The sequence below is a fragment of the Equus caballus genome, chromosome 16, assembly GCF_041296265.1.
Source record: "Equus caballus isolate H_3958 breed thoroughbred chromosome 16, TB-T2T, whole genome shotgun sequence".
In the NCBI taxonomy this organism is placed as follows: domain Eukaryota; kingdom Metazoa; phylum Chordata; class Mammalia; order Perissodactyla; family Equidae; genus Equus; species Equus caballus.
In genome coordinates, this window is record NC_091699.1 from 41557964 (window position 1) to 41802512 (window position 244549).

The 244549-nt window shown below is 46.9% G+C and overlaps 3 protein-coding genes and 2 long non-coding RNA genes across 10 annotated transcripts; 3 read left to right on the forward strand and 2 right to left on the reverse strand.

The window, feature by feature from the left end:
* Nucleotides 1-11351: 11351 nt before the first annotated feature.
* DNASE1L3 (deoxyribonuclease 1L3) lies at nt 11352-36583 on the forward strand. The gene is made up of 8 exons (XM_001491051.6): nt 11352-12268; nt 20460-20548; nt 24929-25018; nt 25906-26018; nt 28592-28704; nt 31788-31945; nt 34531-34627; nt 34930-36583. The coding sequence occupies exons 1-8, from the start codon at nt 12128-12130 to the stop codon at nt 35044-35046; spliced, it is 918 nt and encodes a 305-aa protein (XP_001491101.3). The 5' UTR covers nt 11352-12127; the 3' UTR covers nt 35047-36583.
* Nucleotides 36584-43971: 7388 nt separating this feature from the next.
* On the reverse strand, nt 43972-47826 carry LOC106781801 (protein SPMIP1). The gene is made up of 2 exons (XM_014731548.3): nt 47224-47826; nt 43972-44665 (listed from the first exon to the last, which is right to left on the reverse strand). The coding sequence occupies exons 1-2, from the start codon at nt 47741-47743 to the stop codon at nt 44547-44549; spliced, it is 639 nt and encodes a 212-aa protein (XP_014587034.1). The 5' UTR covers nt 47744-47826; the 3' UTR covers nt 43972-44546.
* Nucleotides 47827-54908: 7082 nt separating this feature from the next.
* Nucleotides 54909-188152, reverse strand: FLNB (filamin B). 6 transcript variants are annotated; one of them, XR_011426838.1, is made up of 47 exons: nt 187672-188152; nt 137085-137333; nt 134782-134879; nt 132466-132613; nt 123167-123285; nt 122000-122077; nt 120572-120734; nt 119790-119987; nt 117027-117164; nt 115074-115200; nt 113960-114096; nt 112403-112596; nt 110950-111063; nt 110189-110332; nt 109809-109932; nt 109316-109476; nt 108234-108324; nt 107767-107936; nt 102783-102900; nt 100319-100581; nt 98426-99023; nt 97614-97787; nt 96634-96796; nt 95855-96015; nt 92066-92233; nt 90087-90210; nt 88815-88971; nt 87342-87531; nt 85286-85533; nt 82503-82574; nt 81680-81782; nt 80851-80991; nt 78495-78623; nt 77576-77749; nt 76493-76651; nt 75981-76184; nt 74573-74725; nt 74345-74467; nt 72513-72578; nt 71477-71743; nt 70718-70855; nt 69562-69677; nt 65929-66061; nt 63084-63260; nt 58631-58849; nt 57560-57763; nt 54909-56582 (listed from the first exon to the last, which is right to left on the reverse strand). XR_011426838.1 is itself a non-coding variant. In XM_023620202.2 (46 exons), exons 1-46 carry the CDS (start codon nt 187961-187963, stop codon nt 56395-56397), a joined length of 7776 nt encoding a protein of 2591 aa, XP_023475970.2. In that variant the 5' UTR covers nt 187964-188152; the 3' UTR covers nt 54909-56394. The 6 variants fall into 6 exon arrangements, 4 of the variants coding, with proteins under 4 accessions (XP_023475970.2, XP_023475969.2, XP_023475971.2 ...); XR_011426839.1 differs by lacking the exon at nt 82503-82574 and having other exon boundaries at nt 72539-72578; XM_023620202.2 differs by lacking the exon at nt 72513-72578 and having other exon boundaries at nt 82536-82574.
* LOC138918027 (uncharacterized) lies at nt 114301-121182 on the forward strand. The gene is made up of 3 exons (XR_011426841.1): nt 114301-114407; nt 114995-115263; nt 118891-121182. It is a non-coding gene; the product is annotated as an uncharacterized lncRNA (long non-coding RNA).
* A 24-nt stretch (nt 188153-188176) lies between the features above and the next one.
* LOC111768319 (uncharacterized) lies at nt 188177-196229 on the forward strand. Its single transcript, XR_002800555.2, has 2 exons — nt 188177-188382; nt 190938-196229. It is a non-coding gene; the product is annotated as an uncharacterized lncRNA (long non-coding RNA).
* Nucleotides 196230-244549: the final 48320 nt, after the last annotated feature.

Genomic DNA, 244549 nt, shown 5'->3' on the forward strand with positions numbered 1-244549 from the left:
TGTAAATTAACTAAATCCATCGGTTAAAAGTCAGAAATTGTCAAATTGGATGTTAAAAAATCTAGGAGGCACTGTTTCGAGAGACACTCCTAAGTCACAGGAGTTTGGAAAGGCTGAAAGTAAAAGTGTGGGAAATGATACACCTGACAAACACTACCCAAAAGAAAGATAGCGGGTATATTAATATTAGATAACATAGACTAACAAAAAACATTATTAAGGACGGAGAGGATCACAAGATAATGATAAAAAATTCAATTCACCAGCAAAATATGTCCGTTCTAAGCTATAGAAAATGTGAGTCTTGTAATTATTTAAAAAATTGATGAAATTTTTAGTCAAAGGAAAACGTTAAGCCCCGATGGTCCTAGAAGCAAGTCTAAACTTTCAAGGAATAGATCATTCTACTTTCTCATAAGCTATTTTGGAAAATAGAAAAAGAGAGAATACATCCCACCTCACTCTATAACGCCAGTCTAAAAACGATACAAAAGAAGATCAGATTACTCATAAATCACTCAAAAACATAGAAGTAAAAATCCTAAATAAAATATTAGTAAATCGAGTCCAGCAACATATAAAAAGGATGATAGAGCATACGCAAGTTAGGTTTATCCCAGGAATGCCAGGATAGTTTAACGTTAGGAAACATAGTCCAGCAGTTAAGTACATCATCATATGAAAGAAGAACTGGAAGATCATCTCAATAGTTGCAAAATTTTAAAATAAAATCCACAGTCCCTCACGGTCGTAACTCATAAGATGAGAACTTCCTTAATCAGTTAAAAGGCATCTACCAAAAACCTACAGCAAATATCATCCTTAACAACGAAAAGTTAGAAATGCTTCCTTCAAAATCAGAAACAGTTCCCATCAAAATCTCAACAGGGCTTTTCAGGGAAGATGACGAGCTGATTCTAAGATTCACACGAAAGAGCAAAGGTCCAAGAAACGCCAAAATACTCCCAATGAAGGAAAAAAAGGAGCTATCCAGTCTCAATTATAAAAGTATAGTTATTAGGACAGTAAGTATTCATGTAGGGATCGGTAGAAACACTAATGAACGAATAGAAATCATAGAAACAAACTTGTGTACACGGGGAAACTTGGTTTATGACAAAGGTGACATACCAGATCACTGGGGAAAAGGGCAACAAGACAGTAAAAAGTGCTAGGACAACTGATTATTCATATAGAAAACTGAAATTTAACGATTCTTTCACCCTTCCCCCCAAATTAATTTAGATAGATTGAAGACTTTAATAGAACAGGCAAAACTTTAAACTTTTAGAAGACAATAGAGGAGAACATCTACGGGATCTTGCCAACGCTTGGCACAACCACGCCTTTCCTAATCCAGTGGTTGTGAAAAGGTATCTTGTGTGATCTTGATCCTCATGCTCAAGATTAATGAGCTTGAGCAATCTGTCACATCTTTATTTGCCATTCATGTTTCCTTGTCTGTGAAACGCCTGCTATGTCATTGCCCCATTTTTCTAATTATTTGTGTCTTAATGGTTTGTAGTTATATGTGTGACAAATATCTTCTCCAAGTTTGGGGCTTATCTTTTCACTTTCTTTAGTGTTTTTAGATAAACAAACAATTTTAATTTAGTCAAATTATCCTTTATGCTTAGTGCTTGCTTTTTTTTTTTTTTTTAAAGATTTTATTTTTCCTTTTTCTCCCCAAAGCCCCCAGGTACATGTTGTGTATTTTTCTTAGTTGTGGGTCCTTCTAGTCATGGCATGTGGGATGCCGCCTCAGCATGGCCTGATGAGCAGTGCCATGTCTGCACCTAGCATCCGAACCAGCGAAACCCTGGGCCACTGAAGCAGAGCGCACAAAGTTAACCACTCGGCCACGGGGCTGGCCGCATGCTTAGTGCTTTTTATGTCTTGTGTAAGACATCTTTTCCTACCTCACCTGAACCACATGGATTGACGTTATGGGAGCTATAGCACCCCAAGGAAACTGAGGAAGCAGGTACCAAACTGGAATTAATGGCTGCTGAGCTGGCAGAAAACACAGATGGCTATAGTATAGTATAGATGAGGAAACACAAGGTTCGAGTGTTTGAGTCACTTAAACACATCTCAGGGGAAGATGGTGGGTTGTGGCTTCAGAAAGTCCAGCTCTGCCACTTATGAGCTATCTGCCTTTGTAAACCGAGATTCTTCGTGTATAAATACAGGATGATGAAGAATTGATGATGGTCCCTACCTCATAGGGCTGCAGAGAAGATCAAGCTGAACAATGTGTTTCAAGGTTAGCATTGCACCTGGCACAGAGGAAGTGTGCGTAATGTTGGCTATTAGCAGCATCACCATTCATACGCCAAACATACTGGGCTCCCCAGTTTTGGGAGGGACTGACAACTGTCTTTGAATAGTCAAAGGTGAGTCATGGAAAAGAGATTATGAGGACCCAGAATGTAAGCTGGGAATCTATGGGTGATTGTTACCAGCGGGTATGTGTGTGTGCACATGTGTGAATGTAGGGCAGAGTTCTTGCTAAGAAAACACACATTTCTCCAAGGCTGTTTGCTGGATGCCTCACAGACTTCATTTCAGCATCCATATCACCCATGCCACTGTACTAAGACTTCTCCCTCCTAGCTGTCCCTGATATCTCTCCTGGGGCCTTTAAGTACCCCACCATATAGCCGCATAAACACGAACATCTTAACAAAACTTTCAGAGAGGTGCAGCACATTATGCTATCTAAATCATGATACTGGGCCGGCCCGGTGGCATAGCAGTTAAGTTCACATGTTCTGCTTCAGTGGCTCGGGGTTCACCAGTTTGGATCCTGGGTGCGGACATGGCACCACTTGTCAGCCATGCTGTGGCAGGCATCCCACATATAAAGTAGAGGAAGATGGGCACAGATGTTAGCTCAGGGCCAGTCTTCCTCAGCAAAAAGAGGAGGATTGGTTGCAGATGTTAGCTCAGGGTTAATCTTCCTCAAAAAAAAAAAATCATGATACTCTCTGATCTAATTTATCAACAGGTTAATGCATTCCCATTTGTTCCCACCTTGTCTCTTCTCTGAGCTCTGAGCTCTCTGAGGTCACGCAGGGAGCCAGGTCACACATCTGTATGGATGGATCATAGTCTGGTCACCCTTCAGGACCCCTGCTGGTCTTGGTGCCCGGGATGGGGTTCTCGGGACTGGGAGTACTGGGTATGCAATGGGGCCAGGAGCATGAGGAACCAAGTTTGGTCACCTTTTCCCAGTAGCAACCAAGTGGCCAGGAACAGGCCAAAGAGTTAGAAATGGCATGGATGTTGGAACAGAGCAGAGAGGGGTGGGGCAGGTGAAGCTAGGAGGAGAAGGCAGTTGTGGGGAATAGACTGTCGTCTGCTCCTTTGTGTTAGTTCTCAAATGGATTGTTCTCATTTAAAGCCGTAGGGTGGGCAGATGGTAATTAGTAGCTAGTGTACACGTTGTCACTGCCTACGCTGTGCTGGGCATTGTGCTTTTCATGCGTTATCGCATTTGTTTTCACCTTCACAACAGCCGTGGAGGGTGGGTGTTATTACTTCCACCATTTAACAGAAGAGGAAACTGAGCTTAGAGGTTAGGTAGCTTGCCCAAGATCGTGCAATTGGTGGGGTAGAGACTTGTCTCCTGAATCCATGATCTTAACCACTCTATCACCTAGTGCTCAGTGAGCACCCTCTAGGACTTCGTGCAAGACTTACATTTTGCAGGCTGCCATGGAGACGCCACTGAAATTGTAAATGATAGAATGGGCATTGGGGAAAGCTCAGGAAATTTCTCCTGAGGGTCTTTTCCTTAAGAAATGCACCTCACTTTAGTGGCAGCTCCGCACTCTCGCGGCTACATGTGAATACAGCCTGGTTAGATATGATTGGGTCTCCATGGAAACATAACATGTCCCAATTTGCCTCTGGACTTTCCCTGTCTTTACACTGAAAGCCCCCCTCAGTCTTGGGTGAACCGGGATGGTGGGTCACCCTCCCCAGTTCTGCAGAGAAGTCATAGCAGTCCAGATAAAATGGTGGCCAATGGGACTCAAGAAGTTTTGAGTCTAAGATTTAGAATGGTAATTCAAAATTGGATGTAGAATGAAACCACAGAGGCAGAGAAAACTTACTGAAATGAAAGATAAGTCCAATTGCTATCTAATTTTGAGTCCTCAGGGGCAGGAGCTGTCTTACTCATCCTTGTATCCCCCTCCACACTTAGTAGGCTGATTTCTTAAGGTCGTGTGTTGTGAATGACACTGGCCTACATCCAAATCTGGTTCTGGGATGACTGTGGAGCAGGCTCTGCCTGTGGAGGGGAAACTCCATCTTGGAGTGGGACTGCTGCCTCTAGCATCAATCATTCCTGAGTCACTGTTTGGTTAAGGAGTGACACCATCCGCTCGTGGCTGCCCTCCTCACCCTGTCTTTGGGACTGATGTAATTTTGAATGGATTCGTAAATAATTGCCTAGTGCATGATGACCCAGGAAGGGCTTCTGCCCCTAGAGAACACCATACGATCTATTGAGGTCCCCTACTCACAGCCTGGGGTGTCTCCCAAGCTGTCACACTCCTATGTGTGGAGTAAGCAGGGGGTTTCAGAATATGGGGAGAAACCATCCCCATTTCTCACGAGTTTGGGGGGGCAGTGATGTGGATTGTTCTCAGTACTGGCGGGGCCTTGTCACTGCTCTGAGCCAGAGAAGACATGGGATGGGAGACTGACCAGGTGCTCACACTCTGGTGTCCAACAGTCCTGGCTGTGCCTCATACTAGCTGTGAGACCTGGGGCAAGTGACTCACCCTCTCTGGTTTCCTCCTCTGTAAAATGAGGCTAATAGTAGTACTCAGGTGATAGTGAAGCTTAAAGGACCTAGCATGTGTAAAGAAGATGTGTAACACTAGGCCTAATACTGCTCAGTACTGTAGCCACTATCATTGTTATATTATTGTTGTGATCCAACATAAGCAGCCCACACGACATCGTTCCAAAAGGCGAAGAGCACCCAGATCAACAGATGTGGAGAGGAGCGTCATACAGCAAGCACTCAATAAATGTTAGCTGCTGGGATTAAAAGCTTTTGAATCATAACCTGCTTCCTGTGTTTCAGAGTCCCCCAGTTTACCTGTGAGTACCAGGAGAAAGAAGCTCATTTAACAAATTCCGGAGGCCGGCCCCGTGGCTGAGTGGTTAAGTTCACGCGCTCTGCTGCAGACGGCCCAGGGTTTCGCCCGTTCGCATCCTGGGCGCGGACATGGCACCACTCATCAGGCCATGCTGAGGCAGCGTCCCACATGCCACAACTAGAAGGACCCACAACTGAAAATACACAACTATGTACCAGGGGGCTTTGGGGAGAAAAAGGAAAAATAAAATCTTAAAAAAAAGGAAGAAATTCCATGAGACACATCTCATAGGTAGTGTTTCTGCCCAGAGAGTATCACCTGCATCCCATCATGGGGAAACCTCAGACAAACCCAAAATGGAGGAGGTTCAACACAATAACTGGCCTGTACGCTTCAAAAATGCTGAGGATACGAAAGGTCAAGAAAAGTTGAGGAACAGCTCAAGGAGAGGTGACCAAGGACACAGGACCGCTGAGTGCAGTGCGTAGTCTTGGATTGGATCCTGGACCAGAAAGAAAAAAATGCCGCAAAGGATGTTGTTAGAACAATTGGTAAAATTTGAATAAGGTCTGCAGATTAGGAGTAATACCATGTGATTGCTAAACCTTCTGGCTTTGATAATTGTCCTGTGGTTATGTACAAAAATGTAATTGTCCTTGAGAAACACACTGAAGTATTTAGGAATCAAGGGTTATAATGTCTCCAGCTTACTCTGGCACGGTTCAGGAAAAAAAATCCGTATATATAGAAAATGAATGAAAAGCAAATGTGGCTAAATGTTCGTGGGTGAAGGGTATGTAAGAGTGTTGGGCTTATATTTGCAACTTTTATGCACGTTTGAAATTATTTCAAAATAAAAAGTAAAACAAATGAAGCTACGAAACTACCAAACCCTTAAAAGAAGAAGACGCTGCGCAGTTAAGCAAGCAGCCGGCTTCCTGCTCATGGCCCAGCGGTCAGCCTCTGTGAGAAGCCCTCCGCCTCTGGGTGCTGTTTCCTCACTGTCCCCTCTCGTGGTCAGCCTGCAAAGCCCAACTTTATACCAACAGGCTGCTTTAGAATCCGCGGTAGAAGCGGGACAAGTCCTTGGGCATGCTCGCGCAGGTGGTAACAGGAGAAAAGCAACGGATCCAGCGCAGCGCAGCGGCCAGTGGGAAGGGCGGGGGCGGGAGTTTCCAATGCATCATTTGACCTGCCTGCAACCTTTTAACCTAGATGTCTCAGGAAGGGGTCAGGGTGAAAAGCACTACGTGCCTGAAGGGACAGTTCTAGCGCTGAGATTAGGGGCAAAGAAGGCTAATTTGGCTATTCCAGAGGAGTGCTCTCTATCTGCCAGAAGAGGGTGCTGTTTTCTCCCGTGTCATCCTTAAACCAACAGCCTTTCCCCTCCAGGGCAGCCCACTGAGTAGTTTCCCAGATCTGCAGATCCCAGGGGCAGGATTGGGGGAGGTGAACCAGGCAGGATTGTGAAAGAGCAGCGTTGGATCCTGTCTTTATTTAAGATTTTGATACTTTGTTCATCATGGATGATTCTGCATTAATTTTGATTAATCTAAATATTGCATTAAATATTATTTACTGTGATTACTGAGTTGTTTGGCACTCCCTTAAATTTTGCACCTGTGGCCAGTGCTTCATTCACCCCACCCTAGTTCCAATCTGGCAGATCTAACCCTTTCATTGCAACACCACCAGGTCAGAGTTTGCAACTTGTCAGAGGAGGTCTGGCAAAGGCAACAAGTCCTGAAAACCCAGATTCCTCACCTTTAATGTCGCTTCAGTCAGCAGCAGGGACCTCACTTCTTTATCTCTAAGGCTCAATTTTCTCATCTGTAAAATGGTGATAGCTTCTTTGTGCAATACGTTCTTTGCACAGTTTATTTCGAAGACAGAGTATCACCCCGATTGAGTACCTCTAAGGGTCAGACACTGGGCTAAGTCTGCCCTTTAGTTATAAATTGTCACAGATCTACTGTGTAAGAGCTATTATTATCCCCATTTTTAAAGGTGAGGAAATGGGCACAGGGAGGTTTAGTAACATGTCTGAGGTTAAACAGCCAGTGTGTGGAAATGCATATGCTTTAACCTCCACACCAGCAGTTTCAACAAGGGGTGATCCCCACTCTTGGGGACATTTGGCAACGTCTGGACACATTTTTGGTTGTCACAACTAGGAGGGTACTACGGCAGCTAGTGAGTAGAGGCCAGGGATGCTGCTAAACATCCTACAATGCACAGGGCAGCCCCCACAACACAGAATTATCTGGCCCAAAGTGTCAGTGCCAAGGCTGAAAAGCCTGCTCGTGCTCTGCTCAGGGAGTTCTCTGAGAACTTAGCGCTCAGTGCTCCGTGAAGGCAGATGTTGTGTGGTGGTGGTTAGTATTTCTTTTGCCTCAGTGGCCTGGGCTTCCCTTGGTTATCCAGGGACGTGTGTTCCCCTGGCTCAGCCCCCTCACAGGGTGGTTGAGAAGCTGGGCTCTGGAGTCAGTCAGAGCATCCTGTCATGAACTCAACAGTGATTTATTGAGCACCTGCTCCGTGCCGGTCCTGTCCCGAGCAGGGCAGATATGCACAGGGACCCCTGCCCCACAGAGCTGTCTAGCGGGGAGGCAGACATGAGACAACACAAGCTCATAGATCGTAATACATTGTGTCACACACCACAAAACAAAGGACCTAGACGCCATGAAAGAGAATAAGAGGGAAGACCCTAATGGGCTGAGGGAGGCCGGCAAATCTTCTCTGAGAGAGCGGCATTTAAGCTGAGACCTGGAGATGGGAGGAAGGGAAAGCACTGCAACAGTGCAAAGGCCCTGAGGTAGGAACTGAAAGCCAGACAGTGTGAGGGGAGGCCAGTTGGGGAGGAGGAGGAGAGTAGAGTCATGTGATCTTGAAGAGGTGGGTAGGTAGAAGCCACAATAAGGAGTTTGGTCTTTAGGTCGAACAAAGAGTCTTTGAAGGGTTCTAATCAGAGCAGTGGCACACTGTAGCCTGCGCTTCAGAAAGCGGCCCACTTGAGGTCCCGACACCGCCTTGTGTGGAAGATGCTGTGCGAGGTCAAAACAAGAGCCTCTTCATCAGCTGGAAGCCATCACACACAGGTGAGGTCTGCCACAATTATGCAACCTTGGATAATGCACCTTCCCAGACCCAAACCCCAAGCTGGTTGTGAAACGTGATGACTGAAGCAATTTGCATACATTTCAAGATTATTGCTAGGTTCACTCCTTATTAGAAGAGTGGCATCAGTCACTGGCAACACCTGTTTGGGTCTTGCGGCCGGTCCTCTGCCAGTAGCGGGGACTTTCCCACAGCCCCCTTTCTTCTTTTTTCTGCTTTGAGGTGACTCAGCCTGTGGCACTTTCATTCTCCCTGGAATCCCCATCTCGCCTTCCTCAAACTCCGAGGTGTCCTCTGTCCCATTGTATTGGCCCCCACCGACTCTTGTCCCACCAGGGCCCAGGGTGAATGGCCATGGCTGCCGATGATGCTTGGGGCCGTGTGTCTGAATTCCTGCTCCTCATTTCTGCCCATTCACATGACACGTATGGGACTCTTTGGTGGGACTTACTGACAAGGACCAGAGCTTACAGCTAAAGGACTCTGTCTCAGTTCAGTGGGGATGGTATTTCCCAAAGTGGATGTTGCTCAAGATGTTACAAGAAACCATATGAAGGAAAAGTTTCCATGGATGATAAATTCGGGACACCTTGTTTCAACACAGTTAAACAGCTTTCTTTGTTACAGGACTTTTCAGGACATTTAATATTCTAATGTGCATTATAAATCTCCAAGGAGTGATATATATTTATCCTTTTCTTCAGGAGAATGTTACAGGCTAGTGTGGGGAAGGACATGCCCCAGGACACACCATCTGCAGTCACTAAGTGGCAGAAGGAAGGCCACTTCAGAGTGTCCTGTGGGGGTCAGGCCAGTGTCTGCCTCCCCTTCCAGGCTCCAGGTTTCTGGAAGGGACTGTCTCCAACTCCTAATTCCCGACAGCACTAGAGCCCCACAGACGGATGAGCTGAGGGGTCCTGCTTTCCCTGGGCCTCCCAGGATGGCCTTGTCCCTGGGACTTTCCACTCATCAGGGGCTGGGGGGAAGCTGCCCTTGGCTCGGTTGCACACAGACATGCTGGCGTGGGCTTGTTTAACTCGCTTAAAAGAACAAAAAGCTTTTAGCACTTTTATCTTTCTTTTTAACTACTAAACAAGTACATGTTTTTGTAAAAAAAAAAAATCGAACAATATCAGCAGATACAGTAAAAAGTGGACGTTCCTCTTTCATCTCCAGCCCTCCCCCACCCGCAGTGTCCCTAAGGTTTTGAGGCGCCTGGTTTGGTGGGGGAGAAGGCTGGTCTGGAGTCCGAGAGACTGGCTTCCATCCCAGCTCTGCCTCATGCTGGCTGTGTATCCTCGGGCACAGGCCTCAGTTTGCTCATCTGTGGAATGGAGGGACCGTCATAAGTGCTTGCGGGGGTATTAGTGAGAAGAAACACAGAAAGCACGCAGCAAAACGTCTGCACCTGCTTGGATTCAGTTCAATTTCACTCTTAGGATTTTCCTTCCAGAATCCAGGTACTTTTTTTTTTAAGTCCAATTCCATGCAATGAATATGCTCATTACAAAGTGAGGTCAATTTCTTCAGTCTGTTCATGTGGTTTTTGGAAATCCTGAAGGGCAGTTTCTATATGCAGAAACCATTATTCAGAGGTTTCTTTATTTTTCAAATTAATATTCAAATTATCAAAGTTAAAAATTCAAAAACAGACTCTCTCATGCTACAGGTTAGTTTATTTTTGATGCTGAGAACTAAAACCTTTCCCAGGACCCTGACGGGATTGCTACTGCTTAGAAAATGTCATGCTTTAAAGTTCAGTTTATAAAAGTTCTTATTCTGGGGCTGGCCCAGTGGTGCAGCAGTTAAGTGCACACGTTCCGCTTCTCAGCAGCCTGGGGTTCGCCAGTTCGGATCCCGGGTGCAGGCATGGTACCGCTTGGCAGGCCATGCTGTGGTAGGCGTCCTACATATAAAGCAGAGGAAGATGGGCACGGATGTTAGCTCAGGGCCAGGCTTCCTCAGCAAAAAAGAGGAGGACTGGCAGTAGTTAGCTCAGGGGTAAAAAAAAAAAAGTTCTTCCTCAAAAAAAAAGTTCTTATTCTTTTCAGAAGTCCAACTAGGATTGCCAGATAAAATACGGGATGCCTACGTAAAGTTGAATTATCTAAAATTCACATTTACCTAGTGCTCTGTATTTTTATTTGCTAAATCTGGCAACCCTGCATCCCGCAAACTTAGATAATTACTTTTAAGGGGTTATGGACCCATTTACAAATATCTTAAACTTCTTTTATAAAATTAATATACCCCATTTCCTTTTAAAGTTATTTAATTGTCTGAACTAACAAAAAGTCACCCTTTCTAACACTAAAGATTCTAAGTCTAATAAATTCAACCTATAAAACACTGTTAACCCAAAATTCTTATAAATGTTCTAGAACCATACAAGAACTTAGTAAAGTTTTAACTTAAAGTCACGAATCTAAATCGATCCCCCTACATTGCACATTTTATGTTGGGGTTACAAGACTGTCAATTTAACAGGCCAAAAATCTCTCATATGTTTCAAGTTCATAAAATACCACATGTATACAAGTAAATTCCTTCTTTATAGACAGAAAAAAATGGTCTTTAAAAAAGAATTTAAATCTTCCTCTGGTTGGAAGATGCCCATTCACCAAGAAAGACAATCACACCCTCTTAACCAAACCCGCTTTTCATCGGCTGTTCAACCAGGCCTGAGGTCTTGGCTGTGGACAATGGGGAGATTCGTCTCACCAGAAACTCAGGAAATCATTATTTCCTTCCATGTACTATTTGGGGTTATCTCCTTAGAATGCCTGGGCATGCCTGGCTAGAGATTTTGGCCAGGATGCTGACTGGATGTATGTTGGTGATATATGTATGCTTTTCCCTGTAGCTACGACCGCAAGCCCATCATTTCGAGAAGGGGTGGTCCAAAGAGCCCAGCGCTGGCTGCAAGTTATTCTCATTACCTGCCCTCTTCACAGAAGAACTTTCCTTGCCAAAGCCTGTGAATCTTACCCGGATTTATAACTTGATTGAAGTTTTGCATTTCTTTTGCTTTTCAAATCTTCATATCCTCTTGCTTAAATCTCTAACAGTCATTTTACTTGGGGTGAAATCCTACAATTCTTGCAAAGCCTTCATTTCTTGGGTCCACATGACTCTCACAAACATTAAAATATCAGGTTAAACCCTGCATCCCTCCAGGAGCTTTAACTGGCTCTTTGCACTTAAGGTCCAAGGACATTTTACTGACCCATTCTAGCAGACCAGCAATTGCTCCCCCGGGTGACACACTGCTAGTATTTGGTGTGTTAAATTGTGTACAGTAAAACTGCCTAAAATATTGTGTAATTCAAACTAGACTTGACTTTAATTACGCCCCTCAGGGGAGGGAGAGAGTCGGAGCCAGGGTGTGTCCAGGGACAGCAGCCTGCCAAATCCCAGTGATGTCAGAAAACACGGCAGAATTTCCCACTGCCCCCTCTCCCATGGTCCCCCTGAAGAAGGCTCCATCACCCCAGGTGCCCTCTGGGGTGGACCACTTCCGAATTCGTCAATTTTCAGGAAAAGGCACATGGCATATGACCCCAGGAGAGATGACCAGTTGCCACAGCTGGCTCCTGGCTGGGATATGAGTGACTTTGAGGAGGATGGTGCCTAAATTAGGCAGGCCAATTTCCTCACCAGAGTGACAAAAACAGGGGATCCTAAAAGACTAGCCCATTTTCTTCCTTTCCTTGGGGGAATAAAACCCACAATCTTCAGTTCCTGAGAGAAGTGAAAGTAGCAACAGGAATCCAGTAATTCCTGTTATCTGCGGGCTATATAAGTCAGCCGAGCCTGAGGAGGTGGCTGGGGCCCACCCTCCACGCACTGCTGTTCTCTCACGGCCCTGGAGCCAGAGGAGAGGCAGGATGTGTGAGCCTCGGGCCTGCCTGCTGCTGCTCCTCCTCTCCGCCCACAGCGCCCTGGGCCTGAGGATCTGCTCCTTCAACGTGAGGTCCTTTGGGGAATCCAAGAAGGAAAATCGGAACACCATGGACGTCATTGTGAAGGTGAGCCCCTCTTCCTGTCAGAAGGATTGGTGGACACCCTCGAGCCCTCCCTCCTGCTTTCAGGCTTTAAGTGACTCAGGAGGAATGTAACTGAAGGCAGATTAACTAGGTGATGCAGGGTGAAGGTAGCAGCTGGCTTGGAATTTTGTAACAACAGCAATAATTATAACAATTGCTTTACCTCTCCAGCCTCGAGTCCTCTTACGTTGGGGATAGCAACAGTACCTCCCTGTGTGTCTGTTGTGAGGGAGATGTGAGTCAGTAAATGTAAAGCTCCTAAAACAGCCCCCGGCTCACAGCAAGCTCCAGGGTCAGCGGGTACTGTAATGCTTCTCCTCACTTACTGAATGCCCGGGGCAGGCACTGTAGATACACGCTTCATGTCATCACCTTAGGAAGGAGGATTATTCTCCCCTTTGCAGGGATGATGAATGACAAACAGCGAAGTAACATCAGTAACATGGCAGTGGAGCTGGGATGCCAGCCCAGCATGGTCTTTTACCATCAATACAGCACAGAGTTTTACTTGCTCCTTCCTTCCTTCTTTCCTCCTTCTCTCCCTCTCTCTCTTCCTTTTCTTTTTTTCTTTTTCTTTCTTTCTCTTCCTTCCTTCTTCCTTTCTTTCTTTTCTTTCTTTCTTTTTCTTCCTTTCTTTCTCTCCTTTCTCTCTCTCTCTCCTTTCTTTCTCTCTTTTCTTTCTCTCTCCTTCTTTCTTTCTTTCTCTCTTTCTTTCGCTCTTTCTTTCTCTCTTTCTTTCTCCCTTTCTCTCTTTCTTTCTCTCCTCTCTTTCTTTCTCTTTCTGTCCTCTCTCTTCCTCTCTCTCTCTCTCCTTCCTCTCTCTCCTCCTCTTCCTCTCTTCCTTCTTCCCTCCCTGCCATCCCATCAACCTCCTCCAACTTTCAATTCGAATTTTTCTCTCCACTTAGATAAGACTTTCCTTGGGTGATATGACCAATGTCTGGGGACTCTGCTCACATTTCTCTGGAGTCAGTTGACTCTCTTTACCCTAAAGGTTAATTTATTTTTGATGAAGGGAGTTGAAACCTTTCCCAGGATTCTGATAGGTGCTATTACCTTAGAAACCCTGGGAGGCACCATGGTGTGGTGGGAATACCAGGAGCTGTGGCTTCAGATCCCACCTGGCAGCCATGTGAACAGGGTGGGAAATCCTTCTCCTCCCTGAGCCTCCTGGGCCTTTGAGGAAAAGGGGCCTTATACAACCTGTAGTGCCAGTTGGCTGAGAGAACTCAACATGTGTAAGGCCCCCAACAGAGGGTTTGACTAGGCAAGTGATCATGAACAAGAGCTGCCACTGTTGCTATTACCAGGCAAAGTGGATTAGAGGGAGGACTGGCGTGCCCTATTCTTACTTGGATGGTCCTTTCAGACCCGGTCGGCCCTGCCCTTTGGATGGTACCCAAGGCCTTCCGGATGTTGTTGTTTGTCCAGGACACCCATGCCAAGCCTTTGGGAACCATGACTCCTGGCTCAACAGGGCACTCTGACATACGTGGAAACTATTTTCCCACTTCCTCACACACAGGGCCCGTGGAGCCTGGGTGCCTACTGAGTTCCTATCTCCTTCTTCACTTATTCCACCTGGGAAATGTCACCACAGTCTTAAGAGGCTGTCTTTATGTTCCTGGTGATTCCAACACGGGGGGCCTACACTTAGTACCTCCTTTGACCTGCTGTGCCTTAGAGGGCCAGCTAATGGTGGGCCCCTCATATCAAACACCAAGCGTGTCTGAAGTCTTTGTCAAGATCTCTTTACCGTCCCCATAGCTGCAAAACCATCCCGTAAACAGAGGCCGTCCCAAAACAGTGCCAGAGCCACCCAAAGCACTTACAGTGAAACCCAATCCCATGCATTCAGGATAATATTTGTAGAGCCCATTGTCTGAGCACCAACTATAGGCCAGGAATTTTGTATTCTTATTTAATACCGTGATGTAGGTGGCATTGCCCTCACTTTATAACTGAGAAGACTGAGACTCAGAATAGTGAAGTGACTTATCAAGGTTTCCATAGCTAGTAAGGGGAAGAGCCAGGATCAAATCCAACCACGCAACCCGACCATATAAGTGGAGATACCTTTTCTCTTTTCCATAACGGATTTATCACTTCAGAGGTGTGCTCAGCAGCAGCATCATGCAGTTATCATTATGACCTTCGCTGGGGAGGTCGGAGAGTGAAGCAGGCCTGCCCTCTCTGTCTCAGGTTTGCTGGCCAGGACCTTGGGCAGTTCTCCAGATGCCAAACTCTGCCTGGGCAAGGCTCTTTCTGTCTGTGTCTTCTTCAGTTTGTGTCCTTGAAGAGCAGAGCTTGTTCATCAACAGATGCTCATTGAAGGCAGGCCATGCACCAAACGCTCCAAGGCCCTGGAGAAGTGATGGTGGATGGGGGAGGCCTTGTCTCCCCAGCACACGATCACTGTAATTTTAGGAGTGCTTCCTGTATGCCTGGTCCTTGATATGCTGTATCCAAGTTCAGCCACATAACCCCTCTGATTAATATGCCCGTTTTGCAAATGTGGCAACTGGGGTTCAGAGAGGTAAGTTGCCCAAGGTCAGAGAACAAGTAAGTGCAAGAGCGAGGGCTGGGACAGAGGCCTGGCTGACCCTGTCTGGCCTCTTCCCCACCATGCTGTGCAACTCCTTCTTTAGAGGCGTGAAAGAGGGTTTCATGAGCCAACCTGTGCCCCAGATTTTTTCAAAGAGTTCTCTAGACTGTCCCCTACCCTCTCCCGGGCCCACTCATGACCACCCCTGCTGGGAGCCCTCACCATTGGCTCTGCACAGCCCCTACTCTCCTCCGCCTCTGTGAACAGATCAGGAAAATCTCACCGAGTTTCAGGGCTGGGGGCGCCTTCCGAGGACCCTTGTGCTTGGAGCGTCCTCCTGAGGAGACGGAGCCGGGGGCGATTTCCTGGGCCTCTGGCCTGAAAGTGGGGCAGGGAAATCGTGTATCAATAATAGATTTGAAAACTAAATATTAATGACTGTGGGGGAAATGCTCATAATGTAATGTTAGGTTAAAAAAACAAGACCCAAGCTCTGTGATAAATATCCCCGCTGTTTGCTGAGCATCTGTCCTGGGCCAGGGACTGGGCTGAGCATTTTCTACCCATCATGTCATTTAATCCCCACAGTGACCCCATGAGTGGGGTATTGTCCCAGTTCACATATAAGGAATCTGGTGATTCAGGGAGTTTAAGTGACTTGTTCAAGGTCACGTAGCTGGGGAGCAAGAGAGTCAAAACATGAATCCAAGGCCATTTGATTTGACATCCATACTTTGAACCAATGGGCTAGTCATTTTGACGCCAATCTTATAACTATATATGAGTATAGAAATCATATGGAAAAGTATCTGAGTGGTGGGGTTACAGGTCATCAGGTAATTTTTGTAGTCTTCTGTGTCTTTTCTGCATTTTCCAAATTTTTTACAATAAGCAACATTATTTTTATAATTAGAAAATTATAACAAAATTATTTTTAAAAGGATTGAATAGGAAATGTATTCCCATTTTTCTTATATTGTCGTAAAGAAGATTTAAAAGCGGGAAGATACATGTACTTTAGGAACTTGTCTCAACTGGTTCCACTATGGCCCTCTCTCCCTCCCCACCCCTGACCCCCTTTCTTTCACTCATGCCAGATGCTGTGCCAGGAGTTGGGCATAAAGTTGTGAATAAACAAGGCCTATTGTGCTAGGCACACAGCAGGCCCTTGATAATTTTTTTTTTTTTTTGAGGAAGATTAGCCCTGAGCTAACTACTGCCACTCCTCCTCTTTTTGCTGGGGAAGCCTGGCCCTGAGCTAACATCCGTGCCCATCTTCCTCTACTTTATATGTGGTACGCCTACCACAGCATGGCGTGCCAAGCAGTGCCATGTCCTCACCCAGGATCCAAACCAGCAAACTCCGGGCCGCTGAGAAGCGGAATGTGCGAACTTAACCACTGCGCCACCAGGCCAGCCCCTCCCTTGATAAATTTTTGTTGGAACCAAAGGATGGATAGATGGGTAAGGGACGGACAGATGGATGAAGGCCAACAGCTCAAGTTGTAGGTTTCATTCCCAGGAGAATTCTGATATTGGGATCTCGAGCCATTGCTCACTGCAGTGTAGATTCCAGCCTATGGGAAATATTCCCAGAGGCGCAGAGGAGACTGGTCAAGGGAAGTGGAAATCAGTAACTGCTGGAGATCGTGGGGCTCAGGAGTGTTTGTTATGCAGGCAAAGGGGTTGGAAACAAGACATCTGGAGGCTCAACCCTTCTACTTAGGAAAGGGAGCCGGGTGCATGTCTGCCCAGCACTGATGGATCACATGCAAAAAGGGACCTTGGTCTTTAGGGAGGAGTGGTCACAGGCACCTGGTGATTTCCTTGGTTGTTGAGTGTAGTGGTCGAGAGGGGCTCTGTAGTAGATACCCCATTATCTGTATTCACACAATGTTCAAATTACTTAACCTCACTGAGCCTCAGAATCCCCTCCTATACAGTGGGGATGATAAGAGGACTGGCATCACAGAGTTATTATGCAAATTTGAGGAGTGAGCACTTGTAAAGCCTTCACTATGTGCCAGGCACCACATTAGGCACTTTACGTAAGACAATTCATTTAATTTATGTTAAATAAGTTAGAATTACACCTGTCATGTCTTAATAAATACTGACCATATCTCTTCTCCTACAATTCCTTCCTCATCAAGCAGTTTTCTTTTTTAACTAACGCTTGAATTTTTTAAAATTATAAAGGTATAATTTTTAAAATTATAAGCTTATAATTTATAAATTAATTTGATGAAATTAAAAATAGTCACTATGGACTATTTTGAAAATATAGAAACCTAAAGAGAAGAAAAATAATCACCCATTATCCTATGACTCAAAGATAACCACTGTTGGCCTTTGGGTAACTGTTATGGGCATTTTTCTATGCAAATATAAATACATAAATATGCGTCTATTTTGCACCATGGAGACCATCCTATATCATCAGTTTGTTTTCTGCTTTTATGTTACAAGTATTTCACATGTTGTTAATATTCTTTTAAAATATGACTTCTAATGCTGTATAATGCCTTCTGCTATATTTGCAACATATTTCATTTAAAGCTTTCCTATTTAGGGATGCTTAGGTTGTTTCCAATTTTTTTGTTGCAATGCATCTTCCTCTTTGGTCTGCACAAGTGATAATAATAATAATAATAATTTATTGGATGCCTCCTATATGGCTGGCACTGCTCTAAAAGTACCCATTTAATCCTCCAGCAACCCTGTATGGGAATGACTATTGTCATCCCCATTTATACATGAGGAAACTGAGGTGCAGAGTAGCAGATATTTCTTTACAATGGAAGACATTCCTCAAAGAGGGAAAACTAGATCAAAGGATAAATAATTTTTTAAGGCTTTTGATACATATTCTAAAATGCCTTCTGGAAAAGTCTGACAGTGACGAGTGACCAAATCAGCAGGCTGGCTTGATGAGCAGCACCTAGCCCTCGCTGGTGAACCCTGCAAGGCTAATGCCAAGGGTTTCAAGCCTGTTGATGGAAGGACCCAAACTCGGACATAGTCTTCCTCCTCAGTCACTACACAGGTGTGCCTCCAGCCGCCTGGCTCCAACTTTGTTACCGAACCAGGTTCGTTTTTGCCCGCTGCTCAGGAAGCCAAACACTGAGCCGGTAAGATTGCAGCAGAGAGAGGGTTTACTCACAAGGCAGCCATGTGAGGAAGCAAGAGCATGGTTCTCAAATCCGCTTCCCCAAAAACAGGGACTCAGGGATATTTATGGGATGGGGGACAAGGTGGTCTGAAACGTGGAGAGAGGTGATTGGAGATGAGGAGAGGTGAGGTAATTGATGATCTGTGCAAGAGTAGTCGGACTCCACGCCTCCTCATAGGACCCATGTTCACAAAACGGCGGCGTTAGCATGATCTCAGGGTGGAGTTTTTAGCCTCTTGATGGCAAAAGGTCGCCTGCACAGGCCCAGTTGATGAGTTGGTGGTCTCAAATGGCCTGGAGTGGACAAGGAGTTCTAATTCCTGAAAAACAGCTGACGCACCCATTACCATGGTGACCCAGGCTCCAGGAAGAGGTTATCTATAGGAGCCTACTGGGAGTCAGATAGCATATTGCCTAAACAGCACAGTCAACAATGGGTGGGTTCAACAGCTAAAAGCTATAATCAGTAGTTTGAAGGAAAAGAAGGAAAAGAAACTTTAGTTCTTAGCTACTTAATCATCAATGGCTAACTCTCTGCTGGTTTCAACTTCTTCAAGGCTGCACAAGCTGTGCTCCTTGCGCTCTGCCTGGCTCCGCCCTTCTTAGAGAGGGAATCGGAACACATACATGCTCTGGAAGTGGGGCCAGTGGCTTAGTCCTCCCGCTCCATGTCTTTGGAGGCCACGTGAGGAGACAAAATTAGCCTTGGTGATGCTGTATACTTGACCCACAAATTCCACAGCTTTTAGCCCACCAGGACCCCACACACAGAAAGGTCCCTGTGGTCTCCAAGGGGCATTGGCTTGGTCTGCCCCCTGGTCTCCAGGTTGTTGCTCACCCTTGTTAAAAAACAAAATTCAGCTGAGCAAATTTGAAAATCTAATTGGCTTTATTAGATGATTCATGACTCGGGCAGCATCTCATCTGGCAAACAGAGAGAGACTCTGAGGGGTTGTACAAAATAGAGGGTTTTTCTAGAAAGAAGGGTGGGGCAAGGGAGTGATTAGTAAAAGAAAATAAAGGATTATCTGAGGCCAGGACATCTTTTTTAGGGGGAAGGGAAGGCAAGGGTTCTATCCTGTAGATTGCTTTCTTCTTCCTCTGGTGGGTAGAGAGGGTTTACGTGACAGATTACCTTATGGATGCTGACCAGAAAATTCCAGACTGGTTGATAAGGATTGACATTTCTGGGAGAGGTTGAATGTGCAGTTAGATTATCTGTTAAATCTAAGTTTGGTATTACAGGCTTTAGCACCAGTGACACCATTTGGGACTTGTGGTTTTCTCTTTGACACCCTGAAGGAACCTCTCCTGCCTTCTTTACCCACTGAGCTCCTTCTCTCTTTTCAGGACCAGTTCAAATCCCACCTCCTTCTTGGAGCCTTCCTTGCTCCTCTGGGCAGAAGTAATTATTCCTCAACACTCCCACAGCTCTTGCTTTTGTTTAGCACAAATCTCGTCTGTGTCAATGTAGCTCGTTGTTGCCATTTGTCTCTCTCACTGATGGTGACTCTTTAAGGGCAGGGGCTGTATTTTAACAATTTAGTACGATGGGCTTTGTAGTCACACAGACCTGAGTTCAAATTCTGGCTCTACCACCTATACTGGCTGCGTAACTTTAAACTCATCGCTCAATCACTCTGAGCTTTGTTTCCTCCTGTTTAATGGGCAAAAAGTCGGTCATCTCAGAGGATTGGTGAGGCTCAGGGTAGGCTCACAATAAATGTCAGCTCTTATAATTATACCTCTTTTATTCTGCAGCATCCTGCCTGGTACTTTTTACTTACTAAGATCTTAATAAGTATTTATTGTTATTGTTGTAATTATTCAAGCAAATCAAGAGGTAGGACGTGTGGTCGGTCGTGACCATGGGCTCTGGACTTGGACTGCCTGGGTTCACATTCTGCCTCAGCCCCTTTCCAGCTGGGGGCCTTTGGGTAGTTTACACGGCTTTCCCTGAGCCTCTGGCTCCTTGTCTTTAAAATGGACATCGTAACAGTGCTTACTTCAGGGAGTCTTTTATTTATTTCAGAGAAGAAGCTAATTCATTTAACAAAGCACCCAATTTGATAGTAAAACATAGTAAGTACCCAATATAAGGTTTCATTATTGGGGCCAGCCCGGTGGTGCAACGGTTAAGTGCGCACATTCCGCTTTGGTGCCTGGGGTTCGCTGGTTCGGATCCCAGGTGTGGACATGGCACCGCTCAGCAAGCCATGCTGTGGCAGGTGTCCCACATATAAAGTAGAGGAAGATGGGCATGGATGTTAGCCAGTGTTCCTCAGCAAAAGGAGGATTGGCAGCATATGTTAGCTCAGGGCTAATCTTCCTCAAAAACAAAAATAAATAAATAAATAAAAGGTGATACAGTTTCTGCCTGGCTTTAAAAAAAGGAAAAAAAAAGGTTTCATTATTCATAGTAAATTGCCTCAAACACTTGGGAATTCTCTCTGCAGGTCATCAAACGCTGTGACATCATACTCCTGATGGAAATCAAGGACAGTAACAACATGATCTGTCCCACGCTGATGGAGAAGCTGAACGGGTAAAGACAGGGCCCCGGGTCCCTCTGCGGGCTCAAAGTCAAGGGCAAGCGTGCCTGAAAGTCCCCAGGGGAATTGAAACTAGTGTGAGAGCCAGCACTCGCCCTGACCACCAGGTCGCCTGGCCAACACTGCTCAGGCTTCCAGCTCTATTAACCAGGATCCTGAGAACCTTCAACCGGCTACTTTTAATATGATAAAGCAAAAGAGAGAAACAGGTGAGGAGTGAGGACAGGGAGAGAAATGAAAGATACAGACAGGAGGCTGAGCCGAGAAGCACTGTTACAAGGAAAACATTGAGCGCAAATGCGGAATTATGATGTGCCCACAGGCTGGAATGGTATGTAGTCATTAAAAATCACGTTTACCACAGAACAGGTTAGAGATAAATATTCCAGCATGGAAAGGTGGCTGCAACATGTTGAAAAAAGCAAATTCAGTATTGTAGGTAGAAGAGCCTGTTTTATACCTGAATAAGGATGTGTATAAATTTGCACGCACATAGAAGAAAGCCTGGAAGGGTGTGCTGCGAACTGTTAACACTAGTACTTGGGGAGGGGGTAGTTGGAGGAGCATTGTGGAGGGGGCGAGTGAAAGAATGGGGGACATTTGCTTTTTATTTCATATACTTCTGTATGATTTGAATATTTTACAAAAAGTCTGAATTGATTTTATAAGCTTAAAATTCTTTAAAATAATGTCCTCAAATAGTTTTAAATGACATTGGGTTATAGTTATGATTTGTATTCTTTCTCAAGGAATAATCAGCAGACCCTCCCATCTGAAAATCACTCCAGAGTGAGTCAAGGTTGCTGTCCATTGCATGAGAATATCTGTGAGAGGGGAATCTTTATCTTTTTTTTTTTTTTTTAAGATTGGCACCTGAGCTAACAACTGTTGCCAATCTCCTTTTTTTTCCCCTTCTCCCCAAAGCCCCCCAGTACATAGTTGTATGTTCTAGTTGTGAGTGCCTCTGGCTGTGCTATGTGGGTTGCCACCTCAGCATGGCCTGATGAGCAGTGCCACGTCTGCGCCCAGGATCTGAACCGGCAAAACCCTGGGCCACTGAAGTGGAGTGCAAAAACTTCACCGCTTGGGCGTGGGGCTGGCCCCAGGAATCTTTATCTTTTCTTTTTTTCTTTTTTTGAGGAAGATTAGCCCTGAGCTAACATCTGCCAATCTTCCTCTTTTTGCTGAGGAAGACTGGCCCTGAGCTAACATCCGTGCCCATCTTCCCCTACTTTATCTGTGGGACACCTACCACAGCATGACTTATCAAGCGGTGCCATGCCCGCACCCGGGATCCGAACCCCGGGCTGCCAAAGCGGAATGTGGGAACTTAACCACTGCGCCACCGGGCTGGCCCCAGGAATCTTTAGCTTAAAAAGCTTCCCAGGTGATTCTGATGCACCCTAATTTTCAAAAACTTCTAATACAATGTTTCTTTCGTAGATGCATGATAAGATTAAACATTAGAGTATACGATATGTACCAAGTAGTTCAATTATGTAAAAAAACACAAACCAAAACAAAAAACATAAACGATTCACAAGCAGTGAACTAAAGTGTTGACGGTGGCCACTTCAGAGTACGAATTTACAAGGAATCTAAATATGATTTCTTCTACGTACTTTCCGAATTTTCTACAATGAGAATGTTACACACACCCCTTCCTTAGAAAATATTCTAAGCATACTTAAAAGCACAGAGAAAATGATAACAAACAGCTGTGTATTCACCATCCAGATTGAAGAAACAATGACATCTGGCTATTATGATGCTGTCAAAAACAAAATTCAACCAAATAAATTTGAAAATCTAATTAGCTTTATTAGATGATTCATGACTCAGGCAGCATCTCATCTGGCAAACAAAGAGGGATGCCCAGGGATTGTACAACATGGAAGGTTTTTATAGGAAGAAGGGTGGGACAAGGGAGCTATTAGCAAAAGAAAAGAAAGGATTATTTGGGGCCAGGACATCTTCTTTTGGGGTAGGAAGGGACCAGTGATGGTTTTATTGTGTACATTGCTTCCTCCTCCTCTGAGGAATAGACAGGGCCTACAGGACAGATTATCTGGTGCTGACTAGGAGATTCCAGCCTGGCTGGTTAAGATTTACGTTTCTGGGAGAGGCTGAAACTGCAATTAGGTTAGGTATTAAATCTAAGTTTGGTATTGTGAGTTTTAGCACGAGTAACATCATTTTGGGCTTGTGGTTTTTCTCTTTAACAATATATATATCTTTTTCTTCCTCTTCCCAAAGCCCCCCAGTACACAGTTGTATATTCTCATTGTAGGTCCTTCTAGTTATGGCACGTGGGAAGCCAGCTCAGCAAGGCCCGATGAGCAGTGCTAGCTTAGCGCCCGGGATCTGAACCCGTGAAACCCTGGGCTGCCAAAGTGGAGCACACAAACTCAACCACTCAGCCATGGGTCTGGCCCCAACAATATTTTAATAATCAGGATATCCACTCTGTTTTTCAGAAATGAATAGTCATTTCAGCCTCACTAGACTCAGGAGGAATAGCCTTGGACCCTCTCCTTCACATGGGGCCCCTTGGGCTGGCCCCACACCCTTTGAGCCTCAGTTTCTCATCTGAAAATACAGAGTTAGAGCTGAACTCCCTTTTAACCTCGGCAGGCCTTCTGTTTCTGGATCTGATCGTTGACAATGACAGAGGGAATGTAGCACAGGGATCAGCTATGCTCAGCTCAGACCACTTGGGTTTGGATTTGGGCTCTGCCGTGACCTTGGGCAAGTTACTGAAACTCTGTACTTCATTTTCCCCATCTATAAAATGGAACTAATAACAGCTCCACCCATCTTCCTGGGTGAGTGATAATTAAATCATGTGTGTAAATCATACATGCCTGGCTTGTAGCAGCGGTCACTAAGTGCTGGCGATGTCCGTTACTAGTAGAAGGAAGGGAAATATAATGGCAGTTGATGATCCCAGGGCCACATGTAACAACTACCATAGACACCCTAACTACATGCCAGGCCTCCCGATGATCAGTTTATACGCACTATTTCATTTACTCCCCACAACAACCCTATAGGATAAATACTATTACTGCTTCCCTTATCACTGAGAGAACTGGGGCACAGAGAGGAAGACCTGCCCAAGGCCACTCAGCCAGTAAATGGCTGAGCCTACCTTTGAACCTGGGGCGTGTATGACTCCAAAGCCAGTGCTCTCTTCTGAACGCCCTCAGCCTTCCTTGGAGAGGCCCCGGTCAGTTTTCAGAAGTATGGGGACTGAGGGGACGGGGGCTCCTGGCACCTCCCTGCAGTGGGTCTGGATTGAGTCTTCCCACCCAGTCTTAGTGCTCCCCAATCTCCCTAGACTGTGCCGTGGACTCTGGGCAAAGCCAGGCCTATTTGTCTGCCTGTCCCCCATAAACCAGGAGGGGCCTTAGACAACTCATAGCTGAGTCATTGCAAGCAGTTTGCCAATTCAGGACTTGGCAGCCTAGATTCAGAACAGGGCCAGCCTTTCCAGACTGGAAGCCCAGCAGAACCCATTGTCCACACTCCTGGGGCTACAATGGCTGGATCTGCCTTACAACATGCATTCCCAAAAATTTCTGTAGGGTCTAAGTTGGTCTCTAAAGACCCCCTCTGCTTTTTGCCAACTGAACCTGAGAATATGCCACAGCTTAGACGTGCCCTGGATCTTTCCGTGGGCAGACGGGGTAAAGCCGTGTCAGGCTCTGCCCAAGGTGGAGTTATCAGCAGGTTTGGCAAGCACACTGAGAGTCGAGTTTCCCTGGTACAGATGAGGGGAGGGGTCAGTGGGACTTCACGGCTGTACCCCCAGCCCCTAGGACATAAACATAGCTAATTTGGAATTATAGTTCCAGGGCTCATGAGAAAATGCCTGGGGTTTTCAGAGCGGGAAACAATGTCCAACAAAAATGTTACTGGGAATCCTGCATAGGATAAATGCTCAGGAGTGACGTATGGACGGGGTGACCTGATGAGGTTTACCCCACCCAGAAGTATGAGGTACAGCCTCAGCCATGAGCCAGAGTGGAATTCGGGGCTGACTCTCAATGGTCTCCCACATGGGCAGGCCAAAGCCTATGGATTTGGGGGTGAGTAGGATCTGGGATCAAATCCCAGCTTTGCACTTGCAAACTATACAGAGCGGGTAACAATAGTACCCATCTTATAAGTACAAGAAATAATGGCTGTAAAGATCCTGGCAGATGTCACATTCCCAGTCAATGGTGGCCCTTATTAAAAAGTTGTGATAAATGGTAGCCCTTCTACATGATGTCCTCGGAGACATAGAAGCAGATTGGAGAGAGGGGAACCTATGTAGTGAGGGGATGTTTATTCTTTAAGATATAATGTGAAATCTTTATGTTTTCTAGAAATTCAAGAAGAGGCATAACATACAACTATGTGATTAGCTCTCGGCTCGGAAGAAACACATATAAAGAACAATATGCCTTTCTCTACAAGTAAGTATAATCTATGCTTCCTGGAACATGGTTCACTTATAAATAGTGACTGCGAATTGAATCAAAATGCGTATCTTTTCTTCAAAATCAAATTTTGATCTCTAATTAGTTCTCAATATTGATCAAAATAATTGATGTCAAAATTGGGCCTGATGCAAAGTGTTAACTCTTTTTTTTTTTTAAATGCTGATCTTCAGACAGGCATGAGTTGTTTTTTTTCTTTTTTTAAGATTTTTTTATTTTTTCCTTTTTCTCCCCAAAGCCCCCTGGTACATAGTTGTATATTCTTCGTTGTGGGTCCTTCTAGTTGTGGTATGTGGCACGCTGCCTCAGCATGGTTTGATGAGTTGTGCTATGTCCACGTCCCAGATTTGAACCAACAAAACACAGGGCCGCCTGCAGCAGAGTGCGTGAACTTAACCACTTGGCCACGGGGCCAGCCCCGTGTTAACTCTTTAAATTAGAAAACACGAGCAGCTTCCTAACGTCTAATTTATTGGTTGACTCAGTGGCCGTCTGATCAGAAGGGTCAGGAGTTCTTTATTCTTCATAGTCAAGTCCTGACCCAGGGATGGAAACCTGAGTTGCCCAGCACGGCTGGCTCTGGAACTTCATATTCTCACCTTCTTCCTACCAGTAATTTGTTTTAAGTCTGAACATTAACTTGCGGGCTCCCCATATAAGTAGTACTGCTCAGATCTTTAGCTCCCAAAGAGCCCAGGCCATTGAGAAGTTTGACAGAGCCTTGTTCTCAGGTGAAAGATCCTTTCAAGTGTTTGAGCCTGCTCGGGAAGCTAATGAAGCCAACGGAACCTACGTCTCTGCTTCTTGACAGACGTAAGAACACAAGTGACTCAGCTGGGTGGGCTTCCTGTTTTCTCTTCTAGGGAAAAGTTAGTGTCTGTGAAGAAAAGATACCTCTACCATGACTATCAGGCTGGAGACGCAGATGTATTTTCCAGGGAGCCCTTTGTGATCTGGTTCCAGTCACCCTACACCGGTGAGACCCACAGACCCCTCTCACCCATGATCTCCCCAGTGACCCCATGAATGGGCAGCAGCCCTGAGTGTGAGCTGCAATCCCAGGGTTTATGCAGCATCTTTAGGGAGGCATTAGGCTTGAGATGGCCTTTGAGAACTTCTAATACTTGAATGTAGAGAATTCATTATAGTTTGATGACATCAGGCTGGCTTCTCAGAATGCCATGACTCAAGACCTCCTCAGCCTGGAACCCACCTTCTGGAATCAATGATAGCCCTGGAGCATTTAGGCAGATGGAAATTATTTACCACAATTCCTCAGTCTCAATCAGGTACAACTATTCCTTCACTTAAAAAAATCCTAGTGATGGCCAGGAGAGATGAACACCCCACCTAAAGTTTCACTCTCCCTCCAATAACCACATAACAATCTCCTCCACAGACTGGAGGTAGAGAGGAAGTCCAAACAATTGCACCCTGGACACTAACAGCAATAGTACTTGTATTAGCCACTGACAGGTGTTGATTCCTGATTAGTGCCAGGCTCCTGTAATCCTTGCAACACCTTGCAAGGTAGGAACTAGGACTATCTCCACTCTACGTTTGACGAAACTGAGCTTCAAAAAGGTGGAATCACTTGTCCAAGGTCACCCAGTAGTAGTAGATGAGTCAAGGTTGTAACCCAAACCACCATCTCAGGAGCCCACACTCTTAGTCTCTGTGACACTCAAAGGAAAGCCAAGAATTAATTTGGTTTGCAGGTTGGAGCTTTATAGAATCAATTATTTTCTCAGTACCTCCTATGTGCCAGGTTCTGTTCTGGGCACTGGAGAGGACAGACGAGGTCCTCGCCCTTGTGAAGTTGGGCCGTAGTAGGCTTAGACAGATAATGATTAAATGAATATATGCAGAGCTGTAAGAATGTACGCCTGTATCTATACTACACAAATATAAACATCCTGAACTATGAAGTTAACTATTTCTGCCCAAGGTTAATTAGCTCAGAGGCAGAGAACTTCAGGAAAACAAACATGGAGAAATGTAGGGAAATTCCCGGTGGAAAAAGAGGAGGAGGTGGGAGCTACTGACGGCAAGAAATGCCCCTCAGAGAGCACGGGCAATAATAGTTTTTGTCATGCACACGATTCCCATTTGGCTGACCAGGGCAGTCTTCAGAAAGCCCCTCCCCGAAACGATTATTCTTCTCCAAGGGAGTCTTCGGCCTTTGTGAACTGCTAAACAAACCTGTTTGTCTTGAGCTTCCACCCTTCCACTCCCCCAGCCCCACCCACGGCACTGCAGCCTGCCCTCTTTGGAGTTTCCTCTCCTGTACAAGGAAACCTCTTTATGTCCCCTCTATTTGGAACTAAAGATGAAGGAGTTAGCCATTCATCTACCTTTTGTTTCCTTCCTTCCTTCCTTCCTTCCTTCATTCATTCATTACTTAATTGTGCATTCAGTCAACAAAGATTTTTGAGCACCTCCAATGTGCCAGGCACTGTGCTAGGGGCTGGAGCCAAGAGGGTGAACAAGACAGATAAGCCTGCCCTCCCAGAGCTTAGGTTCCAGCGGACCAAAGAAGCAAGGCAAGTAATTTCAGAGCATGAAGGAAGCAATCAGGGTGCATGACTAGTAGGATGAGGGGCCCACCTTAGATGGGGCAACCAGGGATGGCCCCCTGGAGGTGACACTGGGCTGTGACCTGAAGAAACCAGTCTCAGAGGACTGAGGGAAGGCCATTCTGGGGGAGGACACAGTGAGAACACAGCTCAGAGGCAAGAAAGAGGTTAGGGTGTTTGGGGGGACCACAAAGAGGATGGAGAGTGGAGTGGAGTGGAGTGTGAGGAGGAGAGTGAGATGAGGCTGCTGGATCGTCGTGGGGTCCCAGAGACACGCCGCCCACTCTGGGTCCTGGCTTCCCACTGTGTGACTTGAGCAGTGTCACGCAACAGCCCCCAGCTCCTGAGTAGGAGTGGGACCCAGGCACAGAATGAGGGAAAGCCAGAGGAGCAGGTGTTCCGAACAGGACAGCTGCCATCAGCAGTTTCTCGAGGCCAGTCCGAGGCTCACCCACCTTCTCTCGCTCCGTCCTCTCAGCCCCTCCTGTGGGCGAAAGTTTTTAGACACTCCACAAAAGACTATTTTATTTTTTTTAATAACTTTTTGGGGCTTTTTTCCCCCTGATTACAAAAGGAATATAAACTGGCAAGCCTCAATTTTTTTAATTAGAAAGAACTTTTTTTCTTTAGTACAAAAGCCAAACAGGCTTATTATTCTTTAAAAATAGGAAATACAGTTTTTCACAAAATGAGAAAATATAAACACCCACAAGGCCAGCAGGGAACACTGTCTGCCAGCTTTCTCTTGGCCAGGGAGGGCAAGTGGGAGAAAAGATTCTCTCACGTACGGAGAAGAGCAGCCTAAGGACCCTAAGATCAGTCAAATCTCAGCCACCGGCGGGACCCTCTGGAAGTGGGGGGACCCAGACGACACAGTCCATGTCTTCTGAGGGGCAACCTGTTTCCCTTGAGCAGGGTTCCTGTGTCCTTGATTGGGGAAGTATGTGACCTCCGCCTCTTTCCTGTTCCTCAGCTGTCAAGGACTTTGTGATTGTCCCCCTGCACACCACCCCTGATACATCCGTTAAAGAGATTGATGAGCTGGCTGATGTCTACGTGGACGTGAAACGCCGTTGGAAGGCAGAGGTGACAACCCTCTGTATCTGTCAAATTCCCATGGAGCAGGGGCAGAATCTGGTCCTTGAGGGGACCCTGGCTGCAGGGCATGTGCAGACTACCACCGCTTCAGAGCCTCACTTTAGGCCTTTCTTCAGCCCTAAATATCCTTCCTGTTAAATCTCCCTGGGTGCCATCCATGGGGCTCTCGGGAATTCATTGATAATGGCTGCTAAAATTCACTGAGTGAATGGCTGGTGCCAGGCACTATGCTGAGGCTGGACATGGAGATGTTTATTTAATCCTCCCAATAACTCTATGAGGTAACTACTTTTATCATTTTCACTTTGCAATTGAGAACAGTGACACACAGAGAGGTAAGGAGTCTTTCACTTGCAAGTGACAGAAGCTCAAACTGGCTCATGAAAGGGAGAAGCAATTTATTGGTTTGTATAACTAAAATATCCAGGAGTGGTTCAGGCATAGCTGGATCCAGAGCTCAGACAAGGTAATCAGGGTTTGTATTGTCTCTTTCTATCTCTTTGTCCTACATTCCTCTGGGTGGGCTCCATTCTCAGGTCAGTGCCACCCTTGAGATGGCAAGATGGCCACCAACAGCTTTCAGGCCAACTGACAAATTTTCTGTCCCACAATGCAACAAACATCCGAGATTGAGTCTCACTGGTTCTGATTGTGTCACATGTCCATCCCTGAACCAATCACTGTGATCAGGGGATTGAGATGCTCTGATTGGTTAAATTCATGTCAGGTCCACCCCAACCTTATGGACTCAGGTAGAGGAGGGAGGTGGTTTCCCAAAGAAACTAGGGGGGCTATTCTCACAGAAGGGAAATACATCCACTGTTTGGCCTCACTTTCCTCATCTGGAAAACAGGGATGCCACCTCCTGTGACTGTGAGGGTCTGGGAAAGCTCTTAGCAAATATGGAAGTGCTCCAGAGGGCTCTTCCGCATTCCTTTTTCCTCCTTTTGGCACATGACTCCGATGGTCCCCCTTCTTCTTCCTCAGTTCCGCTGCTCAAAATGCAAAATGAATCCAGTGAAGTGTGGACACAGAGGTGGGGCATGGAGAACACAAGGAGTGGATTTCATTGCTTATTTGTAAAAAGCAGAGAAAGAGAAAGACTCATTCATTCATTCCTAAAATTGTGAATTCATTCATTCAACAAGAATTTATTGAGCATCAATAACTGTCGGGCACTGGGGAGGCATCAGTGGCACCGGAGTGAACCAGAGGGGAACTCGTGCTAAGGGGCCTTCAGTGAGGCAGATGGAGATTCAGTTCTTGGCTTCGCCACTTGAACCTCCCAGCTGAATGGCCTAGAGCAGGTCACTTTCTCCTTCTATCCTTTTTCCACAGCAGTTAAAAGGTCCCTTCTACCTCCTAGAGTTTAGAGTGAGATTTACATTAAACCGTATAAAACACTTAATGCTGGGCCTGTCACATAGTGAATGCTCAGTCGATCGTGCCTCTATTCATACAAGCTGGTGGTCCCTAGGGTTAAGGATGACATCCTGTTGGCAACTTCTCCCAGCAGTCTCAGGGAAAACCGTGATCTGTGAGGTCAAAATAAAATGTTTTCACAGAAAACTCTAAAGTCAGCAACAACCCCAAACAATAGGACAAGCAAGGAAATCTGACACTTCCTCTGGATTGGGGGGTATTAAAATTGCGCATCACGAGTCCTGCAGGGAAGAACACTTCTGAGATAGAAAGTCTCTGTTGGTGGCCTGGGGGTGGGGTCGGACATCTCCCTCTATCGCCCCCTCCCCTAAGGCTCCTCCCACTTCCTCAATAGACAGAGTTTCCACCGGAGTAAGTTCCCAACTTCAAAACAATAGGAGAGAAAGGGTGCCGAAGCTGTGAAATGCACCACCCAAGTTCACTTTTGCTGCTCGGAAACAAAAGGGGTTGATTCATTCACATGTCTATACCCTGCATTGGCTTGAGTCAGAGACAAAACACATAAGGGAATAAATGAGCTGGATGCCTTTATCCCACCTAACTCGGCACCTGCATTATGGAGACGTGGTGACTAAGAACAGGAGGGGGCAGCTACTGCCAACTTCCTACTGCCCATTAAGAACACCCTCCCTTGGAGACATTTGCCTGTCAAGTACTTATCAAAACTGACTCAGTTTTAAACTGTGGTCTCTTCTTTTAAACAGCAAAAAGAAATTTTAAAAGACCCTGTGTTAGCTTGTGAGGGCTGCCATAACGAAGTATCAAAGACTGGGTGGTTCGCAGGAAGCAGGCTTTCACCAGACATCACATTTGCCAGCACCTTGATCTTGGACTTCCCAGCCTCCAGAACTGTGAGAAATAAATTGTTCAAGCAATTCAGCCAATGGTATTTTGTTATAGCAGCCCGAATACTACTGGTACATAATGTAGTAGCTCCTAAATAAAGCCTATTGATTTGATGTGAAAAAAAAGAAAAAAAGACTGGGTGGTTCAAACAATGGAAATTCATATCCTCCCAGTTCTGAAGGCTGGAGGTCCAAGATCAAGGTGTGAGCAGGCCTGGTTTCTTCTGAGGCCTCCCCTCAGCCTTCCCTCAGTGTCCTAATCTCTTCTAGGAGGACAACAGCCATATTGGATTAGGGCCCACCCACATAACCTCATTGTACCTGAATTACCTCTTTAAAGGCCCTATCTCCAAATACAGTACATTCTAGGGGCTGGCCCCGTGGCCGAGTGGTTAAGTTCGCCCGCTCCGCAGCAGGCGGCCCAGTGTTTCGTTAGTTCGAATCCTGGGCGCGGACATGGCACTGCTCATCAGACCACGCTGAGGCAGCGTCCCACATGCCACAACTAGAAGAACCCACAACGAAGAATACACAACTATGTACTGGGGGGCTTTGGGGAGAAAAAGGAAAAAAAAAAAAAAATCTTTAAAAAAAAAAAAAATACAGTACATTCTAAGGTACTGGGCGTTAGGACCCCCACATATGAATTCTCAGGGACACAATTCAGCCCATAACAGAACCCATTGTTTACTGGAGGTGGGAGATGGAGTCCTTGCTAGCAGTTCTCAGCAAAAGCGTTGGCAACAACTCCCGCCAGGTGACAGTTCCAATCTTGTCTTTCAGAATTTCATTTTCATGGGTGACTTCAACGCCGGCTGCAGCTACGTCCCCAAGAAGGCCTGGAAGAACATCCGCCTGAGAACCGACCTTGGGTTTGTTTGGCTGATCGGGGATGAAGAGGACACCACGGTGAAGAGCAGCACCAAGTGTGCATATGACAGGTAGGAGGCATCTGCCAGACCCCTGCTAGCACATACAGTGCTTGGTATGCATGAGAAAAGGCACCCGCTCTGGGTGGATGAAGCCCTGGGCTTGCAGAGCTGAGTCAATTAGACTTTAGGCCCCTCTACTGGGTACTTTGTGCAGTATGCAAACGGCATGACCATATGTGGTATCCCCGGGTGCTGTATCTTAGCAGTGGCAAGTGCAGGTTTTGGTGTCAGACAGGCCTGGCTTGAAATCCTGGCTCTACCACTTAATATATCTGTCACCAAGAAGCTTAAGCTCTCTGTGTCTTCGTTCCCTCACGTGTAAAATGGAGATTGTAGTAGTGCCTCACTCATGGATCTAAGATGAGGACTAAATGAAGTAATGTATGTAAATCTAACAATGCTTGGCATGTGGTAGGTGCTCAGTACATTCATTGGCTGTTAATTATTCCATCACAAAGACATAACACAGTTTCTTCACTCAGTCCCCTATCATTGAGCATTAGATTACTACCACGGGTTTGCTGTTAAAAGCGCTGCTGAAATGAACATCCTATATATGCCTTTTGTGCATATCTTTATGATTTCCTCAGGGTAAAACTCTAAAAATGACACCAGTTAGTGCAAGGGTATTTGCACTTCTAAAGCTTTTGCTACACATTCCTAAATGCAAATACATACATTTAAATAATAGCGTTCTCTTGGATTTGTACAGTCTCTCTGGGGATTTTGAATCAGTTTTCACCTTTGCTCCTTAAATCGGGAGGGAGGTGGGGGGACACCTGAAGCGTGTGAATGCTTGTGATCTTCCCAGCCATAGCAGAGACCACAGGAAGGGAAACCCTTAGGGGCCCTGTCCCACGGGTGCCTGTCATTCCCAGAGCTCAGCCTGCTGCCGAGGAAGCAAGAGACAGCCATCTGCACGAGGACAGCTGTTCTCACTTCTCCAGTTTTGAGGTCTGGCTTTCATTTCCATCCCATGACCTCCTTTGTTCCTCTCAGAACTTTCAGGGCTGGTGTTTCCTTTGCAGGAGTCATCTCTCCAGCTCTCAAAAGTAGAAACAGCCCTAGCATTGGGGAAGGCAGAGTCCAGGTGGGAAGTGACAGGAGACTGAGCTCCCAGGTGCTGCCTGCCGCCTCCCTCCCATTTTGAGGGGCTGTCAGCAAAGCCGGTCGGAGATGCCCACTTGCCCATTCACACATGCCAGTTGTGTGACCTTGGGCAGTTCAAGTCTCTTCTGCGTCCCCATCCGTCTCCCCTGGCGAACAAGAGGAAGGTGATAGAAAATAATAAAGCAGAAGAAGAGTGAAGCACAGAGAAAGATGTTCACAATAAATTGGGTGGGGTGGGGGAACAGGTTAAATACGTATTTACTAAAAGAACCTCAGTTTTATACACACGCGTGCCAAAGGATGGCGGGATTATGTGTGATTTTTTAAAGATTACTTTCTTATTTGGCTGCTCTGAATTTCCTGTGTTTTTCATAACGTAAACCTTTTGTGGTTTTTAAAAAGGCATATAAATGTTTAATAAGGGGAGTAAGATGAAATGGTGTCAATTCCAGTCTTTGTTCTGTGTTCAAATATTGATTAAACACCTCCCATGCACTGAGCACCAGTGGACATGCAAACATTCCAAGAGCTGGCTCATGCACTGGGGCAGCCTTGGGGGGGCTTAGCAAGATCAGCTGACCCCCCTGCACACATGGCTAGAAGAAGTCAGAAATGGGAGAGCCTTGACTATGTTGTTCTTGACTCTCTGGGTCCAATTAGCCAGTCGGAATCAGGCAGACCTCAGTGGATAGCCATGAACTGGCAGTTTGACTCACCTTGACATTCTTCAGTCAGCTGGCTGGGGCCGTGCAGATCCCAGCAGCATCACCCCATGCGGAGTAAATTAAAGTCCATGTAAACTCATTTAACTACCACACTCCCATTTTCTGTCACTGCTGCAAAGCAACTGTACTGTAGTTCTTCCCTATATTTCTCTTTAAATCCATTCATTTCTGATGGAAATAAATTAATTTTTGAAGGAACTTCATAATACTAAGCTAAGAAAACAGCATCATTTGCCATAAATCAAAAATAACTGTAAAAATAAGACCAGGGAAAATTGAACAATGTTAAATTCTGCCTTAATTCTCTTGCCTGCAGAATGCTTGGCAGTTGCAATCTGCTCTCTCTTGGTCAAAATGGGAGCTTAGGGAGGTATTAAAGTCAAGCCAGTACCTCTCTCCACAATCAAATCAGGAAAAGTGAAAAATAATTGCAAAGGAAACAATATTCTCAGCATGCAAGTCGTTGCTACGTGGTGTGGTGTCCATGTATCATTAATAAAATGTCCTCCACTACCGGGACTACTTGCCCACACAGGGAAACACTGTCCTGGTGCCCACAGGGCCATGGCAGGGGCTGATCCTATTTCCCAGTCTTAGGCACTGTCCTAAGGGTCATAAGGTAAAACCAGTCTGTACTTGGAGCACCACATGAAAGGACCAGGCTGCTCAGTCCATTCCACATGTGAAACAGGAACTTTGGTTTGATCTCATAAATCAACGGGGTCAATTAACTTGACTATCTTCCCTCCCCTTCTCCAGGATTGTGCTTAGAGGACGAGAGATTGTCAGCTCTGTTGTTCCCAAATCAAACAGCGTCTTCAACTTCCAGAAATCTTATGCTTTGACTGAAGAGGAGGTATGGCTGCCATCTTGTCTTTCTGTGCCACCGTCCTGGGAAAATGGGTTGGTGTCACCCTTTGAGGCCATCACTGGAGACACAGCATTAGGCCATTGGACCTTGAGTCTCAAAGCGTGTGATTCTGTGACTTGAGGACATTCCTAAACTTCTGATTGAGCTGGTCCAGGGATGATGCTCATCAGCGTGTGTTCCGTTGGGTGAGGGGGCATTTCATTTTCCCTCCCTGAACCTGAATGTGCTCATCACTAAAATGAGAGTGTCTCCTAATTCCCAAATTTATCTCCCTTTTCTCTTTCCAGGCCCTGGGTGTCAGCGACCACTTTCCAGTCGAATTTAAACTACAGTCTTCAAGGGCCTTCACTAACAGCAAAAAATCTCTCTCTCCAAGGAAGAAAAAAAAGGCCAGTCACTCCTAGATACAAGGGTGCCATTTTGTTAGCCATTTCTTGCCTCTAAATAAAACATCTCTAGCAGGTGTGAACTGCTCCCTGCAATCAGGAAGCAAAACTAGTCTAAATGCTTTCATTTTTCAAACTGAATTTAATCTGACTTAAGTCAATTTAGGAGGAGAGTCATGTATCATTCCTGTTGGGCTCATACCTCCTCTGAATTGCCCAAAAGGAAACTGGGGCTTTTGCAGTCTGAAAGAATGGTCTTCATGTCCTCAGCTAGAGCTCCATCAGCTGTCACTGCCGCTGCTCCCCTGCCGTGAGAGAGGCCCCGGAGGAGGAAGAAGGTCAGTTTTGAGTCTTCACGAGGGGATCCAGTTCCGCAGGAAATGACCAGAAGCAACAGGGCCCCAACTGTACCTCATGGTCTGGGCAAGTAACTGTTCTAGGAATCTGCCCCCTCCTGTCTGAGGTCGGGCCACCACCACGTCTCATAAGGATGAAGGATAAAGCCCTCTCCCACTTGGTCTCCCTGCTTCCAAATTGCCCTCCAACTCAGCCAGCCTAGGAACCACCAGTGTCATCTTTTTTTTTTTTTTTAAAGAGTGGCACCTGGGCCAACAACTGTTGCCAATCTTTTTTTTTTTTTTTCTGCTTTATTTCCCCAAACCACCCCAGCAACACCCGCCCCTCCCCCACATAGTTGTATATATTAGTTGCAGGTCCTTGTAGTTGTGGGATGTGGGACGCCTCCTCAACGTGGCCTGATGAGCGGTGCCATGTCCGCTCCCAGGATCCGAACCCTGGGCCACCGCAGCGGAGCGCACGAACTTAACCCCTCCGCCACGGAGCCGGCCCCCAGTATTATCTTTTGAAATTCCATTTTGACCACAGCCTGCCCGCATTCCCATCCCTGCTTACAAATCCTCCAGGGGCTCCCATCACCATATGAAGAGAGCCCAGAGTGTTTGGACACCCACGAAGGTCTCTGTTATCTGGCATATCATGTGAGCCTCACCTTTGTCCCACCTTGCATTTTATGCTCAGCGGGACCATCCCTTCCCTCCGTGCCCCAAGCTCTCCTCCTTCTGGGCTTTGGCTCCGCCCACGGGCCCTGCCCCACCCCAGAGCCTGTGCTAAGTGGTCCTGGCCCCAACATATGCCATACCCCTATTACAACCTTCACCTCATTGTATTTGTCACCAAGGCCACTATTAGGGCTCCTTGGGGGACGCGGTGGGATAAAGGCAGGGACTTGAGGATTCTGTTATCTTTCTGAACCAAAGACTTACAGAGGAGTCCTGCAGTGAGGCACCATTTTACCTGTATCCATGGTGACTGTTTTTGTTTGTTTTGCTTTGTTTCTTTGTTCAAGTAGTACATGAGCATGGCTAAACATGCAAGCAGTACCAAGGAGTGACAAGGAATGCCCACCACCACCCCATCCCCTAGTTTCCTGTCTCAGAAGCAACCCCACTCACCAGTATGTGCGTTCTTCCAGAGAGCCTGCGTGTAACTGAGCACCATGTGTGACCATGGAAAATATAGAGTATAGCATTCCATATGCGCTGTCTCCCTCCTCGCTTATTTTCCTTAATATATCAGGGACTGTGTGACTTTTGCTATAAGAAAAAGAGACTGCATGCCTGATTTTTGAAATTTGGTTACATCTAACTGAGGGAAGAAAATCAAAAGGGCCCTGCTTAAATAGGGGAACCCATTTCCCCGAACATCCAACTAACCTCAGAGATCTTGTTGGACGTGGCGGGGGAGGTGGAAGGCTGTGAAGCTTCTGTCACCCCCTCTTCTGAGCAGCACTCACTATCCCAGGACAACTTCAGTTTCCAAGGTCCGACGTGGTCAAGCAGGCGATTCACGCATGAACTTAGCCCGGAGAGGAGGTCATCCTCCTTTTCCCCCAAAGGCCAGCGGCCTGGCTGGGCAAAGAGCCCTGTGCTGGGCGGGGGAGGCAGGGGAAGGTGGAGCAGACACTAAGTGAGCCTGTCCATGGCTCTGACCTGGTCCTGCCACCTGCAGCTTTGTTGGCAGAAGACATCCACCGGGCACTGGAGCAGCTTCCTGGAGCCACGGCCACCTGCCAGCTCTCATTCTGGGCAAACTCTGCTGGGTGAGAGGGCACAGAGTGGGCTTCTTCTCACTGGCTACAGCCTAACGCAGCCACAGACATCCTCCCATCCCTCGGGGTCACCTGCGTTGGGTGGGGTAGGAAACTCCCATTGCTTTTGGGGCAAGGAGGGTGTATACCCTGGTCGTACATGCCCTTTCAGCTTTGGCTTTGTCCAGAGGGTCTGAAACATGTGTGCACTAGAATCCCGGGGAGCCCATTACCATACCAGTTCCAAGGCCCCAGTCCCCCAGAGTCCGGCTCAGAAGGTCTGGGGCAGGGCTCAGGAACCTGCATTTTTAACAAGCTCCTGGGTGATCTGAGAACCAGATTTGTTTTTCATTAATTACTTACTGAGAACCAAATTGTGCACTGACTCTCCTAGCCCTCCTCAGTGAGAAGAGGTGCAGCGTGGTATAGGGGCCAGGCTCACCTTGGAGCCACACTCTGCTCCACCTACTAACAGGGGCACATTGAGCAGGCCACTTACCTTGTTTCTTTATATATAAAATGGGGATAATAAGAGAATCAACCTCATAGGTGAAGTTTAAATAAGATAATGCGTGAAAAATGCTGACTATGTGCCTGACACCCAGTAAGCCCTCCATAAATGGAGGCTGTACTTTTATTAATAGGACTTGCTCCAGCAAAGTGGAGTCCGCTTTAAGTCTTTGGGTACATACGGCTCTTATTTCATTATTTAGAATGAATTTTTGCCACACAAGGAAACTGGCCAAGTTTCCATTTCTTTATTGTTCACCACAGTAAGTTTTTCAACAAGTGAGCCTTAAGAATTGCAGATGGCCCTACTTCCAGTCCTTGTTATTTCCTCTTCCTCGTCAACACCCCTTTCCTGCCTCAGACACAGAAACTCTCCCCCAGTGCCCTTCATCCTGCCCCCATGCAGGTGGGGAGCGGTGGGGGGAGCTTTTTCAGTTCAGCAGCCCTGGATCCCCCTTCTCTTGGGTTGGAGAAGGCAAGAATAAAGGGTGGCTGCCAAACCAGAAAAGGAAAGAGTGACAAACTGGAGGCCACATCCTTCTTCTCTTCCAGAAGGGTGAAAGGCACCTGGCCCAGGTGGGTGTGTGGGTGAGAGAGGTCCACTCCTGCATCACCTGCTGCATCTTCCCATCAGGGCTTCCACCCCAATGGTCCTGAAGGAAGAGGCCGCAATGAGGAGCCAGCATTCCCATGTCACTTACCCACAGGTCACACCTTGGAGGAAAAGTGGGTAACCATGGTCCCACAGCGCCCTGGCACCAGTAGTTTCAAGCTTCAGGATTCAGGGAAGCTACTGAAATTAAGTAAAACTAAGGGAATTTCCAGGAAACAAGGATGTGTGCGTGCGCATGCACACACGCACATACCTCCCCCCCAACTCTTCTGAGGAAATGGTGTTGGGAAACAGTACGTGCCCTGAAGAACACTAGCTGAATGAGCACTTAGTTCCCCAAATCTCCAAATAAATGAGACAAAGATGCAGACCAACACCAGGCCTCATGGGGCCAAGGACAAGGGGGGCTGCCCCTGTCCACTCACCGACTCGTTCAATGACATAAGCAGCCTCCTCACTGGTCCCACCACTTCCACCCTTGGCCCCTACAATCTGTTCTCCTCCCAACAACCAGGGTGTACTTCCTAAAAGGCAAATCTCATCTTATCCCCTCCTGTGTAAAGCCCTCAATGGCTCCCTATTTCTTTCTAGATAAAGACCCAAGTCTTACCATGGCTGATGAAGCCCTGTATTTCTTGGTTTTCACTCCCATTTTCAACCATCTGTTAACTCTAGCCACACCATTTAGTTCCATTCTTCATGCTCCCCCCAGCCTCTGGGCTTTTTCATGTGCTGTTCCCCTGCTCCTGTAGTGCTCTTCTGCCCCATTCACTTAGCAAACTTCTCTTCATTCCTTAAAACTCAGCTTCAAGCTCACTCAATCAGGGAGGCCTTCTCTGACCAGTCCCTCCAATCTATTTTGGGATCCTCAGTTACATCTTCCCACGGTGCCCTGTATGTCCCCTTCCTAACCCCGATCATATGTGTAATTACTTGTCCAATGTCTCTTCCCTGTCCCCAACCTACAACCTCTATGAGGGCAGAGCTGTGTCATCTTAGTCGCTGCTCAATAAATTTTTGAGAAATTAATTAAACTCAGGCGGCACTCACTGTGCCATCTTGGAGTAAAAGGCAATAGCCTTTAGGGAGTTATCCTCTTTTTTTTAAATAAAGAAAATATTTGAGCCAAAGGTAGTGGACAATGGGTTGTAGAATCGTAATTTTTCTTAGAAACCCATCCAGATGCATATACCTAATTTACAAAGTTAGGGAGTGATTTTTGCTGGTACAAATTGGGGATTAAAAAATTAACAGTGCGGGCCAGCCCCGTGGCCGAGTGGTTAAGTTCGCACGCTCAGCTTCGGCGTCCCGGGGTTTCACCAGTTCAGATCCTGGGTGCAGACCTAGCACCGCTCATCAAGCCACGCTGAGGTGGCATCCCACATAGCAGAACTAGAAGGACCTACAGCTAGAATACACAACTATGTACTAGGGGGCTTTGGGGAGTGAAGAAGAAAAAAACAGATTGGCAACAGATGTTACCTCAGGACCAATCTACCAAAAAAAACCCACCAAACAATTAACAGTGCCCTGTAGTGTATTAAAGTTCCTCAGAGAACATGTGAAGGCTATAAAATGGGATGGCTCCAGGGACACAAGAACTAAAACCTTAAAATCCAGCTAAGGGTAAACCTCACAGTGGTTCTCTGAACTTGCCCTCACCACTCCTGCCTCAGATCTTTGCACATGCTGTTCCCTCTGCCTAAAGCACCCCTCCCCTCTTTGCCTTTCTCTCCTGAAAGCACACTGTCTCTCTCTCCACATGGCTGAGGCTTTCATGGCCTTCAAAACTCCGTGCAACCCTCCCCTTCTCCAAGACGGATGCTCCAGTCACACACACACACACACACACACACACACACACACACCCCTTTCCCCAAGGTCTGCCCACCTGGTAAGTATCCCCAGCTGGCCCAGGTTCAGCTGATTGTTACAAGCCCATGTTCCTACCTGCCATGAGTTCCCTGATGGCAGGAGAAAAGAGATTAGTCATTTGTGAAAACTCCTTCTGCTGACACTCTTCTCTGGAACTCTTGCTTTCCCCATCAAATACCCTGGATGTTTCATTTAATTTTTCTGACATTTATTTTGAAATTCCTGCTTGTTTGAGATATTTTAACAATTTCACAGAGATTAGAGCTGAAAATATCTTTAAAGATAATACTGATGATGAATAATAGCTGCCGTTTGCCAAGGCTTACTCTGTGCCAGGCTGTGTTCTAGGAAGGCATGGGGTACCCTAGCTCACGGCACTAAAAGGGGGGGCCTGTTGTCATCTCCATTTTGTAGATGAGGAAACTGAGACCCAGAGAAGTTCAACAACCTGCCCATGGTCACACAGCTGGTGAGTAGTGGAGCCCAGGGCGACTCCTCCATGAGGCATAGTAAGCACACCCACGAAACTTTTAGGGGCTGTGGAAATGTCTTAATTTCTTTCAGAATAAGAAGGAAAGAGATAAAATTTTAGGTTGAAAAAATTTTTAATATATGATAGTAATACGTTTGTCTTCATATCAATGTAGCTGTAAAATATAATTTTTAATATGCTTTTTTATGGAAGAAAGGACCAGTGAAGGCAAAAGTGTCTCAGGCCCACAAAAGTCATAATGTGGCCCTGGTGAAGTCACGAGGCCGATCAAGTCAGTCTGCCTCCAAAGTCCATGTTTTCAGTAGTCTAGTCTTAACCTCACACTATAGGTGAAGAAATTGAGGTCCAAGGCCACACAGCAAAAGGATGGCAGAGCCCAGGGGAGAATGCAGGTTTCCAGTGGTCCAGCTGCTGTCGCCTGTGGTCCAATAGCATCACCTGGCGGTCTTTTAGGAAACTAGCCTTTATTCAAAGGATGAACCTAGAGGGAGGGCACCCGTCCAAACAGCCCCAGGGAGCAGCTACCAGCCGGTCTGCTCTTGGGCACCATCCTCAGCAGCAGAGGAGTCAGGCCAAGGAGCCAACTCCACGCGCTCTCTTCAGGCTGTCATCGGAATTCACACATTCCCCCTACACACACACACACACACACACACACACACACACACCCTCTTTCCCAGGGTAATAGAGTTATCCTTCAGAGTTAATATTTGTAAAGTGCTTAGACTAGCCCTTTCCTATAGGAATATCATGTCAGCCAATCTGTATCTGTAATTTCAAATTTTATAGTAGCCACATTAAAAAAAAAGCAAAAAGAAACATGTAAAATTAATTTTAATAATATATTTATTTAACCTAGGTGTCAACAAACTACAGCCTGTGGGTCAACTCTAGCCCAACACCTGTTTTCTTAAATAAAGTTTCACTGGAACATAGCCACGCCCATTTGTTTGTGTACTATCCACGCCTGCTTCTACACTGCAAACAGCAGAGTTGAATAGTTGCATAACTGAGACTGCATGGCCCACAAAGCTGAAAATCTATACTATCTAATTCTTTACAGAGAAAGTTTGCTAATCCTTGATTTAACCCAATATATCCAAATTTGGTAATTTAATACAAAAATCATTAATGACGTATTTTGCATTTTTTTATCATACCAAAATCTCTGAAATTTGATGTGTCTCTTATACTTAGCACATCCCTCTCAATTTCAAATGCTCAATGGATACATGTGGCTCAAGACTACTGAATTGGACCGTGCAGGCTTAGAATAAGGAAATATCATCTATTTCATATATCACATAGTAAATATCATATAAGTGCTTATTAAGTACATAAATAAGTTCCCCAGAAGAATTAAGCCCGAACATCCTGGGACATCCACTGCTTGTGATGAATTGACCTCCTTCCTGTGCCTCTAGAATGGTGCTAGCTATCGAGTACCATCCTTGGGAGAACTGAGAAAATAGTCACTCAAACAATTTCCAGCAGGGCTTAATTTATTCACAAAATCCCAACTAAGAAAGGCTGCCCCAGTGGCAGGCTGTCCTCTTCTAAGCAGTTTGCAGACTCGCTGCTGATAGAGATCACCATCATCATCGCTAATAGAACTCACAGATATAGAGCCAGGCCCTTGCGAGGCATTTCTGAGCATTGTTTCACTTAATGACGGAAGTAACAGTGAGCTCCCTCAGGAAGCCTGCCTCGAGCCCCCGTGCTGGCTTCAGTGCCTCCTCTGTGCTCCAGAGGTGCCCATATTCCCCCGTCACAGCCCTTCTCACTCTGTGCTGCGTGAGCTCCGAGAACAAGGAGCTGCCCCACTGATGCCCCAGGAGCCCAGCCTAGGCCTGGCCCGTGGGAGCCGCTAGTTCAGCGTTTGTCGCGTTCAGTCAAATGAGCCCAGAGGAACCCAGGGAGTTATTTGGTATTTGATTAAATTTGGCAGGTATTTGTGAAGCATCTCTGGTGTGCAAGGCTGTGGTACAAATGCTAGCAGAATCATGTGCACGCGTTGGCCCTTGCTCACGCTCTCTGCCTGTGGCTCTTTCCCACTCAAGAACTTCCCCAAACTTGATACAGGAAACTCAGGCAGTTTTAGGTGGCCTAGCTCTTCTGTGGAGCTTCAGGCTAAGAGGTGGACCAGGAGAGGCCTAGAAAATTCTTCTGGAGGTAGTCCTCACAAGAGTTATTAGTTTGCCCAGGTCTTTCTCTGGCCAGCCTGAGGGGCCGCTCTTTGACCGGGTGCAGTGGAGGGGTATCAGAGTGCCCTAATTAAGCTAGATATGCCCGCAAGCATTTTGGTTTTGCAAGGAGCTGTGTGCAGGATGACTCTTTGGGCTCCCTAAGCGCCCAAGGCCTTGTAAGCAATGAAATGCTGCGTGCACCAACACGGGACAGACTTCCAGGTACAGTCATTTGACATGCCTGGGAATCCAGGAGGGAACTCATCCCAAGGAAAGGAGGAGTAACTAAGGTTTAGCTATCAGAAGGGAGGTATTATGGGTTGAATTTTGCCCCCCTCAAAAAAGATATGTTGAAGTCCTAACTCCCATATCTCAGAATGTGACCTTCTTTGGAAATAGGGTCATAACAGAGGTAATGAGTTAAGATGCGGTCATACTGGAGTAGGACGGGCCCCTAATCCAACACGACTGGTGTCCTTATGGTCATGTGAAGACAGAGACACACAGGGAGAGTGCCATGTGACGATGAAGGCAGAGACTGGAGTCTGGCAGCTGCCAGCCAGGGCTGCCCAGGACTGCCGGCAAACCACCAGAAGCCAGAAGAGGCAGGGAAGGGTGGCCCTGCAGGTTTCAGAGGGAGCAGGGTTTCCAGACTTCCAGTCTCCAGGACTGTGAGGCAGACTTCTGCCGTTTTAAGCCACCAGCTTGTGGCACTTTGTTATGACCATCCTAGCAAACTAATGCAGGAGGGGACTTCTAAGTTCAGGGTGGTGGCTGAGCCCACATCCACCCCAGAGCAGCCATAGGACACTTCAGGCAGTGTGGCAGAGATGGCCTAGATGTCCCAAACCTTTTCTCCTCTCCTTCCTGGGCACCTGGTTACACAACACTCCCATCCTTCTCACAGCTAGAAGTCATGTGATTTGTTCTCACCAATAGAATGCAACAGGAAGTAATGATTGTCAGCTCCAGGCCAAGGTGGTTAAGAGTGGGCATGTTCTGTCCGGGCTCCTCTTTCTCTCTTCCCTTGTCCCCCAGTTGCATGTGGAGGGTTCAGGGAAGGACTCTGAGGCTCTAGGAGTTGGCAGAGCCACCAGATGAAGCCTGGATCCCCAGGTCAGCAGGCGGCAGGTGGTCCACTGAATGACAGATCGCACTGTGCTGTATGAAACATGTCTTTATTGGATTAACAGCTGGGATCTAGGGCTGTTTCTTAGGGCAGTGAGGCAACCCTGACCCATGCCGGTTCGTGAGGGTAAGAGAAGCAGTAAGTAAACGTGGAAACTACTTCTTCCCTACACTGTGGGATACTCTGGGACCAAGCAATTCTGCTAGGGCTCCCTTCAAGAGAGGGTAGGAAGGAAGGACAGGGAGAAGTCCCCTTCCCCTTAGCACCTTCAGAACTTAGCGAGCCCCTCCCCACCCAGGTCTGCGCTGGAGCACTTCGAGACTCCGCTGTGTCCCCCAGAAGAGCGGCAGGCGCTGGCGATGGTGGGGGGCGAGGAGCTCTGCCAGGAGCTGAGGTCCTTAAGGGCAGACAAGAGGCAGCAGGTGGGCCACCCCAAATCCTAGAGGTGGGCCCGCGTTAGGGCAGCACTCATCCATCCACGCTCAGCAGAGGAGGCAGGGCTCGATAGCACAGAGGAAGGGGGTGGGGCTGGCAGCATCTCTACTCTGCAGGGTCCAGACAGACTATGGGAACGGGAAGGAGCTGCTTCTGAACCCTCAGTGAGTTCACATTAGCTGGTCTGTTCGCCGTGGAATATGGAAGACGGTATTTTTGATGTAAAAGGTCTTGGTGATGGGCTGGGACCTGGCATAAGTTGGAGCCCTGGTGTCCTCCATGGCGCCCCCTGGAACACAGCAAAGGCCAGGTTGAGCTGGGGCCACCACGCCTCCTGCAGCCCCAGTGCAACCCAAAGGGCCGAGGTCAGCAGGCAGATGCTGCTACAACTGCTCCGGGGGTTAGAATGGTGAAATAGTCTTCTGCAGTCAGGAACAGCTGCTGCCCCTGGTGCCCCTTGACCCCTAGCTTAGCACTCCCATTCCTTCCTAGGATCCAATAACTAAAGGGCCCACCTGGCTTAGCATGGGCACCTTGGGACCCTGCTTTGGCTCCATGCTCAGGATCTGCCCTGATGGGTGGCATTCAGGTCATTCTCATTGTTAACTGTTTGACCCCATCCCTACCCCAAGCTCACTTACCCCTCATCACACTTCTCCTGCTTGTCTAGCAATAGCCCAGCCATCCCAGTGCTCCACGGTGAGCACCTCCAGGGTCCTGCCCAAGGCTGACCAGCTCCCCAAATGCTAGGGGAGCCAAATCCTAGGCTGCAAATCCTGCCTATTGAATTAATAATCACAATAATAATACTTGTTAGCATTTGTTGAGCACTGGACTAGTGCTGTCTGTGTGTAAAAGGGCATTTGGGGCTGACCTAGCTGGGGCCCGGACAACATCTTCGATCCCTCTTCCCCATAGCTGTTGGCACCCACTGGGATGACACAGCTCCCGTGTCTAAGTGTTGGGGAGTGGGGACAAGTGGTCAGCAGAGGTCTGTCATCTGTTCCCTATCTGGTCCCTGAATTTGGTTGAGTTAGGGGCATGAGGCCAGAAGCTTACAGAATGTTCCAGAGATTCTGGGAGCAACTATTGGCTTAAGCAGAACCACTATGGAGGAAAACAGTCTTTCTGTCTCTACCCCAAACCTGGCACTGCCCTAGTACCCAGTGGGCATCCAGAATCAGCTCCTCTGGCTCCAATGATTGGGTAGCTGGATAAAATACAGGATGCCCAGTTACATATGAATTCAGATAAACAATGAATAATTTTTTAGTATAAGTACATCCCATGCAATATTTGGGATATACTTATACTAAAAAATTATTGGTTTATCTAAAATTCAAATACAATTGGGCATCCTGCATTTTAATTTGCTCAATCTGCCCACCCTGCACCTGGCAATGGCTTCACGGACAGTGGGCACGGACCTGCGGGCCAGAGCAGGTGAGGGACAGAGGAGACCCACACGGTGCCTGAACTGAGACTCGCTCTGTGGGCCCGGGGAGTCAGGCCCTTCTCAGAAGAATCCAATGGAGTAGATATGACTCAGGACTCCGCTCAAGTGTCCCCTTCCCAGCAGACCTTCCCTGACCACCCTCTCGGCCATGCCAGCCCCTCAGTCTCCATCTCTTTCTCCTGGTTTGTCTCTTTTTGCAGCCTCAACAGTGTGGTCCGCGGACCAGCAGCATCAGCATCATCGGGGAGCTTCTTGGGAATACAGCATCTTGCCGCATTCCCGACCTCACCGGTTGGATCGGAACCTACAGTTTAACAAGATTCCCCAGGTGGTTCCCGTGCACAGCAAAGATTGAAAAGGGCTGCTCTAGCACGGACCACTGCCTGACATGCCATCATAGATCTGTTTGTTGTCGGCCCTCTGCGAGGGACCATGTCTGTCTTGTTCTCTGCTGTCCCCAGGGACGAAAAGTGCCTGACATATATCAGGTGCTCAATAAACATTTGTTGAATGAATGAATGAACAAACCAGAATCAAACCCAGGCCACCTAATTTCAAACTGGGTCATTCTTCCGTGCTCGGTCATTCACTAACTCACTTGGGGGCAGAGCTGGGAGTCAGTGACTGAGGAGCTGCCACTACAGGTTGTCCTGAATGAAAGAATCTCATGTTGAATGAATGAATGAATGTCTGTCCTACCTACCTCATGGGGCCTATGTGAGGATAATTCCTGTTCCAGGTGCTTTCCCACCTGATTTCCCCAAAACTCTGTGACGTAGGAAGGCAGGTACTAGTTTATTCCCATTTTTCAGATGTGGAAACTGAGCCCCAGAGATTGAGCTCACACAAGTTGGAAGTGGTGGAGCTAGGATTCGAACTCACATTTCCTGATTCCAAATCAGGGCCTCATTCCCTAGTCCATATTCACTCATTGGTTCATTCCTTCCACAGTCACTGAGTACCAGCTTCAAGCTGGGAGCAGGGAGGGCATTCATAAAGTTAACTGAGAAGTCCTGGAACCCAAAAGGCTCAGCGGGCCAGAGGGATACTCAAGGAATGATGACACAGTGAGCCCACTGGTTTTGCAGACTCAAAAAGCTGCAGAAGCACAAGGGTGGGCTCAAATCTGCCTGGAGGACTCTTGGAAGACTTCCCAGAGTAGGTGACATGTGAAAGTTAGCGAGCAGAGGAGTTAGGGGCAGAAGGAGCATTCCAGATGCAGAGACAAGAATGTGCAAAGGCCTGGCAGTGTGAAGGTGCCTGGCCTGCCTGGAGAACCGGTGCGCCAGTGGGATGTGCAGGTGAGCGAGTGGTGATGATGGACGAGGCTGGGGAGGGAGGCTGGGCCTGCCTGCCAAAACCTGGAACGGCAAGATGGTGGTTGCCCTTACCCACATGCCAGCCGTACTCCCAGGATGACAGGATTGGGTATGGATACTTCTCCTCCGGCTTCTGCCGATGCCGCTCCTGGAGGTACAAAGCCCGGCCTTGGCCGTCGTGGGAGATGCCTTGAAAGAGCAGCTGCAGGGTGCTCGGGGGGACCTGCCTCATTTTTAAGCCCTCTAGCTTGGTCTGGCCTGCTGGCCCCCAAGTTACTCCTCGGGCTTCTGAGATGTCTCCCTTGGGCGGGGGGTCCTGGACACCCACTCCTCTGGACAGCTGATCCCAGACCCCCTTAGTCTCTGGCCATCCAGCCTGTACCTCCTTGCTGTCCTGGGAGCTGGTGACAGGCATTGGTCCCACTCCCAAGGCTGACCTGAGGGGGGCCTGCTGGAGCCGCTTCCTGGGTATGGGCCCCTCCTTCGGGTACTTGTGGCCATAGTTGATCTTCCAGGCGACTCGGGCGGCAGCCTCCTTCTGGATGTGCTCCTGCCAGCAGGCTTGGTTCTGGGAGAGGAACAGATCCTTCATGGCAGTCAGGGGGAGGGGGCAGGAGGGGGAGAGGGAGGAAACATTCTGCGCACAGCTCTGTGGCCTATGTTTGGGCTGCTAGTGCCTTGTCTCCAGGGAGACGTGCAGCCAATGAGGGCTGGGATGCCAAGGAGAGGAGGGGCTGGCCTGCTCAGGGGATTGGGGCCATCCACAGGCAGTAGGACAGACCCGGCTGGAAAAGGGAGCAAAGGCCGGCCACAACCCATCCAGGGTGCCTGGCAGGGGGCCATGTTCTGGCTCAGAGGGACTCAGGGCCCTGGCCTTTCTCCCTCACACCCAGAGGTGGTGGCAGATGGGGTGTCATAGCTTCTATTCCATTTAGCAAACCCCAGTGGACACCTACTGTGCACCAGGCACCCAAGGGGGCCAAAGAGAGGCCCCGTCTCCACCCTCAAGAAGCTCTGGACACATGGCTGGGGGGTTGCCACGGCGACTCAACATCAACTCCTCGCACACAGCTCTGCCACTTGATACTGCGTGGCCTCATCTGTACGGCGGGCTGGTAGTGGGAACTACCCCTAGTATTGCGAGAATGACACCAGACCATGTGTAACAACCTGGGACAGTGCCTGGCAGGGAGGGGCCCCTCCGTAAATGCCAGCTGTGTTTAACCAGCACCTGCTAGGAGCCAGCTGCGCTCTGCGTGCCATAAACCACCCGTCCTGATTGCTGGGGCTCTCAACTTCCTTTTCAGGTGCAGAGGTGGAGACTTGGAGAAAGGCTGTGCCCACCCCAGGGCGCACCGCTGGTATGTGGTGGTACCTACTCTGTGCCAGGCCTGGGCTGGGGGCATTACTGAGTGATCTCACTTAATCCTCACAGCGACTTACTAACAGGCTATCATGTCACATTTCCAGATGAGGAAACTGAGGCTCAGCCATTTTAAGTGGTCGCACTGGGATTGACTCCAAAACCCACATCTGTGTGTTACTGCCACAAAACTCACCCATGGAATGTGACAAGCACTGTGAGAGAGACACCGACAGTGGGGTGCAGAGGAGGACCCAGCAACTACCCTGGCAGCACCATAAAGTCAGCCTCTGGGATCTTCACACCCTCTGCCTCCCTGACCAGGGCCCTCTAGGGGTGAGTACCAGTGAGAAGGAGGTTACCCATAATGCCCTGGGGCCACTCGCCTTTCCACTTTCTGCTGGATGTGCTCTTGTTTATTCATTCAACAAACATTCCTTTGCTCTTGAATCTGTGCTTGGCACTGAGCAGGGTATTAAAGGTAGACGAGGAGGAGCCCACATGCTTCCTGACCTCAGGGGTTCACAGTCCAGAAGGGGATACAGACTCGTGAAGACTTGCAGACCGGGACCCCTAGTCTGAAAAGCAAGGGGGACTGTACAGACTGGGCTGTATAGACTGCCCTCTGTGCCTCAGTCTTCCCAGCTGTAAAATGAGGGCTATGAGGAAGTCTGGTAAATGTGGGAAGAGTAAGAGCCCGCTGGTGTGGTGGTGATGTGGATTAAGGCTGCCCCAGCTAGAAAAGCCCAAGGTGACCTGGCCTACATGCCAAACTATACGACCCAGTGGACTTTTTTTATGGTATGAATTAAGACTGCCCCAGGGAGAGAAGCCCAGGGCATCCTCACCTACATGCCGATCTATATGGCCAGATTCGTATCTAAAGTTATATGACCGCACAATAACCAGACCCCATCTGCACTGAAATCATTTAATGACTTTTTACATCATCTTTTCTTTTCTCCAGTAAAAATAAGTCACGTACCCATGCCTTATAAAATTAGCCCTAACCCTCAACTCGGGGCAGCAGCAGGAGCTCTGACCGCCCGTGGGTCCTGTCCCCACGCACCAGCTCTGCCTACCCATGGGTCCTGTCCCCATGCCAGCGGGGGCAGCAGCAGCTGCTCTGCCTGCCCATGGGCCCTGTCCCCATGCTATTCCACACTATTCTCTAAATAAAAGAGCACTACTGCCAGATCTTGAGAGTCTAAGAAATCTTTCTTTCGACTCCTCGGCTCACCGACCCCACATCAGTGGGACAGCCCGGGCTGCTGTGTCTCCTTTGGAGCACTCACAGGGGTCCGATTAATCGTGCGATCACCTTGTTAATCCAGGCTCCCTGATCAGTCTGTAAGCGCCGATCATTCTTTCCGTACTGAGGGCTTTCCATGTGCGCAGCTGCAAGGGAACAGAGCGGACAAAACGTCCTGCCCTCGTGCAGCTTTGCTTCTGGGTCCTGAGTGGCTCAACACCGCGCCTGTGTCTCCAGGGTCCCTCTGGGGGTACCGCCTGGCGTAGAGCAAGCGCTCGGAAAAGGGCTCAGGGAAACGACGAAGAAGCGCACTTCACAGTGGCTCTGTCGCCGCGGGCGTGTGGGGGAGGGATGGAGGGATGGAGGGACTCTGGGGCCAATCGGTCGGGGGCCGGGTCTGCTAGACTGTAGACGGCCTCCCCGACCCAGACCACCCCCGCTATCCCCGCGCCAGGCTGGTAATTCCAGGCGCCCTGAGCGCCCGAGGGCGGCGGTGGGCGTCCCCTTCCTCGGGGCCTCGGAGACTTCGCGTCTCCGACCACAGGGGCTGCCCTCGGTGCCGCAGGTCGCGTGTCCAAGGCGACCCCTGGCGGTCACCGCGGCGACCACAGCCTGCGCGTCCGGCCTCCCCGCACGTGGCGGACAGCCAGGCCTGGCGCGCGGGCGGACCCGGGGCTCCGCTGCGGGGTGGAAGGCTCTCCCGGGAGGGGAGGGCAGTGGGAGGGTGTGGATAGGTGCCCCCAAAGTGCTGCCTCCCACTGGGCCCGGGGACAGCTTACGGCCCACAAGGAGCGCCGCCTTCCAAATCTGGCCCCGTGTCGGCCAGCACCCACCCCGGCCAGACCCCTGCATGCAGCACGCAGCACGCAGCTTCATGGTCCCCTTCCTAAATTCCCGAGTTTTAACACGGCTTTGATTATTACTACCTGTGTGACGTTGGACAAGTCCCTTAACCTCTCTGAGCCCTGGCAAACTCCCCTGTAAAAACTGGGGATAATCCTGAGTCAGCGCCTAGCATTAAAGTATGATGACTTTCTTACTCTAAATAACTCACTTAAAGCCCATCCAGCTATCCCCGGGAAGGTGTGGGGCCCCCCAGGCCTGTCTCTGGCCCAGGCTGTGCTAAGGGAGAAGGGGTGCACTGAAGCTGGAAGTGAGGGGAGGCTGAGATGCGAGCTGGGCCTTCCCAGGGCACCTGCCACCCCTGGCTCGCCTCCCACCTTGCTGGCCACTCCCCACCCCCCCACCCCCCAGCCACCAAAGGCCCAGCTGGCTGGGAGTTCTGTCATTGGCCCACCCTACCACTCCCACTGTTGGCCCCCAATCCTAAACCCCAGCCGGGGGCTCTGACCACAAGCGCCTCTCCTAGGACTCAGGCCTGATTTGTGTCCTTCAGATAGCCCCTCCTAGATTTAAACTTTGCGCGGGGAAGGGTCATCCGAGGCAGCTTCCACGGGTAAGAGTCATATTGTAAACCCTCACCAGGTGCTGGACGCTGTGATCTGCTCTTCACTGCATCCTCAGTTAACCCTCAGAGCCCTCTATGGGGTAGGTCCTACTACCCCGTTACATTGGAGGGAAAACAGAGGCACTGTTTTCTCTGAGAGTAAGTGATCTGCCCGAGGTCATGGCAGGGCCAGGATTTGAACCTTCTGGCCTGTACTTATAGCCACCATGCCAAACATCTTCCCTACAAACCACTTCGTCCCTCACTGAGGTCCCCCTTCCACTCCACCTTGGGGATCTGAGTCTCCCCAACACTCAGGCAGCCCCTCTCCCAGCAGCTCTGGGTGGGGGAGGGTTTGCCTAGGTCAGTTGAGGGATGGATGTGTTGTGGGTTCTTTCTCGAGGTTAATCTTGGAATGGACCTTTCCCGTTATTTTCCCATTTTATGGGTGAGGGCACTGAGGCACAGAGAAGGGAATTGCCTGGGGTGTCTGGGCTGGTAAGCAGCAGAGCTGGGATGGGAATCCAGACGTGAACCTGCGGCCTCTGACCCGCTGCTTTCTGAGTGTTTCTCACACACTAGGTTATTTTGCTGCTACTAGCGCTGACTGCCAGTAGCTGGGCCTAAAGCTGGCATTTCCGGGGCTCGGTGCCTCCACCAAGGCTTCTTTCTCCTCTGAGATTACCCCGCCAGAGTTCAGCTTTGCCCTAAGAATGCCCACGCCCACAGAGAGAGGCGTCCTGGTGCCTCGGGAAGGCAGTGGACACGGCAGAGGGAGTAACGTGGGCAATGAGGGCTCGCAGATTCTTTCATCTTTTGAGCTCTGTCCTGGGGAGATAAGCACGTTCAAAATACAAAACACCCTTGGATGCGAGCCCCAGGTGAGGCTCGTAAATTCCCCATCTCCTGCCTGCCTGATTGGGGAACTCCTGAGGGAGAGACAAGGGGGTGTGGTGCCACCCTAAATTCCTAGCACATGAGCTGGTCCCCTGTGGGCTCAGGGGCCCAGACAAAAGCCTTATCACGAAGCAAAAAGGATCCCTTTGTTTCAGAAGATTCCTCCCACCATGTGTTTGGGCAGCATCCCTAGGACAAAGCCAGAGGGAAAAAATCGAATTCAGTCTTCCCTCAAGCGATGTGACATTTTCACTCCCTCTTGGAGTTATGATCTGCTATTGTGAGGAGGAAAAAAAGAATTAGCTAAACAAGATGTGTTTCTAGGAGAGCATTTCCATTAGTGCAACACTCTGATTACAGAGCCCCCTCTCCTCCAAGCTGATGGGAACTTGGAAAGATTCCCTTCCTTTCCTAGACCCTGCTTCCATCAGGCCCAGCCCTGGGGCCAAAGGGCACCTAAATGATCGATCTTCTTCCCCATCTTAAAAATACAAGCTTGAGGGGTCGACGAGGCTGGAGCATTCATTTTGCCATTAACGTTTATTCTTCTAATTTTTAAGCCTTTGTAATTTTCAAGGGAAATTAAATCCCTATGTGCCCGACTCATTTTACATCAAATTCATTTTACTCCAGAGCCATATGAAAACGTGGCTTTCAAGTCCCCTTTGAAGTCTTAAGGCTACACATGTGGTCCAGGGCCCACGTGTTTATAAGCGCACTGGAAACAAAGAGGCATGTTAATAAAATGTTTCCTTCTCAGCTGCTCTGCTGGTGAGTGCTTCCCTGGGTTCCAGGGGGAAATTTCATGAGGAAGAGCCCGGCAGCTGGGCTTGGAGCGGGGCAGGGCCTCCTGTGGGCTGAGGATCCCTGCAGGACAGCTGGCAGTGCTGTCTGCCTTACCTCCATCGGCCGCTAAAGAGTGATGGTCCGGGGCTGGCCCGGTGGTGCAGTGGTTAAGTTCTCACACTCAGCTCCAGTGGCTCGAGGTTTGGATCCCAGGTGTGGACCTAGCACCGCTTATCAAGCCAGGCTGTGGCGGTGTCGCACATACAAAATAGAGGAAGACTGACACAGATATTAGCTCAGGGCCAATCTTCCTCAAGCAAAAAGGAAGACTGGCAACACATGTTAGCTCAGGGCCAGTCTTTCTCACACATCAAAAAAATTTTTTTTAAAAAGAGTGATGGTCCGGTCAGCTCCTGGTAGGAAAAGGGCAAAGTCAATCAGTGCAAGTCAGAAAGAGCCTGGCACCTGGCCTGTGCAGTGTCAAGCTTCAAAGTTTTCAAGATGTTTGCACAAACAACAGCCAGTTCCCATAGCAGCAAGTCCAGGTGGAGGTAAGAGTCGCCCTGTGGTTCTAGCCACTGATCAGTAGAGAGGTGCACAGATTTCACCCTGAGAAGTCTTCGATGGAACTGGCAGGGGCCCGCCAGGTGCAGCCCCAGGTGCTAACAAGCAGCCCGTGTAGGGGGCACATCACCTCCGGCAGGGCATGGATCACAGACAGCAGTGGCTTCACCTGATCCTCACACCACCCCAGGGAGGCTTGCTCTGAGTGGTGCAGCAACCTCCCTGAGGCCACACTGCCAGTGAATGGCTGAGCCAGTGTGTAAGCTCTGGAGGCCCTGATGCCAACGTCCAGCTGTTAACCTGCAAATGCTGCCGCCCCAGAACCTAGCCAGGCTTCCATGAGGTATAGAAACCAGTGGTTGTGCCCCTGTGCAAACCCAGCCTACTGTGGCCTGTCCAGTCCCTCTGCAGAGCCCGCACTCCCCTAAGCCCACGGACCTCCTGGGAGTCCAGGAACAACAGTCCCTCACAGTGCAGGCTCACTGACAAGGGTGTTCCCTCCAGGAGGGGCAGGAGAAAGCCTCCTTTCCTCCAACTGCCCTTGCACCTCTCAGAGTAAACAATCACCAGCGTGATCAACAGCTGGGTGTCAGGAAGAACCACAAAAGGACCCAGTCTTCCTTCCCTGTCTTTCCCTCCCACCTTCACACCCAATGCAGGGCTGGCGGCCCAGCAGGGACTTCCCATCACCATGGCAACTGCCAGGACCTTATCTGGGGGCTCCTGGGTCCCCTTCCTTCTGTGCTCCTGCTCCCACAGCAACAAAACCAGGGAGGGAGAGCTCCCACTCTGGGGACAAAAAGGCGGGGACCCAGGGTCTGCCCCAGGTGGGCTTTGAGACTGCAAACATGTCCATGCAGCACTTGAGTTAGTGTCATTGTTGTCAAATGGTGTCAGAGGACTGCTGTGAGGGTGAGAGGAGGTGAGGGCAGCCTAAGCCTGCGGTGAACAGCTCTCCCTAGCAGAAAGGGGCACACAGAGGAGGAGGGAAGTAACCCAAATAGGAGCCCTGCTGTCTAAGGGTAGTGAGGTGACAGGTGACAAAGCTTCTTGCTTGAATAAATTCCCTAAAACAAGGGTTTCCCTTGTCATCAGGAAAAAGGCTTTCTCTCTCTCGCTCTCTTATTTTTGAACCACAGCCTTCCCCTAGGTGGGTTTCACGTCCAGGACTCTTAAGCAGGGCAAGCCCCTCAAACCTCTCCAAGAGGCGCTGTTGGTGTCGGAGCCCACACACCCCCTTCCCAGCACCCCCCCCCACTCTCGGGCCTGGCAGGTCTGGATAAACTCCCACCAAGGCTCAGAGAGGAGCGAGACTTCCCCCTGCAAAAAGGGCAAGATCACTGTTGAAACAAGGTGCTTCCCTGCGTCCTTTTGGCCAGAGGTTGGGAGAGCCAGTCAGAGTCAAACCATTTATTCAGAAACAACACCATCCAAGAACACCAGGGGAGTTTCATGGAGCAAACATTGTATTTAATAAGTTATAAGATACAATTTACAGTCGGCATTTGATTCCAGTTTCGCTTCCACATGCCCCTTTACAAGGCCTGTGGTCCTTTCACATTAGGCTTCGGGCCGCTCCAGTTTCTAATAGGTGGGTTTTTGCCAACACTCGCCCCCAGCCGCTACACCATGGTGAAGGTCATCCACCTCACCCCCTGTCCCATCCACGGAGACACTCTCAGTGACAGTGGCCACTTCCTCAGGACTAAGCAGCAAATGTGAAAGGTCTGCCTGCCCAGACCACACCACACATCTGGGTCCTGCAGTCAGGCAGCGTCCCTGAACGCTTTAACTTTACTCCAAAGCAGGTCTGCAGGATGGCGCGCAAAACACCTTACACCCCATTTTTGCACCTGCAGATTGCTTTTCAAATAGCCTCAGATGACGTGTGGTCAGGGCCAAAAACACAGCCACCGTCAGCTATGTATCTTTCACTATTTCTGCCACGTGGTAGAGGACCACCAATGAGCTGCTGTCCTTCCCTCCCCCTCCGAAATTCCTTGACTCTGAGGCCAAAGGTCGGCAGGAGTTTCATTCTTTTCCATCTGTAATTTTCCAGCAGTGGCCCCTGGGGCTGGCCGGGGGTGGGTGTGCAGTGTCGGCCTCGGCTCACGTGCAGCTCCTCCTGTGGTCACGAGGAACGTGCTGGTGAGACTCATCAGGCTGACAGACGCCTGGAGTGCGTTAAAAACAAGGGCTAGTGTTGGTTAAGACAGGGATCTTTGGCAAGTAGGGGGCTGCCTGCCCCCGCAGCATTTCCTCAGACCCAGCGACTGAAACGGACTTCAAAACAAAAGCAAAAATACGGCTGCCAAGATGGCCACCCCACGACTGTGCAGGGAAATCATCAGGAGAACGAGGGGGGAGCCTTTCTGGCCAGTCGGCCACCACGTACACTTGGCCCTTTGAGAGCTCTAAGGGGGCCACAGAGCGGGGCGGGGGTGGTAATTAGTGTCACAACAATGCTGCCCACCGTTTCTTATGTGACGTGGGCACTGGAAGGGAGGAAGCTGGTTTTCAGCCGTCTTCTTTTCTAAATGACCACCTCCACTAGGTCTCCTCTTTGTCCCTGCCCCTCCCCCGACTCTTGTTTCACAAATTGGCTAGCTATTTTTATTTTTAAAAAGTGTCATTCTTGCCTGTGTTCTTGGTCTGTGTACAGGGGGTGATCTGTGCCACCAAGAGGTCCTCTTTGAACCCAGTGTACGTGGAATCTTCTCAGCCCATCAAACGAGTCTGCATTTCTTAAGAGTCCCCAACACGCCCCTAAACATCAAGTCTAGGACTTCCTTTCGAAGGCACTTTAGAACGGCAATGCTTTTGGGATAGGGTTTCAGACCCACAAACGGGCTGGAGAACTTTGTAGAAAACGAGTTACAAACAAGCAACAAAAGCAACCACCACAACTCCTCCCAGGATTTGAGGAGAACTGTTTTAAGGCACTGTCACGTGGAAGGGGCTGCCGGGGATGTGTTCCTCTCCCCACTTCACGGCCAGAACGTAATCCCCTCTCTCCTTGACGACGTACGTGACGTTGTACTGCTGGTTGCCCACATGCTTCATGGAGACCTCTTCACAGGGGGTGGTGGGCCCGTGGACCCCGATCAGCAGCATGTTGGAACCTGGGAGGCAGAGGACCGTGGTTACTCCGCGAGGATGCTGCCTGGCAGGCAGAGGAAGGGAAGGGATACGGGAGCCAAAGGAAAGACAGCAGTGCCTGCCTGTTGCGCTTCCACAATGATGCTGGGGACCTTTGAGAGGTGGGAGAGCGCGGCGATTCTGCGCAGGACTCACAGAGCCTGACGGTGTGGGTTCAAATCCCTGCCCTGCCACTTCCTGGCTGGGTGACCTTGGACATGGGACATCACTTCTCCCTGCCTTAGCTTCCCCATCTGTATACGGACGATGACACTAGCACCCACCTCACGGGCATGTTGTGAGGTTTGGAGGAGTTATTTTGCGTGAAGCCTTTAGCACAGAGTAAGGGCTTTGTAAGTGTTGCCCATTCTGATCTCACTGATTCTCACAAGAACCTTAAGGAAGGTACTATTATTGTTCCATTTTAGAGGAGAGGAAACTAACGTTAAAGAGATTTAGTAACCTTCCTAAGGTCACATGGCTAATAATCTTGATGAATGAAGGCGGGCACGCAAACAGGAAGGAAGGAAGGAAGGAAGGAAGGAAGAAAAGAAGAAAAGAAGAAAAGAGATGGAGCCCAGTTTCCATCCCAGAAGTGCCAGATGCCAGAACCTTGGCAATAACCACTGACACCCAAATAAACACCCAAATTCAAACTGCAGTTAGAACAGTAAGTGGCAGAGAAGAGGCCAGGTTACTGACAAAGTTTGCTCATCTATAACGGATACACCGTCACTTTTCCTATCTACCTTGAGGTCATTTGAAAGAATCAAGAGGCAAAAGAGAGGAAAAGCATTTAAAAACATTAAGTGCAGGAGAAAAGGGTAACGAAAAGGTTACTTGCAAGTAGTTGGGTTACGTGGGTGGGTGGGCACTGCTGGACCTGAGCAGGGAAGATGGAAGTGTACCGAGGCGCAGGCCGGCCCCCGCCCCGACCCCCGGGCAGGGCCAGGCCGCCTACCGGCTTTGCTGCAGTCCACCAGGAAGGAGCTCTTCTGGCCCACGAAGGCCTTCGAGAGCCCTGCCCCCTTGGAGGTCACCTTGCTGGCGTCCGAGGATGCCTTGGGGATGGCACTATAGCAGGTCTCTGTCGAGGACCTGGTCACCGACTCCACCAGGATGGATGAGGTCTCATTGGCCGAGCCGGGGCTGACCAGACGCTGGCCTGGGACACAGAAGGGAGGGAGGCAGGCGTGAACGGCCCTATCTGAATTTCCTAACTTTTCTGCAATGAACCTATATTGCTTATATAACAGAAGAGGAAGCAGAAAGAGCCATGTGTAAGGAATTCACCAGAATATTGATGGTGATTACCTTGGGTGGTGGGCTGTGAAGTGTTTTGTTCTGTTTGGTATACTTCCAGTGTTCTGGAGAGGCACATTTTTGTAAATTTGATAAAATCTTTTCATTATTTTAAAAGTGAAAGCTAGAAATCAGGAAATTTTTCAGGCCCTGATCTAAACAAATATGTAAGATTTCAAATATGTAAACATTTCCTCTTTTCTGTTAGAGACAGATAGCCACCTAACACGTTTTCTCAGCTTCCACACTCCCGCTCCACTCACTTATTTTGCAAGTTTTGATATATTTTTTTTTTTTGGAGGTAGATTAGCCCTGAGCTAACATCTGCTGCCAATTCTCCTCCTTTTTGCCAAGGAAGACCAGCCCTGAGCTAACATCCGTGGCCATCTTCCTCTACTTTATATGTGGGACGCCTACCACAGCATGGCTTGCCAAGCGGTGCCATGTCCGCACCCGGGATCTGAACCGGCAAACCCCGGGCCGCCAAAGCAGAACGTGTGAACTTAACTGCTGCACCACGGGGCCGGCCCCATATTTTGCAAGTTTTGAACATGCGCTCCCCTCTGACAGGTCCTACCCTTTCTTTACATTCAAGATTTAAAGCAGATTCACATCTGCTAAAATGCTAAAATCATCCACAGTTTCTACGATGGAATAGCTCTGCTGACAATCTGACAAGACCAGCTCCACAGGGGCTCAGAATAACTTCAAAGGTGTTTGGGTTTGTTACCTGTCACCTTGGCCTTGAAAGGACTGCCCACGATGTGGTTAGGCCCACCATATTTGACGCCAATCAGGTAGTTTCCAGGGGCCATGGGGGTGTACATGACTTTGTACCCTTCTGGGGTTTCCTGGCAATCCATTTTAACCTTGGAGGGGCCTTCAATGGTGACAGATAATGTCCCTGGCCCTGCTCGGGTGGTGTTGATGAAAAATTCAGACTGGATACCTGTGAGAAAGGAAGAGGGGACAAATATCATGTTGATGGTTTGGAGAGATGAGGGGGTGTGGTTTGGGGAGCTTTCCTGGGGGCACGGAAGCAGTGGGTGGGGGGCACACCCAGGATCCCTCACAGAGGGGTCGCCTTGGTGGTGTGGGAACCCACTAATAGCAGCCTGAGCTCCTGGCACAGGAAACCTCAGACCCTGGAGGGTGGTAACACCCTTTCCAAGGCTGAGGCAGGAGTGTGGCTGACATTTCGCCCACAAGCACCAACCACCCGGACACTCTGTTCCCTCCTCTGGGCACGAGCCGTGGCCGAGGGCGAGAAGTCCGAGCTGTCTTGTGAGCTTGAAGTGCTGCTTCAGCCGTCTGGGGCCAGCTCTGCCTCCAGGGGGCTGGGGGAAGCGTGGGCCCCTCTGACCTTTCCTTTCTCCTCCGGGTGGACCTGGAGAAGCTGAGGAGGCCCAGCATCACCTCCTTCCTCCTCAGGCTCCTCACCCCAGACAGGAATGGAGACTGGGGCAGCTGCTTGGATCTGCCAGCAACCCCCACTCTGCCAACAAGAACAGGACCAAACAGCAGCTCCTGCTAACAGAGCACCACTCAGACTCCTGTGCTAAGCATCGCTTACATGCTGTGATTCCTGTCTGACAAATGAAACTGAGGCTCGGGAGGGTCGGGAACTCGCTGGTCAGTGCTACAAACAAGAAAGCGGCAGAGCTGGGATCTGAACAAGTCTGCATGGTCCTAGAGCCCAGGCCTATCTCTTGGCCACTGGATGGACAGTGGGGCTGCCTCAGACGTCCCAACTACAGCCCCGAGACACCCTACCTCTTGCCTGGCCCATGAGAGCCTCCTGTACAGATATCCTGCCTTGTGATGAAAGGAAAGCTAGTAATATGATGACCATGGTGGCCCTCCTGTCAGAGCCCCCACTCCCGCAGGCCCCTGTCCATTCCAGAGGAGGATGAAGTGGTCACCGAGGGCTGCTTGGGTGGCCAGACACCAGTGCATCCCCGCTACAGTGCCCTCTATGGGGCGTCCCTGGCATAGCATCCCTATGCGTTCCTGTGCTTTTTCCAGAGCCCTGGACTCTGCCCCAGCTGGGAACTCTCTTGGTTTAATTATAGCTCCTAGGCCAGAGAAAGAATTATTGTTCTGGTTACCAATAAAACAAAGGAGCTGCTATCGTGCAACCCCCAAACACAACTCAGCTGTTTCTGGAAGCTCCTGAGGCTCCTGCCCCAGGGCCCCCCACTATCTCAATCTTGTATCTAAACAGTGTAGCCAAGAAGCCCCTCATGCAGCAGCTGCCAGGGTGAGGCTGTGCGGGGAAGGGAGGGGGTGGCCAACAGCACAGGGGCAGCATTTCCAGGAAGTAGCCACGAGGCGACGATAAGGAAAGGTATTTTTAAAGGGAAGGTGAAGAGACCTGGCTGCCGTGGAAAGAAGCCCTACCCTTTTAACCAGCTGCTCCATTCCTGAGGAAAACCCGTTCATCCTCACTGTGAGGGCCTGGAAAGGCAGGGAAGGGGAGGTGGGAAAAGGAAAATGAGGAATCATAGGACAAGAGCCACCCGGAACAACCTATGGGTGGGCTCCCTTATTATCCCCATTTTCTAGGAAGAAAGTGGAGGCTCAGTGAGGTCAAATAACTTGCCCCAAGTCACACAGCTGGTGAATGGTAGAACTGGGATGTAAACAAAAGTCTGTCCAACTTGGAGCTAACACACTTGTCCGAGAGAAGATGAGAAAGAAAATGCATGCGCCAGATCCCTCTCACCACTGCCTCCAGCTAGAACCAATGTGATACCCACACATCTGTGGGCATGGCGGTCTCCCCCACACCCCACGTATGTACAGCTCAGTTCCTGTGAGTTCAACGCATGTTTAGTGGGGCCCTACTCCATCTTAAAGGGGCGCGAGGGATAAAGGGAGGGAAGGACGCCTCCTGGAGCATTTCATCAGGCACATTGCTCTTCCAATCCAGAGGGTCTGGCACTCCCTGGTCTCGCTCCCTACTTCTCAACTCTTCTGCAGCAGAGCCCCACCCCAAATTCTCCACATTCCCCTGCTCCAAAACCTGCAGAATGGGCCATTTACAGCTCAAGCCAAGAGACACAGTGAGCCCACCCATAAAAACACGGGGAAGTTTGCTTTGTCCCGAAGGTCAGGATGCCAGGCCCTCTGGCAGCCGAGCACAGACACCTTTTCATTCCAGGCACACTGCAGCTGTGTAATCTTGGGATGGCTATTTGGGAAAAGGCTTGGGAGCGGGAGGGCTAGAAAAACAAGACGCCTTCCCATTGACAAGAGCAATATTTACACAGGGTTTCAAACAGGCGTGCTCTGTACCTCTCCCTCCTGGCTGGGAGTCTCCTTGCAAGACCAGCTCCTTCTCTCAGCAGCACTCGGCACTTGCAAAGCACAGCCTGAAACCTGAGCTCTCGAGAAGGCATGTGAACTGCCAAGAGGAAGCATGAGAGGCCCAGGCACGGCAGGTGTGACCCAGCAGGAGGGGGAGGCGGCTGTTGGTAGCTGCGGGAGACCTCAGTGGCTGCTGTGGGGCCCGGACCAAGGCCTGCTGTGGCTCCAAGTGCCAGGAGGACCCCACCTGGGCTTCGATGGTGGGTGGCTTGCCAGGGACCAAATGCCTGTACTACTGCCTGGGAACCATGCCAGGGCAGCTGAGAGGACAGGGTCCTGGTTTAGGACACCCTCTAAAGCAAGCAGGCCGGGGGTGCAGTCACTGCCTCTGGGTGAGCCAGCCACTAAGGGAGGGAGCACAACTTGGATTAAGGGCATAGGCTTTGAAGCTGTGGACCTGGACTGATGCCTGGTTCTGCTCCCTCCCAGCTAAGTAAACCTGGGGAGCGACTCAACCTTTCTGAGCTCACTTTCCTCATCCGTAAAATGGACATCGCCTAGGCTGAAACGATACCGTGCCTTTTCCTGGCCTGGAATTCAGCGTGTAGCCAGACTGGATGGGCCTGGGGAGTCCACAGCACTCACGCCATCCCTGTGGGTGGTTTTGCGGAGGCCACTGCTTTGGCCAGAATCCCGGGGTGCAGGCCAGCCTGTCACTCAGGGGACACTTGCTCCCAGGGCTGATGTCAGGCAACCTCAGCCACTCACCCCCTGGCCCCCGAGGAGGCAGGTCTGCACTGTCACACTCCCTCCAGCAGGGGCACCAAGAGTGGAATGTGCACACAGAAGGGACTCTAGAAATTGGGACCAGGCTGCTCTTCTCAGGCAGTCCAAAGTAACACCAAATACAAACTGTGTCCCAGTGAGTCCACACCTGCGGACGGGACAAGCTGCCCACCCTGGCACTCTCTGTAACAGTGATGCCAGACCCCACCCGAGACCCACCTCTAGGCTCGCGGTGTGAATATGAATGCAGCCATCAAAAAGGGGGTAGATCTGTATGTTCTGACATGGGAAGTTCTTTAAGTGAAAAAAGCAAGTTGTACAACAGTATGCGCACTGAGATTATTTCCGTAAAATAAAAGCAAAACTATGTTTCTACCTTTCTAATGAACCAACTAGCTAAGCAACCAAGGGACCAAGAACGAAGACCGACAGAGAAAGGCAGTCTGAAGGCCGTCCCCTGAACTGTTAGCAGTGTTTCCTCCGGGACCTCGATAGAGGGAGGAAGGAGAAGCGAGGAGATGGAGCGGGCGTCACTTTGTACATCCTTGCTGCCCGTATTTCCCACAATCAAATACCTCCCATCTGGGGCAAAGATTAAAAATAATGTAATGCGGCCAAAAAGCTTCAGAATTCTTTGTTCCAGTCCTTTCTCCTCCATTAGGATCAGAGAATAAAAGAAGGAGACAGGCCGTGACAGGTCTCACTGCCGAGTCAACGTGTTTCTGGGAGCCCGGGGCCCACTAAAGCTGCTGACGGGTAGGGGACCTCCCCCAGGAGGCCCATTACATGCATCCTGAATTCCGTGCAGGCAAAGAAACCCTCAGAACAAATGATGCTGTGCCATATTTCCTAAGACAGAGAGAGAGCGTCCCAGCCTTAAAGTCAAGGGACTTGTCAAAGGAAGACAGCTGCAGCACAACAGCCATGACCTGTGATGACACGGCCACCAAGCCCTCACTCTGGATTTATCGCGGGTTAAACCACCTCTCCCAAAACGACTCTGGAGAGCGAGAGACCCCAAAGTGTGTGTTACTGCAGATCCCCCGGAGCCGGCTCAGTCAGGATGCGAGGCGGAGGTCGTGGGTTACCTGTGGTGCCCCCCTCAAGTCCTGCGCCATAGGCGGACACCAGGGCGGGGTTCCCCGCTTGTCCTGGCTCCCCGACGCGCACTTTGAAAGGGCTTCCAACCACGTGGCTCCCGTTGAACTTGACGTCGATCATGTGGACGCCATTCTCGTGGGGGATGAAGCGAACGGCATATTTATCTAGGAGAACGAGCAAAGACACAGGGTAAGACCGGGCACATGGACGCCACTGAGTTAGGCGGGGACAAGGATGGGAGGCCGACCTGAGATGGCCAACTTTAAATCATTAATATGCAACAGTTTGACTGGAAGCCTGGCACCCAGTATGTTGGATTTCAAAACTAAATGGTCCTATTTGTGTGTCCCTAGTCAGCCCTTTGGGAAATGCATCCAAATCTCAAATTCGATGTTGAATCCTCTGTGGCCTCCGCCTCGGAAGAACACCTCCTTTAGAAAAGCTCACTTCTCATAAGGTTTCTCCACTTGGCCACTTGAAGGGGAAAGAAATGGTTCCAACTGGGGTTAATGCTCCTTCATGAAGCTCCCAGCCAGCAACTGCCCTACAGGGCACCAGCCAGATTGTTCACAGTGTATGTGGGTCACAGCACATGGCAAGACAACGTTAACCGACATGGACACCTACAACAGTCACCATCGCACACCTGACCACCCTTCCTCCTTAGAGCGCTGGCCCCTGGGATGCAGACGGCCTGTCCTCCTCCTCCCTCTCCAGTCAGTCTCTTAGCCACTCCCTGGCTCCTTGTACCCTTCACCCACCTCAGAATTTTTGTTCTGCAAAGCCCCACCCAAACCCTCTTCTCTTTCTCCTCTAGAACTCTCCAGAGGTGAATATCTCCATGGAGTTGCCCACCCCATATCCTTCAACATCACTTCCCCCAAAAGTCCCTGGCTGGGTACCCACCCCTCCTGTCTTAAAGTCAATGTGCTTTAGGGGAAGTTGACCCCACCCCCACATCCAGGTATAGTCCTTGATTGGTTCAAGCTAATTAGGGAAAATCCCTCTTTCCCCAAGCCTAAGTCAATTAGCACATGGCATTTAGCCACAGGAAGTGACTCAGGAATGGGCATGTGTGTTCAGTGAGATAGGAGGGGAGGTTTGCTGGAGATGTCTGGGAAAGGAACATCTTAGATGTTTGAGAAAGAATCTTCAGAAGTTGTCTCTTTTGATTGATGTGGTGTGAAGATGGGAAGTCTGGTGCTGCTGCAGCCATCTTGCCACCAAGAGGAAGGCCAGTCTCAGAATGAGGCCCACAAAGCAGGAGAAAGCAAGATATCTGGGGTCTTGGAGGACACAGCTGAATGGCAGAATTTAGATTGTTGCTGAAGCCCACCTTAGATCTGGAACTTTCCAGTTATGTGAATTAGCAGACTCTCTTATCATGAGTTGGCTTGAGTTGGGTGTTCTGTAATTTCCAACCAAAAGCATCCTGTGACATGCTGGTGGTCTCAGACACCATTGGGCTTCAAATACCATCTGCAACTGAGGACGCCAAACCTCACTAGTTTGCTAAATCCCAATGCTGTAGACCTCTATTAAACATCCCCATTTGGATATCTGGGGGACACTTCAAAACTCCTCCCAAAAGAAAACATTACATTGTATAAGACCTTGACCAGCCCTTGCCCACTCATGGCCAGTTGTCCCTAGTTTTGCTAACTGTGTCATCATCTTTCTACCCAAACACCAAGCTACATGTAACCTTTATGAATTCACTTCCATCCGCTATGGCCAACTGGTCACCAAGTGGTAGAGTTCTCTGGCCTCAGGTCCCTCTTCCCCATTTCCAATCCTGCTGGTTAACATTATTTTCTCAAATGGACCACTCTGGGAGCATCAGCTCACCACTCTACCTTTCAGATGTTCCAATACATTCTCTATGATGTGGTCAGACTTAAACCAAGATCTGATCAGGGTACCCATCCCAACATTTGTTCCTTCTGAGGCTCACCACTGCCCTCTCCTTTTCTGCCCAGGGGAGAAAGACATCTAAATGCTGACCCACGTCTTGATTTCCACCCTGGACACAGAGCAGGGCACACAGCAACTGCCTAATAAGGGTGGTGATCACAGGGCTCTTCCTTACGCATCAGAGCCCACGTTCAATGTCACCTCCTCTGAGAAGCCCTCCTGACCTTGCTAAGGCAGGAATCACTTTTCTCTCCTGCCCTGACCATCTTCATCATTTGGTTCTTAGTCGCCTGTGGTACTGGTGATCACCTGGGCTCCTCACCAGTGTCCTGCAGGTTTTGGAGCAGGTCCTCACTCAGCTCTGAGCTCCTCTTTGACGGCAGGAATGATGTCCTCCTCAGCCTTACCTTCCTGCCAAATCTCTGAGACTAAATCAATCTCTGTTCACTGGCAAAATGCGTCACTGAAGTTGGCTGACATCAGAGAATTCCATACATCAAGGCAGCAGGCAGGAAAACCTTATGCTTTAAGAGTACCGGAGACCCAGATTCTCCTTAAGTTTAAACTTACAGATGAACATCAATTGACCTTTCCCGAGTAAAGTGAGATCAAAGTGTACTTATCCATGTCATAAGGTCAACAACACAGTAAAAATCTGTATGGTTTTGTTACAATATGAAAGAAAATCACAATGAATGTAATGTAAGAGGAATCTGAAAAACAAGAGACAATAAAGTATGTGTGGGGGGGTGGGGGTGTTCAATCCCAAAGTGTCTTCCTGTGCCTGGCAAACGTTTACACCCTGATTTATAAACAATGTCTGGCAACCACACAGAGGGAATCTGAAGGCTCGCTGGCCTTCGTGTGCAGAAACGTTCCTGGGGAGGCGCTGGGACCCTCGCCCGGCCTCCTGCTCACCTGGCTCCAGCTCAGACACGTGGCACTCCTCCACGGCTCCCGAGGGGCTGTGCACCTTTGCATCAATCTTGCCTTTTGCCCCATTCAACCTTATAGCAAAGGAGGCTGGCTGGTTAACTTTTAATCCCGATTCCTGAGGATTTAATACATTAGACAGGTTATAGCCCTTGGCATCCCCGCTCAGTGGCACAGACTGACCCGACCCGGGACTCTGGAAGACAGTTCTCATGCAAATAGGCCCAGCATGTTTATCCATATAGAATCTGACAACAGAAGAGCATGGCGGTCATTCTACATTTCTTAAATACAAGCAAGCAGAGACACATGTCTGCAGGGTCTTATACCCACACCATCTGGATTCAGGATGGAAGAGATGGTTACTGGGTTTGGAGACCTGAGTCATCCCAGTCAACAGGACTCTAGTTCTAACTGTATCCTAAACAGTCATCCTAGGGACAGCTGTACAGGCCAGAAAACCCAGCATCTTCCAGACTTAAAAAAAAAAAAAAAAAAGGGCCCCAACTTTTAGGAGAAGCCCAGCAGTTGACAAAACCATGTACCCACTAGCACGAACAAAGTTTTCTATTGCTGCTATTTTTTTATCTCAAGGATAGGCATGGAGAGAACTTTTAATAAACTTGTAAAGGGCTACACAGCAAGGGAGGCAGGAGTGCACATGGCCAAGAATCAGCAGGACCTGAGGTTACTACCATTTCCGAGCTATATAATCGAGTTAATCTCTTGGAGTTTCAGTCTCTTCATCTGTAAAACGGGCATAATAAACGAATCTACCTCCGAGAGCTGCCGGGAGGAGGCAATGAAGCTATGCATTCTCTGCACTCAGCACAGGGCCTCGTCCATACACAGAGAGGCTCGAGAACGTCAGCTGATTGTTAAATATTACTATGCATTTAGACGCTGTCTGGACCCCCAAAAAGCAACAAAGATATATATGGCTTTCGTTCTTCACTGGATCAGCCTCGTTCCCCCTGCTTTGTCTTGGTAACTATAGCCTCTTCCGGGAGGAGGGGATTAGAAATTTAGATGCTCAAGAGATTTTAAGATTGGCCAATCCTGAGCAGCAAAATTTTACAAGTCAGCAGTTTTGATGTAAATTTGGTTGGACAGTCACTCTTCAGATGAGAACTCGAAAGCAGCAGGGCTCGCATTTAACGTGCAATCGAAGCATCTGGGGGTCTTGTAAAAATGCAGATTCTGATCCAGCAGGTCTGGGATGGGGCTGGGGGTTCTAGGATTCTAATAAGTTCCGAGGCGCCGCTGAGGCTGCTGCTCTAGGGCCCCCATCTCAGGAGCGAGGCACTCAAGCTGTGCCGCCTGATCCAGTAGTCACTAGCCACATGCGGCTATGAATATTTAAATTGAAATCAATTAAAATGAAACAAAATCAACAATTCAGTTCTGTAGTTATGCCAGTCACATTGCAAGTGCTCCACAGCCGCATGGGGCCAGTGGCTCCCATACCGCACACTGGAGATGTGGGACATTTCCACCACTGCAGAACGTTCCATTAGACTGCGCTGCCCTAGAGGGTACAGACCCAGGAGAGAGGACTGAACACAAAATTAAGGCGTCTTTGATCACCAGCTCACCCCCATCCCACTGCCCCCTCCTCCACAAAATGCCAGCCGACTCCAATTTTCTAAAAAGTCTCAAAAGCAAGACAAAACAATACAGGCCTCTCTTTCCTAACCAGCACCAGATGCGGCCGTGCCGGCCTCCAGGAAATCTCCGATAAATAATTTACGTATCACTCGGCATCAAGTGACCCGGGAAGAACGGGAGACGAAGCTGACACACACATCTCTCCTGCTGGAGCAGCTGGTTACAAAAGCTGGATGGATCCACAGCTTGCTGCATACTTATGCAAATAAATATTTACAACCCAACTGTGAGGAGAGGACTTGACAGAAAAGTTCTCTGGAGGCAGCTTCTCCAAAGCAGGTCCTTTGCGACAGAAACGCTTACATTACCTGAAGCCACTTGCCACTAAATCCTCAAGAGGGAGATAAAAGCCTCGGAAGATCCGAAAGAAATCTTCGAGATGCACAAGGGCAGCTCTTTGCCCTCAACAAATGCTGGCTTATCTCCCTCTGTAGGTTTTAGTTAAGTCGGCCACAAAAGAACTTCTGTTAAGAAGCCTTTAAATGAAACACAAGAAAAACATCTACACCACAGTGAGCAGTCAGAACCCGTGGTACTCTCCTGGTGAGGCCTCTTCAATCTGTGGACCATGATTCTGGTGTGGGTTCTGTCTGGGCTCCCTGGTGTTTTGGGCAATGAGCAGTCCCAATTCCCCCCGGTAAGGTTAGAATCTTAAATGTAAACCCAGTGTATGGAACTAGATCCAATGATATCACCAATCTGAGAGACGAGACTGGATTATTTTTGTTGTTTTTTTTTTTAATGCTTTTTGGTGAGGAAGATAGGCCATGAGCTAACATCTGTTGCCAATTTTCCTCCTTTTTTCCCCCTCCCCGTACATAGTTGTCTATCCTAGTTGTAGGTCTTTCTAGTTCTCCTATGTGGGATGCCACCACAGCATGGCCTGATGAGCAGTGCGTAGGTCTGCACCCAGGATCCGAACCAGCGAACCCTGGGCCACTGGAGCAGAGTGTGCAAACTAAACCACTTGGCCGTGGGGCTGGCCCCCAAGACTGGGTTTTAATCAACCCAATATTCTCAAGAAATGGGGGCAGTTTGAAGGCTATTTAGAAATTCCTTTAGCCAGAAATCATATTTTGGGATTCTGGAGTTATGCCAAAACTGAATTGCTACTCCTCATTCAGACACCCGATTATTTTTCAGTGTCCTGAGTGAAGACCCAGAAGCATCCCCAGTGGTTCTTATTTTGGCTGAAGGCTCCCATGCAACCTTGAATTAAGTGACCTGTTTAAGACAGGGTGAAAAGTTGCATTTGCTGGCATCCCAATAGGTTAGACTATGTTCCCACTTGCATAATGCCAGGCTGGGGATTAAGGAGGCTGCCGTTAGGGGCACAGGTTCTGGAGCCAGAGACCTCACTCTGCCTCATATCAGCCAGTTTCCAGAAGCCATAACTTCTCTGTACCTCTGTACCTTCTCTGTACCTCAGTTTTTCCATCTTTAAAATGCAGTCAAGAGAAAGCTACTCACCGAGCTACTGCAAGAATTTAATGAGGTAACACTGATAAAGTTCTTAACATAGTGCCTTGCACACTTATTATAAATAAACCATCATAATAAAATAAATTGCAATTGATCTTCTTGAGGAAAAGGAAGCCAACAATAGCAGGCTGAACACCATCAGACTGGGAGTTTGTGTTTGTTTTGTTTTGAAAGCCTTCTTCACCCTTTAACCGATTATTAACAGGCCTCTTTTGTTTCTCTTGAATAAATATTTAAGAAACAAACTTGTCCCCAAACGTTGAGGTGTTTTGTTGACTGTGGCTGTTTTGCTCGCCCCAACTGTCTCCTGTCCTAAATGTGTGGGGAGGCGACTCTGCCCCGGGAAAGCTCCCCTCTAATTGGCAACATCTGTGGTCAAGATGTGGCGGGGATTGAAGCGGCCTCAGGAGTCCAGGGTCTCACTGGTCGGCCTGTGGCCAAGGAGATGGATGCTTCCTTGCGTCTCACCTGAAGGCTCATAACAGTGAGGCGGCGGGCATCGTCGGAGGGCGCGATGACGGGTACCAGGTAGGGACTTTCAGGGATGTGCTCATCGTTGAACTTGATAGACACCTCGTAGTTACCTGTAGGGACAGGAAAGACCCATCATTTCAGAGATTCCGGAAAGGTGGTTCCAGAGAGGCCTCTTGATTCTTTCCCTAAGGCTAAGATGCCTCCCGAGAGACCCTGCCCTCCTCTCTGGCCATGGCTGATTGGTCCAGAGTGGGCCACCTGGCTCAGGCTGGGCCAATATGACTTCCTTAGTCAGGCAAGGGCAGGGATCCTTAACCTGGGCCCACAGGGTCCCCCAACGTCCTGTATAGCACTCAGGAGACCCATGAAACTTGGAAAAATTTACATCTTTATTTTCACTAACCTCTAACTGAAATTTAGCATTTCCTTTCTTTAGAAATGTTGACAAGAAACGACAGCACATTAAGGCTTGTGACTTTGTCACCAACAAAAATCAGATATTTTTATATCACTTTACAGTTTTACATATGCCTGGACATATCATTTACACTCATCGCTACTTTGAAATGAAGGTAGTTAATACGCTGTCACCAAATCTTATGATTTAATGAATTAATGAAGATGTGTATATGTTGCTATGTTTCTTATTTGTTCCTTTAAAAAGATTTTGATGACAATATTTTAATACGATTGACTTCTTTTATAATCTGATATATTTTATTTTATGTGTTTAAAAATATAATACCGAGAACAGTCCCCATAGGCTTCACCAGATGCCAAAAGGATCCGCGGCACACAAAGGGTTAAGAACCCCTGCTCAGAGCTCAGAGCCCAGAGGCCAGTCTCCTAGGGCAGTCACACCAGCCAGTGGCCGAGGGTGGGCAGAGCGAGGCTGATCGGTGGAAAGAATGAAGCAGATGAATGAAAGCATGAAGCAGAGAGGCCAACAGAGAAGGACAAGGAGAATGAGAATTCCTAGCCCCTTTGAGGCCCGGCTGGATCTCCTGCAATTGAATTTCTAGGAGGCACTCCCATGTGCCCATGTGGATAAATTCCTCTCTTCCTTGAGCTGGCTTGTGGGTTTCTGTTCCTTACAACCCAACCACCCACAAACAAGGAAGATGTCCTCAGCTGGCCCTTGAGTACATACCAGGCTCCTGGGCAATGTAAGACACACCGCATGATCCATTTTTATGGTCATCGAATGTAATCTCGGCCTTACTGGGGCCCTCAACAGCGATGGAGAGGCCCCCGGCGCCTGCTTCCCGGGTCCAGATACTGAACTCAGCTGAGATAAAGAATCACCTGGTTAGTGAGCTATAGGACCCTGTTCTTGCTGACACCTTAGTGCTGGGTTACATTTGTTGCCACCCTTGTCTCCTCCTCTAACCTTGAGCAGAACCCAACCAAGGACATCACTGATATTTCCTAGGCACCATCCAGGACTACACTAAGTTCATGGGAAATCAGGCATCTTTTGAATACATCCAAACCAACCCAGAAAAAAACGAGAATGTTCAGTTTTGTCTCCACAGATCTTCCCACCAGCAACCACTACTGGCAGGGACTTTCACAATCAGTTTCGTAGAATTCTAGCATGTTCCACAGAATGATAGCCCTGCAAGATGCTCTGGAAACAGTTTTATTATTCTGTTCCTCTCTTAGACTCACACGCACACCAATAAATTACAGGCTCTGAGAAGTCCCTCAGTAAGAAACTTGTTTAGCTTTGGGTAAGCAAGCAATTTCCAAACATATTTAGCCACAGAAACCTTGTTTTAAAGAACACTCCTCAATACCGCCAATCAGAATCAAACATACAAAGCCTTCCTTTGAGAACAGGGCAGTGCAGGGTGCTCACACCACCAGGCTCTTGCTCTTCAAGTGCAAAGCCTGCCCAGATGCTCACCTGGGACTCCTGCTTCTCCTCTCTCCAGGCCGGGGCCTCCTGCCCGGACCTTGTGGGCACCCCCCTCGCCGAGCGGCCCCACAGTGAACTGGAAGGGGCTGCCGGTTACGTGCTGGCCACGGTACTTGACGCTGACTGTGTGAACCCCCATCTCCTGGGGCACGAACCGGACACAGTGAGAGTTCTTCCCCACGGGCACAATCTCGGCCTCGGTCACGCGGCCAGAGGGGCTGGTGACGTGGGCTGACATGTCACTGCTGTCGATTTCTGAAAAGGGGACAGGTGGTTGGGAGAAAGAGAGGAGGGTTAGGGTGAGGGCTGGAGGCAGAGCAGGACATGCAGGGCAAGCAGCAGAGGGCAAGGTGGTGCAGCCTGGGGTGGGGGTGCTCAGGCTTCCTCCCATTCAGGCTGCGTGCCTGCCCTCCTGTCTCCCTCAAACCCCTGGGGGGCTGTGGCCAGCATGGAGAGAGCAGGTCCCTGCCAGCCACCCAGTGCAGAGAACATTCTAGGGGCACTGACACTTCTCGCCCCACCAAGCACTTTTATAGCCTTCCTGGCTAGAACTGAGTTAATTCTAGACAGCAGTTTCAAACCAGAGCCTGAGCTGATAGAGTACGTAAATAAAAACTATGAGGGCTCAGATGTTTCCAAGCCAAAGGTGACATGCGGCCATCCGTCATGCATATAGGGGCTCTTTTCCACAGGCAGGGAAGGGTGGAAAGTGTGAGAGCCGTGATTCCTTACTGTCAGGAAGCCTTGGCACTTCTTTTGGGCAATGAGACAAAAAGCATTTAGAGAAAAAGGTGAACACATGTTGGTCCCAATAGCAAAGGGGAAACCATGCGTGAGCAAAGCTGTCAGCAAACCAAAGACCAGAGGCCACGCTTCCAGAAAAGCGATGCCTCGTGTCACTGACACCAGGAAGCAGACCACATCTGCTCCACCAGAGGTGCTTGTGCCATGCCAACGACCGTGCCTGCACTAACATAGTGGAGACAGGTGCACCGCATGCTGGGTGACCGAGTAAGGCCATCACCTAGAGCCACATGAAACTGCACCCACCAGCCCTACAGGATCTGGGCTGAGCTCATGACTGTGAGCCCTGAGGACAGAGAAAAGAAGCGGGTTGAGGAGAGGGTCACCCCACATGGCCTGGGTCCTGAGGACGTCTGGAAGCTGGTGAGCCATCCTCCATTCTAACCATGAGAGAAGATCATTTAGGTTCTGAGGGGACAAGTGACTCTCACCCACAGTCATCTGGTACCAAGAAACTGAAAGAGTAAAAAGGAGTCAAGAGCCAGAGGAGACTTAAGAGAAAGGGTAACCGTCCACATGGCACAAAGGTAAGAGACAGAGGAGCAAAGGGAACAGAACAGAAAATTCCCAAAATGAGAAATGGGAAACAAATGAAAACGCAGTCCATGTCACTAGTGACCAGAGACATGGACCTGAAAACTGGATATTTTCCCATCAGATTGGTCAAAGTGAGAACAAAAGACAGTGCCCAGTGCTGGTGAGGACGTGGAGAAATGGGCACCAGTTCAATTTCTGGAGGGCAGTCTGCCAAGGTGTAGCAGCACCTGAGAAGTACTGGCCCCGCAATCCCACTCCTGGGCATCCGTCAGTGTGATGACAGCCTGAGCACACGGTGGCGAATGTCACAAAGCACCGATTATAGGAGTCAAGGGATGGAAAAGAGTACAGGACACGAGAAAATGCAATGAAGGATGGTGCATCTCGACATGAAATGGAATCTTGTGTAGTCATTAAAAAGATGAGGTGGAAGTATATTTTTTGATGTTGAAAGATGCCCACAACACAATGAGTGAAAAGTGCATCAGTGTGATCTGAAAGTGGGCCCATGTGTCCATAAGGACAGGATGGAAGCATCCAGGGTCCAGCTCTGTGCCTCCAATGTGAACCACAATCTTCCTGGATGGTGGGATATGAGGACCCTTGCTTCTCTCATTTTTCAGCACATAAACTTTTTACGATTACCATCAATACAGCTCTTTTCAAGTGATTCTGCCCAGACACTATAATAACGAGGCTTTTACCACATTCACACGTGACCAGCGTCGTGTCTACACAGGAAGAACTCATCACGTATTGCCGAGAAGGCTGAGTCAATAGATATGCGACATATTAGGAAAGACGGGAGATGCAGTGAAGGAAGAACAGCTTCTCTCCAGATCACAACCTGAGCTTTATCTGAAGACTATCTAGATTTTCCGTCTCCACAGAATTTACAACTCCATAGCACACGCCAGCATCTGGGCAGAGGAGCCTCCAAACCCTCGCTCACACGGCGACTCATCTTTGGGAGGATTCTTTATAAAAAGAACCTGGGCCTCATTTCAGACAGGCTGAGGCCATTATTGGCTCATTTGGCCCCGTGGGGAACAATTCATGGCCAGGGGCTGGATGCGGCCCACCCAGCTATCCTCGCAGCACAGCGTGCATTCAAATTTTAGAAATGAAAGAGAGGAATGGAAATTAGAAGGATGCTACTGGGCAGACACCTCTTAAATACTTCCAGATATTGGCATCAGCAGGGCCAGTTCTCTCACTGACATTATTCTATTTGACAGATAGTAAATTAAAATCTGAAAGCTTATCTATTTTTTCCACAATAAAGCTATAATCATTTGGAAGAGGAAAAAGGTAGCAGGTAAACAGATTTATCTTTCCTGGATGGCCCTCTGTGAAAATATGTATTAAAAATACTAATTATTTAATTGAAATTTTAAAAATTAAAGTAAAATATATAGTCACCCATAATGGACTTGGACAGTACATTCTGGGCCATGCCTGGACTTGGTTTCCAATCGCGCCCACTGCCCTGATCCATGAGCCTCTCGTGCCCACCTGGGATTTTCAGGTTCAGGTCGCAGATGCTCCCGACAGTGGCCACAGACGGGGCCCGACTGGTCCGGGTGATGCTCTCCTTGACTCTCCCCTCCCCACTGATCTTCACGGTAAACGGGCTCCCTGCAACAACCAAGAAGGCCCTCGCGAGCAGCCCAGAGCCCGTGGGCACAGCATTTACAGAAAACCCAAGCACCCGTTGCAGAGGGCAGAGGGGACCACACATACCTGGCACATGCTCATCAGCGAATTTGGTAGAGACAATGTAAACCCCAGGCACAGTGGGGAAGTAGGAAACCTTGCAGGTGCCATCTTCCAGATCCTCCGTCTGGATGTCCACCTTGCTGGGGCCTTCCACCGCCAAGGATATGCCGCCGTAACCTGCAACACAGTAGCCGGGGGCTGTTGTGACAGCAACTCATCGGGAAGGGGGAGCTCAACGCACGCAGAAAGGACATCTGACACTGGAAATTCAAACTGCTCTTGCCAGACAGCAGAAAGAAAGTAACTGTTTCCCTAATGGAGAGCCCTGGGCAAAGGAATAGGTTAAGGGCTCTGAGGTCCCGGCCTGGTGGCGCAGTGGTTAAGTACACATGTTCCGCTTCAGCAGCCCGGGGTTCACCAGTTCGGATCCCGGGTGCGGACATGGCACCGCTTGGCAAGCCATGCTGTAGTAGGCATCCCATGTATAAAGTAGAGGAAGATAGGCATGGATGCTAGCTCAGGGCCAGTCTTCCTCAGCAAAAAAAAAAAAGGGGGGGGGGGGCTCTGAGAAATCCTGTTGTGACATAATCTGCTGAATGTGGCTTTGACTACAGAAGCCTTTCCTCAAGGCTATCTACTAACATCCCACAGAGCACCTATCCTGCAGAGCCTACTGGGGAAGACACTGCCCACACGCCTCTAAAAATAGCGTGCATTGCCTGGGGGGCTTGTCACCAGCCACAGGCCTAAGAATTTGAATTTTTAAACCGCTCCCAGCTGCCCCAGATGTCTAGCCAGGGAACAGCAGATGTGAAGGTTTTACAACATGAGGAAACAATAAGGAGCATCAGCCGATCAGGACCAGAAATTCCCCAGCCCTCTCCCCTAGGACTGTGACTTTATCTAGAAGTCATTATTATGGCCATCACTCAAGGAGGTGGGAGAAGACGACACTGGGATGTGGTGTGGTTTGGAGAGGTCCAGCCTAATTTGAACCACCTCAAAGAGGAAACATGAAGAGATTCCTCATTTCCATGAAAGCACTGCTCAGCTGAACATGACCTTAGCCAGTTGGCCCAACATACTTTGCTTGGGATGAGTCCAAGAGACCCTGGGAAGCTGAGAACAATGGTGGGAGTAAAGATAATGAAAGAGAGAGCTGTGAGGTTCAGCGGCTCTGGGTTCAAATGGCAGAAGCAGATGGGGCTGTTAACCCTGTGAGCCTCAGTTTCTTCATCTAGAAAACAAAAATAATATCTACTTCACCAATGGGCTCAGGGCTTAAATGATAATGCAGGTATAAGGACCTACAGCTTGAAGGATGCTCAGAAAGAAAAGGGAGTTGGCAGGATGAAAAGAGGAAGCAGCTTGAGCAAAAAGCAGCCAGTTCCCCACAAGCTCTAGGCCTTTCCCCTGGGACCGCCCCACAGACCTGCATCCCTTGTGTCCACGATGAAGTCAGACATCTCAAAAGTCCGGCCTTCTGACAGGCCACGCCCATAGACTTTGGCTCTGCGAGCATCACCAATCTCAGACTGGACCACCATGATGGACACGGGGCTGTTGGCCACGTGGTTGCCGTTCTTCTTGATGCTGACCAGGTGTTCGCCTACCTCCCGGGGGATGAAGGAGATGCCTGGATGGGAGCACAGATTGCGATCTGTAAGGTAGGCGTAATGGGATGAAGGAAAGGAAGCGGGAGGGAGACACACTCGCAAGAATGGATATGTGACTTCCTCCCTGACTTTCTAGCAACCCAGAGCATCCAAGAGTGTGGTCAACATCACAACAGAGAAACGCACTTGGACTGTTATCATGCATGTGACCCAGCAGGTTTATCATATCACAGTCCAGAGTGCTATCATTTCCCAGTAAAGGACTGAAGGAGTCCCCATCTCCCACCCGAGATGTCCCAGCTCCAGCAGGAAGGCAGCCTGGGCTCACCGATGTGATTGTTGGGCAGCCTCTTCAGGAGACAGGGCTCGTCGCGGCCGGATGGGGCCTTAATGCTGGCTGTCAGGGTGCTGAGGTCAGTCTCGCTGATGTCGAGCAGGAAGTCGGCTGCAGAGCCCAACTTCACCTGAGAGCACCGCCGGCTGTCGTCTAGAAAACACCACCCCCCAACAAGGCTCCCATTACATGTGGTCACCCAGCTCTCCAGAGCCCTTACTCCCCATGCCATTTACAGATGAATAGGTGAGAATTAATTACCCAAATTTAAGTGAAAAGAGCGTGCCCCAGACAATGAGCAGACCTAACCAAAAATGACTGATTTCCACTTAGGCCTGGTTAAGGGGAAGACTAGGAGCTGGCAGGAACTGGACACTTGAGTCCTCACAGACCACTTTTTAAAGGAATCTTTGTCGGTGGAAGGCACCTGCCATCTGCCTGCCATCCCCTTGGGCATTTTTCAAATAAACACTCATCATGTTCCACACAGGACTGCTGGCTGCTTCACAGATGGTCTGAACACCGTGGGGGCAAGAACCTTGTCTTGCACATCTGCTTTATAACCCTCTGAGAGCATGATTCAAACACAGTGAGCACAACAGAGGTTAGGAGCATGGGCTTTGAACCGGATAACCTCAGTCTGAATCCCAGAATACCCACAAGTGGGAACTTGGTTAAGCCACTATCTCTCCAAGCCTCAGTTGTCCTATCTGTAAAATGGAGAGAAAAATCTATCTAGTCTTGATGCTGAAGGGCATCTCCGGGCTCATTTATTCATGCAATAAGTACTACTTGAATGCCTTTATCTGAGGGCTTGCTATTTATATGCTGGAGTCAGACTGGCACAAAATAAGTGTCCTCCAAACGGCGTCCTTGCTCTTCCCTGGATTACCAGCTAAGGGAGGAATCTAGCCTGTCCAAGGTTGGCCTTGCACCCTGGTTCCTCCCCAAGGAGTCTCTGTGAAACCTGAACTCAAACAGACACCTAGCCTGCTGGCCCTGGCCTGAGAGGGAGAAGGGCTGTTGGGGCAGCCATACCTCCCACTAGGATGCCCCCAGTAAGCCAGGCAACCGTACCCGTGATCTTGGCTGTGAAGGGGCTCCCAGGGATGTGCTTGTCATTGTACTTGACCAGAATGCTGTAGTCGCCTGGCAGAGTGGGCAGGTAGGTCACCGTACATGTCCCATCTTTGTTGTCAATGCAGCTGATTTCGGCCTTTGAGGGCCCCTCAATAGCCAAGTCCAGGCCACCTGTGAATGGGAGCAGGGAGGAAGGGCCATCAGGGAGAGTGTTTCCTTGTTTCAACAGGAATAACAGCCCATCTAGGGGAGCCCTGATGCTGGGAACATCAGACTGACACGTGCCACATGAGCTGCAGGCAAGCGGCATGGGTGAGAACAAAGCAATTTACATGGGAAAAGTCCTCACTGGCAAGACACTGCACCATCTGAATTCCTCATGACAGGTAACTCTGAAGTTCCCCCTACTCTTCTGGATGCGTGGGACAAGAAAGGGATCGAGCCCTGAACACCGATGACACATACAGGAGAGTCACACAGACTGTCACTGCTGGTCTGTGCTGGATGCCATCGCAGAAATGCCATTAGAACCACAAATTTAGAAATCTCCGTGAAGACAATGGTATGAGCACAGAGCTTTATCTAGAATAGGCCATTAAATAACTCGTGTGGTCCTCTAGATATATGTATATGTGCAAAAGCACAAAAAAAGGTCATTTACCAAAACACACTTAAATTTCAGGCAAGTCACATAAAACTTTCATAGCATGAATCTGATTTCAATCAGAACACAAAGGACTTCAACAATTTGTTTTGGGGAGAAGAGCAGCTCTACATAAGAGATTTAAATGGGAGAAAAAATAAGACAAATACTACCATTCGATAGGCTTATTTTTAAAAGCTGCCCTGGAATCATGTCCACTGAACTCTCCCAGAGGAAGGCCGGAAGCACATAACCACATAAACCACACCGTACCTTCTCCTGCATCCTCTGTGACGATGGTGAAGGTGGCAGTTTTGTTGGCCACTCCATACACCAGGCCTGGACCGTATGCAGAAACGCTCCCACTGTTGGGGTAGTTCACGTAGAACTGCAGCGGGCTCTCTGGGTTTGCAAAGAACACAAACAAAATTGGGACTCATTGAGGGGAGAACGCATGCCTCGGAGAATCGGTGTCTTAACATTCACCTAACAGCAGGCAGGTCGGCGTCCCCTGTGGAGAGGCGGAGGGCAAAAGAAGACTCTGGAGGAGCTCACGATCCTAGGACACCCAAAGGGGTCGACTCACTATTGCTCCCTCAATCAGGGCACAAGAAAAACAACCCTGAGGCTGCTCCAGACTTGAGGGAGACTAAAGCAGGGAATCCAGTTCAATCTGGCAAATAAGGAGGAAACAGCTGACTTTGTGGAACAGTGACCCACTCATAGAGGGGACACAGCTGGAAAGGTCTTTTGGGAAGTGCCATGTGCTCGTGCCTCTCAAAAGGCTCTGAGAGCTCCCCTAGGAACCTATCCCCCAGTGGTCCTCCCAACCCAAATCCACCTCCCAGCCCCATGCAAGTACTTCCATTTCCATGTGGTCAGAAGCAAATTAGGAAAAGACCCCAGAGTCCAACAATAGGGGGCTGGTTAAGTAAACATTGGTCGATTGTGGGCCGTTAAAAACAATGAGGGAGACCTGCGTGCGCTAACGGGCAAGACTGTCCATAACCTGTTCCATTAAAAAGAGAAAAAGGCGAGTTGCGCTATAATATTAATACCGTTATCCCATTCCTTTAAAAACAAAACAGAACAAACCTGTATGCATACTTGTAGGTACAGAGAAAAACATCTAAAAACCAGCAGAGGAAACAGAAGGGAAATGGGAGAAAGAGCTTTTCCTCTACATCTGCATCTTTAGAATATTTAAATAGAAGCAGATAATACATTTTTGCTTTAACTCAGTATTATGCACACATATACACATAAACTAAAGCAAACATCAAACCGGAAGAAATATTTGCAACTCCCAAACTCTCCAATATTTAAATTGCTCTTAGAAACCGATATGACAAAGGCCAACAACCAAATAGAAAAACTGAGTCAAGGATACAAAGGTTCAGTTCACAGAAAAAGAAATATAAACAGTACTTAAACATATAGAAAGTTGCTCAGTCTCATTCACGAGAGAAATACAAATAAAGCAACACTGAGATAACTGTTTTTTCAACTATCGGTTTGGGAAAGACCCAAAACTTTGGTAGCTTATTCCACTGGCAAATTTTCGGAAAAGCGGTGCTCTCCTACGTTGCTGGTGGGTGTGTGAATTGGAGGAGCCTTGAGGAAGGGCAAGTTGGTAAGACCTGTCAAAATGGCAGGTGCCTGTATCTGTGCCCAGCAAGTGCTCCCCAGGAACCAAATCTCACAGACACACCTTCGCAAGTGTGAGGTGATGGACATACACAGCTATTCATGCAGCATGACTAGTGATGGCAAAGAAGGGGGGAAGAACCCAAACATCCTCCAATGTGGAAATGGGCACAGACCTAACGGTTCATCCAAATAGTGGGACACCATGAACATGTTCTATTATTTGGACGCACAAAGCTCTCCTGGATACATCAGAGGAAAAGGGCAAGGACAGAATAATGTCTACAGTATGCTACTATTTATGTTAAAAAGGGGGAGGGATTAAAATCTGTATTCCTATTTGTAGAGTTTTAAAAATATTCTGAAATCCACCATAAAAAATGAACAACAGTCAGGTTCAGGGAGAGGGCAGATGGGGATTCTGGGTGGGAAGGAAACCTTCCTCCACATCATCTCCACTCAAAATATTGAATCGAAAAATAAAGAACTATTTAAATAATAAAAAAAAGAACAAGAATAACACTGTGCTGGTTGATGGACAAGAAACTTGAGCTGGCTTTCCTTGTCAAGGGCAGTGTGACAATAAGTCAGTTTGCCCTCTTCTCACATCCTCTCCCGCTCCAAACTCCCAGGCCATGTCAGCCAAGCTGGAAAGTCCCTTGATGTGCTTCACATTTTTCTCCAGGCTTACCCTTTGGCCACACTCGGCATAGTGACAAAGACAAACAATCACAGACCTAAGGGCCTGCACTGTGACCCAGGATGCTTACTTGCATCGTCCCTTCTGGAAATTAGCCTGATTCACTGGGATCATGTGCTGTTTGGTTTCACAGGAACACGAATACTGCATTCCTAAACCTGCCACTGACAGCCATTTCCTGCACAGCAGATGACTGAAGGTCTGCAAACCCCCCAGATGCTCAGGCTCCTGGATCATGGAGTCCTGCAGGCTGTGCCAGCTAAGGCACTAAGCCCGACTCACCAGGGATGTGGCTGCCCATGTATTTGATGTGCATCTCATGGAGTCCGACCTCAGTGGGGGCATATCTCACAGTGACCGTGCCATCCTTGTTGTCCACGATCTCAGGTGTGGCCGTCTTCCCAGAAGGCATGTGGACCTCTCCTGTTGGAGCACAGGGAGACAGGCCAATGAGCCACCAGCGACCTCCCCAGAGAAGCTGAGCACAAAGGCATAGGGTAGCCTTCAAAATAAAGGCTTTGAGATCCAAGAACGCTCGCTGCTGCGTAAAATATCCAAGTCCCACAACAAGAAACACAGACCTATTTGCTTCTATTTTGTTCCCTTCTGCTTCCCCCAAATGCGGCAGGCAACTCACGAGTAAAGAATTTTCTACAACTGACAAATTAGAAGGTCAAACAGCACATGAGAAGACCACAAGACCAGTGGGATTAGTGGAGCATCAAGTCGAAGAGAAGCAGGTACTAAAAGGAGGCTGGGAGAAAAAGCAGCTCTTGTGCAGTAGACTTCAGTGTCAATGTCATATCTGGGAAAGTGGCAGGAAGAAAAGGGGGAACAGGAAGCCCATAGTTGAGAGGTATCTAAACATGGCAGTTCTTAACCTGGCGAGAATCCCAAGCCCTCTCCAGGATATAATGCAAGTCATAAATGAACCACCTCTTCAGAGAAACTCATATATACACAGAACATCCTGCAATGTCTAGGGCCAAGAACCAGAGATTCCGGGTTCAGGACCCCAGGTCGGGGGACAGGCGGAATCACCTGCTGGGCACCCTTTTGGAGAGCTAGTGCGAGCGAGTGAGAACAAGGCGGCTTTCACAACAGTGCTTACCGGTGATTTCTCCTTTCCGGACTGCAAATGGAATGACCAAGTCGAAGGGTTTAAACCCCAGGCCGTTCATGTCACTCACTGGGACATAGGCCTCTTCGGTTACCTAAAAACAGGGAGCAGTGGTCACTGGGGTAAAGTGGACAACAGCACAGGCTAGTGAAGCTACAGGGGCAGAGCAACTGGGAATTTTGCAAGTCACTGCAGCTGGGATTTGGGGGCATGGCTGCCCATGCGGTTCAGGCTCTGTCTAACTGGCGCCAGGCCCAGAGCAGACCGGAGGGATCAGAGAAGTCATGCTAACCAATTGCTAAAAGTCACTAGGCAGTTTGCTTGTAAAATTCCCAGCAGCGCCCACAGAAAAGTGGAAAAGTGAGAGACAGTAATGTCTGTGAGTCCCAAGAGGCTCCACCTGGAAGGTTTAGTTGCTTGTGGCCTGGAAAAGAAGGTGCGTTTTAAGTGGCAGAAAGTAGCAGCGGGTGGCTTTCCCCCTGAACAGAAACCGAATGTGCAAGTGGCGGCTTTGAGAGTCAGCAGGAGGGCTGAAGGCAGCGGTCCATCTTTCTCTTTAAACGTGGAGACAAACTGCGCAGAGCGTGATCACAGACATGACGGCTGGCGATTCGTGGAGCGTGTACGATGGCACGGGTGGGTCTCATTACAGAGAAAGCGGGGATCACTGTGATGGACTGATCGGTGGGGCACAAACCAATGACCAGGACACCCAGAGGGCTTAAGCCATCCCCAGAAGCAGGCTGCAGCTTTTCTGAAATGAAGGCTGAGTAAATACAGAAATGCAAAAAGGGAAACAAAAACAAAAGTGTACCCAGGGCCTGAATCCAGGGGGACATGCATTTACCGGTGCCTCCTCCACGGCTGTGACTTCCCCATCCGTGGCCTGGTCAGTGGCAAATGTAGATTAGTTGGGAATCACATTGGAGGGGCATCACTACTAGTATATTCTATAATCTGAGGGCTGCTTCCTCCCCCTCGGCTCCATCTTGTACAGCAGGAAGCCACTCGCTTTAATGGGAACCTACATTCTTCCTACCCTTGTGGAGAGCAAGCCGGCATCCTCTCTTCGAGTGTCAAATCCACATACCTTTTGAACCCACAATCCCATTTCTAGGAAGTGGGCCTACAGAAATACTAGCAGGAAAGTCCATAGGTAAGTGATGTGTGCAAGAGGTTTTGCTAGAGCTGTGTGTGGTCATGAAAACCTAAAGCAACCTAAATGTTCATCTGTGAGGGAGTCGGTTCAGTAAATTACGTGTGTACCATGGAACACTGCGCACCATTCCGAATAAGCGGTCAAGTCTGATGAATTAATATGGAAGGGTATCTACAGCACGCTGAGGGAAGAAAGCAAGTTGCAAAGCAATGTGTATGGTGTGATCTCATGCACAAAACTGATGTGTTTGTTGTGCAAGCCAGGAAAATCCAACGCTAGTCACCTCTGCAGCATGAAATTGGGAAAGTGGTCCCTTGTTACTTGACAAATGTCTACAGTAGCTAATGTTTCAAAAGTCTTTATAAATTCATTTTTAAAAAATCATAGGCTTCACACCCCTGATCCAACCGACCTGATATGGGAGGGGACCCCTCTCAGCATAATCTTCTACCATAATCAACAAGAACAAGAGTCAGAAGGCTCCCCTATGGAGGAAGGCCTATGCGCCCATGTTTACTCCTTTTTGGCATCTGCAGAAAGGGGGCTTCACTTAACAAAGGTAGCTTTGTGAGCTTCAACATTTGGAACAGCCCGATCGCCCCTTCTCGGGCCCTCTCAGACTGGGGCTATGCAGCGACACATTGGCTGGGAGGAAGATCTTTCGATGGCTGTGCTATGGCCTTTGATCCAGGACTTCCCAACAGTGATGAGCAGATAAGCTGCTAGACCCGTGACTTCATGTGCATGTCTATGTGACGTATTCAACTGAACCAGCCTGCTGGGTCTCCTTCAGACATTTGCTGTGAAGGCAGTATTGTGTGTTCATGTCCTTTTGGCCCCAAGCCTATAGTGGGAGGCAGGGACACTACCTACAAGAAGCTAATGACCACAAAGTCAGTCCATCTAGGGAAGGCTGGAGAAAGCTTGGAACAGGAAACTGAAGACCCAACCAGGTACAGTGGGTGATCCTCCCTTTCAGCCGTCAGCAGTGGTCAGGGGGCAGCCTGTCTACACAAAGTACCCTTGCTTTGTGTGCATTCCGGGGTCAGGGGACATTTATTCCTAATGAGTTTGGCAGTCCCCATTTCAGGTCTCTAACTCGTTTGATAAAAGGTCCTCAATATTTTCACATTGATTTTCTCACTCAAAGCATGGTCTCTTATCCCAGCTCACTGCACCAGCTATGACCTCTGCCCAGGGGCAGCTCTTCCATCCCTCCCAATTCTAACCAACCAGACAAAACCTGCTATTGGCTAGAAATAGATTCTTAAAATTACAACTGGGACTTTTCTCTGTAAATAAGGACATAAACTTTCTAGCTGCATTTCTTTCTGCCCTGAAGGAGAAAAACACTCCCAAATGAACAGTGTCAAAAGTGTTTACCTCCTTGAGACATAAAAGAGCCTCCAGACTTCTGGCACAATGTTTACAGGTAAACAAACGTCTACGGAAAGGAAAAACAGCTACAGCAGATTATAGACTGTTTGGAAGACAGACTTAGGCTTCTGTTTGGAATGGAGTCTTAGCACCCTTCTTCAGCGTTGGTGTATAAAGCGAAGTCATTAGAAGGGGCTTTGAAGGTGGTGCATTGGGCCAGGTCACTGAGGCCTCAACTTTGTGCTCAAGCGTGACTACTGCCCATAGCATCAAAGGACACTGGGTGAGGTGGACGGCATGGCACTCGGTGGCTGTCCAGGATGGGCAGGGCACCCTGGGCTCAGTGGACTTGAGTCTGAGCCCCACTCCCATACTCATTTGTAAGATGCTTGTTCTGAGGGTTCAATGAGGGAACACTCCTAAAGCCTAACTCCTTTTCTGGCTGAAGAACCTTAATAATCAGAGGAAGGTCTGAAAGCCACTCAGATTGAAAATCAAAGAGCTCAGGCATTCTCTGGCCCAGAGCTGTGTATAATAGTTTCCTTTTATCCCAGGTGTTCCTAGCTTCAAAAGACAAGCTATTTCCCCCTTATATGATAAGTTTGAATCTTTCCAAAACACAACTGAGGGTACTTTGAGTCCTGGGACATCAGAGTCAGGTCTCCAGACAAAGCAGCATCAGGGACCTCTCTCCTCCAGCCAGGGAGAAGCGGGAGGGGGACGGAGGAAGAACCAGCAGAGTCAAAAAATGTAATGTTTGACTTGTAAACATTTCTTGTCAAAGTGTATTCTTCCCGAACTGGGCCTAGGATAGGACATTGCCTAATACCCTTAGCATGATGGATACTTAGGTGGCCAATATGATTCTGTAAAAACTCTTCGAGCCAACGGGTCTCTAGGTTTCTAGAGCTTACTCTGGGACCCTACAAGGTCATGACTGCTTAAGGAAACTTTTTAAAGAACAGAAAGTGGAAGGGGATGTCCTAGCCAGGTTTTAACAAACGGCAGCTGTTATTGTTTCTGCTAACAACAGCATGCCCTAGAGAAGGAATTTTCCTTACCATGACCGTGAAGGGGCTGTTGGGAATATCAACGCCACCAAAGCGCACGTAGATTACATAGGTGCCTGGCTTGGCGGCCGTGTAGAAAATGTCATAGGTACCATCTTCGTTCTCAATGACATCAGCCTCAGCCTCAGTGCCATCTGGGGTCAGAACTGTGCAGGTCACTTTCCCCTTCCCGGCAGTCTTGGCATCAACCACAAAGCCCACCTCCTCACCGGTTTTCACAGTGGAGGCGATTCCAGGACCTGGAGAAAAGTTTAGGAGGAGAGAATGGAAGCTTCACCCATGGACAGTTGCCTTGGATCCCCAAGAACAAACCACCCACATCTGTGTTGTCTGTATCTGTAAATGTTAGACCTCCAACTGCTGCCACACAGTGGGATCCCCAGAGATCACCTGGGAAAGGCGCAGCTCAAGACATTCCATCCATTACTTATTAAATAAGGAGGATCGCAAGCTCTGAGTGACAACCAAATGTTAGTTAGGCCTGACTTGCCAGCATTCAAGGGGATGCGGATGAAGGTCAACTTGCAGCAGGAAACATGTAGTGGGAGCGCCAGGTGCACATAAAGGTGACAAAACATAGTCCTTGCTCTCAAGATGCTCATAATCTAACAGGGCAGGTGAATGCAGGCCAGGCACCAAGAATGACAGCTCAGCCTGCCATGGAAACACTGAGGGGGGACTAAGACAGAAAAAATAATCAATCGTTTTCCAGAGAAGGGTCCTGCAGCACATCTATGTGAAAACTCTAAGGATTTATACCCCAGAATTGCCACACTGACAGAGGGCTTCCCGAGAAAAGGGGAGATGGCTGAATTCTGAAGGATGGGTACTCTTGGCTTGGGGAGACTTACAACCTCAGTCCCCAAACAATGGGCAGTCTCTCTCTCTCTCTCTCTGACTTGTGGCAGCCCTTTACACAGGATCCACACAACATCAGGGAATGCAGAAAAGTATGAACTAAAAGCACATTGGCAAAAATAAGCCAAGTGTGTAGAAGCAACAGAGAGTGATAAGAACATGTTGTTCATACAGTGAGTAATAGAAGGGAAGACTGGAGCCAGTCTGTGAAAAGGCCTCGAATGACAGACCGAGAGGCGTGGCCTACAGGAGCCCCTCTGGGTGAGCAGAATATTCTGCCTGAGCTAGGGGAGGGAACAGGGCCTGGAAAGCAAGGAGGAAGTCCCCACCCAATATTAACATGCCCTCAAGTTAGCAAAGACAATCTAGTTCCCTGGCACAGCATGGACAAAGGAGGTGGCAGATTGGCCAGAGTTTCAAATCTTCTCAATTTTTGCAGTAGGTGAGCCAAAAAGGGTGGAGGTGAGCAATTTACAAGCTTGCTCTGAAAGCCAAAAGATTTTCTCCATTCAGAACAAGATCAGATATGAGGGAAACAGAACACCTCCAGGTGTACCTCTGTTTAGTTTTATTTAGAGAGAAGCAAATCCGTTTTATTTCAGAGATGGGGACACACGCTTGAAGCAGTGTCAGAGTTGCAAGAGCTGTTCTTAGAATGGCCTGCAATACTCAGCCTTAGAAATGGAAGGACTTATGATGCTCAAGCATTCCTGGAGAATTCCTGAGAGACTTAGACATAAGTCCCAAGTGTTGAGGAAAAACCAAGATCCTTTAATGTTTTTCTATAACGCTGGCCTGAAATGCTCTTGAATAACTAAACCACCTACTCATGAAAGGCATAAATTTGCTGCTTTTCATGGGAGCCACTGTCACAGTTGAGATCTTAACAAACGCGCCCACTTCAAAAGCAAAATAACAATAGCTTCACGTGCCAGCATTGTGCTAAGCATTTTTCAGGCCTGACCTCATCTAACCTTTGCAATAACCCTGTGAAACAGTCTCTGATCTTTGGAAAAGCTTCTTAAATTTAAATGTTCTCAAAAAAGATCTTCAATCTAAGTCTGACTGAAGCTCAGAGTGGTTGGGCATCTTGCCCTGATCACACAGCTATTCAGCGGCAGAGAAGGGCTAGATAGACCCTGGGTTTTTGCCTCCAAAGCCCATACTCCTGATCTTGACCTGCACTCACCTGTGGCCAGGCACTTGCTGGCATCACCCGTCTGTGTGGCCCGGATGCGGTAGGGAGATAACGGGATCTCATCACCCCCATAAGTGACCCCGATCATATAGCGTCCCGTCTTGTCAGGGATGTAGGTGACAGCATACGTGCCATCTTTATTGTCATGGACAATGGCTCTTTTGGGTTTTCCCTCTTGGTCCTGTGGATCACAGAGAACTGCTATTTAGGATGTTGTGAGCAAGATGTAGAAACCACTCGTGGAAAACCTTGACACACTTTGCTCATTAATTAGTGACTCTAGTGGTAAAAGACAGAGTTACTGGCTTAATAGGACTTTTCTTTTTGGTAGGGAGAGGGAAGGTCACAGATCCCTTTAACACCATGATGGACATGGTCAATTTTTAGTAATTTTTCTGTCAAGTGAACAAATAGCGTTTTAGCTCCAAATCCACTGAAATGTAGGGAGGCAGGGGGCAGAGGCTTCTGCTTGAACACCACCACATTCTCTCTTTCTTCTTTCTTTAGTAACAGGACCCTAATTCCTAGCGAGATGCACTGCTGCCTGAACACAAGACTCCACCTCCTAGTATCCTTTGCCACTAGGTATGGCCACATGACTTGTGACAAACTTCCAGCAAGTGAAAAGGGAGTGGAAGTCTTATGAGGGACTTCTGACAAGGCTGCTTAAGAGGGTTGATTGAGGGCCAGCCCCATGGCCTAGTGGTTAAGTTTGGTGCGCTCAACTTTGGCAGCCTGGGTTTGGTTCCCAGGTATGGACCTACACCACTCATTGGTGGCCATGCTGTGGCAGTGGCTCATGTCCAAAACATAGAGGAAGATTGACACAGATGTTAGCTCAGAGTGAACCTTCCTCAGCAAAAAAAAAAAAAAAAAAAAGAGCTGATTGAGTTGGAAGGCCCTGTTTTTCCCTTCTGCCTTTTTTCCTCCTTCTGGCCTGCAATGTAGATTAGATGGCCTGAGCACCAGCAGCCTTGTAGTCCATGAAGAGACTGCTAAGGACAGAAGCCACGCACTAGGACAGAGGATCAGAGAGATGGAGTCAGCTTCCTTGATGAGCCTCACAGCACCCAGGTGCTTTTTCTCTGGGCTTCTTTAACAAGAGAAAAGAATTCCACATGTGTAAGCCACTCTTATTGTGGGGTTTACTGTGATATGCAGCAGAACTTAGTCCTAACTAACCCAACAAGTAATTTAAAACATTTTAAAATAAAAACATAGAAATAGATGTAATAGACAGCAAAATACACGAGATTTACCAAAACGTGGTACTTGGAGCTATACCCTCAGACCTCTCAGGCGAGCATGTTTGTTCTCCTGTACAATTACTGACTCTTTGGTGGGAAAACCTAACAAACATTTGCATCAGGTCAGAAATGGTTATTAAAATCCTTGTTCTTATCCCTGGTGAGGAAGTTAGCTCCTATTAATGAAGTTTGACTCTAGAAATAAACTGGAAGTTACCGTTATCTGAACAGCAAGCAGGCCTTCCCCGGCATCTCTGGCATCGATTGCAAACTCCACAGGCAGACTGGCGGGTACGCCATAGGAACTGAGGCCAGGGCCACTGGCGGTCACTTTGCTGGCATCATATGTGGGAAGGACCTTGACCTTAAAGGGACTTGACAAACACACACACATCCCCGGTCAGTATGGATACATGTCAACCCAACTACACCTGAGCTCTCTTCCAGAGAGACTGGGATTGGAAGGAGGGGTTTCTACAGCAGATAAGACAGTGAGTTTAGGAAAAGTGCTCGAAATCCAGTAGAAATTGACAACCATGTAACCATCGTATGACAGACTGGCTTTCCCTGGGTGCGTTCTATGGGATCCAAACTAATTCCCAAATTAGTTTGGGAAACATGGGGTAAACACATTTAATCCACTTTTATTATGCTAAGATAATGTCACCAAAATGGAAAGAGAATTTTGGAACTTCAGTTTTAATATTTTATCTCATCCTCTTATTTTCTATTTTTAGTATGCTTTAGAGGTGAATTACCTATTAGTAAAGAAATACACAAATGTAATTTATAAATTAGTTTCTACATAGCTAGAGCTATATGTATATCTTTATGTAAAATGTGTATATTAGGCAGATGGGTGAAACATTTTCATCTTAAGGGGTACCATACAAAACTTTTAGAGGCTGTTCTGAGAGGTGAAGAGCTTATGCAACATTTTCTGTATTAATATGAATGAGGAACAAGGTTTCTATATAACACCTTCAGGGAATGCTACTGTCAACCAAATCCTCAAATAAAGAAGTGAAATATTTGCCCTAATCAGAAAACTACTTGCAGGGTCACCAGAAAGAACACTTTAATGAACTAACGCATTCCTTGTTTCTTCAAAGATTCCAAATTCCTTAACTTCAGCTCATCTTTAAATTAAAGATGGCTGAATGGAACAAAGGTGGGGGGCACATCAAGAGACCAGGAGCCACAAATAACAAGGCTACTGGGTTGCAACACTTGTGCAGAGCACACAGGTTCTTGGTGATACTTGCTGATCAGATGGATAGATGGGTGGGGGGATGGAGGGATGGGGATGGGTGGGGGGATGGAGGGATGGGGATGGGTGGGGAGATGGGTAGGTGGGTAGAGGTATGGGTGGGTGGAATAGATAGATAAATGAATGGATGAGTTGACCACAAGAGCAGTGCTGGACAATCCTACAGAGGGGTGGGCTTCAGGCTGGTTAGGATCCCTTTTACAAGTGTCAGGAGCTTACCTACGAGGGATCTCTTCATCGGCATATTTAACTGAGACCATGTAAGGTCCCTCCTGGGATGGGGTGTAGGTCACTGTATGTGTGCCATCCCCGTTGTCCACTATGTTCACTGGCTCCACCAGGCCTGAGAACAGAGATGAGAGATCTGAGGAGCTGCCTGACATCCCCTTCACCGCACCCTAGGCTGAGTCCGAAACAGGATCACATTCATCCCTGAGACCTACTGGCTTCCACTGATGAGTAACATAAAAGCAAGCAGGCCATAATCAGAGGCCTGAGAAATCACAGGAGACGGGATCCCCAATTCATGGTTGCAGAAATGACCCTGAGAGACACCTTCAGCTTTTTGTTGGCTAAAGTACACTCAGTCAGCCCTAGAGTATAATTAAGGAGACTGCCCGTGCTTGTTGCTGAAGGGTGTACAGCGAAGATGCACGTTGCAGACATGCTATATCCTTTCAAGCTGGTGAGGCATGCTTGGGATGTGGCAATTTTATTCCATAGCTGAGAAAGGGCCAAAGAGTCCAGAACTCTGAACAGCAAAAATTAACCAATGCGCTCACCAGTCAAGAGTTGTGGCCACCTTTAAGCAAAGAATACTACGGAGCCAGCAGGCTGGGTGCAGGTGCAGGGCAGGTGAGGGTGCCAATCTCATGGGGTGAGGGGACCCTCAGTGTGATGCCTTAAGGGGATGGTTAGAGATTATGTTAAGGCACACTCGAGGCATGCACTGGGTTGGTAGATGCTAGATCCCAGTTCTGAATGTGAGCATCAAGGATCAGTCCACTACAGAGTAGGTTAATCAAAGCGTAGCATACTCATTCTCATTAAGCAAGGCAGATGAGGCGGGTACAAGGCAATTTCAGGGGTGAGGTCAGCAAGAGGCATTCAGGTTACATAAACTAGAGCAGCAGCCAATAGCAAAATGCAAACCTGTCTCCATAAAGTCACCCTTCAGGTCACCTTTAAAGAACTCTGAAATGGCTTTCAGGGGGCTGCACCATGACTGGGAATCCATCTCATTAGCTAAAATTAAAAGGCTGTTACTTGAGAGTACTCCTTAATAACAGAGGTGGATACCTAAGTAAAGTCCCCCCTCAACACACACACACACGTCTTGAAGCTCAGTAACTTTGTAGATTCAGCTTTGAGCCCCACGACCTCACTTCCCCCAAACCACTTCTGCCCTGGGCTTCAAAGGGCATAACCTCCTGCTGAACCTCATTAAGGAGAAAGTTCCTCTTCAAAGAAGGAAACCCTCATTTACCACTCTGTGAAGCCAAGAACACAATGTTGGGGGGACATCCAGATAATTTAAGAAATTAGGCAGAGAATGATACCTTTTAAATGCTATAAGAGGAAATGTGATCACCTACCGAAAATGGTAAATTTCAGTACACTTTAGGGCTTTGTCCCAAAATGCCTTGCTAGCCTCACCAAACCCCAACAGGGCAGGCCAAATTGTCAATAAAGTTCCCCAAGAGACCCTCTTTTTCCAGGGAGTTGGGACAATGACAAAGCCATATGCCACATAGTCCAAGTATCTGTCATTTCAAGAAGTTTGGGGGTTGTTCCATGTGAGCACCAAGGCATCTTAAGAGAGTTATCACTTCTGAACCCACCACCCACCCCAATCCAGACCAACCGGTCACCCCACAAATGCTGAAACGTAACAAAGCAGTTGCAACCATACTATACATGATAGCCCAACTGCTACTTGCTTCATCACACTACTTAGACATTTAGAGCCATATTACTAAATGGGGGGAAAGACAGACTAATAGAGAAATAACAGCCCTGATACTTTTTAAGCAGGAACTTTCACTGTTTTTCTAGAATACGGAGCAATAAAGCAATTTAAGAAACTTAATTTTAAGTTCACAACCAAACTCAAAAGCAAAGTGTCTGCTCACAGTCCCGGCTGACCCACCCCCACCGGGGCAGGTGAGCGTCAGCAGGAAGGCAGGAGGCATACTCACCTCGTGGGCCCATGACCCTCACTTCCAGTGGGGCCAGGCCAGCCTTGCTGCTGTCCACCGTGAAGGACTGCAAGATGCGGGCTCGGACGCCTGAGCCCAGCCCAGGGCCGGCAATCTTGACCTTGCTGGGGTCCACGACATCCTTCACAGGAACCCTGAAGGGGCTGCCTGGAAAAGAGGTCACAGATCCTGAGCACAGCTCACCTCTCGACTGGAGGCCCACCCTGTGTGCACCCAGAATGGCACTCTTGCTCCACCCAGGCCCTCAATTATATGGACCTCGGTCAGCTCCTCCTGCCTTGCTGTGTGTGCACTCATGTGCATTCACTATGTGCAGACATCATGCCAGGTGCTGGGCCCAGAGTGGTTAATGGCCCTCCAGGAACCCACCATGCAGAAGGGCGAGGCAGGCAAGTCACTATAACATTGTCTCTGACATACACTGGGGGCATGTACAAGGTGTTCGTGGGGCACCTAGAAGGCAATGAATCTTGTCGTCAAGAGACCAGAGAAAGCTCTCCAGTAACATCAAAGCTGAGACATGAGAGAGAGCAGCTATCACCTAGGGAAGCAGATGGAGAGAGATTTAAGCAGAGGGATCAGCATATGCAAAGGCCTGGAGGTGAGGGAGAAGACAGGCTGTTGAAGGAACTGAAGGAGGACGCTGAGTGGTGGAAGGAGTGGAGAGGACTGCAGAGGTGGGCAGGACTTGCAGCCCACATCCAACATCGTCTCCCACAAACAGCTCCTGAGGGACCCCTAGAATCCGCTCCCTGCAACGCAGCTGGCACCTTCCCACCACAAATGGCTTTCTTGGTTCCCTGGCCCCTGGATGAAGCCTTGCCTTCTCCCTGACTGTAAGCTGTGGTCCTCCTGCATGGCTGGTGACACTGGGGGCCTCCGACTCTTTCTGGGTATTGATTTTAAAGACTGATGAAACATAGAAAATCCAGGGAGACCAGAATTTCCAAGAGAAGGACTAAACAGAGAAACAAGGGCCAGGGATCCTCATGAGATTCCCCCTCCAAGGGAGATGAATCAGACCTCCCCAGAGGTGAGCCAGAAACAGGAGCCCCAGCATCCCAGGCACCATGCCTCAGGCTGCCAAGTCCATCACCAAGGGGTGACATGCACCTCTTGTGTGTGCAGGAGTCTTTGTGCTCCCCAAGAAGGCTGGCAAAGTTAATGACGTCGAACTGCCACGCCAACTCAGGTCTCTCTGCTTTGCATCCCAGAAAATTTATACTTTGTAGAATCAGTGGTAGTAAATAACAAAGACCCACAAAGAACGCAGGCCCTGGCTTTTTAACAACAGCTGGGTTTCACTGGCACCAAATTTTTCAGCTAAATGAAATAAATGGCTAACCCTGGCAAAGACAAACACCGCCTTCCATGTTTGGGTTTAGAGAAAGAAAAGGGAGCTTTATTTTACAGAGAGACAGTTGAGGATTTCAATGTCAACAGGTGATGCAAATGGACTACCTCTGAGGCCAATCTCCAAGTCAGAGCCTCTACTGGAAGTTGTCTGAACTTAGCATGAGAGCAGCCAAGAACCAATAAGATAAATTTAGGTCCAAGATGGCAGATACCAAGCATTACCTGCCAATCTCCTGTTCTGTGCCCCAGGCAGATATCATCCATCAATCCCGGCAGCCCTTATTCCTGATGCACTTATCCCAGTCAATCCAGTGGTCTAAGCAGCCACCACCAATGGACCACAGCTGGCCCACCAGAGGAAACCAGTATGCCATTGCGGGTAAGACAGGATACCTTGTTAAAAATAACCCCACTATGGGTTTGATCCAGGCCAGGAAACACTGGGCTAATATTGGACCAACCAGAATTCCCATGAAAGCAAATTAGAAGCTAGCAAGTTGCCGAATGCTTCATAGCAGCACCTCACAAGTTACCTTAACTGTGAACCTGACACTGAGACGACCAATCAACAGTTTACTAAATGACTGCCTAGGAAAGGTCTGGGGTCTGGGAGAAGCTGGCACTTGGCTCTGGGAGGCAAGAGAGAGTCTGAAACTTAAAGGGGTATCACCTACATCTCCTTCTGTTGTTATGTTCAAAGATGGCCATTTGCTTCAAGCTCATTTGTCAAACATAGGGGCCCAAACTCTCAGCCCCTTCTGCAAGAAGAATTCTGAAGCTGATGGCCTCTGCCAGACTTTCCCAATAAAGTAAAAACTACTGGTGCCTCCATAACCAGGACATGCTCATGTCCATTGCCGCGTGCCTGGTTGGAGTCACCACGTCAGGTCTCCTGACAACAGCCTTCCACCCATTCTCTGTGCTCTACTCTCCCATCCCACAAACTGCAGAGTTGCAAAACTCCAAATGATACCCACAGCTCTGTATTCTGTCCCCGAGCCCTGTTCTCTCTTTTTGCAGCAGTTACCGTGAGATTTAGTCGCATAAACGCTATAGAGGAAGTTCCTGAGGGCAGGAGCTTCGACTAACTTGTCTGTGGCTGAATTCCCCTTGACTAGTGATTATAGGAATTTAAAAATCTATATTGAATGAGCTGCAAGGACAAGTTTAAGGAGAAACTTAATCACTTTAAGTTTCTTAAAGAAACTTTAAGCCTTCATAAAATTAAGGCTTAAATCGACATCTGAGTAGAATTAGAGTTGAATAGCAATGCTTTCTAATCAACGTGAGAGAAAGAAAGAGTATGAGTGTGTGTGCCCTTTTGCACATTAATAAGGGGAAAAAGCACACAGAATCAGGAAAGCATTTGGCCAGTGGACACTCCAACTTCCTGGGAGTGAGTCCAGAAACCCGGAAAGTAGGCCCCTCAGCCTGCCCCTTCCCCTCTCAGTCTCACCGTGGCTTATGGCCTTCAGGGCAAGAACACTGCCCACCCGAGGCTCCTCCTGCTCTGGGGTATTTGGGTGGGGCTCTGCCCTCTTTCTCACCACACCTGAGACAAGGCATAAGCTGACTCAGGAGCAGCCCTAGAGTTCTTGGACCTGTGTCCACACCATACCACACACCCATCTACTGTTCTAGATGTGTGTTGGGTGGCAACAGTTTCATTAAATAACAAGAACCAGAACCTAGGGAGATTTTCCCCCTTGGAGCATGAAAGTTGGAGGGCCCTTCGCTACTTAAGTCACATATTTCTTTATTGTTTGAATTGTTTAGAGCAGTAGTTCTCAACTAGGGGTGATTTTTATCCCTAGTGGACACTCGGCAATATCTGAAGACATTTTTGGTTGTCACAAAATGGGGGAAGGGGAGCCAATAAATATCCTACAATGCACATGACAGCCCCCCAAAACAATGAATTATCCCACCCCAAATGTCAATAGCACTGAGGACGACAAACCCTGTTTCACAGTAAATGTATATACTACATCATTAAATAGAAAAGAAATTAATAAGTAAGAACTTGAGTTTGTGCATCTTTATCAGCTACCAGGACTCTCGATGGAAAAGAGAAAACAAGACACATATACAAGGTGAATAAGAACCAATCACAAAATAAAGTGGAGAGTTTCAACTTTGTAAAGAATCAGCTTTCCCTTAAACTAGGAACAAGGTCCTCCAACACGTGAACAACATTTCCAGTCAAAACTCCAAGCCAAGACTTTTTGCCATGGTACTGTTCCTACTGGCAGTTGAGATATTCTTGGAGATGCAGCCCTAAGGAAAATTCTCCCTTTGCACCTACTGCAAATAGCAGACTGTTATTCCTACTCAAAGAGAGATAAGCAAAATTAAACCTGCTTTCATGCCAAACTAATTATTCCTTGGGTTCCTTTCCAAGGGATAGCTTACCAGGGATGTGGGCTCCTCCATAAGTGATATTAACATCATAATCCCCTGGAGCAAAGGGAATGTACTCAGCACTGCAGCTGCCATCTTTGTTGTCTCTGCAGTTTATCTTCGACTCTGATGGTCCCTCCACAGTTATGCCAAGCCCACCAATTCCTGCCCCTCTGGAAATTGTGGAAAAGAAAGTGAAATCACACTAGTGGTTCATGCTAGTCCGCTTATTGCCAAAATTATTTAAAATCTCTCTATAAAACTCTCTCGTTTGACCAACCCAACCCAACTACTGTGACATTTCTCGCACCGGGAATTTCTCAACAGTATAATAGAAATAACAGCTTTGACCCTTCCTTTCCAATGCTTATTCTTCATTTGTTTTTCTTATCTAATTGCATTGGCTAGGACTGCAAGTACAATTCAGGTATAAGACTTGTGAGCAATTTTAATAGGAATACTTCTAATATTTCACTTAAACATGAGTTTGGCTATAGATTTCCACGTCATTAAGTTAAGGAGCTTCTATCTCGCCTTGGTTTGCTCAGCAGTTTTATGACTACTATCAAGCACTTTCTGGTACTTTTTTAAAGTATACTTTCTTTCTCTGTAACATAAGTTTCTACAGAAGAAAATGTCCCACATATGATGAAAAAAAAAAATGCCTCTCAAAAGTTGGAAGGCCATGACACTTATGTAGGATACACCCATAAAACTTCTTTAAAGCAGTTAAACTATCTAGGGCTACTCCTTTTAGAGAGTCAACACACAGATCTCAGGGCCTTGCTTACCTGGTAACCACAGTGAAGACATTGGGTTTGTTGGTAAAGGCCTCTTTCAATCCAGGTCCTTGGGCTTGAACTCGAGATGGCTGGCAGCCTTCAGTTACAGCCACTTTGAAGGGACTATTTGGGATGGGCACATCATCGTATGCCACCTCCACTACATGGAGGCCTATTCAAAACAACAAGCAGAAACATTATTTGCACAGGAGCCACCTATTTGTGAGCAATGACACTCTGCTCCAGGGTTTTATCTAGCATTCACGTCTACCTGCTATACCATGTTATTTGAAAAGAGCAGGTTAAAGAAACATTAACGTTGGTATGATCTGATTGTTTTCAAAATACAAGCTTTCTATTTATGCTTTCTGCTCACTTGTCAGTCATATAACTCCCATCCACCCACCCACACAAGACCTCTCCCCCAAGCAAATATTACTAAGCCTATATTTAAGTCAGTCATCTTAAACACAGCATCCCAACTTGGGAAAATTCCATCCAGTCATTACCCAAAAGACAAAGGGAAACCTATGAAATAGAACAGATATGCATCTACAAAGAGATCGAAAATACTGATACCAGAATATTTATAGGGATAATATATCCAGATAATGAGGATATATGGTAATTTTATTTTTCTTCTTTATGCTTTTATGATTTATCACAATTTTTTATAATTTCTAATATTCAGGAAAGAAATCATGTAAAAAAAAAATTGTACAAATGGGAAACATGCCATGATATCACCCCACAACCTGCTCAGATGAGGCTGAGGCTAAACCTGACCCAACTGTCACACAACAGGGCCAGCAGACCAGGCACTGAGTGGGCAGGCTGGGGACAGAGGTTTCCACATTTCCCTGTCACTTTGCACGTGCCTAGGCTGAGAGGAGCAGAGCATACGGGGCAGGAATTGGCACCGATCACTGGGATGAAATTGCCTAGCACAGCTCTGAATGAGGGTCTTGTCCAAGCAGAAGTCAACTCACCTTTCTCAAAGGGCGTGTACTCCACCTGGTAGGTTCCATCGGCATTGTCTGTGATGAAGCACGGGGTGGAGGCCCCTGAGGGGCTGGCAATGTGGGCCTTGATGTGGTCACCCCCGACCTGCGTCAGGGGCCGTGAGTCGATCATGAAGTCAGTGGTGGCTTCACGAAACACGTCTGCAGAGCAATCACACATATAAGAATGTCACCAACAACTCAGACCTAGGAGCAAACCAAGAACCAAGGTTCTTGGCACCTTAGAGCACAGTAAGTCTAATTTCAGTGACAGCAGACAACTGGTTTCTCTCACTTTCAAAATCAAGAATATTAATAATCACTTCCCATCCCACAAAAATAAGCTGCTTCCAGGATATCCTCTGGAAGCTCCCCATGACAACACAACCACTTACACACTTTTTGGGACAAGGGTGGGGATCTACGCAAGTTAAAGGGAAAAGACAGACAGCAAGTGTGGGATTAGCCAGCACCACATTTTAAACCTTTTCAATTAAGTGCCAAAAATGAAATATGTTGAGTTTCCATATAAAAATCAAGATTTCTGGCCTTGCCGAAAAAACAGGAAAATCTGCTGACAGTGGATAAAGTGAGGGTCGGGCAGCAGAAACACTACATGCTCACCCATCACCCTGGTCCTCTCCCTACCACTCCCCGATGCAGAGGCCACAGGTGAATGTTTTCTTACACCTTGTCTGGCTCCCACAGGCATTTGAGTTTGCAGCTCTGACTCTGAGTTTCTGAGGACCCCCTAAGTCCCATGTTACTTTTGCAGCCTCCCTCTTTTTTATTAAACCCACCTTTTCCTTCTATTCCTGGCCCAAAGACTTTGACCCTGCTGGTGTCCACAGCAGGCTCCACCTTAACCCTGGTGGGGAAGTGTGGCACGAGCTCACCGCCATACTTCATGGTCAGCGTATACATGCCGGCGGTCAGGGGCACGTAGGTCACCGCATAGGTGCCGTCTTTGTTGTTCTCAATACAGACTTCGGCTTTCGCTCCCGAGTCGGAGACGGCTTCCAGGTCCAGGGCCCCGGGACCAGCTTCGGAACAGTCAACACTAAGCAGCCCGGCTTCGCCCACTTTCCCGTGCTGGAGACCTGGTCCCGACGCCACAACCTTAGAGGGGTCGAATGGCATTTCAATGTCAGCTTTGAAGGGAGAACCAGGTATGTGGACTTCTTCAAAGAGAATGTTCACGAAGTACTCCCCGGGTTTTGTGGGAAGGTACGAGACAGAGCAGGTCCCATCGCCATTGTCAGAGCACTCAATTTTGGCCTCGCATGGACCTTCCACAGTTAGGCCCAAACCTCCAGTCCCAGCTCCTTTGGTGTCGATGGTGAACTCGGCAGGCTTGCCCACGAGACCACCTTCAAGGCCAGGACCATGGGCCTTCACCTATTTGAACAAAGAATAAAAGTCAAATTCTGCCTGACGCTGCTATCGCTGCTCAGTTAGCACTGCTCTCAACACCCAAGCCTGCACTCAGCACTGAAGTGCATCTCAATGACGTGGTCCTTCTCCCTGGGCCTAACTTGTGTCACACACATCACTGAGTTAGAGCCACAACGCAGTCGATGCTGCTAATGGTTAAGAAATGGAGATGGCTATGAACTCAACACTGAAAGCCAGAGCAGAGAGGCATGGCCCTCTGAAGCACAGGGCATGACTTTCCTCTCCCCTGCCTCGCCCGGCTCTTCTGAACCACAGGACTCGAGTTGGAGACCTAATGTTCAGTAACAAACACATGGGTTTCCTGGGTTGAGCACTCGTAGATGGCTTTATGGACCTCACTCTTGCTCTGGCTCCCTCAACAAATTCCACACAATAAAAAATTAAACTGCAATGGTAGATACATATCACGATACATTTGTCCAAACCCATACCCACAGAACATACAACACCAAGTGTGAACCCTAACACACACTATGGACTTTGAGTGATAATGATGTCAATGTAGGTTCATCAGTTGTAACAAATGGACCGTTCTGGGGCTGAAGGATGGTGAGAACGTGGAGGCTATGCATGTGTGGGGAAGGGGGTATGAGGGAAATCTCTGTGCCTTCCTCTCAATTTTACTATGAACCTAAAACTGCTCTAAAAAATAAAATCTAATAAAAAAAATTAAAAACAAACACAAAAGGACTAAACTGTTTTTAAAAGAGGGAGAGGATAAGGCTTTCATTTCTGATTCAACAAATAAGACAACTTCTCAGGATTCATGCAATTCAGACCACTGGAAATACTCTAAAACCCTTGATTGCGGGTTATAGGAAAAGACGATAATGAGAATAACGTATTTTCCTATTGCATTATTATAGCTTCTGCAGGGTGGGCTCACAGTGTGCCGGACGCCAGGCTGAGGCCTCCAGTGACTCTCTCACCTCCCCCTGACAGGCTCACTTTGAAGCAAGCACTGTTATTACACTAACAAATGAAGGAAGAGAACTCAGGGACGGGGTAGCCCTCACCAAAGCCTCCCAGCCAGAGAGCAAGAGGAGGAGCAGGTTGGGACCTAGCTGCTGACGGGACCCTTCACGCCAGACTGTAGGAGAGAGAACTATGGGCCATCGAGAACTGACTTTCAGAACAAAGCAATTTTCTAAAGGTCTTTCTCAGGTAGAATCAGAGAAGGACTACGGTGTTACATTTGACAACAGGGGACAAGTTCTGGAATAAAAACAAAAGCTGACCTTGGAGGGATCAGGTGGCAGCGAGGCCTCCACTGCGTAGGGGCTCCCGGGCACAGGGTGTCCATCGTAGGTCACGTCTATAGCATAGAGCCCTTCCTCCCGAGGGACGAACTTGGCAGTGCTGCTCTCCCGGCCCGCCACGGGCGCCACCAGACACGGCATGACCTTCCTCGATGGGCTCAGGATCGTAACGTCCAGCTTCCCCTGGCCCCCTGCCCCCTTTGTGTCAATGGCGAATTCTTGATCCTTCCCAACCTCGACTCCTGGAAAAGGCAAATGAGCCAAAGTGATGAGCTGACCCTTTTCAACAGCAAGAACAACTAAGAGCAGAAAAATGTGAGTTCCTTGGACATAAGGAGTTATCTCAGCCTCTACAACAAGCAACAGCTGATAACGGAGGATAAGAAGCAAGACTGAGTACGAATAATCAGCATTTTGGCCTCAATAACAACTGGTACAGGAACAACTATTAATTAATGATGATAATGATAGCCACCATTTACTGAATGCATTTTCTCTGCCGGGCATGAGGACAGCAGATCGTCTCCTTTAACTGCCACCACAACTCTATGGGTTATTTATTAGTAATCTGGCTTTAACAGATGGGGAAACTGAGGCTCAGAGAGGTTAAGTAACTTGTCTAGGGTTACATATCCAGCAGATCTCAAAGCTGGGACTCAAACCTAAATTTCCTTGACCCCACAATCTGCTTTGCTGACCAGTAAGTTATCATCTGACACTATCCTCTCTCCTTTGCTTACTTTTGGTGTTAACTTTATATCAAAACATTCTCATAAGCCAATGTTTTATTTACCAATTCTTGGCAGTAAATTTAATCCTACAGCCGAGAAGGCCAAAGTCACAGGGCTGGCCAAGGCAGGGGCACTGAAGCAAGTCCTGAGAACTGACCCTTTGTACCATGCTGATATTTGAAAGGTCTTTGCAAAGCCGGCTGCAGAAAACCCATGTGTTTTATTTGACAAAAACAGGGAAAGGACTTTGAACCAAAACAAAAGCACTGGGAGCACAGGGGCCCCACCACAACCCAGGGAAACCCTGACTCGGGCAACACGAGGCTTGCCAAGATGAACGCTGCCGAACCACAAGCACGGAGGCTTTTCCTAATTGGCATTGTGCTTTTCCCAGTCTGGAGTTGAAACCCTTGGTGTCTTGGAGGGGACAGGTGGAGGGGTGGACTGTGACTGTTCATATGCTCAGAGCTGCTGCCCCCCAGGCACAAAAGCCGGCATGGAGCTCTCTTGCTTCATTCAGCGCCCCCGGACCGGGGAGCTGGCCTTATTCACAACTCGTACATTTGGGTCATAGGTCAGTGAAGACGCTCACAACGGTCCCACTAAGACCTGGAGAAAATCACATGGGTGCAACAAGAGGCCTGCCCTGGGGGTACACTGAGCCCCACATGACCCTGAAACCAGGTGAACGTGTGTCACTGAGGTGCGGCCAGGCCGTGGCCACTCAGCAGCTAATGCCAACGAGGGGATGTAGGTGTGAATGTTCTCCAAGATGCACTGCTGAAGGAAAGAGGGAGGCTGAAGACATACGGGCCTAGCAGGATAACTTTAATGCAAAATAAACATTGCCAAATGTGGTCTGCTGGCACATGTGTATGTACAGAAAGACGGTGTGCAAGGATAGAAACTGAATCAATAACTTTGGCTAACCCTAGGGACAGGGAGAGGGGATGGTTAGAATGGAATTTACTCTTAACTATGATGTTTTTAGATGAAAAATGGATTTATGCATTACTTGTGTAAAAAAATAATTTTATGATCATGTATTGAACTTCTCAAGCTGAGTGACAAGTATATCAGTGTTCATATTACGTTATTGTCTTCACTTTTGTATGTTTGAAATTCCCCCTAATTAAAAAATTGAAAGATTGAACATAAATGAAATGAACTTGTACTAATAAGACACCTAACAAGCTAAAGGAATATTGGGATGGGGGTGGGGGGGGATGCATTGTAGTTGTCATTTCTGAGTGCCAGGGAGTTGACTGTTATGCTTGACTGTTGACCGGAATGTGGATTCAGCGGCCAAGGGTAGTTAGCACAGTAGAAACTCACCAGAAAGTGATGTGTCCCAACTTTTCTTTGTAACGAAAACATTTCACTGCGATGCCAGCAGTTACTGAGGGCTGACTACGTGCCAGCCCCTGAATAATTAGCTCCTTTGGTTTTCACAATATTCCCCCGAGTGTAAGTACTCTTGACCATCCCATCCCCACTGTACAAATGAGAAAACTGGGGCCTGGTGAGGGTAAATGGCAGGTAGGCCCACAGAGCTCCTCCACAGCATGGCCTTAATTCAAACCCAAGTCTGTCAACTGCAAAATCTCTTAAGGCAGAATTTGCTTTCTGTGAACTGTCTTTTGAAGGGAATCTAACTGGCAGCCCAGCTGGTGGTCTTCAATGACCCGTCTCCCCTCCCTTCACATACTTACTGTTTTCCAGTCCATTGATTTTTATCTTGCTCAGATCCAGTGGCGCAGCAACGCCCACGGTGAATGGGCTTTTAGGGATGGGATCACCACCATAGGTAACCAGAACCTGCATGCTGCCCTGGGACGAGAGAGGAAACCAAGTCACCTTTCGGCACGGACATACTGACATGGTGAGTAAACCTGCCTTCCAGATCTGTCATTCTTCTCAAAGACACAGGGTACTTGTCTTCGTGGATTTAGAAAGCATCTCAGGTATTTTTCTCTAAGCTTCCCACCCCATGGCAAGAATGACCAAGAAATCAGATAAAATGAGGGCAACTAATACCAACAGGGACAACATAAGGAGCATTTACTATGTGCCCCAAAGCACTATTACGTGTTATGTGCTTATTTTAAGCATTTTCCCAATTCAGTCTCAAAATAATCCCAAGGGGCAGTTCCCACTGTCACCTCCATTTTTCCAGGAAAGGAAACTATGGCTCAGAGAGGAAAAGTCACTTGCCCTAAGTCATAAGCCTGGTAAGTGTCAGAGCCCGGGCCTCACACCCATGGCACCCAAACCTGTGTCCTAGCTGCTCTGCCACATTACCTGCCCACCCAACGCACACCCAACCCCAGCCATGGGTAAAGCAGCTGGGCCCGGGGTCCTCTAAGTGAAGAAAACTATTTTTTTCTATGTCCTGCAAATAGATTTCAGGTCGCCAGTCTGCAAAAGGGATTTGCAAGGGTTCACCTGGAGCTGTTCTAAGACCACCATGCAGTGTCTACACTCCCACATCTATGTCAAGGAAAGAAAAGTTGCTGGTGTGAAAGCAGATTGAGCCTGTAGGCTTGGCAGGCCCCCTAGGCCCCCTCACTAGCAACCCTGATGGCTGCGGAGCCACAGCATGGCCACATGTGCCACAGTTGTTCTCCTCCGGCCACTTGTGGCCCACTCGCTGCTGACTTCCTCTCTCCACGGTCGGCTGAGTCCTCTCCCTCCAAACCAAGGCTCCATGAAAGCCCACGGCTGTCTCAGTAGATTAAGATCTCCCTCACCTCAAACATCCAAGCATAAGAGAAGAGGACGTGGGAGGGAGAGAAGCAAGGGGGACAGAGAGAAGCTTCCCCTGCAAGAATCGGCGGGCTGGCTGGGATTCAGCCCCTGCTGAAAGCTGTCCCTGGTCAAGTGTTAAAAGGGTGTAGCTTTTGGCCTGTGTATATTTTCTCACATTCTTTTTGTAATAAAGATAGGGGGAAAAAGCTGAGAAAAAAACTGGTTGCATCAATGAAGGAGGGCGAATTGATTTTCCAGGATTTATTAGCGCTGCACACAAAACCAACTGGCTCCCTGCCTCAAGGGTGTAACATTTCATGGTAAAATGTACATGGGTCGGATTCAACAGAGCAGGGACCAATTTGTTCCTCCAGCCACCACGGCATTCTCAACATGCCAGCTCTTCCTGAGCTTCAGTTTGACCCCAAGGCCCTGACTCCTTGGGGACTCAGGCCTCACAGCTAACCCAGGGTCCTGGAAAAACCTTCTCTACCACCCACTCTAGGTTTTCTGATTGCTTCTCTGGAGTGCCAAAGGAGAGAGGGAAAAATCCTCTTTTGGTTAAGCCCACTCATCCCATAAAAGAAAGTATGGTTCTCATCACCAGTCACAAAAAACAAAACAAAACCTCAGATAGGAAATTAACTCTACCTTAAATAACCTAACAAGGGGAGGAAGAAAGCTTCAAGATTTACACCTGCGACGGCCTGTAGCATTTTAAGGTTTCCTCTGAGGCCCCAGTCAAGGAATGGACTGTGCTTTTTCCCCAGAGGCTGTGAGCAGTGACCACTGGCACCTCTCACAAAGACTTCACTGACTGCAGGACAGGTGTATTCTCTCCCCGACGTGCTACTGGGAACCTAATCTCATTCTGCAAAACACACATACATAAGACCCTGACCCGAAAGCTCAGGTGAGGATAGGACCAAGGGAGCCAACCACAGCCCCCTCCTGCAGAGACCTCTGTGACAGTCGTGGCCACCAGCATTAATAACATTTTGAGGTAGGGACTGTTATCCTCCGAGGCTCAGTGAGCTCATGGGGTTTTGCAAAGGCGGAAGTATGTGGAGTTTTCAATTCCCAGTGGCTCTGACCCAGTATGTCATAGAGCTGCCGCCACTAGCTTCTCAAACCACTCTGTTTGGGCGAGCTCAGGGTGAGAAACTGAAGTCACTTGAGGCCACAGACGACCAAATGCACAGAAGGCAAAATCCTCAGAAAACCTGGCATTGTATAATTTCTCTTCTGTAATTTCAAGCCTTTGACCTTTCGGAGAGTCCTCAAGCTGCAACCTAACAAGTCACTCTCCACCAAGGCAGAAAGAGCTCTGACCACTGTCTTCCGACAAGAAGAGGACCAACCAGCAACACCCATCACTGGTCCCCAGGGCAGGCAGGCTTCTGCAAGTTATCACTCAGAGACCCTGCAGGGGACAGCAGCAGCCTGCAGGTGTCAGGGGGCTAAGAGCCGGCAATCAGGCAGGGCAGCCCAGTCTGCATTTGGAGGGCAAAGCGCTCCTCCTGAACCAGGACCCACCTAAGTCTTTCCACACACACCAAACAGCTGCATTTCTAGAAAGTTCCATCCTGTTATTCCCTAAAATCATCACGACAAGGTGTGCTTGTGGGTGGCAGCCCTCAAAGTGTAGTCCCTGCCTCTGTGTTGGGCACGGCTTTCTGAGCTGACCCAGGCCTCTTAACTGCACCCAAGAGCACAGCTCAAAAGGCATGCTTATTTGACCCAATCTTGAGCTATTCGCTGCTCTTCAGAAAAGAGAGCTCAAAGGAGAAGGAGGATGTGTCAGCCCCACTCTCCTCTCCTACCAGATTACAAAGTTCTCATATTGTCTCTGCTTATGAGTCGAGGCTCCACTTTATTTATTCACCTGTTGGGCCATAAATCCATATGTGCCCCTACAGCATCAGCCCCTGCGCTCGAGGCCGGGGATGGAAAGATGTAGATATGACATAATATCCTAGCCTTGGGGAACTCACAATCCCAGAGGAAGAGAGTTAATCTATTTTCTTGGACATGCAGAAAGATGCAGAATTGCAAGTATCCCAAATAACGAAGTAGGAAACTTCACTCTAAACAACAACCAAGAAGAACTGGAGAGGCACCCTGTGTGTCACTCACACTAGAGGCTGTGACTGATACCAAGACTCTACCAGGCTCCTTGGACCTATGACAGGTAGCATTTGAACAAACTACCCCAAGCTCAGCCACTGAGCGTGCCGACAGCCCTTCAACCTGCTGCTTTCGGAAAACTGGATGAACTTGACCTTGGGGTGATTCTGAAAGAAGGAGCCTCCCACACTAGCTTCATTTCATATAAGTACCGTGCGCAAAACCAACTGCACCACTGGAGCTCCTCTAGCTTCATGTCAAATGTGACAAAACGGGACATGCGTTTCCCACCTCCACCTCTGCCTCGACTGGCAGTGGGCCATCTAGGGCAGTGAAGTCCTTTCTGGGGTGTGGTCAAAACCCGAGCCTATCCTGACACCCGCAATTTACTTTCTAGTGGCTCAGCCAAAACACAAAAAGGTATTTAGATAGAGGACAAAGCAAGAGTCTCAAAATGTTTTTAGAAGTCTACGGCCTTGTGATGTTGACCAGTGTGCGTGGCTGCGCTTTCTGGTACCTTCTCCTAAGGAATGCGAAGAATTGGCAACAGAGATGGCATCAAGCCAGTACTCCCAGTGGTAAGGTTCCCACCGTAGGAAAATACTTACCTACTTAGCATTCAGTGGTCTGATGAGAAAAGGTTTTCTATCTACAAAAGTATTACTTTTACCTTTACTAATAATGAACCCATCATTAGGGTGAAAAAAAAAAAAAAAAACACAGGAAGAAGCACATATGGAGCTAGGAGGCCACAGGCACACAAGACTCTGCCCCAGACAACCCCTCCCACTGCCAGGGAAGTTCTCACAGTGGATAGTCCATTTCTAAGGATGTGTAGCTCCCAGTGCAAGGGGACACACACCCCGTCCCTTCATCCTCACTGTCCCCCTCATTCTTCCCACTAGACTCTGGCCAGCTCCCCACTGAGAGGGCCTGGGTTGAGCCAGATTTCTGCAGAAAGCATCATGCTTCTTCTCCTACAGAAGGTATTTTTCACACAGGGGGACTCTTTTCCTCAAGAATGAAAGAATCTCAGAGGTTTGGAACAACTGCTTAGAATACTATGCTTAAGCAGTAACAGACAGGCTTCTCTGCTGAGTTATCTGCTCCCCAGACCCCAGAGGCGTGGAAATGAAGGAAAATAAAAATTTAAACAAATAAAAAGGAATTCGTACAAAAGGGTAGTTTTTTAGGCTCTTACTGCCTAAAATAATCAGAGCAAAGCAACCTAGATGGCAAGATCCTATCTGTATTCCTGCATTTGGGGGACGATCTGGAGCCTAAATAGTATTCTGGGCCTGAGGGACAAAAGGCTGACCTGGCTCTTTAAGAAAAGTCTTTGAGAAAGACTCTACTAAACCTCTTGTTAAAAGGGTAAACTAAGCTAAAAGGGCCAGCAAGGAAAAACAAAGGTGTGGCAATCCTTTCTCTGTAAGTGGTTAATCAAAGACTAAAAGGCAGCTGGGCAAGGATGGGAGCGTATGTCTAAGAGAGAGGTAGATATTAGGTCTTGAATTTCAAGAGCTCAGCGTTTCCCTGCTAAGACCAAAAATGGAGGTGGGAGATTGGGTTGGGGAGATACAGGCTAGCTTCCTGCTTGTTCTTGGGGAATCCTTCAGGCGGTCCTGTTAGAACCAGTCAGGCTTTTTGTCAGTGCTCCCAGAGAGGTTCAGAGCGAAAGGCACGAGGAGCCGTCCCCCACAGAGAAGCACTTCGACAGAGCACAGATTACATCCTTCATGTCCAAAGTGACCGGGCACAGCACTGAGGGGAAGGGGGCCTGGATGGGGCCTGGCGGACGAGTGATGAGAAGGACCCTACCTGCTGGGTGGGTGTGTATTTAACGGTGTGGGAGTAGTCGTAATTATCAATGATATCCAAATCCTTCACTGCGTCGCCAGGAAGGGGGCCGCTGAACTGCACGTTGAGTGGGGCTTTCCCAGCCCCTTTGGTGTAGACAGTGAAGTGGGTTGGTTTCCCGTTTTCCACACCTGGAAGGATATGCCACGAAGTGAAGTGAGGAGACGGGCCTGACTGGAGTGGTTTCACTTTTAGAACCGGTTTGACAGGTTCATCAGCACCAGCTCCACCACGGCAGCCAGTGACAAGGGTCGGTGCTCAGCCACTGCCAACAGCTCAGGCAGGAGCACGGCCCCTGCCGAACTGAAGCCCCGAAAGAATATCTGCCTTTAGTGGAGATAAGCCCTTCGAGGCCCCGGACCAAACACGCCCATTGCCACTAGCCTGCAGAAGCCCTCTGGGTCGGCACCACACACATGCCATCTTACCTGATTTGGTGAGCCCCGGGCCCTCTGCCTTCACCTTGCTGGCGTCGTGGGAAGGGTCAACTTTGACTCTGAAAGGGCTGGCGGGGATTTCCTGTAGCAGAAACACTGTCTCAGGAGGAAAGCCCCTGAAGCAACAGCCCGAGCTTAGCCTTCTGCTCAACACACAGCACAACTTTGACTTTAGTGGGTGGTGTGCAAACCTCTCTTACCAGAGACCAAGTCTTCATACTCTGGCATCAGCTAAGGGCCATAATCGGTCACTTATGAATGCCTGGATGGCTGACATCACAGGCTTTGACCTGTTTTCTGCATAGCTACAGGAAGGTTTCCGACAAATAAATCTGAAAACTCTGAGCCTTTAACACCAAATGTTGAGGACTTAGGATGCAAAAATACTACCAAGAATAAAACCAAAAATAAGAATAATATACAGGATCGGGGGGAAGGAAATGTCCTCCAAGCATAGCTGAGAGCTAAGGATCGGGGAATGCAAGGAATTGATCAGAAACAAAATGGTTATAATTCTTCAAAAACAATATTGCCAACTGTCAGAATAAAGGCAGAACAGCTTCACTGGATGAAGCCAACTCGAGACAACACCTTCAAGCACAGAACTTCCTCCTGAGGTCCCTATTTTTATGTGAGGTTAATTTGAATCATCAGGATTCCATTATCCACTGTTTCAGGTACTGCTCACCCTATCTTCACCATCACACAAAAATATGAACTGTACGTGAGACTTCAAAACTCCTCTAAAGGCTGAGGCCAAAGTCATTGCTTCAAAGGGGTCGAAGTAGAACACATCTAGAAGTTAATCATGTTTCAGTCAAAAACTTGATGAAAGTTTATAACAAGCCAGTCTCTTTCCAGAGCACTGCTTTACCCAGTGAATGCACCGGGCCTCACTCTTGTTAGAAAGTGGTAAGAATTTAGTTCCGAGTGCTTTTTTTCCCCTTCTTGGTTTTAAGGAAGCAGAGAGGAAAACTATGGAGCAGAGTTCTCAAGACACCTTCCCTGTGGCTAAAAAAACAAAAGGAAATATGCACATAGGTGGCCAGAAAGAATCCGGCCCAAACACACACCTCAGACGCAAAGAGAACTTTGATAGTATATCGCCCAGCAGCAGGAGGCACATATTTGACTGTAAACGTGTCGTTGGCGTTGTGAATAATGTCAAAATCCACGTCTTCCTCATCCTCACTTAACACCCGGGCATCACATTTAATGCCAACGCTGACATCACCTGGAACAGACCAGCTTATTAGCACCAGTTTACAAGAAACAGCATGTCCCGGGCAATCACTTCCAGCTCAGGTGAACACCCAAAATAAGCAAGTGAGTAGTTTCCAGGAAGAAACCTGAGAAAGGGATGGTAGGAAGTCAGGGTTTTGAAGAAGGGATGGAAGATTAGCAAAGATATCACCAAGCAACTGACACAGAGGCTCATTAGATGAATAATTACCTATTCAGGTGGACTATTTCCTGGTTCAAAGTTCACTGCCCTTGAAACCTTACGAAAAGAACTCTCTTCCCCAAGGAGCAGCAATCGGTGTGTTGGGTGAAGCCCCCTCTCACCTTCCCCAGCCTCAGTACAGTCCACTGTGAAGTGAGTAGGCTCATTCGCCTTCAGTCCACTTCTCTCCACGCCTGGCCCAAACACTTTGACCTTCTGTGGATGGCTACCCTGCCCGATGTTGACCTAGAGAGGACATGGAGGAAGTTGTAATCAAGTGCTCCTCCACTTGGACTCAGTAAAATATTGTTAGTTAACATTGTCAGAAACAGTCCTTTTGTACAATCTAGAGCACTCTGCTCTTCAGGCCATTTCATCTTTCAAGGCCCACCAAGGATGGGTTCTTTCCATATATCTGCCTTGGCCATCAGGCATGTAGCCCAGATCTGCCGCAGGACTGGGCTTTTTCATACAATGGCCAGGATTCCACCTGATAACCTACCCTGTAAGGGCTGTGTGGGATGTTCACACCTCCCCAGACCACAGCAATGGTGTGCTTGATGGCCTTAACTGGGGTATATGAGCAGGCATATGTGCCATCCATCCGGCTCTTCATCTGGATGTCGATGGGCTGGCCTTCCCCGTCCTGCAAAAGAGCAGGGGCTAAGAACAGAGCTGGTCCTCACACTGTCTCCATCAAGCAGGTCCACCATGGCCTCCCAAGACAACCAAGTCACCATGCTCTCATCCAACAAAACTTCATGGAGCAACTATAATATGCCATGTTCTCACAATACAACGACCACGAGGTGATAAAATACTACATGCATTTATTTATTTTTAATTATTAAGAGCAAATGGCCCAAAAAGAAAGCCATGGCCACTCAATCCTTCTTAATTTCAATTTCTGCATTTAAATCCTTTGGCCAAATTCAATTAAATTAGATAAACATATTTAATAAATCCTTGTTTAGAAACCTCCCATCATGGCTTAGGTAGCTTCAGTCACACCAAAAGACATCTACAGGGAAATCTGAAACAATCAAGCCTTGCTTCCATAGAATACAAATCATAAAGATGAAAAAAGCACCCTGCTTAACATGTTAGAATTTCATTTAATCCTCACATAACCCCATGAATAATAAAAATTCCCAATGTGTAGATAAGGAAAACTGAGGATCAGATAGACTGAGCAACTTGCCATTATACTGTCGGATGTTGTCACTTGCCAATTACCTGCACAGGTGGCCCCTGGAAACTTACCTGAGCAAAAATCTTTAAGGGAGCTTTTCCAGCATCCTTAGGATCCACGGTGAACTCGGCCAGGTTGTTGACTATACAGCCAGATTTCTCCAAACCCGGCCCGTACGCTCGGACCTAGGGTAAAGGGCCAATAACGATTCTCTTTCTGTGTAACGCCCCAACTAATCCCCTATAGGAAGACTGGTGACCAGCAAATAGCGGAAGAACAAAACAATTTGTGTTTGGCTTCACAGCACCTATGTGACTGGATGGTTATGGAAGGAAAATGCTAAAGTAGGTTGCAACTTGAAAATAAAAAACAGTATCATTAACCTCTCATGAGAGAAAACGCTCTTACACTAGGCCTCAAACTTTATTTGAGCTCCCTGCTTTATTCTGAGCTGACATAGAGAACTTCTAGTACCTAGGGCAGGGACCTCCAACCATGCCCAGTTTCAATGTTCCCAATTTGAGGGGACTCAGAACTTTTACCACAGACAACATTCTAAAAGTTTGCAGCCCACCAAGAGCAAAGAACCAGCAGTTGGCTAAAGAGGGGTAGCTACCAGCCCGGACTGACATCAGCCTGTGGACAGCTGCCCACGTGGGCCAAGAGGGTGTGGGAGACTCCTGTTGGCCAGGCTGGCTCAGAGTTGATGGTAATCAGCCTGCTAAAGGTTTGAGAGAAGCTCTTGGAAACACTGCAAACACTGCTCCAATTTAAGAGAGGCAAGCTGGGGAGGAAAAAAAACCCTTTATCTATGGAGTACCTTTCCTTTTTTTTGTAAATGGTCAGATACTTTTCCCATTTTATTTTTTTATTTTTTATTTTTTGGTGAGGAAGGCTGGCCCTGAGCTAAAATCTGTTGCCAATCTTCCTCTTTTTGCTTGAGGAAGATTGTCACTGAGCTAACACCTGTGCCAATCTTCCTCTATTTTGTATGTGGGATGCTGCCACAGCATGGCTTGATTAGCACTATTTAGGTCCACATCTGGGATCCAAACCTGTGAACTCCAGGCCCCCGAAGTGGAATTTGTGAGCTTAACCATTATGCCACTGGGCTGGCCCCTGGAGCACCCTGAAACAGTAACTACAGAAAACGGCAAGATGGAAACATGATGCTCTAGGTTGCAAGAAAATAGCAGCTAATGGAGTCCCCTATGTGGGCCAGGCACTGGGCTAAGGGCTGTCTTTTTCCCTATAACCTCCTCGAATCATCACAGAAACTCTGGGAAGCAGACACTATTACCATTCCCATTTTATAAAGTAAGACAGCAAGAGTCAGAGAGGTAAGTTACTTGCCCAGTGTTAGAAAAGTACTAAGCAGTACTACCAGGATTCCAGTGCAGGCCTATTTCCTTCCTAAGCTCTAAATGGCTCCTCTGTGCCATCTCTCAACATGCTGCTTAAGGCAACTGTTTAGGCCCCGGGGAGAGTGCCAGGAAGACAGGACAGAAACACAAGCTGATTCACCAGATCCGGGTTGTAGTCTCCCGTGGCTGGGTGGATGAAAGCCATGTATGGACTGTCCTTGATGTCCTCGTCGTCACACATGATGTGAACAGCATATTCACCGGGCTCCTTGGGCCAGTACTTGACATCACACGATCCATCATTCTGGTCGTCATACTCAATCTTCGCCTGGGAGGGGCCTTCAATGGCAAACCCTGGGGGTGGGAGGGCCCCTGGTTACATGGTTGAAAGTACCTATGCTATGTTACTACCAACTTACTCTCTCTGCCTCCCTGAAAGCCAAGTATTGGCCATAAGATTGAAATCTGTTTGTGTCCCTTTCCCATAAAATCAAGCCTATTGACTCTTCACTAGAGGTGGAAGGTTGGATTGTATACTTCATTTTTTTTTATATATATATATCATGTAACAAGGAAGGTCATTCAGCAAACCTTTTTGTTGGCAATATAGCAACACGTGCCAAGAGCCTTAGAAAATGTCCATCCTTTGCCCCACCAAATGCATTTCTGGGCTTTTATCTGAAGGAAATAACCAAGGATATGTATAAACAGTTACATACAAGGATATGCATTCAGCACTGTTTTTATAGCAAAACCCTGGAAATAACTGGAGAGCCTAATGGTAGATATATCCATGTAATGGAATTCCATGGAAGCCATGGAAAATCAAGACATAGCCTCTAGTTATCTGAGGCAGAAAGATATAAAGACTTCCCCCAGATATTTTTTATGGCAGATCAATATCTGTAGGTGTACATACAGAAAAAAGTCTGGAATGATATACCAAAAGGTTTAATATTATCTCTAGTCTACAAGGATATAGCAAGATGTTTATTATCTCTTCAGAAGGAAAAATTAAACGTGATTTCCTGTTTTTCCCTCCTTGCTTATTTCTATTACCTAAAACAGAGGTCATTAAACTATGGTTGGTAGGTCAAATCTGACCCACTGCCCGTTTTTATGAATAAGGATTTCCTGGAACATAGCCATGCTCCTTTGCTTATATATTTTCTATGGCTGCTTTCACGCTGCAATGGTAGAGTTGAACAGCTGCAACAGAAAGAATATCACCCACAATACTTAAGTATTTGCTATCTGGTCCTTTATAGAGAGATCAGTACTGACCACTGATCTAAAATGATCATATATATATATCTCTCAGATGCTTATTTAAAATATACTCAGTTATGCTCCAAAGAATATTTACTTCCTGAATTCCTAATTTCAGCAAAATGCAGGATCGGTCAACAATATTTGCTAAGTGCCTACCATGTTTCAGGCACTGTTTGAGGCATAACATCCATAGAAGGCCTCCGCCCTGGAGGTCTAGTGGATACAGGAATGCTGGTGCCAGAGGGAGAGGGCAACTGGAAGGGTAGGAGGAAAACAGGAATTGCAATTCCACAGCAGTATCCAGAGGCAGCCTCAGATGGTCATGAGGCCAGGAGGCTAATGGTGGTAAGGCTCAGAGGAGGCCCCAACACACAGCCTGACACCTGGCCCAGGCACCCTGTAATCTCAGCTCCTGAGAAGCTGCGGGTCAGCTCCTTCCACTTACCCAGAGACCCCACTTCAGAGCCAACGGACTCCACCACAAAGTCCGCTGAGCGCCCAACAATCCCGCCATGGAGGCCAGGGCCCCAGGCGCGGACTTTCTGCATGCCTGCTTCAGGACCAACTTGAACTTCAAAAGGGCTAGAAGAAAAGGAACGGAAGTCTAAAGAAGAGCAAAGAAAGGGCCAATAACTACAGCCATAAGCTGTATACACATATTCTTTCTACTTGCCTGGTCCTTTTACCTGCACCCCAATCTCCAGCCAAGCCCTTTCTCCACGCAGGTCCCCCAACAACCATTGTTATGTCAACAATATAATGTAATGCAGCTGCCTTGGGGTGCTCAGGTGGCCACTGGATTGGCACTCAAGCCGTAGTGCCTTGCATTATCCTTCTGGTCATTTACCTTTTGTGAGCAGTGCTCACCAGACTGAGCCCTGGCAAGTATGAAAGTGCGTATTTTTCCATATCCTGCTTATGCTATAACAAGAAAACAAGGTTGAATAGGCTTTATCTCATACATGAATAAATGTGCTTTAACTTTAGACAGGAGATTTTAGAAAGTTTACTTAGATTCTCAGAACCCTCTAACGCCCAGATATTTCTCAAGGTAAAATGAATTAATTCAGAGTTTAAAGTTGCCCCCAGGGGAGCTGGAAAGCACGTGAATGGGAGGGAGGGCAAGTGCAACGCCCACAAGGCAAAGCTGGAGGCAGCGTCCCTTGGATCCTGACTATACTCACGGAGAGGATCTTAATGTAAACCACAGCAGATTTTACCCCCATGGCATTGCTGAACAGAGGCACACACTGAGAGAAAGAGAATCTCAGTTTACATAAGGGTGTACACACAGCCCATTTGCTATTACTGCTCCTGGCTTCCCGGCCTCCCACCAGCCCCAAACCGCCAGCATTTGATTTAAAGCAATGCAGCTGAAACCACAGTGACTTTCTGGTGCTTTTGAGAACAGGCCAAATGTCTGTGCTGCTCTGAAAAAAAAAAAGGTTTTCAACAAAGCCAATCTCATTCTTTTCTGCAGCCCAGGAAGCAGCCACCGTGAGCCTGCCCTGAACTGAGCATACCTCAGGCAGAAGACAGAACTCCAGCTGGAGACTCACCTCTTTGGAATGTGGTGTCCCCCCCACGTGATGGCGATGCTGTATTTCCCCGGGGTGCTGGGGTAATATTCAAATGCATAGACTCCATCCAGAAAGCCTTTCTGCTTCACCAGCTCCTCCAGACCCTCTGCGGGAAGGAAGCACGTCATCTTTCCAGTGCAATCCCAGGCTCAGAACGAGAATTTAAAAGGCAAGAATAGGGGCTGGCTCCGTGGCCGAGTGGTTAAAGTTCCATGCACCCCCCTTCAGCAGCCCAGGTTTGCGGATTCAGATCCCGGGCACGGACCTGCTCTACTCAACAGCCATAATGTGGAGGTGTCCCGCGTACAAAGTGGAGGAAGAGGCACAGATGTTAGCTCAGGGCTAACCTTTCTCAAGCAGAAAAAGGGAGGAGGACTGGCAACGGATGTTAGCTCAGGGTGAATCTTCCTCACCAAAAAGGGAAAAAAAGGCAAGAACAGAAAGACAGCAATATCTACAAAACATAAGCCACATAGGAAAACTAAGCAGGCTGCCTCAAAATATGGGGGCCCCCAAAACCTGGGAGATTACCACAAAGCTGAAAATAGATCCATCCCTACTTTAAAGTATGGGGAAATGGAAGATTTCCCAGCTAACTGGCTTTAGAAAGTTCTCTCAGCTATGAGGGGGGTATGAGATCCTGAATCTCCTGGTCTGTCTAAAGATTAATCTAGTCACATCTCAATTTTTCTCAATGACCATAGCTACCCATCTTAGCCGCCCACAAAAACTGGGGAGGGAATGAACCTTCATGAGTATTTGGCATGAGTTTCAGGTTAGTGTCCCAGCATATCTTTTTCAACTAATGCCAGACAACGAAAGCAAGAAATCTCTTGTATGCTGTCTATGACAGGACAGGTTTTAGATGCTACACCACAAACTCCAGAGCAAGCCATCAGGCAGGAACTTGTTTTATGTTGAGCCCTGAGGTTTGGCCAGGAAAGACATTTAGTCAAGCAAGAATCCAAAGTCAGAAAAAAATGCCTCCTTGGCTCCTGTAGCAACAAACCAGGAGGGAGGGCAGCCCCAGAGCAGCTTGGTTTCCAGGTCTGGGCAGTCTAGAACCTTGGCTGCCCTTGGGGAACAGCCTGCCCTGAAGCTTGGTGCTCTGAGATCAAATATTAACTTTCCGGAGCTCAGAACACCCCTCTCCTAGCCTGCTGGAAACACAGAGGGTGAGAGCAGTCCAGGCACAGGAAGCTCAAGATACCACAAGGCATGGGAGTGAAACCGCCAAGGGCTGCTACACCTGCAACTAGAAATGCCAAGCTGCTTATCTGTTCCGGCGAACGCTCAAGGACAGGGGAGCTACTCGTCCCTGTGCCTGCTCTCTCCCTTGCTAAAAGAAGGAGCAGGAATGAGCTGCAGGGTGCAACCCACCCCTCCATGAATGGCATTTATCTACAAGGAAAACTTACTCTTAGGGAATTTTATTCTCCTTCTGTAAGCACTGATCATAGTGATTAGGTACTTGACATAATTTCATAGTCTATAAAATGTAACCTATGGTAGGGAAATTACTGGCTTTGGAGACTGTGCTTGAATTCCAGCTCAGATGCTTACAAGCTGTGTGACGTAGGGCAAGACCCTTCCTCTTTAAGCCTAGGTTTCCTCAGATAAAAAATGGGCCACTTCAGGTGTTTGTTCCAAAGACAGCATTTCCCAAACTCCAGTGCATCACTGCTTTTTTCACTCCCAGAAGTCTTAATATAATGTGAAGCTGTCAAGTGACCACTGTTCCCACCTGCATTCAAGGGCAGACATTACTAATCAATCACTGCTTCCTTCCCCATGGAGCCCAGACAGCCTCAAATCTTTGAGACAGCTCTCTGGGATACACTGATCAGAACTGGCCATGGGGTGAAATCTATACGCCGTGTCTACAAAGTTAGCCAAAATCACACCTGAGATAGGGATAAAAGGAACACTTACTAGGACCCTTCACGGTTACGCCGAGCTCCCCACTTCCGGCAGCTTTGGTGTCAACCTTGAAGTCTGCAGTCTCCCGGATACGGATGCCTTTGGGCTGCAGGCCTCGGCCACTGGCCCGGCAGGCGTTTGGACTGCAGGCTGCAAGCACAGTTTCGACATCAATTCAACCTTTCATTCTTTAGTCAGGGTTGAGCAAGCCAAGGTAACTTGGAGCCACCCGCCAAGAAAATGTTTGCTTTGCACAAAGAGTATGCAGCAGTTGCCCGAGACCAGCGGTCTTGTTCAGAGAGCACACCAGGCTAGCAAATAAGGACACAACATAACTTTGTCCAGCCACATCACAGAGGGACTAGGGGAAAGTTACTTTGGCGAAGAAAGCAGAAGAGCACAGCATGGATTTGCTGGGCTCCTGGTAGCCCCTGAATTCTGGTGTTTATCCTCTCAGTGGTGAAGGAGAGTTAAGATCTAGTGCTGGACATCATTCAAACCTCATTGCCACACTCAAGGGCCCAGTAATTGGAAAGACTGGACTTTTTCAAGTCTACTTGGAAAATGTAGCACTTGAAAACATCTCACCAGGTTCCAAACTTTGGGTAAGCCATTTTTAAAAGTCTAAATATTGTTGTCTTCCACAAGAAGAGCCAGAGGATAGCTCAAAAAGAGACCAGTTCAGCCCCACTTTGGCCAAGGTAGACAAACATTTTAGTGCTGTCTGTTACAAGATCCTTTGCAATGTGGGCAGCTATAAACACAACAATTAGCAATAAACACCACTCTTAATTTGACTTCTGGATCTAGTTAAAAAAATCTAAAGTTGTAAGTCTAAAAATTAAGGACAAACGCAGCTTCTAATATTCCTTACATGAGAGATCCACAGACTACTGTTCCACGGGGTTTGTCTGAAGGTTGATAAAAGACATGCTTGTACTCCAGGAATTCTTTGCTAACATGGGCAACCTTCTCCTTAAGTATAGAAATTGGAGAATAATGGGTCAAATGTTCTGTTGCTTATTAAGTGGCTTTTCCTTTCCAAATCTGACAATGCTTATTTGACAGCTCTCTATACACTCGTGACACTTTACACTGGGGGTCAGAGACTCCAGAAACCAAGACTCTTTATTCCATAGAAGGAAAGTAATTCCTCCTCCCTCAATGTCCTTGGCTGGCTATTTGGCGAACAACTGCGTCCCAAAGAGAAACGCACATACCCTTGGAGCTGGAGATGATTCTAGGTAGCTCACGGATGAACATACGTTTATGGTGGCACTGTATGGCAAGTGACATTGGTTTTCCATTGTGAGAGTGATATATAGCTTCTCTTTTATATAAAATCATTTAAGTGAAGGAAGGGTTAGTATACCAAAAGAAAAACTCTATCAATTAAATACTAAATAGTACAAGTGATGAAGCAATATGCCAGAAATGAAAAAGGTAGACCATGAGTGAGAGGAAGTTGGAAAACACCATTAGAACTAGAAGAGCTGTTCAAAATTTTTTCCTGCATTATATCAAAAAGAGGTTTGTTTAGGAACATGTTGGTTTCATTATTTTTCTTTGTCAAGGGGAGAAAAGTTGGTCATACCAGAGATAAGTCACAACAGGATGACAGACTTTCCTCAAAGGGTTTAAATGTGTCTTAAAAAAAAAAACGCTCATGGAAATTCTGAACATGTGCAGTAGTCTCAACATCAAAAGGGTAACTGCTCAGTTCATATAAACACTAAATGGAGCTAAAGAGTTTAAAGGAAACTGCCAGGTTCTCCATCATTTTGAGATGTCTTAGAGATGTTTAAATGTAATTAGACAGTGGGTTTGGGGTCTGGCTGGACAAGTTGTAATAACACCTGCATTGTAATTTCCCAAGGTCACAAACAGCACAGGCCCAGCTGACATCTGCAGGCAGCACCAAGAACTGGCACAGAAGCCCCACCCAACCAGCCCTTACCAAGAGAGGTGCCTCTGGCCCAGTGCTCTCAACTAGGAAGCCAACAGCTTCGGGGTCCAGGCTGGCCCAGAAGCAGGATTCAGAAGAGGAAGCCAGGTCTGCAGATGCAGATGTGGAGGACAGAACAGGGAAAGGCAAGTACTGGTTAGAAAGGGCAGCAGAGTTGGAAAACAAACAAACAAACAAAAAAAAAGGAGCAACAAAGTCAGAAGGAAAGAGTCTGACATTATAGAAAAACGTGTTCTTCTGGGTGCAGAAGGAGTTTAGCAGCGTGGTTAAGGGGTCAACAGAGACCTGGGCTCTACTCCTACTGAGGCCTAGTCCATACTCACTGATACCTTAAGTTATCTAAACCTCAGTGTCTCTCCTTGCAAACTGCGGATACTAACAGTACCTGGAACACACAGGCTGGTGTGATGATGAGATGCAGTCGTGCTGAGTGACTGGCGGCCAGTAAAGGTCAAGCAGTGGATGCCACAGGGCACCAGGAATGTTACTGCTGCTAACCTCAGCCACGGACGCCAACTCCTCAAACAGCCTCAGTCTGGCATCTCGCAGCAAGGATAACAACTCTCCTGTACGAGTGTTCTGGGGAGGATTAAATGAGTTGATACAAGTAAAGCACTTGTGTCACTGCACAGCTCACAGAAGGATACAAGTATTAATATCTTGAGGACAAAGTAAGCTACTTCTGGCAGAAAGGAGACAAGCATGAGTTCACTGTTGTGCCCTGACTATTCTCCTGGCCTCAGAGCCCAGCCTGGAGCACAGTCAGCCTTAATGCTAGAAGCAGAAGAATTGGTCACCCTGGCACTCACCTTCCCCAACCTGCACAACAAAGGGACTCTTGGGAATGGTGTCCCCAGCGAAGGAGACCTTGATTACGTGGGGGCCAGGTTGCACTGGCTTGTACACACATCGATACACCTGGTTTCCTTTGTCTTCCACAAGCAACTCCACGGTGTTCTTCCCCTGAGGATCCTCCACCTCAACACCAATGTCACCCACGCCAGCACCTATGAGAGGGAACATTCCGTGAGCCGCCCATCATTCTCTCAGAAAGCTCACTGCTGCTGAGTGCAAAAGCAGGTACAAAATGCAAACCACAGGAGACAGAGGCACTCAGAAGGTCCACACCAAGACGTTTGTTAGCAATTGTTTTCTTGGGAGGGCAGAGGTCATGGCTGAACTTTTGCCTTTTTCTCATTCTCTATTTTCTAGATTTTTTACATTGGAAAGAAAGCTAACAATTCAAGAATTGTGTCTTATTCTTTCTTTTTCTTAATCCCCCTCCCCAATAGGACCTTGTAGAATTTGGTCTAGTACATGATTCTTAAAACTCAGTTTCTTTGAAACACTTATTTAGTCCTATCAGAAATGTGTACAGAAACTGATTAATGACTAGTAATCAAAGTCGAGATTGAATGTAAGATTTTAGAGAAGCTGTTTTTGAAAAACCTAAAAATATAAAACATTTTAAAAAGCTATTTTTGCTGTTGGTTGTTCGATTTAAAAGACGAAAGGTCAGGCATCCAAAATCTTCGGATTCCTGAGGATTCTCTCAGGCTTTGGCCTGATCCATGGAGGAGAGGCACATCACCTGCCGTGTAGATGTCAAAGTAGGTGGGCTTATTGGCGATGTTCCCTGTAGCTTCCAAGCCTGGGCCTTTCGCAGTGACTTTGCTGGCGTCTCCATGGGCCTTGTCAACATTCACTTCAAATGGGCTCTTGGATATGTGCTGTCCTGCAAAGAGGACTGTGACCTACAAGTGACGGACAGGTGAGATATAACCACTTCTCCCTGCCCAGCACGACCAATATATCAAGTCACATGCATCGACATTCTTCTCTTCTCTCCTGACTATCCACACAAAGGAAGCTGGAACCACGAGCCCTGGTTAAGTGGCCTGAATGGGACTCCCACCTGGCCCCATCAGCCATATGGATGGGGTGGGCCCGGGGCATTATGCCTTTAGCAAACTAAAAATGCTGCTATCAGAAGGCTTAGTCTCTCAAGCAGTCTATGAACAAGACGTTTACTTGAATCTCTAGACATTGGACCCTTTAAGGCAACTGCAGAAGGGGCCACTGCCCCCCAGAACATAACGCACAGTTCCAGAATTTCAAACCCAGAGTCAAAGTATTTTTCAAGGGACCAAGATCATTCTCAAATACACAGATTTGAGATAAAATACAGATTTCCATCTAAAACTTGAGCCAGAGTTCTCATTTTTTAAATTTTTCAAGGATATGGGGTTGGGTTTCATATGAATTAATTACATCATAAATGCTCCCTTCGAGATTTTTTTCCCCAAATTCATGATGTTCTAAGGGTATGAGAGGAATCTACAGCCATGGTTCCAGGTGTTCACTAAAACTCAAGGTGGTACGTATGGTCCATGTTTTGAAGTTTTGGCATGGTACCTGGGGATTGGCCTGTGTGTGCTGTTGAGGCTTTCTTGCAATGAAGGGCTCACTCCTGGATCACCCCACCCTCCTGCAAGACTCACTTAGTGCCCATCCTACAGGCCAACTAGTTGGACACCAACTCAAACAGAATTCAAAATGTTGCTGAGACAAAGGGCCTGGGGGCTGGATTCCTATCATTTCTCCAGGCGCATGGGTGGGCCGCTGGCCTCCACTATAGTGGAGCTCAGGCTTCAGGGCTGACAGGTCCTCCAGAGCACCTCGATGGGGAATACTTAAGGAAGCATTAAAGACAAAGAGCCCACTGCTTAGCTTCTATACACCAGGCATATCACTCCATGGCCTAGGTGGAGTTAGAATTATCTTATGACATTGCAAAGAACTTAGTGGAATTCAATCTCGATATGTTAGTTAACGTCTCAAGCCTGATTCACACAGATCCCAAATCTTCTACAATGAGCACAGATACTTTCATAATCAGAAAGGAAAATCAAAGTTAACTTAAGAAATCCACTCTTCCTCCAGAGATATCCTCCTTCCATACATATGGAAGCAAGCCCAGAAGAGCAGCACAAGCGCGGGCAACGACACCCCATCTTACTTTGTGCAGCCCAGTGACCTTCGGCAGGTACTCCACAGAGTACGTCTTGTTCTTGTCGTTGGCTGGGGTCACTTGTGCCTAGGAGGGAAGATGACCAACAGTTAGAGAAGGTGCCAAGCGTGAGTAAAGAGCATGCTGTGCCAGCTGAGGTCCTGAAGCGAGCTGCCAGGTCAGGACCCTGAAGGCACTGACTATTTCCTGTCCCACCCACTCCTGCCAGACATCCCAGGGGAGAAGCAGCCTGAAGTCACAGGCACAAAATCACATAGCACAAAGGTATAACCAAGTCAGGACTCTCCACTCTTTCAGGGCTGGAACTCTCCAGACAAGAGAGAAAATGAGGCAGGTAACTTAAACCTTTATTGGCTCAGTAGTTATTGAGAGTTACGAAATGCCGGGCCCAGTGTCAGTTACCAAAAATAAAACAATGAATGAATCAGGCACAATCCCTGCCCTAGGGGGAGAAACTTAAAATTTCAGATGGTGCTGAGCACTAGGAATAAAATATGATCTTAAGAAGATAAGTGGACTGAGAGAACAGCATGTGCAAAAGCCCTGAGGGAGAAACCAAAGGATGGTCAGTGTGGGAAGAGAGTAGGGCAAGAATCACTTCGTTATTCTGGCCACTGGTATCTAAAACCTCAACTAATAAGAACTTTGCTAAATCCAAAAATCCAAAGTATCCTTTATTTTATTAAACATTGTGTCCTTGGGTATCAATTTATATTATTTTCCTTTTTTTTTTTTTAGATTGGCCCTGAGCTAACATCTGTTGCCAATCTTCCTCTTTCTTTCTTTTCTGCCCAAAGCCCCAACACATAGTTGCATATCCTAGTTGTAAGTCATTCTAGTTCTTCTATGCGAGATGCCACCACAGCAGGGCCTGATGAGCGGTGCTAGGTCCACACCCAGGATCTGAAGCAGGCCACTGAAGCGGAGCATGCAAACTTAATCACTTGGCTGTGGGGCCAGCCCCTATGTTATTTTTCAAGGCACAGCCCTCAGAGAGGTTATTTTAACTGCTGTAAGCCTCAAGATCCCTTTGGTAAAAAACAGTGCTTGTCATGAGTTTTAATGAGGAAAATGGAGGCACAGTCCGTGGCTGTGTCACAAGCCCCAAAAGCTCCATGGGATGCTGGACAGGGCAGGCAGCATCCTCCAACATACCTCTTCTTTGTTGCCTTCTGGGTCCTCAACAAACACCATCAGGTCTCCTTGCCCAGCACTGATGGTGTCCACGGTGAACTTGGCCGGCTGCTTCACCATGTTTCCAGTGGGCTCAATTCCTGTCACGGGTTTACACACGCATGTTACAAGCTGGGCCAGGCCCTGACACAGGCCGTCAGCCACTGTGTCTCCAAGGAACTGAGAGATGGGACCCAGCCCCACAGCTGTCTCGTGGGAGACAGGGACAAACCACTGGAACAAAGATAGTCAAACGGGTTGAAAGCCCTAATTTTGTCCTTGTTATTTAAGCAGCAGCCTATTCTGAAATATCCAGAGCAATTCAGTCAGAAGTCTATACAACTGTGAAAAACAATGTGGTAACTAGCACTGGGGGCTTGACTTGAGGAAGGGGACACACGGAGGGGAGGAATGAGGTATGAGAGAATGGCTCATTTTTCATCAAACACCAATTTTTTATGACTTGAAATTTTTAAAAATTGCATTCAACTATGTTTTAAAAATTAAACTTTTTATTATGAGATGAGTGAGTGGATTAATTTGAGATAAAGTCATATGCAGGTGTAAAAAATAATATCCTTCACCCAGTTCCCCAAATGGTTATTTCGTACAAAACTCTAGAACGATATCACAAGAATGGTACTGACCTTGACACAATCAAGATAACGAACATTCTATCCCCACGGGGATCCTCGAGTTGCCCTTTTATAGCCACTGCCACTCCTCCTCACCCCACCCTCTTCTCACCCCAGCTACCACTAATCTGTTCTCCATCTCTATAATTTTATGTCTAGGATATTATATAAATGGAATTGTATGTCATATAACCTTTTTGAGTTGGCTTTTTCCACTAAGCATAATTCTCCATAGATTCATCTAGGTTGCTGCCCGTATCAACAGTTTGTTCCTTTTATTGCTGAGTTATATTCCATGAGAGGAATGTACTACCATTTGTTTAACCATTCACCCATCAAAGGACATCCGGGTTGTTTCCGGTTGTCTAGTACCGATAAAGCTGCTATAAACATTTGTGTACAGGTTTGTGTGTGAACATAAGTTTTCATTCCTCTGGGATAAATAAATGCCAAGGAATGCAATTGCTGGGTCGTGTGGTAGTAGTACGTTTACTTCTTTTTAAGAAACTGACAAACTGTGTTCCAGAGTGGCCGTACCATTTTACATACCCACCAGCAACGTATGAATGATCAGAATCCAGTTTCTCTGCATCCTTGCCAGAATTTGGTGCTATCACTAATTTCTACTTTAGCCATTCTGATAGGTGTGTTATGGCTTTAATTTGCATTTCTCTAATGGCCAATGATACTGGACATCTCTTCATGTGCTTCTTTACCATCTGCATATCTTCAGTGAAATGGCTATTTATGTCTTTTACCCATTTTCTAGTTGGATTGTTTGGTTATTTTTTTGTTTTTTGGCCTGTTGAGTTTTGAGGGTTCATTATATATTCTAGATACTGGTGCCTTATATATTCTAGATAATTAGTGCTTTCCAAATATTTTCTCTCAGTCTTTAGCTTGTCTTTTCATTCTCTTAACTGCAAAAAGTTTTACATTGTTTTAAAAAGTTTTTAAAAGTAACATCCAGTCCCCAGGCCCTTTGTCTCAGCAACACTTTGAGTTCTGTTTGAGATGGTGTCCGGGTGGCTTGTAGGGCAGGAGCTGAGTGAGTTTATCCTACAGGAGAGTGGGGTGATCCAGAAGTGCACCCTTCACTGAGAGAAAGCCCTGGACAGCACATGCACCCCAGTCTCACGTACCAGGCCAAGACTTTGAGACAGAAGGTACTTTAAAAAATATTTTTTAAGTTTTAACTTTGATGAAGTCCAACTTCTCATTTTTTTCCTTTTACACATCATGCCTTTGGCGTTAAGTCTAAGAACTCTCTGCCTAGCCCTAGATCCTAAAGATTCTCATCTACATTTTTTTCTGAAAGTTTTATAGTTATATGTTTTACATTTAAGTCTGTGATCCATTTTGAGTTAACTTTTACATAAAGTGAGAGACTGAGGCTGAGGTTCATTCTCCTTACCTATGGATGTCCCATTGTTCAGGCACCATGTGTTGAAAAGGCCCTCTTTTCTCCACTGAATTGCGTCTGCACCTCTGTCAAGAATCAGTCGTGCGTATTTTGGGGGTGTCTTTCTGGGTTCTTGATTCTGTTTGGTTGATCTGTGCGTCTATCCCTCTGCCAATATCACAGTCCTGATTTCTAGTCTAGCTTTACAGTTAAGCCTTGGAATCAGGTAGACGGATTCCTCCCACATTATCTCTCTTTTTCAAAATTGCTTTCCCTACTGTAGTTCCTTTGTCTTTCCATATACATTTTGGAATAATAATATTTTCTAAATCTATAAGAAATCTTTCTGGGATTTTAATAGCAATCGTGTTAAACAACAATTTAGGGAGAAACTGACATCTTTATTCTTTGACTTTTTCAATGCATGAAAACATGTCTCTCCATTTATTTAGGTCTTCTTTGAGTTTTTCATCAGTGTTTTTGTAGTTTTCAGCATATAGATCCTATCATGTTTCATTACATTTACATCTATTTCTCAATTTTTCTTGGAGCAATTGTTCAGTGGTATGGTCTTTTTTATTTTGGTGTCTTCATGTTCATTCTAGTAGACAGAAATCCAACTGATTTTTGTATGCTGATCTCGTATCCTGTGATCTCGCTGAACTCACTTATTCAAGGAGAGCTTTTTTGGTAGATTGTTTAGGGTTTTCTATATAGACAATCATGTCATCTACAAATAGAGACAGTTTTATTTCTGACTTTCCAATATGTATGTCTTTTATTTCCTTTTCTTGCCTGAGTGAACTTGCTAAAATTTGCATCATGTTGAACAACAGTGGTGAAAATGGACATCCTCGCCTTGTTCTTGATCTTAGGGAACATATTCAGTCTTTCACCATTAATTATAATGTCAGCTGTAGGCTTTTTGTGGTAGTTACTCTATATCAAATTGAGGAAGTTCTCGTCTATTGCTCTTTTTCTGACTTCTTATCACGGACGGCTGTTGAATTTCGTCCAGTGCTTTTTCTGTATCAATTGATAAGGTCATGTGATTTTTCTCCTTTAGCCTGTTAATACATGCTGACTGATTTTCTAATATTGTCAGACTTGCATCCCTGGAATAAACCCCATCTGGTCATGGTGTATAATTCTTTTTATATACTGCTGAATTTTATTTGCTAATATTTTGTTAAGAAATTTTACATCTATATTCCTGAAGGATATTGGTCTGTAGTTCTTTTTTGGCATTGCCATTGTCTGGTTTTGTTATTAGAGCAAAACTAGCTTCATAAAATGTATTGGGAAGTGTTCCCTTCTCATATTTTCTGGAAGAGATCGTGTAGAATTGGTGTGAATTCTTCTTTAAATGTATGGTAGAATTCTCCAGTGAAACCATCTGGGCCTGGAGATTTCTTTCCCAAGAGCTTTTAAATTACAAATTTGCTTTCTTTCAAGGTTATAGGATCATTCAGGTTATCTATTCATCTCGGTTGAGTTTTGGTAGCTTGTGGTTTTTGAGGAAAGTCTATTGTAGTTATCCATATTTTCCTTACCGTTTTTTTTCTTCCTGTTATTCCAAGATTCCTTCTTTCATTGTTTCCTTTCTGTCCAGAGAATTTCCTTTAACCACTCTCTTAGTGTAGATGTGCTTGTGAGAAATTCTTTTACATTTGCTTCACCTGAGAATGTCTTGATTCCCTCTTCATTTCTGAGGGACATTATCCTTGGATATAGGATTCCAGGCCGACAATTCTTTTCTCACAGCACGTAAAAATTTTGTGCCACTTCCTTCTGGCCTCCATGGTTTCGGTGAGAAATCTGTCATCCTATTTTCCCCCCATAGGTAAGGTATCATTTCTCTCTTGCTTGCTTTCAAGCTTTTATTGTCTAGTTTCTTGAAGTTTGTCTAAGATGTGGCTTGGTGTGGTTTTGTTTGTTTATTTGTTTGGTGTTTATAGTCTTTGGCTTAGCTCAGCTTCTTGAATCCATAGATTTATATCTTTTGCCAAATTTGGGAACTTTTCAGCCATTATTTCTCCGAGCACTCTTTCAGCCCTCACTCTTTTGACTCTCCTTCTGTGTCAACTATGACACCAATGTTAGACATTGTGTTATCATCCCACAGGTCCCTGAGGCTCTGTTCATTTCTTTCAGTCTACTTTCTCTGTCATTTAGATTGGGTAATTTTTGTTGTTCTATCTTCCAGTTCACTGATTCTCTTCTCTGTCCTTCCATTCTGCTATGGAGCTCAACCACTGAGTTTTTGTTATTGCCTTTTTCAGTTCTAAAAATTCCATTTGATTCTCCCTGTATCTTCTGTTTTTCGCTCAGATTTTCAATTTTGTCATTTGTTTAAAATGTATTTGTAATTGCTTGTTGAAGTCTTTTTACAATAGCTGCTTTAAAATCTTTATGAAATAATCCTAACATCTCTATCATCACAGTGTTGGCATCAATCGATTATTTTTTTTTCATTCAGTTTGAGATCTTCCTGGTTCTTGGTAGGATGAGTGATGTTTCAACTGAAAGCTGCATGTTCTGGGGATTATGAGACTCGGGGTCTTACTTAATACTGCTCCAGCAGGGGAAAGGAGGGTGCGTGCCTCGTTGCTGCCAGTCGGGGAAGAAGTCCAGGTTCCACATTCAACCTCCACTGATACTCACAGTGAGGTGGGCTCCGCATTACTGGTGGGCGGAGGAGGGAGTTCCAGCTCCCGACTAGGCCTCCACTAGTAGCTGAAAGGGGTAGGAATGCCTCATTAGTACTCCTCAAACGGCCTCTACAGACATCATTGCGGGGAGGGGGGCCTCCTTATCTATGGTGAAACTCTGGGCTCCCCATTCGCCTTTGCTGGTGTAAGTGACGGTTGTGGTGGCCACAGTTTTTTCTGTGGTGTTTGGTTGGAGTAGAGGAGTGATTGTCTAAAAGCATTCTGCCTTGCTGGGCTGCCCTTTCCTGGTCTTTTGGCAGAGACAGTAGGCTTTTGTTGGGGCTTTTTGTCTTTGTGTCCATTGGTGTTTCCAGCTCTCAGCTTCTTCAGCTCCAAGTCTGGGATACACGAGTTAAAAGAAAACCAAGGAACTCACTACAGTGCTGGTCCCTGGGTCCTGAGGTCCCCGGCCAGTTTGTCTTATTCTTTTCCAGAGTCTCCTTATGCTTGTCCTTTATAAAATACCCAGGGATTTTAGCAGTATGCGGCAGGAAGAACTAGGAAAAGTACATCTCCTCCATCTTCCTAGAAGTATTTCTGCATTATGGAGAATTCCAAACTTACACAGTCATAGAGAACTGTAAAATGAACCCCTGTGTACATATCACCTACCTTCAACGACTATCAACTCATGGCCAGTCTTGTTTCACACCTTCACTCCCATCTCTTCCCTCCTCCTGTGTTATTTTGAAACAAATCCTAATCCTCATATTTTCCCTCCATAAACATTTACCATGTATCTTTAAAAGACATTTTTAGACTATCTACATCAAAAAAATTAATAATTCCTCAATATCATCAAATATTCAATCAGTATTCAAATTTCCAATTATATTATAATTATCATGCATTTTTTTAACAGTCAGTTTAAATAGGATCCAAATAAGGTTCACATTCTACAACTGCTCGCTTAGTCTCTTAAGTCTCATTTAATCTCTAGGGTTCTTTCCATCTTTTCTTTTCCTTGCCATCAGTCTGTTGAAGACACTGGGTCATTTGTTATGATACTTTGTATTAGTTTTCCAATAAACGACTTAGTTTAAGAAAAAGTGGTGGTGGTAAAGTGTTATATAAAAAGATAACATTCACATACTGTTGGGTAAGAAATGCAAATTGAAGAAAATACATAGTTTGAACTGATTTCAGTATAGGAAAAAGGCTGGAAAGAAATACCTTTGAAGGAAGAAATGGTATTGACAGTTGGGAAGCAAGGTTTTCAATTTTTATTTTCTACATTTTCCCTTTTGCTTAAAATTTACATAATGATCAGGTTATTTAACAAAGAGATTGAAACATGAACTTAATATATTCATAAACACCCACTCCATCTGACTCCAGTAGCCTGAGAAACAACTTCGTCAGCAGCTTATTGAAGGCCTGGGCTTGGGCCCATCCACCCTGGCTAACCATGGTTGGTTAGGAGACCGAACCACATCTCACACTCTGTGAAGCCCCTGGGAGCTATGCTTACCAGAGACAGCCATTCCCCACAATTACTCACAACGAAAGGTGTTGAAGGCTTGCTGTGCAGTGAATGCTTCACACAGAACACAGGTTTTAGAAAAGGTTTCTGCTTAGCTCACGGATACATGCTTTCAACACACTTAACCCCACAAGGGAGCCCGCTACAAAGATCTGTTTGTGGCTGCAGGTTTACCTCACCCCAGCCCTGTCTCCTTCCAGTGAGTGGATCCGCAAGTGGTAACTGCAATCTGGTCAACATCCAAAAGATAAAATAAAATAAACCTCTCCACCCTTTTAGAAACTAGAAGATGAAATGTTCTCTAGTCCTTGGTTCCGTTGGCAGAAATGAAGCAATGTGGCCACATAGGAGAGATAGCAAACTGTACTTGCCCTTTGTCTCACCATGGGGCACGGATAACATCTTAAGGCCCTGCCCATGTGGCCACACATGTGGCCCTATTGCCTAAAACGACCATTTTGTCTTCCTACTTAAAAAGAAAAATAAAAGCTAAATATAGAATCACCATAGGATCCAACAGTTCCACTCCTAGGTATATACCCAAAAAGTTGAAAGCAAGGACTCAAATACTTATGTTCACAGCAGCATTATTCACAATAGCTAAAAGGTGGAAACAACCCAAATGTCCATTGATGGAAGAATGGATAAACAAAACGCAGTACATTCATATAATTGAATTATTATTCAACTTTACAAAGGAAAGAAATTCTGACACATGCAACAGCATGGATGAACCTTGAAAACATGCTAAGTGAAATCAGCCAGATATAAAAGGACAAATATTATATGATTCCACTTATATGAGGTATGTAGAATAGGCAAATTCAGAGACAGAAAGTAGAGTGGTGGTTGCCAGAGGCTGGGGGAAGGCGGGAGTGAGAAGCTACGGTTTAATGGGTAGAGGGTCTCAGTTTGGAAAGATGAAAAAGTTCTGGAGATGGAGAGTGGGGATGGTTGCACAATACAGTCAACATACTGAATGCCGCTGAACGGTACACTTAAAAATGGTTAAATTAGTGAATACTGTGTTACGTATATTTTACTACAACAAAAAAATGAAAGCATAGATACATATATGTCTTGGTGTATATATAAATATATATTTTTTCTATAGCTGTGTTTCCTCCCCAAGTGCACAACAGTTATAAAGACAGACGAAGGAAACGGCAATGACTAGCCACATTCCTGAATGGTAGCAAGTAGTCATTTTCTAGAAAACAGCACTGTGAAAGGAAACCGTTTCACATTAACAATGAGGAAGCTGGAAAGGCAAATGATAAGGTTATTGCAAACAAGCATTTTATGCCTTGATTAGACTCAATCCATTTGACCAAGTTTGTTGACAAAAGATTTATTTGGCTGTTTGCAGTTTTTTTGCCATTAAGGAAGCACAGCCTTTAAAATCAGAGATTCCTTATTCCAGCCACCACCCTTGGTATGGCTTAGAGAAAGCACTTGTAAAGCAAGCATGGACATGCCGACCTTGGAGTGACTGCACATGGAGGGAGGGCTTTAAACAAAGTCCCCAGTCCCTGCGTAACGCAAATGATTGCGCAGACCCCACCTCATTGCCAAAGGGACCTCAAATGGCAAGTGGGTCTGTTCTAGACCCATCAGACTCTGTCTTCTAGTCTAAATCAAGCTAAAAACACAGATGCGCCTCATCTGGCCACTGAGGCTGAGAACAGCACACATCAGCACCACTGCCCTTGTTGTGTGTCATCTTCAGACTAAGCTGACACCAAGGGGGGCAGTGCTGTCTTCAAAGGGGATGAGCGTATGGGATATCCTACAAGACAAGCACCCTGGACTCTTCAGAAAGTCAATGTCATTAAAAAAAGAAAAGTTGGGGGAAATTATTCTAGATTAACAGTCTAAAGAGAAATAAACAAATGTAGCTAGTGAATCTTAATCAGATCTTGATTTGTAAAACAACAAAAACTGTAAAAGACAATTTTAGGACAATAGGGAAATTTGAATACAAACTGGATACTAGTTGATATGTGACTACTGTTAATTTTCTTGTGTGTGATAATGAATATTGTGGTGATGTTAGAGAATGTCCTCTTCTCAGGAGAGGCTTGCTGGTGTATTGAGGAGTGAACCATCACCTTGCTGCAATTTATTTTTAAATAATTCAACAATCTCACACACACACACACACACACACACACACACGCATGCAAGCATGCACACACAAAGGGCAAGAGAAAACTATTATGTTAGAATGGTAAGAACTGCAGATTCAAGATATTTTTGTGTGTCTAAATGTTATAATAGTTATAATTATAGCTATGAAAATTAAGGAATAAAATGCACCCCTTCCCGTCCCCACAGAAAAGGGAATAAGCTGTATCTCGCTGTGCTAATCTTTAGCAGAAACCACACTGGGCTGGAATGTAACTGCTCTCCCTAAAAAGCTAGTGTGCTTGAAGTCAGGTGCCAGCCAGGCAACCAAGCTCCTTGAAATGACTTCGACCCACCGTAACGTTCTGAGCATAACACTCCTGGCAGCTGCCTTGGAGATCATAAACAGGATGTCTTAGCAAGGAAGTGTCTGCCAGGGGCTAACAATAGCTCCCACCCCATCTGGAAATCTGAGGGCGCTTTAGCATAACTGAAGGAGAAGTGAATCAGCAGCCAGATGACCCAGGCTCCCACCTCACCCCCATCACTGACAGTAGTGATCTGGGGTGAGGCCTCCACTCCCTAACCCCCATGGATTGGACCTCTGATTCCTCATCTGAAAAATGGGAAGAGTAGCCCTTTCTTCATCCCAGGGATACTGCACTAAAATCACAAAGCAACAAACTCATCAGTCTCCGTCACATTAAAGCAGCAGTGTTTCTTAAAGCCTAGATCCACAAGGCAGAAAAAGATGGTCATAAACAAATGGACCTTTAGGTACAAAACATCTAACAAAGGAGACCTGGGGTGTCTTTAAGGATTAAGCCTCCACACTCGTGATTCTGAGAAGCTTCTTCCTGAAGCCACGTAATACTCTCTAAGACCAGAGGACAAGCCTCAAGTCCAAGACAACCATCACTTACCTCTGCCATAGGCCCTGGCTTTCTTGGGGTTGAGTTTGGGTTTAAGAGGAGCCCCTGGCTTGAGCTTGGCTTTGGGGAACTGGGACAGGTAAGTCATCACCGAGTGCTCATCCACATCCGGGTGAATAATTTCTTCAGGAGTGATGACCTAAAATAATGACATGGCAGCTGAATGCCCAGAAAACATCACTAGGAAACTACTGAAGTTTTTGCAAATGTCTCTTAAACTAAACACCACAAATATTAAGAATTTGACTCAGTCTCTCAATTAAGTGAAATTACCTTAAACTGGCATGCCAAAATCAGTGTTTTTAACATTTCAGAGGAGTCACCATTCCCTTTGGAAGCTGAAGACCCTCTCCAGACAACTCTGTATGTAATTTCCAGAGGTTCACACCCCCTTATCCCGGAAAAAAAGCCCACTTACTCCCCTGGACAAACTTTCCAGAAGGGGTAAACTACCTCAAGTAAGGAGGAAGAGGAAACAAGTACATGTAGGATTAGGGCACTTTATAAAAAAGCACATAGAAAAACTGGCCTTTTTCTTTGCTCATCTATCCATTGTCAGAATTTAAGTCAGCTACTACTGAAAAAAATAAAAATAAAAACAGGGACAACACAATGACATATTAGAAATATGGTCATCTTGTTATAGACTGTTTGCGTCCTGTCAAAATTCCTATGCTGAAGCCCTAAGCCCAGAGTGATAATATTAGGAGGTGGAATACTTGGGAAGTAAATAGGTTTAGATGATGTCCCAAGGGTGGAGCCCCCACAATGGGATTAGCGTCCTTATAAGAAGAGGAAGAAAGACCAGAGCTCCCTGGCGTGCTTGCTTGCGCTCTCTTGTGCTCTTGTGCGCACGCTCTCTCTCGGACTTGCTCTTGGACTCCCCAGCCTCCGGAACTGAGAAAGAAATGTCTGTTGCTTAAGCCACCCAGTCTATGGTATTTTGTTATAGCAGCCCGGGCTGACGAAAACAGGTCTCAATACACTAAGAGCCATTAAAAAAATGGGGAGGGAGTGAATTTCTCCTGATATTCAGCTTAGGAGCAAGATTAGACCCATGCTGGACAGGTGGCCTCCCTGAACCAGCCCTAAGCAGCACAAAAAAATCCTCCTGTCCCCAACAAGAGGTAAGCCACACCTTCTTGGAGGAATAGAAGGGCTCTGTCTCGCGAACCAAATGCACATGAACAACATATATACCAAGCTTCCCTCACCTTGTGGTAAAAAGAGCCCAGAAAACATTCTGATGATTAGCAGCAGCAACAAAATAGCTATTTGGGTTTGAACTGTTGCCTTCAATATGTTCCATAAAATGTAGGATGTACGTTGATTTGGCATTTCTTCTAAACAGCTCCTTCAACACCTTTCTAGTGCCAACATCACATGAATGTCAAAAGGAGATGGTTTTAGGTTTAAGAGGAGATGAAAAACATAGCACACCACTTCCTGAGGATGGAGGAGCCAGGAAATGGGCCATGAAGAAGAAACATGATGCCAAAACCAAGTCAAGGAATATAGGCAAGTTTTTCTAGCTCCCAAGGGATCTTGTTAGGAAATACAATGATCTCGGCCCTGAATGACAACTTAGACCTTAATGGAGCCTGTGGTGAAGTCATCTACCCCATAGCACTGGCTATCCATAACTTCTCTTGACCAGCGCTCTGCACATGGGAGTCATGGTGTTTAACTGTCAGGAGAAGATTTGTAGACTCCTTGGAAGGGCTCAGAAGATTGGACCTCAACTAAACAATGCGGCTGCTGCAGCTGATATCCAAGACTTATTCAATTTCCAAGTTCTCTTGTTATATTCCTGTGATAGGATTATGGGCAATCCAAATTCTTCCACAATTTCCATTAATGATAGGTTATCCTGGTTTAAATTTTTTAAAAAGTTCTATGCCCTGTGACTTTCCTTAAGATATTCGATTAAAAAAAACTTTTTAGATATGTAAAAAAGTGGTCAAATATTAGCAATTTCTTACAGTTCAAATTAATTGTTAAGGTCCCCATTTGCAGTCTGATGTCCAGAGATAAACTTCAAGATCTTTGGAGCAGAAATACTACAAAATCTGTCACATGTGACAAAGAGTGACATGACAATCTCTGAATGCTCTAGAAGCAAACAAGTCAATGAAAATCTATTATTATGGGTAAACTGAGGAAGATGGGAGAGTGCCACAGGCAATGCTCCTTGAAGGTCAACGTTGAGGTCAGACTGACTGCCAGACTCAAGGAGGCATCAAGAGTGCCAGAACAAGCTACAGGGTAGAAACAACCTCGTGGGATGTTGCACGCTTGTATATATACCTGTGGGACACCCAGCCAGTCATCTGCCTGTTGCATGGCTTCTCGTGCATTATCCACAGGCTTTCGTGGGTCCCAGGACTCCCAGTCAGGGCACAGACCTGTTAACATAACACAAAAGATTCTGTTAGTCTTAGCTGACTGAAGAGATTAAAGGAAGCCATGTACTTACATTAAGCCCACTTGGTATCTTAATTCAGAGAACAAGTTCTTCCAAAAATCTTAGTGAATTATATACTTTATGGGCAGAGATGTGAGTATGCCACAGTGGAAACTGTTCTGAGATGAAGCTGCGACCTCCTTCAGGCTATTTTCTTGCATTAAAATGGGGATTACCCATTCCTTGAAGGTGTGGTATGACTAAATAAGCAAAGCCTGTAAAACCATTTGGGCCTGGTGCCTTTTTGCAGGAGAGATTTTTCTGAGCTACCACACTCACACTTTTGTACTCTGGTCATCAAATGTGTAGAGCTGACACCAGCTGGGTGTCCTATGATTTAACTCAAATCTGATACTATCTATGTGGAGACTGTGTCAGACCCCACAGGTCTCAGTCCCACAAGACTGCCCCCTCCCCTCCTTCAGGTGCCAACTGCAAGTCCAGGTTGTCACCTGGGCTTCTGACTGACCAGCTACAAATCGGAGGTTCCCACCACCCCTCCTCAGCTTCGATCATTTACTAGAGTGGCTCACAGAACTCAGGAAAACAGTTTACTTAGTAAATTACTAGTTTACTATAAAAGGATATAACTCAGGAACAGCTGGATGGAACAGACACACAGGGCAAGGTATGAAAGCAGGAGTGAGGAGCTTCCATGCCCTCTCTAGGTGCACCACCCTCCCAGCACCTCCATGTGTTTACCAACCCAAAAGCTCCCTGATCCTCACAGTTCAGAGTCTTTTGTGGAGGCTTCATTATGTAGTCACGGTTGATTAAATCACTGGCCATGGGTGGCTCACTCAACTTTCAGCCCTTGGAGTCTGAAATGGGGCTGAAAGTTCCAACCCTCGAATCATGTGGTTGGTTCACCTCACAATCAGACCCCATCCTTAGGGCTTTCGAAAAGTCACCTCATTAACACAAATTCAGGTGTGGTTGAAAGATATCATTGTCATGGCTCTTATCACTTAGGAAATTCCAAGGGTTTTCAGAGCTCTGCTCCAGGAAAGAGGATGAAGACCAAATATATATATTTCTTATTATAAGTCACAATATCACAATCCTGTCCCTGGACATACCTGAAAAGAATGGACTAGCATCCCGTATAATTAAAAAAATACACTTATTCACAGGCCAAAACCTAGAGTTATCTTAGAAACCTTTGTAAGCACCAGAAGTACAGGATTGGAGTAAAAATCCCCAGATTTAAACTGGAAAGAGGTATCCTAAAATGTGTCTTTGGGTGGAAGCAAGGAAGAGGGCACTGGGAAATGAACTAATGCTAAACTTTGAGTTATTTCTGGATGACATTAGCTTATAGACTCTCAAGGAAAATGAGGCCTCCAGTCAGCCCTCTTTCCCCATCCAACTAACACTAGCTGATTCTGCTTTGAGCATGTTGAGAACCACTAACTTACTTAAATACTAATGTGCCCTGCACATACAGAGCACTCGGTAAACGGAAAATATGATTATTATAGTAGATTTTTTATTAAAAACAATTTTGGGGGATGTATATAAACACAGGCTCTGGTTTTTCTACTGAATGTATATCAGCAAGCTCTAACCATTAATCTAAACCCTCCAATGAGGATAATTACTACCTTGGTGTACACTCAACCACTCAGAAAAGGGTGGAAAGGGCTCCAGCTGGATCCCAACCAAACACTTTTTCACAGCAATGCAGAAAGAAAAGGGTGGAGAAAGCCATATATAGTCAACCCAGTGGTCAATAAAAACAGGGACTTTCCACTCAATGGAAGTTTTTAGATTTGCATGCCAATCCACCTAACAGGGTCACATGTTCCTGCTGAAGCCAACGGGAAACTAAGCACCAAGTGTGTGAAGAAGCAAGACATTGGAGTCTGGAAGCTAAACCCGAGGCCTACTCTAGGCACTAAGGCCTTCATTGGGAATCTGAATAAATAACTGTATTCAATGCTCAAAGAAGTCAATATCTATAAGACCTGACATTGGGAAGGTAAATGAAGCCATTTTCAGTTCCCTTAGCTGTATTACCATGGGCTAAAACCAGAAGAAATATACCAACGCCAGCAAACCTAGCTTCCTCATTGAAAACCAAGAGGTTTAGGGGCCCAGAGACCCCCACCCCAAAGAGATGGCTTAGGCTGCCATGGGCACTTACCTGGAGCACAGCTGTCTACCAGGGCTCCCAGGGCTTTGCCATCTTGCCAGTTCTGGTTAAAGTTAGTGATGGGCAAGTAGGGGATCTTGTTCTGAATCCATCCCAGCAGCCTCTGCTTTGGTGTCTGCTTCTTGGCATCATCATCCCCTTCATCCTCCCACACGGGCATGGAGATGGAGTAGTGGAGGATCAGTGTCCACACCAGGCCCAAGATGAGCTTCAGGTTCCCATCCACGATGGCTTTGCTATCTGAGGAGAGAGGCAGAGGCTTGGTCATTGCTCTGGGTTACACAGACTCACACTCTTTGTAAAAAAGTAAAGGAGATCTTCATTTGTTAGAGAATTGTACTGAGATATTAAAGAGCGAAAGGATGTAATGCTGGAATATGCTTCAAAATACTTGAGGATGAGAACAGATGAAATAAGATTCCAAAATGTTAAGTGGTGTCATTGGCTCATGGGGGAATAGATTATACTATTGTTTTTACAATTGCGTATGTTTGGAATTTTCCATAATAAAAAGAACTTTTAAAATTTAAAGAAATTATTTCAGAATTACAGACAAGAAAAAGAGGTGGTTGCATTCCAGAGATAACCACTTGTTTACCTGGTGGTATATAGTTTACCAGATTGGGTGTGTGTGTATACACATATATATATGTGTTTGCTGCCCTGAATTTATATCATACTATACAACAGGTCTTGAAATTTTTATTTCCACTAATCAATATGTCCTAGATATCTTTTCCCTATAAAAAGGTGTTTCTGTTTAAACACTTATCTACAGGTATAAGAGGCCAGTTTCCCCGCAAATTCCACCAACTCTGGATGTTACTAATCGTTTTCATTTCTGCTACTCTGACAAGTTAGTCATTCATAAGAGAAAGTCATTAATAGTTAAACAAATCCAATTGGACAAAGTTTCTGTTGGCAGGATATGGAACTGGCCAAAGTCATGGCCCCTGTGTAAGTCCTCTCTTAGCTTAAAAGAATATGCCATACCCCTGGCCAGTCCCTTTTAGGAATCTTACTGCCATTGGTTTCCACTTTCCACTCCCCTTGACTTCTCTGCAGCTCTGTGTCCTCTTTATAAGCTCCATCTACACCCATCAAAATTCAAATATTATCTTATATTCTCTCTCTCTCGATTTCCTATACCCTTTCCCCAACAAACATTCTCTATAGTAACCCCCTATTCTACCAAGACCTCAATCTGAAAACATTACCATCTTGTACTCCTCCTTCAAAACCCCGGTTGTAGTTTCCACAATGTACGGATTCTCTCCCTATGTAAATCTCTTGGCAAATCCTTTTCCATACCCTCCCAAAAAAATATGCGGCCCCTCCTTGCCTCTCAGAGTCCTTGACATCCATGAAGCCGAATCACCATTCATATAACCCCAAAACCATCTTTCTAGTCAGGTACCTTTGTGCTTCCAAATTCACCAATGGTCCCTGCTGCCCACAGTCAAACTCCTTAAACATATACCACCTTCAGAGACCTACACAACCTCCAACCAGCCTGCTTTTCACCCTTGTTACCCCACCCACTACACTTCACATTCCAGGCTCCAAGACTCCTTGTTCCTGGATCACATCTTGCTTTGAACCCCCTGGGCCTCTCCACGTGTTCTGTACTCCCTTTGATGGGAAGACCCTTCACCCCATCCTCCTGTGGGACAAATCATCATTCATCATTTGAGATCCAGATCCAAATGTTAGCAGCCCTTCAATCCCGCCAGTGTATGTGTGATCGTGTCAGGGTCCTCTCCCTCAAGACAAGGACTATTTGCTCCTCAGCCTCCCACCCCAACTCCAGGACTGTGCACACCTGCTGGGGAGTAACTAGCCTTCTTCATCTGGGAGTTCCCCTCACCCTGTCGCACCCATCCACCACAAGCCACCTGAATGTCGGTTAAACACACATCAAACCGCACTTAATGAAACCCAACTACAACCACATGAAAAATATACTCACATGCTGATAAGGAGTAAATGGCACACCACTCAAAACCGAAAGGGTGGGGGCTTCTTTTTTTTTTAAGTTAACCCGATTATTGTTTATTGTTACATCCTCTTACCAGAAAAGGCCCTCTTAAAAGCCCACACCCAAACCCACAGAAACCAAAGGTAATTTTACAGTTGCAGATTCAGTCATAAAAAAACTTGATCATCTAAAACTGGACAAAGTAAGACTATCATGACCTGGCTGGTAAGACAAACTATATTTGAGCAATCCTCACTCAAAGTTAAGGTGCCCAGGGATTTTCTATGTAACGAATTATATAAGTGATAACTTGTAAGCAGGACTGTCCAGGTAACTCACAAGGCCCAGTGACAAATGAAAATGCAGGGCTGCTTGTCCAAAAAGTATTAAGAATTTCAAGATGGCAACAGCACAGCCTTAAAGCAAGCACGGGGCCTTCTGAGCACGAGGCCCTGTACAGGTGCACAGATCGTGTGACCATGAAGCCAGCTCTGCTTCTGAGGTCCTGTGGTCAATAAAGCAGCACTAATGTGCATAAAACACTGGACTTTGCACAGAACTCGGATATCCAAGGAATTCATCCCATGGACCACACGTTTCTCCAGCTGGCAGTCCTTGATTGTGACTGAATTTTTTGGTTTAGATGGCCTGGTATAAGGTTGTCTTTGAAGTGCTATTGATTACTGAGTTACTACCTATTGATCATAAGAAGTTCCAGGTCAAACAATTTCCCTGCCAGTTTTCTTTATTCAAGCTAAAGGGAGAAGAGAAGTCTTCAGAAGGGGGGTGAGGGCGGGGGAAGCAAAAAAAGGAAGTAACGTGGATGTCTGCTTATCGCTAGTCAGGATAATGCCGGTGGATCAGGCAGGGTCTAAACAGGCCAAAGTCTCATCCAGCGGGCTGCAAAGCTCAAACTTTCCTGAGTTATGTGTTAAATGCTTTCTGAATGCAAACTTGCAGATTTCGTTCATAAATCAAAACATGAAACCAGTTTGCTCTATTTTTTAACCAGCTTACACATGTTGGTCTAAAGGAATGAGACACGAGTCTTTTTCAAAAAGATTTTGGGGGAAATATGACCCAGTAAAAGTCTGAGCCAAATTTATGACAAATATAATGCCCAGAACTTCTGTTTCCAATGAATTCAAGGTGGGTGTCCAAATGGGAAAGCCCCCATTAGGGTCTCACTGGGATAAATGATACCTTCGTTCAGCTATTCTAAGAAGCTGGAGGGAGAAGGGTCCTCATTCCAAATGATTTTGACAAGTGAAGGTTCAAATACTTCACCAAACTCTTGGAACAATAAAAAGATGGCGACTTGCCCGAAAGGCCTCCCCCATTCCCACCCACATGAAATAGGAGACTCCCAGCGCCTTGAAAATGAAACGCTACAGCGTCATGGTGCCGACGTGCAGTCATCACAGCGGACTACAGAACTTTCCGACGTGAGTGTGTTCTGCGATGTTTATGTTGAGTGTAAACACGGTGCAGAAATGTAAAAGGAGGAAGAGGCCAGGCCAGGCGGAAGCCTCTCCAGCAGGATTCCACCTCCTTGGGTTACTGAGATCCTCTTTCAGGAATAAAACAAGCCAACGCCTGCCACGCCTGCCCGACCTCCTAGAATCTGCTCAGATCGTCAAGGGGTTGGAATCTGGATGCAAGTTTCTCCTCCCCAAATCACAACCAATCACAATCCCTAAGGAGTTTGGCCCTGGCTCTGGGCAAGGCAGACCCTCAAACCACATACACCTCCTGGAACTACTTAAAATCATCCAGTGTTGCTTGTAAGTGAGGGCAGTGGCTTTTTTTTTTTTTTTTTTTAAATAGCCAGAAAGTTAATTTGAGCTACTGCAAATTCAAGGAGGGAACGTCTTCACATCGTTTCAGTACATCGATTCTCCAGGCCTTGTTGAACAGCATTCTAGAATGGCTGCATTTACCGGGGTGGAGACCAACTATTTTCAGACAATCTCCAGAAGCATCTTGGAAACATCCCCTTTGTGGATAAGTTCCCCCGAGGTAAAGGAGATAGTGAGCTTTCATCTCTTTCTACTCATATTAGGAGCGCCACACCCATGAACCATCTGCGCGCCTTCTACGTGCACTGTGACAACCTTCTCTCCTGGCTGTTACCAATTAAGTAGGGTGGCAGGGGTGGGGGCCCAGGAGGACAGGCCTGGGTGGACATCACTCCACATTTTGCTCTCCTGAGTGAGGACTGCAGGTCATCCATTAGCCGCAATGCAGCTGGCTGCTGGGTCAGAAACAGCCAAGCAACTCTGCAGGAACCGAGGAGCGGGAGGGGTTTCAGAAAACCTCTTTCTAGGGCACCTGAGGACAATTCACCAAGACACACTACGACTTGGCCATCTGGGGAACAGGCTGCCACAGGCTCTGCTCCCTGCCCTCTCATCTCTGTTACCCGCTGAGAGGCAGTGTGGCAGGGTGGTTTGCAAGTATAGGTTCTGGAACCAGGAGTGTCACACTTTGAACAATCCGTCCACCCCCTCTGAGCCTTATTTGTCCTCATCTACCAAATGGGGATGACCATAGTCCACACTTTCACAGGACTGGTGAGTAGCCTTTTTAAATCTCTTTGTTACAGCAGTTTATAACAAGAGAATGTTCTGGGCCTTAAAGACCTGAAGTCACGTGGGCCTATTTCTATCGGGAAAATAAAATACAGACCACAATAAAATAAGGGTGGGTCGGGACAGTGGGGTCAGCCGGAGTTCCAATTCATTTTCCTGCTCATGAATTACTCAAGGATGACAAAGGAGCTGTTCGAGCTAGCAATTTTTATACATCACTATGTCAGGGTTCAGTTAATAAAGAGTTCATTTGGAAAGGCTTTCTATGTTAATAATTTTTCAAAAGATGATACAATAGACCAGGGATGGCAAATAATGTTGGCACGTGAGGTGAAAATTCTTTCACTGTGTTAAGGAGTCTGAAGCCCTATCTGGATTCAGCAAGAAAGACTGCCAAAATGGGTTACCAAGGTCAGCTGTGAATAAGGCATGGGGAACAGAGGCTTAGCGAGGAAGGTTACTGCGCAGATCAGCAATGCCTGCCCTGGGCGTGGCATGGGGAGTGGTGACAGAGATTTCTCTGCAACAGAATTGACTAAACATTCCCAAATCCCTGATTTCTACTATAGGCCCATAACACATTTCTTATGCACAAGCTTAGACTTCACATTTCCTACTTTGCCAACTATTCCTTCTGTTCTCTCTCATTTACTAGACAATTCTTGCCTGGAATATTGAAAGAAATTATTTCATAAATACCTTATTTTTACTTTGGTATAGAGCTTTGGGGGGACTTTCAGATCAGATATATGATGATGTACTGCTTTGTAATTTATCCCAAACACCCTATTTTCTGGTTAAGAGGCATCCTTTATTTAAAAGTTGCATTTACATCACCCAGTCGGCTTTCTTTTCAACGCTACTTTTGAGAAGTTTTTATCACTTTTGAGAATTACTTTTTATCTAGCAGCAAAGCCACACTGGACGAAATGAGATGGGTCTATCAAAGCGCCTAGAAGTTAGTAAATCTCATCCCACTTAGTATTATTGGGAAAGCCTTGAAATGTTAGAACAAGGATTCTAACCATGTTAGAAAGATGAAAAAACAAAAAAAGGAAAGATACTCCAAAATGGTCTAAGCAGTGCATCCTAAACTAGGTTTAGACCCCAAAGCTACCGGTCCCCGCACTAACTGATGCCACTGCTGCCACTAAATTGTCCTGGGCGACTAGCAGGACAGGGGCCCCAGGACTCCCGAGCCTGAGCAGCAGAGTCCAGCCCCTGGGAGGTGTGGGTAAACCCCAGCGCAAGCTCGCAAGGCCTCAGCATGATGGTGTCTGTCTCTCACTCACAGCTTCTAGCCACAACTGCTGAGAACACGTCCAGCTGAAATAATAAACGCTGGCTGTGAACGGAGGTCCTCGTCACCTTCTGACTCTGGCTCAGCCTGTCATGTGGCGAGCCCACCTCACCTGAAGCACAGCTCACTGTCCACCCTGTGCATGCGCGTGCAGCCCCCAGGGAGGCCCCTGAGGAAAGGAGTGAGGGCAGGGGGAACCACATGGGGAAAGACTCCTAAGCACCTCCTCTCCTTACATCAACAGCAACCAGAATGTGACAGCAGCTCTCTGTCTTCCAGACCTCTCCCCCAGGCCTGGGCCTGGGCCTGGGCCTCAGGCATCCCCTCATGGAACCCTCACAGCAGCCCAATGAGGATAGCTTTTACCTACATCCAGGCCCCATATCCAGTAAGGAGCTGTGCTTGGAGGCACAGGGCCTCTGAACTTCTACCTGCCCCAATCATTCCCACCATCACTAAACTGCCAAGGTTCCGGAAGAAAAACATGGAGGATGAACAGCATAGAAAGTGATAGCATAAGGCCTGGGAGGTGCAAGCAGAAGGCAGAGCTGGAGTATTTTAGTTTCCTTTCTCAACCATGTCTTACTCAGCCTCCACTGCACCCTAGGAACTGCGGATTCTAACCATCACGGCCCTGTCCCTGCATCTGGGAGTTCCACAGTGCATGCCCCACTGCCTGACACGTGAAGACAGGAGAAGACGCAGCCCTGCCCTTATTTAGCCAAACCTATTAACCTGTGCTTTCCCTGGAAAACAGAAATTAGGGTGACTCATATACTTGAAAGCTCAATTTGTTCTATTCGTCTGTATTTGCACCCAACAAATAAGTTCCTAACTGCCTACTGCCTGCCAGGCCCTGTGCGGGATGAAAAGTATGCTTTTAAGTAAGAAAATAAGTTAAATAGGCATTAAAACACTCCACAAAGAGATGACAACATTAGTATAGTGAAAACAGGTGTGTCCCTCCCACCCCTTCTCCAGGGCAAGACATGGAAGATCTTTGAAGAGAAAAAAGAAGAAAACACTTTTTCACCTTTTGTTTCTCATGCTAGGCCATGTTTCCTGAGGGGTTTTTTTTTTTCTTTTATAATTAACAGTAAAAGTTAAAAAGAAGAAGAAGAAAAATGATGAATAGGATAGGTATTCATCCTTCCACTGCAAACTTTAAAAGTTGAGCCTTGTTGCAAAATCAGATCAAGGTGGCTTCCTCAGTTTGAAAGGGGAGAAATCAGTTTGCATTTTCCCCCCATACCTCACCTCATGTTACAACTCATATAAGCCTGTTACAGAAATGGCAGCCTGCCCAAAGATTATGAAGTCATAAAAGGAACAAAACTTCCAATTTAAAGTCTTGAATAGGAACCAAGCTGAGGGAAATTCCAAATAATTTATAACTGCTGGCTCTCACCATTATCAACAGAAAGAGAACGAAGTTGGAGGAAAGGAAATTCTCAAAGGACAGATACGGGGGCACATTCCTTGCTTTACCTATATTGTCACTTTTTGGACAGTTCTTCCCTGTACCAGGTCTTTAGCTCAGTTGAAGCCTCGAATTTGTACCCCCAAATTTGGACCTTTAACCCACAATTACAGGAGGAGGCCTCAAGACACACGTGCCACTCAATCATAACACAGCTCTCTCAGCCCAGACACTGGACTTCCCTGGTGGGTGGAATTCCATACCACCAACAGCCACTCATAAAGAGCATGGGCATGGGCAAAACTAAACCCACTTACACAAAGGTAGCCAAGTAACCCAGGGACCAGGGACACTAAGTTAGTCACGAGGGGGCAGTTAGAGTTCAGAGGCCTTGCCTGGTAGTCAGAGAAGCCTGGTTCCCCTCCCAAGCACAGCCATTTATTGGCTGTGAGACTAGGGTGGGTCACTTCCCTGCTCATCTGTAAGATGAGAGTCATAAGTGGACTCAACTCATTGAACTGTTGGGAGATAATATAGTAAAGCAGGTAGTATTCTGCCGATGAGGGTGCCACCGTATCAGTAGGGGCCGTTACAACTACTGTTATATTACTATAATATCATAAACACACACAAGTTTGGGGACCAACGGTGCCCCATTAGCATTGTAAAAGATTCAATGCCATTCAATTCTGGTTCAAGATTGCTCAGAGTCAAATACCCCAGAACGCAGACTTCCAACACAGCCGAGCATTCCATCTGCCGAAGACCACAAGGGCCGGCCCATCAGGGACCTGGGATTAAGGCTGATAGAATCAAGATGTTCTTTGCTCAGAGAGCTGCTGAATGAACTGGCAGTTTGCTAAAATCTGCAGGCCACCCCGACTCCTCCAGCAGATTCCTGAGCAGTCTGCAGGGGCCTGGCTGGGCCACTGCTGACAGAAAATTAAATGCAAGGTCAATAAACTCAATTTGAAGCACAAAGTATTCAAGAAAGTTCCCTATCAGGATTTCTTTTTCTAATGGGGAGTGGGAGAGGTTTGGGTACTAAAGCGATCTTTATGCGTTAAGGCAGTTCCTTAACATAATATAACAGGGGAATAAAACTGAAAGCAACTTAAACACTTTCCCGAAAATAAATAGTTAAAATAAACTTTACAGAACTTTCAGGCAAGAGAATAACAGGCTGCTTTGAAAAGGATGAGAAAGATTTGTTTGTTCCAATAGGGACAGGCCTCCCTGCTATATTAAGGGAACAGAACAATTTGTAGAAAAGTATAGATCATGCAATTCTGTTTTTGAAAAGACATGATTCTGCATCTGAACAGAAAGATCTGGAAGCATGCACACCAAACTGTGCTCACTGGCTCTCTCTGGGAAGAAGACTCGGTATATGGCAAAAGATGGAATTCCTTTTTTTGTTGTTACGTGCTCCTGTGTTGTTTGAATTTTTTTAAAAATCTACGCTACATACATTACTTTTATAATAAATTTTGACACGTTCCCAAAAAGAAAGAAACAGAGTAATGTGTATGTTATGGAACTCTTCACTTGAATAAAATTGCTTGTCAGGATCTGTAGGCACTGATGTGGGAAAACTGACAGGTTTTATCAAATGATGAAAGCACGGTGTATGGTAGGTTCACATTTGCGCAAAGAGGTGGCTGGGGGAGTTACATCATTGGGCTCACATATCCACAGAACATCTCTCAAAGAGACAAGAAACTGTTCACCAACAGTGCAGCTGCTTCTGGGTGGAGGAGCAGGGAGTCGGGGTGGGGAGGAACGAGAGAGGGAGTTGGCCTCTCATTTTTTTATCCCATATTTGATTTTCACCAGGTGCGATGCTACCTCTCAACATCAAAACAAATACATGGAGATTTCGTGGGTTTGCCTGGTTGTCCGTCTGGTGATCTGCTCTGCTCAGCCTTCACACAGTGGCCATCCAAATGCCTTCCCATTCCTCAGCTGGAAACACCATCCTGGACAAGCAGTCTCCTTGCCTCAGGAGATGGCCTTTGCCATTTCCAAACAGCTTGCCAGAGGAGAACATGTTGAAGATTACATTGCATGAAGATGGAGTCATCTGGTTGCCTTCAGGCATGTTTTTCAAGCCAGCAACCAAAAAATCAACCACCAACCTTTCCGACTCCTTTGCACACCCTTTCCTGGTACCCTGGGAGTGCTCTTCCCATGATGCAGAGGCCCAGCCTCTCAGTTACACATTAAGAAGACTGAGGGCCTGGCCCAGTGCAATTACCCCACTGAATTCTCACAGCTGCCCTACGAGGTACCACTGTTAGCTACATTTTCCAGATTAAAAAACTGATAAGCGGATAGACTAAGCCCAAATTCACAAAGCTCATACGTGGTGGAGTTGGGGTTTGAATCCAGGCCATCCAACTCCAGAATCTGCTGTTGACCATTCTGCCTGGAGCCCAGGAGGGGGCTGCAAAGGAAGAGGCCCATACATGGACATGATGCTATTACAAAGCTGGCAAAAGCCAAGGAGGAAATAAATGCTGAGGGTTACATCATCCTCCTGAAAGAGATTTATCACTGTGCCCCTGACCTCTGTCCCACGATAAACGGCAGTGGCAGTGAGATAAACAGACCAAGCACATAGCAGTTCAGCTTCGCTGCTAACACAGGAACACATTCTAACATTTCTGAGGCACACTGTCCAAGCGTGGGGCAAGCAAGTGACACGCTAAACATCCAAGGCATCGCCCCAACCACAGCTGCTGCCGTTACTGAAGACACACAGCCCAGTCAGATGTCTTCCTCACCAGCTCTTCATCTACAGAGTCCACATTTGAGTCAGAAACTGCTCCTCATCCCAGCAAGAACACCGGCTCTGCCTAAATCTGGCTCTAAGGAGCACCTGTCCCTCAGGCCACACTCACAAACCTGGGCCGACCCTCTTACCTCTTGGGCCATTCACCAGGGTTTGGGTATTTTTTCCTTAAATCAACTCACTTTTTCTTTAAACTACATGTGAAAATACATAACTGTTACAATTTTAAAATGTAGGCTGTGTAACACCTAAGGCCATTTTTAGTACCACATCTTAGAAAAGACTGTACTAGATGTTAGCTAGTTTTCTAAGACAAAAGGGTTTCTGTGGTCAAATAAGCAGGGACATATGGAATTGAACAATTTTAAACTGCTAGAGGACTTCTCAGAGCCTTTAATACGCAAATATACATTGACAATCTCTAGGAGAGCACTAGGCTGTCACACAGCACCTCCCAACTTTACTGGACTAGGGAACTTTTTTTAATACTCTCTCGAAGGACACTAATAGTCTCCAGAAGATACTTTGGGTAATTCTACCTTAAATCGCCCTTCAGATCCTCTATAAACACTTCTCCCGTATACGCCCAAAGGCTGGGAGACTACGTTTTTAAAACTAGTAGGTGTGAGGGAGACAGGCCAGGGACACCAGAGGACGACAGGAAATAAGTCACTGAGGCTTTCTCTAATCTACAACCGTTTCAGTGACAATGATTAAGAAACTAAAACCTTGCTACTTGGAAGCAACGTTTTGCAGATAAAGGTTGACAAAGGCAGGCTCTCAAAACATCATTCCTAATTAAGGGTGGTAAACGGAAGCATACCCCTTAACAACGTGTTTATAAAATTCTCATGATAACCAACTCACTTAAAAACCACACTAAGAAACATCTCATAGTTTTAGTGCAAACCATAATTCTTAAAAATGGGGAATGATTTAGAGGAATTCAGGCCAAAACCAGCCTCCTCCTTTCTGGGTTTGCTTTAGAGCTTCTAATATCAAAATCTTCATCCACAGACAACGTATTGCCAAGTGGGAAGAGTCAGAGACAGAACCTGGTAATTTGGACAGCCTCCTATGTCGGGAGAAAGGGCGGGGGTGGTCCTGATGTGGGCAACGAGAATATCAAATTACATGAACAGGGGAAATCTCCAGAACTCGACCAACTGCCACTTAGCTCTAAACCTCCTATGCAAGGGAGGGGGGACAACTTAGTGAAAGTTAGTAAAAATCATTTCTATAATAACGGAAACACATCCAAGTAGCATTCTTAGTGCTATTTAAGGATAAAATACACATAACAATAATAGCAAGGAGCCATGTAGCTTGAGTGCTGATTAAATCCACTCTCTAAACTTCTGTGTAGTACTGGATCCAAATTTGGGATTTAGTCAACTGTTACGTAAGTGTCCTAGGGACAGGGTCCAGGCTCTGTCTTTGGCATCACTATGATCCTAGAACCTCGTATGATGCCTGTCACGAGAAAGAGGAAAAGGAAAAGGAAGAGGAAGAGGAAAGAAACTACTGCCATCAACTACCCAATCACCACCCACCCACCCATCAATACCAACCAATCAACAAGCAACCAGACAACCACTGATCAACAACACCTACCAAATGACCACCCACCCAGTCAACCAATTACCAAACCCAACTGGACTCATCCTTGACCACTCTCTCCCACCAAACCCCCTTTCTCTCCCAATCCTGCTGGCCACCTCTAAATTGTTCGCAGCCATCAGCAAAAGTCAGGCCCCCTTTACTGGCTACTCCATCTAAACTCACAGAGCAAAACTCTCCCCAAATCTTCCCACTGGCCCCAGGAGGGCCCCCTCATACTCCTCAGGCATAACTCCTTCCTAAGGTCCTACAAAACAATTTGAAAGCTGGGTAGGGGCAGACATGGGGGATTGGCCCCAAAACATAAGAAAATTGAAAGAAACTGAAGTGAATAAATGCTTTATTAAATGCCTACATTTAACATTACATCTTCCTCACTAACTGCTAACTTCGGTATTCACAAAAATCTCATTACATTTGCAAATGCATCACAGGTTAGTTTTCTCAGATGACAAGAATTCCCAAGTATGCATTATGATTCTTGAGAAACCAGTCAATTGTAAAATAAAGGGCTTAGTCATGGCCAAATAATAAAACAAAGCACAAATATAACCAAAAAAAGAAAACTATGTTTAAAAAATTCAAATTATTTTACAGCAATACACACAAACACACCTTTTTCTTAAGTGTGAAAGGTTGGTATGGTTTATTGTATTTGATGTGAAAGGTTCAGGGCCTAAGGTCGTAAAATATCCCAGCACTGGGAACAATGTCTGAACCCCTCAGCAGGGTCACAAGGCTCCGCACGGCTGGTCTCCACCCGTCTCCCCAGCTTGCTCTCACCTCACGCCCTCTCCACGCCCTCTCCTATGCTCCAGTTCCTGGTCCATGCATCCAAAGGCATGACCCTCCAGGTCTTTGCACAGGCTGCTCCCTCTACTCGGAATGCCCTCCTCTCCCACCTTTTGCTCCCTAGCTCTTTCTTAGCCATCCTTCAAGATTCAGCTTCCTCTGACACATTCCCTTCCCCTTTGGCATCATGCTTTATGATATCTGTAAAGAATATCTCACAAAGTAGACAGAAGTGGAACCTCCCATACGATCTCCCATGAAGCCAAATGTCCAGGACATTTAGCAAGACAAGTCACCATCTTCAGTTGCCCCACAGCTTCCTATGACTGACAGTCTAAGTCAGGGGCTCTTGCAGGGGAAGGTCGGACGGGGGAAGGTCTATGAACTTGAGTAGGAAACAAGCTAAATCTTTGCTTGCAGTAACCTCTAACTAAAACGTAGCATATCTTTCCCTTATGAAGGTAGACCATACAACACAGGTGTACTAGGAGCACCTGTGGTTTTGTCACCAACAAAATCAGATCTTTTCCCATCACATTACAGTGGTGGTGATACCTTGAAATATCCCTTAGGCTCGTCACTACATCAAAATAATGGTAGTTACTAGACTCACTGCTACATCTCGTTATTAAACACTCTAATACAGATGTGCGTTTATTACTATATCCCAAAATTTATTTCTGATAATTGTATTTCAATATAACCGGTTTCCTTTGTAACCCCATGCATATTATTTTATGCATAAAGAAAGAGTGCAGTCTTCTGAGAGCCAAAGGGGTCCAGGACACACTAAGTTAAGAACGCTGACTCCAATTAATAAGTGTTAGAACCAAGAAGTGAAAGGACTTCAGTGATGGTTGTTTTATTAAATGGACCACAGATTAGTGGGACCATCCCTGCTGGGAAAGGCATTAGTCATCTCTCATGTGGACACTTGGAGGTCACTGCCAATGGGCCTCCCTACCAATCTGGCCCACACACCACCACCAGAGTTATCCTCTTAGGTCATAAATACAATCATTTATGTTACTCCTAGCTTGAAAACCTTCCATTGTTCCCTCTGGTCTACAGCAGGGGTTGCCAACTTTTTCTGTAATGGGCCAGACAGCAAACATTTTAGGCTTTACAGGCCATAAAGTCTCTGTTGCAACTATTCAAATCTATTGTTGTGGTGAGAAAGTGGCTATAGACAATACGCAAATGAATGGGTGTGGCCTGTGTTCCAATAAAACTTTATTCACAAAAACAGGCAGAGGGCCGGATTTGGTCAACAGGCCATAGTTTGGACTACAGCACCACTGTCTAACAGCACTACTGTTAAACAGAACTTTCTGTGATGAGGGAAATGTTTTATATATACACAGTCCAATACAGTAGCCACAAGCCACACATGGCTATTGAGCACCTGAAATGTGGTTAGTGTGACTGAGGGGCTAAATTGTAAATTTTATTTAATTTTAATTAATTTAAATTTAACTAGCCACATTTGGTTGGTGGACAGCTCTTTTACATCCCTTTTGAGGTTATTCACAATCCAGCCAACATCACAACAGATGATCCCAGCCTCAGCAAGTACTAAGCACCAAGGCCAATCAGTGGGTGACTGCAGGCACTCTCACAGTCCTGCACTTCCCAATCCTGGGCCCTTCTTTTCCCCGAGCAGTTCTGCAGCCCAGAAATCCTGTCTCTTGAATCTGCCCCTTTCCACTCCACTGTTCCTCAACCCCACCTTTGCTCTGGGCCTTTCCTGACAACCCAGATGAAATGTGCTGCTCCTCAAGCCTCTCTGAGAGGCACTGTAAGGAGCCTTGTCCTATAAAACACACCACAGTGACTCATGCACACATTCTCTGGGTTTTTATCTTCATTCTAAGATATTCGAAGATAAGACCATGTCCCTAGCAGAGGGCCTTTAAAATCAATAAGAATGCACTGTTTATGAAATGAGCACAATTATAGCTGAGTACATAATACAAGCTCTGTCTAAAAAAAATAACTTCTTTCTGAAATTAACAGATTTACCTAAAAATCTCTTTATCACATTTTTTTTAGTGGCCGGACTCTAGACCAAGGTAGACAGTCTAAAGCCCAGATGGATCGCAGATCTACAGTACAGAGAGATAGAGCCACCTGGGTTAATACCTCATTCCACCGCCACAAGATCTCACCCTCTCAAAACCTCAGTTCTCCTCATCTGTGAAAACGGGTTGACAGCTAGCAGGAATGGAGGGCATTTAGCACAGTGCTGAGAGACATAACTCGCAGCTTCCTAGTGGATCCAAATGACCCCATGAACACAGGGAGTGGAGGAGGCACACAAACCAGCCTTGGCAGAGGCAGAAGTGCCGGAATGCCTGGGTGACCGTGGGATTCCTGCACCAGCCTTCTCTATGGTCCATCTCAGGGCAGGTGGGGCATGACCTTTACACAGCAGCTGTGCTCCCTAACGTCCTCGGAGCACACTGATCACACCAGCACTGAAGTCAGTCACTTGAGGCAGGTCAGTGCACAGAGCAGGCATCTGCCAGCCCAAGAGCTATAAAGCTGTGAACTGCTGTCCTGACTGCTCAGATGACAATGTGCTACCCCCATAAATGTCACACCCACTGCACACAAAACAGTCTGGAAGCTGCCATTTTTGCGGCTTCTGGGGATTCTCTGAACAGATAAGAAAATCCAGCTATTTGTTATCCTGGTTTTTCTGACCCAAGGCCAGGTTTCCCCTCTTACTCAGCTTACTCACCAGGCTGGGTGCCAAATGACAGGGCCATTGTTAATAATCAAATCCACCCTCTGAGGGAGGGAGAGGGGCCAGCCGCCTCTGAGGGAATTCAACAGTGGGCTGGGGCTGTCTGAAGCCCAGTTACAAGGAAGGGCTTTGCACTCCAGCCGCCCTGTTGGAAGAAGTTCTTAATGTGAAGGAGTTCCAGTCACCTCATATGTTGGTACTGACATATAGAGTGTTTTACCCTGATCTTCCTCAATTTTATCAATTTATAAAATATCCTATTACAATCAATTCAAATTCTATTCAAAGTGTGAGTAAAATAAAGTATATCTCTCCCAGTAACCCCATCTGTCCAGGCCAGCCCTCCAACAGGGCAGGGGTGCTCTATTATTAATGCTGGGCACATGACCTGGGTCCCACCTCAGGCTTGGCTTGTCCAATTTTCTTCTCAAGTCTCGACACTTCAGCTCCTCACAGAACAACTGTAGCTACACACTGGAATCATCAGGAAAGCTAAAAAAAACGTTTAAAAAGCACTCCCTTCCCCAAAATAAAACAAAATGAGCATTTCTTGGGGATGGGGCAAGGGTATCAGTAAGTTTAAAAGCCTTCTAGTTGGTTCTAAGGTGCAGCCAGGGTTCAGAACCTCTGTTGGCAACCAGACCTCACATGAATCCCATCAGAGAATCTCAACACACCAAAATCCCCACCCAAGAGGCCAACTCTTTCTTGTGTGTGAATGCGCCTGAGGCAAACCCCAAGAGAGGTGAACAAGCAAAGAGAGTGGACCCAGGAACTCAGCGGAGCCCAAGGCTGTTGGGTCAAGCCTTCTCTCACAGACTCAAGGGGCCACTTGGCTCAAAGCAATGAAACCACATTCTAACAAAGAAAAGGATGATTCTGCTAGTCCCTTGGAATAAATATGCTGCAATGGTGAACACAGGGCCGGAAGTGTCCTCTTGAGAACTGCATTTCAATTCTTCTTTTTTAAAGACTACCCATTAATAACAAAATCTTACCTAGAGGAGTAGAAAGGTTTATAGAAGCAAGCGGCAAGTGAGTCCCTCATTGGAGAGGCCATGCCCTTGGTTCTTGGGGCTACTCCATGGTACCCTCATTTTACATAGAGGTCAGAGAGAGGGAAAGGGTCCCAAACGATGAAGGGCCTGGCTAGGATAAGGCATATTCAAAAGCAGAAGTGTGATCAGGCCCAACTCTTTCGATGACTTCCTCTAAAATGCCCAGTCAACATCAGCTGCCCAGAGAGTAACAGCTCATGTACCTGAGCATCTGGCTGAAGCACTTCACACATAACAGGCACAACTATCATTCCATTTTACAGACACCAAAACAGAAGCTTCAAGAGGCTGCGTTATCTACCCAGGGCCACTGTCCCCAGTGGAGGAGCTGCAGGGTGATGATGTGGAAGAAAAGGGGGCTCAGGAGCATCTGTCTCAGCCTCCTCATTATGTGAGTCAAGCTGGAGACTCAGGGTCAATGCTCCCAAATTCTAATTTGACAAGAAAGTCAGATGAGATGGAGGCCAGACCTTCAAAAGCCAAGTTCTGTGCCTCTCACCTGCTCACCAGGAGCCTTCACACCTGGTGACGTGGGCCTGCCATTGGCACTTCAGCCGGGCAGAGCTGCCATAGGTAACTGCTCAAGTGGAACCTCCAACGGGCCAGAGAAACCTGAACCACAAAACCCGGTCCACGATCAGAACCCCTACCCCTGCAACCCATCTTTTTCCAGAATGCTTTATGGGAGATTTCAAATAAAATTAAATGGCCACAGTTCCCACACTCAGCACCTGCTTTAAGTCAGGTCCTCCTTCTAGTCTGACGGCCCACTCCTGCACAGACAATTACCCTTTAAAAATAAAAAAATTTAGAAGCTCGTTTTATTTCTTCCAAAAGAGATAAAAGAGGGCTTTCTGAGTGCCCCTTCCAGAGGAAGTGCCCCCTTCTGCTGGAGGGGTGCCCCCCCACAGTAGAGGGTGAGATGAGAGACACGGTGAGGGCCCAGACAGTACCAAGCATGCATTTTCCACAACTACTCTGAGCAGCTAACGAACAATTTCCATACCAGCCTCCCTTCTTCCCCAATTTAAGGGCCCCACTCAGAGCTGCAAAACAGTCCTGACATCCCCTTTGCAGCTCCTGGAGTGTTCACCAAGAGCCAGCCAATTTTTCCAGGGCATTGGGCCAACGGGGTAATCGCATGCCGCATTAGAAGCTTCTGGTTGTTCATCAGAACTCAGAAACCTGGCTGGGGGCTGCACACAGGCGGGAGGCTCCATCAGGCTTCCTGTTGTAATAAATTCCTCCACACCCCACCTGTGAAACTCCATTTCCATTTATTACCAAAACTGAAGCCCTGGCTTTCTAGCTTCTTCCTGAGGCCTGGAAGCTGGCTTTTCCAGATGATGACATCACTGACAGGCTTCTGACAATGGCTCCCACGAGCCTAAACCTCTCACTAATACCTAGCAAGAGCACATTCTTTCTGGGTGAGATCATGTTCAGCTAATTACTAATCTGGCCCAGACTCCAGTGCCTGAAGCCACAGCATGATGAGATGCCACCACAGTTCTCTCCCAGGACCGTCTCAAAGCTGCAAGTACCACCACACAGCAAACACAAAAACCCTGAGCATCTCTGAGTGGGCAGGGGGACCCAGGGTTGCTAGATTTCGCAAACAAAAATATCAGAGCCATCAGTTAAAAATATGAACTTAGATAATGAATGTTTATTGTAAGTAGGTCTCATGTAACAACTTGACCATGAGAGAATTGCCTTCCATATTTGGAACATACTTACACTAAAAAGTGATTCACTGTTTTTCTGAAATTCAAATGTAACTGTTTTCTCTGGTAACCTTGGGGGGACCACAGGTGACTCTTTATCCCTTCCATTTGGCTTATGTGATTTCCTAAACTGTCAATTATACATTACAACAAATGCATGAGACGCTCTACCCAAAAAAGTATAAAATACGTACAGTGTGGGGGAAAAAACCCCACATACCAAGTTGCTTTTAGGGAAAAAAAGGGAAAGGGGGAGGGGTGGGCTATTGAATTATGTAGGTAAAATCACTTAAGAAATTGAGGTGGCAGGGGAGAGGAAACAAAAATCCAGAAGGATTCTGTACTCACACTGTTTTACAAGTGTCCTTACTCCACCTTAAGGATGCCAAAACTAGAAATTAGATGATGCACTTTGAAAGCAGTTTATGCAAGAAAGACAACAGGCCTCCAGCCATCGCAGTGACTGTCAGGGAAAACGTCCTGGTCCTACATGGAAAGATAGGTGATTGGCCACCACACAGAGGTTTCACTGGGCAAAGATCCATCCCCTGGCACTGGAGTAGTGCCTAGCACAGAGTAGTGCTCAGGTGACATTTGTGGAAAGAATCTCCCTGATTAGGACTTTATTTCCAGAATGATAATGACACTGAAAATGGCCAGTGGTAATCCATTCACCTGACCACCCCTTCAGCTTAGGCACATATATCAGGCATGGAACAGTATAATTGTACATAACTTGGAGATCTCATTTCTAAAATTAGCTCAGTAAACCAAAACTGTATATATAGAATCTCTGATAATACGCGCTAATATTCTTTGTTGAATCAACAGTGATGAATAAAATTAAGAACACGTGTGCTTGAAAAGGACTGGCGAATGAATGTATAGTTACAGGTTTTAAATTAAATAGATTTAACCCCTTTTTTAAGGACTAGAAACGCATTCAATCAACATGTATCATGCATTCACTGTGTCCCAGTGTTAAGCTTTTCACACAGTCATATCCTTTCATCCTACCAACAACACTATGAGGCCAAGACCCATTATTATCCCCATTTAACAGACAAGGAAACTGGGGCTCAGACGCTCACCCCAAGGCTGCACTGCTGGTGCGAGGTGGGGCTGAGACTTAGAACCAAGTCTTTCTGTCTGTCTGTGGGCTTGAACACTCTCCGACCCTGGCCCTTCCTCCTCCAGACCAGCACCCTGAAGGAGCTGCTGAAGGTTCTGGACCAATTTATTAGACTGTCAAGCATCCCAACCCTTACAGGTAAGGAGCCCTCATTTGGAAATCTCTCCTCTGCAGCATCTTAGGGCCCGGGGGTCGGGGAAGGGGGATCATACCCTTGAGTACCAAACCCTCCTGAGACACTTTTGCCAGTGGCTCTCACTCAAATACTCATTCTTGGCCACCAAACTCTTTAAGTCAATCAAAAAGAATAATTTGTAACAGGTGAGAACTGCCTGCCCAGTTTAGGATAGTGATTTTCTTAAGTCTTTGGGATATTTAAGAGTCTCAATTATAGTCCTAGCAAGCAACTCTAAGAGGTGCTCAAAAATGTCATTGATTTTCTAAGTACGCTGTACTGCTCCTGGCTGTGGGATGTAAATACTTCTCATGGCATTCACATCAAATAAGATTGTAAAGCTTCGAAATTTGGGAAACCGTAAAAGCCCAATGTTTACAATACAAATGGGAGTCAACTAGCCACTAGCTACATTTAAAAATAAAAATTACACACACACACATAACTAATTGCTGATCACATAAGAAGCATGTGTTGCCAGCAGGAGATTATAACTCAAGATGTTATTTTTTTCCCCCAAAAAAGTTGACTAATGGGTGAAAATTGTTAGAGACCAGAATATTCATGGAGTCTCAAAGATTACTTATTAATTACAGTAGGAGAAAGGTAACATTTTAATGGAGAGCTAGCAAACACCATTTGAACCAAGAGATGGCACTTAGCATCAGTAATAACAGGACAAACTGACATGATGTGCCTCCTGGTGTGATGCAATGGGAAACACCCAGGACCTTTGGAAGTGCACTTGCCAAAAATGTTTAATTTGAATTTAATCATGAGGAAACTGACAAATCTAGAATATAAAATATTCTACAGCCTTGCTACTCCACATGGGGTCTGCAGGTGGGCAGCAGTGGCATCACCTGGAAGCCTGCTAGAAATGCAGACTCTCAGGTCCCACAGGGACTCCCAGAATCAGAATGTGCATTTAGTAAGATACCCCCCAGCCCCTGTGATTCTCAGCACATAACATTGAATAAACACCAATTCTTCAAGACAATTGGCCTGGTTTCTTCAAAAATATCAATGTCAGGAAAGATCAAAAATTTTTAAGACAGTGGGCTGTTCTAGATTAAAGGAAGGTTGAAGTAACTTTGAAACCAAATTCAACTGAATGATCTTTAATTGGTTCCTGGATCTTTGTTAAGAAATTACCATAAAGGACACCTGGGAGCATTTGAGGAAATTTTATATGAGATATCATTATTGTATCAGAGCTAACCTCTTGGGTATGCAGTGACATGGTGGTTAGAAAAATGTCCTTTCTCTTAGAGATGCCTGCTGAATATGTGAAGATGAAGGTCATGATGTGTGCTAGCTATTTGCAAATGGTTCAATAAAAGACAGGTGTGATGTGTAGCCTTGAAGAGAGTGACAAAGCCAGCCAATAACAACTGGAAACCCTAGGGGAGGGTTCTATGGGAGTGTGCTACACCGTTCCTTCATACTGTCCTAGGATTCAAATTTTCCAATGAATTTAGAAAGGGGAAGAAAATTAAATTATTGCTAAAATTAAAATTTTGTAACTAAGTCAAGTATTTGGAAAATAAATATAAGGAAAAAGTTTATTACAACTCTGGCTCTTGAGCGTCTGTGTTAATCAACATGTATTAATTTTCTTGGCAATACAAGAAAGAACACACTTTCTTCCAGAAACCAACTTTTCTCCCAGGTGTCAAAACATTTAAGAAAAATAGCAACTACTCAGGTACAGGGAGGCTGAGAAAGTCTCCCATTTCATCTCCAAATGTAGAGACTGGCTTCCCAGGAAAAAGCTTACCAGGCAAAGGAAAAATAAATCTAAAAACTTTCCAGCTTTACTTTCAAATTCAACCCCTACACATTCCATCACTTAGCGATAAAAAGAAATGAACTATGAATACAACATGGATGAACCTTGAAAACATTCTGCCAAGTGAAAGAAGCTAGTCACAACAGACCACATGTTGTGTGATTCTACTATATGAATGTCCAGAATCAGCAAATCCATCGAGATAGAAGTAAATTGTGGTTGCCAAGGCCTAGGGAGAGGGGAGAAGGGAGAGTGACTGCTAATAGGTACAGGGTTCCTTTGGGGAGATAATAATGTTCTAAAATTATACAGTGATGGTTGCACAACTCTGTGAATATACTAAAAATTGTACAGTGTATAGGGGTGAATTTTAGGGTGTGTGAATTATATCTCAGTGAAGCTGGTTTTTTAAAAAAATCCTATACATTCCTCCAGGCTATAAGCTCAGCCTTATTATTCCCAGCAGAAGGCATTTACATGCAAGACTAAGCCAAGTCAAATCTCTGTGACCTAGTACTCAGGAGCCCTGGGTTCTAGTCCAACCACCACAACTCCCTGTGTGACCCTGAGCACATCCTATCCCTCTCTGAGCTTTTATCTTCCAGACTATAAACTCAGGGCCAGACCAGAAGGCATTTCAAGGTTCTCCAAGACATTCTAGGAGAACCAATTACAAGTCTTCTACCTCTATTTTAAACAGCATAGTTATTGAATTGCCATGAACTTAATAATAAAACTTCATTCAGTTCATCTAAGCTCAAGTTTCAGGCTCACAGAATTGTGTTACTTCCTTTAGCTGATCTTGGGGTTCAATAACACGGCATCTCTACTCATACTTAGCATTTCAACTCTGCTCAAAAGACATAAAGATGGTGGAGAAAAGTCATTTTCAACACTGACTGAGGATTTTTATAGCAGTTTTCCCTGACACACTTTCAGGATTTCATTTAAGCAAGCAACATTATGATCCCCCCAAATCCCAAGTGTTAATGCTGGAGCAAAGGCCAGCCAATGACCTATGAACGTGGTAATTAGGGTTTTTCACACCTAGTAAAGGTCAGGATGGAGAAGGGACACAGCCCTTCACCCTGGCTCATCCCTACAAACTCATTTCTCATCTTCTGGGCAGCAGAAGCCAGACACTGAAGCCACAGTGGACAAAACTCTCTGCAGAGCCAAAGGCAACACGCTGGAAGTAATCAGCGCTGATTATTGTTTGGGGAAATCCTTGGCCTAGGTGCACTCTTTGATTCAGTTTTTCCAGTCAAAGCCATCCCGAGTCATGCTGACTTGGGCCTGGAAGGAGGAAATTCCCATTCATGCCTCTCAGACGGTGCCGTCTCCTCCGCAGGAAGGAAGGGCCCACGTTTAAGCAGAGAGGAGACCTCAGAGAGGTCCCAAGGTGCTGATCCCGGGCATCGCTTCCAGGCAGGAAGCAGGCGTCCATGTAGCTGGGCTGGAACCTCATCCAACATTTTCCTAGCTTGGGAGGGAGCCCCTTGATACTATTTATTATTAACAGCTTGGACTTAGGGAAGGCTCCTCAACCAGATAAGGAGAAGCACCTAGCTGTCCCTTCTGGACCATCAGCCTACATCACATCTTCTCCAAGACCAGGCTCCACCCACTCAGATTTGTCTTAAAGGACCCAGCCGCAGCCTCCACAGCCGACTGAATAGTGGGGTAGAACCTCCAACATGAGCTGAATCACATTCTCCCTTGAGGTCTCTGCAAATGGGTTGACTGAGTGAAAGACAAACAGCCAGGAGCTAGGGCATCCATGTTGTGTGGGGGGTGCTAGCAGGGCCCATCTACAGAGAGAGGGGAACAAAACAGACACCAGGGAAACAGAAACCAGAGGGAGTCTCCATGACTTTCTGATTTCTGGTTCTAGTCTTCCTGAGGCCCCCTGCAGGACTGCCCTAGGTCTGGGAACCCACACTTCTTTGTAGGGATCACTGGGCGTTTCTGATGCCAGGTATGGGGGTAGATGCGTGTCACAGGTCCCCCTAAGCACAGTGATTGGTTCAGAGCTAGGGGCCTAAGCAGTGAATCCTGGGTCTTATTCGGGAGATCAAGAAACAGTTTTTTGCTTGCCTCTCTCTTTTCTGGCTGGGCTTGGATCTGGGAGGCCTACAGGCCAAGAGATGCAGCAGCTATCTGCCACCACATGGAGCCCAAGCAGACACAGGAGAGATGAGAAAAGAGATCAAGCCCTGATGTCCCATTTGAGCCCCAGGACCAGCCATGCTTGCGGATAGCTCTACCATGCACTTCTCATTCACTGGGCCAAGTGGTTCCTTCCTTTGTCTTTACGTAGTTTCAAAGGGGTTTCTACCACTTGCCACTTCAAAAACTTGATAAAACTCTAGCACCAAAAAACAATTTTTTCCCTTAACTGAAGTGAATTTCTCTCACTTGCACTTAAAAGAATGGTGCCTAATAAGTTACCAAAATGACTTATCCATTCTACACAGCTAGAGTTTAAGACACATTGTCTCAAAATTACCCAACATTGCAGAGGAAAGTCCACGAATTTTCTCAATTCCTTCCCAGTCCATCAGAAGAACTGAAGAGAAGTCTTATGACCTTGGTCAACTGTAAAACATGGTCCAATCCCGGGCCTCCTGGGATGAATTCCCTCGCAGCACAGTGCTAACTGCCATAAACATTCCAGCACAAAATTGCCAAGAGAGTAAGAATCTGAGAACAGCTCTGCGGCATGAGATGAAAGAGTGGATAAATCTAAAGACACTGAAACTCCTAAATGGTAAACAAACAGCAACAAAAGCTACCGAGATCCTCTAACCAAACAGAGCTAACGCAAATCTGAGGTTTACCCAGTATGAACAAGGAGGACAAGTCCACCACAGCCGTGTTTCCGGGCCAATTTGGGAAACCAGGCTGGTATGAATCAGGAATGGTTCAGGATTCTGGAAGACTTGTTCAACCTAGGTTGCAGAAAACCCACACAAACCAAACACAACCGGCTTTGCCGAGAATGCAAAACTGGCCGGCACCTAAGACAGTCCCTTGAAGGGCAAAGGGAAGAATGGGGTCAATTGGGAAACTGAAGAAATGAAATGGTTTACCAAACTGGCCGCAGAAAGAATCCCAGGAATGCTAAAATCTCTAACCTCTCTAATGAGTCTCAGAACTCGCTAAAAGGAAAGCAACTGAGGGCACTCAGGGCACACAGCTGGATGGCCCCTTCTGGGGCTGCTTGACAGCTATGTTGTGTGGCTGGGACCACCCAGCCAGCCCCAGTCAAGACAAGCTGTAAGGCCTCTTAAGGGGAGTCCACAAAAACAAGCCAAGCAAGGATTTGTGAGGTAGGTTTGAAAAGCACAGCCCAGACGACCCTGCGCAAGCACACAACTGCTTTATCCTCAGCTTGCTGAAACAAAGGTCCGCAGGTCCCAAGGCTGCAGTCAAGGCTGTTTGGCTCAAGGCACAGATTCAAGGCAGGTATGTTTGCCAATGACCGCCTATGATACCAAAGCAATGCGGGTGGATAAGTTACCCATTACTTGAAAACTAAGTTAGGATCTGAAAGGTTGGCTTAGAGCTCATGGGCTTGCCCCACTGGTGGTGTGGGTTGAGGGGAAGAGTTGTTCAGGAAAAGCAAGGAGCCCTCCCAGCCTAGCCACAGCCACGGTCCCGGCATCCTAGCTTAACGAGAAATCTTTTGGCTCAGAGATTAACCTCGCACACCAGGGGCATGAGCTGCTGGAGATGGATGCACACACCTGACAATTCATCTCTGGAGATCCCTACTCACATGTCTTCTTGTTTTATAAATGAGAATAATCTGTATGGCTTTTCTTCTGAAAATAAATAATACAAGCTCACTGTAATATAAGTAAAATGATACCGAATCAAGTTAAATTGTTCTGTCCAGAAGGACACCACACAGAGCTCCGGTCTCCAGAGTCCCCTGGATCTGGTGCTAGGCCAGGCTCAGCCACCTGCTTACCAGCTGGGTGACCTTAAATGGTGCCTTGGTTTCCTCATCTGTAAAATGGGACTTAACACCATTCCTGAGACCTTGTGTGAGGATTAACTGAGATGAGGAATAAAAAGCTACTTAGTACATAGTAGGCACTTAATCTTTACGGTTAGCACTCAAATAATATTCTAAACAAGTTTCTATAATGATCAAACTTTTTTTAAATAAGCATGTATCTATTGTATGATCTAAAAAAAAATGATAAAGATTTGGAGAAAAAAATAAGATACACACAACTGCCATATATAAATGGAATGATGCTTTAAAGAAACCATGTCTTCAGATCCAACCCCCTCCCCATCAGGACCTGCAGGCACACGCCAGGAGGCTGCCCACCCCCTTTAACGGGAAGCCCGATGGCTCCATAAGAGTGAGATGTAAACAGCCATCAGGTTGCTGGCCCAGGTCGGCTCCATGGGGTAAGATGTACTGTTTACTCACTCTCCCCTGCAGTTTCAGTGACTGTTCTATTTGCTTTCACCCCCTGGATCAGGGTGTACTATTATTCAACAAACACTAATGCTGCAGGAGAGCGGAAGAGGTCAGACACTTCAGGACAGCACAGCGCTGTGGGATTTGCAGTGCGGCTCCCCAAGGATCTGGCTTGCTTCTGCGCATCTCTTCACAACGTGAGAATTCACCTCCATGCTGGGAGCGTGTACTAGTGTTGAACAACTGAAGCCAAATCCTGAAACTCCCACCCACCAATAAAAAATGGTACCATTCTGGGCAGAAAGAAGAAGAGGCAGTAAAGTGACTGGCACCTTTCCAAGAGCAAATCAGAACACTTCTGAATCTTCTGTGAGGAAAAGCAGCTCAGTAAGTTTCGATTTTCAGAGCCCGAAAAGGCTCCAGGTCAACTGTCAACCTCTAGGCATCAGTTTTCCCATCCGTGAAAGGGGATGTCTGCATCACCAGACATCTACTTCCCTAGATGTAAGGTGCAAAGAACAGAAACTCAAGACATCATTTTCCTTAAGAATTTGCACAAGCGTGGAATCACTTTTCCATATGATTTTTTCATCCATCAAATCCTAATCTAGCAAAGCAAAGACAGGAGTCCTTCCTACCAGTCAGAGGTAGTGAATTAACCAAAGCCACATGTGTCTGATTTTCCACTCAGTGTTTCTGATGATCCTTATCCAATTCCTACTTTTGACAGTAAACAAACGCACTGCATGGGAGAGACTGAGATTACAGTATCGAATGGTTCAACATCTACAGAGATCTGTTTCTTCCATGCGCTGGGCCCCTGCTGAGAGTTAGTGCAGCCTTTCCCAAGAACGGACAGGACAGACAAAGCAGATGATTTAGGTGCTAACTGAGGGAGCTGGGGTGGTTCACAAAGAATCACTTTCTGATTCTAGGCAGACCTCAGGCTCGAAGTCTTTGACAAATTTCTCAAGAATTTAGTAAAACTGTTGTTTTCATTTTTACAGTTACCTATTCTTTATGGCAAGAGATAGTGGTTTTCTATTTATGATCATGTTCTATAGTTTCTTTTTGAAATAAAGGAATGTAAGGATGAGTAGACATAAAGAAAAAATACTTAGAAAATAATACTGGCACTTTGAATAGGCAGAAATCACGATGGTGATATAAGAAAGCCAAAGGGCTTAAAGGCTGGTCTGGTGGTCATAAATAGCATCATGGCCATTTTATAAGGATTATAATTTGTGTGTACAGTGCTGTGGGAAGATAGGAGAAGAAATTATTAATTCTACGTGGGGGATTTGAAGAGGGCTTCACAAGTGAAGAAGCATCTGAATTGGTTCCTGAACTACGAGAAAAATGAGTGGTCAGGGCCAGCCCCGGTTGCCTAGTGGTTAATGCACTCTGCTTTGGCGGCCTGGGTTCATGGACCTGCACCACTTGTCTGTCAATGGGCATGCTGTGGCGGTGGCTCACATACAAAAAAAGAGAAAGACTGGCAATGGATGTTAGCTCAGGGTGAATCTTCCTCAGGAAAAAAATGAAAAAAAAAATGAGTGGTCAGGCCAAGGACCAACACACAGACAAGGGTGAAAGAGAGCAGCACCATCAGCAGGAAGGGGCTCAGCGCAACTGATGCAAAAACTGGAGCCAACACCAGCAGCCCACTGGGCACAACAAGCTTTGTAGGCTCTTTGCAGGGTAAAATGCAAGCCATTAAGATAGAAGGGAGTTCAAGATTATGTCACTTCATCAAGACGATAAATGGGTTTCATCTCAAGGACCAAATGGCTGCCTGGAGCACCATACTGAAAAGGACTCCAATGTCAAGTCTGGGCTCAGAGGGAAACATGATGACTGCCCAGTGATGTCTGTCATGGAGCGAGAAAACGGCAGCATGGGTGCCAGCTATTTGCTGACCCTGATTATGGATCAATGCTCAAAGTCTACAAATGAGGAAACTGAGGCCCAAAGGCAGCGTTGATGAAGAGCACAGTCAGAATAAAAACCGGGTGTGCTGACTCCATGTTCTTCTCATTCTGTGCTCCAGGATACCCCTCCATCTGAGTCAGAAAGCATTTATGGCCATGGATTCATTATAAAGAAAAGCAAATTTGCTCTAAGTCTTGAGTCAATTAATTAAGAGTCTTAAACGTATGGGTCCAAAACAATTAACTTTTGTGAAATAAGGGCCCTGGTGAGATCACCCTAAGAAAAGGATGGTCTCATTTGAAAGTGCATCACTGTAGAAAGTTAATCCCAATAAAAATCTTTCCCATGTTGCCGCCCCAGGCCAAGTATGTTGTGCCAGGCCAGAGGTCACACGTGGTCCGCTTACCTTACCCAGCGAATAAGGTGGTCTCCTCTAGCTGGGCTTTGATGAGGAGCCACTCTGACTGTTCAACAAGGAATTCTCGAAGCTTCCACTTCTCCCCTAACAAAATCTTCCAATCTGGAATAACACTCAAAATGACTGAGGCTGATGGTTTGTCAGAAGTCCAAGCCCCATAACCACGATCTTTTTTTAGTTTGCAATTGGGGAGAGTCACTATGGCTGATCTTCATTTTCCTCTCCTTCAACACAGGCCCTGGAAGACAACCAAACCCCCTATTCCTCACACTTTCATTCTTTCTTTCAACTCTTCCCCCTAGAAAGGGGCGTGGGCGTGCCTGTTGCTTTCCCTAAGCTGCCATTTTGCACCCTCTTTAGATGGGAATCCAACAAGTTTGCAAGACTGAGGATCACAGATGAAGTCACCTGGTATTTTAAAAGGCATGAAAATTATGCCATTTAAATTTGAAGTCAGATTTTATTTTATATCCAAATCTAAATAACACCTTTTAATTATATAGGCAACTTAAAAGAAACCTCAAGCAGGCTACAATTTATACCTTGTTTTGTTTGTTTGTTTGCTTGATCTGCCTACGAGGTGAAGAGGTAATCTTGCTTCAAGGAGGGGGGGACAGAGGTATTCCCTAAGTCACAGGACACATAATACCACAGCCAGTGACACCAGAGTTTAAAATAAAGGAGCTTCTAAAGAAGAAACAGCAACCTAGCATAGCAGTAACTCAGGGTGAGAAGACCTCCTGAGGCCCCTTCCCCCATCCTCTTCAATGTCACAGACTCGTGGGGGGAAAGGAAGGTAGGACATGTGATCTAGGGTAAGCCAACCCAACAGTCAAGGAGAGGGCAGGTGACAGGCTCGTCCAATCACAGTGAACCTCAGGGCTTTCCTGAGACTGCTGGGACCAGGGCCAGCCTTCTTCCTCAGGGAGGTGTGGGTGTGGCTGAGGAGCCTAGAACTATGCTACACCAGCCTGTCCATGAGCAGAGACACAGAAAACAGAATCTGAGAGAAACAGAGCCAGAGCTCTGACAACCTGGAAACCTCTAGATGAAAATGCACGTGCAGCCCTGCCCTACCCCTGGACTTTTCAGCTGCAGGAGCCAATAAGCTCTTTTTTGGAAGAGCCAGGATTAGTCAGGTTTCCTATGATATGAAACCATACATATCCTGGGGCCAGCCCAGTGGCTCAGCTGTTAAGTGCGCATGTTCCCCTTCGGCGATCAGGGGTTCGCCGGTTCGGATCCGGGGTGCAGACATGGCACCGATGGCAAGCCATGCTGTGGCAGGTGTCCCACATATAAAGTAGAGGAAGATGGGCACGGATGTTAGCTCAGGGCCAGTCTTCCTCAGCAAAAGGAGGAGGGTCGGCAGCAGATGTTAGCTCAGGGCTGATCTTCCTCAAAAAATAAGAAACCATACACATCCTAACTGACACATTTACTTTCAGTCTGTCTCTTCTGCTTCCTGGCTATGCGGCAAGTCACTAAACCTCTCAGGGCCTCAGTTTCCCCATCTATAAAGTGGAGATAATGTTAGAATTAAGTGAGATACTTGATGTAAAGCACCGACTTAGCCCAGTTTCTGGCACATAGCAGACGTCAGCTCACCTACCCACCCCTGAATGACAGCTGTGAGAGAGGCCATACTGTTTCGAGGAAGCACCCACCACTCTGTTAGCTAGCCATGGGGTTAGGATTGCAGGGACTTTTTCCTATAAGTAAACTAGTTATAGAATCTGTTACAGAGAGAATGAAAACCTTTGGGGTGGAGGACAGAGAAATAAAAAGTGACTAAAGCCACAGCTGCTTAAAAAATACTGTCTTTTAAGAAAAAACACTTTTTCGGGCTGGCCTGGTGACACAGCGGTTAAGTTCACACGTTCTGCTTCAGCAGCCAGGGGTTTGCTGGTTCGGATCCAGGGTGTGGATTTATGCACTGCTTGTCAAGCCATGCTGTGGCAGGCTTCCCACATATAAAGTGGAGGAAGATGGGCAGGGATGTTAGCTCAGGGCCTGTCTTTCTCAGCAAAAAGAGGAGGATTGGTGGCAGATGTTAGCTCAGGGCTAATCTTCCTCAAAAGAAAGAAAGAAAGAAAGAAAAGAAAAAACATTTCTGTGGCTAGGATGTGTAAGACCTGGAACTCTCATACACTGTTGGTGGAAAAGGAAAATGGAAAAACTGGAAAACAATTTGGCAGTTTCTTAAAAAGTTAAACATACACCTATCATGTGATCCAACCATTCACTCAGAAAAACAGGAAATCTATGCCCATACACAGACTTGTACAACAATGTTCATAATAGCTTTATTTGGAAACAACCCAAATGTCATCAACAAAAGAACATATAAAAAAATTATGGTATATCCACACAATGAAATACTGCTCAGCAATAAAAATGAAGGAACTGTTGATACATGCAATAAGGATGAGTCTCAGATTATGCTGATGAAAGGAGACCGACAAAAAAGAGTACATAATGTGCAATTCCATTTATGTGAAATTCTAAAAAGTGCGAACTGACCTATAGTGATAGAAAGCAGATGAGCATTGGGTGATGGGAGCGGACTGTGGAGGGACGAGGAAGAATTGCACAGAGAACAATGAAACCGTCAGGGCTGGAGAGACATGCCCACTATCTTGGTTATGGTAATAGTTTCCCAATGTTTCTATGTATGCATGTGTGCATATACCAAAACTTATGAAGCTGCACACTTTTTTAAAAAGATATTCTGATAGAGACTCAGCAAGACTTTTCTTTCACAGCAAAACAGGGGAAACACAGCACATGACTGATGTTTAGAGCTTGAGATTTCGCCCTCAGTTCAGTAGATGCAATCACTTATTTTTTTTTCATATTTGTATACATTGCAAAATGATCACCACAATAAGTCTAATTAACATCTGTCACCATACATAGAGACAAAGCTTTTTTTCCTAGGATAACTTTTAAGATCTACTCTCTTAGCAACTTTCGAATATGCAGTACAGTATTACTACCTGCAGTCACCATGCTGTACATTACATCTCCATGACTGCAAGTTTGTACCTTTTGAACCTCTTCACCCATTTTGCCCATACCTCCCGCCCCCACCTCCTGCCTCTGACAACCACTAATCTGTTCTCTGTATCTATGAGTTTGGTTTTTTTGCGTTTTTTTTTTTTAAAGATTCCACATATTAAGTGAAATCAGACAGTATTTGTCTTTGTCTGACATTTCACTTAGCATAATGCCTTCAAGGTCCATTCACGTTGTCACAAAGGGCAAGATTTCCTTCTTTTTTACAGCTGAAAATTCCATTATATATATATATATACCACATTTTCTTTATCCATGCATCTGTCACTGGACCCTTAGGTTGTTTCCATATCTTGGCTATTGTAAATAATGCTGCAATGAACATGGTGGTGCATATATCTTTTTTGAGTTAATGTTTTCGTTTTCTTCAGATAAATATCGAAAAGCGGAATTGCTGGATCATATAGTAGTTCTATTTTTAATTTTTTTGAGGAAACTCCATACTCTTTTCCACAGTGGCTATACCAATTTATATTCCCACCAACAGTGCACAAAGGTTCCCTTTTCTCCACATCCTCTCCAACACTTGCTATTTCTTGTTTTTTTCTTATAATAGCCATTCCAACAGGTGGGAGATGATATCTCATTGTGGTTTGGATTTGCATTTCCCTGGTGATTAGTGAGGTCAAGCAGGTTTTCATGTACTTGTTGACTATTTGTATGTCTCATTTGAAAAAATGTCTATTCAGGTCCTCTGCCCATTTTTAAATTGGATTTTTTGGTTTTTTGCTATTGCATTGTATGAATTCTTTATATATTTTGGATATCAACCCCTTATTGGATATATGCTTTGCAAATATTTTCTCCAATTCAGTAGGTTGCCTTTTCAGTTTGTTGATGGTTTCCTTTGCTGGGCAGAAGCTTTTTAGTTTGATGCAGTCCCACTTGTTTATTTTTGCTTTTGTTGCTTTCAAACTGTACACTTTTATTTTTATTTTTTTTTTTTTATGTTTATTGTTCTGTCATTCTGGTACAGCATTTCTCTCACAACTGTTTCTCTGTTTCAAACCAATCCATTGAGTTTTCAATTTTAATTTTTCCATTTTTGTATACAATTTTTATTTTGAAACTATCTCAAATTTACAAAAAATTCAAAGTACAGCAAAATTGGCTTTTATTTTCACAAAACATTTGAGAGTTATCTTCTAACCCAGAACCCTAACACCCTGGTTACTTTAGTGTCTATTCCCTAAAAACAAGGATTTTCTCTTACATATCCACAATACAATCACGAAATCCAGGAAATTCACATTGATACTTACTACCGTCTAATCCTCAGTCCCTAATCAAATTTCACCAATTATTTCAATAAAGTCCTTAATAGTGAAAGTAGACAGGTCAGAATTACATGTTGCTATTACCTGTCCTGTCTCTTCAGACTCCTTCAGACTGGAAGAGGTTCTTTTTCTTTATTTGACTTTTTTTGTCTTGACACTTTGGAAGATTACAGGCAATTTATTTTGTGGAGTGTCTCATTCAAACTGTACACTTTTAAATGTATCATTTGTTGTATGTCAGTTATACTTCAATAAAGCAGTTTTTTAAAAATTAAACATTTCTGAGCTCGTATGTTCAGGTGCCTAGGACACCAAGACCACAGCCCCCTAGAGAGGGATAACCAAACCACAAAACGGGCGCGCTTGATTTTGCCCATAAAGCAAAGGTGTTCTTAGAATGCAAGGCTCTCAAAACACTCATTCCTCCGTTGAACCATCCGTTACTCTGAACTTTTAAGGACAATGCAAATATTTCAGCAGTCCCTTGAGATATTTCCTTGAGAACTATCTCCTTCACTCAGACAAAAAGCCATTGACTGGAAGCTCCTGGAGCAAACATCTGAAGCTCTCTCTGCCTTTGAGAAACCCAAGCCTGCCATGTTCACAAGCAACGGGAGGGGCCTTACATTCTAGGGTTATTAGCTCAGGAGTTTCAACACATACTTGGGGAGTGGGAGGGAGAAATCCTGCTAAACGTGAATGTCTTTTGTCTTAATATCATCCTAACATCTTGAGGATGATCTGTTTTCTTTCTTACAAGCTGGGCTCAAGCTTGTCTTTAAAACAAACAAACAAAATAATAAAAGTAGGGTATTTTTTTCCCTTCCCTTGGTCAAGTTCAGTAAGGCATTGTACTGGCATTAAAATGACATACTTTTTATAAGAGACATATTTCAGAGGAACTAATACAAAAAAGAGGAGCAGAAAGAATAATATAATACAACTGCCATGCAACTGAAAAATAAAATGTTACAAAGAGTTGAAAGCCTCTGCACACCCCTTCACGACCACACACCTCTCCCCCAACCCCAGGCAACCACTAACCAAGGTTTGGTGATGCTCATTCCCATGAACATATCTGTATTTCTAGTACATATGTAGAACTTTATAGAAACAGTACCACAGAGTGTGTATCTTTCTGCAATTTGCTTTTTCTGCTCAACATTGTTTGTAAAACTGATCCAACGTGATACACTTGGAGATGCTGCCAGGGCCCACGTCCAACTCCTTGGCCCACTTCTGATTCCAGCCACAGCTACAGTGGGCAGTTCTGTGCCACCTCAGATCACTTCTCCAGGACCACCTAGCAATCAAGCACACATCTGCCCCCCACCCCCACCTTTTTGCTCCAGCAGAGCCAGCATGCAAGGGTGCCCAGCCTGGAAGTTTGAAGGAATTAATGCCTCCACCATCAGGGAGCAGGAGCTGGTGGATCTCGAGCTTCCTGTCCTTCTCCAGGTGGACAATTCTAGAGGCATTCTGTACCCTTTTCAGGAAGTCCCAGCGGAACTGAGCCCCTGCTGCCCACAGCAGCGACCTCGATAATTCACCCTAACATTGGTTTCTTCTCCTTCCCTGTCTCTCACCGTCCCTCCTTCCCACTTCCTGGGATCACCTCCCCCAAAAAAGGTACCTCCACTTGGGTGCACGTCCTCGTGTCCAGCCCACTCTCAGGAGAACCCAAACTAAGCAGAGTTCTAGTTTATTCATTTTTATTGCTCTGTATTCCACTTTAATGACATAATTTATTTTAAAAGGATATGCTCTTTATGATGGAGTACTATGAGAAATCAAGTTTTTAAATGATATTCGATGACAGAGAAATTATCATCAGATGACGGAATGTGAAACTACATACAGGCTGGCTCCTAAGCTATTTATAATGTGTTATATACACATGTGTAGACAAAACCGAAAGGGAATGTTAATAATTCCTTTGCTACCTCCAGATAGTGAAATTATAAGCAATTTTTCCTTTTTTACTAATTTTATGCAATTTTCACATTTCTCTGCAAAAACATATATTATGCCTAACTAGGAAAAAACAATAAATGCCATACAAATGATATGCAAGTGACATTAGCAGGATTCCTACAATAAATCAGCACGGAGGAAGAGGCAGGAGTGCCACAGGGATTCAGAGGCAAGAAGAGAATGTGGGCATGGCCCCTGGGTATAGAACAAAGGGAATGGCAGAGGTAGAGAGATGGAGGAAGAAACCTTCCCCGTCACACCCCTCCCACTCCCCAAACACATCCAAGCCCCTGTCTAATACCACCTCCTACAACAAGCCCACTCAGCATCCAGCCCCCTTTGCCCCTCCTGGAAGAGTCTTGATAGGAGTCTGGATCTACCTTTCCCAGCAGGACCATGGGCCTCCAGGGAAGTGACTCCACCCCCAGCTCTGGGGAAGGCCTCATAGTCTGAGGGTAATCCATCCCCCATGTCAGGTAGTGGTTCAAAAATCGCCATTTGATCCGATTGGAGCTAATGAGACATAAGGTGAGGTTTGTTGTCAGCTTCCGGGAAAGCTGTTCTTGGCTCATAAAGAACTGCCAGGAATTGTCTCTCAACCTCACAGGAACTCTCTGCTATAGGAAACCACAGGGGAATCAGCCTTAAGACTAATGAAACCAAGAGAGCAGAGACCCAAACAATGATGACATCACTGAGCTGCTGGATCCCAGAAACCCATAACCCTCTCTCCGTCTGAGCTTGCTGATATAAGCCAATCAACTCCCTTGTATGTGAGCCAATTTTGGGTGCCATTCTTGCAGCTGAAAGGATTCTAGTTGCCCCACTTCCTCCCTTGAAGGCTCTTCCAGCTGTCCATTTCATCCTGATTCAAACCATGCACAATGTCTTAGGGATCGTGGCACCATTTATTTCAAACCCCATACCCTCTGAATGTCCTGATGCCAATCAGCACAATCTAACCAAATGCCAAATCTGACATCCCCCTTCACCTCACTCACTATCAGCCTAGGGTAATAAAGACTTGACCGTTCCAATCAGGATTACCTGATAGCACTTCCTGAATACTTCCCACGTGGCAAGTCCTTTACAAAATCTAGCTCATTACATCTTCACACCCACTCTTTCAGATAGAAACTATGATTATCCCAGTTTACAGGTGAGAACACTGAGCACTAAGGCTCCACAGAAATCGTGTCACTCAACCCTAACAGTAAATCCCAGATTCAACCCCAGAGCTGCCTGCCTCCTGAGTCCTCACTCTTAATCATGACTTCCCTCCTCCCAGAAACCCAAGGGAAGCAGGTGGACAGAAAAATCAGACTCAGCCTCATACCGCACCCACCTCAAAGAATACCATTCATTCCTGGAGACCAGCCTGAGGCACTTCAGAGGCCCAATCTTGGGGTACATCTTGCTTTGCAGAAACTAAAGGACACGCTAATCCCAGAAAAAAAAAAAATTAGTGTTGCGAAGAGTATTACCAGGCCATCTTGTTTTATCTATTTATAATCGACATGGACTCCAAGAGAGCTCAAAACTCAAACCAGACTTTAGGGAAATAAGGTTGGTTACCATTACACAAAGGGTCAAGATGGATCCTTATTGAAACACCATAAGAACAACGACACAACTTTAATATGTTAAATTTCTCTAGAATCATTCTGGACTGAAATAGGTTTATTGTTCATTTCAAAAAAACTCAAAATACAAAATCATTTTCTAAACAACTTTTATTTATAAAAGACCGCTACACACACGACAGAACTTAGTTCTGCGGTTCTCTTACGGAAGTCTCTGTGGCCTGCCCAGCTCTTCACTGACATTCAATCTACTCCTATGACTCCCACTGGAGGGTGAGCACCCCAAGGTCAGTGACCAAGTTCCAATCCCCTGACCCTCCTGGCCACTAGCACAGCTCCTGGCACAGCTCCTGGCCCGCGGTAAAGGTTCCCCAAGTATTTGTTGAACAAAGCATCCATACATCACTACCCTCAGCTATTGACGACACTATCAGTCCCTTCACATCACACAGAGAACATTATTCTCTTTCCAATTCTTCCTCAATCCTTCTGAGTAGATCAGGGAGAAAGACTCAGTGTGGTGCCAGGTTACTTTGAACACCTCTCTCTGGTTAATTTTCCTTTTTAACCAAAAGAGTAGGCCTCCCGCTGAGAACAGGCAACAGCGCTAGCTGGAATTTAATCACACTGTTTTGGGTTTATTTATGGTTACCTTCGATTAACCTAGTGACATTGCTTTTCCATTATGATAGTGACACAAAGTCTCCTTTTCAAATACATTTGTTTTAAAAGTGAGTCAACTGCAGTGGGAAAAAAAATGTTAAGTAAAAATGAAATAGAGACAGCCATGGGATATGGTAAAAATAATAAAGGTGGTTCCTTTACAAATGACCGAAGTTTGGGAAACACAGACCTAGTCCAGTTCGCCCATTTTACAGATGGGAAAACAGGCCAAGAGAGAGAGGTAGGGCCTCTCCACGGCCCGCAATGGCAGAAGCAGGCCCAGGACTGAGATCCAGTGTCTGCGTCCTGCCATCTGCCTGGGACCCGAAATCTTGCCAAATCCAGCTTGCTCCAGGCCTTTCCCAGGACCAGAAACCAGTCTCCGGAAGAAGAGCGGGTTAACACCTGCTGATCTTACTGATAACATCTAAGCGATGGTCAACTTTAATAGCTGGTGAAACAAAAGCCACTGTGCAAGTTTTTAAATTTTTGCCCTGTCACATGGAAACAGTACCCAGGTTGACTAATTTTTTCCCCTCGTTAAAATGTGAAGATCCGTGTTAGTCACTCACTCACTCAAGTAAAACCTCCACAAATTCTACCTTTGGGAAAGGTGTTGGGTGTTCCCTGCCCTCCTGAGAAATGACCTAAAAATGACACTCCCTTAAAAGGCTGCAGTATTAGAAATCCGGCCCAACCAAGGAAACAGCAGGCAGCTTGTATTCAAAGGACAGCTCAGGGAAGCAGGTGGTCACACAGAACACAGATCCTGGGGCCGGCCCCGTGGCCAAGTGGTTAAGTTCACACACTCTGCTTCAGTGGCCCAAGGTTTCACTGGTTCGAATCCCGGGCACGGATATGGCCCCGTTGGTTAGGCCATGCTGAGGCGGCGTCCCACATGCCACAACTAGAAGGACCAACAACTAAAATATACAACTATGTACTGGGGGACTTTGGTGAGAAGGAAAATTTTTTAAATCTTTAAAAAAGACACAGATCCCTTCAGCCTGGCAGGGCTAAGAGTAGCATACTCCTGAAAAAGAACTGAGAATGATGCCCCCTCCAAACCTCCCCCATTCCTTCTGGTCTCAGGAGCCACAGAATTTACTGTTGCCAGCCTCCTCCAGTCACCCCAGCCCAGCAACCTTGATGCTGTTTGTATAGGTGTGACTCCAGCAGTCTAGTTTCCAAGCACTACTGTAAAAATATTGTCACCAGCTCCATGACATGAGGTTGGACAGTGCTGGGTTTAAGACCACACCCAGGGCAACAAAAATTCTGGCAGGTGGTACAGGCAGCCCCACCATGATCCCAGATGTCAAACAGCCAGAACTAGAAGGGAGAGAAAGCGGTGCCCAGGACCAAGGCAAGGCCAAGCCAGGCTCAAGGAGTGGGTGGCAGCAGCTAGTAGACTCCCCTTTGTTCCAGATTGAAAGTACACAAGGCAGTCAGCACAGCCTCACCTCCAGCATGCCTGCTCCCTCTTCATCCTCCTCCATTAAGCCCTGGAAAGGGTAAGTGGGAGGTGTGGGGCATCACAGTGATAATGCTGATGCCAATACCACAACAGCAGCAGCTGTCTACTGAGCACTTTCTATGACCAGGCGCAAAGCTAAGGGCTTTAGATATACGTTCCCTTTATACCATAGAACTCAGTAAGGCAGAGCATTTTATTATCACATTTTGCACATGGACCACAGGCTCGTAGTGGTGAAACAGCTTGCTGGGTCAGCCAGCTCTCGAGCTAAGACTCAGACCCACGAGCAAGCACATCACCTGGATGGCGTTACAGCTGCTTCCACAAGAGCAAAACCAGGGAAGAAAGAAATGGGAGCAAAGGACCTTCTAAGAGACAAAGAGGAAGGATTAAAGAAAGAAAGGAAGGGCAAAGGAGCTAGTTAAAAAAAATAGAGCCATTAGTCAAACAGGACAAAAGGGAAAGTAGGGGAAGATGTCAAGAATAGTTGGCAGCTGTTTTCTATCCTTAAAGGAAGCTTGGCTGGAAGACCAGGAAATGCCTCTGGCCCATGGTTCCTACCCAACAGCTACTCAAAAACCCAGGTCACCCCTTCTAAAAACAGCCCATTAGGGATGAGGTATCTCTGACCAATTGCAGGGTATATTCCCACCACCTCTCCCCTTGCAAAATAATCAGGTAACTTCTTCCTCCAGGAATTCGGAGGAAGGAGGAGAAGGAGGGGGAGGGGCAGGGGGAGGAGGAAGAAGGGGAGGAGGAATGCGATGACCACCATTCATGGGGCACTTACTGTCTGCCAAGGACTGGGCCAAGTGCTTTACAAGAATTGTATCACTTAATCTTCAACAACACCCAGAGCAGAGTACTATAGCCTGAGACACTGAACCTCGGAGAGAGTAAGAAATTTGCCCCAAGTCTTCCAGCCAATAAGTAGCAGGGTCTAACTGACCCACACTCTTTTTTTTTTTTTTTTTTAAAGATTGGCTCTGAGCTAACATCAGTTGCCAATCCTTCTCTTTTCTTCTCCTCCCCAAAGTCCCCCCGTGCATCATTGTATATTCCAGTTGTAGGTCCTTCTGGTTCTGCTATGTGGGACGCCGCCTCAGCATGGCTTGAAGAGCAGTGCTAGGTTGGCGCCCAGGATCCAAACCAACGAAACCCTGGGCTGCTGAAGCGAGGGCGCAAACTTAACCACTGGGCCACGAGGCCGGCCCCTGACCCATACTCAAGCACACTCAGGAAGTGGTTTCCATCCCATTTCTTTTGCCTCAAACAGGCCATGTCAGGATGATTCCAAGGGCCTGGTGTTTTGAGGGCAGTTGAGAAAATGATGTCTCCAAAAAACCAATACCATGAAGATCTTAGGGCTGCATATAATTTTCAGACTTCCAGAAGTTCCCAGGCAGGCAACCAAGCTGCCCAGCTACATTCTGTTAGGGGCATATTTGAGACATATTTCAACTGCTAATGGAGCTGAGCAACTAAAAGGTAAGTGAATTTCTATGCTGGGCTAACCATGAGACAAGATCACAATAGTTACTGAAGATAATACCTATTATTATTTTTTTCTTTTTTGAGGAAGATTAGCCCTGAACTAACATCTGCTGCCAATAGTCCTCTTTTTGCTGAGGAAGACTGGCCCTGAGCTAACATCCGTACCCATCTTCCTCTACTTTATATGTGGGACGCCTACCACAGCATGGTGTGCCAAGCGGTACCATGTCCGCACCTGGGATCCGAACCAGAGAACCCCAAGCCACCAAAGCAGAACGTGCAAACTTACCTGCTGCACCACCAGGCCAGTCCCGATAATACCTATTATCAAGAGACCTTGGCAGTCCCAGTAAAAGCTGGTCCTAAAAACTTTTAAGAGACAAAGTAGCTGGAACACCCCCACTCCGTGGTTGACCAAAACGTATTTCTAGACCAAGGGCAACTTGCAAACCATAATGAGCCTCAACTAAGGCTTCCAATTTTAAAGCTAGCCACAGCTTGGCAATAACTCTAGGATGAATCTTGTCACAATCATCCATAAGACCAAAATGATTTCACAAAATGCTTCCAGTCCACAGCCTCTTTTTTCCAGAGAAAACGCGTCTCCTTCCCCATTGTGATCAAAAGGCAACTGTAAAACTCCCTAAAAGCAGAAAAACATTTAAGATTCTTCACACATGATGTGCTTTTTCTTTGTATTTCTCTATGTTCTTGCAATTCTTTTTTACAAAGAACTACAAATGCAACTTTTTAATGTAAAAAAAAAACTTATTAGAAGTGAATTTCAAAGACATGCTGAGCTGATGCCTTTCCTTTGGGGATTAAAGTCTCAGGCAAGGGTTGGAGTCACAGTGGTCATATACTGCCTAAACTGGGTGGGCCTCAGTTTCCCTGTCTGGATGATGGGGATGAGAACAATAGCTACATCTCAGCGTTGCGATGAGGTTTCATTTAGCTATTATTGAAAAGCATTTATCACAATGCCTAGTACTAGTAGGTGCTCAATATATATTCACTATTATTAATGAAACTATTACTATGATTATAGTGACTCTCAGTGGCTTCCTATAGAAGCACCAAATGGCAACTTGGAAAAGGCCTTGTTCTCTAACAGTTGGAGCAAATTATCAATGTTTAGAGAATGACTAAGAAGTGCTGAGTTCTTTCAGTTCAGCCTCACTTTCCCCAAAAACAAGGTGTTGCACTGAGACCCCAGACCCAGTTGTCCACTACATACATTTCTCATTTCACTGCAGACTGCAAAGAAGCACTATTTTGCATTTTCTGAAAGCAAATTTATTGCAAAAATGTCAATGTACCAGACTTATTATTCAATCCATCTATACTAGAGGCTGTTTATTCAATAAATTATTCATTATATTCCTGCAAAGTGCCAAGCTCAGAGCCAGAGAGGTAAACAAGAGATACAGAGCCTGCCCCTGGAGCAGTTACAATCCAGTGGGAGAGCAAGACTGGCAAGTCAGGAGACCAGTACAGCTCAGTAAGCTATGAAATGGAATGGCATGGGCCGGGGGCAGGGGGCACTGGGGACGTCCAGGACTTCAAGGCCTCACGCCCTCCAACCTCAGGTTCGACTCCCCATAGAAGCCGAACAAGAGTGCCAAGAAAAAGAGACAGGAGAGGCAATTATGGTAAGAGACACAGGGCCAGCAGGAAGGGTAAGGTGACACCTAGATCATTTCCTGTAAAGGACTCCCCGACAGGAAAGGCATTCCCCAGGTGCCAGCCTGCCTCCTTTAGTGGAGATGAGGAATGCGACAAGCCACTGCCCAGGTACTTGCAAGCCAAGATCCACCAAGGCTCCTCCTCTTAGAATACTTTCTGGCTTCTGCCCCTGGAGGGCTAGAAGCTCCACTGAGCGGCCCCCTGTTCCACCAGCAGCACATCCTTGGTCTTCCAGCCTCTGCCTATTCTGACAAGGAATCTTATAAACAGAACCCAGAACTCTGCTCAATTAACAGAACCACCAGCTCACAAAGGCCTTTTAGGGTCTGAGCCCAAAGGTCTCAGCACCTGAGGTCCCCTGTGGAGCAGCGTGTGGTCCCCCAGCTCTGGCGTAGTCTACCCCACCAAGGGAACGATCGCTTTGTTCTTGAGCAGGAAGCACCAGCCCCCCACCCCCGCCCCGGGCTTCCAACAGGCTGCAGAATGCCAAATAATTCTTGTTTCCCTGGAATATCTGATAAACCACTTCAGGGAGATACAGGGAACCAGGCGATTCACACAAGCCCTGTAGTACCAGCACGATAGGAACTTGATTATTTTCTTGAAGGGAGCCGGGGAGATGGAGGACTCAGACTGTACGCGGGGAGACTCCTTTCACACCCCAGCCTCTGCGGGAGGCCCCTCAGTCACAAGCAGCACGAGGCCCAAAGTAACACCATTCCTGTTTGTCGAAGGAAAGCTGACTGCTGCCTGCCTTTTTTAATCTTAAAATCTGAATTTATGGGCCGCAGCAAATTTACATAGTCCCTGCCGCAAATCCCCACCCATTTCCCTATAGCTCGAAAGCCAAAATTCCACACTGTGTTCCAAATAATTCCAACCTCTTTGGTTGCCTTTATATCTGAACGGAAATTCCAGAAAAGTTGTCTGGCATGGCAAAGGCTGACCAGCCTTATGAAAATACCCAGAAAGGTGACCCATTTAGTCAAAAGAGCTTTCAGATCTCCATGAGAAAAGGAATTCATGCCAGCATAAAGGGCCTTCAGACAGGGAGAACAGGAGTGTTGTGTTAACGCCCAGACCTTTCAACAAGCCAGCCCTGCGATTTCTGGGGAGGCCAAGCAAGGAGTGGGCCAGCCAAACCAGCTTTGTCTCTCAGCAGTGCTGCTGCAGCAGCCCTCAGGGACACAAGTTCAGCTGTGGGAGCACACAGCTCCATGCTGTGGTGCCCAGCAAGGGGCCTGCCCACAAAGCTCCTTGAAGATGAGCCGGGGAGCCGCTGGCTTGGATTGGAAGCAGGCGGCCGCTTGTGCCAAGGCCGCCCGACTGATAAAGGCCGAGTGCCAGGCGGGAAAGAAAGGTTCTGCTCACCGGCAAACACAACCCAACACACCCTCCTGCCGCTTAATGTTTAAAGGTGGCAGAAGGAAAGGATGTGGGGTGAGGTCACTTCTGACAGAGCACAGCTGTGCCAATGGCGACGGTCACCAAGGATCTGCTGGTGTAGCTGGATCTCAACAAAACCCCCGCACGCACACACCCCAAGTGTGTACTGCAAGCCCCACAGGACTGCAGCCAGGAGGAGCTCCAGGGGCACCTCCTCCTCACCTCTGGCTCCCCGAAGCCACCTTCAGCTGGTCCCTACTGTCCAGACCTGCAGCGAAATCACTGCCCCGGGAACCAAACGAAGGCAGGGAGAGACCTACAGGGGTGTTTCCAGAACTGGAGGGAAGGCCCCCACTAAGGCTCTACGGTGCTGGAAAACATAAGGCAGATGGGCCCAAAAAAGTTCCGGTTTGTAGAAGGAAATTTCACTTTCACATTAATCAAGGGCAAATGAGTAAAGTTTCAAGCGAAATTAAAATAAACAGAACTAAAGCAGTAGAAAGTCTCTCACTGCAATGTCTCTATTTTACTTTACAAGTGTGGGACCCAACTTTAAAAAAAAAAAAAACTTGACATTATAAACCAATATGACCTCAATAAAATAATTTTTAACAAAAACTTCACAGCTTGATGTAGGCAAGCATCATGCCTGGTACGTGAAGTGAGGCAGATTTGAGCCTCAGTTTTCTCATCTGTAAAATGAAATAGATATAAGGCCACTCACTCTGCAGGGTTCATAATGAGAATTAGAAGTAATAAAGGTGAGGCACTCAGGACAATGCTTAGACAGTTGGCATGTGAAAATGCTAGATATTACGTTAGAGAATGCATATGCAAACCTCGACATGCGAAAATGCTAGATATTATGTTAGAGAATGCATATGCAAACCTCGACACTCAGTGCACAAATGGCATCATCAGTGTGCACGCCGGGGACCAGGAAAAGCCAAGGAACATGCAGGAGGAGGACAAGTGTCCTCCTTGCCAGGCTGTCTACCTGTGCCAGCTTTTGACGATGGACGAAGGGAGGAAGTCAGACGGTCTGTCAAAGTAATCCAGCCTTACAGCTAGCCTCAACTAAGTGAAAAACCAAACTGCTTCTCTGCTTACGGTACAAGAAACTCTTGACCAGGGACCTTCTACTGCACAGGGACTGCTGGAAAGGAGACCAGGGAAGGCAAATGTTCTTTGGTAAATTTTGTGACCAGACAACGGGTGTAAGTAAAATCCCAAATTGTTTTTATAACTTAATAGTTTGCAGAAGAGTTAGGACAACTATCTACAACTTACCAAACACCTTTAAGGCAAAGGCCAAAAGGCTCTTAGAAGAAAGGCAGCAACTTCATCTATAGCTCAGCATTTTTCTTGCAGGAAAATCCAGTAATTTTCATGACACTAAGTGGGTATGATTAAAATACCCAGTACTTCCATCCTTTACACCACGTATACCTCCCCGCATCTACTGTTCTGTTACTCCAGTCATAAACAGAACCATTTGGTTTTCTAATCATCTTTCCCAAGAAGCTCTCTCTCTAGAACATGGACTCAATTTCCCAAGAAAAGTGAGCGAGGCACCTTAACATACAAGACCAGTCTCCAAGCCCCAGAAGAAAGTATCATTGTTCATTATACGATAACCTGAGCCAATCTGGGGATTATCAAGCAGTTTAACGAACAACTAGATTTACAACAGTAAACTCAAGATGGCTTCTAGTAGAATGTCATGAAGGGCAATTTTAACCATTGCAAGAGCAGGAAACAGCACGTGTTTAGATTGAAATGGCTCATTCCATCGGATTTACTCATTTGGTTCAACTTGTTGGGGGAAGGGAGTATAATCACAGATCCACCTCCTTCCCTGAGGCTAACTAAAGATGAAAACTAAATGTAGAAGAAGAAGAATACGGAAAAAAAGAAAAACGAAATGCAGAAACACACATCCTCAGGAGCCTACAAATAGGGCAGGCACACCCCAAAGGCACACCAGATAATACATGAGAGCACAAGAAAGGCCAGATCTTATATTCGGATTCGTCATCTAAAAAGAAACAAAGTTTTACTAACGTTTAATACGCAGACTAACAGAGGTATATGTATATGGCTTATAAATACACATATACGAGGAAGGTGCACTTTCAAAAATTTTTACTGATAGGAATGACTGGAGCAACAGTTGAGAGATCCCCAGATTAGATGATCCATTTCAGCTGGGTTCACCTACCCGCCCACCCCCCACCCCCACCAAGCTCACTCAAGGAAGATGGTCGGTTGGCAGCCTCCAGCCTCAGAAGGCCTTGTGTGCACCAACCCTGTCTACCTCTCCACCACCCCTTTGACTTCCACCTGACACAGCTCTTCTACTCCCGTGCTCACTTGGCTAACTGTCCATTCACCTGCCTAATTCTAGTCAGGCTGTAGGTCTCAGCTTAATGGCCCCTTCCTCCAGGGAGCCCTCCAGACTCCCCACCCCAGCCTGAGGGAAAGTGTTCTTCCTCCTCCTCAGAGGGCTTGTCATCTCAGTCCTCACTATTCACAGCGTGGTCTGCAGACAGCAGCAGCTGGGAGCTGGGTGGAAGCGCAGAATCTCAGGCTTCACCCTGACCTGCTGAATCAGACCTACATTTTTAACAAAATCCCCAGGTCATTTCTGTGTGCCTGAAGGTGTGAAAAGGACACTCCCTGGTTACTTGTCTCTCCTCCAAGCTGAGCAGCGTGTGAGGTAAGCCGGGGACATGACCCTCATTATTCCTGCGGCCCTAGCATGGGGCCTGGATCAGAGTTGGTCTTTCATACAGTTGTTGAATGAGGAAAGGAAGAAAGAAAGAACCTTGGGAGGCATCTTCATCAGAGGTCCCAAGGTTCCAAAGGGAAGGGAAGAGTTAACACACCAGATGACAGAAGTAGGACTGGCCAGAGCATAGATGGAAGACAAGACAAAGTCCTGGACTTGGGTTCAAAAGCACAATAATATTAATAATGATAATGCCCAGCATTCTGTTAATCTAACAACTTAATCAAATGCAATGCTATCGGCAATTCTAAGATAGGAACTATTAGTCTCCTCCCTTTTATAGATGGGGAAACTGAGACTCAGAAAGGTTAAGGCAGTGGACCAGAGTTGCACAGCTGTTAGGAGGCAGAGTGGGGATTAGAATCCTGGCAGTCTAGCTTCAGGCCCACGCCCTGAACCATTTGGCTGTATCTAGAGTAGCCTAGTATGTGCCGACCCGGAGGCCATTTATAAGGAAAGCAGAGTGATGTGGTACCCCTGGCCACGGAGCCGCTGCAGGCAGGGCCCAAAGGCTTTGAGCCTGAGCATCTGCTGCCCAAGGAGCAAAGCTGCCATTCTCAACTCACCCATGACACCCGCCTCGCAGCGCAGAACCAGGACCCTGGGGGTGGGGGTGGGGGGCCATAATTTGGCTCCAAATCAAAGCCCCCCTTCAGCACAGACTCTCCAAGAACGAAGGCGGCTGCTGACTGGCACGCTGGCTCTGCTGTTGCTGGAGGAGTTCCACAGAGGCCCAACTGGCATCTGGAAGTGATTTGGCCCAAAGATTCCTGAACCGGGTGGGAGGTTGGAATGACCAGCCACCCCTAGCTCCCGTCCAGCTCTTGGAAACAAAGTTGGTGTAAATGGGCCCCAGAGGCAGCCATAACATAAGCAGAGGACACCCTCTAGGCAGTCCCTAACCCTATTAGAGTGAACAGAATCAACATCAAGCAACCAAGCCGGTCTCCCAGTGCAGCGCCAATTCTAAATGTCCTCTCAGTGTGCAAACCCTCCAGCATGACTGTTGAGAATATTACTGGATTGTACTTTATTTATTTAACAAACACTCACACAGCACTTACTATGTGCCACAAACCGTTCCAAGCACTTTAAAAAATATTAACTTGTTTAACTTTTATAACCTTGTAAGGAGGTAATTATTATCCCCATTTTAGTGATAAGGAAATCAAGGCACAGAAGTTTCTTAGAAGCTACTTAGTGGCAAGTGGGATTTGAACCAAGAATCCTTGCTCTTCACTACAAGAGCCACTGTGCTAAAATGTTACTTTGTTGCAAGCAGCCCAGAACTTGTTAATTTTGAAAAAGTATGCTACTTTGTTACTGTTTAAGCATTCTCTGGGTCTGGACTACTGCACATTGCCTAAAAGACACTAGCATTTGCTAGGTACTTCAGGAAAGAGCAGAATTTAGGATTATTTGTACCTTATTTTGATAGGAGAGGGACAAAAGGAAGGAAAAGGGGCTGAGTGGCACAGTGACCTACCACCCTAGAAACTTTGCTCAGTGACCCAAGGTCTCGGGAACATGCACTCCGCCTGCTCCGGGGCGCTGGCCTGGCAGAGGCACCTTAAGTAAACATTAGGGTCAGACCGCATCCTCTGAAAAGGAAAGAATGTCTTTTTGTGAAGGATCAAACCAAAACACACCATCCAAACTTCCAGGCAGCCTTGATTGTCATTCTTGAGCTGAGAGACCCCTTTTTCTCCAAGTTGGCCGGGCTGCCCAGTGTCAGAAAGGTTTTTGGAAAAACAAGTAAATAAAACTGCCAGCTCCTGGCAGACAACTAAAATTAAATATGCTGAGCCTCACTATGAACTGCCTAGGATATAGCAAGAAACTGAAGGAAATCTTCAACTTTTGGATGGAGCCTAGGATGTGCCCACTTTACAACGAATCACAAATGTGAATAAACAGCCAGGGCAGTCTTTTAGTGAATTCCAGGCAGAAAAGCCACAGTCTTCTGGCAGCTTTTGACCATCTCATGTTTCAGAGCAGGGCGCCTGTACACAACGCTAATGATTCCCATAACACATATTGTTGGGAGTTACCCAATGTATACAAAACCCTGCATTCGTTCAAAGATATCTTCCCGGATTATGGAGTAAAATGCCATCCACTGGGTAGCAGGAAATCTCCAAAACAAACAAACACAGTGGAGATAGGGCAGCCATTCCCCCAACAAATTCACCTTGACACAAAACTGATTCCACTCCCCTCCCTCATGACATTCGCCTCCTGGGAGCCTCCTCACAGTTCAGAGGATTAATCCCATCACTCACCTGCGGCCTTGAGATCCCTGCTTTGTTCAAGGCCAGAGGCTCAAAGTGTGAGTGTCCAGCAGTCACCCCAACATTCCAGACTTGCAAAACTTAGCGTAACAGGGCTTTCTGGGTGTGGGAGGGAACCTGTATTTTACTCATTTCTGACACTGGAAGGCAGGTCAGTTAAGGCTCAATTTCAACAACTGAGCAGACCTGGGTTCCAGTCATCATTTACTAGCTCAATGTCCTCTGCAAGTTACTTCACTCCTCTTTCCCCATCTTTAAATAGAGATAATAAAACTAACAACCACCACAGTAATAATAGCAACCATTTTCTAAGCATTTGGCCAGGAATGGAGCAAGCCCATAAGCCTCCCAGTGACTTGCTGAAGTAGATCATTATATACACAAGGAAACTGAAACTCAAGTATTCAAGGTGGTTGATCAATGGAGTGACCAACGGAACACACTTAACACCTAGTGGGTGCCCCCAAATTGGAGCTAGTGTCGTTGTCAGCACAATGCAAACACAGCATAAGCAGGGAATACTTGAACTGAAGTCCAAGCTGGATGTGACTGAAGGGCCCTCACCCAGGACAGCCCCAGGAGCAGAGGCAAGAGGCCTCAGGCATTACCCCCACGGGAGTCTGGGCACTTGGCAAGTTGCCCATCAGTCTCCAGAGACTGGAAAACCTGTTTGCTGTGAGATTTTTCTGGAGTGCAACTAGGCAGCCAATGACAGGAGTCATAAATGTGGTCAGACCCTTTGACCCAGGAATGCCACTTTGCGGAATACGATCCAGGAAATAATTTAAAAGGAGAAAATAAAATAAAACAATGTAACTTGTGGTGGAAAGAGGTCCACAGCAAGAAGCTGCCAACAGCCCACAGGCCCACAAGTGGGGAAGGGGAGGCTAACCCCGGAACGTCAGGACAATGGTAGTCACTATGGCCTGGGTGGGTTCAGGCATGAAAATCATGAGGGTCTAGCAGAAAAATGTTAGGGACCAGATAAAGTCTAGAATGAGACCTCCAAGTTCGGGGCACACATGGGAAGCCATGCTGGACACAGCCGCAGCCTCTGTAAACAGTAAATCAGGCAGTCCAAGATTTTCTGGGGCTGTGGTTTGGGTTTTTTGTTTGTTTGTTTTGTTTTTTAAAGAGATTTCATGTCATGTTTGGATACTCCTGGTTTACTTTAAGTTTCTTTGTTCAGTTAATTAAATAAATACACATTTTTAAAACAAAGGAGAAGGGATCCAAGTTGAGCCCAACCAGGCCCTGAGATTCCTCAGAGGGGAAGCTGGTTTCTGAAAAGGAAAGAATTTCAGGAGAATTCTAAGGTTCTCCTTCTACAGTTACAGGACATAGGCCCCCAAAAGAAGACGACAGCATGCCACACAGCTTCCCTCTGCAGAGAAACCACCCTTGATGGGGAGGCTGACTGGGCAGTGGCAGCTGCCTGGGCCCAGGAAGCAGCCCTCTGTGCCAGGACAGGTGGAGGGGAAGGCGAGGGAGAGGACGGAAGAGATTCAGCCCAGAGGAACCCCTTTTAGGCTAGAGAAAATCCCAGCAGTCACACCCACCACCCTTTCTTCCTGTCTCAGGGGTCACAATAAGGCCCGGTTTCCTCAGGAAGAGACCCTAGACCCAGGCCTGGGCCAGCTCCTCCCTGGTAAGATGCTCACCTGGCAGAACTCACACACACAATGTAGGTGCACACACATTCTCTGCACACGCACACTGTGTACACACACACTCTTCGCACACATGCATGCTCTGTACACACGTGCAGTGTGTACACACACATTCTCTGCATACATACACACTCACACAAGCATACAACACACCCCTTGCTCCTACCACGACAGTCGACACTCTCAGCAGCAGCCTTGTGACCCTTCTGGGTGCCCTCCACTAGCCCGGGTCACAGGAGGGACCTCATCCTCATTCTCCTTCCCCAGCTCAAGGAGAGAGGACCCAACACCAACTCCCTCCCTCCTCTCAGGAAGACCCTGGTGTGGCCAGGGCCGGGAGAGGAAGGCATAGTCTCCTTTAATTGTCACCCATTTCCTTCGATTCTCAGCTGGACCCTCGCTTCGTCTATGACCTGAGGTAGGTCAATTAATCCTCTGGACCCCCATGTCTGTAAAATGGGCCTAACGACACCCCAACTGGCGGGATGCGTAAAGACTGAGAAAACTCCGAAGGCTGTGGCACACAGCGCGCTCCAGTTTGGGCTCCCTAAAGGCAGCAATTACCATTCCCACCATCATCTCTAAGTCACAACTTCAGCGGCGAGGGCGGCTCGCCCCGCGGCGCCGGCCAGAACTCAGCGGGGAGCAAAGGGAGCGAGGAGGACACACCCCTGCGGCTCCCCTTCCCACCTCGGGGCCCACACCCATTCCGGAGACGACGCGGGAGGGTGCACGGTCCGTCTCCACCTGGGCGGGGAGGCCCCAGGCTCAGAGAGCGGTCCCTCCCCAGGTCTCCCCGCCTGGCCTCCGAGCCAACGCCCGTTCAGCGGCCGCCGAGCGAGCGCACCAGCCTGGGCGCAGCGGCGCGAGCGCTCCGGGGAGAACCTGACTAGGGCCCCACCCCCGGGGACGGCGGACCACAAGTTTCCAGCCCCTCAGCTCCCGCAGCGGCACCCGAGGTACACGGATATGCCACAACCCTAACTGTCCCCGTGTAGCCCCAACCCAAGCTCTCAACCCACAGCCCCCCAGAAACGCACCGCCGGGGCACACGGCACGGAGCTATTACACGAGGTCCCAGCCCAGGGGACGGCACCAGGGAGGGGGCCTAGGTTCCCCCATGTCCCTACTCCCTCGGGGACGACGCCCCTGGCCTCGAAATCCACACCCAGCCCGCGGCTGCTGGGCGTGGTGGGGGCGCGCGGCAGGGAGCCCCAGTCTTCCGCGGGGGCGCACGCGCGGGGACTGGATGGTACCCCGCAGACGCCTGGCCCCGCCAGGGCACTCACCGATGGACACGAGCTTGATGTTCTCACGATCCAAGAACTCGAGCGCCACGGACACGTTCTCCAGCTGCATCTGGCGGAAGGTGGGCCGCTGGTGGTACTTGCGGTACATGCGCTTCTGGCTGAGCACCTCGAGCAGCGCGATGAGCCGTAGCCCATCGCTCAGGTCGGTCTGCAGGTTCCCAATGCGTTTGTTCACGCACTTGAGGTGCTCATTGCACCAGCGCGTGAACGTGTTCTGCTGGATCTTCTTCCATGGCGCGTCCTCCGCCAGGTCCTTCTCGGTTACCGGCATCCTGGCGGCGGGGAGAGAGCAATGCGCAGCAAGCTGCCGGGGACTGGCGTCAGGAGACCCAAGGGCCGGGGGAGCGAGAGCCGAAGCGGAGGGGGCGCGGGGCTCGAACTCGCTGCTACCGGAGTCGCGGCCGGCGCTGCTCTGCGGCCGCCTGCCCCTGGCCGCGCGAGGCGTCTGGCCCCGCGCCTGCGCACTGAGCCGATCCGCCCCGATGCCCCGCCCTGTCCCAACCCTCGGGCGGGTGTTCCCGAGCCACGCTCTCCCCCTGCCGCCCGAGGCGGGCACTGCGCCCCGCGTCCTCCAAGGCGTCCCGGGACCCCGCGCTGTGTGCTCACGGCCTGGAGAAAGGGAGCTGGGCGAGAGACGTCGGGCTATCTGACGGAAAGGTCACCCGGTCCCAGAGTGAGGGGACTGCAGAGGTCGGGAGCTGGACAGAATGGGCGGGGACGGCGGCGTGGGCCATGGGGGAGGGGTGAGCGGGGAGAGGCACTTCATCTACTATAGGGTCTGTTAGGCACTGGAAGAGACTGTGAAGGAAACGGACGTTTTACTATTCGTGTTAATTAAACTCATATGAATGATAATATTATTCATAGCGTTTATTGAGTGCCAACTGTGTACCAGGCCCTCTTAGTGACTGTGAACCAGTGGTAAATAAGACAAATTTATTCCTTAGCCTTGAGGAGTTCATAGACTAATGGGAGAGAAAAATACAAATCAACGATGACAGACAGCTCCGTAGTAATACTAGAAATGAACAATAACTGGCTGTGTATTAGTTTCCTAATGCTGCTGCTACAAATTACCAAAACTTTGTCCTGAAAAAAACCACAAATTTATTATCTTGCCGTTCTGGAGCTTAGATGCCCTCCACGAGTCTCCCCAAGTAAAATCGGGTGTTGGCAGGATGCAGTCCTTTCCAGAGGCTCCAGGGGAGAATGTGTGTCCTTGCCTTTTCCAACTTCTAGAAGCTTCCTGCATTCCTTGGCTGTGGCCTCTTCCTCCATCTTCAAAGCCAGCAAGGGCAGGCAGTCTTTCTCACACTGTCATCTCTCTGGTTCTCCAGTCATATCTTCCTCTAACTCTTTTAAGGACCCTTGTTGCACCCAGTTGGTTAATCCGGGATATTTTTAAATCAGCTGGTTGGCGATCTTGATCCCATCTGTAACCTTACTTCCCCTTTGCCCTGTAAGGTATTGTTCACAGGTTCTGGGAATGAGGAGGTGAGCATCTTTGTGGACCATTATTCTGCCTACCAACACCATGCATGGAGCCCCTGTTCTATACTCATCCAGGTCCTGCACTAGCTGCTGGGAAACAGCGGAGACCCTGGCCAGACCTCTGCTGTCAACAGCTGAATAATTATAAGAGTAGCAGCTAGCATCTCCTGAGTACCTGCTCTGTCCCTGTGCCAAGAGCTGTGCTAAGCGGTTCCTTTTCTATTGGCCTGGTTTGACAAGAATTAACTGAGAGGTTAAGTGACTTGCCCAGGGCACACAGCACAAACAGAACTGGAATCCAATCTGTAAGAAAAGCACAGGGTGCCCTGGCCCAAGAAGTGACACCTAGCCAAGGGTTGGGGGAAGGGGGTCAGGGCAGGCAGGCTTCCTGGGGGAAGAAGGGCTGGGCAGGATGGAGGTCAAGGGCTTCTAGCCCAAGAGAAGCCAGTAGATTTGTGGTTTTAACTTTCTGTAACAGGTCATTTGCATACAATGATGAAATGCTTTGTTCAGACAGATTGTCTCACTCACTAGAAATGCTGAAAACAGCCTGGGGGAGAGAGTGTCTTACCTGGCCCTGCAATAACTATTTGAAGGATTATTCCCCTCCTTAGTGACTAAGTGAAGAGATTTGCTGGAGGTTGGCTGGTAAGGACTAGACAAAGCCGGGCTTGAACCTGGGTCTAACTCCGAAGTCTACACTGTGCCTAAGGGCCCCCATGCTGTTCCCAGCCTGGGCCCTGTCTTAGTCCACACAGTCTGAGCAGCACATTCACTAGAGGCAGTGTTGGTGACCTTTGCCTCCCCCATGCCCGAGGCTCCTGGTTCCTCAAGCTTTCCTCCACCCAAAGTCATCCATCAAAATTTATCTGCCAGTGTCTCACTCCAAGGGGAGCTCCTCCCTGCTAGGTGTGACTGGAGCTTAAATGATCAACTCAGCACAATCAGCAGCTGCGAATGGGCTCAGGTTCCCCTTTCTTATAAAATATTTCTGTTTTCACCAGTTCTTGACACAAATAACTAAAGAAATTCTGCATGTAAATATCCAGTCCACTTCACTGGGAGCTGAGACATCCCTGTCTTAGGCTGAGTCCCGCGATTCCCTCCATCCAGTCCGGAGAAGCCTTCGCGTTCTCGAGGGAGCGATTTATGGTGGGGATGAAGGGGACTCAGCAGCCGCGGTGGAGGATGGGGGTCAGTGTGTTCTGAGATGAGGAGAGGAAGCAGACAAGGTCTTCAGATGGCTCGTTATCGATATTTGATGACAGATGAGGGCAAACAACTCAAGGTAGGCATTTCTGCAGGAGCATTTTAGCCAACACATTCCACAGTTTTGCCTGACGGCGCCTTTATTTAACAAATACCCTAAATTTTGTCCTAGGCTTCTCTGATCTTTTCGTAGAACTGCCCAGAGTGGGAGGGTGTAGAGAAGTGAAAAGCACAGGCTTCGGGTGTGAATTCTGGCTGTTCTGTCTTTGTGACCTTGAACAAGTAACCTCTGCAAGCATGTTTTCTCATCCAAGTGATAGAGATAACGCACCTACTCCACTCCTGGGGTTATTAGATAACACAAGCAAAACTCTTAGTGTAGTGCCTGGCACACAATAGACGCTCAATAAATGTAGCTAGAAACCAGGCAAAATTAACAAACTTCACAACCAGTCCCTGAAACATCTGGAATTAACTGTATTTTCCCAGACTCCAATCTGTCTCTGTACGAAGCCATGGCTGCCCTCCCTGTCTCTTCCCCACAGATGTTGACACTGATCCGCCACAAGCCCCAAGAGATCCTGGTCAGAATAAACTGACGAAGAAAACATAAGCAGAGCAGCAAGCCCCCCACGTCAGCATGGACCTGACAAGGCAGCAGCAGATGCGCAGACATCCACAAGGAAGAGACAGGCTGAATTGGGAGATAAACACCGGGCCGAGGTTGAAGCACCGTGAGCCTGCTTCTCGAAGTTGTATGAGTTGTTGAATCAGCCCGTCTGAGTCGGATCGGAAGAGGGTCTTCTCATCAAGCAAGTGTGCAAACGTTCCCCTGATCCCACCTCTGTGCCTTTGCTCAGGCAGTTCCCTCCGCCAAGAATGCTCTCATCTCTCCCCTCCAACCTGGGAAAGTCATGGCCATGCTGCAGTCCCCTCGCTCTCACAGCTTGTGTGGTCACAGAGCTGGTTTTATGCTAAAGTTTAGTTGCTATTTTCTGTGGTCAGTTTCTGAAGGAGGCCAACTGTCATCTCTGTCCCCTTACAGAGTATAGTCAGGGGTTTAAGACCTAATAGAGCCTGGACTGGCCAATGTAAATATAACGAGAGCCACATTATAATTTTTAATTTTCTAGTAACACTTAACAGTTATTACATGTCACTTAAAATCAAAAAGAAACAGGCGAAATTAATTAGAATAAGATATTTTAACCAATATTAAGGTGACCAACTATCCTGGTTTGCCCAGGACTTAGGAGTTTCCTGGGATACAGACATTTCATTTCAGTAATAAAACCAGGAATGTCTCTGGCAAACCAGATTAAGTTGGTCACTCTACTTAATAAATCCAAAAAGCTATAATTTCAACACAAGAGTATTTTTAAATATATTATTCAGACCCAATTCAGTGCCCAATAGCTTTCTTTGGCTACTGGTGGCTCATATTGGACAATGTAGGTATAGAGAGATGCTTGATATTGAAATAAACCAGTTAATACGTTGGAGATCCATGATGCTCTCACCAGGGTCCTGACCTTGGGACCCCCCACCCCTATATGGGAAACCCTCGTCCACACTTCAGGAACCCCAGTTCCATCAGAGGGGTCCCAGGTGAACCCGTGTTCTTTGGTGGCATCCTGGGGTCCACTACTAAAGCAGCATGTCAGGATATTCATAACAGTAATAATAATAGAAATAATACTAATCGAAGTTCCCGTTTCTTGAGTACTGGCATTTTCTCATGTAATCATCACAACCACCCCAGGAGGTGTTGTTATTACCCCTGTTTTGTAGGTAAGGAAACTGAGGCTGAGCAGAGTAGTCATATGCCTAAGGTCACAGAGTGACAGAGACCGGGTACTGAGCAAGGGAGTAGTCATGACTGAGAGCAGGGACCTGGGGCTGTCCTTGACTGCTTCCTTACCTGAAACCTACGGGCATACCTCCTAGGAGTTTCCGATAAATGAAGAACTGTGTGTACAGCACTTAACATGTACATGTCTGCCGAGAGAGCTGATACTGCTATGAGGGTGCTGATGATGCTGTGATAATATCGTGATAGTGTCGTGATTGTGATTCTGATACGAGTGCACATCAGAGTGAAGACTGAAAGTTCCAGATTTAGAAGCCCGCTTTCCAAAGGGAACAGAGATGGAGAACCAGGACTTGCAGAATGAATCTGTGTCCTCCCCAGCTGCATCCTTCCCCCAGGGCGGGGCCTTCTCCCTTGTAATTTTATACCAGTGTCCACACCCTGCCAGAAAGAAAGAGAAGCAAAATAAAAAAGAGAATATTTGCTTTGCCTCTGCCCCAAGAGGAAGAGGAGCTGCTTCTCTCTGCAGCTCCCTGGAGAGTTGAGAGTTCTCACCCTCCAGCGCCCAGCCCCAGCTGCAGAGGTCCTGGGACCATGTGGGTGGGGTGCTGGGAGAAAGCCCACTCTGGCAGGAAGAGGGAGGAGGGTTGCAGGGGTGCTGGGAGGGCAGGCCTTCCCCGAAAGGGGTGGCGAAAGGCCATGGCATTTTGAAGGCCCAGGGCCCCCCCGAGCCAGCCCTGCTCTGAGATGAGGTGAGCGCTGCAGACCTTTGGCCCAACTCTCCACTCACCCGCTGGCTAAGGTGGAGCTCAGAAGGGGCAGAGCAACCTCAGGAAAGCCATTCTTTACTGGACTCACACACGGTCCAGCATGTGACCATGATTGTGATTTAATCGGTATTCTCTCTCTGGATCCTACAACTGTAGTAAATGGCCGCTTGCTAGTGCCAGGTCCTGAGCTAAGCATATCATGTCTGTGAGTTATCTTTTTTAATCTTCTCGAAAACACTGGGAGCTCAGTGCTCTTATTATCATGCCCATATTACAAGTAGGGAAACTGAGGCTGCCAAAAAAATCAAGTCACTTGCTCAGGATCCGTTTGGTATTAGGTGTCAGAGTCTGGATTCAAACCCTGGTCTAACCAGCTCGAGAGGCCAGTTCTGAGTCGCTAAACTCTTCAGTCCCTCAGAGCCCTCAGCCCTGATTGCCAGAGGCACAGTTTGCCTGGCGATGGGAAGGGAATGAAGTTCACTCGGCAGGGGCAGAGAGACAGAGCCTGCTGAGGGCCTTGACTTCCTCCCTCTGGGCCCTCCAGCCCAGGGTGGAACTCACAGCCAGAGCATGCCCACACCCCACCCCATCTTGCTGGAATCACACACACCAAAACAAAACCAGTTTGCAAATGACTGGGCCCTTTCCTGGGCCCTCTTCCTCCACCCAGTCTGACTTTGGCTTCTTTGGAAGATTTATGTGTGGGTCTGGTTTGTTTTTTTAAAGTGCAGACTAATGCCACAGAGCACTTTTTGCTAAAGAAAACCCTGTCTAGCCGCTGCTCACCTGGCAAAGCCAGTCTGCCTTCTGACTGGAACAGAAGTGCCCCTTTGTGGCCACTGTATGGCTGACAAAGCCCTTTTCCATCCTTATCTCATCTACTGCGCCTCCCCGAATGCTAGGCAAGCCAGGAATAGTATCATCATTCTCACAGTGCTCCAGGACGGGACTGTTTATCTCATCCCTAGGGTCTAAAAGAGGAGAGGCCCTTGTGATCACTTCTTGAATTGCCAGGGAGGAGGGACGCACTGGTAGCTCTGAAAGGTTAAGTGACCGCTCATGGTCACACCGTTAATGTCAGGGTCAGAGCTCAACGTTATGTCTTCTGACTCTAAAACTTGTTCTCTCGTGCTTCTTTTGGATATTCAAGGATGTTTATTTCAGCGCTGTTTATAACAGCTGAAATGTCGCTCACCTGTGGGTCCCTCACTTGCGTTGTTGCCTTGCTTCTCAAAGTATGGTCCCACCAGCAGCTTGGGCATCAGCCGGGAGTGTGCTGAATCTCAGGTGCCACCCTGGACCTACTGAATCAGAAGCTGCTGTCTAACAAGATCCCCAAGGTGATTCATGTGCTCACTAAAGTCGGGAAGTACTGCATTTCAGTACTTCCATCGGATGAACTACCTTGCTTTTTTTTTTTTTTTAAAGATTGGCCCTGAGCTAACATCTGTTGCCAATCTTTTTTTTTCTTCTCCCCAAAGCCTCCCAGCACATAGTTGTATGTCCTTCTAGTTGTGCTATATGGGATGCCGCCTCAGCATGGCCTGATGAGCGGTGCCATGTCCGCGCCCAGGATCTGAACCAGCAAAACCCTGGGCCGCCGAAGCAGAGCGCGCGAACTTAACCACTCACCCACGGAGCTAGCCCTATCTTGCATTTTTCACAAAAGAATGTAATGGATCTACATAGGCTGATATGAAAAGATCTCAGAATTTATTATTAAGCAGGGGAAAAGAAAAGCAAGTTACAGACCAACATAAATTTGTATGATTTGTGTACACATTCTTTAAATAAAAGTAACACTGTTACATGTTAATATATGCACAGAGCTAATCAGCCTAGCAGGGTGCCGGTCTAAAAGGGGAGCCCAGATAGCACTGGACTAGATCGAAACATGGTGCCAGGTAACTCAGGCTTCCACACAGGACAGACCTGTTGTAACCAGTGGTCAGAGGGAAATAGCATCCTTTGGGGGAAATTAGAACATTCTCCTCCCCAGCACGAGGGCAACTCTTGTCTGTGCCACTAAGCCAGAGTCCAGCTAGGTGACAATTCTCTCAGGTCCTTGGTCTTGTCAGCTTAGTCCTTGGTCAGAGCTGTGTGCTGCCCCAAGACTAGCGATCTGTGAGTGCGTCACCTGAATCTGTGCCCTTTAATACTGCCCTCAAGAAGGCGACTGCTTGGACAACAACAATTCCAGGACAATTCTAAGTAAGTTAAAAGGTCAGATTTCATTCCGTGTATGTAATAAATCCTTTATTTTGAAAAGAAAGAGGAACAATACATTTTATTAACTGAAACTCAGTTTCTCCACATCCTGCCTAAGCAAATTTTCAACAACTGTTTTTAAAATGTCAAGTTGAGGGGATGCGAAATTATGAGCCTTCCTGGGGCACCTTTATGTCTCGGTCTGGTTCTGTGTGTGGATAAGAAAACAAGGCTGGAAGGATTTATAGGAAACCATGAACCAGGCAGTCTCTAGGAGGTGGAATTATAAGAACTTTTTCTTTCTATCTTAAGAACTTTCTTTCTACCTCAAATGTTTCTCTAATGGTTTTTAAACATAAGCTGTTGTTGGGATGGTAAAATGGCACACTCACTTTGGAAAGCAATTTCTTATAAAGTTAAACATATACCTACTATATGATCCAGCCATTCCACTCCTAGGTAATTACACAAAGGAAATAAAAGCATGGGTCTGTAAAAAGACTTGTCCTTGGATGTTTGTACCAGCTTTATTTGCAACTGCCCCAAACGGGAAACAACCCAGAGGTCCATTAACAGGTGAATAGATGAACAAAGCGTGGCGTGTCCACCCAGTGGACTAGTTAGTACTCAGCAATAAAAGGGAAGGACCTCCATACACATAACAACGTAGGTTGTTGCTACACATAACAACATAGGTGAATCTCAAAATAATTATGCTAAGTGAAAGGAGCCAGACAGAAAAAGAATACATACCGCATGATTCTATTTATATAAAACTCTTGAAAATGCAAACTAATTATAGTGACAGAAAGCAGATCAGCGTGCGCCTGGGGCTGCTGGGGGTTGGAGGGGAGAGATGAGGGGGAGAAGTCACGAGAGTATGGAGAAACTTTTTGGAGTGATGGATGTTCCCCATTTTTATTGTAGTAATGGTTTCATGAATATGTGTGTGGATACAGATGTGGGTGGGTGTCAAAAAACATCAAATTGTACACTTTAAATCTGTGCAGTTTACTATAAGTCAATCATACCAAAAAAATAATAATAAAGGAGGAAAGAAAGAATACAAGTCTGTTTTACTTTTATGGGCAGAAAAAAGCAATAAGGATAAATTCAGAGGCACACCCACATAAAAATGTGTACTCTTTCACTCCATACCATGTTTGTCTTCTAAATCTCCTAGTCTCCCCTACCTGTCTTTGCAGAGTAAAGTAACTGCAATGTGTTCTTTCAAGCAGCTTATTGAAGACTATCTGTTCCTTTCTCTCCTGCGTATTCCCCACCCAGGGTGAGCAAAGTGGGAGCCTGCTGAAATGGAGTCAGATAAGGTTTCCTCACCACCCTTGCTCCACGATGGCCCCAGCTTCTCCCCATGGAGCTTACGGGCTGTGAGGAATGTGATGACATGTTTACTTTGGAGCAGACTTTGGCCAGTAAATACACTCTCAGCTCAGACGAGAATCAGCCACTGATAGGAGACAGGCCCTTCCAAAATAGCTGGAGGTCAGTCCTCCCTCCAGATGCTCTGTGCAGCTCTTTAATAGTGAGGGGAGGCAAGGGGTTAGCATGAACACGCCGCGTTTTCCCTTGGGATCCCTAGAGCCTAAACTGGGAAGGCTGTTGGACATAAAAGCTCATTGAGAAGTAACACGAGAACAACTCGAGCATGGCTGACTTCAGAGGGTCCCCTGTTCTCCAAGGGTGAGAGGTTTGCCCCTATGTTGGCCTAGATGGTTCACCAGTCATGTGATCCCAAGTTGGTTAGGACCAGAGGAAGTCCACCGGATCAACTGGCTTTCTAGAATGCAAAACTTCTCTAGTAATAACAATGGCAATCATGTCAACAACTACCCCATGTACTGAGCAAGTGTTTTATATCTGTTGCCGCATTTAATCCTCACATCACTTCGTGAGGTAGGAACTGAGGCGCAGAGAGGTTAAGCAAGCAGCCCAAACGCATCCCATTAATAGGTCTGACTCTGGAGCCCAAGCCCAGAACCACACACCGCACTGCCTCCCAGGACACCTTGGGAAGTCCAGGCATGGCACAGACTCTGGACTCAGATGCAGGTTCAAACCCCCTTCTGCCATTGATGAGTTGTGTGGGAATAACAGTAACACCCACCTCACACAGCTCTTCTGAGGTGCTTATGAAGTAGTGCAGGCAACGTGGGCTGCGCACACACACCGTGATCCAGAAGTGGTACCTGTCGTCATCATCATCATCACTATCCAGAAAGATCTTCATCCAAAGCTGCTTCTAATTTGATCCTAGCGAGTCATAGTTAGAGATGTCCACACGGTTTCCTCCCTCACGCCCTCAAATCTAAACTCTAAGTCCCGTTCTCTGTGACACCCCAGGTCGACTGAAATTTTCTCACCCTCCCTTGGAAACTCCCTGTCCTCCTTTTCTGCCTGATTTTTCTCCTTGATACATATCAGCTTCTAGTGTACACCTTTTTATCTTGTTTTTATTGTCTTCCCAAATAATTTATGAAGACGCCACTGCCTAGAACATGCCTGGCATACAGCAGGTGCTCAGTAAATATTTGATGTTGAATGAATGAATGAACTCTTGCTTCAGGTTTAGACTGGAGTTCAGGTTCCGCTTCTCTTTAGTCTTGTAACATTAATCAAGGTATTCAGCTTCCAGGAGCCTCCTTTTCCTCAGTGGTTGAAAAAGAGCAATAACATCTGTGCACCTCAAGACACTGGCAGAGCCTAAGGGAAGGACAAGACGGTGCATGGGGAAGAATCCCCTCCAAATACTCCAGAAATCGTTACTGAGTGTCTGCTCCATGCCAGCAGGCACTGGGGGTGCAGACACGCATTGGAGACCCCCTGCCCTCCTGGAACCTGTGACCGAGCTGTTAACAGACATGTCAACAAATACAATCTGATTGGGTAATGACTCTGATCAATAGCAGCCATTTATCAAACTTTAACACTTTGCGTTTATTGTCTTGTGTAACGCTATGTGTTAGGTACCACCATCAGTCCCATTTTACAGACAAAGAAACTGCAGCAAGAAGTTAAAAAACAAGGACTTGGGGCCGGCCCGGTGGCGCAGCAGTTGAGTTCACACATTTCGCTTCTCAGTGGCCCGGGGTTTGCCAGTTCAGATCCCGGGTGCAGACATAGCACTGCTTGTCAAGCCATGCTGTGGTAGGCGTCCCACGTATAAAGCAGAGGAAGATGGGCATGGATGTTAGCTCAGGGCCAGTCTTCCTCAAAAAAAAAAACAAAAACAAAAACAAAACAAGGACTTATTCCACACCTAGGTATATACCCGAGAGAAATGACAACATGTGCACACAGAAACTTGTATGCAAATGTTTATAGCAACATTATTCATACTAGCCAACAACAGAAACAACTCAAATGTCCATCACTGGGTGAATAGATAAGCAAAATGTGGTACATCCATACAATGAAATATTATTCAGCCATAATAAGGAATGACATACGGATTCATACTACAATTTGGATGGACCTCTAAAACATGCTAAGTGAAAGAAGCCAGACACAAAGTTCCATACTGTATGCTTTATTTTACATGATATAGCCATAATAGGCAAATCCGTAGAGACGGAAAGCAACCCAGAGGTTACCAGGGGAGGAGTGGGGGATGGGGAGTGACTGCTTAATGGGTACAGGGTGTTTCGTGATATGATGAAAAATTTTGAAACTAGAGAGAGCTGGTTTCTGCATAACGTTGTGAACACACTAAAAACCACTGAACCGTGCACTCTCAAATGCCTCCATGTACGTCGTGTGAATTCCACCAATAAAACAGAAACAAGGACTGGCATTGGACATAGCAAAGGCTGGGGCTAGGACTAACCCGGGCACGGTGGCCTCTGATCAGAGCCTGTGATCTTAACTGCAAATCTTAATTTTCGTATTGTATTTTTCAGTCTTGGAACTTCCACTTGATTCTTTTCTCTAGTTTCCAGTTTCCTGCTGAAATTCTCGTTATCTAACTTCCTGAATGTATTAATCACAGTTATTAGAATTCCCCCTAAAGCCTGGGGCATTTTTCACAGATCGGCCACCATGATGGGTCCTGCACTCCAATTTTTGTTCCCCGAGACTTTGAGACACCAAAGCTCTGCCAGCTTCTCAGCCTCTCCACGGCCCCAGTCAGTACACACCTTGAGGGGAAAAGCAACTCCCAATTTCAGGCGCATCTTTCTGGGCCACTTCTAGGTGTTCTGGGTGGGAAGGCTGACCTAAAACCAGTGAGCCCACCATGGCGAGAAGCAGGAAGCACCAGACCCTCCTTCCCTACTCCTCCAGCTGCTGCTCTCCTGCCAACACAGATAAAGACTTAAAAATTAAAAAGCAAAAAAAAAAAAAAAAAAAAAAGAAGAGTTAGGCTGGTAAAATTGCACTTTTCTTTTCTTTTTTGTGGTGAAGAAGATTGTCCCTGAGCTAACATCTGTGGCAATCTTCCTCTATTTTGAATGTGGGACACCACCATAGCATGGCTTGAGGAATGATGTATAGGTCCGCACCCAGGATCCAAACCTGCAAAACCCAGGCCACCAAAGTGGAGAGTATGAACTTAAGCACTATGCCACCAGCTGGCCCCAAAATTGCAGTTTTCAAAGTGGGATTATTTATTTACTTATTTGGGAGAACATTTCCCTCTATTTCATTACAAGAAATACTGCACAGTATAATTTCTGAAGGAAATTAATGATAAAAACTGCCATTTATTGAGTACATCAAAAGAGCTTACTATTTTAAACGTTTTACATGTATTAACTCACGTAATCCTCATAAAAAGCCTGAGAGCATCTCCACTGCCATTGTTGAAGGGACCAAGCCCCAGAGAGGTGAAGACACTGGCCCGAGGACATACAGCTTGTCCATCAGGGAGCAGAGACACAAACCCAGGTCTGCCCAGACATTGTTCTTCAAGACCGAAGAGAAAGGAGTGAGTCATCATAAGGAATGAGTATCCATATTTGGGAGGGCAAGAAAGGCAGAAAAAAATTTGCGGACACTAGATGGAAAATCGTTAAGGAGGAGGAAAAAAAGAGTTCTGAGTTCTCTTTGATGGGCCCCAGGTTTGAGGATAAGTAACTTAACCTCCCTGGCCTCAGTGTCTTCATCTGTAAAATGGGACTGATAAAGGCCCTAACCCCTCAGGCTTTCCCCAGGCCTCAGCCCCCTTTCCCATTTCCCCTCTCCAAGCAGAACCTGACATCTTCCCTGTTGGGGAGGTTTGGGTCAGGGAGAGGAAAACAAGGACTCAGCTTCTGGGCCAGCTGCACACCTGCCTGAGCAGAGCCTCCTCCCTCTCCGGAAAGAACCTTAGACTTGGATGGCAGGCCCTGCAGGTGGGGAGAACGGAGAGGGCACGTTCCCAGGCCAACTGAAGAATGCCTGCAAGTCCTTATGGTCCCACAGGGAAGCAGGGTCCTCCCCATGGAGTCACCCTCAGACTTAAAGAGCTCAGGGGAGGGCCAGAGCGCTCGATGCTCACCCAGTCCCTTAGTCAATGCGAGTTTACTGAGCACACATCTATCAATCAGGACTCTCCTGCTTGCCAGTGACAAAAACTCAGCTTAAACTCCTAAAAAAAAAAAAAGGGAATTGATTGGTCCCTGTAACCAGCCCAAGGGGGTGGATCAGGCACGTCTGGATCCAGAGGCCTAGGGGACACCATCAAGACCTGCCTCACTCCATCCAGGGCTCTGCCTTGCCCTCTGCTGGCTTCCTTCTCAGGCAGGTGCACCCCACCTGGTGATAAGGACACCCCCTAGCTGCTCCAGGCTGACCTCCTCAACAACCCCTACAGGGAGAGAGCTCTTTCCCAGACTTGCAGCAAAAGTCCAGGGCTGATGCTAGCTGGCTCCGTTGACCCTGACCCAACCCCACAGTCAGAGGGACGTGGGCCTTGTATCAGCCAGCCCTGGACTGCACTCTTACCCCGCATGAGGGGTGTGGCCAGTTACTTAGCTGTTGATATGAGGAGGCATAAACGACAGATTTCTTTCTTTCTTTTTTTTTTTTTTAAGGAAGATTAGCCCTGAGCTAACATCTGCCAATTCTCCTCTTTTTTGCTGAGAAAGACTGGCCCTGAGCTAACATCCGTGCCCATCTTCCTCCACTTTATATGTGGGACACTTACCACAGCATGGCTTGCCAAGTAGTGCCATGTCTGCACCGGGGATCCAAACTGGTGAACCCCGGGCCACCGAAGTGGAGCGTGTGCACCCAACCGCTGCACCACCAGGCCAGCCCCAAATGACAGATTTCTTGAGCCCTTTGCTCTGTGCTGTAGCTGTGTTTAAACCTCCCAGGACCCTGTAAGGTAAGTACCATGTGTTATCCCTGTCAGGCAGGTGAGGAAACTAGGGCACAGAGAGGTCAAGTTACTTGCCCCAAATCACAAAGCTGGGAGATAGTGAGGCTGGGCCTCAACTCAAGCACTCACAGAGCTCGACGCCTAACCGTTGCACCACAGGCTTCTATCGTTTCCCCTTCAAACCCTGTCCTCTGTCCGGGCTGTATCACTTCAGTTGCTCAAATGATTGGGCTCTCTCTCACCTCCAGGCCTTTGCACTCACTGCTCCCTCTGTTTGGTATCCCCCCTTCCCTTTTCCTCCCGGTTAAGTCCTATTCATCTTCCCAGCCTCTGCTGAAGCAGCCCTTGTTGAGCAAGTCTTCCCTGATGCTTCAGGCTGAGCGGGGGCCCTTCTCCGTGTCGCCAGCCGCAGGTGTCCCCTGCGATGCGTTGCAACTGCCCACTGCTCGATGATGTACCCTGCCAGGTGTCAGCTCCATGAGGCCGGCTTCATTCTTGCTGTTTTCGGGAACCAGGCTGCCGCTGAGAGAGCTGCAGGGGACGGGCTGACTCAGTGGTTGTTTAGCGTCCTGTGGCTGCTGTAACAAATCACCACAAATGCAGTGCCTTCCAACAACACAAATGTGTCCTCTCTCGGCTCTGGAGGCCAGACATCTGGGACCAGGCTCGCTGGGCCAAGGTCAAGATGTTGGTAGAGCCAGGTCCTTCTAGAGGCTCCAGGGGAGATCTGTTTCCTTGCCCCTTCAGCTTCCAGAGGCCACCTACATCTCTTGGCTTTTGGCCCTTTTTCCATCTTCAAAGCCAGCAGGGTGGCATCTTCAGATCTCTTTCTCTCTGTCCCTCTGCTTCGTCATCGCATCATCTTCTGTCTGAAAGACACAGGAGGAGGACATCCTCTCATAAGGGCTGTTGCGATTACATTGGGCCCACTCGGATAATCCAGGATAATTTCCTCATCTCAAAATCCTTAACTTAATCACATCTGCAAAGTCTCTTTTGCCATAGAAGGTAACGGTCACGGGTTCCAGAGGTGGACAGCTCGAGGAGCCACGGTCCTGCCGACCACAGGGGTGAAGCATGAGGGCTCCAAGGCCTGGAGGCTTGCTCTTGAACTCACATGGTTCAACCTCTAACTTGCGAGTGACCAAGCATTTTAACCTCCCTGTGTCACAGAGGGCAGAGGGCAGGAGGTGAGCAACCATAGCAGTTTGAGGAACTGACGCAATTCAGGCTGGCTGGAGGACGGGTTCAGGGGAGGAGTCATTTGGCTTCAAGCCTCAGCTCTGAGTCAGTTTCTGCGTCTGTGAAATGAGATGGTAGCGGTCCCTACCTCATAGCGCTGGCTGTCACAGGATTAAATGAGTCAAGACATGTGAAGTGCTGAGCACAGTGCTTGGCACAGAGAAAGTGCTCCATAATGTTGGCAATTAGATATCGTCTTGGTTTGATTTCCTCGCAAGCAGACCCTGAGTCCGGGATTCAAATACAAGACATTCATTTGGGAAGTGATCCCAGGAAGCCCAGCAGGGGAGGCAGGAGGTGAGACAGTCAAGGAAGGAAGGGGCTGCCCCTGTGGGCACCAGAGTGCGAGCAGCTGGGGGATTTACCATCAGTGGTAGCATCAGGTCTCCTGGGGGAGGAGGGCCCGTTCACTCGCAGCCTTCGAACCCACTGTGTGTGCAGGCAGGGCATAGAGTTGTGATGACTAAACAAACTAGTTCATGAAAAGCACTCACCCAGCAACCAGGTGGCCAGAAAATCATTGGGCAAAAGGACTCAGCTGCTGGCAGCTGGAAGTAAATGGCATCGGCTGCAGGGGGATGGGTGGGCACTGAGTGTGTGCTACAGACAACACGCAAGGCCATCCCTACCAGGGAGCCTTGACCCCTGGGACCATACACAAAGCAGCAGCATCCCCAGAAGAGTGGCACCCTTCCGCCCTGGAAATGAGCAGGCCTGGGACTGAAGCCTGAGCCTTCCGGGTTCCTCAGAGCAGTTGGGAGAGGCTCTTACCCAATGTCCTTTACTTTCTCCAAAATGTAGCTGTCGTCCAGGACAAGCTAATGTGGAAATTTTAACAGACCCCCACAGGTCCGGGCAAGTTCTTGACTACAGGTGGATGAAAGGCTGGCTCGGCAGTCCAGGGCCCCAGAGGCTAATGGGAAGATGGTGTCTGTGGATGATTTCCTGGTGGGGGTCGAGCCGCTGGAGCATCAGTCGTGTCTCTGCTTTGTCCAGGGGAGCAGAGGGGTGTGAAGGGCCCCGCATAGGGGGGTTGTCAAACAGTGAGGGCCGGGAGGAAGATGACCTTTTAAAAGAACACGGGATGCGAGGTTGCATAGTCTTGGGCGGAAGGGCAGGGCTGTTGTGGCCTTCTGACATATTTTGGGCATGACTAATGCTCAGATTGTGGGGTGGACACGGAAAGGAAAGTGGGGAGAAGTCCCAAGAGGTGGGGAAAAGCCAGCTACACTGCAGCAGCTGTGATTCGAGGCTTCAAACACACACCCCTGCAGCAGAGGGAGGAAGGCTGTCTCCCATCTCAGGGAGCCAGCAGGTGCCTCACGGCCAGGCTGGGCCCACAGGAGCAGGGCTGGTTGGGCATCAGGCCAGAGCTCTGGGACATGGCACCCCCAGCATCTCCCCAGTGCTCTCTCTGCTCTAGACCCTGGGGGAATCCAAACAGCAGAATGTGGCCACCTGCTTGGAGACTGGGATTTGGAGTTGACCATGGCCTCATTTGAGGTTCCAAAAAGAGGCCTTTTTTGAGGTGCTGCTCCAACCCTGAGACCCCCATGGCCCCATGAGCTGTAGACATGACATCTGTCCTCTGAGAGGCAGAAGAGGAGAATTCAGTGTTACCTGTTAGTCTCCCTGGTCCAGGAGAGACTGCCGTCAATGGCCAGACAGCCTGGGTTCCAATTCCAGCTCTGCCATTCACTAGCTGTGTGACCTTGGGCAAGTTAACCTCTCTGAGCCTCTACTACCTTTCTCTTGGTAAATGGTTGATTTTAATAGTACCCACCTGATACAACTGTGATGACTAAACAAGTTAGTTCATATAATACACTCATCACAGTACTTGGCACACAGGAAACAACTGACTTCTGCCACTAATATAGAGTCTCTCATTAACTCTGATAACAACACAAGCTGTACTCTCCTAGCATCCTGGATGTCCCCCATCAGAGCAAATCATCTTGCTGTGATGAATTATAACTTACTTCTTACTTTTCAGACCCTTCCCTAAAGCTCCCTGAGCCAAGAACTCTGCCTTGTCCACTGTTTTCCCCAGCATAGCACACAAGTGCTCTAAAAATGTTGATTTTGAAAGTATCCCCATTTACAGACCAGGAAGCTGTGGGCGGAGGATTTCAGGGGCATATTCATGGTTCCCTGCCCATGCCATTTTGTTCCACCTGCAATGCTTGAGTGCCTTCTAGATGTCAGGCCTTGGGCTAGGCACCAGAGAGAGACAAAGAAAAGCAGGTAAACCTCAGCCCTGTCCTTAAAGAGCTCATAGTCTTGCAAGGAGGATATAAGCGCATTATGTATGGGGCCTCACCTCTTTGGTTCAACTTGTGTCCCTATGTCCTGGCACATAGGTGGTGCTCAGGAAATATTTGTTGAGTCAATGAATGAAATAAGGCAAAAAGGAGGAATTGTAGATAAGAGTGAAATAATAGTCAGTGACATGTGCTGAGCTGTGACCCAGGGCGAACCCCACGGCAAGTGCACTATAACCTCATTGGATCCTCACAACACCCTACAAGGTAGGTACTGCTCCCTGCTCATTTTAGGGATGAGAAGAATGAGGCTCAAGAAATTACCTGTGACATCAGCGTCATGGCAGAGTGAGCTGTTTCCTTAGTCTCTCCCCACTAAGTTACAACCAAACGGACATTCATTAACAAACAGAGGATTCCCTACAAGGCATAATAGGACACAAGAGAGATCCATGAGGCCATACATCTGAAGGTGGGGGGTACTGGATCCCCAGGAAGCAGTGGAAGGAGGTGAGCAGATCCCCTCCCCCTCCCCAGAGGCAGTGATCTAGGTCGTGGGTCCTCATGAACAGCCAGCCATGTAAGAGGAGATGGGGGAGCAGGCAGGCCTATGTGTGAACACTTTCACTTTCAGAGTTGCAGCCCAGACTACAGGAATGCTCCACACCAAGTGGCACAGCTCAGGCACCATGTGGGCAACCTCAGAAAGTATGCAGACCAGGTGAACTGCCCATGAGCGCAGAGTGGGCCCACACATGAAAGAAAGTGCCCTTTCCCCACTGCTTCACACACCAGCTCAGCCAGTCCCCTGCCAAGACAGCAGATCCGCACCAGAGAACCAGCACATGCATGTGTGACCTGCCAACTGGCTGTGGCCAGTGGGCAAATGCAGATGAGCCCTATCAGCACAACTCCCAGCAGACATGGTGGGTTCAGAAAACACAGCTCCTGCCCCTTCCCCAGTAGTGGCAGGTGCAATCTGCAACCTGATACTACCACTACACATGGGCAAAGAATCACTTCATCAGACACTGTGAAGAACTACATTAACACTCTAAAGCAGAAGGAAAATGATAAGTCTCCAGAAACCAATCCTGAAGTCACAGAAATTTACCATCTAAATGACAGAGAATTCAAAATAGTTATGATAAAGAAACTCAAGAAGTGACAAGAAAACTCAGAAAGACAGTTCAATGAATGCAGGAATAAATTAATGAGCACAAGGAATTCTTCACAAAAGAGATTGAAACTCTAAAAATAAAGCCAAACAGAAATTCTGGAGATGAAGAACACAATGAATGAGATAAAAAAAAAAACAAACTATCTAGAAACCTTAAAAAACAGAGCTGATGTTATGGAGAACAGAAATAGTAATTTAGAGAACAGAAATATAGAACTGCTTCAGGTGGAGGAGGAGCGATAACAAAGACTTTAAAAAATTTAAGAAATTCTTCAAGAAATATCTGACTCAATTAGGAAATGCAACATAAGGATTATAGGTATTCCAGAGAGAGAAGAGAGGGAGAAAGGAGCAGAGAGCTTGTTCAAAGAAATAATAGCTGAGAACTTCCCAAATGTGGGGAAGGAACTAGACTTACAAGTATTCAATAGAATTCCTAATAAGATCAATGCAAAAAGATCTTCTCCAAGGCATATAATAGTAAAACTGGCAAAAGTCAATGGCAAAGAAAAAATATTAAGGGCAGCAAGGTAGAGGAGAATAATCTATAAAGGACCCCCAATCAGGCTTTCAGCAGAAACCTTACAATCTAGGAGAGATTGGAATAATATATTCAAAATACTGGAAGACAAAAACTTCCACCCAAGAATACGCTATCCAGTGAAACTATCCTTCAGATATGATGGAGAAATAAAAACTTTCCCAGATAAACAAAAACTGAAGGAGTTCATCACCACTAGACCTCCCTTACAAGAAATGATCAAGGATGCCCTCATGCCTGAAACAAAAACACCAAGGTTTACAAAGCCTTGAGCAAGGAGATAAATAGACAGACAAAATCAGAAAATTGCAGCTCTCTATCATAACAGGTTAGGAAACAATTATAACATAAAAGATAAAGGGAAGGAAGCATTAAAAATAACTATAACCACTTTATTTTAATCTCAAACTCACAACACAAAAGAGAATAATTTGTGACAATAACTTAAGGAAGAGGAAAGGGATGGAACCTGCTTACGCTAATGGAGATAAGATGCTATCAGAAAATGGACTATCTCATCTACGAAATCTTTTATACAAACCTCATGGTACCCACTAAACAAAAATTTAGAGCAGAGACACAAATCATAAATAAAGAGAAAACTGAGAAAACTATCACAGAAAACCACCAACTGAAATGGGAGTCAGAAATACAAGGGAAGAGAAACAGGAAAATATGGAACTGGAAAGCAAGAGATAAAATGGCAGTATTAAGCCCTCATATATCAACAATCACACTAAATGTAAATGGACTGAATTCTCCAATCAAAAGACACAGAGTGGCTGGATGGATTTTAAAAAAGACCCAAAAATATGCTCCAGGAAACACATCTCAGATGCAAAGACAAACACAAACTCAGAGTGAAGGGATGGACAATGATACTCCAAGCAAACAGCAAGCAAAAGAGAGCAGGTGTTGCCATACTTAGACAAAGCAGAATTCAAGATTAAAAAAAAAAAGTCAGCGAGAGACAAAGAGGGGCACTATAAAATGATAAAAGGGACATTGCACCAAGAGGACATAACACTTGTGAATATATATGCACCTAACACAGAAGCACCAAAGTATATAAAGCAACTGTTAACAGACCTAAAGGGAGAAATTAACAGCAACACAATAATAGTAGGGGACCTTAATACCTTACTTACATTAATAGATAGATCAGGGGCTGGCCCCGGGGCCGAGTGGTTAAGTTTGCGTGCTCCACTGCAGGCGGCCCAGTGTTTCATTGGTTCGAATCCTGGGCGCAGACATGGCACTGCTCATCAAGCTACACTGAGGCAGCGTCCCACATGCCACAACTAGAAGGATCCACAATGAAGAATATACAACTATGTACCGGGGGGCTTTGGGGAGAAAAAGGGAAAAAATAAAATCTTTAAAAAAAAGTAGATAGATCATCTAGACAGAAAGTCAACAAGGAAATAGTGGACTTAAATGAAAAAGTAGACCAGAAGGACTTAATAGATATATAGAACACTGCATCCAAAGACAGCAGAATACACATTCTTCTCAAGTGCACATGGAACATTCTCAAAGATAGACTATATATTGGGAAACAAGGCAAGCCTCTGTAAATTTAAAAAGATTGAAATCAGGGGCTGGCCCCATGGCCGAGTGGTTAAGTTCACGTGCTGCGCTGCAGGCGGCCCAGTGTTTCATTGGTTCGAATCCTAGGCGCGGACATGGCACTTCTCATCAAACCACGCTGAGGCAGCGTCCCACATGCCACAACTAGAAGGACCCACAACGAAGAATATACAACTATGTACTGGGGGACTTTGGGGAGAAAAAGGAAAAAAATAAAATAAAATCTTTAAGACAAAAAAATTTAAAGAAAAAAGATTGAAATCATATCAAGCATCTTTTCCAACCACAATGCTATGAAAGTAGTAATCAACTATAAGAAAAAAAGCTGGGAAAGTGACAATTATGTGGAGACTAAACAACACGCTACTGAACAATCGGTGGATCAATGGAGAAATCAAAAAATACCTGGAGACAAATGAAAATGAAAGGACATCATACCAACTCTTATGGGATATAGCAAAAGCAGTTCTAAGAGGGAAATTCATAGCAAGACAGGCCCGCCTCAACAAACAAGAAAAATCTCAAATAAGGAATCTTAAACTATACCTAACAGAACTAGAAAAAGAAGAAAAAAACAAAGGCAGAAGTCAACAGAAGGAGGAAAATAATAAAAATTAGAGCAGAAATAAATTAAATTGAAACAAACAAAAAAAAAACCCAGTGGAAAGGATCAATGAAACTAAGAACTGGTTCTTTGAGAAGATAAACAAAATTGACAAACCCTTAGCCAGACTCACTAAGAAAAAAAGAGAGAAGGCTCAAATAAAAAAATCAGAAAAGAGGAGAAATTACAGTGGATACCACAGAAATAAAAAGGATTATAAGAGTATCTATGAAAAACTATATGCTAACAAATTGGATAAGCTAGAAGAAATGGATAAATTCTTAGACTCATACAACCTCCCAAAACTGAATCAAGAAGAAATAAAGAATCTGAATAGACCAATAGCAAATGAAGAGATTGAAACAGTAATCAAAAACCTCCCAAAAAACAAAAGTCCAGGACCAGATCACTTCTCTGGAGAATTCTGTCAACCTTTCAAAGAAGGTTTAATATCTATCCTTCTCAAACTATACCAAAAAATTGAAGAAGACAGAACACTTCCTAACTCATTCTACAAAGCCAACATCATCCTGATATGAAAACCAGATAAGGACAACACAAAGAAGGAAAATTACAGGCCAATATCACTGATGAACATAGATGCAAAAATCTTCAACAAAATATTGGCAAACCGAATCAGCAATGCATTAAAAGGATCACACACCATGATCAACTGGTATTTATACAAGGAATGCAGGGATGGTTCAACATCCACAAATCAATGTAATATACCACATTACCAAAATGAGTAACAAAAACCACATGATCACCTCAATAGATGCAGAGAAAGCATTTGACAAGATCCAACATCCATTTATGATAAAAGCTCTCAATAAAGTGGGTACAAAAGGAAACTACCTCAACATAATAAAGGCAATATATGAGAAACCCACAGCCAACATCATACTCAATGGGGAAACTGAAAGCCACCCCTCTGAGAACCGGAACAAGACAAGGGTGCCCACTCTTGCCACTCCTATTCAACATAGTACTGGAGGTTTCTGTCAGAGCAATTAGGCAAGAAAAGGAAATAAAAGGTATTCAGATTGGAAAGGAAGAAGTGAAACTCTTGCTGTTTGTGGATGACATGATCCTATATATAGAAAACCCTAAAGAATCCACCAGAAAACTATCAGAAATATCAACAAGTACAACAGCAAAGTGGCAGGGTACAAAATCAACTTACAGAAATCAGTTGCACTTCTATACACTAATAACGAACTAGCAGAAAGAGAATTCAAGAATATAATCTCATTTACAATCACAACGAAAAGAATAAAATATCTAGGAATAAATTTAACCAAAGAGGTGAAAGACCTATACACTGAAAACTATAAGATATTATTGAAAGAAATCAAAGATGACATAAAGAAATGGAGAGATTTATTCCACGCACATGGATTGGAAGAATAAACATTGTTAAAATGTCAATATTACATAAAGCAGTCTTCAGATTCAATGCAATCCCAGTTAGAATCCCAATGACATTCTTCACAGAAATAGAACAAAGAATCCTAAAATTTATATGGAACAAGAAAAGACGCCAAATAGCTAAAGCAATCCTGATAAAAAAGAACAAAGCTGAAGGCATCACAATCCCTGACTTCAAAATGTACTACAAAGCTATAGTAATTAGGGCCAGCCTGGTGGTGTAACATGCGCTCTGGTTCCGCGGCCTGGGGATCGCAGGTTCAGATCCTGGGTGTGGACCTAGCACTGCTCATCAAGCCACACTGTGGCAGCATCCACATAAAAAGGGGAACGTTGGCACAGACGTTAGCTCAGCAACAACCTTCCTCAAGCAAAAAGAGGAAGACGGGCAACAGATGTTAGCTCAGGGCCAATCCTCCTCACAGAAAAAAAAAGGAAGAAAAAAAAAAAGCTATCAAACAAGCATGGTACTGGCACAAAAACAGACACAGATCAATAGGACAGAATTGAAAGCCCAGAAATAAAACCACACATCAATGGACAGCTAATCTTCAACAAAGGTGCTAGGAGCATACAATGGAGAAAGGAAAGTCTGTTCAATAAATAGTTTTGGGAAAACTGGGCAGCCACATGCAAAAGAATGAGAGTAGACCATTATCTTACACCATACACAAAAAATAACTCAAAAGGGATTAAAGACTTGAATGTAAGACTGAAACCATAAAACTCCTAGAAGAAAATAAAGGCAGTACACTCTTTGACATCAGTCTTAGCAGCGTCTTTTTGAATACCATGTCTACTCAGACATGGGAAACAAAAAACAAACAAATGGGATTATATCAGACTAAAGAGCTTCTGCAAGGCAAAGGAAACCATGAACAAAACAAAAAGACAACCCACCAACAGGGAGAAAATATTTGCAAATCACAATTTCTGGCAAGGCATTAATTTCTAAAATATATAAAGAACTCATATAACTCAACAACAAAAAAACAAACAACCTGAGCAAAAAAATGGGCAGAGGATATGAAGAGACGTTTTTCCAAGGAAGATATACAGATGGCCAAGAGGCACATGAAAAGATGTTCAATATCACTAATTAGCAGGGAAATGCAAATCAAAACTACAATGAGATATGACCTTACACCCGATAGAATGGCTATAATTACCAAGACAAAAAATAACAAATGTTGGAGAGGACGTGGAGAAAAGGGAACCTTCATACTCTGCTGGTGGGAATGCAAAGTGATGCAGCCACTATGGAAAACAGTATGGAGATTTCTCAAAAAATTAAAAATAGAAATACTGTACAAGCCAGCTATCGCAATGCTGGATATTTATCCAAAGAACTTGAAATCAGCAATTCAAAGAGACTTATGCACCTCTATGTTCACTGCAGCATTACTCACAATAACCAATATTCGGAAGCAACCCACGTACCCATCAATTGATGAATGGATAAAGATATGGTGTATATATATACACAATGGAATACTACTCAGCCATCAAAACCGACAAAATCATCCTATTTGCAACAACATAGATGGACCTTGAGGGTATTATGTTAAGCGAAATAAGCCAGACAAAGACAAACACCACATAATTTCACTCATATATGGAAGATAAACAAACACATGGACAAAGAGAACAGATTAGTGGTTACCAGAGGAGAAAGGGGGTGGGTGGGCACATATATATGGTGATGGATAAAAATTAGACTATTGGTGGTAAGCACGATGCAGTCTATACAGAAACTGATAAATAATAATACACAACTGAAATTACACAATGTTATAAACGATTATGACCTCATTAAAATAATTGAGGGGCCGGCCTGTTGGCACAGCAGTTAAGTTCGCATGTTCCACTTCTCAGTGGCCCGGGGTTCGCCGGTTCGGATCCCAGGTGCAGACATGGCACCGCTTGGCAAAAGCCATGATGTGGTAGGCGTCCCACATATAAAGTAGAGGAAGACGGGCACGGATGTTAGCTCAGGGCCAGTCTTCCTTAGCAAAAAAAAAAAAAGGAGAGAGAGAAGGATTGGCAGCAGTTAGCTCAGGGCTAATCTTCCTCAAAAAAATAAAAAAATAAAATAAAATAATTGAAAAAAAAAAAAAAGAATGAGGCTTTGGGAGGCCAAGTGACTTCCTGAGGCCATACAACTGGAGAGAGACAAAGTTGGGAGTGGAGTTCAAATCAGTATTTGAAATTGGCCTCAAATAAAGGTGAGACCTTTTAAATTGTGCTGAGACGGGTGTGGGCATTCAAGGCAGAGGGAACAGCATGGACAAAGGTGTAGAGAGAAGAAAGAGTGGACAGGGACTACTGAGGATTCTCTTTTGAGAGTAATGAGTGAGGAGATAATCTGAGGCTAAGGAAAACAGCTTCGAATGTCAAGCAGAATGCCACAGAGGTTAACATCACAGGCTCTGCAGCCAGACACTCCTGGTCCAAGTCCTGCCTTTGCTATCTATATGCTGTGTGACGTAACCCAGCCACCCAGCCTCTCTCAGCTTCAGCATCCTCATTTTAAAAATAGAGGTCATGCATTTTTCCAAAGAAGATGTACAAATGGTCAACAGGTACATGAAAACCTGCTTGACATCACTAATCATCAAGGAAATAGAAATCAAAACCACAATGAGATATCACCTCACACCTGTTAGAAAGGCTATCGCCAAAAAGACGAGAGACAACAAGTGTTGGTGAGGATGCGGAGAAAAGGGAACGCTTGTGCACTGTTGGTGGGGAAATAAACTGGTACAGTCACAACAGAAAACAGTATGCAGGTTCCTCAAAAAGTAAAAATACAACTACCATATGATCCAGTAATTCCACTAATGGGTATATATCTGAAGGAAACAAAATCACTATCCTGAGGAGATATCCACATGCCTGTGTTCACTGTGGCATTATTCACAATAATCAAGACATGGAAACAACTTAAGTGCCCATCGACAGATGACTGGATAAAGAAAATGTGACATACATATATAATGGAATATTATTCAGCTATAAAAAAGAAAGAAATCCTGCCTTTTGTGACAACACAGAGGGACCTTAAGGGCATTAGGCTAAGTGAAATAAGTCAGACAGAGAAAGACAAATAGTGTTTGTTTTTACTTTTATGTGGAATCTAAAAAAGCCGAACTCACAGAGAGAAAATAGACTGTGGTTGCCAGGTGCTGGGGAGTAGGGGACGTGCGGAGATGTTGGTCCAGAGGTACAAACTTCCAGCAATAAGATGAAGAAGTTCTGGGGAGCTGATGTACAGCATGGTGACTATGAGTAACAATACTGTATTATATACTTGAAAGTCATCGAAAGAGTAGATTTTTTTCTTTTTTTTTAGATTTTATTTTTCCTTTTTCTCCCAAAGGCCCCCAGTACATAGTTGTGCATTTTTAGTTGTGGGTCCTTCTAGTTGTGGCATGTGGGATGCTGCCTCAGCACGGCCCGATGAGTGGTGCCATGTCTGCCCCTAGGATCCGAACTGGCGAAACCCTGGGCCGCTGAAGTAGAGTGTGTGAACTTAACCACTTGGCCATAGGGCCCACCCTGAAAGAATAGATCTTAAATGTTATCACCACAAAAAAAAGAAAAAAGTGGTAATTATGTGAGGGGATGAAGGTGTTAACTAACCTCATTGTGGTCATCATTTCACAATATATATGTGTATAAAATCATCATGTTGTACACCATAAACTTACATATGTTGTATGTCAATAACATCTCAATAAAGCTAGAAAAAAATGGAGATTATAATAGCTCCCTCACAGGGCTACTGTGGGATGAAATGAGCTCTTGACTGCCGAGCTCCTGTCACAGGGCCCCGACTGGGGCAAGGACTTGGTAACTGGGTGCTGGTCTGTAGGCCTGCTCTTGTTCCCTTCACCTGGAGTGTCCCTTTTCTCTTCTCAGCCCCCCAAACCTGGCTAACTCCCACTGAGCTTGGTTGTCACCTCCCCTGTGAAGCAACCTGCTCCCCAGGCTGGCTTAGTCCCCTCTTCTGTGTTCTTGAAATACCCCAAGATTTTGATGCACTCCCCACACAGGGTTAGCTCCATACTAGAATGTACACTCCATGAGGAGGGGCGTGTGTCTATTTCAGCCACAGCTGAATCCCTGTACCTGGCACAGGGTCAGTCACACAGTAAATGTTGAATGAAGGAAGGAAACAAACAAGTGGGCAGATGGATGGATGGGCAGATGGATGGATGGATGGGTGAACAAATGGATGAGGGAATGAGCAAATGAACAGGTGCCAGGCTGAAGGGCGGCACTTCATCCTGCAGGCTGTGAGCAGTGCTGGGGTGTGGGGCATCCACAAGTACGTGGCTTCAAGCCTGACATTCAGGCCTAAAGAATCTACATCCCGTCCCTGCCCTGGGCGGGGTGTTTACTCTACTGTTATTTCCGCAATGCAGTTAACTGCTGACACCCTTCATCCAGGAGACCGATTCTAGAGAGTCAAACAGCCCTTCCCCCCCGACCAGGAAAAGAGTGACAGGGTCTTACCATCCACCTGTAGTTGGCTTCAGGATCCTCGAGATTGCATACCCCAAAAGCTCACAGCCCCATCTTTTTATTTTCCTTTTATATGTAGCAAAACATTACACTCACAAGTCTTCCATTTTATCTCAGGGATTTAGTTTCCTGTGACCTTTTCTGAACTTTATCCTTTTGAAAGATAGCGTCCACTCAATAGAAATCATGTGTACTTTGCATTCGACTTTATACTCATTTGACATATTACTTTCCCATGATCCCAGATACTGTTTACTTATGTAACTGCTGGCAGCTGCGGCCAGGCCCACGCTGCACAATAATGTAATCTACTTAACCATCCAGCATGGGCAAACAGCTGGGTGGTTTCTAGGGTCTCACTAGAGCATGCAACTGTGTGATTGAACGCAGAACAATGCCACCAGCGTTACCTTTGTGTAAAAAAGGTGGAGCAAAGTATATATAATTACCTCACCTGTGCATAAAGTCCCTCTGGGATGATTCGCAAGAAAACGGTGATGTGATTACTTTGGGGACCAGAGATGAGAAGAGACTTTCACCTTGGATCCTTTGGTATCTTTTGCATTTTAAACCGGAAGCATGAATTTTTTAAGAAGATAATTAAATTAACATTTTTAAAAATCAAGGTTTCCTTGTGGAGGTGAGGCTAGTTCCTGCTCTCCCCCACCTAAGGGTGGGCTGACTTCCTGACTCACAAGGGCAGGCTTTGGAAACCAGTGGAGACGCCCAGCAGAAACCACCTTAACCACAACTTCAAGGTGAACCTCACCATGGCGTTGTGTGGTTGTCACAGACCCCTGATAGGAAGTGATAAGAAGGACACTTCACGTGTGTGGTTGGTGTTATCTCTAAAATCCTATAACTCCGGTCAAATTAGGAGAAAACCACCAGATGAACCCAGATTGAAGGACATTCCAGGATACCTGCCTGTCCTCCCCAAGATTGTCCAGATCATAAAAAACAAGGAGGAGCTGTCACAGATTAGCAGGGACACATGACAACTAAATGCCATCTGCTTGTTCGGAGTGAGTCTTGGAACAGAAAGAGGACATTAGTAGAAAAACAGGTGAAATTCAAATTGTCTGGAGTTTAGTTAATGGCAACGTACCAATGTCAGTTTCTAGGTTTTGACAAATATGCTCTAGTAATAGAAGGTGTTAATAACGAAGAAAATAATGTTATCTTATATAAACATTCTAAGATGTTAATAACGGAGGAAACTGGGTGAGGGAAGTTTTGATATTATCTTTACAACTTTTCTGTAAATCTAAAATGATTCCAAAATTAAAAGTTCCCTTAAAAAAATGAAGGTTTCCCAAGTTTTAATGAGGAATAAAAGAAAACAAATAACCCTACCATAAACCTTTAGGAATGAAAGTTTTGATCTGCTTTTTCCTTCTTTGGTCTGTGGTCACAGGAGCACTGGGTGTGATGAGTCAAGGAAGGACAGGGACATTTCCTGCATTTTTACCCGCAGTTCCGCTGATGGAGGTCTGATTTGGGCCTGGTGTTTGTCTGGGGTTGGGTGAGGCTGTTTCAACATGAGAAATTGCTGTTACAGTATAAATAAAAGAAATTCCCTCAGTGTTGAGGTTTATATCATTTGTGCATTCCCTTCAGTTGGTATCCGGGTTCTTTCTTTAGTGGAAATGGCTCCAGGCTGAGGGGGTCTGGAGGCCAGAGTTTTGACGCCACATATGCTACTGGCCAGCAAGCTGCCAGTTTGGGTGGGGAGTTTTTTGTTGTGGTTACTTTTGCTGAGGAAGATTTGCACTGGGCTAACATCCACTGCCAACCTTCCTCTTTCTGAATGTCAGCCGCCACCAGTGCACGGCCACCAACAGACAAGTAGTGGTGTAGGTCTGTGCCTGGCAACCGCACTTGGGCCGTGGAAGCAGAGCTTACCCACTAGGCCACTGGGGCTGGCCCTGGGTGGGGCATTTCCAAATCCAGTTTGCCTAACTGTAAAATGAGATGCTACTTTCTCTTATAAAGAACCTGTAAATCACTTTGCAAAAGGAATGATCGATTCAAAAGTGAGACCTCAGACTTTTCTACTGTGGGCCTAAGCGGGGGGATGAGATGTGAGGGGTTGAGGGTTGGGGGTGGGTATAGCCAGAGCAGCCGTCCTCAAAATATGCTTTTGTGGAGGGGAGGAGACCTCAGTTTTAGCTTGGAAAATGTAACATTCTAGTCCATGTAGGGCCTGCACTAAGGGCCAGGGTTAACTTCATGGGCGTGCGACTCATGCAGTTGACAGGGTTCTGAGCTTAGAAGGTCCCAGCACCTGATTTGATTTAATGCTCTGCTTTAAATTGAAATTCTTCATAATTTCTGCACCAGGAGGCCCACATTTTCATTTTACACCAGGCCGTGCAAATTATGTGGCCAGTCCTGCTAACAGCAGTGTATATGTGTGTGAGGGCTGCAGGCTGACTGGGATTTTGAGGGCAAGGACGGAAGGAGTGGCTAGAGGAACAGAGAGGAGGCTGTGAGTTGGGGAGGAGGCATGAAGCTGTGGCCTCAGGAAAAAAAGCCCTAGGGAAATTGCTGGGACTGGAGGTAGGATTTGAAGGAAGTCTTGCCATACTAGGAAGCTTGTCTTTTAAAGTCCTAAGAAAGCTTCCATAAAATGTTCACTTCTGATGGTGGGTCAGATTTGCTTTTGGAGGGAGAGTGTGTCTGTGTCAGGATTGGGTCCCACTCCACACCCTGCAGGGGAGGGAGGCCGCGACCATGTATTGGGTATGCACTGGATACCAGCCGCCATGTTGGGTGTGTTCACTCTGCGAGGAGAACAAATCAGTAAGTGGGGCTCAAGGGCCCCCAGCCACTCCCCTGGATCCCTGTTCCAGGCTGAGTCAGAGCAGGGGCATCTGTGATTCCTTTGGGTCTCTAAATTCCGGGATTTGGAGGGGCAGGGACAAGAGTTTCTAGTTGACAACTCAAGTCCTGTGACTACCTGAGGAAGGGAAATCTGGCTAATGGGAAAAGTAGGGAGCTCAGAGCTTGGCCTGGGCCTCAGCTTTTTGCTTTGTGCCTGAATTCCACTTGGAAGCTGGCCAGTCCCTCTACCTGCCCCTGGCTTTATCCTGGGCACTGCCTCCAGCTGAGGCCCCACCCGGCCCTGCCCAGCCCCACCTCCACACATTTGCCCCCACCTAAAATCACACCCCTCCCAATGTACAGTCCAAATTCTACCTCGTCCTCGAGGCCAAGGCCAGACCTCCTCCTCCTTAAGCCCTTTCCAGCTTCTCCGGCTCAAGCCGCACCCTCTCTCGGAACACTCACAGCACAAACTAGACAGCGGGACGGTCAGCGTTTGCCACCCGCTGTCTCAAGGTCTATTTGTTTTATCAGCGTTTCTGTATTGGGTGTCCGCCTCCCCCACAGTCCCCATAAAAGTTCAGTGATGCCCCTTACGTGCAATATATAAATGGCTAAGAGTGTGGGCTCTGGAGCCAGAGAGACCTGAGTCCAAACCCCGGCTCTACCAGTGTGATCTTGGGCACATTAACCAGAATTCCTGAGCCTCAGTGTCCTCACCTTATAGGTGTCACGGGTTTGTTGAAAGAACGTGCGAGAGGATAACAAATAGTGGCTGCTGCTGTTATTATTATTGTTATTGTTATGACTGAGGGTGGGTGAGGAGGACTCTGGACAAACCCAAATAATCCAGATGATAATAGCCAACCCAGACTTACCGTGTCCCAGGCAGTGTGCTCAGTGCTTTAGGCCGGAGTCATTTCGTCCTTGTGATAACCTGTGAAACCGGTATTATAATTTCCCCCATTTTACAGAAGGGGAACTGAGATCCACAGGAGGTTATTAAGTGATTTGCCCAACATCAGCTAAGAACAGGTGGAGATGGGATTTGAATGCAGGCAGTCCAGCCGCAAAGCCTGTACCCTCACCCACTAGTCCTGCCAGCCCTTGGCCACCACCACACTGCCCCTCCCCCCAGGGCCTGGGCTGGGCCACTACCAACCTCTTTCTGACCTGGTGCTGGGTGCCCCACCGCCTGAGGAAAAAGCCCTTTGTCTTTAAATACTTTCACTTTCCAGGTAGCTAATATTTACTGAGCAAAAACCAAGCCCCAGGAACTATGCAAAAGAGTAATCTCGTTTAATCCTCAAAGCAGCCCTATGTGTTAGGTACCATTTCAGAGATGGGAACTGAGCTCAGACAGCTTCAGTCACTTGCTCCAGGTCACACAGCAGGACATGGTGGAGCAGGGACTTGAACCCAGGTTTGTGCTGCTCTCCTCCCCAAATGGAAGCAGACAGGTCCCTTCATCCCTTCCTACAGTGGGTCCTTGGGGCCCACTGAGCTCTCCTCCCACCTAAAAGCCAGGCCATAAATCACAGCAGCTGACTTTGGGAGGCTGGAAGAAGGATGGCCCATCCCCTCCCTGGCCCCAAGAATGTGATGAGGTCAGGATGAGCGGGTTACCCCTCCAGCTCCTCCCAGCAAGCTCCCCCATCCCACCCAATCCCAGAGTTAGAAGAGGCAAGCTCTAGCCCCTGGGTTTCTGGAAAGGCTGGTTTTCCTGGAAGGCAGGATGAAGAGGGAGCAGCTTAACTTTCCAGTGAATAGCAGGAGGTGAGTCAGCCCTGGGCGTGGATAGGTGCTGTCCTGTCTGGGGTCAGGGGGCTGGACAAGATGACTTCATGGGCCTCCAGGCCTGGCCATCTTAATGGCCTAAGACCCAACAGAGGCTGAGGGGCGGCCTTGATGGGAGGGGCATCTCATCAATGTCTGGGGCCCCATCCCTCCTCAATTTTGGGTTTTTGCAGTTTTTGCATGGCTGTTCTGCTCCTTCCTGTCTCTGTCTCAAATCACCCCAGCGGGATACTGTGTTCTATAGACAACTTTGTCTGACAAGTTGTTTCATTTAAAAGAAAAAAAGTTCTGGAGATGGATAGTGGTGATGATTGCACAACAATATGCACGTACTTGATGCCACTGAACTACACTCAGAAAGGGTTAAAATGGTAAATTTTATTTCTATTTTACCACAATTTAAAAAAACAGGGGCCAACCCTGTGGCCGAGTGGTTAAGTTCGCACACTCCGCTTCGGCGGCCCAGGGTGTCACCTGTTGTATGCTGGGTGCAGACATGGCACCACTCGTCAGGCCATGCTGAGGCAGCATCCCACATGCCACAAGCAGAAGGACCCACAACTAAAATATGCAACTATGTACTGGGGGGATTTGGGGAGAAAAGGCAGGAAAAAAAAAAAAAGAAGATTGGCAACAGTTGTTAGCTCAGGGGCCAATCTTCAAAAAAGGAAATAAATTTATTATGAAAATTTTCAAATACACACAATAGAAAAAACGGTTCAATGAATTTCTATATACCCAGATTCAACCATCATTGTATTTGCCATACTTGCTCCATCTATCCTTGCTTTCTTTTTCCTTCCTTCCTTCCTTCTTTTTTTAAAGTATTTTAAAGCAAAAGCCAGACATTAGGCCATTTCACTCCTACATCACTATTCATCTCTTAAAAAATGTGGACATCGTCCTATGTAACTTTAATTCCATTATTACACCTAATACAATGAACTGATTCAAATAATACTCATTTTTCCTTAGAGGATTTTAAAATTACACCTCTATCCTCCTGTAATCACAACCCTATCCTGCTCTCTCTCACTTCCTACTGTACTATACGCTTATTTTTTATGATTATCACTTATCTTATTAGATAAGCCCTCATTAGACTACAAACGCTACACAGGCAGCAACCTTTGCTTTGCTCTCTGACATATCCCTGGGCCTAGAACAGTGCCTGACAGAGCCTAGATGGCTCAACAAACCCTCGCTGAATGAATGAGTTTATGAATAACTTAGGATAGTCTGCATAAATATCTGAATGCCATATAACAAGATAAAATAAATTAAAAATAAATAGGAAAAAGGAGATGAAATGAAAATAAGAGTAAGAGGAGGCCCGGAGTGAGGGTGGAAGGAGAACAGACCTGTGAGACCCCCTTACTTAACAGACCTGGGTCACCATTTGGCTCTGAGCTTCCTAGCAAGCAAGGCAAAGAAGCAAACTTTATTCATTTAACACATATTTATTGGGTGGTCATTATGTGCCAGGCACTGTATTAGGAACTGGGGGATACAGTAGAGAACAGGACAAATATGGTCCCTGCTCTATTGGAATTTATATTTTAGTGGGAGAGAGACAGATAATACATCCTTATAAATCCAGACAGTGATCAATGGTAGGAGGAATATAAAACACTGACAACAGTCTTGGTGAGGGCTGGTTTAGTGGGGTGGTCAGGGAAGGCTTCTCTGAGGAGGTGACAGTTGAGACATATAGTGGTTTGAATTGTGGCTCTGAAAAGATATGTCCATCAGGAACCTCAGAATGTGACCTTATTTGGAATAAGGGTTTTTGTAAACATAGTAGGTAAAGACCTCAAGATGAGATCCTCCTAGATTAGGGTGGCCCTATATCCAATGGCAAATATCCTTATAACAGACAGAAATGGAGAAGACACAGAAACACAGAGAGAAGAGGGCCAAGATAGAGGCAGAGATCCCAGTTAGGAAGCCCCAAGCCCAGGAATGCCAAGGATTGCCAGCAGCAACCAGAAGCTAGGACAGTGGTACGGAACAGATTGTCTCTCAGAGGCTCCAAGAGGAACCGACTCTGCCAACACCTTGACTTGGGACTTCTGGCCTTCAGGACTGTGAGAGAACACACTTCTGTTGCTTTAAGCTGCCAAGTTTGTGATAATTTGCTATGGCAGCCCTTGGAACTTAACACAAGACCTGAATGATGAGAAGAAGGTGGCAGTGGGAAGATTTGGTAATAGAGTCTTCCAGGCAGAGGGAACAGCATGTGCAAAGGCCCTGAGATATGATTAATTACCTCAGTGGTTCTCAGCCCTGGCTGCACATTGGAATCATCAAGGGACTCAAAAAAACTTCTGAAGAACAATTGAACCAGAAGTTCTGGAGGTGGGGCCCAGACATCAGTATTTTTGAAAAGCTCCCCAGATGATTCTAACTTGCAGACAGGAGTCTACCACTGAGTTCCATGATTCACAATCTCCACAAGGCAAAATAAACTCATAAAAAATTAAACTATTAAATTAAATTATTAAGCTGAAACTATTTCTGGCCCCTGGTACCCCTGGGAAGCTTTGCCCAGACCCAAGCTGTGAGGCTGTTCAGGCTATCACACACAACCGTACAACTGTGGTGGATTAAGAAAATAAATGAATAAGACCCAATTTTTGGCTAATCCCATCAAGAGGAGGAGTCTATTTTTTCCCCCTTAAATCTAAGTTTGGCCTTGTGACTTCCTTTGGTCAACGGATCCTTAGCAAAAGTGATGCAAGCAGAGGCTGGAAAAGTGCTGGGGCATTGGGGTCATTTGTGTTCTCTTGCTGCTGGGAACCCTGAGACCACCAGGTGAACAGGCCTGGGCTGGTCTCCTGGAGGAGGAGAGGCCACATGGAGAGAGGCCCAGATGCTCCCCCTGCCCCAGACTAGAACTGCCCAACCAACACACCAGATGGTGAAAAATATTACCTATTGTTCTTGAAAGCCTCTAAGTTTTGGCGTGATTTCTTACACAGCACAGGCTAACTGATACAACTATCTTTGATTTTTCCCTAAATGAAGACTGGGGACCTTTGCCATCGAAATAAAGAGTTGTTTCTTCTTAGAGTAACACAGTTATAAGTTTCATAAAGCTGTTTCTTTATTGTCCTGAATTGGGTGATGGCATCTGTCGAAGTGAACTCTGGGGCCAGGGGCAGGCAAGACCCAGTCTTTGGGGCCAGCCCGGCGGCACAGCGGTTAAGTTTGCACATTCCGCTTCTCGGCAGCCTGGGGTTTGCCGGTTCAGATCCTGGGTGCGGACATGGCACAGCTTGGCAAAAGCCATGCTGTGGTAGGCGTCCCATATATAAAAAAACGTAGAGGAAGATGGGCATGGATGTTGGCTCAGGGCCGGTCTTCCTCGGAAAAGGGAGGAGGATTGGTGGCAGCTGGCTCAGGGCTAATCTTCCTCAAAAAAATAAATAAATAAATAAAAGACCCAGTCTTTGCCCTTCTGGCCGTGGAAGCACCTCCTCCCCTCACCTGCACCCACCACCTCTCCCGCCCTTACTTCCCTTCTTATTAAAAACCAAGGAGATATACAAATATTGAACCATTATGTTGTACATCTGAAACTAATGTAATGTTCTGTCAGTTATATCTCAATTAAAAAAAAAAAAAACAACCAAGGAGAGTCCTTCCTTGGCTACCATGTTTTCCAATCTAAGTATCAAAAGAAAGGTCTCAGGTGTATGTTGGGTGGCACTTCCGGGTGAAAAAGGCAGTCAGGACACACACATCTGGATATCAAGCTGTTGAGATTTCTTGGCCATTTGGAAGATTTATGTGGGTAATGAGAGAGAATTTTTGAAATCAGGATAGTTCCAGAAAACTGGAGCTGGGCAGCTGCTGGAAGTATGGGGAACTGCTCTTCCACATTCCTCTGGATCTGGGGAGCACAATTAATTTAGCACGTGGGTAGAGACCAGCTCAACCCCCCTCCTTCCTCCCTGAGGCATTCTAGTTTCTCACCCACCTGAGAGATTCATGCTGCCTGCAAGGAGACCTCTGGAATAACCGGGCCCAGGGGCACAGCTGGGTTAACCTCTTCCTGACCTGCTGGGCATTGGGCTGGAAACCAGGTGGGAAGATGACTTTGCCCATATGGGACACGTGGAACTTCCTGAGAGGCCACCATATGCCCGGCACCACAATGACGCTACTGCCAACCTCCCAATTCCCCCAGGACCCCAGTTTTACAGATGAGGAAGACGAGGTCAAAGAAGTGAACTGATGTGCCCCAAGTCTAACAGCAGTTAGTAATGACGGTAGCAACAAAAGTAAGCCTGGTAATAATGCACTAATAGCACAGTAATAATAGCAATAATGATACCTTGTGTTGAGCTCTTCTGGCTCAGCCTCTACCTAATTTACATGTATTCGCTCATTTAACCCTCGCCACATCCCTGTGAAGAAGGTCCTGTTAGGAACCCCATTTTACACTGACAGGAAGCAGGGCACACACATAGAAGGACACTTATCCGAAGTCGCACATCTAGAAAGTGGAGGGAGAGCTCAAACCCAAATGCGGCTGACCGTAAAGCCTCTGGTCTCTTTGGGGTCACTTTCACCATAGGAATCACTTAGAACAGCAGCAAACATTCACGCAGCGCTCTCTGTCGGTTCTGACTTACGCTGGAGCCCTGCCTGCATTATCTCACGGAGTCCTCACCACAAGCCTGTGCAGTAGATGTCGCTCTGTGCCCTAGTTTCCTCTCCTACAGAAAAAGGCTGGCCACGAGGATTGAGTTACTTCTTATGCATCACACAGGACAGAGCCAGGCACACAGGAAGCGCTCAGGTAAGTCTTATTCTCACTACTTTTATTACTAAGATAGCAGCCCCAAATCTCTGTGGCTTATGACAATAGTTTATGTCTGGCTCACATCATGGTCCTGTGCAGGTCAGAGAGGTGGACCAAGGGCTCTGCCCACAGAGTCATTCAAGGGCCCAGGCTCCTTCTACCTTGTAGCTCCACCTCTTCCAAGTTCTCTAAATCCTCTCAGCTGAGTCAGCAGGAGAGGGAAGGGGGCGTGAATCATGTGTGGGAGGTTTATCTGGGCCAGGCCTGGAAGTGGCACTTATGACTTTTGCTCACTTTCCATTGGAGTCACATGGTCACTCAGCACAACAAGGCGGGGTCTGGAAAATGCATTCTGGCTGGTGCCCACGAAGAAGAGGAGAACATGGATATAGTGAATACCTTGAGGTTTTGCCACACTATTACCCATCTTACCCAAAGCCACCCACTTACCTGTGGACCCAAGCCTTATGAGCGGGTGGTGACTGTGGAGCCCCTGGCATTCCCCTGTGCCACAGTTCAGTGGCTCCCGTGGCTACCTCATGTCGTCCACATACTTTCCTTTCCCATGGCCCAACATATTTCCCCTCATCCAGAAGAGGGGCCCGAGGTGGAAGGCACAGCCCTTGCTCTAATCAAGCCTTTCATAACGAGCCCAAGCATCCGGTTTGAGCAAGGGGCTGCGTCTAGCCGCTGCCCACCACAACACACAAGGAGCTCATGACGGCCAGTCTGTCTAGGGTTTCCAGGGGAGCCTGAAATCCCTTGTGCTCCGTCTCCTAATGGATGAGAGCAGAGAGCCCTCCCTATGGGACCTAATGCAGGGCCCCTAACAGATCCTGAAGGTCATCTTAAATCAGGCAGAGGAGAGTGGATGCCCCTCAACAGGATGGAGGCAGAAAAGCCTGGGGGTGGTGGAGAATGGAAGTCAGCTGGACCCAGTGGGAGACCCAGGCCTGGGTCACCTAAAATAGAAATATACTGAGAGCTAACATGTAGGGGCGTTTACCATGTGCCAGGCCCGCTACATGGATCGTGCCCTTCAGTCCTCATGGCAACCTAATGAAGGACATGCTATTAGTACCCCCATTTCAAAGAAAGGAAAACTGAGGCACACAGGGAGGCAGTGTCACTTGCTTGATTAAGGTCAGGTAGCTGGAAACAAGCAGAGTTGAGACTGGAGCCCTGCTGTATCTGAGGGTAAACCCTGTGTTCTTATATACCCCACAGACTCCGCTGCCTCCCCGGGGCTGGGGGCTGGCCCCCCGCAGGGCCTAACAGCCAGGAAGGCACAAGCGGGCGCTAGACTTTCCTGCCTCTGGGAATAAAGGAGAGAGTCTCAGGCTCAACATCACCATGCTTCTTTTCCTCATATTTCCGGATTTCGTATCTCGTCAGTTATAAGGAGCACATTTTCCACCTCTGCAACTGGGGCAATAAATCTCACAATTGCTGTCAGCAAGGCAGCAGTCATGATAAAATTGTCGTTGCCTAAGAAATATCTTGATCTATTTACTCAGCTATAATTTTCCCTTTATGTACACATAGATGATATATGGGACATGATAAAGGAATATTTCCAATGGGAAAAAGAGGAACATCCTAAGTGATAGGAGCTTTCTATCAGTTTAGTGGCAGTTTTTTCCTTCTTAGTGGCACATGAAATGATCATGTGTTCTTATGATCCCACCATCTTGGAGTCAATGAAACACAGCACGTCACGAGCATCTGACTCCCAAGAGTGAGAACAGCTGATGGCACTGAGCACTTTCCAGGCTTTACACTCACTGGCCAATTATAACCCAGATAATTACTACCTAGATATTATTATTCCCATTTTACCAATGAGGAGACAGAGGCACAGAAAAGTCAAGTAACTTTCTCAAGGTCACCCAGCCAGTGAGAAGCAGAGGCAAGACTTGGCCAGCAGCAATTTCACACCAGAGCCTGGGTGCCAACCACTGGCCCATCCTGCCTTCCACTCAGTGAGTGAGGAGAAACACTGGGGTTATCATTTCCATTTTTAACACCTGGTGGGGTGATGTGTCAGTCTATCAGCTTACTGCTTATTGGGCACCTACTGCATGCTGAGTAAGCCCTGTGCTGGGGGCTACGGGGAATCCCAGTGAAAAGGCCCCAGGCCTCCCAGATGATTCTAGATGTAAAGAACTTTCACTCATCCCACTAATAACTTAAAAATCCAGAGGCTGGCCCGGTGGTGCAGTGGTTAAGTTCACACATTTCGCTTCAGTGGCCCGGGGTTCGCCAGTTCAGATCACAAGTGTGGACCTAGCACCACTTGTCAAGCCATGCTGTGGCAGGAATTCCACATAAAACAGACGAAGATGGGAATGGATGTTAGCTCAAGGCCAATCTTCCTCAGCAAAAAGAGGAGGATTTGAGGTAGATGTTAGCTCAGGGATAACCTTCCTCAAAAAAATAAAAAAATAATAAAAATAAAAATCCATGTAATGGTCACAGATTATTTTGGTGCAAGCTGGGTACTTTAAGTGCTAGTATGAGCAGAAAGGAGGGGCTCAGCCAGTGAGGCAATCCAGTAGGGCTTCACAGAGGTGGTGGCTTAAACCTACAGACCTCTTCCAAGGCTTTGACCAGGATCCAACAGTGCAGCTGCCCTCCCGGGAAATCAGAAGGCAGACTGTGCAGGGAGGCGGTGCTCTTGCCCACAGTCTGCTTTGCCCCTTCCTGGCTGTCCCAGTCAGCACTTGAGCCCAGACTTGGCCCTGCCTCTCCTCCTGAGCCAAGCAGGCTATGAGTCAGGGGAACACAATGTCTGGAGCTTCCTGGGAGCAGCCTGGCTGCTGTGTGCTCTCTGGGCAGGGACAGTCACCATGTCTCAGACCCTGACAGAGAGGGTGGCTTCTCCACACAGAGCGCACTGGCTCCTCCTCGGCTGGCCTGGACCCAGGACTTGCCAGTTCACGCTCGCTGATCACTCGTGCAGCTCTGGATCAAGCCCTAGATCAATCATTTACCAGTGTGACGTCAGCTCACCCTGCTCAGCCTCAGTTTCCTCTTTTCTAGAATGGGGATGTTAACAGTACTGACTTTGCAGCATTTGGGGAGGATTCAGAGACAAAGCCTGCAAGCCCTGTGCTCAGCACAGAGCTTGACAGCTAGTGAGCGCTCGGGAGTGGGAGCTGCTTGGTTGGGGCCAGCACTGTGCTGATGCTGAGCGCGGTGGGAGATGCCTGCAGGGGCCAGAGAGTCAGCGCTCAGATGCCTGGGAGGAGGCGGACAGTTTACCTTCTCTGAGCCTCAGGTGAGGCCTCTGTAGAATGGGGATAAGAGCTGGAGGGGCTGCCTCATGTTGTCAGGATTCAGTAACACAGACGATGCATGCAGCAGGTCCTCAAAAAATGGCAGACTCTGGGATGATCTTGTTCAGCTCTGGCAAAACCCTTCCAGTTGCCTCCATTTTTCAGAAAGGGACAAAGCACAGAGAGGTGGAGGACTTACCCCAAGTCACACAGCGGGAAGGGGTGGAGTGAGGCCTCACTGAGGGTCCTCAGGCTGCACCACCAGCTCCCTGAGGGGCCTGATGAAGAAGCAGTGGGTGCTGATGAGAATGCTCAGGCCGGGACAACCGCAGTCAGCACTCCCTGTCTAGCACAGCCACTGACTCAGTCTTCCTCCATATGGCCGCCCCGCCCGGAGTGGGAGGGGCACCAGCCCTGTGCATGCAAGCTCTGCTATGTGTGCCTTGGGGGAAGGGCTGCCCCCAGCCCCTAATGGGAAGAGGGACCACGAAGCAAGTTGTGTGTCTCCCACATTATTTCTCCGAAGCCTCATAACCACCTACAGCATGTATCAGGTGTCATTAGCCCCACTTTCGACAGGAGAAATCCAAGTCCAGAGGGGTTCAGAAATCTGCCCAAGGTCACACGGTTTGGACATAGCAGGTCAGGATTCTAACTGACCAGAAGGGCTGGAGCGGTGGGAAAGACGATACTAAACCTGGAGACCTTGGAGTCAGGCAGCCCTCAGAAGGGGTCTGAGAGCATGGTGGGCCCATGGAGCATCCTTAGAGCAGACCCTTGCATAGTCACATTGGCTGGAAGGGGAAAAACAAGGGAAGGAGCAGGAAACTCTGTGTGGAGTTACTGTGTGTCTTCCAAGATCCCCTGTCCCTTACCACGCCAGTGCCCGCTGTCCAACTTTCAACCGCCAGCACCTGCTTTCTCTGAGTCGCTAGGGCCCACCCTGTGCCACCCAGCAAGCCTGATGTGCCCTGGAATCAACACCCTCTCCATCCCAGCAGCCCTCAAACAGACTGACGGGAGTTGATGCATCCATACCCCAGTTCCCTGGTTCTTCAGTCCGCCTGTTCCATAGTGCTTCCCAGCGTTCCCCTGTGGTACCTGTGGTACCCAGGAGCCCACAGTGATAACCTGCTCCTTATCAGTTGCCTCCTCCTCCCTGTCCCACCTCCCTACTCCCCTACTCTTGCTTCCTGAGACCCTCATCTCAAGATCTGCTGCTCCTGGGACCATCTAAGCCAGTCTTCTCAACCCAGGGTGATTTTTGCCCCCAGGGACATTCGGCAAGGTCTGGAAACATTTTTGATTGTCACAATGAAAGCAGGGGGACTTGCTACTGGCTTGTAGTGGGTAGAGGCCAGAGATGCTGCTAAACATCCTACAATGCCCAGAACAGTCCCGAGCAACACAGAATTATCTGGCCCAAAATGTCAATGGTGCTGAGGTTGAGAAATCCCTGACTAAACTAAGACACTGAGTGGTCCTTCCTGGTGATCGCCCTCTAGCATCTTTGGCCTGACAGGAATGGCCCAGCAGGGCCTGGGTGTGGAAAGGCTGGACGGGTGGGGAGCTAGCCCCTGGGGTCGCGTGGCTTTTGCCTGCCTCTTCCCCTTCCACCTCCCACCAGTTCCTGTGGTTCCACTGCTGTCCCGGCCCCCAACAAGATCCAGGACAAGGATGAGCATGCAAGGCCAGGCTTGGCCAATCAGAAATCCCGGCCCCAGACCATGGTGATTGGTTCAGAGGTGGCATGTGACTCAAGAGAAGCCAATCAGAATTTTCTCTGGGACTTTTCTGCCAGAGACTCTCCCTTTCCATTAGGGTAAGTGAGCTGGCAGGACACGAGCCTGGGGCATCTGGCAGGCGTGTAGAGAACAACGTCAGACCTGACGAGGAGGCAGAGAGCTGACAAATAGATGGCTCAGTGACATGAGTCAAAATCTTCCCTTTTTTGGAATTGCTTTTCAGTCTTGACTAACAGGGCCCTGGCTCTCCCACTGGGCTGGGAATTTCCTGTTCTTTTATCTCGTCATCAAGCACCGGCCTCCTCCCCACTCCAAGAGCCTGGAGAGGAGGCCGCCCACCACGGGGTCCCCCACCTGCTCGTTTATGAACTCAGGTTACTCACCTGCTGTCTGGCCCTCATCCAGTCACTCATCACATCACACAGATGAGGGAACTGAGGGTGGGGAAGAGCCACGTCCACCTGGTAGGATCCCCTGGGGCAGTGGTCTCTTTGGGCACCTTTGAGGACCCGACATATGCTGTGGATAGCTCCCCAGGGGGTTCGAAAAACTCCTCATGCCCATCCCCTGCCCTGCCCAACATCTATTTTGGTTTTTCAAGGGAGTTGTCTGTGAATTTTGGATTGGACTTGAATCCTGAATCTGCTGCTTCCTGGCTGAGCAAACCTGAACAACTTACCTCCTCTCGCTGAGCCTCAGTTTCCTCATCTGCAAAATGTGGACAGGGATACCACACCCCCCCCCCCCCCTAGGGTTGTTACTGGGGTGAAGATGACAGGAAAGAGTATAGGCAAAGCCCTTAGTTTAGTGTCCAGCCCTTAGCAGACAGTCCACACTTTAGGGGAATAATAATATTCTGGAAATATTTTGTTTGAAAGATAAAGAGGAGACGCCCTGGGACACCCCTCCCATCCTAAACTAGCAGGGTGAGGAATCCTCCTCTCCATGGAGGGCTGTCAGGAGGTGGGTGTGGAGGCTGGACACACTCCCACTGGGCCCTCCCTCCGCTGGCCAGTTGGAGCTTGGCGGTGCAGGGCCTAGCGTTTGCAGGCTCTCCCCGCTTCCTGGCCCACCCAGCCCCCCACCCCCGTGAGTCAGCCCCACTCCTTAAGCTTCAGCGAAACACACAAGTCACTTCCTGGCGGCCCCAAACAAAGGCCTAGAACTCACAGTGCAGGAACTGGCCCCTTATCGCTCCTCAGGCCTGATAAGAAGGGCAGGAGGGTCTGAGTCAGCCAGGAGTAGCTGTTTCATGACTCTGCCCTGGCCTCCATCCTGCTCCCCGCCCAATCTGGGGGTTCAGAGCCCTCCCTCGGCTTCTCCTTTCTCCCCGACAGTCAGGCTGCCCTGCGGGTCCACCATTCAGCCCTCGGGCACCACGTCCAGAAGAAACCAGCTAAAAGTTCTCTGGGAGGAGCAGCAGGCCAGGCGGTGGAGCACTCCCTGCAGTTTATCAGATAGGCAGGGTCTTCTGGGTCCCAGGGAGCGGGCAGCGGACAGGAACAGTGTGAGGGAGGGAAAAGGTGAAGGGAGGGGCGGGGCCACGCCCTCCTTCTGGAGAACTCCACGGGGAGGAGCTGCGGCTGCAGCCTCCTCAATGGCCCCGAGCCTCCCAGCTGGTGTGACTTTGGACCAGTGTCTCTCTATCTCTGTTCTCCTCTGTAAAACAGCCTGAGGCCACCTGTCAGGCAGCCAGGGGAGAAGAAAGCCTGCAGAGTGTGGAAATGCCCAGTAGGTGCTTGAGCCATTCGCTCTGTGAGGGGCTTTTCTAGGGGACGGTCTTTTGGTTGTTTCTCTGGTCTGGGTCAAGGGAAAGGGCCTGGGTTGGGGGGAAATGAGGCCAGGCCAACCCGGATTTTCCAATTGTTCCCGGCTGCACGTTTGCTCCTTGGACTGGCAGGAGGAAATTCTCCACACAAAGACAGGAAGGCAGAGGTGCTGTGTGGCAAAGGCAGAGCTCATGGTGGGGCCTGGTACGATCTGAGGACTGCAGCAGCATCTGGAGAGCCGGGCGAGGGAACCACAGCAGAGGCTCCGGCACCACTCCAAGGCGTCAACTCGAGATGTCACAGAGGGGAAAACTGAGGCCCAGAGTGTGGACCTACCCTAGGTCACATAAAGGCCATGGCTTCCAATTCGGGTTCCCCTCCAGAGTACCTAGAAGATGGTAATCCCTCACCAATTGCGGCTTTCGGAGAATTTATTTTATATATACATATACACACTTAAACAGCTTTATCAAAGAGGAATTTATATGCCATGCAATTCACCCACAGTAAGCACATTTTTTTCCTGCTTCTTCCCCTCAAAGATCGCCCAGTACATGGTTATATATTCTAGTTGTGAGTGCCTCTGGTTGTGGCACGTGGGACACCGCCTCAGCATGGCCTGATGAGTGGTGCCATGTCTGCGCCCAGGATCCGAACCAGCGAAACCCCAGGCCACCGAAGTGGAGTGCACGAACTTAACCACTCAGCCACGGAGCGGCCCCAAAGTACATTGTCTGATGAGTGAATTTACACAGCAGTTCAACCACCCACACAGACCAGTTTTCGAACACCTCCATCACCCTGCCCATCTGCAGTCAATTCCACCCTCCACCCCAGGCAACCACTGGTCTGCTTTCTGTCTCTATAAGTTTGCTTTTTCTAGAAATCCCCACCCTCTTAAAAAAAAAAGAAAAAAAAAAGTAAAAAACCCAGGAAGAACGCTGCTCTTGCCCAGGCCTGAAAAGGGGGAGACTTTGAGGGCAAAGAGGATGTGCCTGTGAGGGGCCTGGAGAGAGCAGGGCCCGAACCCTCCAGGCCCAATTCAGAGAACTCTCATATGAACCTGGGGTCAGAGAGGCCTGGGTCGGGAGGGGCCTTTGCGGCCCTACGAGCCCCATGCCTTCATTTCACAGGCAATAATCAAAGCGGCAGCAGCCGTGGTTACTACTCAGCGCCTGACCTGGCCACATGCCTGTTCCCCCTGGTGACCACCTGAGAAGGGAGGACAGGTCTGGATGCAGATGACACAAGGTCCCCACTTCCCAAGGACCAGTGCATGAGGTGCTCACTAAGGGCAGGGAGGTCTCACCCATCCAGCTCGGATGGTGAAGGCCAGGCCTAGCGTCCGTTTAGGCCTCTGCCCTGCCCTGTGGGGTCCAAGGAGGCCTCTCTCAGGCCTGGCCAGTTCTAGTTCTAGCCAGAAAGTTCTTGTTTCTGACTTTTACCTCCAGGTCCAAAACCCCCCTTACAGCTCACCACGGGATACGAGTGTTCAAAAGGCAATGGCCAGTTGCACCAACTGGGGAAATCACCTTCCAAACTAGACCCAGAGTAAGCAGACAAAAAAGAGCTCATTCACACAAGCAGGGCAAGTTTGGAAGTGAGGCTGGGGGCTGGGCTGGCCTTTGCCTACAAATCACCTTGGCAGGTGAAAAGAGAGGCTGCCTTTGTCCTAATCAGGAACTTGCCATGTTTTCTGAGACTGGAGGGAGACTACAAATTCCCTTTTTCTGCAATGACCAGGCTCCGAGGGAAGGGAAACTTTCCAGTATAGGCAGGACAGCCTTTCTCACCCGCAAAAAATCAATGCAGCGAGTCTGTGAATGGGAGTGATGAGGATAATAATAATAATAATGATAATATCAGTAAACATTTACTCAGAGCTTCATATGTACTGTTCTCAGTACTATGTCATGGGGTATGTACCATTATTACCTCCATTTCACAGATGAGGAAGCTGAGGCCCAGAGAGGTGAAGAAACGTCGGGAGTCACACACAGTGGGAGTGGAGCTGGGAGCTGACCCCTGGAAGTCGGCTCCATGTATGCCCCAGGCAGAACTAACTTCACCATGGAGATGCCTTGCCGTCCCCTGAGCCTTGTTAACAGGCTGGCACTCAATCCTAGAAGACCAGAGACCCATCAAAGCCGACAGCAAAGCTGCCCGTGCCTCTGCTCTTTCCAGTACTCCAAACTGCCCCTGTGAAGCCAGGGGTCTGTGATGCTGAGTAATGAGAAATGAGTTTGGTAAGGTAGCTGTTACAAGTTGAACCGTGTCCCCCAAAAGCTGCTCAAGTCCTAACCCCCTGGTACCTGTGATGCGACCTTACTTGGAAATAGGTTCTTTGCAGATGCAATCAAGTGAATCACAATTGGTTTAGGATGCAACTGGCTTAGGATGCAATTGGATTAGGATGGCCCTGAACCCAATGACTGGCGGCCTTGTAAGGAGAGGGAGATTTGGAAATTAGAGATACACATAGAAGGAAGAAGGCCACGTGATTCCAGGGGCAGAGATTCCAGTGATGTGTCTACAAGCCAAGGGATGTCAAGGATTGTCAGCCACCACCAGCCGCAAGGGGAGGGGCCTGGAACAGATTCTCCCTCACGGCCTCCAGAAGGAACCAACCCTGCCTTGATTTCTGACTTTTGGCCTCATAAACTGGGAGAGAATAAATTTCTGTTGTTTTAGGCCATTCATTTGGTGGTAATTTGTTATGGCAGTCCTAGCAAACTAATATAGTCACTGTCTCAAATGTCTTCAACGAGCTTTGTCATTTTGCTGATTCCCTCATTAATGAGTTAAATAAATCTTTGACATGTGTTCACTACTGACTTGTATGAGAACCTTTTTGAAAATTATACTTTGTCACAGCATAGACCCAGAGCTGTTGCTTCAGCTTACTCTGCCCACTGTCCAGGAAGCAGTGTCCCCCCACCGCCCATCCCTCTGTCCCAGGCACTGGGAAAATCTAGGCTGAGCCCCCAGCTCCCCATGGAGGGCAGGCCACCTCAGATGGTGGGAGGAGGAAACAGCCCTCTCAGCCTTGGTCTTTTTTAGCAGCTGGAGGGCAGAGCCCACCTGGTGACAGAAAACTGAGAGGTGGAGGGCTAGGGAAGGGGTGACCCTTTCAAACCTAGCCACATCTGAGGAGTAGGGCAGAGAAAATACTTGTAAACCCATGCCAGAGGTGCTGGGGGCTCAGTGACATGAAGCAGACGGCCAAACAGCCCACTGAGGACAGTGAGGTCATTTTGAGGCTGACTCACTCAGATTGGCAGAGAAGAGTATCCAAGGAGGAAGTCAGCTCCCCCTGAACCAGAAACAAGCAGGGTGCACAGGGTGGGCCTGGGAGCGGGGGGCCTCGCCCTTCATCCCGGTGCTTCCTGTAGAAGGCCCAGGCATTAACGGGTCTCCTTCCTCAGGACACCTTCAGAGCTGAGGCATGTGGTGAGATGCGGGCGGGGCAGCAGGCTGGCTTTGAATCTCCTCTCCCTCATTTACTCACTGTGCGATGAGGAGCAAGAATCTGACCATCAGTTTCCTTATTTGGAAAACTCCCACTGGTTCCCAGGAGGCCTCTATGGACTCAGGGATGAGAAGGCACCTAACACAGGGCCTGGCATGAAACTGGCACATAAATGCTAAAGAAAAATTAACAATAAGTCATCCTCAAATGCAACTCCCTTGTCTTTTTTGAGGAAATTGCTCTGAGCAGGAGGGGGGGAGGTGGAAGCAACGTAAGTAATATTTTTTCCCAAAATAAAAAATATCTTTTAATCTAAAAGAAATTCTCGTATTCTACTAATTCTAAGATGCACATTTTTTTCACATTTTAACATCTCAAAAACCCAAATGTGTCTTACTATTTGGTGACATGTTGTAGTTTAATTCATAGCAGTTTTCCTTCATGGCAGTAAATAAAATAATGGTGTCTTTCAGTCAGCGGCATCTTAGACTTATGAATTGTGGTCTAAAATTGATACAGGCTCATTGTACAGTGTAGACACACGGAAGTATCCATAATAAAGGTTCCCCCAAGTTCCATTCTCCAGAGAACACCCCACCCTACAGACAGACCGCTTTGTGTGAAATTGCACGTTTCTGTTTTCATTCTCTTAATTGCCCAGCAAATCTCCTCAGACCAGTCACCCACACGTCCTCCAGTTCACCAGAGTCAAATTAATGCTCACATACAGACGGCAACACATTACAAATTTGGATTTCATGATCAGACACCTTCCCCACTCCCACCCCACGTGGCCAGCAACTCCCCTGCTGCCCAGCCCTGTCTGCAGCACGGTGCCCTGTGCCAACCAGAAGGTGTGTGGCCGAGGGAGCCGATGACTTAAGCCTTTTAAAGAACGTATGTGCAGTGTGGTTTGTAGTTTTATTACTTGCAAGTGACAAACATCAGGGAGGTGTGGGGCCTGAAGAGGGAAAGCAGTGGGAAATCAGAAACGCACGTCTTATGCAAGGACAGGCTTTTTTAACCATGATATCATTTAGCAGAGCCACCAGGAGCCCTCACACTCAGCTCTACGCCAACTTAACCAAATTGGGAAGAAGGAGACACAGTTTCATAACAAGCACGTGTTAACTCTGATGAACAGGTCGCAGCTGTCAGGAGCACTGAGCTGTGCAAGATTCTGAGAACCACGGTTTTTGGAGGAGAAGAGGTAAGTGACTTGTCTAAGATCTTTTGACTAGTCATCGTGGAACCAGCCTGGAATCTAGTCTAGTCTATCAACAAGCAAATCCAGGGCTCTTTCCATCATGCCACAGGGCCTCCAAGGGGATGCCCTCCTGCCCCCGTCAGCTACATACAAAATCTTTGCCCTGAGTCTACCTTCACAGCCTTCTGTGGATCACAACTTCAACAGAAGACTGAAATGAGAGGCAAGGGGAAGGAGGAGGGGAAACACCGGCCTGGGGGCCCCCTGGCTATGAATGAGACTTCTGTTTCCCTGCCCTGTGCGTCTGGAATTCCGTATGAAAACAATGAACTGGAAGGAGGTGAAAGCATGTTCCCCAAAGCAAGGCTACCACATACCCCCTCCCTCGCTTTATAAAAGACCTGCTTTGTTTCAAGCAAAGCAAAAGAGCAGCAGGGGATATGCTGAGGTTTGGGGGAGTTCAGGGGTTTGGGGTTGACATGCCAAGGCCTAGCAGGAAGCAGCCATCAGAAAAATCAGGAGCCAAACGAGAATCTGGGGTTTCAGGCTCTAATCATTTTCATAACGGCTCTCATATTTGTGTAATGCTTTACACAAACTTGCAAAATGCTTTCTCAGACATTTTCTCAGCAGAGCAAGAACTTGGGAGGAACAAAGAACACTGATTCTTTCAGCATTCTCTCTTGCTGTTGGGGTGGCAGTGGTGTGCCAGGCACCGTAGGTACAGTGCTTTGTCCCTCACTGTCCCCACCCTTGGGAGTCTGACAGACTGGGCTGGGGTCCTGGCTTCCATGCCTGCTAGCTTCAGGACCTTGTGTGAGTTAATCAATCATGGTACCAACTGCAAAAGGCAGAATGACAGTGGCTGATTGGCAAGATGGCTGTGAGAACTGAATGAGCTCCTGGGGAAGGGGCTCTGGCTTGTGGCAGGACTGCAGTGGATGGTGGCCATTAGTTGTTAGGGCTAATGAGAGGTTTACAGTCAGGCTGGGGTATGGTCAAGCCTGGAAGCATCTGGGTATGTCACCTGGATGTAAGTCCTCTTCAGAAAAGCAGGGTGTGGGGGGTTGGGGGGGGGGGCATCATGTCAGGCAGGCTGTGGACTGAGTGATGCTCCAGGCAGAAAGGGACATTCAGGGTTGGGAGGTGTTGGTTGACAGAGTCCAAGGAACTGTGCAGCTTTTCACTCTAACTACAACACACAAGTACTGAGATCTAATGAGGGTCAGATTACATCACTCCTCTCCCTTCCCTGGGTCCTCATCTCACTCAGAGGAAAGCCTACAATCCTTACAGTGGCCTATAGGGCCCAACACAATTGGGTCCTCGCTATCTCCCTGACCTCTGCTCCTATCACTCTCTTCCTTACTCACTCTGCCAGGGCCACACTGGCCTCCTTGCTTGCCCTCAAACATGACAAGCATGCTCCTGCCTCAGAACATGCTGTTCTCTCTGCCAGATATGTTCTTCCCCAGATAGTCACACAGCTCCCTCATTTCCTTTAGACTTCTGCTCAAATGCCACCTTTACAAAGAGGCCTTCTTTGACCACCTTATATAAGACAGAAACCTGCTCACGGTGTCCCTATCCGCTGTATCATGCTGAATTTTCCTCCAGATCGCTTATCAGACCATGATATACTTTATAATATATAGAAGTTTGTTATATGTCTTTCCACTTGAATGTAAGTTCCATGAAGGCAAAGATTTTGTTTGGTTAACCAGCTAGGACTTATGAGCCTGACATGCAATGGGTGCTCAAAAAGAATGTGTTGAATGAATAAGCCACTGTTAAAACAGTAGGCTGCTGTACAGTAGTATGGCATGAGTCCTTTTTGTTGTCTAGAACCAACATTTGTTGGCAACTGCTTCACGCCAGGCATTGGACTAAGCCCTTGACATGCATTAGCTTATTGAACTGAGTACTACTGTTATCCCATTTTATAGATGAGGAAACTGGATCTCAAAGCTTAGTCCCCTCACTCAGGTGGTAATGGCAGAGCCAGAACCATGTCCAGTTCTGACCACCCCAGAGTGTGGGTTCCTAGCTGCACACAACGCTCATTCCTGATGTAGCAGAAGTCTGAAAGGATGAACACCAGAACTATGGTAGGCTTACAGGTGATCTGTATCCCTTCTTCATATTTTTCTAAATTCATGGATTTTTCCCAATAAGGAGGTATTAACTTTATAATTGGAAAAAGGAAAAAGTTGATCTGCCTGTCCATCTATCCACCAGGCATCACCAAAAAAGTGGGGGCTCTAAAGAGAGAGGTTGCCCATGGCTCTTCTGAGAGCCTCTGAATCCCAGAATCTCCGGGAAGCTGGTTACGGGCAGGAGGGATTTGATGACCCACACTCCAGATGATGCTGGCAAGAAGGTAAGTTTTAGGTCAGCTGTGAAGACTGCAACTGCTACCAGAGGCAGCAAGGGCTAAGATGGAAGAGAAACTTTCCTCCGTAAGTGCAACTGTGTGGCTTCTTTTCCTCTTGGCTGTCATCATGTGGACAGTAAAAATACTTTAGGATCTGAGACTGGCTTGCTTAATTCACGTCACCTCCCCCCAAATCCTGCTTGGCTTTGGAACTGTGACAAGACTTGCATTTTTACCCAGAAAAAACAGGCAGACTTTTCCAAGAAGGCAACCCAGCCCCACATCTTCTTGGTGTGGTTTCTGTCCCTGTAGGGTGTAGTCAGGAGGAAAGGAACGTTGTGACAACTGTGACACTAAGTCCTTCAAATCCATGAGACTCCTGTCTCCCTACCTTCCAACTATCAGTAAACACCATATCAGGGCCAAGAAACCAGCACTCCCAGTAAGAAGTAAAACACCAAGAGAATGTCGTCGTTCTTAGGAAATACACACAAAAGCAAAGGAACAAAATGAATGAGTTGACATTCTCAAACAGTTCAGAAAACAATGTGTGTGTGTGCTCACATGTACACATACAGAGAGAGCGATAAAGCAAATGGGGAAAAATGTAATAAACAATTGGTGAATCAGGGTGAAGGGTAAATGAGAGTTCCCTGTGTTATTCTTGTAATGTTTCTGTAAGCTTGAAATCATATCAAAATAAAAAGTTACAAAGAAAAGGAAGTCTACGTATGCTGAATTAACTAAGGTGCTCAACTCGGTGTTCAGAGAGGCCGAGGTAAGGGTCCAATTCCTTTTCTTGTGCTGAACCCACCGAGGAACTGGAGAAAATTGTGATCACCTCATTCCTCTTCCCCTGGATCACTCTGGACCCTCTTAAGCTTCCTGGTATGGAAAACATCCTGCTTGGACAAGAGCCTTGATCATAAAAATGCAATAAATGCCTGGAGCCTGAGATTGGAATCTTTGCAAGGGACTGTAGGAGATAACATGGAAGGAGAAACTTGGCACCTCCCATCGTGGGCCAAGGCAAGGTCAACATGGAGAAAATCTGAAAACTCGCAGGATACACCTCCTAGGGCAGCAGCGGGCAGAAGAGTGGCAAAGGCAAGTGAGGCCCAGCTCTGCCTTTAGGAGCTCACAGTTTAATAGAGGAGAGAAGTGAAACAGGCGACTCCTGGGATGGAAAGTGCTTGGGGTATGAGGAGGGTCACAGAAAAAGTCCTCCAGTGACTGAGAGGTGGGAGGCTGCTTGGGGAATTTTCAGAGATTGGGAGGGACACAGCGAAATAGAAACAGAAATGCCCTGCAGTGTGGCTTCCTGTCAAATTCCCTTTCTGCTTTAAGCCAACCTGCTGGCTCCTCCTAACCAAAATCGTGACTCCTCCCTGCAGTGGGGCAGCCTTTGCATGGTCCAGGTGCACACCCAGCTCTCTCTGTCTCAACTATTTCTTCCACTTGAAATCCCCTCTTTCCAGTGTCCTTCCAAACCATGTTCTTCCTCCAGGCCTAGCTCCAGTCTTCATGAAAGCACTCACACGCACCGGACACTTTCCTATCTTCCCCTTGCAATGCCTTCCTGTTACATCCCCGCAAAACCTAAATCTTTTGGCCCTTTAAAGCCTGTCTGCAAAGTCTTGCCCCCTTTCAATTTCTCAAGCTGCTCCTGGAGAAGTAATTTGATTCTGAAACAATGCAAGCCATCAGTGTGAGCTAGCTTTCAAACATTTAATGCTCCCTCAAGCTGTATGGATAGGAAACTATTTTCAACTGACCAATCCCACCACATTCTGCAGTTCGGATCCTTCTGGGAACCTTTGTTGAAACCCTGACAAGCTGCCGTTGCTCCAGAAGGCACTCAGCATGGAGGACAACTTTGTCACATGACAGGGACAGCTGAGGGAGTCAAACTCATTGGGCCTTATGCCAGCCTGGAGAGGTGAATTCCAGAGTCGTCATGAAAGGAGGAATTGAATTGTGGGTGGCTCAGAGATCAGAAGAGGACCAATGCAGTCAGGAGATACAAGAACTTAAGACTCCAATGGCAAGGAACACTTGACATTATGAAATGCTGCCATATGTGGCAGTGGCTCCCTGTTGCAAGAGAGAGCCAGGTCAAAGTGGGGAAGCATATAAAGGTTTGTCTTGGCCTACATGATGACAAATAAAAATGGCAAGCAATAGGATATATTGGAGAATATGAGGAAGCCATTTGGTATAAACCTAATTCGGCCTGACCTTTTCTTTCCAAAAGGGCCTGATCGTGGCTGTTGAGCATGCATTGTATATCTGCTTTAGATATTCCCTATGGCAAGAACAAAGGCCCTTGAGATAAAGGTGCAACTTTCCTCCCCCTCCCAATGCTGGCATTCCCTTAAGGATTAAGCATCTTTCCTTAGGCTAGGAACTGATTGCTGCGCTCACCTGTGACCACCCAGCTCGAGACAATAGGCTTGCCTCCTGCTACGCCCACCGAGATAGCAGACTACTACCTGCTGTGTCCATCAGGTGCCCGACAGGGCAATCTTGTGACTGTTGTGGGAGGGACATTTCAATCATACGTGAAACGTCCTGTATGGGGGTATATAACCACTCTGTATACCTCACTTCTTTGGTGCCCTTTCTTCCTTCGGGAAGAAAGGCCCCGGGCCATGGTCCTCAGATTTCAGCTCAGAATAAACTCACCCAAATTTTCATTTATAGATTGGTTATGGATTATTTTCGTGGACAGTGAGAAGCTCACAAAAGTCCAACCCTTAGGGCAGTCTCCAGTGGTCAAGGGCGACCTGAGAAAAATAAGGGCAACATGCTGAGGTTTTCATAAGCCTAGTCCATTTAAAGGGCTTTTCCTTTTATGATACAGGTCCAACAATCCAAAAAGCTCTGAAAATCAAGTTTTTGGTTTGGCACCAAAACTCATTTGGCAGAAAATCCTGTCCTGAACTGACATAGGGTTATTTATAGCCTTTACTTATTCCACTTAGTTGAATATTCATATGGTTCACTGCAGAAATTTTACATTTTATTATGGAGTATTATATGAACTACATTACCTTTCAAAATGTAAAAAACTTTCAATTCCAAAACAAATCTGCCTTCTAGAGCTTCATAAGGAATTGTGGACCACTATTAGGTGCACCCTACTTTTTAGGTGTATAATGGCCTTTCTTTAATGAAACAGTGAAACAAAACAGCAGCTGTGTGTGTTTTTTAATAAAAATAAAAAATGTTATTGCTTGGTAAAATAAAAAGTTGACAACTCTATGTCTAGCTCCAAAATTTCTGGAACATTTTATTGTCCTGTGAAGTCCAACTCTGGCATAAGGCACTCTTGGTGCTCTACAAATCTAGGCTTGATGAGAACAGAGGTTGCCAGCTGGTAGCCCCACTGGCCAAATTGAGCCTGCAGCCATGTTTTGTTTGCCTCATACAGTGCATTCTCCCCTCCCTTTTAATCTGGAAAGTGAACATAAAGACCAGTTTCCAGTTTCTCTTGAAAATTCAGAAGATGTTGAGCCAGTGCTGGTGGTCTACCAGTTAAGACTCGGCACTCTCAGGGCCAGCCCAGTGGCGCAGCGGTTAAGTGTGCACATTCCACTTCGGCAGCCTGGGTTCATAGGTTTGGATCCCGGGAGCGGACATGGCACCACTTGGCAAGCCATGCTTGGTAGGTGTCCCACATGTAAAGTAGAGGAAGATGGGCACGGATGTTAGCTCAGGGCCAGTCTTCCTCAGCAAAAAGAGGAGGATTGGCAGCAGTTAGCTCAGGGCTAATCTTCCTCAAACAAACAAAAAATAAATAAATTTAAAAAAAATTAATTAAAAAAAAATTCAGGAGCCAGCTCCATGGCCAAGTGGTTAATAATGTTCTCGCGCTCTGCTGCGGCGGCCCAGGTTTTCACCGGTTCAGATCCTGGCTGTGGACATGGCACCGCTCGCCATGCGACGTTGAGGTGGCATCCCACATAGCACAGCTAGAAGGACCTGCAACCAGGATATACAACTATGTACCCGGGGGACTTGGGGGAGATACAGCAGGAAAAAATATATATATATTGGCAACAGTTGTTAGCTCAGGTGCCAATCTTTAAAAAAAAAAAATTTCAGAAGATGTTGACAAAAGTCCTGAATGGCACGTGGCCCCCTCTGCTTTCCAGCTGGAAACACCCAATTTGCTTCATTGCCACTGGACAGAGTAGAAGAGACCTCTTTTCCTAGGTTAGAACTGATGGTCACCACACATGAATGGTGCCCTAGCCAATACCTGTACACAAAACTAGGAGGCTGCTGCTCCAGGGAAGGCCTGGGGCAGGGGGTACTGGGAGGCTAGGAGGCCAAGAGCAACTTGCTCGCCTCAGTGAGCTCCTTAGCTGATGACACAAAAGAACTCACTTGATTAGGAATTTCTTCTCACTTCACAGAAACTCCTGCCAAAGCTGCAATTATCAGGAATATTGTCACAGCCTGCCTGAGGCTGAGCTGATGAAAGCCTGTGTGTGAAAACACTGTTTTTTATTTCTATGACCAGTAGGCAAACTTCTGATCATTGTTTTCCCAGGTAGCTTGGCAACAGGGTAAAGAATAAACTTAGATGTTATAAACAAACAAACAAAAAGTCCTTTGTCCACAGGGATGGTAGCATTCTCAGGAAAAAAGAGTTTCAAAAGATGGTATTAGGGGCCGGTTCTGTGGCCAAGTGGTTAAGTTTGTGCGCTCTGCTTAGGTGGCCCAGGGTTTTGCTGGTTTGAATCCTGGGCGCAGACATGGCACCGCTCGTCAGGCCATGCTGAGGCGGCATCCCACAACTAGAAGGACCCACAACTAAAATATACAACTATGTACCAGGGGGATTTGGGGAGAAAAAGCAGGAAAAAAAAAAAAGATGGTGTTAATGAGTAATCAAAACAGCATGGTACTGGTACAAAAACAGGCACACAGATCAATGGAACAGAACTGAAAGCCCAGAAACAAAACCACACATCTAGGGACAGCTAATCTTCGACAAAGGTGCCAAGAACATACAATGGAGAAGGGATAGTTTCTTCAATAAGTGGTGCTGGAAAATCTGGACAACCACTTGCAAAAGAATGAAAGTAGACCATTATCTCACACCATAAACAAAAATAAAACTTAAACTTAAAACTCAAAGACTTGAAGGTAAGCCCTGAAACCATAAAACTCCTGGAAGATAATATAGGTAGTACACTCTTTAACATCGAATTTAAAAGGATCTTTTCAAATACCACGTCTTTTCAGAAAAGGGAAACAAAAGAAAAAATAAACAAGTGGGAGTTCATCAGACTAAAGAGCTTCTGCAAGACAAAAGAAACCAGGATCAAACAAAAAGACAACCTACCAATTGGGAGAAAATATTTGCAAATCATGTATCCAACAAGGGGTTAATCTCCATAATATACAAGGAACTCACACAACTGAACAACAAAAACAAACAGCCCACTCAAAAAATAGGCAGAGGATATGAACAGACATTTGCCCAAAGAAGACATACAAGTGGCCAATAAGCAAATGAAAAGATGTTCATCACTAATCATCAGGGAAATGCAAATCAAAACTACACTAAGACACCACCTTACACTTGTTAAGATGGCTATAATTACTAAGACTAAAAATAACAAATGTGCGGAGAGGGTGTGGAGAGAAGGGAACCCTCACACACTGGTGGGAATGCAAACTGGTGCAGACACTATGGAAAACAGTATAGAGATTCCTCGAAAAACTAAAAATAGAAATACCATATGACACAGCTATCCCACTGCTGGGTATATGCCCAAACAACCTGAAATCAATAATCCAAAGTAACATGTGTACCCCTATGTTCATTGCAGCACTATTCACAATAGCCAAGACATGGAAGCAATCCAAGTGCCCATTGACCGGTGACTGGATAAAGATATGGTGTATATACATATACAATGGAATACTACTCAGCCACAAAAAGACAAAATCATCCCATTTGCAACAACATGGATGGACCTGGAGGGTATTATGCTAAGCAAAATAAGCCAGAAAGAGAAAGACAAACACCATATGATTTCACTCATATGTGGAATATAAACGAACACATGGACAAAGAAAACAGTTCAGTGGTTACCAGGGGAAGGGGGGTGGGGGTGGGCACAGGTGGTGAAGGGGAGCACTTACATGCTAACAGACAAGAAATAATGTACAACTGAAATTTCACAACGATGTAAACTATTATGAACTCAACAAAAAAGACCCAAACCAAACCAAACCAAAACCAACTAACCAACCAAACAAAAACAGATGGTATTAATGCATTTAAAACATCTTTAAAAAAAAAAAAAAGGCGTAAGGAAGCTAAATAAAGAGCGATTTTTGGTTACTCAACCTATACCTGTCCAACCAGAGCTAACA

Bases quoted from the DNA above. Each gene is read 5' to 3' on its own strand.
- FLNB (XM_023620201.2), bottom strand. From the start codon at position 187,963: ATGCCGGTAACCGAGAAGGACCTGGCGGAGGACGCGCCATGGAAGAAG. The intron at 96,016-96,633 runs GTAAGCAAGGCC...CACAATTTCCAG, and splicing joins GTCTTCACTGTGGTTACCAG to AGGGGCAGGAATTGGTGGGC. The intron at 63,261-65,928 runs GTGAGCAGGAGG...TCGTTCTCCTAG, and splicing joins CGTGTCTGAGCTGGAGCCAG to ATAAATATGCCGTTCGCTTC.
- DNASE1L3 (XM_001491051.6), top strand. From the start codon at position 12,128: ATGTGTGAGCCTCGGGCCTGCCTGCTGCTGCTCCTCCTCTCCGCCCAC. The intron at 26,019-28,591 runs GTGAGACCCACA...CCTGTTCCTCAG, and splicing joins GTTCCAGTCACCCTACACCG to CTGTCAAGGACTTTGTGATT. The intron at 28,705-31,787 runs GTGACAACCCTC...CTTGTCTTTCAG, and splicing joins AACGCCGTTGGAAGGCAGAG to AATTTCATTTTCATGGGTGA.
- LOC106781801 (XM_014731548.3), bottom strand. From the start codon at position 47,743: ATGAAGGATCTGTTCCTCTCCCAGAACCAAGCCTGCTGGCAGGAGCAC. The intron at 44,666-47,223 runs GTAAGGGCAACC...GCTGTGTTCCAG, and splicing joins GGAGTACGGCTGGCATGTGG to GGGGCGCCATGGAGGACACC.